The 230259-nt window shown below is 54.6% G+C and overlaps 66 protein-coding genes across 66 annotated transcripts; 30 read left to right on the top strand and 36 right to left on the bottom strand.

Moving 5' to 3' along the window:
• Positions 1–975: 975 nt before the first annotated feature.
• On the top strand, positions 976–4508 carry JN550_004197 (uncharacterized protein; the record flags this gene model as incomplete). Its single annotated transcript, XM_049315686.1, has 2 exons — positions 976–1062; positions 1161–4508. The coding sequence occupies 2 exons, from the start codon at positions 976–978 to the stop codon at positions 4506–4508; spliced, it is 3435 nt and encodes a 1144-aa protein (XP_049173735.1).
• A 1130-nt stretch (positions 4509–5638) lies between these two features.
• Positions 5639–6844, top strand: JN550_004196 (uncharacterized protein; the record flags this gene model as incomplete). Its single annotated transcript, XM_049315685.1, has 1 exon — positions 5639–6844. One exon carries the CDS (start codon positions 5639–5641, stop codon positions 6842–6844), a length of 1206 nt encoding a protein of 401 aa, XP_049173734.1.
• Positions 6845–7310: 466 nt separating this feature from the next.
• On the bottom strand, positions 7311–9491 carry JN550_004195 (uncharacterized protein; the record flags this gene model as incomplete). The annotated part of the gene is made up of 5 exons (XM_049315684.1): positions 7311–8192; positions 8261–8692; positions 8914–9203; positions 9264–9330; positions 9396–9491. The coding sequence occupies 5 exons, from the start codon at positions 9489–9491 to the stop codon at positions 7311–7313; spliced, it is 1767 nt and encodes a 588-aa protein (XP_049173733.1).
• A 2353-nt stretch (positions 9492–11844) lies between these two features.
• On the top strand, positions 11845–14325 carry JN550_004194 (uncharacterized protein; the record flags this gene model as incomplete). The annotated part of the gene is made up of 1 exon (XM_049315683.1): positions 11845–14325. The coding sequence occupies one exon, from the start codon at positions 11845–11847 to the stop codon at positions 14323–14325; it is 2481 nt and encodes an 826-aa protein (XP_049173732.1).
• A 699-nt stretch (positions 14326–15024) lies between these two features.
• JN550_004193 (uncharacterized protein) lies at positions 15025–15888 on the bottom strand (the record flags this gene model as incomplete). Its single annotated transcript, XM_049315682.1, has 1 exon — positions 15025–15888. One exon carries the CDS (start codon positions 15886–15888, stop codon positions 15025–15027), a length of 864 nt encoding a protein of 287 aa, XP_049173731.1.
• Positions 15889–16867: 979 nt separating this feature from the next.
• Positions 16868–20446, bottom strand: JN550_004192 (uncharacterized protein; the record flags this gene model as incomplete). The annotated part of the gene is made up of 2 exons (XM_049315681.1): positions 16868–20279; positions 20337–20446. The coding sequence occupies 2 exons, from the start codon at positions 20444–20446 to the stop codon at positions 16868–16870; spliced, it is 3522 nt and encodes a 1173-aa protein (XP_049173730.1).
• A 1282-nt stretch (positions 20447–21728) lies between these two features.
• On the top strand, positions 21729–23490 carry JN550_004191 (uncharacterized protein; the record flags this gene model as incomplete). Its single annotated transcript, XM_049315680.1, has 4 exons — positions 21729–22025; positions 22211–22465; positions 22515–22538; positions 22618–23490. The coding sequence occupies 4 exons, from the start codon at positions 21729–21731 to the stop codon at positions 23488–23490; spliced, it is 1449 nt and encodes a 482-aa protein (XP_049173729.1).
• A 972-nt stretch (positions 23491–24462) lies between these two features.
• On the bottom strand, positions 24463–25719 carry JN550_004190 (uncharacterized protein; the record flags this gene model as incomplete). The annotated part of the gene is made up of 3 exons (XM_049315679.1): positions 24463–24699; positions 24766–25468; positions 25529–25719. The coding sequence occupies 3 exons, from the start codon at positions 25717–25719 to the stop codon at positions 24463–24465; spliced, it is 1131 nt and encodes a 376-aa protein (XP_049173728.1).
• Positions 25720–27084: 1365 nt separating this feature from the next.
• On the top strand, positions 27085–27834 carry JN550_004189 (uncharacterized protein; the record flags this gene model as incomplete). The annotated part of the gene is made up of 3 exons (XM_049315677.1): positions 27085–27171; positions 27377–27451; positions 27631–27834. 3 exons carry the CDS (start codon positions 27085–27087, stop codon positions 27832–27834), a joined length of 366 nt encoding a protein of 121 aa, XP_049173727.1.
• Positions 27835–28768: 934 nt separating this feature from the next.
• On the bottom strand, positions 28769–29440 carry JN550_004188 (uncharacterized protein; the record flags this gene model as incomplete). Its single annotated transcript, XM_049315676.1, has 3 exons — positions 28769–28871; positions 28940–29272; positions 29334–29440. The coding sequence occupies 3 exons, from the start codon at positions 29438–29440 to the stop codon at positions 28769–28771; spliced, it is 543 nt and encodes a 180-aa protein (XP_049173726.1).
• A 1088-nt stretch (positions 29441–30528) lies between these two features.
• On the top strand, positions 30529–32226 carry JN550_004187 (uncharacterized protein; the record flags this gene model as incomplete). The annotated part of the gene is made up of 2 exons (XM_049315675.1): positions 30529–30614; positions 30672–32226. The coding sequence occupies 2 exons, from the start codon at positions 30529–30531 to the stop codon at positions 32224–32226; spliced, it is 1641 nt and encodes a 546-aa protein (XP_049173725.1).
• Positions 32227–34581: 2355 nt separating this feature from the next.
• Positions 34582–36329, top strand: JN550_004186 (uncharacterized protein; the record flags this gene model as incomplete). The annotated part of the gene is made up of 3 exons (XM_049315674.1): positions 34582–35188; positions 35239–36053; positions 36234–36329. The coding sequence occupies 3 exons, from the start codon at positions 34582–34584 to the stop codon at positions 36327–36329; spliced, it is 1518 nt and encodes a 505-aa protein (XP_049173724.1).
• A 492-nt stretch (positions 36330–36821) lies between these two features.
• On the bottom strand, positions 36822–38003 carry JN550_004185 (uncharacterized protein; the record flags this gene model as incomplete). The annotated part of the gene is made up of 1 exon (XM_049315673.1): positions 36822–38003. The coding sequence occupies one exon, from the start codon at positions 38001–38003 to the stop codon at positions 36822–36824; it is 1182 nt and encodes a 393-aa protein (XP_049173723.1).
• Positions 38004–39851: 1848 nt separating this feature from the next.
• Positions 39852–41855, bottom strand: JN550_004184 (uncharacterized protein; the record flags this gene model as incomplete). The annotated part of the gene is made up of 2 exons (XM_049315672.1): positions 39852–40990; positions 41072–41855. The coding sequence occupies 2 exons, from the start codon at positions 41853–41855 to the stop codon at positions 39852–39854; spliced, it is 1923 nt and encodes a 640-aa protein (XP_049173722.1).
• Positions 41856–44015: 2160 nt separating this feature from the next.
• Positions 44016–45374, top strand: JN550_004183 (uncharacterized protein; the record flags this gene model as incomplete). Its single annotated transcript, XM_049315671.1, has 1 exon — positions 44016–45374. One exon carries the CDS (start codon positions 44016–44018, stop codon positions 45372–45374), a length of 1359 nt encoding a protein of 452 aa, XP_049173721.1.
• A 546-nt stretch (positions 45375–45920) lies between these two features.
• Positions 45921–46371, bottom strand: JN550_004182 (uncharacterized protein; the record flags this gene model as incomplete). Its single annotated transcript, XM_049315670.1, has 2 exons — positions 45921–46145; positions 46228–46371. 2 exons carry the CDS (start codon positions 46369–46371, stop codon positions 45921–45923), a joined length of 369 nt encoding a protein of 122 aa, XP_049173720.1.
• Positions 46372–46971: 600 nt separating this feature from the next.
• JN550_004181 (uncharacterized protein) lies at positions 46972–47994 on the top strand (the record flags this gene model as incomplete). The annotated part of the gene is made up of 1 exon (XM_049315669.1): positions 46972–47994. One exon carries the CDS (start codon positions 46972–46974, stop codon positions 47992–47994), a length of 1023 nt encoding a protein of 340 aa, XP_049173719.1.
• Positions 47995–48487: 493 nt separating this feature from the next.
• JN550_004180 (uncharacterized protein) lies at positions 48488–49859 on the bottom strand (the record flags this gene model as incomplete). Its single annotated transcript, XM_049315668.1, has 4 exons — positions 48488–48942; positions 48995–49395; positions 49458–49738; positions 49800–49859. 4 exons carry the CDS (start codon positions 49857–49859, stop codon positions 48488–48490), a joined length of 1197 nt encoding a protein of 398 aa, XP_049173718.1.
• Positions 49860–52246: 2387 nt separating this feature from the next.
• JN550_004179 (uncharacterized protein) lies at positions 52247–53242 on the top strand (the record flags this gene model as incomplete). The annotated part of the gene is made up of 1 exon (XM_049315665.1): positions 52247–53242. The coding sequence occupies one exon, from the start codon at positions 52247–52249 to the stop codon at positions 53240–53242; it is 996 nt and encodes a 331-aa protein (XP_049173717.1).
• Positions 53243–54224: 982 nt separating this feature from the next.
• Positions 54225–57279, bottom strand: JN550_004178 (uncharacterized protein; the record flags this gene model as incomplete). Its single annotated transcript, XM_049315664.1, has 9 exons — positions 54225–54495; positions 54549–55009; positions 55062–55615; positions 55665–55946; positions 56007–56360; positions 56417–56952; positions 57006–57012; positions 57067–57111; positions 57174–57279. The coding sequence occupies 9 exons, from the start codon at positions 57277–57279 to the stop codon at positions 54225–54227; spliced, it is 2616 nt and encodes an 871-aa protein (XP_049173716.1).
• A 6139-nt stretch (positions 57280–63418) lies between these two features.
• Positions 63419–64370, top strand: JN550_004177 (uncharacterized protein; the record flags this gene model as incomplete). Its single annotated transcript, XM_049315663.1, has 2 exons — positions 63419–63647; positions 63994–64370. The coding sequence occupies 2 exons, from the start codon at positions 63419–63421 to the stop codon at positions 64368–64370; spliced, it is 606 nt and encodes a 201-aa protein (XP_049173715.1).
• Positions 64371–68311: 3941 nt separating this feature from the next.
• JN550_004176 (uncharacterized protein) lies at positions 68312–73483 on the bottom strand (the record flags this gene model as incomplete). The annotated part of the gene is made up of 6 exons (XM_049315662.1): positions 68312–68874; positions 69460–69675; positions 69985–70072; positions 70369–72661; positions 72761–72873; positions 73184–73483. The coding sequence occupies 6 exons, from the start codon at positions 73481–73483 to the stop codon at positions 68312–68314; spliced, it is 3573 nt and encodes a 1190-aa protein (XP_049173714.1).
• Positions 73484–73885: 402 nt separating this feature from the next.
• JN550_004175 (uncharacterized protein) lies at positions 73886–75333 on the top strand (the record flags this gene model as incomplete). The annotated part of the gene is made up of 4 exons (XM_049315661.1): positions 73886–73950; positions 74046–74095; positions 74172–74247; positions 74325–75333. 4 exons carry the CDS (start codon positions 73886–73888, stop codon positions 75331–75333), a joined length of 1200 nt encoding a protein of 399 aa, XP_049173713.1.
• A 1089-nt stretch (positions 75334–76422) lies between these two features.
• Positions 76423–81608, bottom strand: JN550_004174 (uncharacterized protein; the record flags this gene model as incomplete). The annotated part of the gene is made up of 6 exons (XM_049315660.1): positions 76423–76971; positions 77029–78729; positions 78786–79631; positions 79780–80368; positions 80429–80529; positions 81078–81608. The coding sequence occupies 6 exons, from the start codon at positions 81606–81608 to the stop codon at positions 76423–76425; spliced, it is 4317 nt and encodes a 1438-aa protein (XP_049173712.1).
• A 1349-nt stretch (positions 81609–82957) lies between these two features.
• On the bottom strand, positions 82958–83633 carry JN550_004173 (uncharacterized protein; the record flags this gene model as incomplete). Its single annotated transcript, XM_049315659.1, has 2 exons — positions 82958–83050; positions 83109–83633. 2 exons carry the CDS (start codon positions 83631–83633, stop codon positions 82958–82960), a joined length of 618 nt encoding a protein of 205 aa, XP_049173711.1.
• A 2402-nt stretch (positions 83634–86035) lies between these two features.
• Positions 86036–88138, top strand: JN550_004172 (uncharacterized protein; the record flags this gene model as incomplete). The annotated part of the gene is made up of 4 exons (XM_049315658.1): positions 86036–86069; positions 86156–86224; positions 86294–86531; positions 86596–88138. The coding sequence occupies 4 exons, from the start codon at positions 86036–86038 to the stop codon at positions 88136–88138; spliced, it is 1884 nt and encodes a 627-aa protein (XP_049173710.1).
• Positions 88139–92642: 4504 nt separating this feature from the next.
• Positions 92643–94588, top strand: JN550_004171 (uncharacterized protein; the record flags this gene model as incomplete). The annotated part of the gene is made up of 3 exons (XM_049315657.1): positions 92643–92758; positions 92939–93214; positions 93274–94588. The coding sequence occupies 3 exons, from the start codon at positions 92643–92645 to the stop codon at positions 94586–94588; spliced, it is 1707 nt and encodes a 568-aa protein (XP_049173709.1).
• Positions 94589–95883: 1295 nt separating this feature from the next.
• Positions 95884–98056, bottom strand: JN550_004170 (uncharacterized protein; the record flags this gene model as incomplete). Its single annotated transcript, XM_049315656.1, has 2 exons — positions 95884–97659; positions 97721–98056. 2 exons carry the CDS (start codon positions 98054–98056, stop codon positions 95884–95886), a joined length of 2112 nt encoding a protein of 703 aa, XP_049173708.1.
• A 1900-nt stretch (positions 98057–99956) lies between these two features.
• Positions 99957–102933, bottom strand: JN550_004169 (uncharacterized protein; the record flags this gene model as incomplete). Its single annotated transcript, XM_049315654.1, has 7 exons — positions 99957–100005; positions 100067–100557; positions 100605–101907; positions 101958–102177; positions 102232–102490; positions 102550–102675; positions 102739–102933. The coding sequence occupies 7 exons, from the start codon at positions 102931–102933 to the stop codon at positions 99957–99959; spliced, it is 2643 nt and encodes an 880-aa protein (XP_049173707.1).
• A 5325-nt stretch (positions 102934–108258) lies between these two features.
• JN550_004168 (uncharacterized protein) lies at positions 108259–109322 on the bottom strand (the record flags this gene model as incomplete). Its single annotated transcript, XM_049315653.1, has 3 exons — positions 108259–108600; positions 108708–109129; positions 109244–109322. 3 exons carry the CDS (start codon positions 109320–109322, stop codon positions 108259–108261), a joined length of 843 nt encoding a protein of 280 aa, XP_049173706.1.
• A 741-nt stretch (positions 109323–110063) lies between these two features.
• Positions 110064–111481, top strand: JN550_004167 (uncharacterized protein; the record flags this gene model as incomplete). Its single annotated transcript, XM_049315652.1, has 6 exons — positions 110064–110222; positions 110277–110313; positions 110364–110449; positions 110504–110886; positions 110944–111017; positions 111078–111481. The coding sequence occupies 6 exons, from the start codon at positions 110064–110066 to the stop codon at positions 111479–111481; spliced, it is 1143 nt and encodes a 380-aa protein (XP_049173705.1).
• A 591-nt stretch (positions 111482–112072) lies between these two features.
• On the bottom strand, positions 112073–113350 carry JN550_004166 (uncharacterized protein; the record flags this gene model as incomplete). Its single annotated transcript, XM_049315651.1, has 2 exons — positions 112073–112865; positions 112989–113350. The coding sequence occupies 2 exons, from the start codon at positions 113348–113350 to the stop codon at positions 112073–112075; spliced, it is 1155 nt and encodes a 384-aa protein (XP_049173704.1).
• Positions 113351–114333: 983 nt separating this feature from the next.
• JN550_004165 (uncharacterized protein) lies at positions 114334–115752 on the bottom strand (the record flags this gene model as incomplete). The annotated part of the gene is made up of 2 exons (XM_049315650.1): positions 114334–115499; positions 115569–115752. The coding sequence occupies 2 exons, from the start codon at positions 115750–115752 to the stop codon at positions 114334–114336; spliced, it is 1350 nt and encodes a 449-aa protein (XP_049173703.1).
• A 755-nt stretch (positions 115753–116507) lies between these two features.
• On the top strand, positions 116508–118088 carry JN550_004164 (uncharacterized protein; the record flags this gene model as incomplete). Its single annotated transcript, XM_049315649.1, has 1 exon — positions 116508–118088. One exon carries the CDS (start codon positions 116508–116510, stop codon positions 118086–118088), a length of 1581 nt encoding a protein of 526 aa, XP_049173702.1.
• A 1271-nt stretch (positions 118089–119359) lies between these two features.
• Positions 119360–120194, bottom strand: JN550_004163 (uncharacterized protein; the record flags this gene model as incomplete). The annotated part of the gene is made up of 2 exons (XM_049315648.1): positions 119360–119970; positions 120041–120194. The coding sequence occupies 2 exons, from the start codon at positions 120192–120194 to the stop codon at positions 119360–119362; spliced, it is 765 nt and encodes a 254-aa protein (XP_049173701.1).
• A 1431-nt stretch (positions 120195–121625) lies between these two features.
• Positions 121626–122451, top strand: JN550_004162 (uncharacterized protein; the record flags this gene model as incomplete). Its single annotated transcript, XM_049315647.1, has 4 exons — positions 121626–121646; positions 121709–121794; positions 121868–122020; positions 122076–122451. 4 exons carry the CDS (start codon positions 121626–121628, stop codon positions 122449–122451), a joined length of 636 nt encoding a protein of 211 aa, XP_049173700.1.
• A 1893-nt stretch (positions 122452–124344) lies between these two features.
• On the bottom strand, positions 124345–125542 carry JN550_004161 (uncharacterized protein; the record flags this gene model as incomplete). Its single annotated transcript, XM_049315646.1, has 4 exons — positions 124345–124493; positions 124563–125092; positions 125252–125370; positions 125489–125542. 4 exons carry the CDS (start codon positions 125540–125542, stop codon positions 124345–124347), a joined length of 852 nt encoding a protein of 283 aa, XP_049173699.1.
• A 485-nt stretch (positions 125543–126027) lies between these two features.
• On the top strand, positions 126028–126504 carry JN550_004160 (uncharacterized protein; the record flags this gene model as incomplete). The annotated part of the gene is made up of 4 exons (XM_049315645.1): positions 126028–126036; positions 126123–126194; positions 126302–126372; positions 126432–126504. 4 exons carry the CDS (start codon positions 126028–126030, stop codon positions 126502–126504), a joined length of 225 nt encoding a protein of 74 aa, XP_049173698.1.
• Positions 126505–126788: 284 nt separating this feature from the next.
• On the bottom strand, positions 126789–128196 carry JN550_004159 (uncharacterized protein; the record flags this gene model as incomplete). Its single annotated transcript, XM_049315643.1, has 2 exons — positions 126789–127797; positions 127997–128196. The coding sequence occupies 2 exons, from the start codon at positions 128194–128196 to the stop codon at positions 126789–126791; spliced, it is 1209 nt and encodes a 402-aa protein (XP_049173697.1).
• A 651-nt stretch (positions 128197–128847) lies between these two features.
• On the bottom strand, positions 128848–131861 carry JN550_004158 (uncharacterized protein; the record flags this gene model as incomplete). Its single annotated transcript, XM_049315642.1, has 3 exons — positions 128848–130619; positions 130667–131780; positions 131838–131861. The coding sequence occupies 3 exons, from the start codon at positions 131859–131861 to the stop codon at positions 128848–128850; spliced, it is 2910 nt and encodes a 969-aa protein (XP_049173696.1).
• A 604-nt stretch (positions 131862–132465) lies between these two features.
• JN550_004157 (uncharacterized protein) lies at positions 132466–132921 on the top strand (the record flags this gene model as incomplete). The annotated part of the gene is made up of 4 exons (XM_049315641.1): positions 132466–132501; positions 132577–132635; positions 132690–132776; positions 132870–132921. The coding sequence occupies 4 exons, from the start codon at positions 132466–132468 to the stop codon at positions 132919–132921; spliced, it is 234 nt and encodes a 77-aa protein (XP_049173695.1).
• Positions 132922–136957: 4036 nt separating this feature from the next.
• On the top strand, positions 136958–139440 carry JN550_004156 (uncharacterized protein; the record flags this gene model as incomplete). The annotated part of the gene is made up of 7 exons (XM_049315640.1): positions 136958–137079; positions 137140–137356; positions 137407–137505; positions 137558–137668; positions 137721–137886; positions 137946–138357; positions 138408–139440. The coding sequence occupies 7 exons, from the start codon at positions 136958–136960 to the stop codon at positions 139438–139440; spliced, it is 2160 nt and encodes a 719-aa protein (XP_049173694.1).
• Positions 139441–140757: 1317 nt separating this feature from the next.
• Positions 140758–142443, bottom strand: JN550_004155 (uncharacterized protein; the record flags this gene model as incomplete). The annotated part of the gene is made up of 5 exons (XM_049315639.1): positions 140758–141209; positions 141402–141780; positions 141833–141894; positions 141952–142208; positions 142265–142443. The coding sequence occupies 5 exons, from the start codon at positions 142441–142443 to the stop codon at positions 140758–140760; spliced, it is 1329 nt and encodes a 442-aa protein (XP_049173693.1).
• A 1989-nt stretch (positions 142444–144432) lies between these two features.
• Positions 144433–145200, top strand: JN550_004154 (uncharacterized protein; the record flags this gene model as incomplete). Its single annotated transcript, XM_049315638.1, has 1 exon — positions 144433–145200. One exon carries the CDS (start codon positions 144433–144435, stop codon positions 145198–145200), a length of 768 nt encoding a protein of 255 aa, XP_049173692.1.
• Positions 145201–145424: 224 nt separating this feature from the next.
• Positions 145425–147605, bottom strand: JN550_004153 (uncharacterized protein; the record flags this gene model as incomplete). Its single annotated transcript, XM_049315637.1, has 2 exons — positions 145425–147290; positions 147357–147605. The coding sequence occupies 2 exons, from the start codon at positions 147603–147605 to the stop codon at positions 145425–145427; spliced, it is 2115 nt and encodes a 704-aa protein (XP_049173691.1).
• Positions 147606–147984: 379 nt separating this feature from the next.
• On the bottom strand, positions 147985–150045 carry JN550_004152 (uncharacterized protein; the record flags this gene model as incomplete). The annotated part of the gene is made up of 1 exon (XM_049315636.1): positions 147985–150045. One exon carries the CDS (start codon positions 150043–150045, stop codon positions 147985–147987), a length of 2061 nt encoding a protein of 686 aa, XP_049173690.1.
• A 505-nt stretch (positions 150046–150550) lies between these two features.
• JN550_004151 (uncharacterized protein) lies at positions 150551–151931 on the top strand (the record flags this gene model as incomplete). The annotated part of the gene is made up of 2 exons (XM_049315635.1): positions 150551–150698; positions 150811–151931. 2 exons carry the CDS (start codon positions 150551–150553, stop codon positions 151929–151931), a joined length of 1269 nt encoding a protein of 422 aa, XP_049173689.1.
• Positions 151932–152691: 760 nt separating this feature from the next.
• Positions 152692–154673, bottom strand: JN550_004150 (uncharacterized protein; the record flags this gene model as incomplete). The annotated part of the gene is made up of 3 exons (XM_049315634.1): positions 152692–153920; positions 154039–154550; positions 154603–154673. 3 exons carry the CDS (start codon positions 154671–154673, stop codon positions 152692–152694), a joined length of 1812 nt encoding a protein of 603 aa, XP_049173688.1.
• A 10672-nt stretch (positions 154674–165345) lies between these two features.
• Positions 165346–166494, bottom strand: JN550_004149 (uncharacterized protein; the record flags this gene model as incomplete). The annotated part of the gene is made up of 2 exons (XM_049315632.1): positions 165346–166016; positions 166260–166494. 2 exons carry the CDS (start codon positions 166492–166494, stop codon positions 165346–165348), a joined length of 906 nt encoding a protein of 301 aa, XP_049173687.1.
• Positions 166495–166865: 371 nt separating this feature from the next.
• On the top strand, positions 166866–169834 carry JN550_004148 (uncharacterized protein; the record flags this gene model as incomplete). The annotated part of the gene is made up of 3 exons (XM_049315631.1): positions 166866–166915; positions 166979–169321; positions 169384–169834. 3 exons carry the CDS (start codon positions 166866–166868, stop codon positions 169832–169834), a joined length of 2844 nt encoding a protein of 947 aa, XP_049173686.1.
• A 375-nt stretch (positions 169835–170209) lies between these two features.
• On the bottom strand, positions 170210–170847 carry JN550_004147 (uncharacterized protein; the record flags this gene model as incomplete). The annotated part of the gene is made up of 2 exons (XM_049315630.1): positions 170210–170473; positions 170593–170847. 2 exons carry the CDS (start codon positions 170845–170847, stop codon positions 170210–170212), a joined length of 519 nt encoding a protein of 172 aa, XP_049173685.1.
• Positions 170848–171155: 308 nt separating this feature from the next.
• JN550_004146 (uncharacterized protein) lies at positions 171156–172139 on the bottom strand (the record flags this gene model as incomplete). Its single annotated transcript, XM_049315629.1, has 2 exons — positions 171156–171921; positions 171979–172139. The coding sequence occupies 2 exons, from the start codon at positions 172137–172139 to the stop codon at positions 171156–171158; spliced, it is 927 nt and encodes a 308-aa protein (XP_049173684.1).
• Positions 172140–172597: 458 nt separating this feature from the next.
• Positions 172598–174241, bottom strand: JN550_004145 (uncharacterized protein; the record flags this gene model as incomplete). The annotated part of the gene is made up of 2 exons (XM_049315628.1): positions 172598–174091; positions 174143–174241. The coding sequence occupies 2 exons, from the start codon at positions 174239–174241 to the stop codon at positions 172598–172600; spliced, it is 1593 nt and encodes a 530-aa protein (XP_049173683.1).
• Positions 174242–174844: 603 nt separating this feature from the next.
• JN550_004144 (uncharacterized protein) lies at positions 174845–175991 on the top strand (the record flags this gene model as incomplete). The annotated part of the gene is made up of 4 exons (XM_049315627.1): positions 174845–175172; positions 175221–175313; positions 175376–175872; positions 175944–175991. 4 exons carry the CDS (start codon positions 174845–174847, stop codon positions 175989–175991), a joined length of 966 nt encoding a protein of 321 aa, XP_049173682.1.
• A 289-nt stretch (positions 175992–176280) lies between these two features.
• JN550_004143 (uncharacterized protein) lies at positions 176281–178041 on the bottom strand (the record flags this gene model as incomplete). The annotated part of the gene is made up of 7 exons (XM_049315626.1): positions 176281–176519; positions 176580–176769; positions 176820–177421; positions 177469–177653; positions 177705–177766; positions 177822–177890; positions 177955–178041. 7 exons carry the CDS (start codon positions 178039–178041, stop codon positions 176281–176283), a joined length of 1434 nt encoding a protein of 477 aa, XP_049173681.1.
• A 640-nt stretch (positions 178042–178681) lies between these two features.
• Positions 178682–180915, bottom strand: JN550_004142 (uncharacterized protein; the record flags this gene model as incomplete). Its single annotated transcript, XM_049315625.1, has 2 exons — positions 178682–180722; positions 180776–180915. 2 exons carry the CDS (start codon positions 180913–180915, stop codon positions 178682–178684), a joined length of 2181 nt encoding a protein of 726 aa, XP_049173680.1.
• A 1606-nt stretch (positions 180916–182521) lies between these two features.
• Positions 182522–184036, top strand: JN550_004141 (uncharacterized protein; the record flags this gene model as incomplete). The annotated part of the gene is made up of 1 exon (XM_049315624.1): positions 182522–184036. The coding sequence occupies one exon, from the start codon at positions 182522–182524 to the stop codon at positions 184034–184036; it is 1515 nt and encodes a 504-aa protein (XP_049173679.1).
• A 668-nt stretch (positions 184037–184704) lies between these two features.
• JN550_004140 (uncharacterized protein) lies at positions 184705–185448 on the bottom strand (the record flags this gene model as incomplete). The annotated part of the gene is made up of 1 exon (XM_049315623.1): positions 184705–185448. The coding sequence occupies one exon, from the start codon at positions 185446–185448 to the stop codon at positions 184705–184707; it is 744 nt and encodes a 247-aa protein (XP_049173678.1).
• A 6663-nt stretch (positions 185449–192111) lies between these two features.
• On the top strand, positions 192112–194454 carry JN550_004139 (uncharacterized protein; the record flags this gene model as incomplete). Its single annotated transcript, XM_049315621.1, has 4 exons — positions 192112–192740; positions 192866–193918; positions 194025–194205; positions 194263–194454. 4 exons carry the CDS (start codon positions 192112–192114, stop codon positions 194452–194454), a joined length of 2055 nt encoding a protein of 684 aa, XP_049173677.1.
• A 3333-nt stretch (positions 194455–197787) lies between these two features.
• On the bottom strand, positions 197788–200131 carry JN550_004138 (uncharacterized protein; the record flags this gene model as incomplete). The annotated part of the gene is made up of 2 exons (XM_049315620.1): positions 197788–199622; positions 199693–200131. 2 exons carry the CDS (start codon positions 200129–200131, stop codon positions 197788–197790), a joined length of 2274 nt encoding a protein of 757 aa, XP_049173676.1.
• Positions 200132–201222: 1091 nt separating this feature from the next.
• Positions 201223–203072, top strand: JN550_004137 (uncharacterized protein; the record flags this gene model as incomplete). The annotated part of the gene is made up of 2 exons (XM_049315619.1): positions 201223–202885; positions 202951–203072. The coding sequence occupies 2 exons, from the start codon at positions 201223–201225 to the stop codon at positions 203070–203072; spliced, it is 1785 nt and encodes a 594-aa protein (XP_049173675.1).
• Positions 203073–204330: 1258 nt separating this feature from the next.
• Positions 204331–206181, top strand: JN550_004136 (uncharacterized protein; the record flags this gene model as incomplete). The annotated part of the gene is made up of 3 exons (XM_049315618.1): positions 204331–204450; positions 205026–206026; positions 206097–206181. The coding sequence occupies 3 exons, from the start codon at positions 204331–204333 to the stop codon at positions 206179–206181; spliced, it is 1206 nt and encodes a 401-aa protein (XP_049173674.1).
• Positions 206182–208094: 1913 nt separating this feature from the next.
• On the top strand, positions 208095–209295 carry JN550_004135 (uncharacterized protein; the record flags this gene model as incomplete). The annotated part of the gene is made up of 2 exons (XM_049315617.1): positions 208095–208291; positions 208365–209295. 2 exons carry the CDS (start codon positions 208095–208097, stop codon positions 209293–209295), a joined length of 1128 nt encoding a protein of 375 aa, XP_049173673.1.
• An 844-nt stretch (positions 209296–210139) lies between these two features.
• JN550_004134 (uncharacterized protein) lies at positions 210140–210950 on the top strand (the record flags this gene model as incomplete). Its single annotated transcript, XM_049315616.1, has 3 exons — positions 210140–210428; positions 210523–210607; positions 210680–210950. The coding sequence occupies 3 exons, from the start codon at positions 210140–210142 to the stop codon at positions 210948–210950; spliced, it is 645 nt and encodes a 214-aa protein (XP_049173672.1).
• Positions 210951–215445: 4495 nt separating this feature from the next.
• Positions 215446–216837, bottom strand: JN550_004133 (uncharacterized protein; the record flags this gene model as incomplete). The annotated part of the gene is made up of 7 exons (XM_049315615.1): positions 215446–215488; positions 215571–215996; positions 216058–216201; positions 216253–216309; positions 216360–216520; positions 216603–216708; positions 216809–216837. 7 exons carry the CDS (start codon positions 216835–216837, stop codon positions 215446–215448), a joined length of 966 nt encoding a protein of 321 aa, XP_049173671.1.
• Positions 216838–226061: 9224 nt separating this feature from the next.
• Positions 226062–229553, bottom strand: JN550_004132 (uncharacterized protein; the record flags this gene model as incomplete). Its single annotated transcript, XM_049315614.1, has 1 exon — positions 226062–229553. One exon carries the CDS (start codon positions 229551–229553, stop codon positions 226062–226064), a length of 3492 nt encoding a protein of 1163 aa, XP_049173670.1.
• Between the last annotated feature and the right edge of the window lie 706 nt (positions 229554–230259).

Genomic DNA, 230259 nt, shown 5'->3' with positions numbered 1-230259 from the left:
ATGTCCCAAGCGCAGCGGTAAGTCAAGGTGGTGCTGATGGCTTTGCCCAGCCCAAGGGCGGATACGCATCAAGCCCATGCACCACAGAATCAAGGCAGTGGTCGCTTTCCACTGGAAATTTGAGCGTCTCTCCATCTTCCGCCAGCCTTCTTTTGGGACCACATCGATCGGCTTGTGCAGGCGTATCCCCGGCTGGACCACGTTGATCGTCGTGGCCGCGGATGCTCCAAGCTCCTCTCCCTCCCCCCTTGCCTGCCAACCTGTGGTAAGATGGACGGCCGCGTTTCTGGCTTTTTTATTCATAGAAGAATGACAAACGCTTCTCCTGCCTCGCGTGTGTTCTTGTTTCCAGGTTTTCCCTTGACTCTCGGCCACCCAGTCCAGAGTTGTTGTCACCATCGTCATTATCTTCCAACCGCGCTGGTTGGTCACTGTCCGTGATTCTTCCTCACGCTTCATCGCCCATATGACCTACATCTAATCAGAGAATTTCCTGTTTCCCGCGTTCTCATCACCGGCACCGCAGCCAATCAACCTCGTCCAAGATACACCCCGCCAATATCTCTTGGGTATTCTCCGCGTCTCGTTGGATTTTGCGGGGGAGAAGCGAGATCTGTTGCCCTCCCAGTGAAGCTGGGTTGGACTTCCCGGCAGAAGCCAGACACACAAAAAGCATTCGGCTGTACGGACGCACACTTTGGACCAGGGCTGGACGATTTCCTACATTCACCCCTGTCCACCACCCACTTACGCTTTTGAGACGTACCGGGGGGTCATCACCCAATACCAGCGGGCGAAGCAGCATTCGCCATAGGCATAGCAACAGACGAGGTACTACCGCCTCTACGGGGGTCGCGGCCCTTGATTCCTCCGTCCTCAGATCACGCAAGTATCCCGCGATACTTGTTTCCACCACCCCCAGGCCGAGACATATTCCCGACTCACCTGGCTCTCAGTGGCCGCGTAATCGCCAATATGACGAAGGTGAGGAATGCAAGACCCGAAGTACGAACGAGAGCGGATAGCCTGTCTCGCATGCTGGAGCTGGAGAAGAAGCTCAAGGTATGTCACTCCCGGCTGCGACCCTGCCCACTCGCAAGCCCATTGGCTGGCAGCCCCATACTACCGACCACTAATAGCACCGGCTTTCACTCTTATAGATGCAGCGACTTCAAGACATTGGCTCAGCACCACCACTCACACCGCCAGGACTTTCCCATACAAGACCCCTTTCTTCCGCACAACCAAATCCGGCATTGAAAGCTCGGCGTGCCAGTGCTCATCCACCGCTCACCCACCAGAACCCGCACCAGATGATGAAAGCTGCGCGCAATAGCCTGGCTCTGCCCTCGCTTTCCATCTCTATCCCACCTTCTCCAACCACGGCCTTGGCTGTAAGAGCAGATGGCTTGGATGCCGAGCTTCGCCAACGCGCACAATCTGCAGAGCCTCCGAGGGAGCCTCGAGAGCGGACAAAAACGGTAACTTTCTCAGACCCTGAGGGCGACGACGCCGAGTTGTCAGACCAGTCGTCTATCTGCCAGTCGCCCACCTGGGAGTTCTACGGCCAGAACAAAAAGAAGACGAAGAAACGGGAGGCGGCACAGAAGAAAAAGGAGCAAGAGCGTCAAGAGAAAGACAACAAGGCTCCCAAGAAAAACAGGCTCAGCAAAGCAGCTCCGCCAAGCGCTGCCAGACCGAAGGCTCTGACTACTGCTGATCGGTCCTTATCAGCGCCTGAATTGGAGCAACGCCAAAAGCTATCAGAGAGGAACTTGAACCGCTCAACAAGTCACTATCCACCCGATGCCATGGCGCATCATCAGAATCTCCTGAAGCCAGTGGTACTGGACGAGAACACAAAGCCCAAGAGCAAAGGATTCTTGGCCGGGCTGCGGCTCCAACATGGAAACGTCTCTGCAGTTCAGAAAATGATAGCGAGTACGCGGTCTAGCATGGACGACAACGGCTCTATCAAGAGTGGCTCGTCATATCCAGTGCAAAATCTCGGGGTACGAGGCGAGTCGGATTTTCTGAATCCTCGTAAACCACCGTCAATCAAGTCTACTCAGTCGACATCCAGCAATTCCATGTCCTCTCAAGAACGACGGTCGGGATTGGGGCGCAAATCATCGAGCTCTGGACATGGGCGAAGCAATTCGCTTCTTTCGAGGCTCAAGGGACCATCGTATCTATACGCACAGCCCTCGGAAGAAGGTGATGACCTCGATCAACGTCCTGGAACCTCGGGGCAGCTTGATCTTATGGTGAATGGCACCGCGACGCCTAGTAATCAGGAGCAGCCGCAAACTGGCACCACTCTTACTCAACAGGTTCAAGAACCTGAGGTAGACGTTCTGCGAGGTAGGAAGCCGCAGGCACACGAACCTCAAATGAGAGACTCCAGTAGTGATTATGACGAGTCAGGCTATCGTCGAAGCCGTCCCCATAGGGCCAGAGAACAAAATTCTTACGTTCCTGTAGCTAATGAGGGCCGCCGTCGTCCGCCGAACTATGTCGAGCACTCCAGACACCAATTCCAAGAGGCATTCATGCCACAAGGCGCACGCCCGGGGAACGACCATTTCAGTAGGCCCGGTGATTATGGGCAAGAACCCCTACGGAGTTCCTCTCGACTGAATCGACAAAATAAGGATGTGCTGTTGCAGCCAGTGGCAGTAGCCGACAAACCTAGGCCGGTAGCGAGCCCCTCTAGTGACAAAGACTACGCTGCTCAGTATACAGAAGAGGTGGACAGACTCAGTGTTACATACTCGCCCCATGATGAAGATGACCAAGCTTCTATCGGGACCCATAGCTCGACCATTCGCCCAGTCTCAAGGGGACTTGAGCGCAGCCCAGTTGAGACAAGCAGGAACTTGACCAATTCAAGTCTATCTCCCAGGCCAAGCTTGATTGGCAGAGCTGTCACCCACGATGGGATCGAAGGGTTTTTGGGACTATCTCAGGACTCGGGCTCGGATTCGAGAACAACCAATAACGATGATCAGATTGTTGGCAGCAATGATCTGCAGCAACTTCAAGAAATAGCTGAGAAGCCCGCTGATTACTTCACATTCATCTCTGAATCGTATGCACCACCAACATTGGACCTGCGATCGCCTGCTGAAGGCAAGTTCCCAACCTCACCGAGGATAGATGAGGAACCGGAAGAAGATGAGGACGATGAGCCTGCTTGGACGATGCTGCCGATACAAAATACGAGCAGCTTGCCAGCAGGCATCCGTAATCCCTCGGCAGAGGTACCAACCAACCCCTCAGTCTCTACGGTCAGGGTAGAGCAGGTACAAGACTCTCCGGTCATGCCCGCGCAGGGGGTTGACAGCGATGTACCGGCCTTTGAGCGCCTGGGAGTACCATCCACAGCGGCCAAGATCTTGGCCAAGACATTTCCGCACAGCATACTCCAGGATGACCAACCTAGCCGAAGCACATCTGAAAGATCATCGTCGTCCACTTGTGATGACGTTCCTCCATCTCCCTCAACTGCAACGACTCCAGATATATCAAGACCGCAATCGCGACGGGGTGCCTCGGCGGATATCCCTAGATCTGTCCCATCTTCTTCGGTACTTGCTGGGGATGAGAGAGTCTCCAGGAGACTACACCGTACAAAATTCATGGAGTTGCCGGGACAGTCCAAGTCTCGATCAACAAGCAGAGATACGAAAATGCAGAATGATGCCTGGAGTCGGACGGCTCTTCCTATCGATTTGGATAGCCAGTCAATCATGACTGCAACTACCTCTCCCAAGCCAGAAGGACTTTCGACTCCATCTCTCGTCGCCACTCCGACATCCGCGACCTTTGGTGAAGTACTGAAGGAGGAGTTGGAAGATGAGGAAGAGTTGCCACCAATCCGACGGCAGACTCTCCCACCGAAGGCACACTCGGCGATTGATCTCACTGCCACAAGCTTCCTGCCGCCTTTGAAGCATCAGTCTCTTCACTCAAAGCCGAACAAAGCCGGAGCAACATCGTTCAGTCTGCCCAGCTCGCCACCCCCGGAGCTGGAAGTGGAGGTTGAAGCTCCCGCGCCTCGACGTTCCGCCCTCAAGGCGTCGCGGAATAATAGCTCGAGCAGCCAGGAATCCTCAATACTCTCACCTGGTGCCGCCTACCTGCAGGAGGCACGTAGAACGGCACCGATCCATCAGGCGTCCTCCTCGCGGGCCCTTCGCCCTATTTATTCACACAAAAACTCTCTGCCGCAGACTAAAAACGCCATGTCCCCTGAGCGCAAGGGAGAGCCCATTGCCAAGATGCTTGTCGAGTGTTGCAGTTGCAAATTCTTTCACGATATGCCTTCTAGGGTGTACGAATGCATGGCAAAGCCCGATTCGATTGTGGAGGACAAACTTCTTGGCGTATCAGCAGCAATCACCACCATGGTCAAGTGTCCGTGGTGCGCTCACGGCATGACGACGCAGTGCTGTTCCGGCTATGCTGCCGTTGTATATCTGAAGGAGAAACTACACGGGAAATAACGAGTTGATGACGAAGATCGCATTTTGAAGAGCTTGGGCTATGCACTCATGGTATGAGTGATGCGGATTGAGAATTGCCTGACCCACGTCATTCGCTGAGAATATTACCTTTCTAGTCTTTCCTTTGTTCAGACACTTACTTCACAGACTTGCATTTTCCCTTTGGCCTCAAAATTTGCTTATAGCACACTATCTTTGCATTCAGCAGCCAGCCTCAGCGAGGCTAGGTATTTGTTTTGTTGCGCGCATGTGGACAAGGTCCTGGAGTCAGATATCCGAGCCGATGCCGTTGCCAGCTTTTGGGAAGGAACATGGGTGCCATGCCACCATATTGACAGAAACTTATGTTTTCATGTACGATAGGAGCCGTGATGATGAAGGGTATGGTGGCCATTACAAACGACAATTGATGAAATGAGAATGCATTACTAGATTCTTGATGAATGGATCGCATGATGACCTTACGACGTTTCGTACTGCACAAGTTCAGTCAAGATACTTGTGTGATTATAACCGCGATGATTGGTGTGATTGGAGGATGGTTAGTTCGACTGACAAAATGGTTGATGAAACTATCTCTTCTCGTCTAAATGAGCGTGATTTGTATGCTATTTATCACTCATACCAGACATTCAACGGTGTAGAGGCCACACTTTGAGAAATCGAACAGCTGTAAGCTGCAGCGGAAAATGTGCTTATGTCAACTTATAGCGTAGCGGGACAGTGGCGACCAAGGGGTGCAGCATGAAGAAATAGCCGTCATCAAAGGTCAATTGTTTCTTACCTTGGACGATATATGAGATGCCTATGTCATCTGTGTCAGCTTCTAATAATAACAACCGCCGAGCTCTGAGAAGCGGTCAAGTCAAAAGGTCGAGTCAGGCCCACGTGGGACTGACTCGGCTCCTTCCGGATTCTGACGATAGCTTCGTTTTCCGGCCGGCCGAGACCGTCTTTAGGGGTCCCACTTTTTCTGGAGAGGGAAAAAAAAAAAAGAAAGCCGACCCCTTGAAATGCCGGAGGCAGACCTCGGCCGCCGGATCCTCGATTCCTCAAGCCATTCGCCCGTCCCGTTGCGCACACAGGCAGGCTCGGCGTGCTGCGTGCGTGCGCGCCCGGCACAATCCGCAATGAACTCCATCTGTGGTCGCCCGCAGGCCCCGACCGCCTTTTTACCGGCGCTGCGCTCCCTGGATGACCTGACAGAGGAGGTCGTCTCGTCGGCGCTCCGCAGCCTCTATGCGCTGTACTGCCCGCTTTCGTCGGCGCTGAGGTTTGGCGCGGTACACGAGAAGTCCAAGACTCCGCGCAGCGAGGCGCCTACGCCGCTGGTTGATTCTGGCTACGTGTCCGGCGATGAGGAGGACGAGGATGGGGAGGAGACGCTAGCCGCTCTGCGCGCAGACGCGTTCGAGCGCAGCCATGCCACGCGCTGGCTGACCGGCTTCATCGCGCGGGCCGAAGGGCTCGCGCTCTGGAGCTCCGAGGACGCCTGCGAAAGCGCCATCGAGCAGGCATCGTATGTGCTGGCCTCTTTTAGTACCGCCGTGGAAGAGGAACTGGACGAGGAGGACGCCGGCATTATTCGTCAGTTCTCGTTCAAGTTGGGCCCTCCATCTGGCGACGAACCGCCTGCCGTGGTCGAGGTGCACCTGCTGGACAAGCCCATTAGCACAGGCGCAGACCACACAGATGTCGGGTTGCAGAGCTGGGGTGCGTCGATCGTCTTCTCGGATCTCCTCTGCGGCTCGCCCGAGCGGTTCGGGCTGAGGTCCCTTGGCAGCGCGCCACATATCCTTGAGTTGGGCGCCGGGACGGGACTTGTCGGCCTGACACTCGCCAAATTACTTCCCAGCTTAGGCTTCCCGGGAGCCAGAGTCGTTGCCACCGACTACCATCCCGCCGTGCTCGACAATTTGCGCGGCAATATTGCATCCAACTTCGCAGCGGAGACTTCAACGCCGATGGAAGCCTGCCTATTGGACTGGTCCGCTCCCTCCTTCGAGGCACCACTGGACAAGAAGGCCGACCTGATCGTCGCCACAGATGTCATCTACGCCCCGGAGCACGCAACCTGGCTGCGCGACTGTGTAGCCAAGTATCTGGGCCCCAACGGTGTCTTCTGGCTGATGGCGACAGTCCGGCAGAACGGCAAGTTCGAAGGCATCAGCGATACTGTCGAAGCCGCCTTTGCCAACGTTGACGAACTGCCCCGGGACGACGGAGGGCGGGTGCTGAAGATCATCGGGAACGAGAGCCTGGAGAAACGACGCGGGATTGGACGAGGGGATGAGAGCGGGTATAGACTATTTAGAGTTGGCTGGGTCGCCTTATAGATTTGCCGCTATGCACACGCCGCATATAGACGCCGTCGGATAGAGTTGAGCGATCATTTAGAGGGGATACCCGATAGAGCATAGAACATGACATGAAGAATAAACAATAGAACTAAGCTCATGTACCACGCAGGGTATATAAGTCTTTACTATCATAAGTAATTATGCTTGGCCCTCGGACATTACGAGCTTTCTCCAAAAGGCCTCGGAAAGTATTTCTGTCGCGTAACGCACGAGTTATCAGGATGGTTACTTGTACCGTAAAGGAAGCAGTGGTCGAAAAGGCGTTAAATTTGTAATGTTTACTTTTGAGATTTATATTATTCTATGGGGCTTCATATGGTCAACATATGCCCAATTGCCCTGCTACCCTACTTTGCTTCTGTTTTCTCTGTCCAGAACGCCAAACAATGCAAATCGGCCCCTGCAGCGTTTGCCGTCAACATGCCAGGTGATGTGCTTGGTGTTAGGACATGTTCATGACAACTAACGGAATGCCACTGAGTCTACTGCTTGAGAAGTTGGAGCCTACAATGTAGTGTGCCTCATGAGACTCCATCATGTCCAGGAGCTCCTTGCCAAGCCTCCACCTGCCACTGAGGCGCACGAGACACTTCCGTGTCGTTTCCAGACTCGACTCGGCGATCGGATCACCCGTGTCTTTCCATGCGTTGTGGTGCACCATGGAGGCAAGGTAGAGGGTGTCCAACACCATTGGCGGCGTCTTCACCACATCCTCGTCCAAGGATATGAATGCGAAGAGGTCCGCGGCAAAGTCCCGCACGAATGCCGCCGTCTTCTTCGTTCCGTCTACGGCAGTCAACTGTAGCGTCATCTCCTCCTCGTTCCACTCGGAGCCCACGCCTCTGAGTGATTCGCCAGAGGCATACATCGCGAGGATCTTGAGCACGGCAGTAAAGTTCAGACACCTTGCGGCGATCAGACTGAAGTACGCCCCCGGGTTTGTCGTAAAGTCCGACTGCAGAGCTTTACACAAGATATGCGCGTTCTCCATCATGCCTGCCACTTCGGTGAAATCGTACCGTTCGCCGTTGATCTTTCGCCGTTCCAGTGCGGTATGGTGCCTCAGCGCTGTTGCAGCTTGGAGAGCGGACTGGCAAAGCCGACCAAATGTTGATTGGGGCTCGGAGAAGGGCGACGAAACTGGCCGTTGATATGCGCTTGTACTGTCACCCAGATCCCATGCCTTGTCGTTCGTGGGCAGGAGCTCGTCGGGGGAGGGTTCGGGGCACATCGGCCGCCTATATGCGCCGATCGATACCAACTTATCCATTATGTATACAGCCCACCAAACGCGGCGTCGCTCCTCGGCATCTGCCCATGTCATCTATAGCTTGGATTAGTACTTCGCCTCCGGCCCTATAAGCGGAATCATGGAAGGAAGCTCAGACGTACAGGGTGGCCAAGCATAGCGCTGCTATTCTTGTAAGAAGGCAATCCCAGGTATTCCGCATACCGAACAGCTTGTCCCACACTCATATAAGCGGCCGGGTAGACGCCTTGCCCATATTCATATAGTGCTATCAAGACAATGCCTTGTAAATATGCCAGTGACGTAGTGCCGACGCTCTCTAAAAATGCGACGAATTGTTTTGCGGCGGTGTACAGGTAGTTTTCGGACGCAGTGAAGCCTCTTTGAGGCTGCGATGTTATTAATTTCATGGCCAGGAGTAATAGCGCTATGTCGCCGCCGGTCTCTCCCCATATTTGGTAGCCTATAGCCATGCGTTTCCGCGAGACAATGGGGAACCATGGATGGATATCGTCAAAATAGTCGGATAAAGTTTGCTCCAGGTCTTCTGCGTTTCCAATACATTGTAATACATACTAGTAAGAGACATTTGTTAGCGAAACTGACGGCCATGAAGTAGCTCACGATATCAATAAAAATAAGGGTTTCATGTACTTGCTGCTCATGTTGTTGAATTTCAGAACATGAAAGGCAATTGAAAGAAGGAAGGAAGGTTGAAGCGTCTAGCCTGGAAGTGTTCATCGTTCTCTCATACTAGTAGTGGTAAAGACACAAACTAGGAAACGGGCCAACTTACAGGAGGAACCTCCATTGTGGGCTTAGGTAGCTGAAAGCCGCTCCATTGGAACATACGAGAGTCTAAGAATACAGCCGCGGGGAAATTGCTGCGGCCGCCTTGCCATAACGGCTCCTGATGAAGTAGCTGTGGTGTTGCCACGGAATGTGATGCAGACCGGCTAGGCGGGCTGAGGTGGCCGGAACTGACATCGGATCCGCCAGAATAGGTCAGCCGGCTTTCCAATTCCGCTAACTTCCCTTGAAGAACGGCAAAGTCTTCTGCAGTGGGTGCGGGCTGCACCTCGGAGTCTATAAATTCAGTAGTCAATAAGTTAAACCTCGTCAAGTTGTGTACTGCGTGTCACTCACAGTCACAGTGCCGCGCCATCCGTGTGCAGAGGGAGCAGGCAGGCAGGGCCTTGTCACATCTACGTTTCTATCCCACGTGGATTAGCTTGATGAACATATGTATGTGCCGTCTGTAGAATGGGGTCAACCAACCTGCTTACGGCAGGAGTAGCACGCCTGATTTGCCTTTGTCAGGTTTGCGGCCGCTGTGCCTCCGCCAGCGCCAGCATCGTGGGGAAACAAGGCCATTGCGATTGGCATGGCGGAGGATGCTGATTACTAATGTATAAAAATCCAAGAAACAATGGCAGAATATGATAGACAACTCCGATGCCCCTTGACGCCGAGGTGGCCCGCCTGCCCGGGCTGGGATTTTATTATATGTATGTGTTTGGCGTGCCTATCCTGAAGCATAGGCGCAGTTACTTCATGAGCACAACGGTGCACAGCCAGGCTCGGATACAAGAGTTCGATTGCCGATCAGGAGAATGCTGAGTCAAAGTGACAGGAAAACGCAGTGGACTTTCAACCCTTACGGCAGCCTCAGGGGTGGCGATAGAAATTTGATGAAGCCCGGTGTGCTGGTCACTCCGAACTTGGAGACAGGAGTGCAGAGTGTGTTTGGTCTGGGAGCGAACAAAGATGCTGAGATCGACGTGGAAACGTTACTCTAGTAGGTATACCGCATCGCTCTGCTATGGCTGCGACGATCACTGGGCTGAAAAATGGCGGTCTCGCCAGAGGGGAGGGAAAAAAACAATGCTCTGTTCTTGGGACCCTGACCACATTGTAAATACCCTACCTTAATGGATACGCAGGTAAGGAGCTGCTGTACTAGCCCGAAGTCCTCTGCATCCAACCCTAGCCACGTCTATACTTGACCCTGGAAAAGAGCCGTGGGCCATAAGGTTGGGTCCGTAGGGCAGAGATGAAGTCACAAGTACCGCGAAGTAATGCAATGGGCGACGAGGGTTCGAAAGGATCGTGCAGTGCAGTGAAAGATGGGGTGGGCAGTGGACCAGTACGGTACACCACTTAGAATCCTGGCTGCAAGATACTTTGGTCGCCAAGGCGGACTTTGCGGCCGCATTTTAGCTTCCGTCTCCACCAAGGGGTTCTCTGTCTTCCCTTGAGTTTCCGAGAAGAGCCAAATGCTGCGCTCTCTGTCTCATGGACCCTTGCAGGCTTAGAGGATTGGGTCGTTTTTGACAGAGGTGACCCGGATTATTAAAGAGATGTAATCTCTTCTTACCAGCTTAATGGTTTTGCTGCCTCGTGGGAGTTTGCCATGCTCAACTCAGTTCATATGTAGGGGATGCCAGGCTCGTGGTGATTACTACAACAAACTTACTGTGAAAGCAGTTTCGGCCTCTCGGCTGATACGACACAACCAGGACAGCGCCAGTTCATTCAGCGAATTGCGGAGTTGAAGAGGCACGTGGAGCTCGGATACAGCCACAAGCATGGCCACTGTTCAACGTAACTAATCCAGGTCCGCCGGGCAGATCGCCCATTCGCCAGCCCTGTAGCGGCCATTAAGAACAATAGCGCTATTGGGCAACGCGGCTGAGCCAGATACCAAGGTACACATTACTTCTACTTTGGGACCTGGGGCGAGCTTGGTCTCGGCATTCGCATATGTATTGGACGTCATCAGATGGCTACCCACACAGAACATAAGGCACTTGATTCAGCAACTACAATATCATTCGGCCATGACCGAGTCCAAGTGAACGGAAATCACTATACATCGAAGACTAGACTTTCGCAGTTCTCTAGTGCTTACCAGCATCGGTCGCCGCCCACCAAGTGTCAGCGCATACTTCCGGCGGCTCTGAATCACTTCTCGGTTCTCAAACCCGAACTCACTGCCGACACTATGGTATCTCTACGATCGAGGACGTGTATCGGGTGAGCACCTTCGACTGTAGTCCTGAAGGCTTCAAAGCCTCACGCACGAGCGGCACGCGTCCTTTGGACTGCAACGTGATGGGATGATTGTTCGACAAGTGGACCCAAGTGTGCTGGTGAAGGCCTTCTACTGGATTGGGGTAGTTGTGATCCCTGTCATTTAATATGAAACTGGCAGATGTGTTAATGCGACCGCGCTCAGTGAGGCGGCGCGATGAAGCGATCTGTTTATGAGGGGCAGATGGAAATTTCTCGGCGAAGAAAAACGAGTCAATTCAATCCAAAATTCATCGCGTCGACCATATTAAGAGTAGGAAGGTTGCCCGCAAGATTATCGCCCTGGCTGGCGCACAGCATTCAAGGCCACGCTCTCGACTATCCAACCGATAGGGTGTCAGAGACGGGGATATCACGGTCACCCAGCGCTATTAACGCACCCAGACAACAACGAGAGACCGGTGCAAACAACGTGACAACGTCGTGTCGGCTGCGTCGTATCATTGCTGCACGATTTTCTTGGGAATGAGCAGTTGCATGGACGAGGACAGGCGCACAATCCTAGTTGAATCTCTGACTGCTCTATCAAAGACCACAATTGATACCACCGATTACTGATCATATACCGCGGGACAACCATACCACACGACCTACTACAGCACAGCCAGCTCAACCAGCGACGAGATACGCAGAAATGGCAGACGCTGTGTCGGCTCGCACTCTGAACGGCGCTAGCAGCCGAGTCCGAAGAAACCAGAACCAGGGCCAGGGCCAGGGGCAGACGGGGGGTGTCTCACGTAATTCCTCCACCCGGTCATCTGCAGTCTACAACGACGACTATATGCAGCCGCAGGGTTATGGAAATCATGGGCTTCGTTCAACAGCCTCGCGCTTTTCTCTGAACGACCAATTTGCCGCTACCGCCAAGGAGTTCGAGTTCGGCTTTGATGATGGCGCATCCACCTTTGACCGGATGACCATTGCATCTGAAGCCGTTGGTGCATATGACGAAGCAAATGCTGCCGTAGCTGGTCCAATGATTGGCGGGTTGGACCCGTCAGCCCTACAGGGCCGAGGACGGGTCCATGACTACTACGATCTCCTAGTCTTGCCATTGGATGCTTCCGCTCAAGACATTCGGAAGGCATATTACCGACTGTTCGTCTTGTTGTACCCAGAAAGCCACCCGCCCAAGCTGCGCACTGCAGCCAGAGCCTACTTCACTCTGGTACAGACCGCCTTTGAGACACTTATCGATCCTGACCGCCGGCTTCTGCATGATCTATCTAATGGTCGGGATGTGGCTCTGGAGCGTTCGGCTCAATTGGATCCACTTTGTCTATGGCATGTCGAAGCTCTCAGGTACCTCATTGACGATTTGGTAGCCAATGAGAATGGCAGTCTTGAGCTCGGCATCAGGTTGGACGCCGTGAATACGAAACTGCCGACGAGACCAGGCCTGAAAGGGTCTATGCTTCAACCGCTTGACTTCGCCCTCACTCAGTCGATATCTACCTCGTTGCCTGGGTTGGGAAATTCCATCGATGCCATTGTAACCAAGACTGCAGGCTTATTTCGGCTTGGTTCACCTGGTTCTCATCTGACGCAACTTGAAATCGACGGAAAGCATCTGCAGTCACGCGTTCTGGCATCCCGCAGGACTCTGCTAACAGTACGAGGCTCCATAGCGGGATTCCTGCAAGATCTTGTATCGCTGCCAGAGTCTGTTGTAGCGGATCCCTACCGTCCAAACATACCTACCCACACCCCAAGGGAACGAGCTTTGCAGCTTCTCGACGGCAAATTACACCCTCTAGTGGCAGTGAAGCTGCAGCATCAGCTTCCGCCACGCCTGGTGTCTGGCAGCGATGGCTTCAAAAGGCCTAGAGATGGTTATGAGGCTGGCGCTCTCCTAGAACTCGAAGCCGGTATACTACCAAAGCCATCGATTTCCGTTGGCATAACGAAGCAGGTCAACCTGCCTAAAGACGATACAACAAGCGTATGCCAGCTCGCTACCAGCGTGAGTCCATGGCACCGCGGCATACCGACTGTCAGCGCTACTTTGCAGCGACCGCTATCCCAGGGATTCATTCAGTGCAAGATGGACAGTGGTGATTGGGTATTTGGCCCTGATGAGACGTGCCGTGCCTTCACTCGGTTTTCAAGGATGAGCAAACGACTTCTCAACCTCGACTTCCCCACCCGCATAGCCCCGAGAGTAGAGCTCGACTACACTTGCGGCTCCTCCAGATCGCTGGCTTCATGCATACCAGACCGATCCAGGGATCGTGGCCTTGTTAGCTTGGATCGTAGCATGGGACGAGACAGAATCCACAGTCTGGGGTCGTGGACAGTATCGACCGCCGCAGAACCACACTACCTGGGCGGCTCTTTGAGATACAGTGTTGATTCAAGTATTCTGTCAGTAGTCTCAAACGCAATCAGGAAGAATTCTTCCGTCAAGACTGCGCCAAAAGAGTCCCGTGGCGTACGCTTCGAGGCTGAGCTTTCGTCAAGCTCGATATGGGCTAGATTCATAGCCCTGAGGTGCTTGAAGCAGGTTGGGCAGTTCTCAAAGTTTGGGTTTGAAGTTGGATTCAGCACTTACAACTTGTATCTTTCCCTGTACTGGTCACGTCTTGGGCAGCGGATCCGCGTTCCGTTTTTGATTTCATCGGGCCCTTCGGTTAGCCCGCGCATTTTGTTCTGGACGACATTGGTACCGTTCGCTAGCTTCGCCGTGTGGGATTACATCGCACATCGCCGAAGACTAAATGCCATCGACCGCAAAGAGCGCGATCAACTCCACCTTCTGCAAGAGAAGCGCACGGAGGCCGACGATCTCACCATTCTTATGTCAGCTAATGTTGAGGGTAAGCAGGAGGTGGAGCGCGCCAATCGCGGCCTGGTTATCCTGAGCGCAAAGTATGGCATCAAGACAGGTGAATCCTGGGGTCTCGAGGAAGTGGCCGACGTTACAACGGCGGTGGGGGCTCTAGTTGACAACGGTCAACTTCATATTCCCAGCAATGTGAACAAAAGCAACATACTAGGCTTCTGGGATCCAGTGCCTGGATCTGCAAAGACACTCCACGTGCGATACCTGTATCAAGGAAAAGAATCTTCAGTAGAAGTGGTTGGGCAGCAGGCTCTGTCCTTGCCACCGATGTAGTGAGACGGTCCCCTCAAAAGTATATAATATTAATCACTCCCATCATTGAGCAATTTTATTCCCACAGCTAGGCACCACAGTGGTCTGTGACATACATCAGGCGGCTTATGGTTCGAAACGCAAGGATCACCAGCCCGCTACCACGTAAGAATTTGGGTTGCATGTGTTGAGAATGCGACCGTTCGTCTTGTTAGCAGTTAAAATCTTACAAGCATTATAAGAGTGGCAAAGGTACTAATTTTACTTACATTTCGCTGTGTTACTCCGGCTGCGCAAACGTTGCACTTGATCGTAGTGAAGCAAGAGAGAGGCTTGGAGCTGAAGCTATATTGAATCTACCTTGCCAACAACTAATTTAGAATGTACGACTCTCATAATTGAAAATTTATCGTCCATGGAAGACGACAATGCTATGATTACGCCCCTCCCCCCCTTTTCCAAACAGAGAGCTAGCTTCGATAGACTGCCTCTCTTGAAGCGCCTCGTCGGTTGCTCTTGTCGACACCTTGCATAGTATCAACTCAAAACAAGAAAAAGATAGATTTAGTATTTGATTAAAGTACAACCATGTTATATAGGGCGAATAGCCTGGGTTTGTCTGATATGGTTATGGTAAATGAAAGAGTAGAGTGGCGTCCTCAAATTGAGTCACACAAGATGGGAAGCTGTAACAAGAAAACGGGGAATATAAACACACAGTCAAGAAACCTTGCTCTTGACACCATTGCCGTTAGTCAACTCCTCGACCCCCTTTACAACCATCCACTGCACCATGAAGGCGTGTAGCCAGCGGCCCAGGGCGGCCTCGAGGAACACCGGCTTCTCCGACTTCCTCCTCCAGAGCACTGTCTCGTTCGTGATCCTGATACCATACCCTACCGCTTCCCGATCCTCTCGCTCGTATCCCACGACAAGATTCCCCTGCACAACGGGCCCAGTCCACCCCCCTGGGGGCGAGAGGCTCAGGATCACCGTCTCGCCGCCTGCATGGCGGGTCCGAGAGCTCACGACGTAGACACCACACACCCGGTCGCCGACTTCGAAACGGCATTGGTCCAGATACTCAGCGTCGAAGGTCTCTCGTGCCTCGTGATCCGTGATGGCACGCCGCATGAACCAAGCCTGCGGCGTGTGATTGAAGAGCCGCATGCTTCTGCTGATATACGCCTCCACCATGCCGTGAAACGCCTTGCCCCTCTCGCCGTCGCCGTCGCCGTTACCTTCCGGGCATAGGAACTGGGGATTCAAGTCTGTGGCTGGGACGTGGCGAGAGACCACGCTCTCGCGCGCCACGATCCAGTGCTGCGGTGCATCCCGTACCTCAGCCGGTAGGATCTCGCGGTCACGAGTCTCGGGGTCTCCCACGCCGCGGGCAACGTTCCGTCCGGCGCCGCCAGCGTTCGCCAACACCACGGTGTCTGGGGAGCCCACCACGGCACATGTCGTAGTAAGCAGGTTGAACCGCCGCTTGAGATGCAGCACGTAGATCAGCGGCACGGCGACAGCGGGCACTAGGGTGCCCAAGAACTTCAGATGGCTAGGAGAGATTGGCAGGGATGGCATAACTGTCGGCGAATCGCCACGTCCTTGACGTGGCTGTTATTGCTTCTTCCCTGTCGTTGAGGTTGCACGAGCGACAGGAAGGTCTCGGGGAATATAGGACCTCGGTCAAAACGCCACACTATTGGCCGGAGGTCGAAGCTGGGGGGCGGGGAGCGGATGTTGTGGTAGGATCAATAGGGAAGCGGGCAATCGACTGTGAGCGGGATCGCAATGCCTGCGCATCAGGTGCAGGGGATCTACAGAAGGATTCACGGAGTGACTTGGAGGTACATGGACGGTAAGATGGGGCGGTGTGCGCGTTCTCGCTCAGCTTCTAGAAGCTCATGATGTTGATCTCCCGTCCGTCAGCGCCTGAATTGTCGTCGAGATTCTCGTGTCGGTGGAGCATAGTGATTAACTGACCAAGGTGGCTGTCTTGGTTGTCCCACATTTAGCTTTCCATCCCTAGCTGTGAAAGTGAGGTCCAACTAAAGAGCTAGCCATGACTCGACCGACTTACATGCTTCAAGACTAATTTTGCGCTTTGAGTGACATGAAGAAGCCTACGTAGGAAGCATCGCATATAAGAGCAATCAGTGAAGATGCCGTATACATCCAATGAAGACTGATCAGCCGTGAATAATATGGCCAGTTGAAGCGTCCTATAAATTACTAAGTATTCGAACGGATATTTGCAGAACAGACAAACGCCAGAAAAACAGCGTCCATCATAGTAACTCATCTGAATACGTCATATCATTGATAAGTAGGTCCTGTTTGATTACACAAATGTAAGAAAGAGAATGTTCTTCGTAATGATTTATGTACGGCATATCTAAAAGGCCTTAGTAGGATATATCCAAGGAAAATGTGCGATCGCTAACGCAAGAAAACCCCCATATGTCCAAACAACGTATATACAACCTGTAACACAGGCAGCTCCATGTACACCGTTCTTTTCAACAACTCGCGCCGACTATATACAAGAGATTCGGCTATCCTAGGCGTCACCCCGCTCCAATGTGTCCAGAGGCACATATCCTTCGTCCTTGTTCGTCCGTTTGCCAACGAAATCTTGGATCTTGGTGAAGACACCGTCCAGGCCCCAGCCACGGCCGCGTCTCTTGATGCCACCTTTCTCAGAGAGAAGAGCATCATCCATCCATTGTGGCCGCTTCCAGAATTTCAACAAGAGCGAACTGACAACGACACTGACACTGCTGCAGGCCATGGCAGCACCGGCAGCCATGGGGTGAAGATGTAGCCCGAGCGGGAGGAAAATCCCCATGGCGAAGGGAAGACCCACAAGGTTGTAGGCGCATGCCCACCCGAGGTTGAACTTGATACGCCTGAAAATAGTGCGCGCCAGGTTCAATGCTGCGGGGATGTCCATTAGGTTGTTCGGGCGCATCAGCACAACATCTGCAGCTTCCATGGCAACATCAGTACCGCTGGCCATGGCGATACCGACGTCAGCGGTAGCAAGGGCAGGGGAATCATTGATTCCGTCGCCCACCATTGCAACACACTCGCCTTTTCCTTGCAGCCGACGGATAATGGCCTGCTTTTGATCGGGCGAGACACCAGCAAAGACGTCTTCCTCGGGAATGCCGACGATCGAAGCGACGGCCAGAGCCGTAGAACGTTGATCGCCTGTCACAATAGCAGTCTTGATGCCCATACGGTGTAGTACGCTGATCGCAGCGGTTGCGCCTTCCTTGACAGTATCGGAAAGGCATAGGTGGCCGGCGTATCTCCCATCGATGGCAATGAAGATATTTGTGGTACCGGCAGATGTGGACTTTGACTTGTTCGCTTTCGAGTTGATTTGCTCTGATGCCTCAATGTCGTCATCTGACACCTCAACACTGTTCTCGCGGAGGAATCGAACGTTGCCAACAAGGACGTTGTAGCGCGTACGGTCTGCGCTGGAAGCAGGCTGGACAGTGGCACTTATGCCTTGGCCAACAGCTGCAGCAAACTCGCCGATACTCCCATCGATGGCGCCTTCGGCATCGAGGCCTAGTTCCGCCCGCGCGGCTCCCAGGACAGCCTTACCTACAGGATGCTCGCTGCCCATCTCGGCGAGACCGACGATAGTCCACCAAAGGCGCCTACGCCACTCATTGTCCTGCCAAACCGAAGTGAGCTTGGCAGTCGCGACGCTCATCTTTCCGTAGGTGATTGTGCCTGTCTTGTCAAGGACAACTTGAGTGACCTTGGTAGTGGTCTCCAAGGCTGCGCCGCCCTTGACCAAGATGCCGTTCTCAGCACCCACGCCGGTGCCGACCATGACAGCGGTGGGGGTGGCCAAACCTAGTGCGCATGGACATGCGAAGACAATAACCGAGATGCATAGCTTGAAACATACGAAAAGTTTGCCGCCGCTCCCCTCGGTCGTGAAGATCTTGGGAGGATCCTTGAGGACGTGACTCAGAACCATCCAGACGATGAAGGTTAGGAATCCCAGCATGAGGATGATCGGAACGAAGTACCCTGCGATGGTGTCCGCTAGTCTCTGGATCGGGGCCCTAGTGGTTTGGGCATCCTGCACGAGCTTCACAATCTGGCTCAGTTGAGTATCGCGACCAGCCCGAGTCACGCGGAAGTCAACTCGACCATGACCGTTGACTGTGCCACCGATGACGTTGCTACCCTTTTTCTTTTGGACAGGAATAGCCTCTCCAGTGACCATACTTTCATCGACGTAAGTCTCGCCTCTGACGATGAGACCATCGGCAGGGATCTTGTCGCCAGGTCGGATAACAACAATATCACCGACCTGAATGAGCTCAGTGGGGATAACTTTTTCTTCGACGGCATTGCCGTCACGGACAGGTGTCTTGGGTTCGCCTGAGCCCCTGACTGAATCCCAGCCTTCGGCAACCTTCTCGGCCGCGATTGGGTCCGCGTAGATGGTAGCCATGGATGGTGCCAAGGACATGAGGCGGGAAAGTGCCTTTGAAGTTTGTCCCTTAGCGCGGTTCTCGAGGAAGCGCCCAAGGGTGATAAATGTGATCAACATGGTGCTTGTGTCGAATATAGTGCTGGGCCGAGAGTGCGGGGGGAACAGGAATGAGATGATCATGGCCGCGACGCTAAAGAAAAAGGCAGACGAGGTACCTAGAACGACCAAGACATCCATGGTAGGAGACCCGTGCTTCACGGACTTGTATGCAGAAGTATAGAACCGCTTGCCAATGCCAAACTGGATGGGTATCGTAAGACACAAACAGATGATGTCGCCCAGGAAGAGCCCTGGGAGGATCTGCAAGCCTCCGAAATCAAGAGCGGGTATGGCCATGGGGAAGATCATGCCAATGAACAAGACGGGGATCGCAAACGACAGGGAGACCTTGAAGGCTCTCCGCCATTCCTGAATCTCTCTCGTCTTGGCGAGGGATTCTATCTGGGCACTGTTGTCGTCGTTGTCGGCGACAAGCGCATTATAGCCAGCCGCCTCGATCGTGTCCACCACGACTCGGAGACCGGCAACCGCAGGTTGGTGGGATATAGTGAGCCGAGAACTGGCAAGACTCAGCTTCGCCGATTTGATGCCAGGAAGAGCCAACAGGGCTTTTTCGATGGCGTCAGCTGCCTCACGATCTGGGTTGCCGTAGATCTTGAAGTGGGCGGTGCTCGTGTTTGCGCCGCCGTCAGCGGACTCAAAGACGGTCGAAAGAATCTTGGCATCAAAGCCCCGGTCATCGATGATTTCGGAGATCTTCTCGGCTGGCAACTTCCTGGTGTCGTGGGTGATAACGGCTCTCTCAGCCAGCAAGCTGATGTTGAACCTCAACACCCCTTCCAGCCCGCTGAAACCACCCTCGACCGCGGATGTGCATGCGCCGCAGGTCATGCCCTCGATGGCGACAGTTGTAGTGGCAACAGAAGGCTGGCTTGTACTGCCTTCTGAAGGGATCCTCTTGACCGGCTCCTGTATTTCGCTGTCGACCAGTGTGGCACCAAATCCTCGATCTTCTATCGTTTCTAGAATCTTGTCTGTCGGTAGTAACGAGGCATCGTGCTCGACAACGGCCCTCTCCGAGAGAAGCGATATACTGAAGTGCTTGACGCCTGGAACATCGGCGAACCCCCCTTCTACCGCGGACGTACAAGCGCCACAGGTCATGCCTTCGATGGCAACGGTCGTCACCGTCGTCGGAGGCTCGGACTCTTCGTCGGCATCGAATAGGCTCTCCTTTGCGCGAACCACGGGGGACGGCAGGTCCGTGGCGAGAACGTCGGCCTCGAATCCTCTGTCCTCAACAATCTCTTGAATTTGCTCGGCCGATATCCTCTGCGGGTCGTGCATAATCACGGCCCGTTCCATGACCAGACTCACGGACACGCTACCGACGCCATCGACACCCTTGAAGCCCGCTTCAACGGCCGAGGTGCAAGCACCACATCTGAACGCCCGCTTGTTAGAAGAGTCAAACGTCCATTTTTCTCCATCAGCTACTCACGTCATGCCGCCGACTCTCAGAGTCGTCGTGGCCCACTGCGCAGTCCTTGGGGTCTGCAGTGACGCCTGTGTCGGACCCCTCGGGGGGACCTTGATATTTGCTGGCGCCATAGCTCGGCGTGAGAGGGAGTTCAGTTCGCTCGGAAAGGAGGGAGTAAGTTGGCGAAACGGAGGAGCAGGAGAGGATGACTATATCGAGAGCGAGTCTTCACACAAAGACATGCATGATAGATGGATAGTATTGTCGCCCACGCAGTCGCAGTTCAGACACCCGACAAAGAAAACGCTGAAGAAAGAGAGAGCTGCTGCCACAAAACCAGCTGCGGCACAGGCAAAGGGGGGGCGAAGGAGGCTGCTGACCAGCTTATGTATGTATGTAGTAGGGAGATTGGTAGGATATGGGATGCGGGCATTCACAGGTTCCAGGTTGACGCTGACAAAGGTCAAGCCGCAGAAGTAAGCTGCAGGCGTGTGGTTCGATGGCGACGAGCGACGGGCGACGCTCGCCAGAAAAGCGCTGATCACTCTGATCTTTGCAAGGTTTCGTCAGCGATGGGCCCGGGGGTTCCTGCTGCAGCTCTAGCGGACTGTGCGGCTATCACGGACCTGGACCAGCCCGGGGGTCTACCAGACGGCTAGGGGGTGCTCCAGGGACCTCAGTGTCCACTTTGGGGGGGATCGTTAGCGGCGGGCACCAAGGGAAGCTGAAGCTGGGCAAAGATCCCAGATCCCACGCTTCGTTACCTCGTAATGGCAAGGCCACGGTGGTCAAACTTGTCGACCAGGTGCGGTCAGGAACCAGCGAGGATGATTCTCCATCATCTCAACTTTTCAAAAGACTGCCCACCGTGCCAGGCCTGCAGAGCATCAGCCAAGTCACCGGGCCAAAGCACACATGGACAGTAAGTAGTACGTAGTCCGGGAAGACCACAGGCTTCAGAGCTGCCACTCACACTGGCGGAGGTACTGTAGACACTCGAATGGATAGGGTTGCCGGGGTCGTTTCGCGTCCAAGAATACCTCACACACGTATCTGCCGAGGACTAGCCACTGGATCTAGGTATCTCGTCCGACCTTTTGATAAACCTTAATGCACGCCATTTGGAAAAAACGGGATCAGTCGACAGCGGGCAACATTGCCAATAATTCGGGTGTTGTGCAAGGTGGGCGATGGGCCCCGGGACGATTCGCATCGCACCCTGCCTCTGAAGGCACTTTACCCATGATGTTTCGACGCACTTGAGTGGGCGAGTATCGTTTCGGGCTGGCAGGAGACCAATGTGACTGAATCCCATCCTTGGCATCGAAACAGTTCCTGCGCCAAATATTGGATATCTGCTGCAGCCTCTACATGGGTGGGGAGGTGGTCTGGGTCTGGATTCGCAATCCGACCATGCCCGCCAGGCTTCGTGGCCTTTTCGCTCTCATTGCCCAGGAAATAACGACGGCCGGTCATTCACCCTGCGCCGAGGACCAGACAATATTGCTGACCAAGGAGGGCCGCAAACCTGCTCAGTCGGTGCTGAGAACCTATCCGAGGCCCTGGCACCGCCGCGGCCGTTCAATAGTGCTAGTGCACCCCAGCTGGGGCGCCCGGGGCCTCTCGGGCCTGGATGGCATAGACGTGAATGCGCTCGAGATGGCTGCAGTCCCCTGGCGCCCAGTCTGGCGCATACTGTCCTGGGGCACTGTACGGAGTCGCCTCAGGCCAGTACATAGTACTATCAGGACTATGGCGCGGGCACCCCGCCAGCCCGCTAGCCATCCCGCCATCGCCCGTTGCGACTAGCGCCCCTCGCATCATCCTGGAGCTCAAACATTCATGATACAACATGTCACCTCAGAATACCCGAGATCAAACCAACAGCACAATAGCATATTCACCCCAAACCCCAGAGACAGCCCGCCGCACGCTACCGTCTCGCACCCTGTAGCTTTACCGCCGACACACCTCGGCTGCAATACCCTCCAGCATCTTGTCCCGCCCGACAAACAGGTCAGACCAGCCGGACAGCTGCGCCAAGGGCAGTCAGGGCTAGTCCGGGCTGGGACGAGGCTGTAGATCCCAAAGCTTGTGTGAGACCTCAAGGCTACCACCTCCGTCATCTCGAGCTTCAGCCTTGCCCCAAGGTGAGCCTCCTACAGACCACACGACGATACAGCATTCAAAATGGAGCAGGTCAAGGCCTTGAACGCACTAGAGGTACGTCGGAAGCGTCTCCCCCATCCTCCATGAGAGCGATGCCGTTCCCGCGCCGAGCTGATATGTGCTCTCTCCCTAGCCCTTCCTTGCGCTCACCAAGTCGGCGACCTCAACCCGCGCCGCAGCAGATCTGGTCACCAGGGCCACCTCGGCACAGGGCACCTATGTGTTTGCAGAGCTGCTTCAGGCGCCACAGATCCAGGCCCTTGCCCAGTCTCCAGAGCACGCCCCATACTTCACTCAGCTCGAGATATTCTCCTACGGCACGTACGCGGACTACACGGCAGCCACAAGCCTCCCCGCCCTCAACGAGCAGCAGACCCTCAAGCTGCGCCAGCTCTCCCTCTTGACCCTCGCCAAGGACCCCCACAATCTCAGCTACTCGTCCCTGCAGTCGGCGCTCGGCCTGTCGGACTCTCGGGCGGTGGAGGAGCTCGTCATCAGCGCCATCTACGCCGATCTGATCTCGGCCCAGCTAGATCCCCGCAACCAAGCCGTCCACGTATCCTCGGTCTCGCCCCTGCGCGATCTGGCGCCGGGCTCCATCCCGTCGGTCCTCGCCAGCCTCCAGGCCTGGTCGAGCCGATGTACCTCCACCCTCGCTGATCTCGAGAGCCAGATCGCCGCCATCAAGGCCGCCGCGGCGGCACGCCACAGCGAGAAGAATGCGTGGGCCGAGGTCACGGAAAAACTGGTGGCGGAGGAGATGAGCTCGGAGGGCAAGGGCAAGGAGGGTGCCCATAGCCGCAATCAGACCAACCTCATCAGCCGGGCCACGGCGGCCCTGAACCGTCAGCGCTACGGCAAGCGGGACAGGGGCGCCAGCAGCCAGGAGCACGACCCGGCGGACGAGGAGGTCATGGACGTCGATGACGAGGACGAGACCGAGGCAGCGGCCGACAGCAGCGGCGGTGTGGCCGGTAAGAAGCGGGCAAGCCGGCGGAAGCTGTAGCAACCAACTGCCTGAACGGCCCGAGTGTGAGGTGTGAGATATTGTACACGGGGGGCAACACACTCCCCGCCGCCACTGGCTGTCGGGCGCATTCGCCGTTTACTGATAGCTGAGAGGCCCTTTGACCTCCGGCCAGGCTGTTGGGAATAGAAAAACCGGCCTTATGAGTATGAGAGATGATAGACAAATAAAGAATGACCCGACCGTGTGTACGGTTGCATTATGCATTATCTACTGCAGTCGAAAGCTACCCTCCAATCATTTGGTCACAGATCCCGAGATGCTGAAATCAGCTACGACTTCAGAAAGGGCTGACTGACGAGACATGGTAAAACTTGTCAGGTCACTGTCAAGACCATTGGGTTCGCAAAACGCGGGAGACTAAACGAGCAAGGATCATAGAGAAATGTTTCTATTCTGCAATCCTAAGGGCTCATTGCAGCATCCATCACCAGGAGAGATGCATATGAAACCCCCCGTCGTGTTCGACGGCTACTTTCCACGGATATTAGGCCAAAGCTCTCTGTCTTCTCTCTTCTCACGTCCACCCCAGTCCATCGTTTCCACCACCGAACTTTTCTCAGTATCGAAAGGGATGCGATGCATGTAAATCAGAGTTCCACGGGGATATCAACGAAATGAAAACCTCAGAAAGTATGGAGGGGAGGAAAACGCCTTTGAACGCCCTGAAAATCTCGAAATTTCGAGGTAGACCATGCTAGCCCACTTGCTCAAAGGGAACAGGCACTCAAGACTCCTCATTTTTGTGTCCTCGACTAAAGCGCTGATGAATGAAGCAAATCGGGTTGGGACAAATGCAGGTTACGCAGAATACAGGCAGTGATAGTTGCGAAAAAATTTTGATCAACCAAGTGTCGTGACTTCGTAATAATGCTGTCCGCCAAGCTGGAGGGCATGTGTGGGCAGTTGAGCCCAGCGCGAAGAGGATCGCGATGCCGTCTCAAGGCGCGGCTACAGTCGTTTGCCTGGGACGAGGATGAACAGCACACACAAGGCAGCGTCGATGAGAACCGTCGCAGCGATGACCATGAAGGAGCGCTTGATAAGCAGCTTGCGGACATACGGTTCTCGGATACGTGAGAGGTGGAAAGTCGTGTACTCGGTATAGCCGAGGAGAGCCATAATCGGATCCAAGGAGTACTGGTAGGAGGCAAGCAGGTAAACGCCAATCGTGAAAGGCAATATCACCTATTAGGCTGTTAGCATGGATTTCATGGTGACAAACGATGGATTTTGGAACAGAAGCCAACGTACCCAGCACCGAGTGGTTCTTGATCGGTCTAGGAAGATGAGAATGAATGCCGTCCAGAAGCCTCCAAACATGGCAATCAGGCCGACAATCAGCCTAGCGACGATGGTGGGCGGGATCAAGTTACCCAGGGCGCGGGCCCGCAGGAAACCAGGGAAAGCATCACGCTCCATCGCCTGGAAGACATAGTCCTTAGCCACGTCAAACACCTCAGGGTCATCACGTCCATCCTGTTCAATGGCAATTGTGATGTCCTGGGTGATCGAGCCTGGCAGGGTGATCTCACGTTCAGCACCGGGCAGCAGGAAGGTGTACAGGATCTTCTCGGCGCTCGCCCGGATATCCTCTCTAGCAACAGCGTGGGCGGGTGAATTAGAGTCGGTGGTCATGTGGCGGGGGGTGCTGAGCTGGGTGCTGGCACGGGTTCGACGCTCCTGACTGCTAGCAGGGGAGTCGTGGTGCAGGCCAGGTGTCGCAGGCTGCTCGCGGAGGTAGGCCGACATCTGGGCGTTCTGGTCTCTCTCCTTCTCGGTTGCAAAGTGCGAGGGGCCGGCCGTGGAGCCGCCCAAGTCGCCCATGGCTTCCAGGGCCATGGAAGACCGCTTCGACTTGTCATCCTTCTCAAGGTCCGGCGTCCCAACCAATACAGATCTGCGGAGTTCTCGTACAAAATGGCGGCACAGCGACATGTGCTGGGCGACGTCGAGCCTGCGTCATGTCAGATCCACGGCGAGACTTATTGTAATAACCAAAATAAAGGAAACGTACCAGAAGTCCAGGTAGTCCACAGACCGCTGCTGGTCTCGCATGTAGATGTAGAAGGAGAACAAATCAACGGGAGGGTGAGTGCGGCGACTCAGGACCTCGAACAGCGTGGGCAGGCGGTTCCGATACATGTCTGGGACCGGGGTTGGACTGGGCGCCAACGGCTCAGGCGGATTGTGTCCTGAGAAGGCCATGGTGGGCTACAGGGTGGTTTTGTTCTCGTCGTCGGGCAGGGCGAATAAACTCGACTCGAGGGTCTGGGATGGGAGCTAGCTCTCCCCGTGCGGGAGGCTCGATCTCCAAACTTTGCGAAGGGCTTATCGCGTCAGGGCGCGAGGCGTCTGTTTATAGTTTACGGCTCGATAGGACGGATCCGGGAACGGGGGTCGACGATGGTTGAGTTGGGAGAAGGATTGCCTTGACAGCAGGATGGCGGAAGGAAAATGCTCTCGGTGTCGACGTCGTCTGTTGACGTCGGCGACGGTGGTGAATAGCGGCGGAGAAGGGGTGAGAGCGAGTGAATGATGCGCACGGCGCCGAAGTTGGAGTCGGACGACGGCAAACGAGCGGGATGGTTTGGCAAGCGACGTCGTCGATGGGGAACGGAGGACAGAGGCAGTCTCAGCCTGCCAGGCAAATGAACGGGTGCCGTGTTTGCTGGGCGTGCAGACGTGATGGGCACTTCCCGGTTGTTCCCCCTTGCAGGAGATTGATTGATTGCTGTGAGGCTGGGGCAACGCGCAAGACACAGGCAAGCCCCTGCAGATGGGGCGTTGTCACGGGCTCCCGGGGCTCCCAGCGCTGTTTTCGCAGGCACACAAGCCACACCAGCTCTAACTATGGCATGTCTACGCTTACCTAGGTACAAGTTGCTGTTCTGATCGGATGCTGTATCACGTGGAAATCTCGGAATACGTGATGCATGTACCAAGTATGCACAAGACGGATTGTTAGCCGCGCCGACAGCATATCATCAAGACATACCATCTCTCTCTCTCCCCCCGTGAATCGATACAATGTAATTGCGGCTGGCCAATAAGTGGGCTTGTCTCCAGTCGAGGTGTGGATTTCCAATGTTACTGCTGTGAGGCCGCTCGCAAGCCTCGGACCGACTCTCATCCATACTTGGAACTGCTACTGGTGGCAGGCTGCATCTGGCTGGACTCTGTGCCAGCTGGCAAGCTCAGTGCGCGGCAGAGGGCACCGGAGGAGGTGAGGGGCCGGGGTGCCTCCATCCCGAAGCACAGGCCCTCCCCCCTCCAGACTGGCCTGACTGGCTCTGGCTTGGCCAGCGTGACCAGCCAGCCAGGATCCAATCCCAAGCCTCAGGGCTCTATGGGGCAGCCACCCCACATGATTGGCTGCGTTGCCGAAAATTTCCCTCTGCCCTCTAGCTCCCACAGCCAATTCTTGAGATATTCCTCATTTTTGCTTGCTCACCACCCGACCCGGCGCATTTTTCGACAACTAACAGAACAGCCATCACCACACCTGCAGTAAGGCCTCGTCCGCCATTCCGCCCCTCTTGACACGCCCTGTTGACTTTTACGCTTCCAGAGATGTCTTCCAAGGGAAAGAAGCCTGCCGGCAAGTCGGCCATCGACCAGGTCGTCGCTCGCGAGTACACCATCCACATGCACAAGAGGGTATGTTCTTGATTCTGCCCACACCCACAACCACCAGCGCCACGACGAGCGGGACAGCACGACAGAGAGAGAGAGAGAGAGAGAGAGAGAAGGAAGGGGGAAAAAGAGGAGGGAGACGAGCCCAGGGCGGGCAGGAGATCGAAAATGCTGTCTGCGCACACTGGGACAGGACAACTTGCTGACATACATACCACTCTTTTTGCAGATGCACGGTGTCACCTTCAAGAAGCGAGCTCCCCGTGCCATCAAGGAGATCAAGGACTTTGCCCAGAAGGCCATGGTACGATTGCCCACCCAAATCCACATCCCGAGCCTCGACCCGGCATGATGGTTCCCGGTCTGCAGTCCGCAGTCTCGACTGTCTGGACTCGACCCCCTCTTAACCTGCCACACGCGCCCATCCACGAGCACATGAGCCGAAGCCGAGTCAACGCATGCTAACCATACCCCTCCTCACAGCAAACCTCTGATGTCCGCATCGACCCCCAGCTCAACAAGAAGGTGTGGGAGCAGGGTATCAAGGGTGTCCCCTACAGAATCCGCGTCCGCATCAGCCGCCGCAGAAACGACGAGGAGGATGCCAAGGAGAAGCTGTACAGCTACGTTCAGGCCGTCAACGTCAAGAACCCCAAGGGCCTGGTGACGGTGGTTGTCGAGGAGTAAATCGTGTTCCCGTACGACGAACACTTTTTCTCCGGGGCGAAGGGCGAGGCAAAAAATTTGGGTTTCTTCTCTCGACTTGAGCGTACGCTTCATGTGTGGTCGGATGGATTCCACGAAAGAGTCACTCAAGGAAGGGCATGGTTTCGGAGTTCCACCTGGCTTGATACATGACAAACGGATTTTTTAGCTTCACCTAGTCTGAAATGAATGAGACGCTGTGAACGCCATATAATACTGTGATAAGCCGGGCATCTCGGGGTTTCTCGTCTTGTGTGCCCTGTGACGCTTCATTGCAAAGCCCGGAACGAGAAGGAAATCCATCGCGGTGAAGACCAACCGACTCCCATGTCAGTTTCGGCATTGGCAGGGGTCCTGGATGTTCTCATGGACGAATGAACACAGCAACAGCAAATTGGCCTCTCAGCCGTTGGGTGTGGCCTTTTCTCGCATCAGGTGGCTGGTGGCCACTGTGTATTGTCGTGCGTAGGTCTGCGATTCTGCTTCGAGGCCCAGCTCTCACAGCCGTCAAGTTCTCATCTCTGGCGGACCATCAAAGTCATATTTCCTTGTCATGACAATCATCGATTTGATAGGCCAGCTGCCGGCTCCTATCTACCTCGGGAGGGTTATTTTATACCCAGAGTCCGAGAACCATACTAACCCCCAGCCCTAAGAGATAACCAATGGAACGGATGAATGCAAAATACCCCCTTAGCCAACGGGAGACCCTATACATGACGAGGCGTGATGGGAACTACCCAATTCACAACTGTCCACCGTCACTCCCCCCGTCTTGATGAAAGCACGGCTGACTCCGGTTCTCCGATGCTGGCTGCAACACCCGCTGCCGCCTAACCCTAGTAACATGCTACTCAGCCAAGTGGATCGAGCCGTTCGTTATACACACACAACTCCGAGAGAGAGAAGAGACACTTCAATCGTCATCCACGTCCCGGTGGCGGCCGAGGACCTTCCGCTTGAACTCCTCGGCGTCCTTGTCCCACAACTCGGCGGCCTCTCCGTTCAGTGGTGATGCGCTGGGGGGTGCGTGTTAGCTACATGTGCAAGGCATAAAAGTAGGCAGCGGGGGCTAAGGGGGGCTTACTTGTTCGGCTCTCCCAGCAGACTCTGCAGACTGAGGAGCACGGTCTGGATGTTGTAGGCCGCCGTCCACTTGTCCTTGAGGATGTCGAGGCAGATGCGGCCCGAGAAGTCGACGTTGGGGTGGTAGATGGGCGTCTTGAAGAGCACCGTGGGCGGCGCGTAGGGGTAGTTGTTGGGGAAGGCGAACGACAGCTTGAAGGTCAGGCCCGAGTACGGCGTGTCGTCGGGCCCCTCGATGGTGGCCGCCCATGTCATCAGGTTGCCGTCGGCACCGGGGAACGCTGACACGCCCGGGGCGGGCGAAGTCATGAGTTGCATAAGCTCTGGTTGCAACCTGGGGAGGTTTCCGTTAGCGAGAAGCCCTCGAGGGACCTGGACAAAGGTCGCCGACATACCGCTTCGTCACGCTCTGAGCATCAGGTCCTTTGCGCGAGCCGCCAAGCTTAGCGGCCTGGACGCTGCCAGGAGCCGAGTTCTGGCTGTTTTCCGTAGAGAAATCCATGTTGACAGTATGCCTCTCCACAACCGGGGGGGATGTGAGGACTATAGTGGCCTTGTGAACCTTGAATGGGGCTGGTCGCAAGAATCCAGACAAAGGTCTTGGATTCGGGTTGGTGGCTGGTTGGGACAAGGCGGGAAACGAATGAGAAAACTGGAACGGAAAGCCCTTCTGGAATGTCAATTGTGCGGTTAGCTTTGTGAAACTGAGATGGATCAATTGATGATACAGAGGAAACCATGAGACACTGCTGTGGTTGTAATCACAGTGGCTCTATCAGCGAAAGGCAGTGTCACAGCCTCCTCCTATTCGGAATATCATGCAGCCTGTCTTGGAGTAGTGTGGAACGTACGAACCTTGGGAAGCTGTGTTTCTTAGGGAATGTGAAGATGGAAAGTCAAAGGGTATCAACCGGAACGGGGTCCAGAAACTGCTCGTGGCTGTCAAACAGGAAGCTGCACCAACGTAAAGAAAAACGGCAGTGGAGGTTGGGTTGGAAAGCGACGAAGCCGCTTGGTCGTCGTCGGTCTCTCGGGTTGAAATCGCTTGTCAACAACGAGTGGCCTATGGCAACGGCGATAAGATGGTTGCGACCCTGTGGGCGGTGGCCCCCCCTACCTTTAGTTCCCTAACCCCCCGCTTGACAGGGACCCTGCCTCCAGCTCCAGGCGCTTCAGGCAGCTCTCCAGGCGAGGCCACCCCTGTACGGCACCCTTCCAGGCCCCCCGCTCAGCCAATCGTTTGGGACTGTTGCCGCACCTCTCCAAACAAAACACGAGTGCCGGCAGACTTTAATTGACCGTCGCGGCTCGACGCGTGCCATGAATCACCATGGTGAGTTTTCGCGTTTTTCTCCCCCAACTGAAAGCATAGCATCACCAACGGGAAGCGAGATGAGAGCTCGCCGACTACTGTCTGGTCCCTAGACTCAGCGCTCGGGCCTGCACTACCCTAGACTCAGTGATCCCGGATGTTCATGACCGGCACCTCTCTGACCACTGTGCGTGGACTTTGATGGAGTGTCGTGTACCGCACCTACTGATCTCGATATACACCAAAGTGGGAATACATGAGCACTCGGACTGACCACGATGCAACAGTCTCAGTTGGATCCTCTGCCGGATGACCTCCCCTTCCGCATAGTCTCCAAGACCATTGGAAGGGGAGCCTACGCATCGTAAGAAGATGGCCCCTCCGCCGCCTTAGTGGGGACTATTACTAACACGATCCCCAGAATAAAGAAGGCAATCCCTCTGGATTCGACTACACCCGTCTTTGCCGTCAAGCTCATTCACAAGGGCTACGCCGTCAAACATGGCCGCATCTCCGCCAAGCAGATCGCCATGGAGGTGTCGCTGCACTCGCACATCGGCCAGCACCCCAACGTGATCGAGTGGTTTGCCACGGGCGAGGACCAAGTCTGGCGCTGGATAGCCATGGAGTACGCCGAGGGCGGCGATCTCTTTGACAAGATCGAGGCCGATGTGGGCGTCACAGAGGATATTGCCCATCTGTACTTCCTGCAGCTGATCAGCGGTGTGAGCTTCATGCACAGCAAGGGGGTGGCACACCGCGATCTCAAGCCCGAGAACATCCTCATGTCCGACAGCGGCAACCTGAAGCTCGCAGACTTCGGCATGGCCACCATGTTCGAGTACAAGGGCCAACGGAAGCAGAGCTCCACTATGTGCGGCAGCCCCCCTTACATTGCCCCCGAGGTCTTGAAAGCAGGCCGGCCGGATAAGAAATCCGGTGAGGTGATCAAATACCTGCCGGACTCGGTTGACATGTGGTCTTGTGGCGTCATCCTGTTCGTGCTGCTGGTTGGCAACACACCGTGGGACGAACCAACCTCGTCAAGCTGGGAGTTTCAGGAGTACGTTCGAACCAATGGCCGAAGCTCCGACGGCCTATGGCAGAGGATACCAGCGGATGCCCTATCCTTGCTACGAGGCATGATGAACGTGGACGCATCCAAGCGGTTTTCATTTGCCCAGATCCGCCAGCATCCCTGGTTCACGCGGCACAACAAGCATCTGGCAGCAGACGGTCAAATCGCAGACCCCCTGAATCTGGCAACCCAGATGCTGGAGAACCTTCACATTGACTTTAATCAGAAGCCCTCATCATCTCAGCGGCAATCGCAACCTGAATCGATGGATGTAGATTCCGGCCCTGCAAGTGACTTCCAAATCTCGGCTACGCAGCCAGAGACACCCATCAACGATGCCATGTTCGACTGGGAGAGACCAACTCTACGGTCTATGGGTGTGTCTGCCATGTCGTCTACCCAGCCTGCTGCTCGCACAGATGCCGTCACCTATCCTCAGACGCAGGGCGGGGGCTTCTTTGAAGCTCTAGCCGACGAACCCTCCATGTCGCAATTCTCCCAGAATCCAGGTGTGCCTATGACGCTCACGCAGCGCGCCCAGCGGTTCCGCGACATTGTCCCGGCACACGCGTTCACGCGCTTCTTCTCGCATATGCCGCCCCAGCTTCTTGTACAGATGCTTAGTGGCGCTCTTCACAACCTAAACGTCCCTCTCGCGTCGGCGGCTCCATACATTGGGCAGGGTGACCACGTAACAACGTTGAAGGTCAAGACAGTGGACGGCCGACGACAGGGATTACACGGCGAGATTGTTGTAGACAAGTATCACCTGCCGGAGGCACAGGAGCTTTTGGAGGTGCGGTTCGTGAAGGTGAAGGGCGACCCTCTGGAATGGAGGCGGTTCTTCAAGAATGTAGTGTTGCTTTGCAAGGACGGCGTTTATAAACCCGGTTCTTAGAATTGCCCAGGAGCAATAGACGATGGAGGGGAAAGGGCCCAGGAAGCATATAGAGCTTGCATCACTTGGCATTATTTGCATATAATTGGCATGGCATACTCGTGGCTTGGGCACGAGGACGGGGATACCCTACATGGCAGCCCATACCCAGACATAACGTTTGTTTGTAATAATGAGAAATACTCAACCGATTGCTTTGCGCTAGATGGCCTATTGTCTATAAATGCCCCGCTGTTCTATCTAGGTAAGAAACCCTGCAGCGGTTCGAAGAAGCGGAACTCGCACTACCACCCTCATCCGGTCTCCATCGTCATTGATACAATCAAGCTCCGGAGCCACTTCCTTCTGACCAGACACGTCCTACGTGAGGTTGTTTTCCCAACTTCATCCTCATCGGCCAAAGTGACCGGATTCAGTTTGACGGTAGGGGATACATGCCAATGTCTGGTGGGAGGTTCCGCGACAATGCCTTCCAGAAAACAGCTTTACGCGCAGCGCCCTGCACTTTCCTGGCTTCATGGAAGGCTGAATCCCCTCGCCTGACTCTGAGAAGATACTGGAGGGGTGGTCTCCAAGTTCCATCGTCATCCCCAGCGCTCTTTAAGCTGGGGTGCCACTCCTTGATAGTCATGGCAGTGGCGCCAAACAGATCATGCCAATATTCCCCGTGCCCTTCAAGGTTTTCTTCCTCTACTAGGTGAATTCCATACCAACTGTGCACAAGCTCATGTACGAGGGTTTCAAATATGCCGAACAGTTCGCGCCGCACACCGTGGGATGAGCCCAAGATTCCAATATGGCTTTTCATCTCCTGGCTTGCGCCTGTGGTCCATTCCCGGCCCCATAACTTGGTCTAGTCCCCTGGAGAATCTGCATCGGCGGCTTGCTCATTTGCATAGAAGGTGAGGTCTTTTGAGGTAGCATTTTTCAGGCCTCATGAGGGAGCTACGAAAGAAAACTCGTCGACCAATTTTGCCAGCCTGCGGATCTCTGTGTTGACCTCCTTGAGCGTCAATGTCCTGAATCTGTACACCAACCCATTCTCACCGAACTCGGCGGCAAGAGCTCCTCTGGTGAGACCTTGTGTGGTGCTGAGTCGGCTGTCGTCTCATCGAAATATACTGATAGTTCCTATACAGAGGTCAGTCGCAGAATATGATACTGTTTCGAGATGGAGGCAAGTCGGTGTGTCTCTCTTGTGTTGAGGGAACCGCAGTACTTTCTTGTTGCCTTTTCTTGGTGCCATTTTCAGTTTTTGTTTGGTCAGCGAGATGTCTCTGATGGCTAGATCACTACACACTTCTGGGGGCTTTCACGGTCATCTTATAGGCACGGTGTCTCTCAACAATCTCAGGTGTTCGCAGGTCGAGAATATTCTTGAGGCATGTCTAACAAGACAGCTTGATGACTTTTTGTGAGACTGGCCATGTTTCTTATCAACTCAAACCACCAATTACGTCTAGAACGGTATAGATGTCGGAGTCTTTCATGATGCTCAGATACACCGCCAACATTTGCGTGATATGAACCAGAGCTGGCGATACGCGAGAAATATCCCTGACCTTACCAAACATTTGGTCATCAGTAATCTTCAGACAATACTTTATTTGCCTCAGCAGAAATCTTGTTCTTTATAGAACCAGACAGTCCAAAAGCCATGCAGTCAACATTGTGACGTCTGGCTGGCAATAACTAGAGAGGAATTTTCATCTCATGAAGCGATAGACATCCCTTCATACCAACCCTGCAACTCGAGACAAGCAACAATGCCATGAATCACCTATTACTCAAGTTCGCAATTGAGCTATCCGTATCGCCTTCTCAAAGACTAATGTATACTGCCGCTCACCCCCAGCACATTCAGCAGGCCCCCAAGCCTTCATGATTCCATAAGCCATGACACTACGTCGGCTCGCAAAATCTCGTTCGGCTCGGAGATCAGAACACTGTCAGCATTGCCAAACGAACGTCTATCAATGACTCATGGTGGATACTTGATCGCATGGATGAGCCTACAAAACCGGCCAGTAGTTAAGCTGCGAGGTATTTCTATCCGGCACGTTTCCCCGCTACCCTAGTATTGAGACCAGGCACACCCATCAACAAACCCGCTTAGCGCCAACGGCTGCCTGAACCTGGAGCCGAAGGATGGCTCTATTGGTGATATCCCCGGTTTCCGCAGGGGTTACTGATTATCTCAGGATCAGATAAGATTGCTTGGCATCCAAAGTATACAATCCATACATCAACCTCACCTATATAAAGCGCGGAAAAGACGGATGGTAATTACGTTCTGAACTTTTACTAAAACTCAGCCTTACCCTCAACTCAAAGTTTTCAGGCCCAAGAAGCACAATGATACCCAACAACCAGAAGAAGATGACAACCGATGATATAGTACCTCCTGGCGGCGCGGATGTCGAATTGGCGCCCGTCCCAGCACCAGCCGAGGCCAAGCGGGATGATGATCCATACCTCGTCGCATTTGACGAGCCCTTTGATGCCGACAATCCTAAGCACTGGCCGAAGGGTCGCAAATGGGCTGTGACCGACGTACTCTCCGCGACCGGATTCAACCGTATCATGGTTTCGACCATCATGGCGCCGGCCCTTCCGCTGATCGCGTCTGAGTTGAGCATGACCACAGTTGAGTCGGTTATGGCACTGTCCATCTACATCCTTGCGACTGCATTTGGCCCGCTGGTCATTGGGCCGTTGTCCGAGATCTACGGTAGGGAGAGGGTCCTGCATGCATCCAATATTTGGTTCCTGGTCTGGAACATTGCTTGTGGCTTCACGAATACTAAAGAGCTACTGATTGCCTCTCGTTTCTTGGCTGGCTTTGGCGCCAGCTCAATCTACGCCCTCGCAGGAGGCGTGCTTGGAGATGTATGGCGGCCTGAGGAGCGTGGCCGCTCACTGAGCATCTATCTTCTGATCCCGCTGCTGGGCGCTGCTGTTGGTAAGCTTCATCTTAGGAAAAAACTTGTTCTTGTGCTGAATTTATGCCAGGACCAATTATTGGAGGATTCATGGCGGCTCGCACGACCTGGCGGTGGATGTTCTGGTCTACGTCCATCTTTCAGGCGGTTATGATAGCCGTCTCTTTCACCACGTTTCGGGAAACTTTCGCTCCCCTTATCCTTAAGAGGAGAGCGCAGCGTCTGCGTCGGGAAACGGGAAACCAGCAATACCGCACGGTGTATGAGCGACTTGAAGAGGAGAAATCAGTTGTCTCCATCTTGGGGCGAGCTCTGACACGCCCCATTCGCCTTCTAGCGTTCAACCAAATAACGCAGCTGACTTCGGTGATATCGGGTTTCTACTATGGTATCCTCTACATCGTGCTGTCTAGCTTTTCGGCACTTTGGACCGACCAATACCACCAATCCGTCGAGATCAGCGGCCTGCATTATCTTGCGATTGCTCTTGGAGAAATCCTCGGATCACAACTCGGAGGCCCAGTAATGGACTGCCTCTTCAAGTATATGCTCAAACGCGCCGGCACTGATGAGCATATGCCCGAGTATCGTATCCCTCTCGTGTTCCCTGCCGTGTTGTTGGGCACGCTGGGGTTGTTCGTATACGGCTGGACGGCTCAGTACACTGTACACTGGATCGTCGTCGACATTGCCATTTTTGTCAGCACTTTTGGTTTCCAGATCAAAGGCATGCCTTTACAGGCCTATGTCATTGACTCGTTCCCGGAGCACACGAGCAGCGCCATGGCTGCAAATCAATTCTTGAGTAGCTTGACAGCTTTCCTGTTCCCTTTATTTGTCCCCAGCATGTATAGTGCTCTAGGGTATGGCTGGGGCAATAGCACTGTAAGTATGGAGTGTGGTCAACCCTTTTTTTTTTTCTTCTTCTTTGATTTGGTACAATGTTCATCAACGGCAACGCCGAATCCGCATCTTGGAGACAAATCCAAATACTTGACGGAAACTTGCCTTTCTTTCTATGAATGATAACGGACTGTGTTGCTGACTTCTTGTGCACCTCTTTAGTTGGCTTTTATGAGCCTCGTTATCGGGCTCCCGGCACCTCTGCTTATTTGGCTATATGGCGCCAGGTTGAGAGCCAAGATGATTTCAACCTACTAAGAGCCACAGAGACTGGTTCGCAGCACCCTATAACCCATTCAAGTACGAGGATGTGGCCTGACCTCTCAGCTATTATGCTGTGTGCTGAGTGTTTCGAGTGAAGGGTGTAGCGCATGGGGCTATACACTATGCGAAATCGATTGAAAGGCATACGTACTGAGATCTTTCTCTACTCTATGAGTTTCCATTTTATATCTATTCACACCAGACAGCCGCCGGCTATTCATAAGTAACTAGACTTTGTTCGCACAACCGTCTTGAGTCCTTACTACAATAAGATAGAAAGCAAGGCTACATGGTCATCATAAAGTCTATAGGCTAGAGAAACACATCCGCATGAGCCACCAAACCTATACTCCATACATATCCTAGGTCATGAATCGCAACAACCCCCTTTGATACCAGACGCCCTCGCCATGCTTGATAAAGGAGAGACCATGAAAGTTTGGCCAACTTTTGAACGTGATAAAATGCTTCTTATATCGAAGCGAACTATATCGGACCAGAAGTATTTCCGTAATATCTTTGGTCCGATGAACGTAGATCAGGCCATCGGATCGGCGCGCTGGCCGGCCGATGGCCGTTGACATCTTCCGAGCACTGCATGCCACAGTTCCTGGGGATGTCGTCGCAGGATAGATTCCCGCTCGCAAGCCGGAAGTCGTCGAGATCGGCTTCCATGTTGCTTAGGAAGAGAGTATCCGGACCGGCCCACTCGTCGATCAGCCTGGCAATCCGGTGGAAGCCGGAGGTGTGTCCCCCGAAGCGCTTCGCTTTGAAGCCACAGCGGATGAAGAGGTAGCTGTGAATCAATTCATGTAAAAACGTCGATATGAGCAGCCGCCGGTTATATCGTCTGTCCTTGAGATAGCGACTCGACAATACGATCAGTGTCTCGAATCCCCCATCTTGAGCCACTCGTAGGGCTGTTGTGCCGATGATCTGAGTGTGATAACTCATGTTGGAGCCATCGGACCAGTCCCATCTCACCCGATTCTTTAGGGATCCGTGGAAGAAAACCTCATTTGCAGCGCTGAAGATGCTTTGCAGGGCCGCGTTGTCGATCTCAAACTCGTCCCCGGGCGTTGACCTCGGGGAGATGAGGCTCTTCAGGATGCGTTCAGCTTTGGAGTCTCGGGCCCGCGAATGGTAATGGGCAAAGTGCCGTTCCACCCTGCTGGCAGCTTGCTCATCCTTCCGCATATCGGAGTAGTTGGAGCGGCTTTCGCGCTCCTTGCCGTCAGACGCAATCGATAAGCCTGACGAGGTCCTTTCCATGGAAGTCGGACGCAGGTCCGCGCGGAAATGGCGGTGTGCCTGTGCCTCATTGTCGGAAACCCTGGCGGACAGCGCAGGCGAGGGCGTCCTAGCAACTTGGTCTGCATCGTCAAAGGCAAACTCGGAAGACGAGCTTGACTGGCCTGCCTCTCTGAGGATGAAGAATGGCGGCTCACGGGCTCTTTCATGGGCAGCAGCGTTGATATATCGCGGGCGCTTTGGTTGAGGAAAGAAGCCGGTTTCGTCCGGCAGCTCCACGTATTCGAAGTTGACAAAAGGCCGCTTCCCCCGCTCAACGTAAATCTGATTGCCGTAATGATATCTTTCGTCGGGCACAGAAGAGGCGCTCGATGACCGAGACATTGGCGTGCCTGCGCCGTGCCACTCGCTGCACATGATTGGCTTCCAACCACCCCGAGTGCAGTGGTAATAAAACAATATAAAGGAATGTCACGATTGATTAAGTTCAGAATAGCCAAGAAGACTCTGTGGGCATGATCATGATGTAGGACGTTCGGCGATGAATGGGAGAAAGAAACAAATGCGGTCTGGTCAGTGACGCCGAGGGGGGCGACTGGAGATGAGGAAGCACGGGTTTCCTTGTATCGAAACGCTAATGAAGAGAGTTGTCCACCGTCCCGAAGGACAAATCGGACGCGGAAGCTAGCCTAGCCTCACTTGAAGAGTTGGCGCTATGCGGAAACCGATCCTTTATTAGAGGTGGGTGTCCTACTGTATGTAGGAGTCAAGCTGGAGGCGGGAGGAGAGAAAGTGGACGCCCACATGGTGATGCATGATCTTCAGAGCCGGCCAAGCTGGCGGCTTCGCGTCCCAGTGCGTGCGTCTCCTCCTCAGCTGCGGGTGCAATGTCTGCCGAGATCATGGTAGCGGATCAGTTTCCAGTGCATCCTGGATGTTCATTGGAGAGGAGCAAGTGGGGAATAGCAGGGCCACATATCCTAAGGACCTCTCTGACGGGACAATGGTCGATACGAATTGGTGAGGAGCGGTGAAAACTAGAGAAAATGCCATTCAAGGTTCTGGGCTGTTGGCGATCGGTGCAGCGATCCATTCCGATGCATGATGCAGCAGCTTGGTTGGCTATTTACAAACGTTGCATAGCAGGAGGTTGGACAACACATGAATGTCGCCGGCCTCCGAGATTATCGTGTGGTAAAGGACATACCCGTGATGCCTGTAGACTCAAAGAGAAAAAAAAAACCGGGCTCGACAGGCACCCGGAAACCACCAGATCTGGGACAGAAGAATAGAGTTACAGAAATGTCCTTTCGGAGGAGGCGAAAGACTGGGTCATCCATCTACTGGGACGTAGCCGTCGTGATCCCATAGGCTTGGGCCCCTCTATCCCGGCTCTGCCGCCGGCAGTGATTGGCCCCATCCGTGCTGGCTCAACATGGCTGTGTCTAATTGGCTGCCTCATCTTTTCTTTCCTTTTGGGTGGCACCAAACAATTTCTCGAGGCTGTCGGGATCCTTGATCTATTACTCTGATCTTATAAGTTGTACTATTTGAGATGATCTTGTCGCACACGACTTGGTCTTACTGAAGGGCTCTCAAGAGTAAGCAGCTGCGATTCCAAAGCCGCATCCACAGCTGATGCAATGACAAGGGAAAGGCACGTCTATATCTGCAACTAATACCTTTCTCCTCAGAAAGCGGATCGCGCTGAAATCTTGATGAGTCAACTGGCTATTGCCCTATTGGCTTGTTTGAGGGTTCTCCGGTTTGCGAAGGGCTGGGTGCATGATCTCGTGGGGCTCATACATCCAACATCTGGTCTGGCCTATCTGATCCCCTGGCATACATCCAGTGGCCTTTCAGGCATCCACATCCGCATGAAAGTCGCACACGCGTACACAAGCCTGAATCCACATCATGTCCAGTAATATCCCGAGATCAAGTGGAAGCGTCGATGTGAGTCAGGCTGAAAACTGCCATCGAAGGGGCTCAAGTGTAATCATTATCGCGTCCTTACTTAAATCCGTGGCTTGTTTGACCCATCTTTGTTTTGTGTTGAGATTGTGTAAAACTGCAGTATATGTAAACTGATATTACACTGGAAATATAACGACGAAGTGGGCTGTTCTATTGGCTTCAACATTGAAGAGTTTGGTATTCAAGATATAATGCAACGCTATGTGGTATCCGATTCTTCTTGGCTCCTGTACGGAGCTAACTGTCACTGCATATTTGGTGTGCACAATTTCCGCCAGCGCATTCGCTTTACATCCCGGGGCGAATACCAGCCCCAAGGTATCGAACGAACTTAACGTCGTTAGCCTGCCGCTCAAGAGCACGCCTCATCCTGTCGCTGAACAGCTGCTCCTCTTTTTCGGCAGCAATCTCTTCAGGCGTTCTGCTGTCATGTTCAAAGTCTTCTGCACTGAAACCAGGCTTCAGGGTGAAATTAACGAGGCCTAGTTTCTCGCCCGTCCAGAAAAGAATGTCATCGTTGTTGACGGTGTCACCCCCGCCGCTTCCGGCGGTCTGGGTCGATAGTATCTTCCGCGCAATCTCGTCAGACCCGGGCATGGAGGCGAAGAGAGACCGCTGGGCTACCTTCTCGCCATGTCCAATCTTATGACGGCGAACTTCAGTGAAACCATCCCTCTCAACCCACTTGAGGAAACCATCGCCATCCGAGAACACGATGCGTGTGCCGTGGTTGATCACAGACAAAAGCTTGGCCTTGGACGCCGTCTGACGATTTTTCATTGTTGAATTTTGGAACAGGGCGTGGCTCCCATCCGCTTGACTTGGTGACGGTGTTAACCCGTAGATTTCCAATGATCCTTTCGTGTTATACTCTCCAGCAGCAATCAGGGCCCGACCTCCAGGGACGCTCTTGGAGGACTCAAGTTGATCGATGGAGAGTTCTCCACGTCGACGAAGTTCACTGTCGACGCATGAAAAGGGGTAAGGCAATGATGCCAAGCTACATAATCTTGCCCCCGAATGGATTGACCCTTTGATGGTGGGAAACATTCGGCGGTCGTAGTGTAGTATACTTGAGAATCTGCCAGCCACGAAGATGTCATCGGATATGAGTCCTTTGCAGCCGGGACGCTCTAGATGAAGTATACTTTCGGGTCCGTTTTGCGCCAGTGGGGCGTACGGGGGAAGGGGACTCGGATCTAATGCCCTGGCAAGGTCCCGAAGTCCGAAGCGGTCGAACTCATCAATGCGCTCTTGACGATCTCGCTTGATCTCACGGCTGCTTCTCGAATCAAAGAGATGTATCCCATGAAATGTGCCGACTGTCAACGGCACGCCAGGTTGAACAGCAGATAGTGTAGTGATAGTCCACTCGTACGGCTGGTGGCTTACGATTTGCAACGTCTGTAAATCAACCTCCATAAGATCTGCAAGCACTCAGTTTACCATTCGGTACACAGTTGCGCAGTCGGCAGGGTGCAAAGGGGAGGGGGGGAGGAAATACTCACGACTTTGAACAGCAAAGAACGCCCTGTTTCGGCTGCTATCGACGCTGACACATTCTGTTACCCCGATGCTTGCCATTCTTGATCTAGAAGAAAGGATTGGGTTGTCAAGACGTAGCAGCCCTTCCTCGCTCTTCGAAACAAGGGATCCTTTGCTGGAGCGGGTGCCTTTGACATCCCACAAGCATACCGAACCGTCGTCCAAAGGAGCCACTGCGAAAAGCTCCTGTCCTCCTTGGCTTGGTTGATATAGAGCTGCACCCTTGACTTCAATGATGTCCCTCATATCTCCATCGCTGACCTGAGGCTGCTCTAACCAATTGACAGCAATGGGGCCGTTCCGATGTATGTACTCGTCGTACCAATTCACCTTCTCGCCCGGAAATGTAGGGTCCCAATTCGCCGCGATCCGAATGCGTTCCTGCTTGACAGTACTTGCTGAGCTCCATTGCGCAGTCCCCGGCTCGGGGCTCCGGATGCCTAACACGGTGTTGACGATGGGTTCATCCTCGTCCGAGAATCGGAGACCTCGCCGGAGGTTGACGCCTTCGAGGAAAGAAGACTCGAGGTGGCATCGCCCTCGCCAGAAGAGGTTATCACGGCATATGCGCAGCAGCCTCTTCGAGAGGAGCTGTAGCGTGGCGATGTGGCTCGGCTCGAGGTCTGCATTTGTGCCCCTGGTCAGTGTCTGCTGCATGCTGTACGGTAGGCGGTTGGGCGGCTCACAGGACAGGATCAATAAGATCAACTCATTGGGGAGAGACTCGAACGTCGACGAGTCGGCCATGGTCTCTCGAAGACCCTGCAACGAAGCAGGCCCACAGATGGAGAGACGGCTTGGGATTCCGCGGGTAGAATATGGCGAACAATCTTGCCGATGTAGGGAATCGAAGGCCTGGTAATCATGGCATGATCGGAATTCTCTCCGGCCGACTTATCACCTCCGGTAAGGGTTATCGATAGCAGATGGCTTCCAAAAAAGCGGCCATAAAGGTCACGACACGCAAACTGAATCCGTCTGCAGGGACTGAGAGGAGCATACTGATTTGCCGGGCCGGGGTTTGCAAGGCCAAGGCGAGGCTACACAAGGCGACTTCCCAACACCAGGCACCGAGTGATACAGCGACTTCCCCGCAGCGGACCTCAGCTCTATCGGAGATGTTTGCGCGCGCCACTACCGCCGCGGGGGTCAACTGCCACTTAGCGGGGTGCTCGTTAGTGTCTTTCGGTGCTTCCCAAGTGCCATCCGATACACTTGATAATGCTTCAGGGCACTTGGATAGCTGAACATTCAGGATCTCGCTGGCGGCTATGAGTCCCTTCGCACAAATTTGAGTCTAGCTCACAGTTTGAAATTATTGTTCAATTGGGCCTTAGGGATTGAAAGTGGGAAAGTGGCTACTTCCACAAAACCACGATAGTGAACGGAGCCGAGACAGCGAATACAGATATCACGGATACTACTTGGTTTCGTGGTGCTTAGACTTGTGACCAGCCACGGCAGGACACACGGGATCCGAAATTGTAACATTATTAGCGATGCTTTGTCACGTAAGCGGCAATTCCTTTCCTTCTTTAAACGGCCTGAAAACAGAAATTTTATAATCGACTAGGCATATATAAGGAGGCTGCTATGTTCACTTTTAGATACTGCAAAATCTGATTGATGTATACCGCCCGGCTTGGCTTGATGTTTACGCTTCTACATCGGTTTCATTTCGTAGTGGACATAAGTTTGGACGATTCAAATACATCTCCGTAAATAATCTACCAAATCAAGTTTAGTAGTTGCGTCTTGCTCAATAATAGTCAATTCCCTAGATAAGCGACCAACAACACAACCCCCAAATTGAGTTAAGGGTTTCGCTAGCAAAGCCCTACAAATGATCATAGTCTGTATTAAACCGCACTGTTTCCAACGCCAGCCCCTGGCGAAATGGCCTGGTGAGATGGCCGAGTGGCAAGTCCCCCACATTCAGATTCACCTGCTTGCACAGCAGACTAACACCAACAATAGGTTATGGCGCTGCGTTCAGGTTACCTGATCATAACTTCGCAGTGGAGCAATCCGCGTGGGTTCGAGTCCCACTCTCATCAACATCATCATTTTTGATGTTTTTATACCATATTTTTGGTCTAGACTAATGTGATCATTTTGCAGTGGGAACCTGGCACTGGAATAGCCTTCTGGGTCTTCATAAAAGATGTCGAAGGTCTTAGTTTAGAAACCGGTTGGCTTGATGTAAGGGTTCTTTAGAGATATATCGGCCGCAGCATCCTACAACTTAGGCACGGCTACGCAAACGTTCCGAGCGACGAACCCAACTGGTGCTCGTCTCCCATCTAGGCACGTTCTGAACAGTGAAGCCCCGTTGGTGTGAACCAGAAGGTAATTTGTTCGAGGTTTCGCATTGCGTGATTAGTGATAGGACTCTCTGACTCCTCTCTATATGTGAAGTTCAATTGATGGTGCAACAGAGGCGAGTGATTGCCTAGTATCTCAGGGACAGCTAAGGCGGTGCAGCAGTAATAACCAGCTGAATAGCAGCTTAACCACAAGGTTGCAGGGCAATGCTTTACTTCAGCCGTCAGCGGAAGATATAATACTCTCAATCACACTTCTCTATGTACACTTTGAGCAAGCGCAATTCTGAAAATGGCAGTGTGCGCTGCGATGGGAACAGCTTGTTGGATTTTTATGTTGAAGTACTCGAAAGTTTCCAGCTACCATCCCTCCCGTTAATGGGTGTCTCCCCCGATAAAGATCGGAGTATTCTATCAAGGACGCTCTTCACACCAGTACAATTGGTTTCCATTCCACATACTGACGCATTACCGCTCTCAGGTTTTAATCCAAGCAGTTCGGAAGGTCAACTGTTTAACGATTTTCATTCGTCGCTACTTGGGGGCTTAGGGCCACTTTGAATATTGACCTCCTGGAGACCTCATGGCTTCCAAGCGAGCGCATACCCCTGAACTCATTGCGAATCCGTTCATCAAGAAGCGCAACCTTGAATGGAGTCTCGAGCTCACTGGATCATCTCTGGACGCTGAGACGGATAGCAGCAACGCGGACGAGGATGCCCACGAACCTAAGCCTGATGCGCCAGGTGAGGACAAGCCACCACGGGCAGCAGCCATAGAAGCTGGTGAGGCACAGGTTGACGATCACCTGAAATATTTCAGCGATCTCCTATGCAAGGCAACACTATCGCCGTTTCCTGAGCATATGCCACATCTTTCCATCCCAGCCTACCGCCAGCTCTACGAGTCTAACTTCGGAGACCCTTGTGGCGCACACTTCATAGTGCATCAGCACGACCACCCGATCGCAGGGACGCACTATGACCTGCGGCTACAGATAAACCCTTCAAGCAGCGCATCGTGGGCCATCATGTACGGCCTGCCAGGTGACCCCAACAGCGTCCGGCTGAACCGGAACGCCACCGAGACGCGTGTGCACTGCCTCTGGAACCACCTGGTCGAAACGGCCTCGGGCTCGACAGGTTCGCTGCTCATCTGGGACACGGGAACATACGAAGTGCTGCCGCATGCCGCTGGCAGACGTAACCCAACTGAGGACCCAGACTCGCAGCCATTGTCGTCCCAGGAGTCAGCAGAACAGCCGACTCAACAGGAGAGACTGCATCGTGCTTTTCAGGCACGGAAGATCCGAATCAGGTTGAATGGGGCACGGCTTCCACGGGACTACGTGTTGAATCTACGGCTTACGAGGGACGAAGACATCGCGGGACGTGCTAAAAGCGGCAGAAAGCCGAAGACTCGGCGCAGACGGGGAGGGATGCGGACGAGAGCCCGGGCACCAGAGCCGATGACAAGTTCGGATTCGGATGTAGGATCAGATACGGGCACAGTGGGTGGCGTCGATGGCGATGATGAGACGGTCAACGCGCCGGTCGAGGCGGACCAGGAAGGCCTCTCGGCGATGGAGCGCGAGATCCGGGAGCTGGAGGACGCGGAGGTCCGCCGGACGAATGCGTACACGGGGGCGAGCAACACCATAGACAGCGTGCACCAGCGCAAATGGTTCCTATCTCTTGATCGTGAGGCATGTGGGTTCGTCAAGCGGAAGCAAGGGGGCAGGACCGTCTGGGAACGGGAGAAGGACGACCCGCCACCCGAGACCAATGACGGGGCTGACGAGAGGCTATCCTTCCCCTTCTACGTCCGAGGAGCTGAGGTTGAGCGGAGCGTTGTCACGGGTAGGCGAGGGGCTGATGTCCTCCGGGACGAGGGAGTAGTTGGCTTTGTGAAGCGGAAAGGCTGGCAAGCTGTGCTAAATTAAGCGAGGCTTGATACCCCTTTCCCAGCGACAACGAACTGACTATCGTTGCCCTTGCATACAATCCAGTGAACCGTGATACGTACTATGAGCAACCGGCGAAATACAGTGTCAATGGCAGTTCGGGGGGTTCCAGTCATTCTTGCCCATGCTACTTCCTATCACTGCGAAGCCAGTGTTGACGACGGCCTGTCTACCTCGACCAACCGATACAGCCCCGGTTCTCGTTATTACTGAAACTCATCAGTCGGATACCTGAAAAAGTGACTCTCCAACGATTGTCGAGCTTCAGCCTGCGGAATCGAAGAATGCTTGTGGTATCTCATTACTACTGGATTACTGTTCCAGCACAGAAGCTGTAGACAGGAGAAACTGGGAAAGAACGCCAACACCACCGACGATGAGACGAGTACCACACCAAGGTACACGTATCGCCCATCCAACCATCCACCGCCACCAAAGGTATCATTGTCCCGCACCAGCCTATACCGCCTCCTAAAGTGATCCGTTCGACGCAGAACGTATATGCCTCCTCCTCCCTCATTGACGTTATCCGTACCTCATGAGCTGCTGTCCTTGCGGCGGCCCGCCTGGTCCACCGCCTTGACCTTGTGGTCCCCAGCCTTGCTGCGGCCCTTGGTTATTCATAGGAATCCCCTGGCCCCCACCGCCCTTCATCTGCTGGACGTCGGGTCTGTTCTCGAGCGCCTGGGCGAAGTTGCAGATGTGGCAGGTAATCTCCTCGTAGCCGTGGAAGGACAGCGGCAGGACGGGCTACATTGACAGACAGGACAGTTAGTAAAAGTGGACTGTTGTCGGCGCAGACAAGCCGTAGTCAGGGGCGACAGATACATACCACGAAGCAGAATGTGAACCACGGATGCGACTTGATGACGCGCCCACTCCAATTGCCGCAGTTGTGACACTGGCAGAGCACGCCCTGGTATCCCTCGACCTCCTTGCGGAAGGTGTGCTCGCCGCACGTGAAGATGAGACACATGGCTGGCGGTTTCTTTGTGCTGGAACGTCTGGGTCGGGTCGCTCAGGGAGTTTGGTCTGGTGTAAGTGACGCGACAGGCCGTCGTTGATCGCTCGGGTTTCTAAAGGCGGCAATCGAAGAAGACCTGGGCTCGTGGAAAGAAGGTAGGTTGCGAGAGGGTTGATAGAGCCTCCGACCGCTACGAGAGGAGAAAATTGAGGGAATGCTGGAGAGTCGTCATGCGCCGTCCAGAGCCAAGATGGGTTTGCCTTCGTCGCTCGTCACCACGGTGGCTGTGTCTAACGGCCAAGAAGTCCGCAGGCAAAAAACGGGGGAGCTTCCACGCAGGCGGTCCCGGCACGTCTGGAAGCTACCCGAGCCAATTGGCGGCACTGGTCCACTGCAACTCAGCGGTGCCGACAGCCCAGCCAGGCCTAGCTGCTTCCGCTACAGGGGGGCTAGCTGCCCCGCGACGCTGTGACGTCCCACTGGGAGCCCGGGGAGCTGCTCTGGGCCAGAAAATTATTATTTCGCTACCACCAAAGATTCAAGTCACCGGTCGTCAGGGCTGCACACGACAACACTCCAAGTTCCGGGCACCACGGCCATGTCCTAGTCACGATGCTGTACGACCTCAACATCGCCTGGTCGCCCTCGACCAGCAGCGCCGAGCTCACACGCATCCTCAAGTTCAGCGCCAGCCTGGGCTACAACGTCGTGGCCCTCAACCACACCCTCACCGTGCCCATCTCCGGCACCCCGACGAATCCCCTGCCCAAGTTTCCTCCCGGCCCTTCCAGTGGCCCGTCGACCACCACATCCTCCTCCCGGCAGCATCAACAACAAGATGACGCCCCCTCGCTCCCCACGGTCCTCCGCCGCGCCACGGTGCCGCTGCACGACACCTCGGTCGGCCACCGGCTGCCGCAGATTGCGGCTCAGTACGACGTGGTCGCGGTGCGCCCGACCAACGAGAAGGCCTTCCAGGCGGCCTGCCTGAGCGTCGCCCTCGAGCACGCGTCGCTGATCTCGCTGGACCTGGCCCAGCAGCTCGACTTCCACTTCCGGCCCACGCAGTGCATGGCCGCCGTCAAGCGCGGCATGCGCTTCGAGGTCTGCTACGCCCAGGTGCTGGGCGCCGGTGGCGACGCCCGCGCCCGCGCCGCCTTCATCGGCAACCTCATGCAGCTCGTGCGCGCCACCCGCGGCCGCGGCATCGTCGTCAGCAGCGAGGCCCGCAGCGTCGTCGCGCTCCGCGGCCCCGCCGACGTCGTGAACCTGCTGGCCGTGTGGGGGCTGCCGGCCGAGAAGGGCAAGGAGGCGCTGGGCGTCAACCCCAGGGGCGTCGTGGTCAACGAGGGGATCAAGAGGAGCGCGTTCCGGGGCGTCGTGGACATCGTGCAGGTCGCGGGGCGGGAAGATCGAACAGGCGACAAGATGGAAGGCGTGGAGCAGCAAGCGGTCACTGCGCCCAAGGAGAAGAACCAGAAAAAGGGCGATGATGAGGGAGTTGGAAACAACGGACAGAAGCGCAAGGGGAACGAAGGAAGCGGTCAAGGCGACGCTCCCATCAGTAGACGGCAGGCTAAGAAGCTGAAGAAGCTTGCTGTGCTGGAAGGAAACCCGGCCGAGAGCAAGGCATGAGTTATCATTGGATAGACTGGGCTGCATAGGGTCTGGCGTTTTTTTATTTGGCAAGATACCCGGAATAGAATGATTTATCGTGACGATACTTTCGTAGGCATCAGACGAAGCGTGTCTTTGGATTATACATAGGCGTCCATGCTTCGTATAGTCATTTGAGAAGGAAAATAGGCAATCCCGCCAATCCGCTAATTACTTGACAGGTGCCGAGGCTAGCTCTAGATTGTCTTGTGACTGGTATTCTGTTTTAGAGAATTGAATGAATTATATACAATGTGCTCCCTCGCCCAACCCCCTAAACAGCTCAGCTGCGTGGAGCGGTAAGCTCGTCCGCACTGTTTCTGCTCCTCTATTCGCCTGATTTTGGTATAATCTCAGGCCTTAGTACAACCAGTATATAATGAAACAAGCAATTCAATTGCTGAAAACAGTGTACGCCAGTGGAAAAGGAAAAAAAAGGGGGGGTATTCGTGTCTAGATCAGTTGGCTTGACCTAAGCGGCCGTGGGCTGCTGAACGAGGGCGCCGAGGTTGACGACGCTGTTCAGCGAGACGCCACTCAGGTTGATCGTCGGCCCCTGGTTGACTCCCTGGATGTTGGCGGGATCCATGGTCGACGCCGTGACAATGGGTGCGGCAACCTGGGCCCCGGCGCCGACGGGGAGAGCGAGTGAGGACGCTGCGGCCGGCAGTGCGGTGGCTTGGGTTTTCGCCGGGGCCGCGGCTGCTGCGCTCGTTGCAGATGCCGTAGTTGCAACGGAAGCTATAGCTGAAGACGTTGAAGCAGGAAGTTGAGCGGCTGGAAGAGAAGCGAGGCCGGCTGGGATCATCCCGACGGCTTGGTCGAAGGACGGGTTCGTGCAGGTGACCTGGCAGATACATGCTCCGGCCTCATTCAGGAACCCGATACCTTTGACCATGCCGTCGGGTAGACCGACAGCCGCAAGACCTCGACAATTCGTTAGCCACTATCAAAGTAAAAAGGGCTCATGCTTTCTTACCTGCTGATGTCGTCGTCGCAACGGAGGCAGCCGGAGCCGCCCCCTGACCAGAGGCCGGTATTGCAGTCGATGCCAACTCAGCAGCCCCTGACGTGAAGACTGAGCCGACTTGGGCCGCAGATGAAGCGCTAGAGACAACGGCGCTCGCCGCCGGGGCTGAAGAGACGCCCGCAGCAGCCGTCGATGTTTTGGCATTCGACGATACGACGGCGGCGGCCGAGGAGGCAACAGCGGAAGCTTGCGAGGCTGGCACGGCCGACCCGAGAGTCGTTCCACAGGCGATCATCTGGACCATCGTCATGGTGACCTGCTGCGTTACAGTCGAAGCGAGAGCTGAGATCGTGACAGTCGGTGCTGCGCCGTTTCCGAAAACGGTAGTCGTCACGAACGAGAGTTGAGCCCTATTCGCCTCCGTCAATATACCATTATCGCAATGAACTCTGTCACATCCCGTCCAACTCACCCTGCCTCTTTTCCTCCCGCATTCCCGCCCTGGCGGGCAGTGCCGTTTCCTGATGCCGCAGACGCCGTGACGGTGACTGTTTCGGTCTTCACGCCAACATTGGTCTGGTTCAGCGCTCCCGCTGCCTGTGCTCCGACAGTGATCGTTTGTCGCACAGTCTCGGTGACGGTCTTCTGTCCATTCTGCTTTGCGTTTCCGTTGCCCTCACCGTTGAGCGCCCCTAGAATATCCCCCAAGATTCCTCGCTTGGCTGGCGCATCGTAGTAGTGGTAGGTATCCGCCTGTAAGCCCATCAGCTTCTGTGTTCCCAATGTCGCTGCTGCAAGCCAGTACAGCACCTACCTGAGCGAACGACAGGAGCCCCAGCACCGCAAACGACAGTATATCGAATCGCGCCCTCATCCTGAATCGGATTCTGGGCGACCGGTCCCGTCCAGCCGCGTATTATCGTAGTCCAACACGAAATCGAATTGCCTTGTCTCGAAAGGAGTGACGCAACAGACCAGCCGTTTCTTTGTGATTAAATGGGATCAACCCGTATAGAAGAATATAATGAGTGGCGGAAGGGTCCGAATCTTGACTCTTGTGTCCTGAGGATCACCAAAGGAGAGGACAAGCCAAGACGGAGACGAACATAGGACGGCCAAGCACACTCGGTATTATCGGAAAGAAAGGCAGGCACAAAGTCGAGGGATCCTCGTCTAGTCTTGCACGGGCATCACAGGGAAGAAGAGAAGCCGGTCATACTAACGAGGGGCTTTTGCGAAAGAAACACGTCCACCGCAAGGAATGGTCAAAGAATCGAAATGGGATGAAAAGTGGAAAGATACGGAGGAACGCAGCATCTCTTGCTAGAGGACGTGGGCCGACGAGTCTGGACGTCGTTTCGACCGGGGTCGTCCATCTCGAGGGCTGGAAACTCGCGGATTCTTTGATGCACCCTGATGCAAGTCAAGACTCATGACAGCCTACCTTAAACTGACCTGGCCAATGAGCCGGCCTTGAGCCTCAGGGGTACCAAGAAGCTTGTAGTGCAAGAGCCCATGCGGCTCTGACAGCTTTGCGACCAGACTCTGATAGAATCGCCTGAGCCGCCTCATGGGGGCAGGGGTCGGAGGTCGTGGTGGAGGGGGCTTGAGACGGGCCCCTGACGAGGGGTGTTTGAGGTCAGGGTCGAGACGAAACCTCATCACAGAACAGCTATCCAGCCCCAGTCATAAAAGTCCAATCGCAGTGCTTCTTGGGGTCGGCTAGGCTGCAAGCAACATTCTAAAAGAAGAAACATCGTATAATTAAGGGCGCTGAAGAAGATAAGACAACTGCATATAGCCATGCTCTACCTGCAGGAAGTTGATTCAGACGCGCTATGTAAAGGCGACGTACGTACGCTACACCAAGCTTTGGCTCCCCGAGAGACAGATCGCAACCAAGCAGCGGGAGCTTGTGAGCAGCTTAGATCAGGCACCTAGACCGCGAATGCGGGCTGAAGAAGGTCAAAGGCCGAAAGACCGATGATACTGATGAGGCTCTGCGATCCGTCGCGTTTAGGAATTCGTCGTTGACGACGAGGTGATTACGGCAGACTGTGTTTCAAAATGGTATCCGAGGATTTCTTGGCGTTGTGGATCGGATGAACAGATCGAACGACCACAGCTCGGCGTGGTCCAGCGCTGGGCGCTATTTCTCCCATAGATACAGTTGAGATCGATCTTGGCGGCGCGTAGTTTAAGCAGAACCAGAGTCAGATGAGCTCATGGGGACTATAACGTCCCGACATGTCAAGAGTCTCGGCGGCAATCCTTAAGATAAAAGGATCCCCATGGGAAGCGGCCAAGAGAGGGCAAGAACACCAGGGCAGCTTGGAGTTTCAGGGCATGAGCGGCATCGGCAAGTCGGCACTTAGCCTCAACTGGACTCAGCCGGGATCAATGGCACCGAAACCTACAGTACCAATTCGCCTATCCCAGGTTGCATGCAGAAAATACATCCAAAAAATGAATAAGAGACCGTTAGTTGGATGAGACAATGGGTCAAAAAAACAATATATGCTCTGACAGAGAGAAGTCAAAAAGCTCTCGATCGGGGAATTGAACCCCGGTCTCCAGCGACTTGAAATTGAGATTCAATGACAAGCTGGCATACTGACCACTATACTAATCGAGATCTTGTTGAGTGCTGCCCCGTTATGGATCCCTATGATAAAACAGTGCGACGGCGGTTTGGGGCCAAATGGTGGGGCCCGACAGCCCGACGGCGCCATTGCCCAGAGTGCAAGCTCACTCTCCATTTCTGAAGACTTGTCCTTCGACCGACAACATCAAGTCAATCCGAAGTAAGCACAACGTTTCCCTAGTACTTGACCTCTCTTTCGAGGAGTCGCGACGTATGGGTGACTGGCTGCATAGTTAAGATAGTTTAAGTGAAGTCTTTAAGTTCTTCGGTTCATCAACAGCAGAGCTGTTCTGCCTCAAGAAAATCGATTTGCTGAGTTTCCAATTTCTTCACCCAACGTTTGTGGCTCCCCTCCACTGGAATAAAATGTCGCCGGATGGTCCTTGGAATGCATCATCTATCTTAGGAGTTGAGGAAAGCCCGATGATCCGAAATCCGTAGCCCGAAGCATGGTTCATAGTGCGTATTCGTCTGTGTTGATGCCTAGTTAGCTGAATCCTGTCCAAGTCAGCTTGCTGATACAGTCGGTCTTCCTATATGTATCACTTCTTAGAATTGTTTTCAAGCCAGAGGTCGAAAAATAAGCAAGATCTGAAAATACCTCTTCTTCGTTACTAATGGTGTCTTATAAAGAAATTCAAGCATCTAATGCGCTCATTAATGATGCAACAGCCCCGCGCGTCGCAGTCTTTGCCGGCGGCACATCAGGCATCGGGAAGCTCACGATCAAGGCGCTTGTTGCTACGGGTACGAGCGTGAGAATCTACCTAGTCGGGCGCAAGAGTGCTGAGGAGCGCATGCGTATTTTCATCCAGGAGTTGCACTCCATCAACCCAAAGGCGGAAGTCGTCTGGACCGAAGGCGAGATTGCTCTCCTCCAAGAGACCAAGAGAGTATGCGATGTCATCAAGAGCAAGGAGTCACGCATCGACTTATTGTTCCTAACCGCGGGCTACGCCCCATTTGGCAGACGAGCGGAGACTGCCGAGGGCATAGAGGTCACTCAGAGCCTGGAATACTACTCGCGAATGTTATTCGTCCTACATCTTCTCCCACTCCTGCGTGAAGCGGAGGCACCCAGGGTCGTCAGTGTTCTGGGCGGCGGGCTGGAGTGGGCAAATGTCGACCTGGATGACATGGACCTGAAGAAGCCGGGAAATTTTGGCCCGATGAAGGCTCAGACGCAGTACGTGGCTATGAACTCGATGGCATTGGAGAAGCTGGCCAACGACAATCCCCAAGTGACTTTCGTCCACTCCTGGCCAGGGTGGGTCAACACAGGAAACGTAAGAAGGGGTTCAGAGCCGAACTCGGTTATGGCCTGGTTCGCCTGGCTTTTTCTTGAGCCACTTATCGCCCTATTTTCGTTCAACGACGAGGAGTCCGGACAGAGGCACTTGTTCCAAAGTACTAGCGCTGCTTTTGGCGGCCGTGGCGTACCATGGAAGGGCAAGCCAGGCATAAATTCGTTGCTGGAGCCGTTAAACGGGTTGTTTCTTGTCAACTATAAGTGCGACTGTACTCCGAATGCAAAGGCCATGCCCTTGCTTCGAAAGAATGCGCTGGGAAAGATCTGGGACCATACTCAAGAAATTCTTCAACCCTACTTGTAGGCTGTGTAGTTCATTAAAGCACCTTTTCTCCTCTCAAGGACTTGGTGAAATGGGCCTGAGTTCCAGAGCCTTATGCTATACTCACTATGATATGTTAAATTCATACGAATGCTCATTTAATCCTCTTCATTCAAGGAAGCTGTTGCGCTTTTCCGTACGTAGTATGATTTTGGACATTACCTTCTCCCGTGGCAATTATAAACTTCGGGTTTGCTTGCTTTCACTGTATTTCAAAGGGCAGCTGGCTATCGCCAAACCTTGAGATTTATGAATGTCACTTCAACTCAAACGTTGAAGAATCATGATGCAATGATCACGTGTGGTTAAAACAGGTTGAAGCCTAGAGTAGCCCCCAGGGCGTCTTTCATTTGCCTTATTGGAACCACTTCCACTCGTCAATATCGTAGTATTCGTCGAGACTCCACGATCTCACTCAGACTCAAGGAAACCCAGCCAAGTATAATTGTGTACTGTAGAAATACATTTCATGACAACTGTGCATGCCACACCCTTCATGCAAGTTTGCACCGCCCAAAGGCAGGCGTTGAACTTGAAACCTCTTTGCCTGTGATGCACATCCCCTAACGCCAGGCAGAAGCAAAGCATGAGACCAAAACATCCCCAACTAGTCACAATTTGGTCCTTTGGATATCTCGCGTGCTCTCTTCATTAACTCAATACAAATCGTGTCGATCGTAAATTCCAACCGGACCGCTTCCTTGTTTTGTCGCTCGGGCAATGCTTGTTGTACATGGGTAACGCAGTATATGTGAAAGAAGTCGAAACAAATAGCAGCAGTTTCCAATCGAAAAACACTGTTGGACCACGACCAAGCTAAACTTTGCAAAAGCAGAGTAACAGATTGGGAGAAACGAGGGTTTCGTGTGGCAGTCGTAGATCGGGTCATCGTTCATGTGGGTCGTCGTATCGGTCGCCATCAGAATCCTCCTTCGCAATCAATTGCTCCTGGCCGTTGTCGTAACTACCGAGAATCCCACTGCCTCTTCAAGCCGCCTTCGTAAACACTAGCCACAGATTCCTGCCACATTGCTGGCGTCACGAAGGTTTGAACCGGAGCAGCCGAGTACTGTTGGGGAGGCATGGCCTGACCGGACGGGAGCGGAGCGTTTGCACCATGCATGGCCTGGACGGACGGGACTTCCGGGGTACCTGAAGAGGGAGGAACACTTAGGGGACTGGACTGAGGGGGTACTGTGCTTGGCTGGGGCGTACCAAAAGTAGAATTCCACTGACTGCAGATTGATTAGCAAGAATGGACGGAGAAATTCATTAGGGCCAGGCATACTCAAAAATGCGCGATGGATTCCAGGACGGAGGGTCGGCCATCGATAGTCCATGCGCCATGGAGGGGGCCTGAGACTGGCCGGAAGCCATCATGACGAGCGACTGTATAGCAGGAGAGGAGTCACTTTTGTTGTCCACAGGACCCGCTGATATAGGCGGAGTGATGGGATGACTGGTATAACTGACTTGATCCATTGAGTTCGTCCGGAGCATGGGAGGCTTCAGACCGTTGCCCCTGGGCGGTGTCGAGTGGCCTTGGGCAGGGCTTCCATAAGGGAAACTCGGCTTCAGAGCAAACGGCTTCCTCAGGTCGGCAGAGAAGGCTTCGCGGACGGCGTCGATCTGTTTGACCATCTCCGGCATTGGCCAGGATCCCATAGTTTTCTCCAAAATGCGCATGTGGCGTGTAAAGTATTCCCGGGCGTCCGAGTTCAGGTCCGGATCTGGAGATGTCATGGCAACCTAATAGTCTGTCAGTAAAGAGCTAGCACAACGGAGAGACCAATAAACGCACAAGGTAGAGCGGGATGCAGGTGAGAATCGCGTAGATGGTGAAGCTGATACCCCTCTGCATACATTGCAGTCCGCTTAAACCAAATGACTGCAGCATCGCCTCTTCAAGCCTGCACAAGAGCTTTGCAGATGACAAGCATAGGATCATGTGCGATTTCCATTGCCCGTCTTGACTTGCAGGGTCCAGGAATGTGAGCTGAGGCCGGTGAAGCATTATTACGGCCAGGTAGTAGTATGAGTGTAGGTTTCCGATGAAGTGCGATGGAAGCCAGGGAGGCGAGCCGTCCGGAGGGAACGTAACGGAAAGATCAGCAGGTAGATCACTTAGCCAGGAATTCATCGAGGGGTTGAGTTGGACGAACTCCGGGTCGATGCCCCAGTCCTTTCTCCTCTTTATTCTCGCGTAAACGTTATTCATCCGTCTGACACTGCGGACGGACCGAGCAAAGTAGGTGAAGTTTCGAGTGACATGATACTCGGCATCATCACCGCCTGGCATCGGCCTTGGAACACTGAAGTCCAGGGACTCTAGGTCAACTTGAAGATCGTCACGGCCTAGAGACAATTAGCTAGTTGTCCACGGTTTTGCTAAAGACATGCTTACCTTGAGGGCTTCCGATCATCAGCTCGCAGATGAAGAGGGTTTGCCAGATACGGTTCTTGGTCAAACAGTCGACAGCACTAGATCCACATGGCTTTCCAGCTTTGTGGTCCTCGAAATGCTCATCAAGGCCAAGATCCTTGGCCATTGCTATGCAGTTGACGATTGACATCCATGAACGGTAGTAATAACCTTTCTTGGGCGATGCCTCGCGCGCTTTCAGGATGATCAACAGAGCTTGGAGTGTGCTGATCCTCGGCACATCCATGAAAGCATCCGCGTGCTCTGTTGTCTGTGAGTGATACGCTCAGGGGCAGTACAGGGTTGGATTTCATTTCAACTTACTCGACGCCATGGCAATCCACTGCTGTCCCAAAGCTGGCTCATCAGCTAAACGTCCAGCGACAGCAAATATTGCCTCCAATATCAGCGGAGAGATGGATTCCCTATTGGTATGCCATTGCTGATAGAACTGAGCCTTGTTGAGAACCGGAACGTAAGGGTGCACGTTTGCAAAGTACAAGTCGAAATAATGGAGTATAGTTTCCTCGTCGGGCATGAGTTCCGGAGGGATGCGAATCTTTGAACCAGGACCGGCAGTCATTGGGGGTAAAGAGACTCTGAAATCATCAGCGTCTTCAGTGACCGGATCCTCTTCCTCCACGTTCCTCAGGGCGGCCTTTTTGTCAAGATACGGCGCTTGGTATTGTCAGTGCCTGTTTGTCGGGTAGCTAGATCATATAATGGGAACTTACCAGTGCCCCTTGCATCCATTTTGAGGGTGCCAAGGAGGTCGGCCAGCTCACTGGTTGACGCAAAATGATCTTGTGTATAAGACTCAGGTGAAGATTCGGAGTGCGGTGCTTGTTGGTGATGCATTGGAGGCGTCGGAAAGACGTTGGCCGGTGCGTATGAATGATCGATAACTCCGACAGGTGGGATTGTCGTGTAATGCATATTGTGCTGGGCAGACTGCGGAGCTCCATAGTGGACGGTCTGGTATACGCCGTGACCGTCTGAGTATGGCCCTTGAGCCCCATAAAGACTACCCTTCGGTTGACCACCCATCATTGGCTGCGACGGCGAGGACATCTGCCTGAACTCATCCGGCATTGGGCCCGTCTCGTAATCGGATCGGGGTGTTTCGTAGGGTTGGGAATCGGCAGACCCGTCGTACTGTCCGTTTGGTCGTACGCAGTGCAGCTTCAGCCGGATGCATGCTGAGCAAGGCCATGTATTCGTCGTGGCAGCATCGCACTTAATCTTCCTCCTTCTGCATCCTTCACAAGCCCTGGACGCTGCATTAGTATCCCGGTGATTGGGTAGAGTCTTCTATTTGCGTACCTCATCACTACAAGAAAGATTAGCTGACAGTAAGCCTCGGGTTACAGATTGCCGCACTCACCTTTCAGCCGCTTATGCCGGTTGTGCTCATCTACAAACACATAGTCTACGTAGTCAGGTCAGAAAATTGGCCAAAGTCTCTAATTACTATTGGGCACTGGCACGCACTCTTCTGGGTTTCCCGAGGCTGTTGATATGCGGGCTGCGCATAGGAGAACTGCCCCAAGTGCGAGTTTTGAGGCAAGAGCCTCCGAACGGACGGATCGTTCGACATGATGCCGCGATTTCCTTACGAGACCAACCCTTCAATACGAGCAAATCCGGTGATCCCTCATGTGAGACTGGCGATAGTACCGTAGCCCTGATCGCGGCTGCTGGGTCCAATCTTGACTGGATTGAGATCCCTCTGCCGTGGTCCTGGGGGTGCAAGTAAGAGCTCGAACTGGGGAGCAAAAGCAAAGTAAGATCCGGGTTGCAGTGCTCGGCGCGGCGCACTAGACTTTGCAGAAGTTCGTAGCTCTGGAGGGGGAACCGGACGGACGTCAGACCAAATTGGCTGATCCTGGTGCCCTTTTTGGTCGAGAGGAGCCGATGTTTAGGTTGATTGAGGGGATAACGGTCCCTTATTATGAATGGACCAAGAAATGGGGAGTCGGGCTAGCTGACAAGGGGCTAATGTCAAGGATTGTCCTGGCTCAGAGGTCCCAATGTTAATCCCGAACTCATCAGCCAGGGAGTCAGGCGCGGTGGAGCAAGATTACTGCTAGGCTCTCTTCCCACACAGGTCTGAGGCTGGTACCAAGAATGCGCAGATGAGGTACCAATGGCTTGTGATGGCCTTTCGAGTCGCAGGTTGAGTTGTTTGGCTGCTGTTAGCTGCGATTGACGAGATCAGAAGGTCAAAGCCCGGCGGAACCCTTGTTTCTTGTCCCAATGCTCGCAGATAGCGTCGAGCAGTAGGATGCAGAGGAGGGCACAGTCGCGTGGGATCGTGTGTGGCCAAGGTTAAACCAGCTGTGCTGGTTGAGGAAGTCCAAGAAGAGATAAAGAGCGTTGGCAGAGAGCACTATCAGAAAAGAGTGTAGTACGCAGAGCGTTGTAAGAGCCCACCGACAATCCTTACAGATGTGGCAGCTGCTGGTCGACAACCTGGATTCCCTGGGACAAGAGAAGTTGTGCAACCAGGTGTTAAAGTGTGGTATTAAGGGCCGGTTACGTTCCTTTAATATCGAGCAGCTGTTATCATCTCTGGTCAGAACCCGTAATAAGACGCGCGCAGTCAGTCGTGCTTGGACTCTGGCAAGTTCAGGAGGAGGACATGAGCTTGTCGTCGACCCTTGTAGAACATGACACTGGCCAGCAGGCCAGCATAAAGATGCGTGGATCGTTAATACCTCTGTTATAGAGTGAAACAACCCATATGAAGATCAGGGTGCGCACTCAAAGAAAGCTACAATTCCACCCACGACAGATTGAGACTTTGGAAAAGACACTAGCTAGAAACTGCAGTTCTGCTGGCTTGGCTGGGAAACCTGGGAGACGGCGCCGCCAATACTTGGACAGCGGCAACGTATTGTGGGGTGTCTTGGTGTATGTATGCTGGGGCTCGCGCAGATGTACATGGCGGTACTTCCCTTCACCACCAGCGCCACAGACGAATCAAGCAAACCTGCGTGAGGGGAGAAGGGGCCCGGCCGAGGGGGTGTGGTTCGAACCGAGATGCAGCAGGGGGCCCGACAAGGAGAGCAGGAAGTGGGATGGGAGTGTGGAGGCAATCCTGACCACGCATCAGATTCGAGCGTGCTTGCGCCACATTCATGATTTGGGGAACTGCACGAGACTGGACAGGACCGTTATGATGGGAGTACTAGGTATGGTCGTATTACTACTATTACTCTGGCAAGTAGCCAGGCCCCGGGCGAGCCAGGCAGCCTGCGGCTTCTCGCACAAACCCCTGACTCTGGCGAAGTGTACTACGTCGCGAGCTCTGTCGAGGACCATGTCGCCATGCAAGCGCTGGCGCTCCAGGGGTCTTCGTCAAGCATGGAAGGCTTGCATCAGTAGGCTGCGTGGCTAACTCTCTAGGGCGCCGCATCCATGGTCGAGTTGGTCAAGGAAAATGGACGGGCAGCGGCTATTCTGACAAGCTCGGCCCCACGAACGTCGTGTCGTAATCGAAAGAATAGCAGCTAGAGGGATCAGCTGCACCCGCCTTGCCCGTCAAAGATGAGTCCAATTCCCCAATGTGCTGGCTAGTCGGCGGGCGAACCGTTCGATGGAAAGCTGGAACAGTAGAAGCCCGCTAGGCCTGTTCCATTTTATTTTTGGTGCCTCTTCAGGAGGTGGCCATCGGTTTTTAGTGCATTTTAAACTTTGGGATTAGCGTCTTGGTCGGGAGTTCAAACTATCCGCACTGCCAGCCGAGCAGACGCCCAGGCACCCAGGGCAGCTCTCTTGAGGTTGCAGCTGCTTTCTGGGCCGTCGCTTTGCTGAGGATTAGGTCTCGGGATTTCCCATCGCCCCAATACCTCACTCACACTACCTTGGGTAGGTAGGTATTATGATGACGAGCAGGCGATCGCAGACCGCCACCGGCAGACGAGTAGCCGCTTGCTAGTCAGTCGTCTAGCCGTTTCTCTACCAGGGACGATCCCTCCTTAGAGCGAACAAGCCCTCTCTTCTCTCCCTCCTTGGTATGTTTCTTCGCTTCCCGCATCGAAGGCCCGGGTCCTTGGGAGTCTAATCCACCAGAGATACCCAAATCTCATGCGCGATGCACGCTGAGGATACATACAAGCACACAGGTCCTCACAGCACTTGGCCTGCGACCCGCTGCTATATTGGTAATCTAGCCTGCGGTCGGTGGCGCCCGTTCGCCTCCCCTTCTCCTGAAAGCCAGATCAGGTGGGCACGCAGCGATCCACTTGTGAGGCCAGCCGTGGAGCTCTCAGCTACTCGTCTCATTAATTTCAGAACAACTAACTTAGTACGAATTGTCTTGACTTTATGGTTTCAACGGTGTACAGAGATAAGCTTGTTGCCATCATTTCTGACTAATGGTAGATGCAGCCTCGTGTTTCTCCAGTGGGCAGTGGCTTGACCATAATATTGGGGAAGGTCGAATTGTCTCCTTCCTGAATAGCTAGCGCCTCGCTGTACGTTTTTCCAGGTATTTAGCCTGGCGATCTCGAGTCGACATACCGAACCAACATCGTCGTCGTCCACCACCTTTTTCTGCTAGTTAGCCTAGGGTGTCAGGTTGTAAGGTTGTATTCGGCTCTGGTCAGGTACCGACCGGTTCTCAATCCTTGCGCATCGATGTGAACAGCTCAAGCGGCGGTCAGTGCGGTCCGATCCCAAGATGCGGAAAAGCCCTGCTGTCAGATGCAAGATGATTGCTAGGAAGAACATCAAGCGAGCTTGCCCTGATACACTCGTGGCCCGTGAGGCGGCTACTATGCGACTAGCCATGGTGACGGAACTTGCGTCAGCGCACTCAATAATCAATGATTAGTTAATAAATAAGGCATGGCGCAATGTGGAGGAGGGCAGTAGTGCACAATGTCCTGCCCTTGGAGCTGAGAAGCAGTTTTCCCACACTCTCCAATAAGAAGGGTACTGAACCGACCACAGACATCCGCGATCTCCGTCGGTTGACCCCTCTGCCCCTTGCAACTATGAATTATCACAATGATTATTACTTTGCAGATGATTTTGTCTCTCTTGAATCAAAGTATTGCACTTGGCATAGCGACGGACCCTGACTTCATATCCCGAAAGGACAAGAGGCGCAAAGCTCATTACGGCTGCCAATAACTCGTACACCTCGGGAACTGTACTACTACAAACCATCCTTCCGTCGCTAACAGAAAGGTTCGCTCCCTTCCATCAGGGTCAACAGTTAATTGGAAGGATCCCGGGTCATAAGATGAGGGTTGGCCAGGTATACATGGTCAAGGTAGGATTGACTGTATAGTGCTGACGCCCTAGGGCCACCCATACTGTAACCCCTTCTGTAAACGGCGGCAAGAAGCAGATGCAGGTACCCCGGCCTGTCCAAGGGACAAGGCACGTATGCATTCAACCAAAAGTACACGAAAGCCTACTGATGAAGATACCTCAAACCCAAGCATCTCTGATGAAAGTGATTCCGGCCGACGTTGCCGACGGCAGCAATACAGGTTGTATTTTGCGGGCCTTTGCAAGCACTAGGCAAATAAGGCGACGATCATGCACTTTTCCCTCGTAAATCGCACTTTAGCTACCCCTGAGGCGCCGTTCTGTTGGGAGGCAGATATTTTGTCCATTGCCACCTCACGGTGAAAGAGATGGATGTGAGGAACAAGCAGCATGACCTATGTCCACGGGTGGATGGTAGGTTCTTGAGCGCGCGTAGGCTGTGAGACGCGTTTTCGTTCATCTAATTCTGACAGTCACATGCAAATGCAAGAGGTCCCAACCCCACGGCTGGCATTCCTGCATGGCGTGGCGCCGCTCTGCAGGCTAACTTGTTTGTCACCCAGGCGCCTGGGTGAGTCTAGGCTATTCCCTACTGTGGTTGGCATCATTCGATGATGAGCTGCATTCCTTATTCAACCCAGCCTGCTTGACATCGAGCTGAAATGCTCTGGAACTCGGCCCCGAGCAGGAGTCAAGTTACCTTGGTTCACTGCCAGGGTGCAATCATCTTTCTCGGACGCAGTGTATTGCGGGTCTGAAATGGAAAGGAGCATTGACGCCGCAGTCACAGGCTGAGCCTTGGTCGAATTTAAGGTGTCGCGTGGTTATGAAAGACGCGTGCAGGGTCGAGGCCTCGTTTGCAGTGGTCACCGCTAATAGCGACTGTCACTCGCGCGGGGCCTTCGCTAGTAGGTACTGTACGGTAGTATATGCGAGGGCCGGCACCCGAAAGCGAAAGACATGGATCAAAGCCCTCTCGCTCTCTCACACTCTCTCTCTGTTGAGCCGCGACGGTAACTGGGCGACTAGGCGGACGACCGATGCACGTAATGGAGAAGCCGCACGATGGACCAGATACCAGATCCCTTTTGACCCCTTTCAGCAATTGTGCCCGGCGATGCGCGCAATCTGGGGTGGCGTGCCCGTGAGCCTGGCCTGGTGCCTGTCCATCACCGACCCTTTGGGCTGGAGCCGAGGGCGGGAGCGGAGAACCAAGGCTGATCCGTAACGGTGCATGCGTCGGCCAGCGGCTTCTTCAGCCCTTCCACCAGTCTTCCATGCAGGGATGGCAATTTCTCAGCACTTCATGCGCTCAATGCATTCAATCTAATCTGGCCAAGGTCACAGCCATCAAACGGACTTCAAACTTCAACATTAGGGGGGCCGGGCAGTGATTTACGCTTCGGTCGACAATCCGGAACGACTCCACCCGGGGTCTCGTCCCATTTCATTCACTCTTCTGGCAACGTCTGGTCAAAACGGGCAGTGCCAATGAGGAGAACCCCGGCCCAGCCGTCTTAATTGACCTAATTGATGCATGTCGTAGTCGCATGAATCGCCCAAATGACGCAGATGATCTACGAATCCCAGCTGAGAGTAACACGAGGACTCAGGCAGTCCGCAAGCCAGACCGGTTCGGGATTGTGTGGGTAATGTCAAAAGATGCTCGGATATGACACTAGGATCCTGTATCCAGCTCCTTGGGACCCTTAGGTGCTCGAAGACCTAACTCGGCACCGACTGACTGGGGATACGCGCATAACGGACGAAAGATCGCGCAACGTCAATCATCAACCTACAGTCTCCATAACTACCTCCTATGGTACTAATAATAGATCTATTCTTTCACGTTTTTCGTGACTCGAGAGTGGCGACAGGACCGAAATTGTCTCCTCGTGTCGTCCCGCACTTGGCTTGCATACATGGGACGACCGTTGAGACTTCGAAACACGTGACGGGTAGTTACACAAGAACGAAATACCAAGACTAATAAGCCATCAACGGATGCCGAAGATATCCCAAATTAGATCGCCACGAATTGTACCAACTGAAAATGTGTCTGTGTAGCAGAGCCTCAACAATAAGAACAAACTAACATCTGGTGGTTCATCAACTAACTAGTTAACGTCGGAAGTTGTGACCTGAAAACACCCAGAGCGGATAATCATCAGCCCGCCTACCCAAGATCTTCCTATCGATAAGCTCCGGTCGCCGGTGATGCCCCATTACTTGACTTCATGGCGCAGGCCGTGGCGAAAGACACTCTACTGCCAAACCACTCATGCGTCGTGACGAACTCTTCTCAGTCCTCGCTCCCCTTTCTGAGACAAAGGCACTCAGGTTCAGCTTAAGACATCCAGCCCACTCTGGGCTGCATCGCCAGTCCGCTATCCCGCATTTTGCCCAACGCAGACATTCGCACACCAACGCTCCTAGGAACAAACCCCCCCACCATGGATAAGGACAACGCAAACCCCACCATTCTGACTGCCTCGCAATTGCCTACTAGACAGCAGAAGAAAAGGAAGACATCATCCGACGGTCTCAAGGGTGGATTCCTAGCAAACATCTCGCCCAAAGTATCGTTCCTGTCAGGGCCGTTCTGCGACACACCCTGGTCGGATGATGCAGACAGTGACGATGACTTCACTGATGAGCCCATCGACGAGCAGGAGATTTACGGTGAGCTCATTTTCCCTTGTTTCTTTCATTTACTTTCTGCAGGTAGCCCCTCAAAGCTCGGACTGTTGTCTTGTCGTGATGGCCCCGGAAATGCCTAGCTGTCAGGCTGTCTTGTAGCAGCACGTTTCATGTTGTCCCCAGACGTGAGGGCTGCTGTGTGCAAATGTGCCGCCATAGGCCCCGGATCCAATGAATCGGCAAGGTATATGCCAGCGTACTATATGGAAACATGATCCGCGACTAGTTCGTCGTTCAGGTTACATCGCTATCCTTCTGTCGTGCAGAAATTCCCGACCCTTCTATTCTTATCTTGCCCAGCGCGCATCAGACAGCTGATGTTTGACAGATCTGATATCCAACATTTCCGACCCAGAACATCCCATTTCACTTGGCCAACTGGCCGTGGTCAATCTACCTGATATCCAGATTACCCCAACTCCTTCGGCCATGATGGAAGCAAATACCCTGACCAGGGTACTGGTCAAGATTACTCCCACAATTACCCATTGTTCTTTGGCGACTGTCATCGGGCTTGGAGTGAGAGTTCGCCTGGAACAGGCACTACCGCCCAATTATCGTGTGGACATCATGATAAAGGAAGGGACACACAGCCAAGACGACCAGGTCAACAAGCAACTGGCAGACAAGGAAAGAGTCGCTGCAGCCTTGGAGAACGATACGTTGAAGGGTGTGCTTGACAAAATGCTTGAGACCTGCCTTTGAAAAGAATACACCAGCATGCCACACATCAGGCCAGCACTTCGGATCGCTTCGGGAAAAGCTTCGTGATCTTAGGCAGAGACAACTTTCTCGATTGTAGTCACGATTTCTAAGGAACGTCGATTTTCCGAGTGTGCAATAGCATCTGTTGGGGTACCATGCATATGAACCAGGGGATACAGCACGTGTACGACCCTCACATGTGTTGACCCCCACATCAAGATGCAGCTTCCGCGAGATGTGGACTTCGGGTTGGTCCATAGGCGACAACATCCTTGATTTTCTTCACAATCAGAAGTGTTTGGAAACTCCGCCAGTATGGAAATGCACCCAACTAAGCCCTGAACTTGGTGCCTGTGCCAACCACTTCTCAACATTGTCAGCGAGCTATGTTCTGGCAAGGGTGCGCAATGGAGACAAATTTCAGCTTGCTTCGGTAATTTTGATATCGTTCTCATTACCTACGGCAACATACTATTACACTGATGACAAATCATCTAATCAATTTTGACTATCGATCTCAACCTTCCTTCTTCCAGGTGAGAACCCGACATATGCTTAACTCAGGCTTGCCTTTTCTTGTGTTTAGACCTAGTAATTGGCATATTCAACCTCAGCTTCAAAAAACCCATGCCCAATGGTCCTGACGTACACACTCCAACATATAATGGCAAGCCAGCTACAGTCACGCCGCCACAGCAACACCAAGCCAACCCTCCGGGTGATTCTAGCCCCTGATGCGTTTTATATATTGCCCCAACGCAGGTGCTGGTTTGAAGGCTTAAACGGCCAGTGAAATATTCTATCTTAATAATCCACGGCGATCAGCATTACTCTACGTCTAAGCGGGATACCCGTGTTAGCCGACCAGAAGCAGTAAGAAATGGACACGTCAATGGTCGTCCCAAGAAGTTCTACTTGAAACTTCAGGAAGTGTGGCATGACTTTGTGGTCCAAATCGGTTCAGCTAGTATTCCTCCCAAAGTCGCTGCAAGGAACCATCTGAAGCACCGTGCTCAACTAAGTTAGTAACCTCCACTGGCTTGGACCTTGCTCAGTCTATCTTGAATAAGCTTAGGTGAGGGCTTGATGATCATACCCCTGTTGGATCTTCTACTGCCCTTGCCTTGTTCAGAGTCCATCGTGGCGGTGAGGAGCCGTGTAATATGAGTGCTTTGAGGAGACCAAGGCACGTCGGGACTTGCTTTAACTATTGTTATGCTGGGGTTTGGGTTGAGAATAGCTCATTTACACACCAGCTCGAGCCTTCAAAAGGGCATGTCTCAAAGATAGGCACAGCGAGTTACGCCGACAAAGAGGATCCGTGCTTCACATGTTCCATCCAGTTGAAAATACTATATGTCACCCAATCAGAAGTTGACGATGCCCTGTATTCTTGAGCTTGCGTTATCACACAGCTCATCATTACCTCCACTTCTAGTGCTGGGTCATTGCTGCATTGCTATGGAAAGATCAAGGTACCAGCAATGTCTACTTCTCAACGTGGGGCGAACACGGCAATAGCCGCTGATTATGACAAGAGAATCCTGTCAGGTTGTCCTGGAGTCCACATCATGCTGGGGCCACTCACACTTTTGTCAACTTCGTATGCAATGCACGGCAACGGAAAAGCGCATGTACCAAACATGAGACGAAAAAGTGGCATAAGGTTCTTCTTTGCATTGCCTTCTCGGCCTTTTTCTCCCTTCATTCTTAGTCGCATACCTGTTTGCCCAGCCCAGCCGGATGCCCCCGGACGCACAAGAGAACAGGCAGTCCTTGAGACAGATGCACGCAAAATGCACAGAACCGTCATCAGACCACCGCCCTCCCCAGTTTCTAGACACTGCCCTGAAACGTATCCTGATCTGCAGTAAAAGCATATCGAGCTTCAGCAATGACCGACACGTCAAAGGATGGCCAGGGGGCGGTGCCATATGTGGTTTGCCCTTGGTGTATTACATTATCGCTAGGCGCGTTAAACCCGTAAAATATTCCGCCTGCCGCATGGAGAGTGTGGTTGACGGGTACGGTACTCGGATGTATACCTCTGGCACCCGATCCACCTGTCACGGTCGAAAAAATCGGAGCCTCGGAACTCGGGCCTTTAAACTCGCCTTGCCCAGGACTCTATCCCCGGACTGTTGTGTTTCCTTACACTCTGTATTTCTCTCTGCGGCCCTTGTGATATCTTCTGTGTACCCCATCGCAATCCGCACCGTCACACGACCGATTGCCCAGGCAAGTACCTGCACGACGAAGCGGAACCTGCCTCTGACTGCTGGGCACAACGTCCGAGCGTGCCCTTGCCTTGAAGCCAGGGCTGGCAAGGGGGGTTGGAGAGGGGTGAAAAGAAAAACCCCTGTCACAGATCTACGGCACTGGCCCTACCGCTTGCTATCACCCTGGGGGCGTGCCTAGGGTCCCGGAAAAAGAAAGAACAGCGAATTTATAAGGTACTGCGAAGTGACTGCCGTTGTTGGGCAAGGCTGACAAAGCTGACTGCTACCGGCGGTGCATAACCAGGCAAAATGCAGACCGTGCTGTATGTATAGCATGCAGATCGGCAGGGCATTGTCCCTCGTGGTGGAGTTTCGTCAAAGCATGATTATCCAAAAACCTTTATTGTGGCTGCGTACATGCGAGTACTTGGAAGTCTGACTCAGTGCACGTAGAGAGCATTGAAGCTCCCCCCCACCTCGTGGCCGGCATGTAGGTATAGCATTTATGAGGTGATGGGGAAAAGCAGGAGTGTGCCCAGAAGCTGGCCATGCAGGCGCAACGGCTCGCGGACTAGCGTATATTACCTGGCTGTTCCTCGCAGCTGACCCTCGTGGCATTGTACTTGGAACGCCGAGGGATTGGGGCGGAGGGCATACACTTTTTCACGATTTGTGAACAAGAAGGTTTTCGCCGTCGCCGATCGTCTTATTCTGGAAGACTGGCCCTGCGAGTGCGGAATGGAGCCGATGGTGAGATGCCAGAGTGCTGTTCAGGATCTATCCACCCGCTGAGACCAGGCCTGGCATGCCCGTCAACTCTATAGGGCGGGCGAGACGCGCCCAGCGTCCTTCGAAGGACGGGAAAGGCACCACTGCAGCGACTGTTCGAGCCCGCTGGTATCCCACATGGTAGAGAAAGCACAACATCACGTTCTAGAACCGGCCCGCCGCCGTACGCACGTAGAGGTCGTCAAGTCGTCAGCCACTTCCGCTCCCACATATCGTAAGTACCGTAAGGCCTGGGCGACCACCACTTTCCCTCTGCCGGCCGCCGTAACGCCGATGGCGTTCCCTAGGCCTTGACGATGCACCCCTGATAGTATGACCTTCAGTCTCCCCAGACCTTGTGGCTTACAGCTCGGTTATGGGTCACCGGTGACCGACGGAGACCGGGGCCGGTAGGGAGGTTGGGTTATAGACTTGCCACGATGCGTCCATGTATGTGGGCCATGCCAACAACATCCTCAGTCATATCATACTCGGCGCCATGTTGTAACTTAGAATGGCTCGGTGAGTGAATGCATGCAGTTCGTTGGTCGCTGGATACGATCTTCACATGACCTGGGCCTGGGGGCGCTCTCACCTCATATCCAAGTCTGTGAATCATAATGAGGATTTCCCCCTCACCACCATGTCAGATCACACTACTGTACATACATACATGACGCGAATGGCGGATGGGCTACCCGATTTCCCGCCTCGCGGGCCGATCGTTGGTGTGACCGCGAATCTATCTCGCATGCGGACAAATCAAGACAGGCGAGATGTAGAAATTATCGTTTCCCACACTTATAGCAGTGCACATATATGTGCTCGTTTGAACAGCCTTGTACGCCAGACAGTGCTCTCTAGAGCCCATTACGCCGGATGATTTTGTAGCAGGCCCCTCAGAACTCCTCGGACCCCTATGTCCACACAAGTAAACCCTAATTACATGCTGCACTACGTCTCCAGAGCACCGCTTTCGATCAGGCTCTGATAGAATTCGGGCTCCAGGAACTTTGCCACGCTTACATCCTCGCTCAGTCCTTTTCTCCGCCTGGTCTTGAGGACGAAGTCACGTGCCGTAGCTTGCGCGTCAGCAGCTTGGAGAGGCCGTAAGATCACGTCTTTGTCCAGTGGGTCGCCAGGGACCTTCTGCCACTTGTCGAAGACCAGACTTACACTTGCCTGCCCCTGGGTCTGTATCCGTACATCAGTCTCGAAGCCGAATGAGTCAATCACGGGTAGCAGGCCTTGTACGCGGTACAACGGCGTGCCAGCCACCGGGCCGTCGAGGAGCACGTGGCCACGGCGACGGGAGAGGACGTTGTACAGAACCGGAACCGCGTCCTGAGGTCCTGTCATGGAGCAAGAATAGAGGGGTTCCATGAGGCGAGGGGACGCCATCAGGAACGAGCTATAGCACGTGCGGCGGGCCGTGGGAATGATCTGCCCACCGCCACGGAAAATGGCCTCGTTGGCTAGACTGGCATCCATGATGCGGAACTTGGTATTGCGGATGGCTGTAGTAGGTACATGTCAGTACAATGCTTTTATCTCAGTGCATACAAGCTATACAGGCATGACGCAGTAGGTGTTCGTAGTATAATGCATGATGCGTGGCCCGTAGGCTCGTGTAGGCAGCAAGTGGAACGATGACGACGATTGCGATATGGGAAATGAAGCTACAAGCGACGTAGTCTCGCCATGACATCTGAAGCAACAGATCCGTATGACTGTGCTTGCTTCTGCTCATCGAAACTGGTGCGAGCTTGCTGATGCAGATGGTTCCCAAACAGGCAAACAGGTAAAGTTGACGTCGCGGTAGGGAAGCAGATGCCACAACGCCAAGACTGGGCCGGACGAACTCCTAGGCCCGCTTGCCGAACACTCAGCGGATTTTACTGTTGGGCGAGACTCAGGGTGTTCGATACCGTGAACTTCGGGACCAGGGTTACGTATCCAATGGCAGCAGGGGGATTCGGGAACGTGGAGCTTGGGGAGATTTACGCGCCAGCCTTGCCCCAGCATGTGCCGGTGGTCAAACCATGACACCATAGCCCGGTGATTGTAGTGAGAGCCGTACCGTTATTCCTCACGGTACTTACCGTGACGAGAGTACGTCCAGACCAGACAATGCAAAGATAGCCACATGGCAATGATATGCAGGAGTGAAGACTGTCGCGCGTGCCAGAGGGAGGGAGGGGCAGGTGGTCTCCACTGCACTGGGGCATGTGCTGGTGTTCGAGCATGGATTATAGCCTGGTCATGACTTGAGGGCATGGGTGTCGTGGTCTTGCCGAGGCCCCTGTCTCTCCTCCAGGCTGCCCTGTAAGAAGGCGATATCAAGACGCAATCTCGAGTTACATTGGCGCTTCTGGTGGGTTTGGGTGCCGGGGAAGGCTCACCCACAACCCTCTCGGCCGATTCTCTCAGATAGTCCAGATAACTCTCAAACGGGGCGACAGGCAACCTTGACTATCAAGGCACCACGGAAGTAGGAAGGGAATAAAGTGCTAGATGAGGGACATGACAAAGCAAAGTGACGTGCCGGGGGCCATGGCAAGGCAGGTGATGATGACGAACCCGAGAGAATTGTTGGGGAAAATAAAACAGGTAGAAAATGCACTTACGCTCTTCGCATAATGGGCCTTCGCGGGCTGCCCAGCTGAATCCTTGGCGTATAGTCTCTCGAACCGTCTTGAGAAGGCTCTTATCGACCTGCCAAACGCGTTAGGTCCCACCGCCTAGTATAGTACACCACCAAAATGAGTTGCGATGATAGCTTGTGAGGCTGAAAACAATACCGAGCCGGCAACGGAACAGTTGCCGCATCAGGTCACATGTTGCCACGCGCTCGGAGATCTTCACGCCGTCAAACAATGAGAGCTGCCACTCAGGTATATAGAAGTTCTTGAAACACGCAGCGGGAGGGAGGGGGGTAGGGAGGGAGCGGAGTTAGGTATGCTGGGATGATGATGATGAAAGTGAGAGATGTGCAGTGGTCTCAAACGTACCTCTGATGGAAGTGTGTCGTCCTGCAGTATGTTGGGGCCCATCTCATCTGGTCCGAACGCCCAGATGCTTCTTGCAGCGAGTAGATCCCATCCGTACTTGTCCTCAAAGAACTTGGCGACTTTTCGCGTGCCGTCTCGCATCTTGACTCGGCCGCTCTCGATATCCTCCGCAATGCCATCATCCAGTGGCTCAGCCACCATGGTGAGCTTGTTCTTCTTGTTGGGCGTGATGGCGTAGCACTTGGTAGCCGACACTTCGTCGACCGTCTCGCAAAACCGGGTAACGGGATCGGACACTTTGATCTCCATGTCTGCAAACACCCTCCGTAGGTCGTGTAGAACACAGTCCATGTAGAGCTCGCCCGTGCCCAACATGATGTGCTCGCCTGATTCTTCGACCTTTGTAGTGATTAAGGGGTAGCTCTTGTTGACCTTTCGTAAGCCATCGAGCATCTTGGGTAACTCGGACGGATTTATGGGCTCGACAGCCACTTTTAGAACCGACTCGGTGAAATGTGCTATTGGCTGGAAGATGTATGCATCCTCGTCGTCCTCGAGTTTAGGCGGCATAATGGTCGCAGTCTTGACTATTGAATTATCAATGCCGGCGAGGAGAGCCCAATTTCCAGCTGGTATACCATCTGTTGGTATGCTGTATCTCGTTTCCGCAACGCTGACTCCCGAGATGGTGGCCATGACCATGTCCTCTTCGTCGTCGATAGAATAACCCTCGCCAAGGACTCGAACTTGCATGCCTGGTCGCGCAATGCCACTCATGACCCTGCCGAACGAGGAGAAACTCTTGCCGTCCGCGGCGCTGAACAACTTGGTAACGTGAACGACCAGCGGTCCCTCTTGGTCGCAATTCTTCATGGCCTCTGCCACCTTTGTGTCGAGCGGGCCGGTATAGTAGTGCTCCAGCTTGTGCTGAGCGCCCTCGACTGGCGAGGGTATGTGCTGAATGATCATGTCTACGAAACCGGAAGAGGGACCAAAGAATTGTTCGCAGACCAGTTTCAATATTACCTTTGCGTCGGTCTTGTACTGAGACGGCTTGAGGGTGATGCCGAGAGTCGCCAACGTCTCCTTCAGGTCCTCGGGACTCTGGCTGATCGAGTGTGAGAAGACTTTGTAGATGGGCTCCATGATGAAGTTGACAAAAGATCGCTTCGCGCGGTCTTCGCCAGGCAGAGGCTTCCGGCTAAACGTTCGCTTTCCGGGGTTGAAATATACGTCACCCCATAGACGCTTGGCAAACTCATCCGTGTTCACGCCGGGGAAGCTGTCGGCGTACATCTTGGCAAAGGACTGAAGGGTGAAGCACCAGCCCATCTCGGTACACGCAAAGAGGACGTTGCCCTTTTCGGGGCTCAACCGCCTCTTCTCCCCGGAGCCTGGAACGGTGTTTTCGATGATGGTGTTTACCTCCTCAATGACGTGCTTGAGCTTGAAGTAGGCATCGTTGGGCGGCAGGCGCAGCTCCAGTATTAAGCGGTCCAGCTTGTTGACGATGAGGGTCAGGGGGATGTCCTCGAGTACGGCGTGCTTGATGATCTGCTCGGTGTTGACCTGCACACCCTCGACGACATCCACGACCAGCGCCACACCGTCGACCAGGCGCAAGGACGCGGCTACCTCGTCGACAAAGTTGACGTGGCCGGGAGTGTCGAGGATGTTGAACAAGTGCGACTTCCCCTTTGTGCTCTGCAGCACCAGGCTCATGGGGGCGGTCTTGACGGAGACGCCCCTCTCGCGCTCGAGGAAGGACACATCGGTGTAGCGCAACTGCTGGTCCCGCTTCTTTCCGGTGCGCTTCTCCAGCCTCTCTGCGATGTCGTGGGTCTCCATGACCAGCATGTCCATGAAGGAGGTCTTGCCGTGGTGCAGGTGGCCGGCGAAGGCGATGTTGCGAATCTGGTCGGGGTAGTTCATGAGGTCGGTCATGAAGCCGCGGTCGTAGAAGACGGGGGGCAGGTCGGCCTCCTGGATGGTGAACTTGCGCGTGTCGGGCGGGGCGATGATGGGCTGCGTGAGCGGCTGGGCATCCTCCTCCTGCACCATGGTCTCGACATCCTCGCCGTAGACCTGCTGGGCGGTCGGGTAGTACTGCTTGTCCTCGTGCAGGATGACGGCGTTGGAGGGCCCGTCCTCGTCGACCTCCATCAGCTCCTGGCCGGTGGCCTCGTGGGCCGCCTCGGACTGGTCGTCATCGTAGACGTAGGCGCCGGCGTCCAGGCCATGCTCGGACTCTTCCTCAGATGCGTCGGCCTCCTCGCCAATAAAATTGCCGAACCTGTTTGGAGGAAGAGTTGCGACGTCAGCCTACTTGTTCTTCGCCTTACCAATATCTGTTCCCCTCTGGTTTCTCATGACGGGACAGACTCCAACTTACTCATCATAGAGGTCATCCATGGCTGCTGGTGTCGAGGGTATCGCTGAGTCGGAGGTGGGTTTGAACTCGAGGCAGCAGATGCGCTGCTGCTTGTCGTACAGCGGGCGACGCGACTAGAGCGAAGCTCTCAAAAAAGTTGCCAAAGCTGCGACAAGGCTGCAGCTGGCTCGTGGCTGGAGGCTGTGGCGGTGGCCCGAATGGGGGCCGATAATTGGGCCCCTGGAAGCGAGGCTGGCGGTGCCTGGACACTGTCCGATCAACGGCTGCGGCGGTGCGATAAGCCCCACCATGCCCCGGTGGTACCTACTGTAGCCCGCCAGCGCGCCAGTCCCCCGCCCACCGCCATGGAAACCTCCCGGACCCCTACCTGGGTGCCAACCAACCTGCGTTTACACGCCTGTCAACCCTGTGCTACTGCGAGACCTCCATAAAATGCGCACCGCTAATGCAGGCATCCAGGTGGATAAAGTCGCCGACATGGATGGCCTGAGGGCTTCCACCCGCGGCACCGGGAGCGTCTCCCTCTGCAGCCTCTGCACACATGGAATGGGGCATCAAGAGATGAACGGGCATGCAGGCAGGGACTGAGAGCTGGGTCTCGGTTGCGGACACCCAATTGCGTGCCGCGATGGGAATACCGAGTCCCCGTCGGCCACTTCGTGTGTAGACGGGTTCGAGGATCAGACGGGCAATTACTTCAAAACTGACCGACTGGCCAGCCATATCGCCTGGAACCCCCCGTCAGCTTACGGGTACCTCGAAGTTTGCATGGTACGTTCAGTACGTTCGTTGGTACTGTACCTAGGGATGGTGGTGGATGGTAGCCCGAGGATGGATGGATGGATAAGCTAAGCTAGCTCTTCTGCTGCTTTGGTCCACGGGCGCCAGGGGGGGCGGTGAGGTGAGGGGCAGCCCGCAAAGCAGACGAGCCCAGATAGAGGGGCAGCCGATATTTTATTCTCATTACTACTAGTTGGTGAAATAGGGGATCCGACCTTGGAGCCCGACTCAACAATATCGAGCAAGTCATTTTTCCGACCGGCGACTGCCCTTCCCTTTACTTTCCACACCTGTATAGTGCGGTCTCCCACCTCCATCGAACCTGATCGCCTGTCTACCGCCAACATGTCTGGTCTTCCCCCCGTCTATATCGTCTCCGCTGCCCGGACGCCTGTCGGCTCCTTCCTGGGGTACGTTGCCTGCTCTCCCCCGGGACGAGGCTCCTCACCATGGACTTGAGGCCTCGCTGGTCGTGCCCGCCGCGTCGCTAACATATCTGCCCCAGTTCGCTCTCCAGCCTCAGCGCCATCCAGCTGGGTTCTACCGCCATCAAGGGTACGTGCATGTCATCAGCACCGGATTCGCGCCTGTGGAAACCGGACCAGCGACTGACATACAGCCCATCATGCAGCTGCCGTTGAGCGTGTGCCCGAGATCAAGCCCGAGGATGTCGAGGAGGTCTTCTACGGCAATGTCCTCTCCGCAAAGTAGGTGCCATCAACCACGGCCGTCGCATTAGTCTCCTTGCTCCAGCGACTGACTTATACCACCCCCCGGTCTCCAGCCTGGGTCAAGCCCCTGCCCGCCAGTGTGCCATCGGCGCCGGCCTCAAGGACACTGTCGTCTGCACCGGCGTCAACAAGGTCTGCGCCTCGGGCATGAAGGCCATCATCCTGGGCGCCCAGACCATCATCACCGGAAACGCCTCCATTGTCGTCGCCGGCGGCACCGAGTCCATGTCCAACGCCCCCCACTACCTGCCCACCATGCGGTCCGGCGCCAAGTTCGGCGACCAGACCATCGTCGACGGCATGCTGAAGGACGGCCTGACCGACGCCTACAAGAAGGAGCACATGGGCCTGGCCGCCGAGCTCTGCTCCGACGACCACGGCATCGACCGTGCCGCCCAGGACGCCTACGCCATCGAGACCTACACCCGCGCCCAGAAGGCCACCGAGGCCGGCATCTTCAACACCGAGATCGTCCCCGTCGAGGTCAGCGGCGGCCGCGGCAAGCCCGCCGTCAAGATCACCACCGACGAGGAGGCCAAGAACCTGAACGCGGAGAAGCTCAAGACGGTTCGCCCCGTCTTCAAGCCCCAGAACGGCACCGTCACCGCCGCCAACGCCGCGCCCCTGAACGACGGTGCCTCGGCCGTCGTGCTCATGTCCGAGGCCAAGGTCAAGGAGCTGGGCGTCAAGCCCATCGCCAAGATCCTGGGCTGGGGCGACGCCGCCCGCGAGCCCGAGCGCTTCACCACGGCGCCCGCCCTGGCCATCCCCAAGGCCATCAAGCACGCCGGCATCACTGAGAAGGACGTCGACTTCTACGAGATCAACGAGGCGTTCTCCGTCGTCGCCCTCGCCAACATGAAGCTGCTGAACCTGTCCTCGGACGTCGTCAACGTCTTTGGCGGCTCGGTCGCCATCGGCCACCCGCTCGGCTGCTCTGGCGCCCGTATCGTCACCACCCTGACGACGGTGCTGCGCGAGAAGAAGGCCAAGATCGGCGTCGCCGGTATCTGCAACGGCGGTGGCGGCGCCAGCGCCATCGTCATCGAGAGCCTGCAATAGCTCCATGGCGGCGGTGCAAGACTCTAGACGAAGCACGAGAACCGACAAGACGGGACGGGACGGGGCAGCACATGCCCGTAGAATCCGAGACCGCTAGACCACTTGGCTGGGGAATACAAAAAGAGTGACGGCGTTTGACATGATAAAGCGAGTTACGACTACACATGAACCACACAAACCAGGCTAGTTTTGCTCCAGATAAGAGCGTACCTAATAATTCGAAGACTATAAACTAACTACCTATTGGCTTCCCTTATTTCTTTAAAACTTTGTGAATATTGTCCCAGATGCGCCTGGCACTGGTCCCCTGCAGATTAATCCGATGGCACCAGCACCGTGCCGGCTTCTCAAAAACTAGTGTGACCAATATATAGTACGGCTAATGTTGCGAGAGTAGCTGTACATCATAGTAGGAATTGGCGGTGAGGTGGCTACTTCTGTTCCATTGACTTGGGAACTTCCATACCAAGGCTGTCTACACGGGACAAGTCAATACACTCGGTGTGCCGAAATTCTCAACTATTCCTAGGGGGTTACATTGATAAAGGAAAATCGTCACGACCTGGACATCAGCTGCCGAAGAAAAGCGTACACGACTGCGAAGAAAATGAGTCTGGAATCGTGTCTGATGTTTGCCTATCTGTACATGCAATAGTGAAATATCAAATAAAGCGCCCTGTTGCTGTGCTGCGCCTCCCCCTGCCATCATAGAAGCACGGTGATCCACAGAGTGCAACCGCGTGATTATGCCACCTCGTCCCGCTCGAGCAGTCGACAGCTAGAAACAAAAAGGAAAACATGATCAAATGGGAAAGAAATCCTCCCCTCCTTGAGAAGACATGGGCGTCTAAGCAACAGACATTCCATCGTGCCCCCGAGGACCGAAGAAACCCCCTCCTGCTCCTTGTACAATGACGTACAGGGACTTTTCCACCTTCATGTGACGCCACCAACTCCGTACGCAATGCCTTTCTACCAATTTCCCACATACAGGGCTACTGTTGTGGTACGCAACTGAAAGACGAGAAGAAATCAACTAAAGCCTATGCGGAACCAAAACAGCGAGAAGGAGTGAGACGCACTAGACATCTACTCGACATCCTCCATCTCGTCATCCCGGACGCTCGACGTCGGCGCCACTCCGTCCTTGAGCCAATTCTGGTATTTCTCATTGGCCTTCTGCACCTCGTCCTGGTTGACGTTGCGCATCCAAGGGCTGTTCATAACGAACTTCTCCTTGAATCGTTGGTCGCGGTGCTCATGGAGAGCGGACATGCGTTCGTCGGCAGCCGCCTTCTCCTCGGGGAGTTCAGGTACAGTGTTGTATATGAAATACTCTGAAGTGCCCTCCTCCCAGACGATCTTGTTCGAATTCAGGCATATCCTCAAGACCAGATTCTCCTCGAATTGCAGCGGTTTGGGAACATTGCCGTCGTCCGAATCAACGTCGCTGGATGGGAGATTGCGAGCCAGAACCGACTTCTGGAGGCGTGAACGGGGAACTCCTTCCGTAGGTTCCACGCGCATGAAGGAAGAGATGTAGTATTGCCATCGTTCACGGAGCTCCATCTCATCCATGTGGAAGGTAGTCTCATCACGTTGCAACCAGCGAACAGTTGCCTCGCTCTTGTTGGGGAACTGTGTAAAGTAAAGGTCAGCAAGATTTGCAATAAATTGAACCCGCGTGTCACTTACCCAGCAGATCAAGAACATGTCGCCATCTTTGACGCACTTCTGTGCAAAAGTGCGTGCACTAATCTCAGTCTGGTAGCTCGTCTCCTCTTGAGCCCGGCTGTTCAGGAATTGGCTGATCAAGTCTGGCGTCTTCTCCTTGGAGTCGGTACTCGTGCAGACAAGTGACAGCCGGCAGAGCGTCTTGAGGAGGTCCTGGACAGTGTATAGCGTCCATCCCTTCTTGAGGTAGTAGTGACGTAGGACTTCTTGGTAACGGTTGTCGTCGATCTCGCCCATGATATAGTCTTCGATGAGCTCAACTGTCTTGGGCCAGAACGAAGCGGTGTCGTTCTTATCGAAGTAGTTGATCTCGTTGATGGCAATGCCGAGTTGCTTGGCAGGCTTCTTGTTCTCAGACCGTATAATCTGTTCCAAAACACTGTCTTGGCTCTCTTTCGCTGCTTTGAGACGCTTGTAGAGGGTTGAGAAAATGGTGAAGAACACGTAAATGGTCTGGTTGCAGAAGAAGTGGTACCAAGGACGAGGGAAGAAGCCATCCGCCTTCAACTCGCCCTCAGAGTCCAGTAAGGGGTTAGCTCCCTTCACTACCGTCGCGCGAGGCACGATGGGAAGCCAACGTTCATTGGACGTCTCGGAGGCGACTGGCTCATCGGGAGCATCGGCCATCTCTTCCTCGTTGCCGGAACCGGTGTCAGGCGTGCTCTCCTTGCTACCAGAGGCAGTGCTGCCTTCCTTCTCCTTACGACTCTTGGTGCCATTGCGGCCAGGATCAAGAACGCCTCGCAGAAGGTCGGACTTCTTGCCATTGCGGCGAGAGCGGCCATTAGTCAACTCGGCCGGGAGCTGCTCCTCGACGTCCTCTTCCGCAGACTCTCTGTCAATGTCACGAAGGCGGTCTTGGACCTTGTCCTCAGGAAGCTCGAAGAACTGAGGAATGAAGGTTTCGAAGAAGTCGACAATCCTTTCCTTCTCAGATGTACTGTGATGGCCGTTGTTCATGCCATAGAGTACCATGAAGCGGAGTAGGTCCAGAATGACCTCTTGGTCACCGAGTTCATGCGAGAACTGGAAGCGGGGCACCTTGGCCTTGACGGAGCGCATACGTCGCTGCTCCTCGTGCTTGGTCTTGATAACATCGATCAAGTGCTTTGCCGAGAGGTTCCTCTTGTCGTTCTGCTTGACCTGGATGCCCATGTGATCCAGACTCTTCAGGTGCATGATTTCGGTCTGGGCTTGCCAGACCTTCTCCCACTCGCGTTGCGTAAATCGCCATTCCTCATCCTTCTGCTTCAGACGAGCAAGAACCACAGGCACAACAGCGAAGGGGTGCTCAAACATGTCGTTGACCACTTCAGCACCCTTCTCGATACCGTAAATCTTCTTCAGGACCCGTCTATAAATCGAGGTGCTCGGACCACCCAAACCCGGAGGCATCACAAAGGAATCACGCTCCTGAGCTGTCATATTGAGCATCTGCTGTGCGATGGGTTCCAGCAGCTGAATGCACTTAACATTGGCCTCGATATTAAAGTCGTAGTCATGGCGCTCTTCCTCGATTCGATGGAGACCTTCTTCGAAGGCGTTCTTGCGATGTGCTACAAAGCCCGAGTCTTCGGAAGCCCAGGTCGGATGCGAAGCCCATTCGTCGTTGAGCACAGCGTTGCACATCTCGTCGCGACCACTGCAAGGCTTCAACTTCTCCTGTTTCTGGATGTCAATTCTCGTCATTTGATATTCACCTTGGGATTATTACACACCTTTCTCGGCAGAAGACGGTAGCTAGGCCCAACACTGCGGCAATTGCTCAGCGATACCTTCTCGCTCGGAGGCCGGGGTCGGTTCTCAATGTTTTCGTCGTAGCCTTCGTAGCCCATGAACTCCTTGAACCATTTCAGTAGCTCAGGGTTACCACCAATGAACTGGCTTGCCTTGTGAACCACACTGTCCCTATCGATGAGGTTTTGCGAGTACATGTTGCAGAGCTTAAGGAACTCCACCATGGTTGCTCTGTTACCGATGTGCTTCTTGACCTTCTCGAAGAAGCCCAGCTCCTCGGAGGAGCACTGGTTATCTGGGGCCGGAGGAAGAGGTTCAGGCATCACTGGCGTCAAGGTTGGCTCAATTGATGGTACGTCTGCTGCCAACGGCTTATGCGCGAGCTTTGGTCTCTTGCTGGTACTGGAGACCCCAGGGATGGCGCGTTGTCCACCAGGTCCAAGGCTGTCTGCCATGATAGGTGCTGCTACCGGCGTAGCCTTCTCATTGCGAGGGCGCTTCTTGGTATCTTTGGTGGCACTGGGCGGAGCAAAGTTACCCACTGGAGGCATCTTCTGACCGTCCCTCACCGTGTGGCTAGGCTGCGGCGTGGACTGTACGAGACTATTCAAACCCACGGCGTCTTCAGGTCGCGGCGGCCCGCTCTTGTTATTTGATGCTGCCGATTCGGGGAGGAACTGCTTGAAGTCTTCGAGAAGGTCGGGAGCAGCGTTGAACAGGCTCGTAACCTGAGCATAGACGTCTTGGATGGGTTTCTGCTCTCGTTGGTATGTCTGCAGTATTTCTAAGAACTGTTTGTATATCTCGGGCTTGTCCTGGAATCGATTCTGCACCGTGTAGACGTTAGCGCGCTGCTCTTCCCAACAAGTTCCGGACCACAATCAAGCCAATGCGCCCCGGCTTCGACAGTCAATGGGAGCGGTAATGTGCCAAGTGCTGTTGAAGGGTTTGCACATTCTGCATGCGGGATCTCACCTTTATCTTGTTCACATAGCTAATAGCATGGTTGAACTCGACCGGGCCACGTTTCTCCATGCCGGCGTTCTGGACGTTGGCACCGTTCGCAGCACCCTGAGCGCCGGGCGTGGGGGTAAGGGCGTTGCGTGTACCTGCAGCGTTTGGCGTCGTCGAATTGGGAACCTGCGAAGTTCCCCGTTGTTGCTGAGCAGAACCAGGACCGTCAAACGGAGCGTTCTGGGCAGCACCTTGACCTTGGCTAAAGATGCCAGCACCACTTGTGGCAGGCGCACTGAACTGGGCCTCGGGGCTTTCGATGCTGGTCTGCGGCTGCGATTGCTGTTGTTGCCAGTTGCTGGTGCGGTTGTTGAAGAAGTTGGCTCCCGATGCCGGCTGGTTCTGACTCCCGTCGACGAAGTTGAACTTCCCTGCCGTGATTGGCTGTAGGGTGGTGCCCATCGGTGTAGTAACGCGAATGTGGCTGGGGTTGCCTTCACCACACTCAATCCTGTATCCGGGTGGCAGGAACGTGTTGAAACCTTGGATCAGGTTGGGATGGCCCGCGAAGAGCTCGGAGACACGCTTGATTACTCCTGGGGTGTCGATTCTACAGAAAGTGTCAGGACAATCTCAGACTGCTTGAACGACGCGTGTGGTGCGGACTTACGTCTGGCTCTTGAAATCTTTCATAATATCGAGGAACCTATTGTAGACATCTGGTTGATCTGCAAACTGGACCTTGACCTGATCGAGATAGCTGAGAGCATCCTGTAGAGAACAATCGGTCAGCGTTTTGAACAAACAATGAGCAAGAGCATCTGCAAAAAAAAAAAAAAATTACTTGGCGATTGTCATCTGGCCCAAACTTGAATATCAGGCTCTTCTCAAAATACGAGAGATTATAGGCAGGATGATCTGGCCTCCCAGTAAATCTGATGACGGCCATAGCAAAGAACAGAAGGGGAAGCAAGTGGAAGGAGAAGAGAGAATTGGCAATTGCAGCAGTGCAAGACTCGCTGTCAAGGTTCGTGTAGAGTTTTGTGAAGGTGTGAGGCAGAAGTGAAGGTGGAGCTCGTTAATCAAGAGCATTCACACTCGCAATGAGACAATCAAGTATTTGCCAGAAAGCAAGTGGCACTTCTCGCGTGAATTCAACGACGGGAAGTGAATTCGACCACGGTCACATTGACACAGGTTACCGCAAACACATGAGAGCATCGCGGGGATCCTGTGCAATGCAGAGATCGTTACGCGCCACTCCTTTCCGTAACGCAACAAGGCACAACAGATGAAGGCGATCTTGGACGCAGACTTACATTCAAAATAGGCTGTTGACCTTGTTGCAGTGCGCCACCACCGGGCGGCACAGGGGGACCTGCAGGACCGCCGGCGCTGCCACCACTAAATGGAATCGTCTGGGCGGCCGGAGGGCGAGCATCCTGTTGCAACGGAGGACCTAGAGCGAGCGCGGATCCGGCCGACGAAGTTGGCGGGCCTGCATTCGGACCAGGGCCGCTGATGGCCGTGAACATCTGGCTCGACGCATTCTGGGCGTTATGTTGGGGGGCTCGGTTCGACTCGGCTGGGCCGGGGCCGGGACCGCCAGGGAAGGATGCGCCTGGAGGTGCGCCGAGCGGAATCGGGGCAGAGCCGTGGCTCGCCAGGAGGCCGCCGGGGCTGTGGATGGCGCCCGGGAGCCTCGAGGCGACGGGCTGGTGGATGGGCAAAGAGGCAGCGTTGCTGTGGTGTGGTGTCCCCGTGGGCGCAGGGTACTGGCTGTCTCGGTGGTGTCGCTCGGCGGAGTCGCGATCTCGATGCGCCATGTCGTCTGATGGATGCGAATTCATGGCCTTCAAGTTGTGTGCACTGGCTACTGCACAGCGAGTTAGTGACGGCCATCGGCAGACGCGGGCGGGCTTGGGGACGTTGATGGCGGACGCAGGCCACCTGGATCAGGAGAAGTCCCTGGGCCAGGATGACGCTGCAACTCCGTCTCGTGTGCGGCAGCTCTTTTCAGGAGCTTCGCAGTGGGCAGAGGCCAGACGAGGGAGGAAAAGACTTGCGTTGTGGGTTGACTTGCCTTCTACATCACATCAGCTCTTCATTCTAGGAGCGCTGAAAGGGCAGACAACGAGTTGATGGGGGTGGGACGAGCTGGTCAATTGTAGGGGCACAAAGCTGTCGCAAGGTCTTGACGCGATCTCTATCGGCGGGCCAGGCACCATCCCAGCCGCGCGCGATAAGCCCGCATCATCTATCCTCCGGCTCCCTATCTTAGCGCACCTCCAGCCTTGCTGGCCAACCCCGTTTCGGGAGCGACCCCGCACTTGCTGGGGCTGGGAGCAAGAGGGTTCCAAGGTTCACTAACCGCTTACGGCCTGCAAGTTACGACGGAGCATGTAACACGTCTTTGTCTCTGCGCCCTCGTGAGCACCGCACTCCTTCGGCTATATCGTGGTTATCGCCAGTGTCAAGGCTGGATCCGCCCTTAGTCTTACTCAAGGACACTCCTGTGTGTTTGGTCAGACAGCTGGGGGACGTGACCACCGCTAAGATTAGAAATGACAACCTGTGCCTGCTGCTTTGTCTCTGCACAAACTTGTTGGCGAATTTCCAGCCTTGTTCTATATCATGCTTTATTATCTAGTCATCCCTGAGCAGCTAAATGAGAGCTGCCTAGATCTCGCATACGTGTTGAAGTCCACACGGCCATGTCACATCTTTGTCACACAGGACGTAAAGGCGGAAGAGTCGTAGATGGGAACTTGATAGTGTGAGATTGTCGCAGCAGGCCCATACATAATAGATACACTATAGGCCCATTGACAGTATGTTAAAGAATTGCCAAACATGAATCCTGAACTATTACACTCCTTTGCCATGATGAACCCGAGTTAGTCAGCACTGAAAGCCCGCTCGAGCCAGATTCGAGGTTCGCCGTCCAGTTAGTTATAAACTTCTAGTTGAATATACAGATAGCCGTGATGTTGAACATGTAATCGGCACTATGTCGGCAAACTTTGAAGCTTTGACAGCTCCACGAAATGTCAGGAAGTGCCGTGCTGAAAGGCAGTGCATGCGTAGGTGGAACGATCGGCGGCGTAGGTCAAGGATCGAGCTATACCCACAGAGCTGGCTTGTTTTGTTTGGAGGTGTATGAAGTATCGGACCATCAGTCTTAAGACTCTTGTGTTCCCTATGAGTAGTTTCGAACCCCACGAATGATCCAGACCTCGCCATTGCCAACTTGACTTGCAACGCTGTCGACCTCGATGTTATCCGGTTGTATCTGACAGACACTGTTAGCAGGAGGTACGGTCATACATCCATATGGAACTTGCACATACCAGCTTCTTCCCATCTTTACTCTCCCACCATACCTCCCTGTCGCCCAGCAACGTCTTGACCTTCTCCCTCTCCTGCCACGGGCTGCTCGGGACCACGTGCGCCTCGACAAACCTGCGGATGTTTCGCTGTGCCCTCTCTTGTCCATCTCCCCCTTCATAGGCATTGGTGCCTAGGGTTTCGTAGTCTCGGGCATCCTCCCACGGCTTGCGCGGCAGCTTCTCGATGGCTGAGTTCAGCGGGGCGAGAATGGTCGAGTTCTGGGACGAGTCGTCCAGACGATGCGATATCGACACGACATCGCGTGTGAAGCCCGCAAAAATGTTGACGCTCCGTTCCTTGCCCATGACATCGGACAGTATCACGCCTCCCTGCGCCGATGGCGCCGACGGGCCTCCTGGGCCTACTGGATCCATCTTGAGCGGTCGTTCGTCAGACGCGGGGTGGCGGCCGAAGGGCAGAACGAGGAGTTGTGACGAGACTGTCGCAGCTAGGGTAGAGAAGCAGGCAAAATAATTCAGTTTCATATTGCGATGTGAAATTATGCTCTTGGAACATTCATACTAAGGTTGGACTTATCGCTTGCAGAGTGGTTCGTACTGCATGATGGTTACTGGCGGATTTGACGTCATAAGTCTCACCAATCGGCGCGTTAGTCAGAGTACAATCACGGGAGCTACTGTTGTGTGCGCGCGCGCAACTGCCACCAGTAAATAATTGGAGATGTTCCGGTGCCTACATACCAGGCTATAAAGAACACTTCCGCTACAGAGTTGATACTTTTCGCTATACTATAGATGCCTTTAATTACCCTAGTAGAAACCGAATATGAGGTGCACCAGTGCGACTGCCACCCGTGAGTTAGTCGATACTTCTTGGCAAGATACTGATTTCTAAAATCTTGGAACGCCCACTGGTGAATGTAGACTGAGTTCAGCTGAATGAATGCTTCAATGGACTCCAAGTCCTTACCATAGATGTAGGTTACTTGCGTATCAATCACAGGCGTTATTTTACGATGAACACTGTATAGGTCCAAGTGGCAGATGTTTTCAGCTAGTCCTTCTATAAGTGTGATTCTAAAGCGCAACTATGGTGCACTTCCCATGAATTGATGTATATGTCCAGTACAGTCTTCCCAACCTTCATTGTAGGTTTGTTAGAGGTCAACTGGTGGTGTTCGCCGTGGTGTGTTCGATCGCGCCGCTGCACACATTGGTGTGATTTCGAGACAAACTCTGGTCGGTCTCGGCTTGAAGAGTTTATAGGTCGTCAATCTTTCGCTTTCTGCTTGTCAGTCTCGCTTTGGTTATAACTGGGAGCCTGCAGGTTGATCTCCAGTCTATGGAAGACTGAAACCTTAGATCAAGAGTCATGGTGCGTATAAGGGTAAATGGCAGTTTAAGAAGAGTTGCGTGGCGTTGTTTTCGATGCTATTCCTATCCCTATCCGACAGGAACGAAGTATGAAGTCATGACTAGTGCCCGATTCATTGCTCAAGTCGGACCCTGACTCTGTGGACTAGGAGGCAATGCTGGCAGCTTTCACATGCAAAACACAAAAAACTTTGAATCGAATGTGCACTCGCGGCCGGTCATCTGACACGCAGCGTTGTGGGGGACACCGCGAAACCAACCATATCCCCGCGTGACATTATTTGGGACGACTTAGATCTGGGGTTCGCCGTCTTTCACATGTCAGCGTAGGCTGGCAGCAAGGTCGATCACTCATTGGTGCAGATGAGACATCTGCGACAAACACGCTACAACAAGCGATCACGCGCTGGAAACAGAAGAATGAAGCGCGCTGTCACAGAGGGCAAGAAAAGAAAAAGTTGCTATTGCACCTGTTGGACCCCAGACGCATCCCCCAGATTCCTATCGACGCCATTGTTGGTTCTGTGGGGGAAGCGCCCTGCGGCGGCACTGGACACGACCAAAACCGGCGAAATTCGCCGCCTCCACATGACGGCCTGGGCGTGCGTGGGAGGTCTGCGTCTCGACACCAACGGTGCCAGGCCTCGGCATTGTAGCCGAACGTGTCCGAGAACTCGGCCTCGAAAGGGGCCCCCTGCGAACACCTTACCAGCAACGAACAACCCCAATCGGGAGGAGTAACACATGGAGATACGGACAGTTCATCAACAATGCGATGATTCCACGACACTGGTCTTCTCGCTGCGTTCGGGAATATGTCCTGAAGCGTGGCATACTGCCTTCCAGATGGCCCTGTGAGAGCCCCAGTATTTGAAGCATTGTCTAGTCTATTTAGGTTTAGGGGCAACTCATCCGCCCGCAGTCTAACCCCTAGAATCCCCAGCAGCAGTGTAGAGTAGTATGATCTCATGGCTGCTCGGTCCAAATGGGGGCGAGGTTTGGTCGCAATGTTGTCGCGAAAGTGAGCCACGAACAAAGACGGGCCACGCCACGCAGAGACGGGTTTCTGACCTATATCTCTACACTGTATCGTGGCCACAATTTCGACCCATCGTAGAGGCCCTGAGTTGGCCAGTTCTCGACATGCAAAGGGGGCGGCAGAACAATGCATTGTTCGACTCGACGGGTCGAGTAGGTTTGAAAGTCTGACGGTGGTGGGGACCGATGCGACGCCTCGGGCCAGGTTAGTGCTTGTGCCTCCTCTGAAAGCTGGAGCCCCCAGAGCTCGGATGGGCTGACGGGTCCCCTGCTAGGCGGCCCCAGTAGACCTCGGCTCACGAATCAGCGAGCCAGTAATTCAAAGAAGGTCGTCTTAGGTTCGGTCCATAGCAACGCCCGCGAATCCATTATCAAGTGCTCACATTCCTCCATCGCAGCCGTCTGCCGACATCCCCCTTCTCTCTTTCTTCATTCTCTCTCTTGCCATCAATAGACAGTCGCCAGACCCCGTCTCCTGTCTCTGTCGCATTTCTTGTCCTTTGCAGCCCTCCAAGATGGCACCACGTGTAATCGTCGTCGGTGGCGGATGTAAGCTTCCCTGCCGTCCCCGCGTGCCGAGTTCACGCCACCTGCGTTACGTCGTTGCCGTCACATGAAAGCTGACTTGCCCGCAGTGTCCGGTCTCAGTGCCGCACATACAGTCTACCTTGCCGGTGGAAATGTCGTCGTTCTCGATAAGCAGGGTATGTGGAGATCCAGCTCATCCTGTGAACCCTTTTCCACAGAGGATGCAACTGTACTGACCTGCCCAGGTTTCTTCGGAGGAAACTCCACAAAAGCAACCTCGGGTATCAACGGTGCCCTGACCCGGACGCAGGTCGACCACAAAATCGCAGACAGTGTAAAGCAGTTCTATGATGACACTTTGAAGTCTGCCCGTGACAAGGCGAGGCCCGATCTCATCAAAGTCCTGACCTACAAGTCCGCGGCTGCCGTTGAGTGGCTGCAGGATGTCTTCAACCTGGATCTCACATTGGTTTCTCGACTTGGGTAAGTAGCTCAGCGATCCCATTGCCCTTCTTAAAATCAGGTTAGACTCTAACAAGCTCGCTAGTGGTCACTCTCAGCCGAGAACGCACAGAGGTCACGACGCCAAGTTCCCTGGTATGGCCATCACATACGCCCTCATGCAACGCCTGGAAGACCTGGCCGAGAACGAGCCGGAGCGGGTTCAAATCATCAAGAAGGCCCGCGTTACCGGTCTGAACAAGGAGGGCAACAAGGTCACCGGTGTCACATACGAGTACAATGGCGAGAGCGCCTCTGTGGAGGGCCCAGTTATTCTAGCTACTGGTGGCTACGCCGCAGACTTTGGCGAGGGCTCTCTCCTGAAGCAACACAGACCTGATACATTCGGCCTTGCTACCACCAACGGCTCTCACGCCACTGGTGATGGTCAGAAGATGGTGATGGCCATTGGCGGAAACGGCATCGACATGGACAAGGTTCAGGTTCACCCTACAGGTCTCGTTGACCCCAAGGATCCTGGATCCAAGTGGAAGTTCCTGGCAGCCGAGGCTCTGCGTGGAGAGGGTGGTCTTCTTCTGAATGCAGATGGCGACCGATTCTGCGATGAGCTCGGCCACAGAGATTACGTCTCTGGCATGATGTGGAAGGAGAAGGAGAAGAACAAATTCCCCATCCGCCTCGTCTTGAACTCCAAGGCTTCCAACACCCTAGACTTCCACACCCGCCACTACTCGGGCCGTGGTCTGATGAAGAAGATGAGCGGCCAGGAGCTCGCCAAGGAGATCGGCTGCTCCCCTGACCACCTTCAAAAGACCTTCACCACCTACAACGCCATTGCCGAGGGCAAGCAAAAAGACCCCTGGGGCAAGAAGTTTTTCCACAACATGCCCCTCGACGTCAATGACACTTTCCACGTTGCAGTGATGGAGCCCGTCCTCCACTTCACCATGGGTGGTATTGAGATCAACGACAAGGCCCAGGTACTCAACAAGGAACAGAAGCCCTTCGACGGTCTGTTCGCCTGTGGTGAACTGGCTGGTGGTGTCCACGGTGCCAACCGACTGGGTGGTTCGTCTTTGCTTGGATGTGTTGTCTACGGCCGTGTTGCTGGTGACACAGCAAGCAACTACCTCTTCCAGCAGGCCCTATCTGGCACCGCTGCAGGTGCCGCCGCTCGCGTTGGCCAGATCTCTCTGCACATCGACCCTTCGCAGCCTGGCAAGGTGTCTGTTGAGTGGGGAAGCGATGGCTCTGGCTCGTCGGCATCTCTGGGTAACACCAGCGCTACCGGCCCTACCCCCAAGGCCGATGCCGGCAAGTCTTCCGAGAATGCTTCCAAACCTCAGAGCCCCAAGAAGTTTGAAATTCCCGAGAAGGAGTACACCTTGGAGGAGGTCGCCAAGCACAACAAGAAAGAGGACCTGTGGGTCGTTGTCAAGGGCGTTGTGATGGACCTGACCAACTGGCTGGAGGAGCACCCTGGTGGTCCTCAGGCCATCATGAACTTCATGGGCCGAGATGCCACCGAGGAGTTTGAGATGTTGCACGATGATGAGGTCATTCCCAAGTACGCACCCCAGCAGGTGATAGGACGCGTCAAGGGCCAAAAGGTCACTCTGGAGATCTAGGACTGAAAACATCGTTCATTGCTTGCGGCGTAAACGGTCAAAGTTTGGGAATCAGCGCAGCCCGAGGTCCGCCTTGTTTGTTGACAAGAGCCTGAAGGCTAGTTTGGGTCTTCGTTAAAAATACCTGGGCGTCAACTCGTTATTCTGTATTGATAGTATATTTTGTGGATGCAGTGATGATACAAATATTTGGATACTCTACCTCAACTTCTATATGCCCCGAGACTGTGTGATCGTGCCTGCGTGCGTGTTAATCCGTGCTGTATAGAATCTCTCGACTGATTCTACTGGCACGACACAACTCTCCAGTTACACGAATAGACTGCCCGCATCCAGGCCCTTCCCTTCCCTGAATGGCGACGTGGTCTCCCAGCTCGGCGAGAGGTAGCTGCTGCTTCCATAATACAGAAGCCCAAAGGCAAACAAAGAATTGCCGGTACGGTGAAGTCCTACATATATGCTGTCACACCTACTACATTGGGCCCCTGAGGCTGAGAAACTCTGTGGATGATGGTGGGGGGTCAAGATTCATGTCAGAGTTTGGGGCTGAAATGTCAGGTCTTCTCGACCTGCGATTCCGAGACCTAGTCAGGGGCGAACTGGGCACAATCGTTGGCATCCTGAATAGCCACGCACATGTTTCTATGAAACGGAGCGGCTCCAGACTTGGTAGGGTCCGGTTACTTGTATACGTGTCGACTCCCGCCAACTCGACGTCTTGGGTATCACACGAAACGCCGTCCTCACGACCGAGCAACGAGGGAGGAATCAGCACAGGCTTTTCCTTCACACGTTTGTCGTCTGACGGAAGCCAGGGCTTCTCCATGATCAAAGTTTCCCCAATGCAGGCAGTCAGGCCTTGCATGCATGCATGTATGTATGGATATACATGGAGAGGAATGTGTCATTATCGGAGTGAGCGACGGTGAAGGGAAAGGATCAGCCCGCATAATCACTGCATGGGCTGAAGGACACAGCGAGGATGCCCCCCGGGCGCCGCTCCTCCTCCAACACCACCGCCCTCACCCCTTGTATCACGGTCGTAAACGTACCCTGCAAGGGCATTTACATCTATCGTTGGGGGCTGAGCAGGCGACGAGGCTAGGATGGGTGGCGTGAGGATGCAGCTTTTTGGAGAAGGTCCCGTGTCGGTATTTCTTTGACATTGCTACTTTTGAAACCACGCTGTCGGTTCTCCTCGGGCAAGCTTACTCGAGACTGGATGGACGATGCACCGCTGCAAGGCAGGATAGGCGATGGGCAGACGTCGTCTCGGCAGACGTGCAGGCGACCGCGCATGGTGCCGTGGGAGGATGCAAGTGAGCGAGCTGCAAATCGTATTTGTCACATTAGAGTTCAGCCCCCTGGCCGAACAGAAGGCAGTACAATAGTAACGTTAGACGTTGAAGTACCTATTTCTGGGGTTTGTCCTGGGCCCTGCGTTTATTTCAGTGACAGGCGACGTCCAAGGTCTCCAAGTTAGGCGATTGGCATTGACCGGATTCCTCGTCGTCAAGCTCGCTGTCCCGAGAACTCGGGACAACGAAAGCTGGCAGAGAGGACAGTCCACCGATGCAGCGAGGTTGCCTACCAAGCAATTCATTCCTTTCCACGACGCTTCTATTAGCCGGAAGCGGAGGGTTTGGCATGCTGTAGCGCGGCCATCTTACGGAAGCATGCTTCATTAATAGTAAAGAGAAATTTGAGCATACAAGCATGCTAGCCAAAAAGCCATAGTTATATTGCGCCAATGCTTGGTTGGAATCGGCGGTGGCATAGGCCCAGCTTAGTACGTGAGCCCAATCTCCCGAGATATCCGGTTCCGAGCGCCTCACAACCACCAGCTATAACAGTTGGGATACCATGCTCATCAACGAAATCCGAATTAGGAGATTTCTATACTCATATCTATAGCCTAGAGCCCTGCCAAGGGCCGCATTTGACGAACCCAGGTGGAGAGACGGGAAGAAAGTCGCGTTGGATAGCCATGGTGTTGGACTGCCCGAGGGAAAACAAGCGATACATTTGAGGGACTGCGGCAACCGCGAACTAACGACTCTGCATGCCACTGAATGCCGAGAACGCCTGCTGACACCAGCCTTGCTTTTGCGTTTCTCTGTGCATGCTAGAGCGCCCAGGCTTGGGACAATGGCTTCTGGTACGGGGTTGGCAATAAGCGAGTCACGGCACTTGCACCGCTTCTCACCAAATCCATACAGTTTTGGGGCTAGCTGTATAGCATCGAACCCGGCCAGCACCTTGATGTTAGGTGCTCCGGCCGTCGATTTTGTGGTTTGGTTGAGCGAATTCAGCACGGCCTCTATGTCTTCAGCGCACCCAGAGGACTCGTAACGAGGCTGCTCAGAGTGAGTGTCATGAAACTCAACTCGTAGGGCCGATTGACCAAGTTCCCGGGGATATGGAATGCCTGCTCCCATCAGTGGAACTCGCAGGTGACAGAGACCCACCGTCCCGGGGTTCTAGGCGCCTTTTCCCCGCAAAACTTGGGAGGAAATCGAGGTTTTGGGCAACTCTAAAACTCCTTGATCTGGAGTCAAAGGCCCGACTCATCCGTATGGATACCGGTCTCTCGGCCTTTTCGAGCAGCTGGAACGGGGAGAGGTGGCTAGCGACCTGCGCTAGTCCCAAGGCTTGGGGGACGAGGAATTCGATATGTCCATGGCTTTTCAAGAGACCTCGTCGTCTCCTGGAACATCTCTTGGTCAAGCACTGTTTACTGCCTGCAAGTTGCGCAGGGAGGAGGAATGCAAGGACCCTTTTCCCTGCAAATTTTCTTTCGCGACATCCGCGGCCCATAGTTTCTCGCTCGAGACGACAGCCGTTTCTTGGCGTAGATGAGATGCGTGATACTCTAGGTAGAAACTCACCTCATCCTACTGTACGTAGACAGATGACTTGAGGTGTTACAGAGGTACAGTACGAGTCGATACCTTACCAACAACAACTACTCTGCTGCGCCGTGAAAGCACATATAGATATACCCAGTTGTTAGTTCAAGCAGGTGTCTCTGAGAGTACAGGCTCACTTTGGGGAAACGGGCGCATCCAGCAGCATCCATGTACCTACTCAGGCTTGCTAGGCTACCCAAGTGCTCTGGGTCGATGTGGAGTTGGTCTGCGCTGGTCAGCTGCTGGACAAGGTCGTCTTTGAATGGTCTCTTCGGTTCACTATGCCTGGTCCATAACGAGAATGCACTAAGTAGTATACAGATCTCCCAGACGGTAGCGGGAAACTTGTTGATCGATACCGATTTACGGCAGCACACATGAAGGATTCCTGCCGCCGTTGGAGATCATCCTTGCAGTGATATAACCATGATGGAGTGAAGTCTTGGAGGCTTGCCATCGGGATTGCTGCCACCCGCCAGGAAGCCCGAGAACCGGGGGAGAACCGGGGACGTATGGACGTCTGGCCAGGGCGGCATTGGAATGCTGATGCCACCGAAAAAAAGCCCCCCGAAAAAGAGCCACGGCCATTTCCACCACGCGGCGCCCAGAAGTAATATTGGGTTTGTGAATCAGCCCATCAGGCGTGACTCGCGAAGACTGTGGGCGGCGTTGGCTCTGGTTGGCAGCGTGGCGCCCCAGGTCTCGTGAGGGCTGCGAGCAGATGGCCCAGGCGGGCTGTGAGTGGACGGGCAGGATCGGTGGCAGCAGTGGAGGGCGTTCGCCAGCGCGCTTGTCTGCTTTCGTGTCTGGTCGCTGCAGGTCGCTTAGGGCGCACCCACCCCCAGGGCGCCAGGCCAATGAGGGCCGCCCGCCGACCTTGGCACTTAGCTGGACAGCAGGTAGGGCCTGCAAGCTCGGCCTGCAGGTGGTCAGTGGTCAGTGGTCACTGAGGTACCCAAGGGGCCAGGCAGGCCCAGGGTGCGCAAACCGTTCGCGCAGGCCACGAGTCCACGGCTGGAGCCAGCGGCCCTTGCAAGTTGAGTCCCTTGGGGTGCTCTTGGGGGTCTCGCTGGGTCCTCTGGGACTTCGCTGGCCCTCGTGCTTCCCGACAGCCCGTGAGACCCGCTCGCCCACCTGCACCCTCTCTGTCCCTCTCTCTCTCTCTCTCTCTCTTTTTACCTGCAGTACTTCGGGTGGTTAGGTACTATGGTATCTAACTTAGGTACCGCTATTGTCAGTCTGCCAGACCAGACCACCCTCCAAACCCAGCCAGCACCCAACCCGCGATTGGACCACCCACCCGCAGACAAGCCCTCGGCGGCCGGCGGCGCTGATCCTGCCCTTCTTCTTCTTCTCTCTCTCGCCCAGAGTCCAGAGTCCAGAGTCCAGAGTCCCGAGTCCTGTTCTCCCGCCTTTTCCCCCCCTTCGCCGACCCCCTTCTCCACTCTGGGAACTCTACTCACTCTATTATTACCCACTACCGTCTCTCCCGATGGGAACCCGCAAAATCGGACGTTGACGACCTCTTCCATCGCTCGACCACGATCCGTCCGACCGACCGCCAACGCTGGATTGACGAAGCAACCTCCTTCACCATGGCGATTGCCATGGGCTGGCACAAACCCGACAATGTCGCCGGTTCCTCCGCCCCGGCCATCATGGTCGGCCTGTTCGTCGCCACCGGTGGCCTTCTCTTTGGATATGACACGGGGTGAGCCAAACCCCCAGCATCAGCATCATCATCATCAGCACCCGTCGCTCATCTCCCTCGACCCGCCTCTCATCTCGATACGACACGATATGATGCGATGTGTCCATGACGAGGGTGACGATGGAGGCCGACTGCGAATGCAAACGTGTTTGATGTTGCTGCTAACCGACGGCAAAACAGGACCATCAACGGCATTCTCTCCATGCCTGCCTTTATAGACCAGTTCAACACCGGATACGTCGACACCACAAGCCAGACGCGCGCCATCGCCCCTTCACAGACTGCCATTATTGTCGCCATATTAAGTGCCGGAACCGCCGTTGGGGCTCTGCTCGGCGCCCCTGCCGCCGACACGCTCGGGCGTCGCATATCCCTCGTCATCGCAATCGGCGTCTTCTGCTTCGGCGTCATATTCCAGATCTGCGCCGATGCCATTCCCATGCTGCTCGTCGGCCGGTATGTTTTTGCGCGTCCAGTTTGCTCGCCTGAGGTTGTGTCATGCTAATCGGATCCAGCTTCTTTGCCGGAGTCGGCGTTGGTGCTGTTTCCCTTCTGGTACCTCTGTACCAGTCTGAAATGGCCCCGAAATGGATTCGAGGAACTCTTGTGTGCGCGTACCAGTTATCGATTACCATCGGCCTTCTTACGGCATCTGCTGTCAACATTGGCGTCAAGGATATTAGCAACGCCTCGGCTTATCGAATACCCATCGGCCTCCAGTTCAGCTGGGCCGTCGTTCTCGCCCTCGGCATTCTGGTCCTTCCCGAAACCCCACGATATCTTATCAAACGAGGACAGAATGATGCAGCTGCCTTGTCCTTGAGTCGCCTCAGGCGCTTGGATATCACGCACCCGGCACTCCTCGAGGAGCTAGCCGAGATACAGGCTAATCACGACTACGAGATGAGCCTTGGGCCCGAGTCATATCGCGACATCTTCCTCGGAGAACCACACCTCGGACGTCGAACACTGACCGGTTGCGGCCTGCAGATGCTCCAGCAACTGACCGGCATCAACTTCATCATGTACTACGGCACCACTTTTTTCCACGGCGCCAACGTTGACAGTCCTTTTCTTATATCGCTCATCACCAACATCATCAACGTCTTCTCCACAATCCCGGGACTGTTCGTTGTTGAAACATGGGGTCGACGGAACCTGTTGATGATCGGTGCCGCTGGCATGGCCATCTGCCAGCTGACCATTGCCATCTTCGCGAGTGTAGTCCGCAATAGCGAGGGAGAAATTGCGAGCAAGATACTAATCATCTTCCTCTCATTCTTCATCTTCTTCTATGCCGCCTCATGGGGTCCTGTCTGTTGGGTCGTCACCGCCGAGATATTTCCTCTGAAGGTCAGGGCCAAGGCCATGTCTGTCTCCACCGCATCCAACTGGCTCTTGAACTTTGGCATTGCGTACGGTACCCCATACATGGTGTCCCCCGGCGCAGGCTATGCCGATATGGGATCGAGAGTCTTTTACGTTTGGGGCGCTTTTTGCTTGCTAGCCGGCTTGTTCGTGTATTGCATGGTCTACGAGACGAGCAAGATCAGCCTGGAGCAGATTGATGAGATGTACGAGCGTGTCGACTACGCATGGAACAGTAAAAAATTCGAGCCCAGCTGGAGTTTCCAGCAGCTTCGCGACGAAGGATTCGCCGACAGTGGCATCCCACCGGCTGAACACGAGCTTCAACCCTCGGTCACCGGATCCAGCGCCACGGAGAGCATTCAGACGATTCACACTGACTCCGCCCACGGCGATAATAGATCCGAGGAAGATAAGATAATACAGCAGATGGGACTAGGCAACGTCGAGTTCAGTTACTGATGGCCTTGAGCCCATCGTCGGCCGGCGTTGTTTATACCCCTTTTTGATACGGCTGTTTTGTCATTGCCTTCTCTACGGCCTTCATTGTTCGCGATTGTTATTTTTAAAACCACATCGGATACCAGCGCCGGAGTTTGACGTATTGGAGTTCATCGGAAACGGGCCAAGGGACTGGTCATCAGTCACAACATTCTGGATCTTTGTTTTAGGGAATTGGGTCTTGGGTCAGGTGGGCGATCACAAATGGAATTTCAAAGTCAGGAATCAATTTGGGCGCTACAGGTGCAATTACCAACCCAGGGTACGACGTTTTTGATGGGTACCACCCCCCAGATTTGCGGAAAGGGAGCCGCCTTGAACATTTTCCTGCCAGACTCGCAATCATATGGGTTCGCAGTGCTCTTGACACTGCAGAGGATACCATTTCAAGGTATAAACCACCGCCACCACCATTCCTACAGCTCTCTCATGTATCTATGCAGTGGAGTCATTAGATGGTCTGGGAGCAGCGGTGTCCTATATAGCGAGTAGCAAATGCTCTCTAGCCATCATAAATATCAGTATGATATTGATGCTTTTTTAATAACGAGCTTCTCGCCCCTTCAACCGTGTCGGCCCTAGAAATGTGGTAGGCAACCACCAGCTTGTGATGACCTCGCCCTTAACCCCCGCCTATCCAACTGATATGTTGGTCGGACTGACGTAGTGGAACGTCATCTTGTGTCATCAAGGTCGTGATATGGTCGCTGGCTTGCGGCCGTTCCCTTCGATTGGGTTTTGAGTAATGTATATACAACTTCGATTTTCGCTTCTGGCACTATGGGCATTCAACGAAATCCGTCTTGGCAATACATACATTTGTAGAATTGGAATGGAGTGGGCATCTCCCCAAGGGGGCCATGCTGTTGGAGATCATGCCGCTCTATAGCATAGTCACGATATTCAAGGGGAGTAAAACGCTCCGTGGGTTGGACGACGAGTCTTGATCTACATACCAAAGGATATTTTACTATGAATAAAGCAAGTGCAGTCTTGGGATAGACAGACGGCCAGAGAAGTCTTTTGTTGCTATCAACACGGACATTTTCGATTTTTATGCCAAGTCCAGGCAGAGCTCGCCAATTACAAACATACAGCCCCCTTCTATCTGCAAATCCCCACAGCCTTGTATTCCAATGTGAAGGCCGCCAACACCAGCTAATAATTCATATCCTATAGTACAGCTGCATCGCTCTTGCGCGCTCTCCCTCCCCCGCTCCGTCTCTGTTTCTCTATCCGACTTACTCCCTCTAGTCCTAGCCCTTGTATGTGAGATAGGCGTAGAACCCGAGCGCCATCCAGGCGACCCTCCAGGTCGTGGTCCAGATCTCGCGGCCCACGAGCGCCGTCTGTGACTGCAGCGCCGACCGCCAGGTGGGACGCCGGGCGGCCTGCCACAGGGTGCCGTCTGACCGTCCGCCATCCCAGACGTCTCGCCTGATCTCGATCCGCGGGCCGCGGGTCTCGCCCCAGCCCCACTTGCCGCTCTTCGTGTTGGGCGAGTTGCCGCGCGCGGCGCCGTTGGTGATGGACGCGCCACGGCCGCGCGTGCGCGCCGAGAGGAACTTGGAGGTCGAGTGGCCCGAGGTCGGCAGGCCGTACCCTTCTTCCGGGTCGGCCTCGAACTTGGCCTTGACGTGCGTCGGCAGGACCGCGCCATTCGATAGGGGGAGGCCGTCCAGGGCAAATGGCTGCAGGTTCAGCACGGGTACCAAGAAGGCGCGAATGACAAGAATCACGACGGTGAGTATGCCGAGGACGGCATATGTCGCAAAAGTGGAGAGCTGCTGGGGAAGCAAGCAGAGATGTGTCTGCAAGGTGGGTTTTGTATCCCTCGATAGCGACTTCCCGTTCTCGTCGATGGGGTTATATAACGAGACCATTTGGAATCCCGGGGTCGGCACACCCATGGCCATGCTCAGACTCTTGACCGTGATCTCTCGAACGTTATCCTTCGAACTCGAGTGGACCACCTCGCAATAGTCGTGATCGTCCCCCGAAAAGGCGTGGACCACGTTTCCGATGCTCTTCACAAGTCTCACCGAGTCCTCTTCGGTGAGCGTGTTTTGGTACTGGTAGCCTGCTGATATGTGGAGGGCGTTGCGCATGTCGGGTTTGACAGGTGTTGTCTGGCCTTCCGGCGGTTTTGCGGGCGGCCAATGTTCCCTCAGCGGACCACACGGCGTCCCAGGTTCCCGGTATAGGGGCACGTGGGACAGGAGAATTGTCGGGAAGTCAGGCCCGTCCTCTCCTTGGTCCAACGATGGCAGGTTTTTGAAGGAAGCATCGCTGACGTCCTCGACTTTATGGTTGTAGCTTAGATCTTCACTCTCCCCACGCCAGAACCTCACCTCCTTGGCTGCCAACCTCCGTTTGGTCCCCTTGACCTCGTCGAGGAAGTCGTGTACGGGTTTGTAGATCTCGCTCAAGTCGGCCCGTTCCATCTTCTGGTGGGTGCCGGCGCTCAGTGACAGGGCATCAACAGACACGAAGGTATGGTTCCCAATGACGTCGACCCGATTCGTCTCTCCAAAATACGCGCTGAAACGTTTCCTCACCATGGGTTTTACCCCGGGCCCGAAACCGAGATCATGGTTCCCAGGCAAACTGGGGATGATCTTCTTGCCCCGCTGCCACCTTCCAGGGAACAGGCCGCCCAATCGCCAGTTGTCGTAGAACAGGCCGCCGAACCTGGCATACTCTTGCAGCCAGAAGTCTTCGCCGTATTTCTTACTCCACTGTTTTGCGTATTTCGCCTCGTCGGCAGGTCGCTCCCCCTTCATCCACTCGGGTTCTTCGAAGCCTCCATGTGCGGTTGACCACTCTCTCCCACCGTCGAACAGGTCTCCAAGAAACATGACTGTGTCTGGCTGTAGCTCCTTCTGAAGCGCCCTGTATGACCTTCGCATGTAGTTGTCTGTTATCGTATAGGTCAAGGGGTTCAAAGGCCACGGGCGGCCTGGGTATGAATGAGGGTCGATGAGCTGGGGGTCGGCAACAAAGATCAAGCGGTGCGGCGTCGCTCCTGCCGGCTGTACGCATGGGGTCAGCTTGCTGGGTGCGCTCGTGTGGTGTCGGAGAGTGTCTACTCACCCATTTCTCCCAGTGGTCCCAGTCGCAGCTCTGCACCTTGCTCATGAAGATCCACCGCTCCCCGTATAGCATGACCAGCATCCACAGGGCCACCAGCAGGTGCGGGAAGCTCAGGAGGCGACGAGACACCAGGTTCCTCGAGACGTGGTGAGCACCCTGCATGGCCAAGTTCCCAGCAACGATGCGGCCGCGTCCGTTCCAGTATCTCCGTCCCCGCCTCAGAAGGTTCTGCAGGGCTGACAGGAGGCTTTCGGCAAGGGATGTGCTCGCGGCGCGGTTGTTGTAGGAAGAGGTCGGCAGACCGTAGGCGTTGCCATTGGCATAGTTAGGCGCCATGGTGTGGTTGACGGGCAATGGGAGCCCTCGGCTTCGGGCGTCCGCTCATAGACCCATGGAAGAGGAAATCTGACCAGAGGACGCGTGTGCCGTTACCCGCGACCTTGGGGTTGGGCTTTGGTTCCGTACCTAGGTAGGGGGCGGGTTCAAGACGTGTGGTGTGGATCGGGGATAGAGACGGTCGCTGTTGTAACTCGGGTGAACTTTGAGCTCCAAGTGTACTTTACCTGTCGTCGGGGCTATGTATGCAGTTCGACCAGGGACCTAGGCTTTGCGCCGGCGGCGTCGTGGAACGGCAGGCAGCCCGCTGGCAGGGCGGCGGTGCGTTACAGGGGTAATCGGACGCTAAGGACAATCAAAGCTGCAGGTGGCCTGGCCCACCAGACACGTCTGTCGTAGCAAGCAAACATATCGACCTGGACAAGACGATGGCCCGCTTACTTGGCAAGTCGAAACCACCATGATCAGTTGAGACTCGCTCTAAAAGAGGTCGTATGTTCCAACAGCGAAGCCTATGGCAAACGCAAACTTGCGAGAGTGAGGCGTGATCCTCCGTCGTGGACGTCCTTCACAGCGTGTTCCTCGACGGGCGGCGATCCTTTGCGCGGCTAGATCGGACCACGGTTCATTCTGACAAGGCGACGGCCCAAGGCCCAAGCCAAAGGGGCCCGCCCCCCTGCAGATCCGCATGTAGATGGGGCCCGATGGGGTCCCCTGTGGAGGCACAGACGAACCCGCTAAGGACCCGACAGCAAATGGATGAGCATCCAATTCAACCTCCCGTCAACTTACTGTATATACAGGTACCAGCTAGATTAAGAGAACTCACTTACAGCCTTAACATAGCCACATGTAACGACCTTGTTGAAGTGCTGGAATATAAGAACACAACGAATTTCGGGGGTATGAGCATGCAGCCACTGAAGCAAACAGCTTGCTTGCAATACACGTTACGCCGAGGAAAATGGCCTTCCTATCCACCACTGGCAATGATGTTTGATGACTGTAGGTCGTGATTGTCGGCTCGAGCATATTGCGGCAAACTGAAAATTTCTCTCGCCATGCTCGTCTACATGCACTCGAAATCTCACACCTAGTCTTTCACAATAAGAACATGAAATCAGTCTCCGTAACAAACCAAATACCCCAGCACACATCGCACCGTTGCTCTGATGGCTTTTCGGATCACCTGACGGTCTGAAGCCTAACCCTTGTAGTCGGCTGCAGCACCGAATCTTAATATATATAGTCACGACAAGGCAACGTATTCCGAAGACACACCCTGTCTATGCCAAGGCGCTGCTTGTCCCTATAAATCCGATCCACGTTTCTAGACAGACGTGGGGGCCCTTGACTGCTGCCTCTAGCTGTCCGAAAGAGGTTCCACGGAACAGATACGGATAACAAGGTGACATCTCCACTCCTTGACTTGATTGCGGCGTGGTCGGCACGTGCTATATTTCCTAGGGTAATTGTAGTGCATCCCAAACGATGGGCTCGGGGCCTTGTTGGTAGAGCTATTATTATAGGCCACGCATATTGGAGTATGATAACGTGACAACGACCTTGGCCAGGCTCTCCGTGGCTCACATTACAAGAAAGTTGTACCGATGTTTCCATAGGCTCATTATTTATAGTGCAAGGAGCGTTATTAGTTTCGTCACGAACTCGTCAGAGGCTGGTATCGCGCCACCCGGACCATTCTTTTTCTCCCACGGAGTGACCTTCCGCACGTATAACTTGCCAATCAAGGTCCCCAAGGTACTTTGACAGTTCCCTTCCGTTTGCTGCAACCTCCTGTTGGTCAGGTGTCATAATGCATGCAAAGCACCGGTTCATCTATCTCCGTATATAGTAACCACCCTCGAAAGTAGGGTGAGACTGCGCGCAAGTGGCCTTCTTACTTGATCCACGTGAACGACTCCTCAACTACAAACGAAGCCGATTGCCTGTTATCGAAAATTAGTATTTGGAGTCAACGGATGGGGAACATTGTTGAACGCAACATACCTGATATCAGCCGCCGACGCTCCGACCAGAATCTTGAACGTGCCCTCCTCTGCAATCCAGGTCCTCAGGGAATCGTCGTAGTAGCCAACGGCATACTTGTCCAGGGGGATGGTGATGTGCTTCGTCTCATCGGGCTCCAGAGATACCTTTTCAAAAGCGACTAGCTCCTTCTCCGGCCTCGGGAGTTTGGATTTTTCGTCTCTCGCGTAGATCTGAATCGTCTCACTGCCAGCAACCGAACCCGTGTTGGTGACCGCCATGATCATGTGAATAGGGGCGTCCGCGCCGAGTGTCTTCTGGCTGACCGACACCCGGCCGTACTCAAACGTGGTGTATGATAGACCATGGCCAAAGGCAAACAATGGTGCGATTTGTGCACGATCATAGTGTCTGTAGCCAATATACAAACCCTCACCGTACAGTACACGAAGGTTCTCCCCAGGCCAGTTGTGGTAGGCTGGTGTATCCTCAATTCTTCTGGGGAAAGTGCACTGTGACCATCAGCATACAGCTCAAGTACAGACGGGGGAATACATACCGGTAATTTCCCACTCGGGTTCTTGAAGCCGAACAAAACGTCTGCCAGCGCATTGCCGGCTTCTTGGCCTTGGTACCAGGCTTGAAGTATTGTCGGAACTTTGTCGGCCCAGGGCATGGTGACTGGCGAGCCAGACTGATTCACTACCACGGTCCGAGGGTTAGCTTTGACGATGGCTTCGACCAACCGGTCCTGGCTGCCATCCGAAGGCAGATCCATCGTCTTGCGATCGTAGCCTTCTGACTCCCACTCGGCATCGAGACCGATAACAACAACAGCCACATCTGCTGCCTTTGCGGCATCAATGGCCTCCTGTAGGTAGTCGACGGCATCCTCCTGCTTGAAACCGATGCGGCAGCCACCGTACCTGTGCGTCATGTTGAACACCTTCTGCTTGGCAATGGGTCGAAGTTCGTTCGTCATCTCAACACGAAGTTCCACAGGCTTCCCGGCCTGCATGTCGACTTCCACCATGTAATCAATGGAACCATCGAACATGGCTTCTCCTTCCTCCGTCCAGTCCCAGAGGTCAAGTGCCAACTTTCCATCAACGAACAATCTTCCGGGGCCCACTGTCATGTAACTTATAGTGTGTTTTCCTGTCTGGGTTGGAGTCAGATACGTCGTTGCGACGGCCGACCATTGTGGGCCAAGCTCAGCGAGTGGTGCAGAGTCCCACAAGAAGAGGTCGGTGTTAGTGCGTCGCTGTTGAACGACGACGTCGCCTTGAAATTTGTCCCCGCTGAACCATTCGAGAGTGACACCGGGTTTCCCAGACTTGTCCGTGCAGTAACGTGAAGCGACTGGTAGCCATTTGTAGATGTGGCAGCCCTGCGCGTAGGTGACCTCATTCTGGGCGGCTGCTCGAATGCTGTCAAGGGGTAGAGTATTGTAGTATGGGTTTAGACTGGCACTGCCCCCGCCACCAGCGATGGCTCTGTTGGCATTTGGGCCAATGACAGCCACTCTTGCTGTCTTGGGGTTGATAGGCAGGATATTCCCTTCGTTCTTCAGAAGCGTGAGTCCCTCAGCGCCAGCTTGGCGAATCAGCAACCTCGTTTCTTCGCGGTTGTCCTCCCTCTCTGCCGCTTCTTCGGACATGTCATTTCCCTTTGTACGGTCCACCAAGGTGAGAACATTCTCAGCGGCCCGGTCGATATCTTCCTTTAGGAGTTTGCCGTCGTGAAGCGCTTGAAGGACCTTTTCGAACCTCCACTTGGTTGAAAAGGGAAATTCGATGTCACATCCTGCCTTCAAGGATTCTGCTGTAGAGTTGGTTCCACCCCAATCAGAAATGACAGCCCTATATATGATTAGCAATCGTGGATTATGTGATAAGAGGAAGTCACCAACCCATCATATCCCCACTCTCCCCTGAGAATGTCCTTTAACGTGTGAATATTCTCATCTGCGTGGACGCCATTGATCAAATTGTACGAAGACATTACAGCCCATGGGTTGGCCTCCCGAATTGCGATCTCGAAAGGTCGCAAGTAAAGTTCTCGGAGTGGCCGCTCCATCATGATCGAGTCTATGGTCATTCTGAATGTCTCCTGTTCGTTGGCGACGAAATCTGTTCCCGGGTCAGCTCATGTTGGCAGAAGCAGCTATAGTGAGGGCAACAAACGTTTGATAGCAGCACCGACGCCTTTCGACTGGAGGCCCTGAATGTATTGGGATGCAAGCTTTCCAGTGAGTAGAGGGTCCTCTGAGAAGGACTCGAAATTTCTGCCTCCTAGGGGATGTCTGTGCATGCAAACAGTCGGTGCCAGCAACAGGTTGGCCGACCTGGCCTTAGTCTCATCTGCTAGATGCTGACCAACTTTATACAGTAGACTTTTGTTCCATGTGGCAGCCAAGGAGATACCGCAAGGGAAAAGGGCAGCCTTCCAGTGCGTTAGCCCCTTCATTTGGATAGAGTGACCTGCACTTTACAGGTTCGTACCTTGGTTCCCCCCACGAAGATTCCACCTCGAGCGCCATTCGGTCCATCACTTGTCTTAATCGCAGGGATGCCTTTCTCCGGGATCGATTTTGTCCGCCAGAAGTCAGCTGCAGTGAGGAGGGAGACCTAAGGTCTGTTAGTCCAGTCTCAACAAAGCAAGTATTGATAACCGCAGGAATAAACGACAACCTTCTCTTCTAGGTCCAAGGCCGCTAATTTCTCGCGTGCTGTTTGCCGACTGTCCTTGGGGATGGCTTGCTTCTGGAATGGGCTCTCTGGCGGTGAAAACTCTGTGCCAGGTGTTGTGGCAGTATCAACGCTTTCTAAAGGCGATGCATTTGGGTCTATGCTGTCGGCCAAATGGCGCTCTAGTGTCGACTCCATTGTTGATCTCTTGGGCCCACTGGCAGTGTTCCCGGTTGGAATCGAGGACGCAGTCTTTAATTCGTGATCTTATAGGGCCCAACTTGAGTGATACGACGCTCGTGGGTCTTCGAATAAGTTGAAAGCCAGTAATAGCGATAGTGTAGAAGGGACAGAGCGATCGAGAGCTGACAACAAGACGAGTGGAAGTGGCAGAAGGTTGAATCGTCAGTTGTTCATCAGTCACGACATAAGTGACCAAGCCCTTATATAAGCATGGAAGATACGAAAGTTCAGCCAACAACGCGTGACCATGCGTGCCGATAGTGAACCGACTTTGGAAGAGCAACGGTAAGATATGAATATATATTGGAATAGAACGAAGGAAGGACCCACAGATGCGGCCAGGAAAAAAGGTACCTACCTAGCGGGGGTTCCAATAAGTCATCGTCTAACGCTTTCTTGGAAGTCAGGGTGAAATTGATTGATTGCCAAAAAGAAGATATACGTCTTCGTATGGGCTACTCGAATCAACTATTGGCTTTTACCGACGGTGAGGTACGGGCACCCCCCAAGGCTCGCGTGTTTGTTACCATCAGATGCCGCGATGCCGCCGAGGCCTGGGGACGCATGAAAGCGGCGCACTTTCAGGTCAGCGTCCGTCTGAGGTGTCACTGGACCTGGTCATTCATGGAACCCTTAAGATTCATCTCGACTCTGGGACGAGATGGCCACATCGGTAGGGACGGACCGCACGTGCGGTATTCACAGATACCAATCCGAGGAAACGAAAACGGATCGCTTGCTGATATTGCGTGAGGCGAATACTGATAGCCTGTAAGCTGCTGTACATGGTACTTGATAAGAGACTCAATGTGGGGTGTGTCGGCGGCAGCCACCTAATCCATGAAACCGATATAGTTAGCGATTGGGGATTCGGGGCGTTTTTACGGCGAACCGGCTTGATACACAGATCCCCGTCGTCCATGCGCTAAGCCATGTGGAGAACAATTCGAACGGTCATGTTTCCCTTGGTCCTACTACTCCGTTACACGGTACATGGGTGGTAAGTTCGCAGTCCGTTCATTCCTGGCCAGGAGCTCATGCAAGGGGTCTGGTGCTTGTGTTCGATTGTGGGTTGCAAGCTAGAAAACATGGAGCTTTTGAATGCCCATGTCTAAGTGTATCGACATGTGGGTTGTCGCCCCACGCTGGGTATAGTCGATAGTCGCCGTTACAGAGCAACGCCATGGCCGAAAACCACCTGCCACCTGGGTGGTTGCCGGTTGGGCTCAGCGTGCGATCGCGAAGACTAGCATGCCAGACAAGTTTCGCGGAGCCGGATCACCTGAGCAACATAAATTGACGGGTGAGAAACGGGAGTTGAACAATGCGGTACATGGGCAACGTCGAAAACGCGGTCGTCTAGCGTAGGTGTCGAAAAAGCCGGTGGGTCCTCAAGGAACAAGCGGCTATGCGGGCCGACAATATCAGCAAAATTGGAGAACAGCTTGTGTATTGGACAGCAACAATCTCGCATACGGTGCACCCGTGAAGCAGCGTTACGAGCAAGATTGATCTCTGGTTGTCTCTCGCCCCGACAAACTTTGGCACTATACGTCGTGCCCTGCATGTGACCTCTACGCAATATACGCCTCGCTCTTGCGCCATGAATCCTCCGTCATGGACAATTGACGGCCCAATGTATTTTCGCTGGCTCTCTTCAACCACCAGCAACGGTGTTCATCCGTACACCGCCCGACTTACATAATCAGATGCCGTCTTCTGGAAGACGATCTTCATTCCAGACCGTTGACATCATGCAGCTGTGCTACTTGCCCAATCTACATGAGATAGCGGGTAGCATTAGCTCTCTTCCGTACGGCATTTTGCTTTCCGTGAACCAGAACCCTTGTATTGGGACTTGGGACTCAGCCTTGAAAGGTCCCACATGCATGCCCCTCGGCTTTGGTTGATGAAACATCAACCTCGGAGCGTGGCACGCCTGTCCGCTTCTGGAATGCCCAACAACTTGGGGCTAGGATCATGACCAACAGAAGCTGGTTAAGTCGCCATGTTCACTCCACCTCGCTACCCAGCCCTGGATAACCCAGGCATGGGCTAACCCTAGCAAACGCGGCCGAACCTGCTTGTCGGATCAAGCCTCCAGCATAGCTGCAGCGCAGCCTACCTTTCTTCAAGATGCAAAGGAACCTATTGCACCAGGAAATCCAGTGACGGGCATTAGCTCGAGGGAAAGTCCACGACTCGGTTTCCTGGCCCATCTGCATTTGTAAATGTCATGCATATGTTACCGCAACTTGGCGTTGCATCGACGCAAACCTAAATCGAACATTGCAGAACGTTATTATCAACCTCCACCGACTTCTGAGTACCTCGGATCGCTTCCGACGATTGAGCATAAGTTGATGGACAACAGAGATGTTTTATCCCTGTCAAGCCTAATGCATTCCAATGTGGTACTTTCATCTCTCCTCAATACTTCCTTCCTTTCTTCTAAGCTGCACCGCTGTAATGATCCATGAGATTTCTAGTGAAGAACTACGAAGAGCACATATACCCGTCGACCAGAGTTGCAATCTCGGGCTCATGCGCCTTTCCTGTATGTGCTCGAAAGCGGCCACTCCACATTCACAGTTGCACACTGTTTTGTTTGTTTATGCCGGACCCAGAGTAGCACTACCTATAACGAACGGATCCTGTGAAGTACACTTATGAATCAGGCATGTTTTGCAATGACATTGCTCTTCACATAGGCGGCATGCGGCGGTTATTTTCTTCGCGAATGACTTTCTTCTCTTTCTCTTACCGTCGATTTTTGCCTTGCCGTGCTGGTATAGTGATCGATTTTATATCTGGCAGGTGCCTCTTGTATCAAGGTCTTATAGCAAGCTGGGTGCTAATGCTATGCAAATCTATTCTGAAATGGTTGCAGCTTTTGCCTCGTCTTAGCCATACCCAAGCAGGGGTCAATGCGCTGTAGCATTGTACTGCAAGAGCCTCATATGCTACTCTATGCAGTCGGAAGATTTCCCAGCCCGGCATTGAGACGACGCACCTTGTCAAGCAGCGCCGTCGATCCGTCGTCTCGGCCGCACCCCTGTCATCATCACTTTCTCGTTCAAATGCCCCGATGCAGATCCATCCTTGTGTTTCCGCGAATGTCATATACCTTGATCCTACTCTGAATTCGTCGTCACAGCTTTTTCGGGTCTATTCACGATGTACGCTGGATCGAGATCATCTCAATGAATATCAGGCTGGTTCAAGATAAGCAGCTCGGGTGCTCGAAATGATTGGCCCGGGAAGTTCTGCCGTATAGTATCTACCCATCAATATCCCCCTGTTTCTATAGATTAAGCCCACAGATCTCGCATCAGGTGGCAACTGTGATGGGACTCTACCCTAGCAGTCTATATTACCTACAATTTCTCCGATGTCCAGGCTCTTACATCTGAAGAGTGGCAACGTAGAAGGGGGTCATATTTTAAGCATGAGAAATTCGCACCGGAAGTTCCGGCTTCGAAGCATGTTTCTGGATGGACGCTAAGCTCGGGGCTCGATCTACAACCCATTTTGACTATCCAATGGCAGGCGTTTGTGTGTCATTCCCTACGAGAAGAATGTGCCTCGGGTCAAACTCGCGATTAGCGGAGCTCTTGAGTTGACAACTGTCAACCGCTGTGTGCATATATGGACAAACAGCAGTTGTTCTACTGTGCTGACTATGCTGTAGTATGATTGAGCCCATCTTGATAAACAGGCATCATTTCACCATTAGTAACGTCTTCGTTTGGAACAAACACACCTAGCACAAACTGATAAGGACTAGGCAATCACACACAACAGAAAGAATTGGACTTGCATTCGGAAAGGAGCTTTGAGGTTTTTCATTGCGGCTCGACATGATTGTGAAGAGCGAGACCTTTCGATCTGAGATCAGGCTCAGTAGATCGGCATCCATCAAGCTCTTCTGGGACACTTCAATCTTGAGATGGTCTCTTTGAGACATGATCAAATCCATGGGGTCATTAAAGCGCCACATGCAAGATAGTTCGTGTTGGAAGGATACACAGCGCAGTTTCACACGTATCTGCATAACTGCACGTTGGAAGCACCCAGAGAAATGATTTGCAGCTCGCAAACGTCTTTTCCACAACCATGCATGTACATCTTTCGTGCCGTGCCGCGTCTCCATGGGTTATATGGCAGATCCGGCCGCCGGGATACTTCCAAACAAAAACATGCGCAACGGGCGGCTTGCAAGTGTGCATAGGCGAACCGGGATACGAAGGATGTTCTACTATAACCGTGTTCTGCCCCGTCCCTTGGGATGTCGGTGTGTGTCACACTAATATGGAACGCCTAATGGCAAATAGACAGGGTCTTATTCGCCTATCAAAGTCCACCAATCCATATGGATCTTCTCGCCTGCCTCGTTGAGGCTGGGCTACACTGTCCGCCCTTCTCCTTCTACGCATCATGCGGAGTCACATTTGCGGCTCCTGTCGAGAGATGGCGGACATTGTAGAATGACTTCCGGCTTCTCGCTGAGCCGCTCGGTGACTTACAGCAATATAGTTCTCTACGTCGAAGTAAATGTTTCCTTACCAATCTTCTTCCGCGAATTCCCTTGGAACGTACCAGATTCCGCAGCTGTGGGAGGGGGCTGATATTTCACTGCCTGAGTAGAGTCATCTGGTATGTAACACAAGCACACTCTATCGACGCTCGTTGTGTCCCAAAGGCAATAGTCACTGCTGCCGAAAGCTGCCTTCGACTACATCGCGTGATCGTCATCGCAGTTGAACCCAAGCAGGAGGGACCCTCGCCACGAGACCCTTTCTCAGGCATCGGAGCCTCCACCGTCCCTGTGACTTGTCCATCTATATATACATACAACTCTGGACGTGTCAGCTCCGCCCGAGACGACGCCTTCGGCAAACTCGATCCGACGGCCGTCCGGCGCGGTGGGGCAGCAGGGCCGGAAAGCCCGGTTCGGAGACGCGTCCCATCATTCCTTGGGCCGAACCGCCGATACACTTCCGTAGTCACTCCAGAAAACAAAGTCCCATTGCTTTTTTATACTACTTTTTAGTTTACTAGATTGACTGACACAAAAACATATCTTTCTTATTCGCCTCTTTCCAACGAAGAATTGGCCTGAATAATTGAATCATGTAGACTTGTTATGACTATGATGTTATAGCTACGATGTGTGTTTGCCGTTTGCATACAGCACCAAGCCAGAACGACCACATATATCTCTACCGATTCCCGTCTCTACCATGGGTCTTTGTGTCATGACGCTGAGCAGCAACAGAGTCAAATATCACCGCGGACACACTCATCAATCTGCTTCACAAAACCCTTGGGATTTTTGAACATGGGACAGTGGCCCGTGGCGCACGTAAGCTTCCGCATCCCACGGACCCTGCCGCCGTCGCATATGGAATGCTGCAGCCACGGCGGAACGGTATTGTCCTCTTCACAGACCATATAGAATGCGGGGATCTGCAGATTCTCCCCGGCATATGTTTGGATCGAAGTCAATGACGCCACCGAGTGCGGCAGAAGGCCACCCGCAAGCCTCGATGCCACCACATCGTCTAGGTCGTTGTACAATGCCTCCTTGGCTAGATCAATCTTCGGGTGTAGCAGCCCGTCCTGAATTCAACGAAGATTAGGTCAACGGAACATCCTATCGATTGTGGACATGGAATGGGGAATTGGGTAAAAACACAAGACCGTGAGTTGGTCAACAGTTATCATACCTTTCCGTCATTTTCAAAGGGAAGCCATGGCGGATACACACCGCCGAATGCATCAAGGGCGGTCTGACCCCTATCAAGGACTAGAGCCGACCCGACAAAGATTACGGCGCGGATACCGCCTCTTTTGCCGGCAGCCTGTCTCTCTGCTATGCTCCTGTCCTCACAGACTCCCACAGCCGGCATACCCCCGTATGAATGCCCAATGACCACAAATTCTGTGCCATGATCCATGTGGGGCTCGATCATCTCAATCACCGCGTCTCGGTCATCGGCCCAGGAAGCGCCTGCTTGACCAATGCTAGGAAGAGTGCGGATGAATACTTCGTAAGAGAGTGCCTCGAATCTTGCTTTCACGTCATCGAAGTATGATGCCGGGTGGCAGACGCCAGGTGGCAGACGCCAGGTATCAGGACAATGGTAGGCTTAGAAGCAGCCATGATGAGGATTTCGACAGAACAGGTAAGCCCGTGTAGCCTGTGCTCTAGAAGTTCAGGCGTTGGACAAAGTGCGGGCCGGAAGTCAAGACACGTTCGGACCTAGGGACTTTAGTATTCCCCCCGGGGCCGACTCGCCGCAGCTTTTCTGTGCATCTGGTCGGATCCAGACAAACAGCATGGCTAACATGGGGTGAGTATATGCAAGTTGCCAGGATACTGCATTTGCCCCTCGATGCACGTCAAATTTCCAAAGCAATCATCCACCTGGTCGGCCATGCACAGCTGATCTACAACTTCCTTGTCCTGAAAAACAAGAGCAGATAAAGTACGCCGGTGTTTCTGGCAAACGCACAGTTCATGACAGGATACGTGACTCGGTAACAATTTTGAAGTATAATTTGATATGTTTGCTACACAAACCACAACATCACCGCGCTGCCCCCTTACCATTGAAGCGAGGGAATAGGAGACAAGGTACGCATCCAGTTTCAGGCGATTGTATTACGGTCCGGTGGTACGGCATGATTTGTCATTGGTTGGTTCCGATTATCCTTGCATCCCTTAGACATTGCAGTTTGAATAGAGACAAACTGCAGAAGATCCAAATTGCTGGCCCCTGTTGTAATGTCTTCCAGTGGATCTCAGACCGGCTACATCGAACGGTTGTTGATACAATAAAATTTCTCCGGAATATGTTATGGGATCATCGAGCCTGTGTGAAGAGGTGACGTCGGTCAAACTATTCGGGAAAGCTCGAAGCAAACATTTGGCTCATAGTCATGTCATATACTGGCAGGATTCATATGTCTCCTTGCATAAACTTGACCAGTTTTGTGGCCGCAATTCTCCAGAATCAATACACTTCTCTTACAGATTATTGTGTGGATACGACTATTACAGTGAAACGTCCTCCATCGCCATGGCATCAGAAGGCCATGTAGATGTCAGAGTCGCTGTGGCTGTTCCTATTGTTACGTTCACATTCGTAGCCACAGGCGCGGTCGCAATGCGTATCTGGTGTAGACGATACAGCCGTATCGCCTTATGGGCCGATGACTGGTTGGCGGTTGCGTCACTGGTAACAAAATCTCTGTACCAAACGACGGGCTCTCCCAAACTGACCATTTGTTAGGTCCTCCAACTGGCACTGGTAACAGAGACACTCTTTGGTGGGAACTTTACGCTTGGAAAAGTATATGGTTGCTGACTAGACACCAAGCAATTGTTCACGGCGGTCTGGGCCGGGATCGAACGACCGTACTGTCTGAGCAAGGTGACAGAGGATTTTTTTTGGTCATCATGGAGGTTAGGTATCTGTCGTTGACTTGAAAATAACATGGCCCTCTGACGAAGCATCAGTGCATCTTCGCGATATGTATCACATACGGCCTCGCTTCGCCTGCGGTGAAACTCACTGTTCTCGCGCTGCTGTGGCGGATCTTCCCAACCCGGTTCATACGGACAGGAATATATGTTATCGGGGGCATGTGCGTCGCCTGGTTCGTTGCTGTTGAATTGGTCACCATATTCCAATGCAGCCCCATACCGGCAGCCTGGGACAAAACCCTTGATCCGACAGGGGAGCGATGCATCAATAGCTTGCACTTCTACACTGGCAACTCGGCAGCGAACTTTGTGCTTGATCTAGCGATATTGATCTTGCCCGTACCCGAGATTTTACACCTTAACATGTCAAGGACCCGCAAATGGGCGGTAGTAGGTGTCTTTGCACTCGGCACAGCGTAAGTTGCTTTCTCCCAAGAGGATCAGAAGGGGCTGACGTTAGTGAAATCTTACAGTGTCGTAGTGGCAAGCGGTGTCCGCTTAGTTTCAACAGCAGCTCTGACTCGGAGAGGAGTCTCGGACTTGTCTCGTATGTCAAGACACGGGCCGTGGCAAGAAGAGAGATCTCTATTCTAACGACGTGTGATAGTTCAGTTTGGGACTCCGATCGTCGCAACCCTGATCGAGGTCTGCGTAGCGATCATTGTAGCATGCCTACCTACATGTGCCCCGGCCTACCGCGCACTCTGCCGACGAGGCACGAATGTCAAATATCAGCACCGAGCCGAGTGGGAACCGACACATGGTAGCTATAGTCTGGTTACCATTGGCAAACTGTCGAACAGAAACAAGAACTTCACAAAGGTCGAGGATGCAGTCGACGAAGAATCTAGGATGAATCTCAACTTGACGCCGCGAAACTACAGTGATAGACAGAGAACGACCATCGACGCTGGCGGTCACCCACATGGCATGAGCAACGATGGGGTGCCCCTGAATCAAATCACGCTCAAACAGCATTATACTTGGTCGGAGATGACCAGTCAGCACTGAGGAACCTCGCTCCCTCGGCCAAAACATAGATTTATCACAGTTCTTCGTTATTGGCTTACCCTGTTGCATCCCGGTAACCCGAGTTTATCGCATCTGCACCTACAGACAGACAGTCAATCAAGTATACAACACTGCGTTTTTAAATATTCTACTAACCCTTTTTTTTTTTTTTTCGTAGACAAGTCAACTACTGTTTCAATAAGGGATCATGTATGAAATGAAAACGCGATTGGCCAAAGCTCTAAACCTTCGACATGCAGCCCGAGCGAGCATGATACTAAGAAGCGTAGCCAATACCCGAGGGCAGAAAAGGCGATCACTGTCTGATCACCCATATGTCTCTGTGATAATTGTGAAGATACAAGGCGAGAGTGCATTCTCTCGCAACAAAGCACACCTGACATTGCCACGAATAACTATCTATGCTATACAGCAACAAGATTATGGAGGGAAGCCGAGTACGCCGCTCTCCTTTATACAAACGCCAATTGCCCTCCTGAACTGCAGCCAACATGGCTCCCTTTGCGTAAAACTCACATTTCCGTGACGATCCTATACACTCCAAGCTGTGCGTGAGCCAGAGAAGGCCCATCACTTCTCCTCGCCATCTACGACCGCCGTGGCCGCCTCACCCTTGTTCTCTAGCACCTTACTCTTCTCCTGCACGCCCTCGCCGTTCTGCTCTTCGACCTCACCCACGACCACAACGGGCGGCGGGGGCATCTTGTCCTCGGCCGCCTCCTTCTCGTCGTCCTTCTTATCGCTCACGCCGTTCTGCTTCTTGCCCTCGCCTACGGCCTCGGCCGCCTGCCCCGCGGGCTTGTGGTCCTTCTCCTTGGGGATGAGGTCCCAGTCGACCTCGCTGCCGTCGCCGTAGCGGGTGACGAGCCAGTCGTTGGCCTTGCGGAAGTGGCCGCAGTCGAAGAAGCCGCGGTGGGCGCTCAGGGGGCTGGGGTGGACGGCGTTGAGGACGAGGTGGCGCTTCTTGTCGACCTTGACGACGCGCTTGCCGGCCGGGGTGCCCCAGGCCATGAAGACGACGCCGCGGGTGCGCTTCTGGGCGACCAGGTCGATGACGCGCTGCGTGAACTTCTCCCAGCCGCGGTTGGCGTGCGAGTTGGCCTCGTGCGCCCGCACCGTCAGGCACGTGTTGAGCAGCAGCACGCCGCGGTCCGCCCACGGCGTCAGCAGCCCGCCATTCTTGGGCGGCGGGATGAACGACGGGTAGTCCTTCTTCAGCGCTATGTACATGTTGCGGAGCGAGGGCGGTGCAGGCGTCGGCGGCCGGACCGAGAAGGCCAGCCCGTGGGCCTGGTTCACGTTGTGGTAGGGGTCCTGGCCGAGGATGACGACCTTGACGGTGTGGAAGGGAGTGTGACGGGACCTGAAGAGCATGATCCGTCAGCAGAGTGTCGAATAATAATGGCAACCACGGACGAGACCACAGTTTTCCACCACCACCACCACCACCAGGAGTAGGGAAACGAGGCCAATGGTCTAGACGTACCAAGAGTAGATATCCTGCGGCGGCGGGAACACCTTTGTCGGGCCGGCCATCTCTCTACCCACGAAGCGCTTGAGCTCCAGGAACTCCTTGCTCGTGACCTCGTCCTTCAGATGAGCCAGCCAGCTGTCGTCCAGGGTGTTGATCTCGAGCTGCAGGAGCTTCCTCTGCTCGTCGGTCAAGCCGGCGACCCATTTCTGCTTGTCGAACTTGGGGGCGGGCGCCTCGGGGACGGGCGAGGAGCCGTGGGTGGACGAGCTGACGACCTTGGGGGCGCCGAAGAAGGATGTGATGCTCGCGTTGGTCTTGGGCTTTTTGCTGGCGTCGGCCGAGGCCTGCGCCTTGCGTTTGAGGTTGGACGACATGGTGGAGTGCAGTCGGGATGTGTATAATACAGCAGATGCAGCCGAGGGGATTGTGGACGTCGTGTGGAACCGAACGACGGCAGATAACGTACAACAGCAACGCACGGGAGGCCAAGGTCGCTGGAAGGCTCGTGAGGACGCAATCTCGAAAAACAAACTATTGCCGACGATGGAATTAGGCCGTGGAATCTTGGCTGCAATGGCAATTGGCGAGGGAACACAATAAACAAACGCCGCTGTTCACGATTTCTCGAAAGGCTGGGAGGGTTTGTCGTCCAACTCGTGCCTCTTTTATTAGTCTGGTCACAGCCTTGAGTCCATGCCTGGCAACTGGGGGCTAGTTAACAGGCGGTAGGCTGGTACGAGTAGTTAGGGTAGTAGGGTAGTAGGGTAGTAGAAAAGCAGGGATGGTTGACCTCAGATGGGCTAAGACATGCAAGTTCAACTCCCGCGACCGCGTCGCTGTGACGCGACACGAGCTAACCTCTTTACGCGAAATAGGCACGCATGCTTTTTTTCTTTGGAGAACGGTGGGAGTCATGAGGCGGTGGCTTGCATTGGACTGGACGCTCAGCTCATTGGAACACCACTGCGAATTACACGCCTAGGTCGCGACTTTATTGAACCAGGGAACGATACATGGCTTCATTAATAGAATTTTCTTCTTTTTCTTTCTTTCTTGCAATTACTATGTGGGAGAAGGTTCTGCAACCCATATCACCTTTTCACGTCTCTCTAGTATAGCAATAATTATGACAATACAGTAATAGTACAGGGCCTGAGCTTGTTGAGATGCGCCACCCGCCTGTCTATCGTGATGTCCACGTCCATGTCCCCATGATGCCCACTTGCCATCTATTGCACGCTGAAACTGAACTTTTCCGGCCGCATGCCTTTGCCGAAAGGAGGTATCATATACAAGCAACAACGCCCGCCAATGCTTAAAAAAAGACAATCAAAGAGTGGAGAAATATGCCAACCCGTCATGGCTCGCCTGCGTCGGTATCCTGCTTCTTCAAAGCCGCTCGCTCATTCACACCCCTGAATGCTCGCTTGCCGACCTCGTAGCTGCTGATCATGATGGCACAGCTGGGCGCAACCTTCAGGGTTCTGGGGATCCAACCTCTCCACAGACCCGATACGCCTTCCGTGGTGAACACATGCCAGAGGAGCCGGATCATGGACTGTTCCTCCGGGGCCACGGCTGCCTTCTCGACGCTGTTTGCAGCCTTCTTCCCAGTTTCCCGGAAGACCTGGGTCCTCGTCTTGCCCACATCAAATGGTGTCGTCACAAGCGACGCAAAAGACCCGGACAGGGCACCTGCAGCGAAGCTGTCGACGAACGTCGAAGTGTGGTTCTCTCTGCTCTGCGAGCGGGTTCGCGCCCGCCTGCGGGAGCCACTCTCCTGTGATAGAGACCTACCCCGGCGCTCCTCTCGTAGATCCGTGAGTTTACCACGGATGGTCTCGTATCCCCACCAGTACATGCCTGAAAAGGGCACGTCGCGCCAGAGAGTCAGGGTCAAGCCACGCCACAGTGACCGATACCCACTTTCCGCCACCATCTCCTTCATGCTGTTGAACGTGTTGGCTAGGTGGCCCGTGGTGGTGGTCCCTCTCGTAGCTTGTAGGCGGGTCCTGAAGAGCTCGATGGGGCCGATAGCAGTGGCGGCCAGAATCCGTGCAAGAGCACCGCCGACCAGCGGGATATAGACATCCGACTTCAACCTAGCGATCGGACTCGCCTCGTTGTATCTTAGCCACTCGTAGCCCGTGAAGTAGATGATGTTGGCAGGGACAGCCATGACGAGCGTGGGCGACAGGCCGCGCCACAGGGTTGTGATGCCCTCGTTGCGGGCAATCTTCCGTATGCCATCGAACGTCGAGTTGAAGGCCCTCTTTTGCGTCTGCTCCACTGCACAGTCGCCGGCCGCGGTCGACCCTCCCAGCGCCTCGATCCTCGGGCCGGCAACGCACAGCTCGGCATTGTTGTTCATGAAGAAGACCTCGCGACAGCATGCTGTGACCCCCAGGTTGGACGGGCGAAAGGCGTTTGGCGAGGAAATGGCCAGCTTCTGGAGATCGGCTGTGTGGGCTTGCGGAGGGGTTTGCGATTGCAACCTGACGCGAACGACGTCAAGAGGCGTGACTGTTGAGGGGAAACACGATTAGCGCAAGCTTCTCTCTCTGGGCTGGGGACGGGGCCGAGGCGACTCACCAAGCACCGATGTCAATAGGCTGCCAGAGATGGCCGACAGCATCTTCTGGCCGGCGGTAATGTCCATGATGCCGTCGCCGCCGTCGTCTTTCGACGAGAGCATGGTCATGTTGGCAAAGGCATCCTCGGTGGCGGCCAGTCTGTCGTGGTCCTGACCACTGTAGCCCCCGGTGGTGGCGTTCATTGTCTGGGCGATCCCCGGGTATCCGGGAAGGCCCGTTGCGCAGTCGCAGGTCAGTCGGTGATGGGAGAAACAGTGACGACTTCAACAGTGGGAGGGCACGCAGGTAGATGGTGGATGGATTACGATTCTTGGGGAATCGGCTCAGGTGTGTCTGTGTCTGGTTGACGTCTCTGTCACGGTGCTACCAGGGGGGCGAACGCTCATGGCGAACTGGGACTAATTTTTGCTGCGATCGCGGACGGGCGGGCTCTGGATCATTCTGCGCGTCATTCACATAATCGGAGCTGGCTGGAGCTCCATAGTATTTTTGGCCCGGACTTAGCCGGCCACACCCCGAGCCGGCCTGGCACCCCTGGCACCCTGGGCACCCTGGGAGCTGCTGAACAACACCGCCATTGGTCGCACACCAACTCGCTCTGCTCGCTCTGCTCGCTTTCTCTGGCGATGATGCCCTCCAGCCAATCGGAGCCTCTTCCCTTGCAGTGGGCTCTTTGATAACTAAACCGTCTCCCCCAGTCAACTATTGTACTTACCTAGCTAGCTGCCAGAAACCTACTAAGTCAAGTTGGGGTGCTCTTGACGTGCGACCTGCATCAAGCCAAAGTCAGCACCCGTGATATCGTCCGAACTACCTTATCTGTAAACTGTCTCCCATCCAGACCCCAAATACATGTATGTAGACTTTAATATCAGACTGACATCATTGCACAGCGGCCTGCAGACTCTTTTCAGAGTCCCCATTCAAGCTCAAGGCCATGGAGCAACCGCCAGAGCAGATACAGTCGGAGCTGGAGAAATTCAGGGAGCGATGGCGTGCTGAGGTCTCGGCACGAACCAGAAACACAGCCGGAGGTTCGCAGCGTCAGGGCCAGACAGCGCCGTCGGGCTCTGCGGCGCCATCCTCATCCAGGGGCCCTCCAAGAAAACTAGAAGCTTCCCACAGGAGAAATCCGTCCCGGACAGTTCAACACATCGACGATGAGGAAGAGTATGTCCGTACTCAGAATTTCGACGATGAACCTGGCAAGGCCAAGACCGTCAGCTCCCATGCGCCAGCGGAGACTGAGGACAAGGAGCCGGAAACGGCTTTGGAATACTACGAGAAGGCGGTCGACAAAGAGACCGACGGCAAGCTCGGAGATAGTCTCCATCTCTACCGAAAGGCCTACCGGTTAGATAATCGAGTCGATCGGGCGTACAGGGAAAAGCACTACCCTGGCATCTGGAAGAAGAAGCCTGCCGGGACTCAAGCAGCGGCAGCCCAGCCGACCCTCTCGCACCCCGCCGCGACGGCTCCGGGTGCGGCCCACCCCTCATCCGAAGGCCCCGCACCGTTGTCTCTCCCGGACCTCATCGCCAGTTTCGCCGGCCTTAGCGTCCAGGGGGCTCCGCCGCCCGTGGAGGGCATGCCGGCGCCCCCGTGTCCCATCGCGGGCCTGCCCGATGAGATCCTGCTGCACATCCTCGGAGATGTTGCCGTCCTGGACGTCGGGGACTTTGTGCGGCTCTCCCAGGTTTGCAAGCGGTTCGCCTACCTGGCGGCAACGGACGACCGCATCTGGCGACGGGTGTGCCTCGGACCCGAGTTTGGCTTCGCCGGCATGGTCTACCACTGGCAGCGCGGCATCTCGTGGGAGGAGCTGAACCCGGAGCACGAGCTGGACGAGGAAACGTTCACCATGGAGGAGCTGCAGCAGCGGCGCGCCGATGAGAGTGAGGCCACGACGCACGCCTTGGCCGCCACCGTGTACCCGTCTTGGCAGCGCATGTTCCGCCAACGGCCGAGGCTGCGGTTCAACGGCTGCTACATCAGCACTGTGAACTATATCCGCACCGGCCACGCGTCGGGCAATCACATCACCTGGAACTCGCCGGTGCACATAGTCACGTACTATCGGTACCTCCGCTTCTTCCGCGACGGAACCGCCATCAGCCTCCTCACCACCAACGAGCCCGCAGACGTGGTGCACCACATGACCAAGGCCCTGCTGCGGCAGCACGAGAAGGGCGTTGCTTCGCACCTGCCCACCGCGGTCATGTCGCAGGCTGTCAAGGGCCGTTGGCGGCTGTCCTCCTCCATCGATAACCCGGACGCCAGCCTGGCCGATGCCGAAGGCGATCTCTTCGTGGAGACCGAAGGCGTGAGCGCCAAGTATTCTACCCGTATGGAGTTATCGATGAAGAGTGCTGGCACCAAGGCCCGGAACAACAAGTTGAGTTGGAAGGGATACTGGTGCTATAACAAGCTGACGGACGACTGGGGCGAGTTTGGCCTGAAGAATGATAAGGCATACTACTTCAGTCGGGTCAAGAGCTATGGCTTCACTGGGGAATAGAAGGGTTCAACGGTTCTGGGCAGATCATTGAGGTTTCGGACCTTTCATTGCTCTTTCGTGAATCTATCTACCTAGGGCAGGCCAGTTCATTATTGCAAGGGCCTCATAGGCCATAGCAACTGACAGTAGAATTCGATCGCCATTTCGTGAGCTCAGAAAGAGGCGGCCCGTCCAAATCAGTCTTTCCAACAACCTGAATGGCCGTGATTCTAGGTAGCTAGGAATGAAACCAGGAGATAGAGAAGAATTTCACTCAACAAAGAGAAACAAAGTCTAATAAGCAGTTGGTTCCACGGACACCCGTCTAAAAAGACTCATCACTAGGCATTGGAAAGCTTCACCAAGCCCCAGTGTAGTGCATAGGCTGCTAGGCATCCAACCGCAAAAGCAGCGGTGCACACAATACACTGCAAGGCCTCGTTGCTGTTACGCTGAGGTGGGTCACCGAAGTAATTGCGTTTATGATGAGCCACATACTGCACATCCTGCAAGAAAAGCCTGCACCTCTTGAAATCCCTGCATTGCTCGCTCCCTGTGTCTTCTTCAAGAGGATTGCAACATTTTGTAGAGTCGGTGGAGACCCCTGATGGTGGAGCCATTGCTCTCTTTAATGCTGGATATAGTGGTGGAAGGTTGTACGAGTTTCCAACTAGAACTGCTTTCAAGGGACACGCCTGGCCGCTTGAGTTGCCATCTCTTCTCAGTCTTCTGACTGGTGTTTTATAGGGACTGGCCCCGTGCTATGGCAAAGGGTGTGTTTGTGCGTATCAGGCAGCGACGCAAAAATTGACTAGAACACCATGGTGAAGACAAAGACCTGTGGCATGTAGAACAGCCCCATTGTAATACGTATCAAATCTATAAGGCTAACCAAGCCATGCTCTTGACTAGGGTATGAACAAGGGAGATGCGAGACGTGGTGTGGATTTTCAAGCTCCACTCAAATGTTGGTTCTAAGCTGTAAGGAAGACACAAATCCTGTCGAATTGCAACTGCTGCTTGAGTATATTGCGAAGGTCTCTGGAAGTGGATGGAATTACATGGACATGTCCGATGGAAAAGAAAATGTCTGCTAACACATGATGACTCGCAATATCAGCAAGGAGGAAATGAAAAAAGGCAGCATGACATGGCTTTCTAGTAGTAAGTCGCATATCATGTGTCCGGTTTCCTACCGTATACAACTCTGAGAGGATAACTGCCACCTCTCATTCTTAACTCGGCCTCCCATCGTACGAGCCACGTTTCAAAGTCCGCTAGCGATATGCACCTCAAACCTCCTGGTGTCCCTGGGTTGAGATGCTGTTAGCAGCATTTCTTTGAGGGTAGGAAGCAGGCGTCTTACGCTTTCCTGTCGCAATGACATTCTTCCCCGATATCACGGCTGACTGGATGCTGGCTTCCCGCATTCCCGAGTCAGGTAGTTTGGGACCGGTGCCACCGGGTAGCACTACGGTTTTGACGTCCAAGAAACCGGCATCTAGGAGGTATCCCTCGAGGTCCTTCGAAAATCCCTTCGGTGCCCCGAGCCAGACCCCGATCTCGTTCATCATGGCGACGAATTGCTGGTGAGCGGGCCCGTCGTCGTCACCAGCTTCCCCATCCGGCTCCATGAGCTCGACCCAGCCGCCAGGCTTCACCAGTTCAAGCACGGCATTGACCGCCTCGCGCTGCCGTGGGCCGGCGACAGTGAGCACCAGGGTCTGGTGAACAAGGTCAAAGCTGGATTTCCAAGACTCAGGCCAGGGCTGTAAAATGTCTTGTATTTGAAAGCTGATTCCGGGAGGAAGTGCCCTCAAGTGACGGTCCTGGATGTCAGTCCCGATGAGGGTACATGATCCGGGATCTTTGAGGTTGGCTTGAAGTTGAGAAAGCCAATAACCTATCTCGGTATCAACCAACGTAAGACGCCCGATAGAACACGGCAGCGGTGACGGAAGCAGACGACTTACCGTCGCTTGAGGCGCTGTCGAGAATTCGGAGGTTGCTACGGGACAAGTCGAAAGGGCACAGCAACAGCTTGCCGTCTTGGTAGAACCGGATGATCTTGGATTGTTGCTCAAGCCGCCAGTTTTCCTCTTCCGTGGTCACGAATGAATCAGACATGGCGGACGCCAGGTGTACGGTCAGTCGAAGAAGAAATGCCAGATTTGGCACTGATTGAACCGACGCTGCAGGAATTCTGGGTTCAGATAAGTATCTTAACGCTGGTGCTCAATCCAGGCCTACCCCTGTCAATTGCTTATACATGCAAAAGCTCCGGACCTTAGCAATTGTTGCATTTGCGAGAGAACTTGGTGATCACAACGCACACCTGGGGGTGGATACAGATTCTACGCATGGATGCAGTACTATGCAGTCTACTGAGGTACATGGTTGCAGTGCAAAGGTCAATTGTCTGATATTGTGCACTTCATATCAGAGCACCAGAGCTGCATAGTTGTTGAAGGACGAATGAAGTCTTCCTTGGAGTCCGGGGGACGAGATCGGCTCAAGTTTACAAGGAGAAATCTGGTCAAACAGGTGCACATCTAGGTATGTAATTAAGTCAAGCAACGGGAAGTAGGAGTACATGGTTTGACTATGCCCATAGCTATCTGTATCATTAGAGGCTGACAATCAAAGGTGATCGACAGAGCACCAAGCTTGGCTCTCAGGTACACTCCCTAATAAACTGGGTAAACTCCTTAACACGGAAGTTGGCGGGACGGAACAATGGAGGGTAGGGCCCGAAGCCTGGCCTAGGATGTGGAGCAGTAGGACATTGGGCAAGACATTGCCAGGGATTGCAGACTTCGGCTTTTTGGGGTGTCTCTCAATGGCATCAGACAGCAGACATACAAAAAACCATGCATGCAGGCAGGCTCCGTCATCGTGGAGGAATGCGCGGAGTCAGCTAGAGCTCCGAATAGCCTTAGTTTCACTGACCGGTGGGGCGCAGGCATTGGATGCACCACGTACCATTCACCCCGGCAAGACGGCATGGGCGCGACAATAATTCGAGCATTGGCCGCCCATCGTCAGGGGAATCTGGTAGATATGATGCAGACAGGGATAAAGGGCACCATGGGACAAATTTTCGTTCTACATACTGTCCAGGTGTAGCATGTGAGCCACGGATGGACCTTGGAGACTGGTTGACTGGAACCTGGCTGGGGGGAAGCTGAAGGCCGCCCGACACCCGCGGAACCAAGCGCCACAACTGGACGCATTTGGTGCTAAGCTGGAAGTGTGGGACGACAGCTCCAGCCACGTATGACGTTGTCGACTTCCCAGCTCCGGGTTCACAGGTCCAGCCCACTTCGCGACGACGTTACGTAGCCTGTTGTCACCTCTTCCCGACCCTACCCTAGGCAGCTCTGCAACTGGACACCTTTGGCCCTTTTCCTCTTCTCTCATAAAAAGGCCCTCGGCACCCGAAACCCCAGCTTCTTTGTCTCGCACGCGACATCTTGCATCACAATACACGTCTTTCAGGACAGCATCCGAAACAGCACAAGCTAACCCCCCCAGCTCATCAATTGCACCGTCGCCAAGATGACGCTCTACTACTCCCTCGTGAGCCCACCTTGTCCCACTGATCACGCACGACGATGGACTTGCTGATCGTCTTCAACCAGGTCTTCCTCCTGCTTGTGGCGGAGATGGCGCTCTTTATGCTGCTCGTCATCCCCATGCCCTTTGGGCTCCGCCGAAGGATCTTCACGTACGTCCGCTGCTTCCGGCTGGCAAACCCCCTCCGTCAGAGCCCGAAATGGCAGCTAACCCGGCGTGTCTAGCTTCATCTCCGAGAATCCCATCATAGCGAAGCTACAGTATGGCTTGAAGATCACCTTCATCTTCATTCTCATCCTCTTCATCGACAGCGTTAACCGCGTCTACCGGGTGCAAGTGGAGTTGGCAAATGCCACTGATGGTTCCAAGGGCAGCGCGTAAGTGGCAAGGCTCGTCCTCAACAAGCCGGAATCGCAGCTAACAGACCCGCAGCGCAATCATGGGCCACGAACGCCTCGAGGTCCAGGCACGCAAGTTCTACTCCCAGCGAAACATGTACCTCTGCGGTTTCACCCTGTTCCTCTCCCTGATTCTGAACCGCACCTACATCATGATCCTCGAAGTCCTCCGCCTCGAGGAGAAGCTCAAGCAGTACGAGGGCACGGACAAGAACACCAAGCAGAGCGAGAAGCTGGCTGTTGCCGGCGAGCCCGGCGAGATTGCCCGCTTGAAGAAGGAGCTCAAGAAGAAGGACACCGACATTGAGACACTCAAGAAGCAGTCCGAGGGCCTGCAGAGGGAGTATCACGATCTTACGGAGAAGTATGGTGCCACCCAGACCCCGGCTGGCAGCCGCAAGGAGAAATAGACGTCTCGAGATCCTTGAAACTGCCGGGTTCAGAACCCTACCGCGACTGCACTGCGGAACAATTTCCAGGGTTTTGCTTCCGGGCTGGGTATCAAGAAAGACAGCACAGACCAAGGGCAGGCAATAGACGTATTGCAGGAAATCAGCGAACTTCGATAAAGCGGTGTTCTGAGTTTACGAACGAAAAGTGATGGTTTATTACATCGACAGGCGTACTCGGTTGTGTTTTCGATTTGGGGCATGGGGCCTTGTCAGCTCCAAGCTCGGTTGTAATATATAAAGCAGGCCTGGCCATACTTCGTTTTACAATACCAGAGACTCATCTGCCCAATTCTGTTCAATGTTCATCGACAGGTGTAATTATCCAATAGCTTTCTGCAAATCAAGGTCGCCCCTAGTACCGGACAGAGTTCCATGCCGGGGTCGTAACAACCCCGGTACACGACCGAGTGACTCATTCAACGTTTTCCCCTTTTTCATTCATATAGTTCTCTGGTTTAGATGGTGCTCGATCACGGGCCTGGGGGTTTTAGGAGAGATCATCAAATACATATACCGGAGAATCAGAAGGCAGTTCTTGAAAATGCATGCCCTGTGGAGTATGTACCTCGGGTAGGCAGCCTTGCTTCATAATGTCACAGTAGCAGAGCCAGAAAGGCGGTAGACCTACTATTTGACCGGAAGTTGCTTGAAGTATGTTGCACTGCTGCCAAACACTCATTTGATGGTCTCTGCCCTTCACCAGATTTCCGGCAGTCTTGTCTCCTATTCGGGGCGACACCATCTTATTACACCAACTTTGGTATTCTTCCCACGTTCGTGCCTTTCCCCAAACATTCATGACTTCCCACGGCGGTTGAGGGTCGATCACGCTACTCAGGGGTTATAGGCTCAAGCTCCACGGCGACCACTGTATAGTCAGAGCCTATGGATGTGCGATACTACTGAACTTATCCTCTCATCTGAAGTAGTCTGCTATGTCTATGTAGCTGGATGGTCAACCTTATGCTCATAGAATTTAAGCATACCAGCAGTATTTTTATTACCTAATCTATGTAGGTATGTTGACAAGGCAATGCTGGAAACCTAAGGTATATCTCGAAACTCAGCCATCATGTATACGGCCTTCTGCGAGGAAGTACATAGTAGAGCACAAGGTTCAGGCAGAGAAACCGCCTTAGGTTGCCACCCCTCGCGTTCATCTCTATAAGAACAGAAATAGGAGCCATTACATCTCTTCTCGCAATACCACCAAGCTACCCATACTCAGCATCAGCCCTCTGGCTATGCCCACCATGTTCCCTCTCTTCGTTGGCCTCCCTATGGAACTGCAGCTGCTCATCTGGGATGCGGCTCTCGATCTTGAGCATGGGCAGCGAAAAATTGAGTACTGCACGAGGAGTCTACGCGTGGTGCTAAGAAAGGCACGGGTCTCACCACTGCTCCGGGTGAACCGGCAAAGTCGGTATAGGGCATTAGGACAACACCGCTTCACACTTCAGATTTTCCGCTTTCGTCATTCAACGATGGGGACTATGGTGCGTCACGGATTACTGGAGCAGGCAGAGCGGGTCCCCTCCGGGTGCTTACACATCAATCTACAACGCGCTGATCTTCAACCATCTACAAATAAATTCTGCTTCCGACTAGGCCAAGAACCGCACCCCAACAGCGACTGGTACAGAGCATGTAGGCAGCCACCGTCACGTGAACGAAGATACATAACCGCAAGCGTCGACCCCCAGCTCTTCGGCCGTAGCCCCAGCTATAGCTACTGCCGGTGCACCGTCGAAATTTTGCCCATGTTCCCACGCCAACGGTTAGATCAGATGATGATAGATGCATCCAATAACAGGCGTCGCCGACTGGCGCGTAAGCTCCAGGCACAACCTCCTACTCGGGACGGCAGAATGTGACGGGATCCGGATACTGGGCCTCCATCTGGCACTTTGAGTTGTTGACGACAGCCTTACACCAAACGCTGTTGTTCATCTTCCAAACACTGGCTCCTCGTCGGTTGACAGTAGAGTATAGGCCAACGTCTGGGCCAGACTCTTGTGTGGATGCTTTGGATGAATTCTATTAAGAAATGGGTCGTCAGGCTTTATTACGTTTTGATCGTCTCAGAGATGAGTCTGAGGTGTCTTGTCTTTCCGGCTTCTCTTTCCTCTTGGATGGTTTTCCCAACCTTGAGGCTTCAGTCGGCTGCACATCTGTGGGCAAATCCTTCTCTCGTTTGGAGGATAGAGAATGACCATCGCCTTGCTTCATCATCACATAAGCCACCTTTTCGACATCGGTTGCGCTGACACCCAGACGCTTGACTACGGCTTGGGCAACTTTGTTCAGCTCTTGGTACTCCTTGGCATTGTACTTGATGGGAGATTTCTGGCCCTTGCAGCAGAGCCAGTAGAATGCCTCATCAGAGAAGAAAATTACCCTCTCAGGATCGTGTACCGAGAGAAGCAAAGATGCTGTTGCAGGACCAACGCCCTTGAGCTTACAGATGCCATCCAGAGCTTTGGAGGGGTTTGGGTCTGCCCAGTATGATTTGATGGCGCCACTGACGGTTTCCTGTACCGAGTCGGCATCGTTTGACGAAACTAGTTTCATGAGCGTTGGGCGAAACTTTCCATGACGGCTGCGATGAGTTAGAGAGATATGACAATTGTAGCTCACTGTCTGAGACAGGAAGGGATAACAGGATCGATCTACACCTGGCAAGGTGATCATGAGGACTTATGACCGCGTATCGGTTGCGCATGGGACAATATAAGAGAAATAGTTTACAGAAACGTACAGTTTCCAATCAACCAAGGTTTTGACATCCTCGTGGTTCATGGTCCGTTTCGGTTTCTGAGAGCTGAACGAGCCAACAGCCTCGCCATATCGGAACTCGTCTAGTTCTGCGAGAGTTTTCTGGCCGGGCTTAGCTGTAATAAATGGTCAATAATGAGGTGCTTCACCGGGCGAGTGGTAACCTGCAGTTCTTGCTGCTTGAGATGTCATCGATCAAGGACGGATATTGCTTCAGCACCTCGTTAAACTCATCGAGAGTGATGCTCTCGGGTAGCAGAGCTTGTGGTGCCATTGTTTATGGCTCGAACATGCACTAGGACGATGATGGACAGCAGGCTATATCGACCAGAGCGCGGAGGAAAATAACCCTCCGGCTTGCACCACGATACTGCTGAGAGAGTACTTAGGTACTGGTGCGTGGGTAGAAATGGACATGAACCGGATGCCAGCTTTCGCTCCCGGGTGCGCACCCGATCCCATTAGTATAGTGCCCCCCAGGCCGGCGACTTTTGCCGCCTGGTGATCCGTGCCCAGGCCTCCCTTCCAGTGCACCCCCACCTGTTCCAGACTCTCAGTGTCTCCATAATTCCGGTCAAGGCCGGCGGGGCGAACGAATTTAAGGGACTTCTTCCTCTTCCCATGCGCTGATCCCGAGAAAAAAATACGACGTCCCCTTTTCCCGCGCCGGCAACCTCACCATCTCTCCGAACCCTTTGAAACACCTTGCGACAAGTGATTTCGATCCCCTGCGATCCAGCGACTATTTCAACCGTCAAAATGGGTAACGTAAGTCTGCCTCCCGCTATCCGGCGCAAATACGATGCCCAAAGTTTCAAAATAGTACCGCCTCAGCTGACATTCTTCATCCACAGGGAGCCAAGGCACAGCAGAAGCGCGAGCGCAACGCAAAGGACGGCAAGGTCGCCAAGTCACAGCTGAAGAGCGTATGTGCATCCGATTCCTGCCAAGATCCTACCAGGCAAAGAACTATCTTATCGCCTGTGCAAAGCGGTTCCCCAGAAGAGCACCCAGCTAACGAATCCGCTCGCAGAACGTCCAGGCTATGGACATCCAGTGCAACATCTGCAAGTCGACCTTCTTGAAGACGACCCGTGCTCCTCAGTACGTGCAATTACGAGACCGGAATGAGGGAACCTGGCCGTGACTAACAAGAATCAAAGGCTCACCGAGCACGCTGTCAACAAGCACAGCAAGACTCTCCCCGAGTGCTTCCCTACCTACGAGGTCAAATAGAGCCCTGCCATGCCATCACCCGCGGCCTCGGGCCAGGGATGTTGGATTCCCGGTTCGCAATCCGGTTCGCAATCCGGTCCGGACGGGTGGACAGAGAGCCGATAGTAAAGGGGGCCACTGGACATAGCGAAGGCGTACACTGGAAGCAAGACGGGAAGACGTGTCTTACGAGTCTTACGAGTAAATGATATTCATGCTTTGGGATATACTAAGTAAAAAAAAAACAAAGACCACACAACCGCTCTCATTGATGCTGCTGCTGCTGCCTGTGTCATGCAATCCCCTTAATGTGCTTCCACAGCCGCCGGTTGCGTACCATTGGTGCCGCCGGCGCTGCCACTGTCACCAGCCTTGCTCATCCTCTCCTTCTCCCTTGCCTCCCGCGCCTGCTGCTCCCTGATGTCCCTCAGGATGTCCGGGTACCAGCGCTCGCCCACGTCCGGGTGGCTCTTGACACGGTTCCGCAGGGTCGCCTCGCCCAGCGTCTTGGCCACGCCGCCCTTGCGGAAGGTGAACTCGACGTCGTCCAGGCGGCCGCCGTTGCGCTCCAGCACGGCAGCCCGCTGCGCCCGGACCGCGGCCGGCACCTCGCCCACGCCGACCGTCTCGAGGTCCTCGAAGGTCGCGTCCCCGCGCACCCCCTGGAAGAAGGGGATGCTGAAGCGCGCGCCCTCGCCCGCCGCCGGGCTCAGCACCCGGTGCGTCGTGCTGCAGCAGACGCCCTGCGTCAGCGCCTCGAGCCCCTGCCCGATGGCGACCACCAGCGTGCCGGCGACGGGCGGGCAGTCGATCCACTCGCCGCGCATGTTCTGCACCTGCAGCCCGCGGTGCGCGCTCGCCTGCAGCAGGTACGACGTCAGCATGCTGTCCTTGTGCGGGCCGACGCCCTGGCCGTGGCCCGCGGCGGCCGCTCCGAGGCCCAGCTCCGCCACGTCCGGGTACTTGACGACCTTGAGCTTGTGCTGCTGGCGGGGGCCCTCGTCAAAGTACTTGTCGAAGGCCGAGGGCGGCAGGCCGACGGCCTCGGCGATCAGCGACGTGAAGCGGATCGAGACGGCGCCCATGCGGCGCATGTACTCGGTAAACACGGGCCGGAACCGCGGCAGCACGTCGCCCGACGGCCACTGGTTCGGCGCCAGCAGGTTGTGGTGCGCCGGGGCCCCGGGCCCCGGCACCGGGTGCTCCGTCGATAGGTCGATCTGCTCGCGGTGGTCGACGGCGCCGGCCGTGATCTCGGCCGACAGCTGCGAGTAGCCCAGGAAGGAGGGCGCGTTCTTCATTTCGATTTTGAGTCTGTTCGACTCACCCTCTTGTGTGTTAGTGGTAGGAATTTGGAACCCAAGCACGAGGAGTAAAGGGGAAGACAAAAGGAGAAAGTAGTTCTTCTGATGCAAAGTCATCTGGACAAGGTTCTAAAGGATCTGGGGCCGTATAGGAATGAAACTGGGCGTAGAAAGAGAGAGAAGACGGGGATAAGGGTGTCAACACTGACTTCTCTTCTAGTGGGATATCGAAGAACGCCTTGCCTTCTCTGATGACATCCGCGAAGAGCTCATCTGGGATGCCCACGTTCTTGAGATAGAGGAACCCGACTTCCATCAGGGCATGCCGTAAGTCCGCGAGGAAGGCTGGCTTCGTAGCTGGATCACTGGCCAAGGCTAGGTCTAGAATCGGGACTTCGCTGAAAGCCATTGCAAAGACGATAAGATGGGACGATGACTGATCTCAGTCAAGCTTCTGGCCACAGGGTTAGTCGACCGATACGATAAGTTCAATAAGTTGGTAAATACTTATTCAGTGTAGTATCACGGGCTACCTCAAGATGGTGGTGATGAAGATTATCTTCTTGATTGTTGTGTCAGATTTTATGACTTCTATTAGGTATCAAGTCAAAGGCTGCAATGGATGTTCTACTCTACTCTCCGTCGAACCTCAGTACCGATGGCGTAATTCCTAGATCGGCCGGCCTATGCATCCGCTACCCCACAACACGCTTCATGGAAATGTGGACCGTCCTTCAAAGGGCCGAAACACTGCCATTGAATCTTGAGATGACCTGGACTGCTTTTTACCCCCTTAACCTCGGGTGCACCGTTGAACGCCTGAAAAGATCCTGCCGCGAGACTCTCGTTCTGGAAGAGCGGCGCGGACTGCCGACTATCGCGAGCCAAGAGCACTGAAAGATGCGCATGTTTATGCCTAGGTCGCGCGTGCATGCATCATCGGCTCAAGCAGGATCCAGAGATTAACTTATCGAGGCTGCTATAGGTTAACCCGGATTCATCATTCACACTCCGTGCATGCGCTCTTGACCCCTGATTAAGGATATAGACGACACTAGACTCACGCCGCCTCAGCCGGGCTGGACTTTGAGGTGAAGAGCTTGGTGACTTGGTAGAACATGTCTTCGATGGGTGGCATGGCGAATGGCGGTGCCGAGTCGAATAGTTCTGCGAGCTTTTGAGGGGGAACCACGACAGGGTATTCTTCACCCTCCATTGCTACATCTTCTGGAGCATCCACCTCCATCTCATCATCGCTGGCAACCTCGTCTGTCTCGTTGACGAAGGCGAGAACACCATTTTCAATGGCATTCGCGGGCTCTTTGTCAAGGTTGATATCAGCCAAAGGTTGAGCTACGGCCACAGAGTTTGTATCTGCGCTCTGGCTGAGGGACCAGACCTGGGCCGAGGAATCCAGGACAAGATATCCGCTGGAACCAGGGGAAGTAATCAATGATACCACGGGGTGTGAGAATTGATGAACAAATTCCGGCTCACAACCGTCGAAGTTGAATACGGCCACCTCGGACTTGACCACCTCATGCCTGTTGGCGCGCGAAACAGTGATCGCAAAGCTACGCGATGGGTAGTCCACCTCAAGCTGCGACAGAGATTGAATCGCTGCCGCCGCACCATCCGGACTCAGGTTGATACCGTACGTCAACTCGTCTTGAACAATGTTGTATACAACGAGCACCTGAGACAAGACGATGACTTGCGTCGACAGTACCCGAAGACTCTGGACTGATCCGCTGATAAGACCATCGAGCGAATCCACAACGCTACCAGACTCAACATCGACAAGGTAGGTCGCAGACTCGGGGCCGTTCTGGAAAGCGCAGGCTAGCATAGAGCCGTCTTCGGAAAACGACAATGCACCACTCCGCTGGGGTGAAGATCTGCCCAATACGACTTGCGAGTCCGCGAGGGCTTTGTTCTCCTGAAGATGGATCGCAGAAACACAGGCCCAGCTCTCCATTGCCTTGCCCGTTCTGCTCTTGACAACGATGCCATCACGCTGCCTGATGGCGGGTTTCCATAATCTCACCACACCATCCTCGCCGATGGTGGCAAAGGTATGAGACGTTGGATCGGCGGCCAGATCAAGGACACGTTCATCCCGACCGGTGTAGTGGGGGGCGTTGACGCGGGACACGAGCTCCAACGTCTGGCCTTCGCTTGGGGTGGTCCAGAATTTTAGGTATACCTCGCGCCTATCCGCGGATGAGTCCAAGACCTCAGTGTCCCGCGCAGGAGGCTGCCACTCGTCCACAGTAGCAAACCACTTCGCATCATGTGAATATGCCATGTGGGTCACCCTGGGCTCTGTGATTGGGTAGCCCTTTGATGTTGCGTTGACGTCGGTGGGATGCGTTCGAGTCATCGCCTGTTTCGCAATACCTTGAACGGTGCTGAGATCTAGAGTCTGCAGCAGTGGTGTAGATGCTGCATCTCCAGAATGGCTAGTCTGCTGTCCATTGCCGACGCATACCTGTAAGCGCGTAGCATTCTTTGGGTCGATAGCTGCAGGAATCTTTGAGAGTATGGTTCGGTCTTGGACTTGACCGATTCTTTTGACAAAATTGTCCTTCGATGGCGGCGGCGGGGCAACAAGTGACTGGATGCCAGAGACATAAGTGGTAGGCTTCATCTCCGCTGTAGACATAATCATGGTCGAATTATCGTCCAGATGAATGACATAATTAGAACCGCGGCTAGAGATGACAATGTTCTCAATAGTGGCGGTCAAATGAGGAAGCACGTCGATCTTCCCTGTATCCAATTGCCACGAAACCAAAACCGATTCGGAGCCACCGGAGATGATGTAGTTACCTAGAAAGTCAGCACGTCGTTCCTCAAGAGTTCACAGTGAGGCTCACCATCTTGCGACCACTTGACGGCGTGCACAGCCTTGCGGTGCCAGTGGTATTTCCTAGGCTGTAAGGTGTAGTTCTTGCCACCAGCCTTCTGCAGATATTGCAACTGAGGCAAAAGGTCATTGTAGAAGTAGATTGCTCCGCGTGCGCATCCGACCACGAGATCGAGTACAGCCTCATCACCAGCGCGAAGTTGTGACTTGCGGTTCAGGTGGACACGCTCAGCGCCGCGTAGGTCGAGGGAGGTTATTTCGTCGGCGCAATCGAGTATGAAGAACTCGTAAGCAAGGTCCTTGATGGAGCCACAGAAGGTCGTCTGAAGCGAGCCGAGAATGATGTCTCTCCTCGAAGAAGCGGCGAGAGCTCGGCCGTTGTCGATGGAGCGCAGGTTTTCAATAACGTCCTCGCGAGAGAGCAGCGGTCTCTGCTTCTTCAGCTCCTTGTCCTGAACATGGCAAGCCCAGATATGCCAGGTGTCGTTCGCGAGGCCGGAGACGAAAGGCACATCCGTAGGTCGCTTGTTGATCACCACGGACTGCACAGTAAAATCCTTGAGCATTGAGCAGTCGAGCTGAACAGGTGCGTCAAAGCCCTGGCCGGTGGTCCAGTTGCCCTGCCACAGTCGGCCAGTGGATGAGGCGATCCAGAGGAGATCTGGCGAGGTCGGGGACAGAGAGAAACCGACGATGTTCTCGGTGTTCTTGGCGACTAGCGGCAGTGGTATCTTGCGGATAAGAAGAGAGTCGGCAGCAGAGTATACTTGGACAGAGGTGGTGTATGCGAGAATCAGATACTTGTCGTTGCTGGTAAGGATGGGGTCAATATCCAGCATTCTTCCTCCCATGGGTTGGGACAGCGTCCACGGGGAGGCATCTTGGCTCTTGGTCTGCTTCTTTGCCTTCTTCCGCTGCTCTGACTTGACTTCGAGGATCCGGGTTTCGACTAGAGGGGTCCCTGGAGCGGCTTCCTGGTAGTCCAGGGGCTCAGGCTGGGGAGAGCTCTCGCGGTGTGAGCCAGTCGACTCCCTGTTCTTCAACTTCTGCTTGTCTCGCTTCGCTCGTTTACTCCTGCCGAGTTCTTCGGCGTCCCGCTTGCGCTTGCTCGCAGCCTTGGCCTCCTGCGAGAAGGTCAGTTACCGGGAGGGTGCCCTGATTTTGGGACTGGCTGCACCTACATCGATCGTCGTGCTGGGCGCCATGATGGGCTGTTGGCTGTCAAGAAGGATGCTGTGACGGCGGGTTGTCGTGTCACGTTCACGGTCAAAAACTTTGGACCCGGCCTTTGCTCGACCTGAAGCTGCAGACAGGCGGCGGATTGGATTTCAGAAAAAAAGTTCCAGGAACTAGCACGATAAGCCCCACACTCGAACCGCGATAAGGCCGCCCCGGGTGGTACATCCATTCTACAAGCCTCGGAGCACAAGTCCAACGAGAACAGCCGCTGACCAGATCGTCTTTGGGAATGACAAAGTAGTCGTGTCAAGAGACATGACGAATTCTACGGGTGAAGCAGCTTTTGCCAAGCTCTGAGCTTTCTAGAAGCGTACTCGAGTCCACTGTCTAAGATCAACGGTACCAGCTGGCAAATCCCCGGCAAAGTTGTTCTGGACGCGATCGGGCGCTGATTGGCTTGTGCCGACGCCCCAACTTTAGTGAGCCGGAAGGCTGCAGCGAGTCTCAAATTTTGTAGAGCCTCATTCCAATCCAGCAGCGCCCGTCTTTGTCGCAACCCGCTCCCGTACCAAGCGCTTCCTCCACGCCTGCACGCAACCCCGTCAGACACCACCTCCGATCAAAGTCAAGATGATTATCCCCATTCGCTGCTTCTCTTGTGGCAAGGTACGCACGCTCCGGGCCTCCGCGCCGCCTTGCCTGCCAACCACCCGCGGCCTGGAATGCTAACGCAACAAACAGGTCACTGGAGATCTCTGGGAGCGCTACCTCAAGCTTGTTGACGATGGTGCTACCGATGGGTCAGTAACCGTCCCTCCAAATCTACCGTTACCTCTGCTAACGCCTACCGACAGTGAGGCCATGGACCAGCTCGGTCTCAAGCGCTACTGCTGCCGCCGTATGATCATGACACACGTCGACCTTATCGAGAAGCTGCTCAAGTATGTCATATTGCCCCTCAACCGCCACCCCAGAAGGAGGAAGTTTGGTTTCCATCGGTTGATCCGGACGTGGAGGCTAATCACAGGTTTAAGGTACACTCCCGATGGTCGCCACGAGAAGAAGGTCACTCTGCACCGAGGCTAGAGCGCAACGCGGTACTCGACTGTGTTAGGCGATCGGTAGGATTCTTTGAATCCGCAAAACTGCATTCTACGGCGTTGGGGAAAAGCGATTCTGCACTTGATTTGGGATATTAGGAACACCTAGAGGGAGAGAACACAAGCTCGCAGAGCACTCAAGTCATGGCCATTGGTGACGGTATCCCCGAACGCGTCAAAAATCTGCCTTGAGCTCTTGGTCTTTTTGGAGGCGTAGTGCCACCTGCATTGGATATGGGGCAGTCCCGTTCCTCTTTCCTCGACCAGGTCGTGGCCGTGGCCGCAGCAAAGGCTGTGCGAGGCGAGATCCTCAGACGGATACTAGCTGGGGCGTCTATTGCCATTGTTTGTTGGATCTCAATCGCGCTTACCGAGCAATATAGCCGCCCTTGCTGCGAGCGTACAGGGGTCGACGGCAGCATCCAAGACAGTGGCCAACAATGACCGCTTAGCATAAATAGCGAATCATGTGATCAAGAGGATTCGGGAAATGTGACAACCAGGATTGCCAATATCGATTGCATCACAAGCCATGGCCATGACCCGTGAGCTGTAGAGAGATTTGATTCTCCAGGTGCGAAGAACACTCCTGGACAAGCACACTCCTGGACCTTGTGTGAATTACGCCTAGTCCAATTATGGAGGGCGTTTAAGGGATGCGTTGTCAATGCATCAGGGCAGTTCCAAGATGTCCGCTCGACGAACCACACCAGGATTCGCCATGTGGGCAATGTGAGGTTGCCCAACCGGCCAACTGGGTCCCACAGAGTTGCATGGCGTCGGAGGATTTCTGATCGTCGGCATTGCGGCTCTGATTTATCACATTGAACATTGCTCACGAGAGATGGCCTCGCCGCAACCGTGCACATCACGTCCGCGAGGTGGTGTGATTTTGGCAGGGGACAATCCGCTTGTGCTTGTCAAATAACGTTACCACTTTAGGTGAAAGGTGCCTACACATTCAAGCAGCACTCAGCGAAGGGGCTTCCAACATCTCTCCCCCCGGCGTGCCAGCCCAGGGATGTTGCCAAAGTATACAAATTCCCCACCATCGCGTCTGTGCCGTTCTCTCGCGGCCAACCGTTTTTATTAGCGACCTGGCGAGCTTAGCTTAGCTTGGGCAGTATGGCGCCTATGCAGCTACCGGCTTGCTATTCCTTTTTGTATGCAATCCTACGTTCTATCGGAATCGAGACTGAAATGATCCATCTTGTGGTCGGACATTGTCTCGAGATCACCACGAGGAATTTGACCCCTCGCATGACCCCCATAAGGCGGGGACTGCATCCCCTTCGAATTGTAGGACCGCTACTGATGACCTGTGCTATAATGCCCCACTCGTTGCTCTCTGCAATTATTGGCTGACACTCAGTGCCTGCGTTGGTGTCTAGTGTACACCGACAGTGAGGAAAGCCAGGAAGTCCCGGCTTGAGACCAACCAGTCAGACGTGAGAAGCTGTCCAAGCTTTTCCGGCCGCTGTCTGTAAGGCTAGCGTTCAGCACGGCAATTGACTTGCGAAAGCCAACCAGATGACGAGGCAGTCGCCGAAGAATGGCTGCAGAATTTGCGAAGACGGACGTCAGCCGAGTCAGCAGAGGCTCGTAGAGTCGGGGGACCAGAAGGAACAAATCTGTCTCAATGTCTGTCAGAGTTGCAAGCGTCGGACGGTGATATCCGACGGGGCAACATGACAAGCCCTAGGCTGGATGCAAGCACCCATGAACAGTTCGCAGGGCCGGAGACAGCCAGCCCAGATGCGATTGGGGGCAGTTTTCCAGAAGCTGGCAGGTGCAGTGATAGACAGGGAATTGCCAGCCTTCGCTCTCGACGGCGCCGTAGGATGGAGGCACAAATACACCCGGCACGCCACAATTTGTAACAAAGTACCATTCGGCAATAGCTGGGCTCTCGGCGAGGCCTACAAAGCTCAAAACTGCTTCTGACAAGGACTTGAAGGTGATACGACAAAAGTACGAGCTCAAGGGAAGCACAACCCGAGGCCCGAAGCAATCATGGACTTGCATGTGTGCATCTTCGTCTCCTGCAAAACTCGGCCCCCACCTCCAGTCTCGTAGACCTCTCCCACTGGTTCTTTCTGCGCACGTCCGTGATGAAAAGCAAGCATTGGCTCCTGTCTCCTATCACTGTTGTCTTCATGCCCAATGTTGTGCAGACACATCACAGCTGTTGCGAAACATCACAGTGTTTTCTGGCTGCATGATGCTAAGAGTGCTGATCTCTAGGTCTAGGTTAGCACATCACTTTGTTCCCCTCCAGGGCCTAGGCGACCCTGTACTATGTACGGGAGGCACCTCACTAGTGCGTATTCTATTAAAAGGCGAACCAGATCGTCGGAAACAGGAAAGCGGGCAAAAACGCCATTTAACTTCGGGGATCAGCGAGTGCGACAAAGTTCCCTTGCATAGCACTTACTGCATGGTGCCGGGTTGTTATCTCGACTTTTGCGTCCATTTCAGGCAAGCTAGTGGGCACCTTTTGCTGGCCACGCTGGCTAGTATACTACCAGACAGACAAGTCTTTGGTCGTGTCAACTTCAAAACAGTTTGCCATCTCTTCTCGCCGTATTCATGGGCGTGGAGAAAGAGCACAAAACGTTCTCCCAAGGTGCTTGGTACCGTGTATGTCCCAACAGCCGGCAAAAGAGTTCAAGCGGGCATATCCGCTCACATCCGGCTGTTTCACCGCTTCATAGGCGGTAGATATTGATACCCATCTTCATATGCTTTCTTTCCAGCAGGGGATCTTGGACTCCCCGCCATCTAAGTGCCCATGGACCACGATCTCGTCGCCCCGCCATGGTGGTTGACTGGGTTAATTCCTAGAACCAGCGGCCGCCCCCTGGTTCGCGACTGGGGTTGGTCTCGACATAGGTTCCTGTGACTCGTCGGTTGAAGCGAGCCACCGCTATTAAGCGCCGAGACCCCTGTCTGCTTCATGCAAGCCCACCCTTCAGAGGAGATGCCCCATCCTCCGAACCATCACTTCGGCGGCATCTGACTGGTCAAGATCCTCACGACTGGTCAAGACGCGCATTCGCGGGCTAGATTGGTACGGTGCAGCGCGAGATACCTGCATTGCATCTTGCTGCTGAACACCAGGAGGCGCAAAGTAAGCCAACAAGGCCACCGGCCAAGTGTCATTGCTGTCTCTGCGTGGGAAACCCACCTGGTCCCTACAGATTACCCGAGCTCCAGAAAGATCAGTCCCGGGCAGATAGAGGACTGGGCTGTATACGGGGGTTGCTGGTTCTGCTGTCTCTGTACGCCTGTTCTTGTCTTCCTCCCACTACGGACCCGACCCCCCAATCACCCAACGACCGGGGGTTACTCTCTACATGCGCACCACGGTCCTTACACGCAGCCTACAGACCTGCCGAAGCACTTCCATCCACTTGAGGCTTAGTGGAGCTTCTTGGATAGAGCTGGTGTCAACCTGGCAGTGGATCAACCAACCCCTCCTCGCCCGGCGATGAATCGAACAACTGGTCACAGTCCTAACGCGCTTCTTCTATCTCTCCTTAGCGGATGAGTACAGCTTCGACCAATTGCGTCTCATCGAGCCTGTCTACTGACCAGTTCCACCAACGTTCCCATATACCATCAGTCTTCGGCCCGGAGCCGCGGCCCCTTCACTGCGGCACAGCCTGGTCGACTATTGCCTTGGGCCCGGTACCCTTGGACCTGGGTCGCTTTTAACGCGGGCAGTTCCCACCCAAGTCTCGTTGCGCCTCTGAGCTGGGCTTTTTTCCTTGAAGCTGGACTTCGCTGGCCCTCCTTCGTACGGCCACCTCGAGGCGTATTCTCTACCGCGCCGTGACGACCTGCGTCAGGGTCCTGTCTGTTGCCATAACGCGACTCACTTATAAGCGCGCTGTGTGGGGTTGCCGACGCTGTGTCTGGCTCCAAGCAACGCGACCTGTCAATCACCCGGTGGCTTCAGACTTCGACTTGCAACAAAGCCGGCCTCGCCATCGCCCGCGAAACCCCCCCTGTGTGCAACCATGGCACTCGAAGCTCCGTTGAGGTCGTCCACCGGCAGTGCTATATCTACCTTCTCGCCCCATACAGATATGGCTGTCTCCTCGCCGGAGTCGCCAGCGCCTCATGCGCACTTCCGCCCAAAGTTCGTACTCGACAACGTTTATGCCCATTGATGTTCGCCTGCTTACTAGAACCTTTTCAGGTCCTCTGCTGGCTCCGTGGAGTCGAGCTCCCTTCGTCCTTCATCCGCCGCTGCTGCTCGATCGTCGTCGATGAACAACTACCTGATGAGTCCCAGTGATATTGTCGGCCCGTCGCCGGTGACTTCGGTAGGGACGGAGGTCACAGAGATCGAGGACGAGGCTTCGGATGATGCCAGGCTGCTGTCTCCCAGCTCAGAATCCTCTTCGCAACCGCAGGTAGGTAGTTGCACAGCCGCCTGGCCGACAGAGAGCTAATGTGGCACTAGCTCCTGATGCTTAGAACAAACTTACCAGACCAAGTGCGCCAGTCAACTAGTGACGAGGCTGTTTCGGTCATCCATGCTCCTGAAAGTTTCCAAAGCTGGGTAAGTTGGAGTTGGAGTCAAGCTGGTGATTTGTTCTGACCATAGTCCATAGACTTCTTCGGACTCCACTGTTGAACCTGCTTCGGAAGAGTCGGCCAAGAAATCATCGCCAAAGACATCCCCAAAACCTAATGAAATCAGAGTACCGGGTCATGCTTCAAAGGTACCTCTCTTGATGGGTTCTGGAACTGAATGTTATACTGACGAAGGAGCAGGCTCGTTCTCCGGGATTGCCCACACCTCCACCCATATCTACAGACGTTAAGCCGATTCGGTTCAGCCTCGACAGTGCTACACCGCGTGCGCAGAATCTACAAGAAGTGCAAGGTCTTTTGAGTGAATCGGCAAGGATACGGTCTAGTAGTGCAAGCAGTCTTGAATGTATGGTAGTCGCCAAGCTCCGTTTTTGTCTTTTGTCGACATACTGATCTCTTACTTAGTAATCCCTGAATCGAGGGAGCCTGAGACTGATGCTGAGCCTGATCCGGAAGCTGACGACGAAGAGGAATTTGTTACGCCTTCCGGTGGAGAGGACATGGAGATCAGATCTCTGAAGACAGCACTTGGGGAGTGCTGGACCTTGTGCAATACCTTGGCTACTCTCAGCACCCACCACCGCGAAAGGGTTTTCAACACATCTGGAACTCCCGATGCGCATGAAAAGGCTTGGAAGGCGTGCTGGAAGTTGTGCCAGCGCCTGTATGATAACCGCGACGAGGACGACCAGTACTTCAACGTTAAAATGAATCTGGACCTTTGTCGGGATTTCTGTCAGTCTTTGTTTGATGTCAGAACGAAGAAGGACGAGATAGCAGACTCGGTCCTACGCGTCAGCTTTGAACTGAACAACCAGTAAGTCAATGCGAGTCGCCTCTGCAACGCCTGCTAACTAGCTTTTCCAGTTTATACAGCGCTCAAGACAACAGAAACTTGCCAGAAGCGTTCCGGGAGCGCACTCTGGATTTTTATATCACGTTATGCCATCGGCTCATGAAGCAACGCAACGAGCTCGCTGAGGAGACTGACTCTCTCCTCCGGGCCTGCTGGTCGCTAGCGGAAATGTTATTCAGTCTCAGGCAGAACAAAAGAGAGGGCAAGGGCCCAGACGAAGAACTCCTTGGATCCGCCGTTCAGGCTTGTTGGGAACTATGCGACATCTTCAGGGAAGGATGGACTCAGATAAGACCGGACAGAGGCACTCCAAGGCCGAGCCAAACCAACTTTTTCACCTATCAACGGGATCAAGTAGATCAGGATGGTCGTGCCAGCCGCGCATCGAACAGGTCCAAGCGCGAGAGTCTGAAGAATATGTCACAAGAGAAAACAAAGAAGCCGCCGCCAGTCCCAGAGACACCGGTGACGGAGTTTGAGGACACGCCTGTCTCTCCAGAAAGCCACTCGCCTCAAGCGCCTAACATTATGGTGTTTGGCACAGAAAGCAACAAAGGAGGACGATGGTCCAGCAGTGCGTCGAATTTGTCGGGTTACTCACAAAGCAGCCAGAGAACCTCGAGCACGGCTACTACAGCTACCTCGGCCGAGGACATCAATATCACCCGCATCAAGACACTAATTCTGAAGGCCGCCATGAATGTGGGCTTCTCGCGGGACGATGTTTCTAGTGGTCACGGGGGCACGGCCTCACTGCAATCGTTCGTCAAGTCCTTGCCAACAGGCTCCTTCGGTTCGCTCCCAACACATGCTACGCTCCTTCAAAGCTATAAGAACTTGATCGTCGCGGACTCGTCGTTCCGACATTCGTCTTCGCTTCCAAGCCGGGGCAAACGCGTACTAGCTACCGACATGGCCAAGAGTGTGACATGGATGACACATCGATCAAGCCAGTACGGCTTCTTGAGAGAGCTATTCAAGCTCGTGTTCGGGTTCCAGATGGAAGAGGCCGACACGCGAAAGAATATTAGCATTGTTGTTTGAGCAAGTAGGGCAGACGGCAAGCACTTCCGTCCACGCTCTGCTGCTTTGTGGGAGGTACAGCGATCCATTTAGTTCTCTTTGTTCATTTCTGCCCCTGCTCGAGATACCCTTTCTGGATGGCGCACTTGGTAAAATCGGGTTCGGTACTTTGCATAGCCTATATCTATCTACATCCCCACGACTTTCAACATGTACTGCACCGGTCGTGTTGCGACTATCACCACAATAGACTTATTAAACTACATCTTCGTTGTCGATTAGTATGCTTTACAAGACGCTCGACTATCTTGCCGCGACAGACAGCCGTATCAATAAGCCCGACGTTACTTGTCTCGAGACTACAGATCTTATTTTGAAATGTGATAATCAGGCTGAGAACGCCTCAGAGGATGCTGATCATCGTACCGTTGACTAAAGGCATCCTGAAACTCCCGGTAAGCTGACGGAAAGTAATGCCAGGTCTTGCCTACCAGGTCTTCGTTACAACACGGCGAGTGCACACCACTTGGTGCTAGCCAGTGTGTGGCATCGCGTTGAAGTAGCTGCAGAAAAATGAGGCTGTCAATGCTGTCCAGGCTCCTCGGTAATCGCACTCATTCCAGGCTATTCTCGGAAATGAAATCCGCATTCCAGGGGCCCGGCTCTCTAAACGACGATTCTGCCGCCCGCACTCCTAAGCTATCATCCGCAACATCATCTGCATACTCTTACAAGTCAAAAAGCTCAGAGGTGGAGTTCGTCGGGGCCGTCGCTGTGCGACGACGAGACCTTCGACTATCAAACTAACAACCTCGCCGACGACCGAATCTCTCCGCGAGGAAATGGTCAGGTTCCTCGATAAATTTTCCGAGTTCCCCGTCGTGCAGCGCGAGGAAGCCGGAAACCGTGAAACGACAGTGACAAGACAGATTCATTACTAAATTACTTAAATACTCCCTTTACCAAAATGCTCACTTATTTTTAAGCCGTTTCGCATTAAAACTCAAAATGAAATATACGTTAAATCTTAAGTTATAATATTTAAAGTGTTTTAAATATTAAAATTAAAGTGAAAAAAATGATTATTAAAATAATATTATAATAACCGTACTTTATTTTAATAAAAATAACGTATATTTAATTTAAAATTAAAAATCGAAATTATTTAAGCTATCTTCGGACTTGTGTTACACATGTAATATTAAAAAAAAAACCAGTAAAGAAGAATAACTGATTCTTGTTTTGGGTGCCGTAATCCACCCATTACGATGTTCTCCCGCCGTTTCTTTACCAGTCACATTGCCGAACTTTTAGTTTGGCGTCGCAATGGAATGATGCTTAAGGGTCGGTCTTCATCTCCGTATCAGTACTGGCACCGTCGCCGACGTGAGGAGAGGAAGCGACAATGCTTGCACAGTCCGTACTTGGTTGTGAGACTGCTTCCAACGGCCGACCTGTTAACATGCATGCCACGTCGTAGACCGAGTCGAACTGGACCTGGCCTCCTTGCGTATGTCGGTGAATGATGGGAATCGGGCACCTATCGTGCTGCCCGGCGTAGTACCAACCCACCATGTCCCATCCGGTGCGCGCCTCCGGCATGCAGCCCTCTGGCCGTGGTGGCAGAGTGCCTTCTTGGTTAAACGCGTATGCGTGGGTCGACGGTGGGAACATCTCTGGTGCCAGAACGGTGTGTGGTGTTGGTGTAGGAACCGCGTTTCTACCCGGTCTTACGATTGGCACCGGAGCCGGACCCGGACCCGGAGAGACTCCCGCAGGCAGACTCGATACTGTCGGCGAAAGCATTGTTGTATTGGGAGTCATCATCGCAGCCGGGGCCGTACCGAAGACCGGACTCGTCGTCGTAGTCCTTGCCGTAGTCGTAGCCGGAATCGTCGTCGTAGCCGGAGTCGTGGTCGTAGTCGAAAACCATGCCAAAGCAGGATCCACAACCGTAGCAGCATCCGGAATCGTATTCGTACTAAGATCCGTGGTAATATTCGGAAACCATCTAGTGTCTGACGCCGCCGAGGTCGTCGGAGCTGCGCCCGTAGCTGCAGTCGTGCTGGCAGCTATATTCGATCTCGTGTCGAAAACTGGCTCGTAAACTTGCCCGCTCCCAGGACGTATGCCAAAGTCTCTGTCGCCGGTAAAGGTGCCATCGAAAAACCCAAAGTTGCTGCCGGTATCTTCTAGTGAACCCACGTCGCCGAACAGCTGACCGGCCGGGTTTTGACTGTTAAAAGCCGGACCTTGGCTTTGGTGGTGAACTGCTCCGAAATCCAAGTCGTTCTCTCGGCTGAAAGTCGACAAGTCATAGCCGTGGGTGGCGTCGTAAGGGAGGCCATTGATCATAACCGTCTATTGATGAAGTTAGTGTATATGTTCGTTTATAAATATGTGCATAATTCACATTGTAGTTGTACGGTGGTTGTGTCACTGCTGCTGCTGGCACTGCGCTTGTGACGTAGTCACCTGGTGCCTTCTGTTCACGTTGCTGAGCCTGAGAGTCTCCCTGTCCATTCTAGGGACTGGGGTAGAGACTCTCTGGCTGCCCATGAGGAAGATGGTCGCCAAAGGTCGAACCGCCATTCAAAGCTGGGAATGGCACCTGCTGTGATAACGGGTGGTCTGGAGAAAGGTGACCTTCTCCAGAGTCTGCATGCGCAAGGGCATCCTGCGCACTCTGGGCGGGTGAGCTCGCAGAAGTAGACTTCGATTTCGTTCTACGATTCGAAGTCCTTGCCAAGGTCGCCGATGTGATGACGCCCCTGTTGACCAGGGGCAGTCTGAGGAATGTTAGTCTCCAATGTGTCTCGGGGGGACAGGCAAGGTGAGGACTCACCCAAACTCCGGGTCAGCGCCGTACATGCCCTTCAAGTACTTGTACTGCGCCTTTCCAAACGTAGGACAGTCCCACTTCTCGCGAAAAGCGGCGATGATTTGATCTTGGGGCTCTCCCTTGGCGATCTTGCCAAGAAGCCACTCGATTTGCTTATTAGCGTATTTGCGACCGCCGACCATCTCATATTTTGTCAGTAGATGCCTCGTTTTGACTCAGTGATAGATGTTATGGCAGTACCATGAAAGAAAGATGGATGGTTCTTTGGATGCTTGTGTGGGGGTAGTAAGGCAGGAACGCGGTGCGCCGATGTGCTTGGTGATAGTTGATGTCTGTCGATGGGTTACTCACGAAGTCAGGTCCTTGATGCCTAGTGAGTTCAAGAGCGATCCTTGGTGATAGAAGGGAATATGTTACACTTGGCGTGTGGTCGTGGCGGTGGTGATAGTGATGAAGGGACGTTGGTGGCTAAGTTGGAGCAGAACCACGAGGGCATTTGTAATTTTTAAAGAGCCCCTCATTGGTGAATCGAGGCTCAACTAAGTGAATCTTAGCAATTGACCTTTCAGGAAACATAGCATCGTGAATACTTACCGGTCAGACGAATTACTTGTGTTGTGACAGCTCTATTTCATGTGAGTAGATGTCTTTTAGTTGGTCTCTGAGGCTTTTAGGTTGAAAACGAGCTCGACTGGCTCCAATTCCTGGCCATCGTCAACTCGAGACCTGAAGGTCATTCTGCCATTAAGCTCGCGGGGAAATGTCAGGCGATCAAAGTTCGGATGGTCATATGGCGAAAAATTGTACGGGTAGGTCGAGAACTCTCGTACGCAAAGTTGAGGCGAATGGGGTCGCTGGGCGAGATTGGAGGCAGTACTGCCGATTAATACACCATCAGAGAATAGTTGAAGCCATGGCAAGATGATCTTAAGTGATGACAGTAGATAAGTCCCAAGTCCTCAAGCATTGCACGGAAGAAGTAATCGACAACCCAGTTTTTTAAACACCTTGAATGACTCACAATCGATATCAAATAACAGTGAGCATGGGAGTATAAAATTCAATTGTATGAGTATTACTTAGTGCATGCACAACTCTGTGGGTACTGCAAGTTGTCCGTCGTATGTCAAGAGTTGTGATGGGTCACCTACCATTGTCTGCACCCCATATATGAAATGACTACCTTCCCGTATGAGATTCTCTCACCTGGGTTGCCCTAGGTGAATCCCCTTTCTTCACCCATGCTGTATTCCGACAGGAAATTCATGATCGAGGAAGTGAATGCCGAATATGCCTATGCCATCTATCCTGCATGCGTGAATTCCAACGAGAAAATGAGTAGGTGCACATTCACTATACATGCACCGTGAAGTGACTTGAACTGTCTTTGGTTGTTCTCTCAGTTGGCTACATTCACAAGTGCAATGCACAATCGATAACATGGGATCGCCTTATGGTGTATCCATTGATCTGCACTGTGGCGCACTGAGTGGCAGAGGCATGTTGACAGGCTGTGTGCCTCCAGCTTTAAGGCAGTTGCAATAGGCCAACTTGGGGCAGGCACACTTGTCTATTTCATTTCTAACCCCGAGGAATCTAACGGTTGGTCTACACTCATGCAGTACCTACTCAGAACTGAGCGTTGATCTTCGTAGAAGCTTTCAAGATGACACAAGCTCATTGATAAGTACGTATATGGCTCTACTGAAGCAGTATAGGAGCATTTGTTGTTGCGTGCGAGTTGCTCACTCATTCTCTAAACAGCAGAAACCTTTGACAGTAACCATAGTGATGAATCCAAATTTGTGCAATCCTATTATGGGACATCCCTATCTGTCGCGTTTCTATCACGTTTAGTGACCCCCAGGCTATGGTCGTGTTGCTATAGAGTTTAGTGAGGACAGTCGCAGTTTAGGAATGAGGGGTTGTGATGTCAGAACGTTGCTCCAACCTGCAAGTCGCATAAAGGGCGTGTAAGCCGATCCCGTGACGTAGGTTGCATATTCCTCTCTCTGGATCTGTAAAAGAAGTTGTAGATGAACGAACGACTCATTAGTTGCAGGTGAACCTCCGACGCAGGACCAAATCTCATCTTGATACAGCATATTCGCCCGGGTATCGCTCCTACCACAAGCGCTTATATACGTCTACAGTCAGAGAACAGCACCGGCATGGCCGAATCCAAACATCCAGATCTCACTTCCTTCAAGGCCCTGAGCTTCGACGTATACGGCACACTGATAGACCAGAACGCGGGGCTTCTCAAATCGCTGAGCGCCATCACCTCGCAGCTGCCGGCGGACCACGCGCTGAACGAGGAGCCGCCGGTCCAGGCGCTGGCGCGGTTCCGGGAGCAGGTGCTGGCGCTGGAGGCGCGCGAGCCGACGCTGCTGTTCAACGAGAACCAGGCCATGAGCGCGGTGGCGCTGGCGCACGAGCTGGGCGTGAGCCTGTCCGACAGCGTCGCGGAGCCGTTCGGCAACGCCCCCGGCACCTGGGCGCCGTTCCCGGACACGGTGGACGCGCTGCGGCGGCTGGGCGCCCGCTTCCGCCTCGCCGTGCTGAGCAACGTCGACAACGCCAACTGGCGCAGCACCCAGGAGCGCCAGCTCGCCGGCGTGCGCTTTGACGCCGTCTGCACGGCGCAGGACATCGGGTCGTACAAGCCCGACCGCAAGAACTTTGAGTACCTCTTCGGCCACTGCCGCAAGGAGCTGGGCGTGGACCCGGACAAGGGAGAGCTGCTCCATGTGGCGAAGAGCTTAGAGTTGGACCACGTGCCCGCGAAGGAGCTGGGGCTGAGGAGCGTGTGGATCAGTAGGGGCGGCGACCAGGAGCTTGAGAAATTCCAAGGGCGTGTTGCGTACGAGTGGAAGTTTGCTACGCTTGGAGAGTTTGCCGACGAGGTTGACAGACAGTTCAAGGCAAAGGGCCAGTGAAACCTGAGAGAGTCCCTGCCGTGGCGTGTTCAGGTCCATGGCGGGAGGTTCTGGACCCAAATGCATATCATTGACAGTCTGTACGACTGTGAGCTTGCTAGGACGCAAAAAAACAAGAAGCTGTTGCCGATTTTGACAATATGTATATCTCATCTGGATGGCTCGGGCCTAATAGCATAGCAAGGCGTGCAGCCCAATAGAGCGTGAACTCGTGTAGAAATGCGTTAGTCGTCCGCCATCACAACATCACTACCCCCACCATCACCAGCATCCACTGCGCTACCAGATCGGGCCCTTCTGTGACGTGCTGTAGGTCGTCTCTTAGACGAACTATCGGCACGAACTTCATCAGCACCCCTCCAGCCTCTCCTGATCTTGATCGGCTTCAAGAACCCATCGACATGTACGGCGCCGTGCATTTCGTCTTCACTGTCGACATCGGTAGCGATATCCTGATCTTCCATGTTGTGCACGAGCTTCATGTGCCTGAGAAGGTTGGACTTTCGTGAGAAGCCGTCCGCCTCCCGTGAACAACCCCTGACGCGGCAGAAGTGCGAGCAAGCCACCGAGGCGGAGCGAGACCTTGTCCGGCCTCTCGATTGGGACCGGCTCCTCGACCGGCCGCGCGAATCCTCAGGCGCAACACTCGAAGACCGAATATGACGCTGGGTTTGCGAGCGTTTCTCGTCGCTACTATCATCCTCTCCCTCCGAATCAGGCGTTATATCCGGTATCATCCCCGGATGGTACTGCACAATCCTGTCGTGCCCTGCATGTGCGACGGGCCCCTCCATCATTGTACGCATCTCCATGCTCTGTCCAAAAAGGTCTGCGCACCTCCGCGCCGCCCTGTCCACAGCCGCCTGCGGAAAGCCAGCTAACGCAGCGGCACCCAGGATATCCTTCCAGTCACGAAGACCGAGGCGCCATGCATTGCTCCTTCTCCCGGCCTGTCTCTCCTCCGAGTCACCAGGGGATGCTTCGCGAGATTTTCCGGTCCTGCGCTTCGTTCTATGTCCTGTCGTTGTTGCTTGGGCTTCTGAGTTACTGCTCTTGGGGCCATCCGAGTCCAAGTCGTCCTTGAAGAACGGAGTGCGTTCTTTGCGTAGTTTTGCCACTCTGATATGCCATTCCTGGTCAGTTTCACCCTCAAGGCGAGGATACACTTTCCGTGGCCGGCCTCTTTTCTTCTTCTCCGTGGTTTCCTGGACGGTGGAGGCTGTCTCCGAGTTACCTGGCGGGCCAGATTCTTGACGTGAAGCACCCGTGGAAACATTGTCTCTCGCAGGAGGGGGCGGGGTCCGCAGTCTGACTGCCAAATTCGCTTTTGGGGGCCTCCCTCTCCTTTTCTTTACGGGAGGTGCTGATTCCTTGCTTCGAGACCGCCCTGGGGTTTCTACTGTCTCGGATGCGTCTGAATCGTCCGTAGAGTCGGAAAGATAGCCCACTGCTGCGTCTCGAGAGTTATGTAGCACCATCAGTGTGGCATCCAACTTTTCGAGGATGCTTCTGACAGCAGGTCGCATAAGATGGTAGGACAGCTGATCATCAGTGGCCACGACGGGCACAATATCTCCTGGTTTACCGTGGGACGTGCGGCTTTGAACATCAACCTCAGGCCCGTCGCTGTCGGTGTCCATGGGTATGTCTGCATTCCCCAGGCTTCGGTTCTCATCCTTGGGCTTGATTGACCTTTTGCGTGACCGTGATTTTGACCTAGACCTAGATCTTGACGTTTCTGAAACCGCTCCATCTATGCTCGGCGGCGACGGCGGGTCACTGAAGTCGACGTCTTCTTCGTCCAGGTCATACTCCAGCTCATCCAAGATGTCCGCATCCTCTGGCAACCGGGCTTCGAACCTCTCCTTTGCGAAGCGAAGGACCGCAGCACCTACAGCGTCCTCTAGCGCTGCGCTAGTCGCAAGTCTGATTGGTTTCTCGATGTTGAATCTCTCGTCCTCGTCATTCTCTACGCGGCGCATGAACTCATCTGGCGGCACCCTCTCCCGGCACATTGGCCACGCCGTCCATGAGCGTTGCGGGAGCCAGTCATCTGACTGCACCTTCTGGCCCGTGGTAGCATTGATATCCTATAGGGAGTGTCAATCCTACCGTAGTTCGTCTTTGAAGTTCCAACACAGAGACAGAGCTCATACCTGGTCTGGTAACGGCCCCCTATCCGGACCTGGTACTCGGTGGCGTTGTTTCAGTGCAAATGCATTATACAGGTGAACCGCAAGATCGCGATTTCTGATTTCGTTCAGTGCCGTCAGCGTGTTGATTTCCTCGCGGTTCAAATCCTGCCATGTCGACGATGGACCTTCCCAGCGGTTGGGCCGCTCCGTATCTGAGCCTGAGAAGCTCGAAGAGGTCTCGAAATCGTCATCTGATTCTGCAGCAGCCATAGTGCCGGTCAGCACTCACATTATGATGAGTTGAGTCGTCGCTGTAAGTGTCACTTTTGAGTGGTGAGTTTACAAGGTAGAACGACTCAGTAATCGAGTTAGCCGCTTGAAAATGCTATTAGTGGGGCGGGCTCCTTCGTAAACTAGCCACCGCATATTTGCATATCGTCCCCCGATGATGTTCAGAACACAACAGTACTGCAGGGACTCGAACTGCTGTAACTTTCAAATATCGAATTACGGCGAATATCAAGGTTTGAATCACAGCTCAGGCAGGTCGTACAAAATTGCACCATAAGATACAGTGCTCGCTGATAGTCAACCATGTGAACTCCTCTTGGTATTATGAAGCAAGATATCCGTCTCTATATGATCATGTCTACGCCGGCGGCTTCCTTGCCTTTTGCTTTTCCAGCTTTCTCCTCTTCTCTCTTAGCTTCTGGTCCTCGGCGCTCTTCTTGTTATTGGTGTACATCATCTGATCATGCAACTTGCGCTTCTTCTTGCTAAGCATGCCACGGGCACGCTCCAAATCCTCGGCCTCTTCCTTGGCTTGAGCCGCTAGCTTCTTCCTTGCATCAGCCTTGGCCTTGGCTCGCGGGTTCTGAGCGGCCTTCTGTGGAACTGGCTGCCCAGTCATCTCCGCGATCAGCTCGCGCTGGCGTTGTAACTCGGCGTCCTCCTCATTGTCCTCTTCTTCCTCGGCATCGTCCTCTTCGGCTTCGTCGGCATCTTCCGCCTCTGAGAAGCCACCAAAAGAAGCTGCCTCGTTCTCGTCTTCATCATCAGACTTGGCAATGTCCATTCCATCAGCAGCTGGCTCGGGGGCCTTGACAGCAAGGTCATCTGCATCCTCCTCATCCTCCTCTTCATCCTCCTCTTCCTCTTCGTCGCTGTCCGCCAACGCTTCCTCCTCGGGTTGTTGGTCTTCAAGGGGAATAGTCGGGTCATAGCCACCGTGAGTACTCTGAACAAAGGGACTCAAATGCGGCGGTAATTGGGCACCAGGGGCATAGAGGTCAGGCCGCTTTAGCTCTTCGTCGTTGACACTATCCCACACCCACTGTGGCTGGACATAGACTCGGCCGGGCATTCTCTGGTTCGGCTCAAGCTTCTGAGAAGTCTGGTTGTCTTCGCCATTGCCTTCCTCTGCGACAGCCTGGACCACAGGACGGTCCACGATCTGATGGGTAATGGAGGGGTCGCGCTCGTTTGTGGTGTACGCACCCTCGCCTAGGACAGCGTCCCAGCCAACACGCTTGCACCCGAAAGCCTTGAGGATGAATTCCAACGGTTGCCTCGGGGTCTCACGCGATAGGTAGAATGTGCAGTTGGCGAACAGAGAGGAAGGGTCGCTTCCGGAGTGTGTGGGTTGCGGGAGTACGTCACCGCCAGGTGCGGCAGGCTCAAACTTGTCAATGCTGTTGGTAGCCTCGTCCTCCTTCTCGGCGGAGGCCGCGTCCGCCTCGGTGGACTTGGCCTCGACCTCTGTGTCCTTCATCTGCTTGATGAGCTTGTTGACGGCTGCCTGTGTGGCGGGGTCTGTGGCCTTCTCCGTCTCGCCACCGGTCGCTGGCGCGTGGGCTGGGGCCTCTTGGATAGCGGTAGCGTGGTTGCCCTCGATGGTGAAGGCGCCGAGCTCTGCAGCGGAGTCGTCCTTCTTCTGGTCAAACTTGGGCGGGTAGACCAGGCCGATGGAGCTGTAGAGCCTGAAGTTGACGAACTTGAGCAGGGTCATGTAGAACTGCACGAAAGTGCCCATGATGCGGAAATCGATGTCGCCCACGACGCGCTGGTTGAACTTGTAGGGGACGAGCCACAGGATGTCCTCGCCCTGGATGGTGGCCTGGTAGTAGATGCCCTTGATGGACAGGAAGGACTTGCGCAAGCTCTGCGAGACGATCATGTAGTGCTGGAACTCGAGGCACAGGCGCTCGCAGCGGGCAATCATCTTGGCGGGCACGCTGGAGGTGGAGGGGAGGTTGGCAAAGAGGAAGAGCATGGAGAGGGCGTCGTCCAAGTCCCTCAGGGCATCGACAAAGGTCGGGTAGCGCTCGCGGATGAGGTGGTCGAGGGTGTAGGCGGGCTTGCCGGTCTTCTCGGGCCGCGAGGCATTGCGCTCGAGCCTGGCGGCATCGCTGACGTCGCCGCGGCCGAGGGCCTTGGAGATCTTCTTCTCGAGGACCTTCTGGTCGCGGAACTTCTGCAGCAGGGGCTCGTGCAGCAGGTACTGGATGTCCTTGGCGTAGTAGAAGGTGGTGGAGGCGGTGGCGCTCTTGCTGGCCTTGCGGCGGTTGTTGGGCTCACGGGGGAAGATGCCCTTCCAGATGCACAGCTTGCGGAAGTCCGGGAGGCTGATCTGGAGCTTCTTGACGGCCTGGGTGCGGGTGATGTAGTTCTTGGCCGCACCGGACTCGCCCTTCTTCTTGATCCGACCCATGGTTGACGGTGTGCGAGATCTGGTCTCGGTGGTGGTTGGTGGTGGTGGTTGAGCGGTTGTGCCGTCGACGGGTTTTTTTTCTTCGACCAGGCCCCGCCAAATCTATCTGCACTGGCAGCCAGGAACTTTTTTTTTTTTTCCTTCTCCCTCCGTCGCTGCAGCTCGAATCTTTTTCTGCCGTTATCGATTGTGCTGACCGCCCGAGCCGCCCCGTTCTGGGGTAGACTCCAAGCGGCTTAGCGGGCTTGGCTAGCTCCAGGGCGGCCAGTGGGCGGCCAGTGGGTGGCCCAGCGCAAACACGGCGCCGAGCCGACTCGACAGGGGTCCCGGGGGCCTGTCGAGGGCCCTGGGGCGCCTGGAGTTGACACCTCTCGCAAGCCCAAGTCCAACCTCCATGCCCGCACCGAGAGGCCGGACGAACCCCCAAGCCCACGACACGACCTGAACACCCCCCCCGAGGCACGCCGCGGCACGACGATGGACCTGCGATATGGGCCAAGATAAGATGACCACCCCGGCGCTGAACCGCACAGCCGGTCTCTATCTCGCCGCCGCCGCCCTGCGCCTGCTGCTGTTCGCCGGCTTCCCTGGCCTGCCCGACCTGCTGACCGGCCGTGTCGAGCTGTCCACCCCCGTCGACAGCTTCAAGAGACGTACGCCCTTGCCTTTCCCTTTCCGTTTGCTTGCTGTCTGCCTCGACTTCGGCTGAAGTTGGCCTTGAACTTGAAATGGAACTGTAGACTGACAAGTGGATGTTCGTTGTAGTGCAGGAGGGCCTCTTTCTGTACAACCACAACGTTTCCCCTTACGATGGCGGCGTCTACCACCAGGCGCCTTTGCTGCTGCCTCTGTTCTCGCTGCTCCCCGACCCCGCGGCGTATCCCATCTTTACGTATGTCCTCTACATAGCGGTCGACCTGCTCAGCGCCCACGCCCTGTACCAGATCGCCGAGTCCGGAGAGGCGGGCGCCTCGAGGCTGTTCAAGTCCCCGCGTCGCGACAAGAAATGGAGTGGCTATGCCGTCGCCGCCTTGTTCCTCCTCAACCCCTTTACCATAGCGACATGCCTGGCCCGCCCGACCACCGTCTTTACCAACTGCGCCATACTGCACGCCGTCGCCAAGGCCATCGCGGGCAGCACCTTCACCGCCGTCCTGTCGTTGTCTATGGCGGCCTATCTGTCCATGTACCCGCTGCTGTTGTTTCCGCCCCTGATCCTATTGGCATATGACCGAACACATGGCGCCAAGAGTCAATCGCTCCTCCTGTTTGCCGGGAAGAGCACCGCTGCCGCCGTCGTGGCAATGCTATTATTCGGCTTGTCGTCTTACGCCCTCACTGGGTCCTGGGAGTTCCTCGACTCGACGTACGGCATTCAGCTCACTCTCACGGACCTAACTCCGAATGTTGGTCTCTGGTGGTACTTCTTCGTTGAGATGTTTGACAGCTTCCGCTCCTTCTTTCTCGGCGTCTTCTGGCTGCATCTCTCGTCCTATGCGCCCGCCTTGTGTATCAGGATACGGCACCAGCCGCTCATGGTTGTGACACTTCTTCTTGGCGTCTTCGCCATCTTCAAGCCGTACCCCAGCGTCGCCGACACCTCCCTCTTCTTGGCCCTGGTCCCCTGCTTCCGATACATCTTCCCGCTCCTGCGGTACAGCTTCCTGAGCGCTTCCGTCGTTCTCTATGCCACCTTCCTCGGCCCCGCCTTCTACCACCTGTGGATCTATGCCGGCAGTGGAAACGCCAACTTCTTCTACGCCATCACCTTGGTTTGGAGTCTCGGCCAGAGCCTTCTCGTGAGCGATCTGGCGTTTGCCGCCCTCCGAGACGAGTGGGAGGTTGAACGGCCCGAGATGAAGGGCAAGCAGATCAGGCAGATCTAGGAGCCTGTCACGAGGCGCAAGACTAGCAAGTTGGAGACTCGCTTCATGGTGGCCAGCCTTGCTGCCTCGTTCATCGCGGGTAGCACTATTGCTAATCTCTTTGCTATGATGTATATCTCCTGCTTGGTACTATAGACGACTGCACCGGGGGCTTATGGCACATGGTTCTCGATGGAATGAAGATTCGATACCCCTAATGCCCATCGCCTAGGCACGTTGGGTCAATTTAGTCCGGTGACATCGGTCAGAGTGCTGGAGAATGAATGAGACCAAGCTCCTTGGGGTTGCTATGAAGTCCACAAGAAGACTCGAGGGAAGACCTGACGTCCTTCTCATGAGAAGCCAAATTTGGAGACGCGTAATGGTAAACCAACCGCAGCAGAACGTACTAAGCAAGACAAACCAGCACAAATGAGAAACATCATGTAGGGATAGGAGAAGAATCCATAGCAAGTTGTCCCTACTCAAGTGCACAGGCACTCATTCTAATGGTCACACAGCCTCAGACAATGCAATAAATTCCCAATAAAAAGATCATTACCATATCCAGCTCATGCCGTGCAATGCGATTGCCAGCATTGCCTGAATATAGACATATGCTATGAATGAAAGTCATTCGAGAGTGGTATCATTTCGCACGCCATACACCACAATTTTATCCATACAGTATTTTACAAGTGCGGCCTCTCCAAGGCAAGGCCTTCGTTGCGGCCATTTAGTCTGGATGGCGCACAGCTGCACAGCGGAGGAGGCCCTGAAATCACACCCGCCCTGACTTATCGCCTGCCTGCATGCCAACACCAACCTCGGCAATGTTCCCGTCGTGAGGCGGCTCGATGCCAGAGCCCTCAGGCTCGACGTCGACCGCTACTTCTACGTGATCGCCCTGGTACACTGTATCCCTCTGGCCATGGGATGGGCGCGGGGTGGCGTCAAAGCCAGGAAGGTCATCAAACATGGCCCCGATGGCGCCGAACTGATGCAGGCCGGTCTTTCGACGCGGTGCTTCAAAGTACTGTGTAGTCGCACCAAACGGTGGGAGGGAGCGGAAGACCAAGGCGCCTCCAACGGCGACGAGGGCTACTACCGCCCCGCCCACCGCAATGGCAACCTGCATTGGGTCGCGTCCCTGGTCCTCACTCTTGACGCCCTCGCCACACCACGTCTTCCAGGTGTCGCCCACGCCCGGAGTATTCTCCAGGACGTCATTCGTAAATTGTCCCAGCGTACCAACCACGCCCCGGGGAGCTGGCTCTGCCCATGGCAAGGTCTCAGCGAGGTTCTCTTCCTGCCACCGAATTACCTGAGTATTGTGCATCAGGTCCAGGAACTGCAGCAGACGTTGTCCTGCTTGGCTTCTCTTCATGCACTTCTCCATGAAAGGATGAGGGGTGCGGACACGTAATAACCGTAGATAACCGTAGGCTAGGAAGTCAAGGGCTGACGGCTTGTCTCCAAAGAAATAGTGGCGCGAGCCACGCAACTCGTCAAGGACCGAGAGGAAATCCTCAGTCAGGCTCTGGAGTCGTATAGCGGCGACCTGCTCCGGCTGCATTGTGCTACTTACTGTGGGCCTGAGCGGCAGCCGGAGGAACCCCGTAGCAGTGACCGGAGCCGTCGTCTTGGACTCCGAGGACCCATCCTCGGGGTCGACATCGGCAGCCAGGTGGTCAAGGCCCAGATGCTCCGTCTTGGCGATGGCGGATGCGCGGATCTTGAGCGGTACCGTCCACGTCAGTGGGAATGGAAGGATAGACGAGTATGCAGGCCGGGTCAAGTCCGCCCAAGCGCTCGGTGAAACATAAAGCGAGAATGCGACGAGTGCTGCCCCTCGCGAGGATAGGTAAGAGGCGTAGGCTAGTGTATCAGCCTGCTGGGTCGAAGAGACATTCTCGCCGATCGAAATCCCATGATGCTGAGCGAGATATGATACTATGTTCAGGTACCCCGAAGTCCAAGTACCATTGTGATGAAGTGCAGGAAGGATGTCTACATCCAGGTCAGCCCGTTGATCAGCGGTGTGAAGATTTGATTGATGCCTTGGAAAAGCTGGGGATCGCGGGCTGGGTGGGCCGGATCTAGATAAGAAAGAGGCAGATGAACCTACGATCAGGGGTGACGGAGACGTCATTGCTGGCGATCAGGGTCCAATCACCACGGGGGACGGCAAAGCCGAGATACGAGAGGGCTGCGAGGCATTCGGGTTCGATGGAGGGCAACCCGAAGGCCTGTCCCCAGACGTGAAGTTCGAACACCATGGCCGACGATGGGGTAGCAGACTCGTAGGGGATGGGAAGGCTGCTATTCCGCCGGGGATAAGAGGCACGTGGAATGGCGGGAACGCTGCGAGGGCGGAATCGTGATGGCGGGCAGGACGTTTCCGAGCCGTTAAACTTTTGACGAAAACGGTTATCCGAAGCAGGCAAGGCTCCCAACGGCGCGGCAGGTGAAGGAGGGCCCAAGAAGGAGTCAGAAGCCAGGTAGGGAATATAGTTGTCGGCCTGGCTGGCAGGCAGGCTGGTTGGTTTGGTTGGCTTCACGCTTGTCACGAGATCCGTAACCGAGATGCGTGGCCGTGTTTCGACAAGGAACTCGCGATGACTCTTGCCCGGTTGGGCGCTTCGGGTTCCCACAAATGTCGAGTCGAAGGACGATCCTCCGACTGGGTCACGTTCGGATGAAGAGAAGAGCCTGTTTCCGCGCCGCTGGAAAGCCGCCGCCGTGAGGATCACTACCGGACATCGTTATCGCGCCGTCGCGACCCCGGCTCGCAGAAAAAAAATATGCATGCTGTTTCGGGGCTACTTATCGGCACGTGGCCGCAGCAGCACGTCGACGTCACATCGAAGGGCCGGTGCGTTTCAAGGTTTCCCAGCCCGCCATTCACAGTGAACCAGTATACCAGACGACAAACATTGCCAAGTACCTATTTGCCACCAGGTGGTCGCAACTGTTCCTGAAGATCAGGGGGTGGCGATCCGGCAGATTACCTCAGTGTGCAAGTAGTGGTTAAGTAAGTTGCTCGTAGCGCAACGCCAGCGTTTGCAAGGCTGCGCCAATGAGGTTCGGTTAGACGCTGAAGATCATGGCCCTACCATAGTACACCGTTCAGCTACGTTGGTGTGTGGTAGTTTCACATGGCCAGAACTCTAAAACAATGATATGGGCTCTATTAGCCGAGCTGGAATTCGTTCCGCATGCAAACGTGCGTGCCGTAGTGTTGGACGATCGCCCGCCGTGCTCACGATGACGCTACATCAGGTCGGTTGCTTGCCTACCACAGTCGATATAGGTTGTGTCCATGTGGGAAGCACTCGTAAGCACATCCGGACAGCTACCTAGAGACAGGCTTCTCGGTGTGGAGACTTGAGCGACGACGACCGGCTACTAGCAAGAAGAAAGAGTCCTCCGTCAGAGACAGACCGAGGGATTGAGACAAGAGCAATTCTTGACTCTCTGATAATGTAGATAGTTGGCAGGCGCGCAAGTGTCAAATAGATTTTGACTCCATCCGTGAGTTTGTTGACTTTCAACCGTGCTCGCTCTATTCGCCAAGCCAGCAAACAAACTCGCATGAAGTGCAAGCCAGCGGCACACAAAACGCACGTTGTGGCCCGCGAGCGCGGAGAATATTGCCCCCTCCCTCGGCCTGATGTGCCGGATCCTATCACACCTCCCACCTCCAGGCAAGTCCAAGCTCAAGCTCAAGAGTCAGATGCAGGCACAAGAGTCCGACCAAGTTCCAAGAATAGAGACATAGTCGAGCGACGGGCTGAAGCGGACAATTAGTCCTGGAGAGAGACTAGCTACGGGCCTAAAGTGCCTCGGTGGCTACACCTTTCAGACGCAACACGAGTCGCGAGTCCGCCTCAGAAGATGCGATTTGTGCTCGGTTCGGCGATCGGGCTGACCAGATCGTGCCAGAAAGCCGTACGAGACCATGGGGGGCCGCATACATAGTCTCGCATCTCTTGGCCGAAGCGACAACGTTGGGCAGACTGGGCAGGTTGGCAGGAACTCTAGGGAGGTATAGTTTCATGCAGGTATGGCAGGTCATCAGACATCGTGCAGGTCATGCGGGCGGATCTGTCTAGCTCGCCCGCATTTCGAAACCACAAAAGAAGATGCAGGGCTCATTGGGCTCCATTCGACTTCCAAGGTTATACCGCCCTTTTTTCCCTGTGTGTAGGCAGGTAGATTTGCATGTTCCCGGGCCTGGAAAACCTGGTACATATCTGTCGGCCGTGTACCTCCGTATCCTGCATGGGGTTGAAAGACAGGTCCGCTAAATTAGGTGCGTCGTGTCAGAGTCGATATGATGTAAATTGAAAGTAACGACTCGCCGCAAGCCTCCACTCTTCTCTCAAACGGGCGCCCTAGGTGGAGACCCAGGACCGTCGCCATTTCCGATGAAGCGGTTAGCGATGCTGGGGGGCCCGCTCCCCTTAATGGGTCTGAAGACTCAAGAGGACAGAGAGTGCGGAACACCGTCGCATACGCCTCGAATAGGGCATTTCGCTTAATGATTCCATCCCAAAACCCACAGCTTTCTACTTCATGCAAGTGGTAACGACATTTCCCCACCAAAGTAAGGGGAGACGGTATGTGAGGGGTTGAACGGGTTTGAAGTCGAATGCGCTTCATCTGCGGCAGGGGGACCAGCATCTGTTGCTGCGTTGGCAGCGGGGCATCTTTTTGCCTAGACGTGACCAGTCGATATCGTCGATGCCTACTGCTGCTGCTGCTGCTGCATGCATCTGCACATGCCAAGTATATGCGCACGAGGATGTTGGCACGTAATCCGGGACAGCGGCTATAGGCGTACCTGTTTGGATAGCATGTGCATAAGTCACTCCTTCCAATTCAGCGAGGGGGACAGTTGTATGTAAGTGGTTTAAAGCCATTTCAATTCTCTGAGGTTGGTCGGCTACACGGAGAGTGAGTCGCCATGCAAGTATTCCGCACTATGCCCTGTGTTCCTCTGTAACATTCCTGTAATCATGATTCTTCTCTTCCATCGGGGGTATCCGGCGCACGCGTGCCACTTCTTCGCAGAAAGACGCCCTGGCAATGCTTCTATAGGTACATGTGTCGATGAAGATTCCCAAAAACACCTTTCGTTGCAAATGAAAAAGCCAAGCTGGCACCAAATCATAACGTGTATATCCCAAAAGCACCTGTCCCATGCAAGGGTGTAGATGCCACAACCCAATATTAAAATTCCCATATTCGTGTAATAGTACAGCTGATCGAGAGCTGGGGCCCTGAATCATGAAGTAGAGATCGATTTCCACTGAGCGCAGCTCTCGGAATGTCGCTGAGAACCAGCTGTGTTGAGAGCCAGTGATTGTTGCGATGTCGTTGCTGCAACTGGCCGTTGAGGTCATGTTGCTTGTTGATAGTTGGAGGTTCGCGTAACCGTCCGCCAATCCGCGCGTGCGGCGTTTAGAATGGTGGTGTTACTCGATATGCATGCGCAAGCAAGTCATGCATGTTCAGGTGCGCCTCGGCAGTAAGGTGCTGGGAGGGAGGCAGAGTCATTACACACGGCTCTGGCACTGCGCTCGGATGATGGTGGCGCGATCATCGTTCGCATTCCAGTTGCCGTGCTGTCCATTTCGCATATCCGGTTGGTCGTCGCCATGTTTCGAGCTTGTCAGACAAGAGGTTGATCTGAGTGGGGGGTTGTTGTTGTTGTTGTTGTACCCCCAAACATGGTGATGGCTTAACCTCTCTTGGGCAGAGGAGGCAGTGGTCGACTCGGTGGCGGGCCCGGGCAAGGGGGCAGTTGCGATGGTCTTTGAGAAGGCATGGTGAATTCTGAAGAAGCGTGGGAAGCCAGTTTGACGGTTGTGTGGCTATAAGCCGTTGTTACGAGTTGTTGGTATAGGAGTGGGTTAGACTCGGCAGCAAGCTTGTAAGGCGTAGAGTTGCAAGAAGACACGAGGTCTTGTTAGTTGTAGTTGATAGTAGTTGTTGTAAGTAGGAGGAGTATAGACAGGTCTTGCGTCTTGCTCGTGGTCTGGTGATTGATAGTCTGATGAACTAGAGCGAGCAAAGACCCTTGGTGAAGGGAGGAGGGAGCCTTATGTAGGAGGCCAGCAGTGATAGACATCCCGTTTGTCCACATTTGATGAAAATGGGATGAGCGAGATACTTCCCTGGTTGTACACAGCTAGCCTGGCTCTAGGTAGGTCATGGCACAGGGTGCGTCAGTACGTACACCGCCAAACCTGAAGCTGATGAGAGGTACATGCCCACGCTAGCGCCCATAATATTAAATACGGGCGTTGAGTGAGCAGCACCCATGTAGCGCCAGCTCGGTGCCGTACAAAAATAAGTACCCCCCGTCCGAGGCCAGAGTGACGCAGCCAAGTCAGAGCAGGGAAAGTCGGGTGTGCCACATCTAGTCGAGGAAAAAATGAAACGAGCAGAGACCCCTGTATCCCTGTCTGTCCGTCGTCTGCAACCCCTGTCAGACGGCCGAAGTACAGCGACTTTGCTGGCCACTACAGCGCAAAGCTGAAATCTGAAAAGATGCGACCCCAAAATAGCGGTCGCAGAACCAGGCACCGCCCACTCAGTGATGAGCAGCCCGGGGCGCAAGGCCAGGATGCCACTGGGAGCATTGGAATGAGATACTCCACTACTTCGTGGAAGACTCATAGAACAATTAGGTATCCACCATAACCCCAGACAGCTCGACCAAGCACTAGAAAAATTTTGTGCAGAACGGGACATTGGGCATTTCCAATCAAGCCAGCATGGCTCCATCAAAGGAGAAAGTGGGCCGGTGCTCATTTTCACGAGACAGTTCCTTGCGTTGACGATGATGCATTGTCGTGCACTTGGGTGCGGGAGACGGTTCGCCTAATGCCTCGGCTGCCTCATCAGAGATTGCACCATGTGGGCAGGAAGAAAAAAAAAAAAAGTTTGATGAAGGCCGTACACTGTCTCCGAGCCTCGTCCCTGCTGCGTTACCCGACTATTCTAAGAATGTAATACTTGTGCCGCCAGGACATAATTATTGACAATCCTCGGTGCCCGCACATGTGGTTGTCCCGAACAATGTGCAGAGATGAACCTCATCAAAATTACAGGGAAGTGGAGAGTGGTCAGCTGGACTTTCCAGCCAGGTCTGTGGAAGTCCGGATTGACATTGACATTGGCTCTGACCCCCTGTAGCAGCTTGAGGTCTGCTTTTTTACAGCGTGGCTTATTAAACTTGCCGGTCTCCCATGCTTCCGGCCACGCTACGTCAATTGGGGAGATGCCGTAGAATTGGCATCGCCATCATGGACCTGCACAATATAGGCAGCCAGGTCGCCGTGGTCGCATATGCAAAGTATTCTCGCAACCATCAGTAGTCAGGTATCGTGGCAGTGAAAAAGAAACGTTATTTCGGTAGTGGGAATGTCAGCCGCCGGCATCCGCTTTTTCTTCTTTGGCTCAAAGTTGCTAGTTAGCCACTGAATTGTGAATAGAGTTTGTGTACCTGGTCCTTTGTGAAAGCGCCTCACCTAATAAATCGGCGCCCTGGCACGCGAACAGCCGAAAGCCCCCGGGATGACCGGACGCAAGGGCTCTAAAGCCCCCGTGCGGAAACCCTGTGGCTTGTCAGGAGAGCTGAGAGACGGGATCTAAGTAAGCCGTGACATGTATTTCGCTGCAATTTCAGCTCGACAGCTCTAGAACTCTTCAACAAGCAACTGGTCGCGTTAGAACGTTCCGGCCACTACCACTGCGCGCTACAGACATCAGATCTGGCAAGCTGTGAAAGAAGACAGTATTGTAGAATGCCGGCGGGAAGTGACTTACCAGTTCAGGCAGTATACTCAGCGGCCGATGAAGAACCACTTTTAGCCATTGTGAGGAGGGGCGGAACTGCAGCTACTTGGTCAGGCCTGATAACCATCTAGTTCTCGGTGGATGGGTCCCGCAGGCTGCCACGCGAGACCTGCCATGCTTTACGTGTCGCGTTTACTGGTTCTTGGGTACGAGCTGCCAAGTTCTGACCGCACTTCAACGCTATCTCACCGCAAGCCCGCCCACACCTTGTGCATAACGCCTGCCGTGACAATGGGAGCCCAACGGCCTGTGATAATGACTCACGATGCGCTGGCCAACAGGATCGGTTTGCCATTCCCCAGGCACACACCTTGTAACTATTTGGGCTTTGGAATCCTCATGACGTTAAGGCAGAGCGGAGCCCCGCGGCCCACGGCGCAAAGTCGCAAGTACCTGATTCTGTAACGTTCATGGAAGACGGTTAGGCATGCTGTTGCATTGCTAAGCGCGCTGGTTGTTGTAGATCTTCAAGTGCGACGCTGCAATCCTTCTCTGGCATGGTGCTCAGTGCTCCTAGCCGATGCCGTGTGTCCGATGTAAGCCGGGTTCGGCATCGACCTGCATTAGGGGAGTTGTCGGCGTCTATTGGTCTTACTATTTTATTTGAGGCTTGCCATAATTAGACTTGCCTTGATGGTAGCGGCATCGACTCTCCGAGCGAGGCGGTGCATGATTATAGCTCACGGTATATGCCCTGCGATGTCTCCAAATAGATTGAGGAAGCGCCTATTCGGCCGCATTGCATTCAAGTCTCGAATGCCGTGTGGAATTATCACGGTAGTATATGCATACTCGTGGTGCATGTAGAACACATGTCGGCTGGGATATAAAGATGGAAACAAGGCTGTGTCGCTAGAAATAACGTGCATATGTAGTGCGCTGGTGTGTTTCGGGTAACAGCAGGCTGAGCCTGCAGGACATGCACTGCAGTACCTATCAAACAGAGCGCGCATACTGCCCTATTGCCTGCTCATCATGGAGTCCACCAATCGCATTGACAGAATTGGGCGCATACTGCTGCAACTGCACGAGTTGTCCAATCCAATACAAGGCAAACCTGAGCATGTATCGTAAAATAGACTGCAAACATCATACGTAGCCTTGTCTATCAGGAGTTATTCAAATGCACGCACTGTTGCACAAGATGAAGCGGTCAGCTACTTATCTATTCAGGACAAGGATATAGGATATGATTAATGATTACTATCTGTCGGAGGGTCGGCTGCTGAAGTGGAAACGCGAGAAGAGCCATGATCAGCGCAAATAATGATGGTTGCGCCCAGTGCGCTTTGGGGAATAGATAGACCTGGACCCTGAATCCGGGAGAAAGGTTCTGGCAGATTTCCGAGTGGGACAGCCAATCAACTACTTCCTTCGCCAACGACGGTGGAAAATTTCTACAGAATGGACAAAAAAACGTTGATGGATTTGCAAGCCAATCCTTGATAGTGACGAAATTTGTCATGTCTGCCCTCTCATGTGCCGACGCGACCGAGTCTGGTACCAGGGTCGGATGGGCTCCAGCCAGGGGCGAGGCGGTGGTGCACGTACCGATTCGGAAATTTGATTTTCTTCTAGAAGTTTTCTACCGTGTGGAGCTCTGGGGACGAAACATGGACGATTGTTTGGCGGTGGCCAGGGGCACGCCTGTTCGGAAGAGGCGATGTGTACCAATCTGCACGTCCCCCCAGAGACTCCTGCTCCCCCTGTTTCATTTGACCGTGCTGCTGGGGAACCGATGCCATCATCGTCATGTCAGTGCTTCTCAGATCCGCAACGTCGCTTGAGCAGCGCCAACTGTTGAATCGGCGCACGGGGTCTGTGGCAGACCGTGACATCGTGTCAGATATACGGGGTTATCAGATATACGAGCCGATCAAGGCATCGCGCAAAACAGTGTCTCCCGAAACAGGTAATGAGGACAAGAGTCAAAGCGGAGCCCGTGTTAGTTCCAAGCTTTGGGATTGGCATCTGATCTAGGACAAGTACTTCGTACATACGTGCGAACGCGTGCTTAGGGCTGCGCCGGGCATTTGCAGCTAACTCTTGACCGCTGCGCTGGGTCAAGCTGCGCTAAACCCCGTACCTGGAATTGCCGTTTGCGAAAAGTCCGCCCAAAACATGGGTGAATTCGGGCAATGGCTCCCTGCAGGGTCTCATCTCATCTCAACACTCAATATCAACACTAGCCCCGTTCAAGTGTTTGCCGACTTGTCACGAGGTCGCCTGGGAGTCGTACCCAGGCAGCCAGCCAAGGGCTCGCAATAGTCTTTTTTCCACGGCTATCAAACGACAGCTACAGAAGGCACCAATCATGAGCCGCCTGTATGAGCATCGGTCGCGCGACGTGGGCAGTAGTCTCCGAGCCTGCTCATCTCGTGATGTCTGACAGGTGGTATAGAGCTTGCCCACCATGTCAATAGCAAATCACTGCAAACTACTATGTACGGTACCATGGTTCGCCAGCCTCCTCAACACCCTGCCTATCTATGCGTTGTTGGTCTTGGAAATGATGCCTCGCATTTGGCGCAATACTTTGGCGACTCAGATTTAAGTGCTTACCTTCATCCTGGAGAGCAAGACTTCTCGTCTCTAGCATTACACAATAGACTCATCAGGCCGGCCCAACAGGAAATACGGGGTGAACAGAGCCCCTGCTTCGGGACTCTGGGAGACAGGCAGCATGAATGCAGCCTTGTGGCCCTATCGCGAGGATTCCCATCCATGTAGCTGACTGCATGATTAGTGAAGTACTGATAAGACACGCGTCTGCAGCCTCGGAGGCAGTGTCCAAACTACTGGAATTCTGATAACCACGATGCAACCTTGGCAAATGCCGGTTGCTGTCTTGCCTCATCGCCCGGTTATAGCCCGACTGCTCAAAGGCCGACGGCCACTATGTCCGTGGGACGATGGATCAGGCTGTGGCGATGTGCTGCCTCGAACTTGACGCCAGCAGTGATCAACTGCCGAGCATCCAGACCATCCGCAACGGACTGGACCGGATTCAGCTCCCTTCGTTTTAAACCTTTCTAATCTAAAGAAAAGCTTGCTATCCAGCTGAGGTCTCCGGGCATAGCCAGCCCCAAACGGCGACGAATACCTCGGAGGCTTCGGTTCCAGACGGTCTGAAAGAGGGTGTGCTCATTAGCTGAACAGGCCAGACCGTACCTCGCCAACTGACCAATGAAAGGGGGCAGCGCTGACTCTGGGTGTGGTAAGCCAGTCTGTAGTGGGTGCGCCATGCCGAGAACGGATCACCAAGCTATCACTACTCGGTCATTTCCACGTGGGAAACCAGGGGCAGCGCCATACCCCTGATTCGTCGTCTTTGTCGTCAGTCCCGAGTTTACTACAATATCACTTCGAATAGCGAGTGCTCGGCTGCGTTAACTGGATTGACACGCGGCCGCAGCCCGATCATGACTTGTCCAGCTGGGCGGGATGGCACTTTCAACATCGAGATCAGGCTAAGAGCCGGAAGCATCAGGCCCCCGCTATACCGCACTTTGTGAGGCAGCCTGTGGGGGATCTACGAGTTGCATCAACCAGATTCCACGGGCGTATCGCTCAAATGTATACAGGCCCATTCCAACACCAACTCAGTGACTAACTACCATGTTTGCTTCTCGGCCGACTTTTAGCGGATCATGGATCAACATACGGCATTGTCGCAAGGAGTCCGCAATGCCCTACTATGTAGTGCATTCTGTTGACTCAATACTGCAGGTGTCAGATCGCAGATGAAATACTGCCATGTGTGAGTGCTCAGCCAATCAACCAATCATCCCTCACACCATCACGTATTGTCCACATGGCGATTTCGGTGGCCGAGCTGGAGTCTCGCACCTATATCTGCCTCCAGTATTTACTCGCTTGTGCAGCCAGTTTCACAAACAGGCACAAGCGATCCCTAGATTCCACAGGAAAATGGTATGCTGCGTGTCTGCATTGCATGTCAAAGTGAGACATTATCAACCAAGTATATACACAGTAAGTAGTGTAGGTAAGGTAGGGCGTCGAATCCTGCAGGCGTCCTGGTGTCGTCAAGACCATATGCACCTCCTCAAGGCTGTCAAGCCCGCTAGTAAACACCACGTTTTGGGAGTCAAGTGCAAGGTATTTTGTCCCACCTCTTGGCATTGATTACGCATCACCAACAAGCCAGGCGGAGCAAGTGCAGTACTATGCAAAGCCATTACGCCAGTAGATCATGATCGTGCGCTGGCGCTCTGTCGAAGGAGGCCACCCGAGTTTCTGGGTTCGCCAAGCCTTGCCGGAGCTGGCGGTGACGAGCAGTGCGCATGGACTCCCGAGCAAGCGTTGAAACGCACGACCACTCACAACACCATCAGCTGTTGCTAGGGGGGCTAGCCAATCTGCGGCCACACACCGTCCAGAAGAAGCACTTCAAGCAGGCTGCAGTGGATGGGCTTTGTACCTGTACCCCGCCATGGATGGGTAGCATGGGCTTGTCGACAAGACATCGCATTCCCCATGCTTGCCATGCAAAGTCGATAGTGCTGGCGTGATCCTGTCCCCTGGTCAGTTGCTCAGCTGACCATCATCAACACACCAACACATTACCAGGTTCCTGGCGTACCTGGCCACGCGTGCTGACAAGGCCTTGCGTTACCTTCGGCTCAGCGCGGAGGACCGCGGTGGTTCATCCATGGCTGGCCGCAATATCATCGGGCTGAGCAGTGAGTGGACGTGTTTCACTTGACGCTGCAGAGCACCCCCCCAAGGTCCAATCAATCGTACGACGTGTCCAACCTGGCCTACAGCAGGACAGAACCCTGGCTACGATCCCTCTGATCGCTGGGCCCAAAGGGCCAAACATCACTTATGCAACCCTATACTTCGGTCCGCTCGGACACTAACCAAGACATTCGAGATAAGGGAGAAGTCATACCATACCACCTGTTCAAGGTCAAGCAATAGGCGAGACTAGCTAAGGAATCGCATCCGTACTCAGTAATGCCGACTTACCCGTCGGTTCCTGACATCATCGACTTGTAAGTTCGCACGCGAAGGACCAACTATTGTGCGGTAGCGCGGCCAATTAGCCCCTGATTTCCCCCTGGATTAGTATGCATCGCGATTTGTTATCACCTCGACGACGAACTTGATCGTACAGTAATAGTACAGTATATCCCAATTTGGGCTCAAGATGGGCAAGAATGCGATTCGAAGCCTACAGCTGTGTCGGTCCCGGGGACCCTCCCCTGCTCTGAAACCAGATCGACGGCCATCTGCAAGCCCTCAGGGCTAAACCTGCGCCGCAGCCGTAATCCTATGCCCAAGGTGTGACACGATGGTCAGCATGTTAACCATCCTCTCCCCACACTTCCAAGGTTTGGGAGCATCTTGGCAACTCTGACACTATCAGACATAGTATACCCCACAGCGCCACAGCAGGCGATCCTCATTGATTGATCTTAGGGGAGACAGCGTCAAGCCGCTGCCGCAAGCCACGGATTGATAGCTAGCCAATAATTACAAGGGTGGTCCTTCAGCTCATGCTGCAGCTTTATTGTCGTCGTATCACCGTAACAGCCAGCCGTCAAGGACCTTCCTCTCCTGCCGGAACTTGAGTCGAGATGATAAAGTTCTCCATCATTGCCTGGCCGCCTCCCGGTGGCCCGCTCTCTTTAGCCTTGCTGTTCCCGCCGGCGGCCCCCAATGCAACCCTGCCGCTGCCCGCGGCATTGGGGCCCTGTCGGCGCTTAACGACCAAACATAGCACGCGCCCGTAGATAGAGAAACCCTCGTATGAGATGTCCATGGCAAGCTTCTTCTTGTCGTCGCCGCCCCCATCGTCTGCAGCTTCCTTGCGGCGCTTATGCGGGGGCTGGTCCGGTGTGTCTGGCGGCACAAACAAGGTGTCATCTGCATCGTCCTCAGACGAGATCACTTCATGGTCGTCTTCGGCCCCCTCATCCGTCTGCCCGGTGTTCCTCCTGGGTCGCTTGGGCCGGCTGTTTGGCGCCGGGGCCGCGGGTATTGCAGCCAGAGCGGCCCCCACGTCCTCGTCACTGTCCTCGTCGCGCAGCGTGATGGGGGCTGTAGCCGCGTCGAGGTCAAGGTCGATAGGCGCTTCGTTCGAAGCGCCGACCAGGCGACCCGAATTAGATGTTAGTTTGGTCTGTGTCGTATCGTGAAAATTCTTGTGTTTCGTTAGGAGCGAGTGGCGCGTGCTGGTTTCGGTGAGGAATATGGATACTTCGAAGTCATCTGTAAATGCACACTATCAATGCCTGCTGCATATGCTTTGAGAACGGTAAGCCTCGGCGGATCGCCACAGGTAGGAAACATTAGCAGGCTCTGCCACTACGCTCGCATGCGTGCGACCCCAGGTTGCATCCAATAAGTTACACCGAACCTCCAAATATGAGATGGGAAATACATTGAGTGAGAGCATGGAAGTTGCTGGGTACAAAGCATGCAAGTTGGTACATGGAGCTTCCGAGTTCATACCTTCGACCACGACATCCTTGATGCCTTTCTTCTTAGTGCTCCGCTTCCGGGCTCGCTCTCTCTCCTCGCGCAGCTTGGGAAGCACCAGTGGCCGGACTGCTTCTATGACCCTGGAGAGCGTGTTGTGCCGCGGATTGAGCAGCCAGCTCTGTGCCAGCGCCGGGTTATCCAGATAGATACGACATTCAAGAACCGAGTACTTGGTTATGCGGAGATAACGCCGGATCGGCGCCATAGAGCAAGGCTTGTCAAGATTCTGACTATCCTCTTCGGTCGAATGTTCGCGGTAGTAAGTACGGCCTCAGGATAGCGAGACGTGCACTGGCAGCACATGTGTTTGGTTGTTTTTTTCGTGAAGTGCGCTGGTTGCCTTGAGCTCTTCCGCTGAGGGCGTGATGACGATAGGAACGGGCGGGATTGTCAGCCTTGCATTAGTGGCGTGTAGCCCTGGAGACCACTAAGCATTAGCGCAGATCCGAACAGCCTCGCGCCCCATGCCGTACCAAAAACTCGGGAGCTGGTCGCGAAATCGCAGAGCTGTGCCAACGCGTAGCACGGCTCGATATAAAAGAACGACACACATCCCGCCATGGTCCGGCAGCTACCATGTCAAAATCCTGGACGGCAACCTTGAGGCTACCCAAGTCCACATTCCCGTACGATTGCCTTGAAACCCCCAGACTCGCGCTGCAGGAATCATGCTGAACTATAGCCCCTAGGCCGAGACCGCTACCCCAGCTTCGGGACCAGTACATAAAACGATCCGCCGACGAGTTATACGAATGGCAGAAAGCCAACAGGCCATCCGATGACACTTTCGTGCTGCATGATGGCCCGCCATACGCCAATGGCAGCCTGCACGTTGGCCATGCCTTGAACAAGGTCCTCAAGGACATGATCCTGCGCGTCAAAGTCCAGCAGGGCCGCCGCGTCGATTACGTGCCGGGATGGGACTGCCACGGCCTGCCCATCGAGCTCAAAGCCCTGGAGAGCAGCTCCGCAGATTATAAGAGGCTTACGCCCATCGAGATCCGCAAGTCGGCCCGCAATCTAGCTTCGAACACGGTGCTCAAGCAGATGAAGAGCTTCAGGTCCTACGGCGTCATGGGCGATTGGGAACGGAGGTGGACGACTATGGACGCTGCTTTTGAGCTGAGACAGCTGCGTCTTTTCCAAAAGATGGCGAAGAAGGGTTTGATCTACCGGAGATATAAACCCGTGTACTGGTCTCCATCGTCGAAAACGGCCTTGGCTGAGGCCGAACTGGAATACAAGGATGACCATATCTCTAAAGCAGCCTGGGTCAGGTTTCCCATTAACGAGACATGGCAGGGTGTTGAGGGGCTTCGAGAGGCAAAGGAGCACCTCTCTGGCAAGCTTTACGCCCTTATTTGGACAACCACACCCTGGACCCTGCCAGCAAACCAGGCCATTGCAGTGCACGACGATATGACATACTCTATTCTTACAAACGGCTCTGATGGTTACATTGTTGCAGATAGTCGCGTCGAGATGGTTCAGGGTCTATTGTCGGATCGCAAACTTTCAGTAGCATGTAGTGGCATTTCTGGCAGCACCATAGAGGGCCTCGAGTACCGCCACGTTTTGAAGGGCGACGTAGCGCCGCTGCAGCCTATCATTCATGCGGACTTTGTCTCTGCGGACTCGGGTTCCGGTATGGTACATCTAGCACCGGGACACGGCTTCGACGATTACGAAGTGTGTCGGTTATTGGAACTGCCTGTTACCGCACCTATCGACGATGAAGGCAAATTTACTGCGGAAGCACTTCCTGGTAGCTCAGTTCTCATGTCAGCGCCATCCATCATTGAAGGTGGTGGTCAATCTATCGTCGACCTGCTTGGCGAGGATATACTGCATGTTGAGGAGTACAAACACAAATATCCCTATGATTGGCGGACCAAAAAACCCGTCGTCATCAGGGCGACCGAGCAGTGGTTCGCAGATGTATCCCATATAAGAGATGATGCTCTCACGGCTCTGGAAGCAGTGCGCTTCACTCCAGAATCAGGCAAGAAGCGCCTGGAAAGCTTCGTCAAAGGGAGAAGTGAATGGTGCATCTCGAGGCAACGTGCTTGGGGCGTTCCTATCCCTGCCTTGTACGATAAGAATGGTGCCGCGATTGTCACGGAAGAGACAGTCGAGCATATACTTTCCGTCATGCGGGAGAGAGGCACCAGTGCGTGGTGGTCAGATGCTCCGGACGATGCCGCCTGGATTCCTGCTGGACTTGAGGGCGAATACCGTCGTGGCACCGATACTATGGATGTCTGGTTTGACAGTGGCAGCAGCTGGAGCATGATGTCTGGCCAAGCAGACGTCTACCTCGAGGGCTCTGACCAACACAGAGGCTGGTTTCAATCTAGCTTGTTGACTCGGATCGCGGCTGGAGTCGAAGACTGCATGAAGGGAGCTCCGTTCAAACAACTGATTACACATGGTTTCACTCTGGACCAGGAGGGCAAGAAGATGTCAAAATCACTGGGCAACATCATGGAGCCACATCAAGTCATGGATGGGTCTTTGTTACCTCCCATGAAGCGCAAGGGCAAAGCCGCCAAGGGACCACCATCTTTCGATGCTTTAGGTCCGGACGCTCTGCGGCTGTGGGTTGCTAGTAGCGATTATACGAGGGATGTTGCCATCGGTGTCACGGTTCTGCAAGCCATCCACACGGCATTGATCAAATATCGTACCATTGCGAAGATGTTACTGGGTTCCATGCACCAATCAGCTCGTACGGCTCCCTTGACTACCACTGATCACATTGCTCTTATTCAACTGCAAAACACTATGGAGGAAGTTGGGAAAGCATTCGACAATCACGAGTTCTACAAGGGCTTCAATGCCTTGAACCGGTGGATTACAAACGACCTTTCAGCTTTCTATGTGGAGGCTTCCAAGGATCGGCTGTACTGTGGTGATGGTGGCGGCGTCTTGGAACCTATCTTTGATGGGTTCATGAGAATGCTTGCGCCAATGACTCCATCGCTCGTAGAGGAAGCTTGGGATCATCGGCCCGAGTGGATGAAAGAGGATGCGTAAGTTACCCACTACCATGATCTTACCGTGTCTCCCTTGAAAGCTAATTGTCGTAATATAGCTCCATCATCCATCCACTTCGTCAACTATACAGCGATCCCACCATCGATCCTAGCCGTATTACCATGGACCTTGACGTCCTTCGCCGTGATATTCCATGGCTGATGGATGTTCATGGCGCCATCAAGTCGGGCTTAGAAAAGGCACGAAACGACAAGGCGCTTGGATCTTCGCTGCAGAGCTCCGTGATTGTGACGACCTCCCACACCGCTCTTACCGAGGTCCTTACGAGGCATGCTCATGAACTAGACGCTATGTTTGTCGTCTCATCCATAGAGCTCAATGCGCCGTTGCCCACGTCTCCCGAGTGGTCGTACACTCTGGACTTCGAGCTCGGCACTATTACGATCCTACCGCCGAAGGAAGCCAAGTGTCCTCGCTGCTGGCGCTACGTCGCACCTGCTGAAGACGTGCTGTGCGGGCGCTGCGAGGATGCCGTCGATGATTTGTAAGACGTGTGGATAGATCGTGTACAAATATGTAGCGTGGGTGTAGACTAGAAAGGAAGACTAGAATGTACATTACACGATACCCAAGATAGTATGTGCGACATCACATCTCAGACATTCAAAAACTTATTTCATCTTGCAAGGGACGTCACAAGTTGGGAGCCCTTGACATAAAGTGAACGATCGGTCACTCTTGACAAATGCCATTGAAGCTAGTGCCAGTGATCACCGGATCCTTCTTCCAACACGCTGGCGCCCTGTGGGCAGAGTTGAGTTTTTACGTCTCCTAGAGACTTAAAATACAATACACATACACCGGCATCAGGAGCACTTAAAGCCATTTCAATACCGGCAATTCGCGCCTCTTCGTTGGCCGACTTAACGACCACTCAGCGTGCCCAGTCCCACCCGGCCTCTGCTGCCGATAGCCAGCGCCGTCCAGCCGGCAATGAAGCACAGTCCACCAAGGGGCGTCACAGGGCCCATGGCCTTGAATCTCTGGGGGTCAATGGTCAGGAGGTAGATGCTCCCGCTGAACATGGTCATGCCCGCGATGAACAGTCCGCCCGCCCATTTGTGAGCCCGCGCCTGAGGTGCCAGCGACGCAACGACTAGCGTGGCGACGGAGTGGACGAGTTGGTACTAGAATGCCGCCAGTCAGCGACATGTTCCTCGTGCAAGGAGAGGCGGACAATGGGTAGCGGGCCTGGGGGCGGCTGCCACGAATAGGAGATGACGGAGTCAATGAGCAGCTTGCATACCTGAGCGGCAGTGCCCCAGTTTTGGATGCGCTGGGGGTCTGCGATGCGCTTCTTGAGTCCGTGGGCGCCGAAAGCACCAAGTGCCACGGCGGTGCCGCCGTAGATGGCGGCAAGGGTCGAGAGGATGGCCATGGTCCTGAGTTGTGACGGAGTTGGTGAGGAGTCGGCGGGCGCTGGCTTGGGTGACGGGCCAGCGGCGGATGGGAGAAGGGGGGATTGCTCGTCGTGAGACCTTTCTGTCTCCTCCGGGCTCATTTGTTTGATCTGTTGTGCAACTCGGGCTAGAGGCGTGACAGAGAGACCGGGTGAGGTTGACCAGCGCCGGTCGTTCCGTTAGTATGCCCAGGGGGCGGATCCGACCTACCCCACTAACATTTGAACCTTCCGAGGATTGGGTTGGCCCTCAGACAGTTGACTTACGGTATAAGTCCCAACCACGGTTGTCAACTTCCCACTTCTATAAGTTCACGGAGTCATATATATCTTGTTGGTGAACAATCATCTTTTCATCATCTATAGAGGCGTAGGGCATGAGGTTCACCACACAACTCGCACCGACCTCATCAGACAATGGCATAGGCTGCGGCATAGCTCACACTTGAGCCACCCATATCTTGAACCAGATCGCTGCGTTGGTACTGCACAAACTTGAAGCGGTTCTTCGCTTCCTCTGAGTTATCCTTCGCTAGGACCTCCAGTGCAGCCATGGTGACACCTATGGGGTGGCGTCCGCACACAGTGTTCTTTGTGCGGGCTAGATTTGCAACAAAGTCGTCGTGCTTGCCTCCCTCGATCGCATCCATGGCTTGGTGATCAATGTCCTTGATGTGCTCATGGATAGGTGATCCCTTGGTGAATGGTCTATAGTCGAAGCGATATCCCCAGTGGCAGAAGTCCGAGCTCACCACAAAGGCGGTCTCGGGGTCAGCCAGGTAAGGCGCCAAGAGCTTGCCGAACTCCTTCTCTTGAGGGCCATTATTGTCTCCAATCAGGATGGGTACAATAGTGGGAAAGTCGGCCATGGAGGTGAACGTCTGTTCCAGGCGTTTGTAGACATAGGGTAGATGCATCTCCAACGAGTGTTCCCGTACATCCTTATCGGAGGGAATGTCTGCGAACTTGCCGCTATCCCGCAGCTCCTGGATCACCGCACTGTCGACTGTGAGGTCGCCAAATGGTGTTTCGTACTTTGCAAATTTGGTGAGAGCGCAGCCACGGAGATAATAGGTGTGCGAGGGGCCGAGGACGAAGACGCGCTTCGCCTTGCGCAAATCGAGGCACTTGTACGCCCAAGCGGCACACTCACCAGAGTAGGAATACCCTGCATGCCTTTGAGGACATCAGTTGGGAACAGGCACATCCAGACATGGGGAGGGCAATGCTTACGGCGCGATGACGACCTTTGCGCCCGGGATGGGAAGGCTGCTCTCGTTGATCGAGCTGGGAACGGTGGCCAGATAACCATCGAGCTCCTTGTTCAGCTGGCCCGGGTCACCCACGTACCAGCTATCGGCATGGCTGGCCTCCCGGGTCCCTTTCAAGGCCATCTTTCAGCTCTGTGTGTGGGTGTAAAAGTATTCCTGCGGTTTCTGTGTTTTTGTGTTGAACGCCCGAGAACAAACCAAGCTGAAGACGGCTCGTATGATGTGGACGTTCGGCTGGGTATCATAAACGGCCGAGTCGGGCTGCCCCTCATGAGTTGCTCCCCGAGTCTGAGTGAGCTACAGTAAGGAGCTACAGGTACGGCGGTCCCAGCAGTTGGCGGGGTATGCGACAGCGTGGGTCGCGCTAATGCGAGTCTCAAATAACACTTCCAGGTTGCTTGCATCATGATGGCAAGCACACAGGCGTCTCATGGAGCGAAATACAGGCCGGCTTCGTGTTATATGCCACGAGACGAGAAGTCATCGATCAGTGGTAATGTAATTGCTTGATTACACGGTATGTTATTTTCCCAGGGATGGTTTATAGTACGCCCTCCACCTTGAACCATCTTGAATTCGACTTACACTGTCTCATGATGATCCACGTCTTGTTTCTCGCCCAGTACACTTGCTCTTGCACGAACAGTCTTTTCGTAACTCTCCCTGGCTTCCCAGGCGAGGATCGAGACGTCTGGGCCAAACAGAAGGTCCATTGCTTCTAGCTCAACCGCCTTTGTTTCGGGGACGAACAACCACGCAAACAACACAGCCAGAACCGTACAGCATCCAAAGAAGAGGAACGTACCATATGTCATGCCGATGACCATGTGGGGAAGAGAATATACGACGATGAACTGAGTAAGCCACTGGATACAAATGCAGAACGTCATGCCAAGGGTCCGCACTCGTGTAGGAAGAACCTCCGAGGTGAACAGCCACGGTATGCCATTCCAAGAGAACCCGTAGAAGAAGGCGTAAAGGTATACCATGGCGATGGCACACCTAGCCCCGGCATCCTGCGGAGGAGTGGCCACAAACGAACCGCTGACCTTGGAGTAGACCGCGAGGTAGAACATTGCAAATCCGGCAAATGCACCTCCGACAAGCAACAGTGGTCGTCGGCCGCACTTGTCCACGAGGAAGCCTGCGTACAAGACGGTAGCCACCATTTTCACTATGCCGAAGACGCCTGTGCCTAGAAGCCCGGCTGATGTCCCTGTGACACCGATAGACTTGAATATCGTGGGCGAGTAGTAGTTGACTGCGTTAATTCCAGTAAAATTCTGAAAAACGACTAGGCCGCAGGCGATCACGATGCGGTTCCGAATCCCCTTTTGTAGCATTTCTCTATATATCTGCGCCCAGCTGCGACTCCCGCCCGTGGAACCCAGCTCATGGTCCACAGCGTTCTCTATCTGCGCCAGCTCTTGCAACAGGTACGGGTGGTCCTCGGGCAGATTGCGGACCCACGAGAGAGCATTGGCAGCTTGCTGCATCTTGCCCTTGGAAGCTAGCCAGCGGGGGCTTTCGATCATAGGTAGGAGAGACATAATGAGGGCTCCAGCGGGAACGAACTGTATCGCGACTGGGATATGCCATTGCTTCGGGTCCGAACCTGGGACGTTCTGGTTCACGCCGTAATTAACCCAAAAGCCAAAGACCAGGGCGACCTGGAGCATGATCTCGAACACGCCCACAAGCCGTCCGCGAATGAGTGCTGGCGAGCATTCTGAGACGTAGATGGGGAGGACCATGGCTGAGGCACCAACTCCCCAGCCTGTGAAAACACGGCCTGCGTACAATAGATCCAGGCGGCCAACCATTTGCAAGATTGCACCTAGTATAAATATAAAGGCGGATGCGATCATGGACTTCTTCCGCCCGAACTTTTCGGCGAGGAAGAAACCCAAGGCGCAACCGAAGAATGCCCCTGCTTGGAAGGTCGAGACGATATTTGAAGATAGGTCGGCCTTCTGCTTGTTGGTTGCTTCGGCAAGCCCGAAGGTGGCTTGGAATGATGGTAGGCTCAAAGTGCCACCGATGAATGCGGAGTCATATCCATACATTGCAGAGGCCTTGTAAAAGTCAGTAAACACAGCTCGTGTTTATTAGGCAAGAGAGCGTACCCAAGACGCCGAGAAAGCGAGAAGATACGGCCGGTAGCCGTAAATCTCCTGAGGGGCTTCCTGGCCAGGGTGTTCCTTTAGTTTGAAGATGCTATGCATGATAATTTCAAGACGTTTGAACATATCATGACCTCAGGAGGGTAATAGGGACGAAAGATCGGACTCTATGTATGCTCCAGTGCTAAGTATACTAACGGGAATGAGATGCCGTTGCGATCGGCCCTCGTTCCGACAGTCAAGCGCTTGGATCACAAGGAAAACGATGATCCCCAGAATCCCTACTTCAACACATGGCTGTACAAGCCTATGCTTGTCACTTTGGGGTCCCCGGATGGGGAGGGCCCTAATCTGCGGGGAGCTATAGCAGTATTGGGTGTAGTTTTCTCCACCTTCCCCATGGTCCGGCTAAGTGATTATCCTCGCTTGATCACCTTTTAACCGTTGTCATCAATCACGAGAGCACATTTCCTGGGATGCCCGTTTATAACTTACGCCAATAGGGTTACATACACTGCCTAACTAGAGACAGACATTCCAGACCTAGGGTATTCGGCTACTGCATCCGACGGGTCTACTGTTCCCTTCACAAGATTTGAATGGAGGCTCGTGTCTCATATACTCAAAACTGGTCAACAAAGAGGGTGTCATATTACAACAACAGGACGGCAAACCAGGCCATTTAAATATTTTGGGACTGTTGAAATGGCGTTGAAGAGGTTACCGCCCTTCGAAGAGCTGCCCCTCGATAAGCAAGGCCCTCCCGGGAACGCCTGGGGTTTATGGGGCCCCGATGACGAGCTGGGTATGCTTAACCTACTCACACCAGAGACGACCGCGGCCGCTGCCCAAGAAATCAAAGAAGGCCTGAGAATTCGTCTGGACTGGCCTTTGGACAAGCCTGCATTTCCCACGTTTCAGCGTCAGAGATTCGAGCACAAGGTATTGAATAAGGCCCCGATGGCTATGAATGATGACGCTATCAACATAAATACCCAGAGCAGCACCCAGTGGGACGGGTTTCGGCATTATGGTGGGTTGATGCTGCTGTTTCTTGAGGCTTGATACATCGCTTACACAGTGAGGATGCCAGGTTATCAGAGTACGAAACAGTTCTTCATGGGCCACAAACAAGAGGACTTTAAAGCAGGATCCACCAGGCTTGGCATCGACGGTGAGCACCGTCTTCTCTAAAACGGCCAGGTATCCTCCTCACTGACAACACTACACTTGTAGCTTGGGCACAGAAAAAGGCGGGAATCATAGGGCGTGGCGTGCTCCTTGACTGGTACTCGTGGGCGCAGAAGAACGACATCAACCGATCGCCTTTTACAACAGGCGCCGTTGAAGTCGATCACTTGAAGTCGGTGGCTGAGGAAAACGGTGTTTCATTCAAGTCTGGGGACATATTGTTCATCCGCGTCGGCTTCACTGCGCGCTATAACGAGCTGTCGGCAGCTGAGCAGGCCGCCTTTCCCAACAGACAGCCCGGCGGCTTGCTCGGGCTTGAGGCAACGCGGGACTCGCTCCGGTGGCTGTGGGAGAACGAATTCGCGGCCATCGCGTCGGACTCGCCCAGCTTCGAGAGGGGCCCGGCAACGGGGCCGTATAATGACCCTGACGTGAGCATCCACCAGTGGTGTCTCGCGGGCTGGGGCTTACCCCTTGGAGAGATGTTCGACCTAGAAGCCCTAGCGGAGGCATGCCGGCAGAGGGGCAGATGGACGTTTTTCGTATGTTCGTTGCCGTTGAGGGTCTGTTTATACCTTTTGTTCCAATCTGCTTGAATACTGACCATGCATAGATACCAGAAGGAGTGGCATCGCCTGGGAACGCGGTCGCTATCTTGTAAATTCGGTGATCAGTAATCCATTATGGTGCATAGAAGCGAATGCATAGGCCCTCAAATATAGAAGACAGATAGAAATTTTTGATCTTGTAAACTGAATTTCTCACTTCACTAAGGATTATTGTTGGAGTAAGGCAAGACAAGAACCTTTCAGTATCACGCTATTTAAATTCAAGGCGCCGGCTTGAACAATAAGCAGTAGCCTCCAGATCCCCAAATAGTATCTGCACATATCGCGATTGCATACACTAAACAGCATCTGGGAACCAAGGACCCTGGAGCTGCCAAAATGCTAAGTAGCCCTATGACCAGTTAAGCCTGTGCCAACTCTGGTATTGGTAGTTCTCCTCAGCCTGTCAATTACACGAGCCTCGATGTCGTCCAATCGTTGCTCTTCTGCATCACGGTCCTCCTTGATCTCAGGCTGGGTACGTCTGTCCTTGATCCACCAAAGTCCGACAATAATGAAGGTCAGCGGGACTGCAACGACGAAATAAATCCACAAACTCCGGGACACCGAGCCACTCATATCTGGACCTGAGTTAGACCTTTGCTCGATGGAGGGCCAGAGGAGCACACAGCATCACCTACCATCATCGAATTTGAAGAACGGCATGCTAAACATGGACGACAGGAATGTGGGAGGCAAGAAAACAGATCCTAGTATGGCTAGCGTCTTCATGGATGTGCTCTCGCGCTTACTAGCATTGGCCAACAAGTGAGACTGTCGAGCAATGTCGGCGTTGATGCGCGACTCAACTTGAGCGATGATGTTGTGCATCTGATCTGGCATTAACGTACGAACTATCCAATATCAGGAGATAAGCATACCTCGCCACGCTGTATCTCAAGCCGCGCCCATGACACATGAGCGTAGTGCTCGAGGCCCTCTAGCTTGGCCTCGAGGAAGTCGAATCGACTCCGAACCATTCGCTGGAGCTTCTTCATCTCGGCAGGCTCAGCAGCATCGGGAAGATTGTCCCAAAAGCACTCACTAGCCTTCCGCATCCTCTGAACGACGTTCTGCCATGCTTGTGGCCGCTTCCACAGGACTTCGCCCAGACACTTGAACAACGTCTTCTTGATATGGGCCATCGTTATATAATCGGGAATCTCATGCCCCTGGGCTGGATTCATCTTGTAACGGCCGACCAGGACATTTTCGAGCCTACGAAGCTGCTCCCGGGCTGTCCTTTGTGTCATGTCGTTTTTGGATGCCAGCTCGCGGCTGATGAACATAAGAGGCAGTAGGAGTGGATGCGATATCTGTGCTCTGGAAGCCCATAACTGGTTAATGATATCCTCAATCTCAGCATTTTCAGCCCCCTTGACGTATCCCGAGGTGATTTTGGAACGGAAGGAGTAGGAGAGCACCATCTCCCACCCCCTCGTATTGCCATTTTGTGACACATCGGACTTTCGAAAAACAATTTCTGTGGCGTCAGTTCGATATAAATGCAATTGACTAGAGTGCACCTACGGAGAACTGTATCATCCACATCGTCGTCATCGTAGGTCCACCAGAAGAACGGACCAACGACTGTAGATGTTTCGATATATCGAAGTGGCAACCTCAGCTTTCGGACCATCTTCTCAAAGTCCTCCCGAGAGAGCGATATTGCATTCGGTGCAAGGGTATTCGAGTCTGTTGCTAGCTTATGCAGTCTGATTGGGGTGGTTAGAGCCGGGCGGGCATCAGGCCTGGGTTGACATTACACCAAACGGAGACCACTTGTAAGCAATACGCCCTCAGGCAGTTCTGGCGGTCTGAAAACTCCCTATTTCCAGGTTCTCAGACTGCGCTCTAGGGATGATAAGGCTCTCTTGGCTTACTCTTCTATCAAGGTACTGATCGAAGTCGTTGGAGGCGTCGGGGGCCTTGTACGTGTTCTGCTCTACGTCCTGGAAGTGATGGATATCTATGTAAGTGACCAGCGAGTGTACTACATAAAACGTACAAACCTACAGAGTAGTTTAAAATTTCTAGGTAACTGGTAGCCTCGGGTATATAGCGAAGGTAATTCAACTGCTGCGCAAACAAACACTCGTCCATGTTGGCACTGCCGTTGTGCGTGCTTGCCGCCTTCTAAGAATAATGACAATTACTGCTTATTGAGGATGAGCATTGAACTTTTGGCGGTCAGCATTACCCAACACAAACCGCTGAATATATGAGGGCGCAACGGAGGATTTTCTCCTCATTTGCACCGATGCGGCTCTTATCTCGTAAGGTATGGTGAATCCGAACTTGCATACAAACCTGTGAAGCTCATTGGACCTCACTCATGTTCAGGCCTGGGTAATGGTCAGCACGGCCCGCAAGCGGTATAGTGCCCACACCTGCATACTGTTGCGGTGACGATTGCCAATCAGAAAGTACGGCTTGCAAGCACGAACTGCTGGCAAGCTCAGTGGCTTCGAAAAGCACATTCGCTTAGCTCCTTGTCACTCCAGGGTTGCGAGACTGAGACATGCTCATTTATATTTGGATATCTCTTGTATATTTTACTCAAGATCCCTACTTCGGTTCAGATAGGGTATAGTTCCTTTAGTATAAATGGAATGAATGTAGCTGTCTCACTGATTGACCAGGTTGCGTATAACACATGCCTATTGGTTTCAATGAAAACAAACCTGGTGCCCGAGCCCTAGCGGCCTAGGGGGGAATACACTTCTCATTGCCATTAACCACTCTATCCCTCTGCCTCTATTTCGTAGCTGTTTGACTTGTGCTTTGGCTGAAACTTGAAGCCAGGGTGCGCGGGACCCAGGAACATTTCGCTGATCTTGATCCAGTCCATGTAGTTATCGCTTGCCAGAAGCGTCTCCAGGTCGTTGCGCCCACGATAGGCGGGCGGGCGATCTTGAAGACTTGGTGGTAGGTGTTCCAAGATACCAATGGGGACGTATCGGTGGGTGAAGCTGAGCCACTCGAGCAGGAACCTCCTTGTGAAGCCAATTCCTAGCTCGTCTGATCCCCAGTTTTCCAGACCATAGCGGCAGAACTTCTCGACATATCCAAGTCGTTCGCTGGCTGACTTGTCGAGGTATTGTCCCTTCTCAATCTCCTCGAAGATCCACGGCTTGATCATGGCTCCCCGTGCTATCATGACCGAATCGACCTTGGCGTTGTCGACATGGTCAAAGTAGTCTACATGTGAGTAGCAGTCACCGTTACCGATGAAGTACATGTTTCCGCCGTTCGCCTGAGTATTGGCATCCGGCTCCTTGGCCGTGTCGGTGATGTCATCCTTCTTCTGGTTGTATGACTGAATCAGGGTGGCACATTCGGCGATGTACGACCAGTTGGCGCTTCTTGTGTAGCGCTGCTGCCGGCTTCGTCCGTGCAGAGTGACAGCGGCACACCCTGGCGCACCGAGCCTATCCCGTTGATCTTCGTCGCCCAGAGCAAGCCTTTCAACCAACTTGAGAGCATTGGGTTTGTTGTCCCTCACTCCCATCCGAATCTTCGCGGTGATGGGCACCTCGCCAGATACGACGTTCATGCCTCTGATCATGCGCTCCATCTTACTATGCGCGTCCAACAGAGCGCTTCCGGCGCCTGAGTTGAAGACCATATCAATGGGGCAGCCACAGTTAAGATCCACCACACGTAGGTGCGGAAGAAAGCGAGTCAGGGCCTCGGTAGCCTTGATGGCAACCCATGGCTGGTTGCCAGCGATTTGGGCACCAAACTTCAGGTCCTTGGCGTTGTCATAAACCTTCACCACGCTGTCGGGGTTGGACGGTGCGAATCGAGGCGGCGTGATCTCAGTCTCGTGTGCCTTCATCAAAGCCCAATCACTCTTGTTTCCCTGGACCATGGGCATAGCAAGAGCCATCTCACTGTACGTAACCTGGGCGCCAAGCTCGACACACAACCTGCGGAACGGTAGGTTGCCCTGTGTGGTGAGGGGGGCCAGAACAGGCGTCTCTCGTCCAAAGTAGATTTTGCGCTTCTCAGACGGCTGGAACGGCGGATCGACAAATTGTGCTCGCAGCTCCTCACGTGCAGCCTGGCCGGCCTCTGGATCGGCCGCATAGCTTGATTTCTTGTTGGAAAAAGCCCGCGAGAGGTCTGTCTCCCTGTTGAGCCATCCGATATACTTTTCAGACATCTCCAACGGAACCTTCTTCTTTGCCAGCCCCCATTTCTGGTCGTTATTGGCTACGTTGACAATGCCAGGCCGCTGGTCATCATCCTCGCCCATGCTGGTCGCAGGGTCCGAAGCGCCCTCCAAAACGAGTTCCTTACGACCATCCTCATGCTCGATCTCCTTGGAATGGCTCTTGACAAAACGGCATTTCCAGCCTGCAGGGCATTTTGCGTGGGCCTCGAAGACTGGGCACCGGCCAGCAAAGGTTTCGCAGTCCTCTCGCCGACCTTCGGCGAGGTACTTGCGTAAATCGTGCGACAAGTTGCATCTGTCTCCGTATCTGCATTCCCTGGGGGAAAATTCGTTGGTGAAGGCGCGGCTGTTGCAGAGCTTGATAGAATCCGAGAAGTAACCGTACTCTCGGGCCTTGTTCTGGCCACTCTGCTTTTGGCGACCCTTTCCCTTTCGATCCCTCCCACGATCACCTCGCGCATCCCGCGCATCCCGCGCATCTCGAGCATCACCCCGAGAATCTGACCTGCCATTGACGGGGTTGTCTGTGGCAATGGACGCCTCAGCCGCGTCATCGTCAACGGCTGCCTTCTCTGCTTTCATACCAGAGACGGTGATGCGATATCTATTTCAAAATCAGTGGAACAGTCAGACCCGAAAGCAGGCATTCGGCCTTACTCGGGCTTGATGGAGGCCATGCCGCGCACACGTTCGGCGGCTGCAGGGGGGGCGTTGCCCTCTGCCTGGCCGTTCGGTACGTCGTCAGACACCTTCACCCGCTTGGCAGCCGGCTCGCCGAGACCGTCGTTTCCAGCCATGATTTGCTCGTGTGGTGATGTGCTGAAGTAGTTGCACAGTCAGCGGAGGGCGGAATTGGGCAGGCGACCCAGTTGATGGGAGTTGAATAAATTTTTGGCACCAAGAAAAAAGGTGGTGGGGCAAGTTTAGTAGCTGCTAACTCATCGCCCCGACCCGAATAGTCGTGCATGGGTTTAGTACATACAAGTAGCACGGATGCACACCTCTCTTGTGACTTTCCAAACTGCGGTTTCGACAGAGTATACTGCAGAGACCTAATAGTACGTTGATGGAACGAGCAAACGTATAGACCTATGATCGTTACATGCTTACTAGCAAGCAACTGCAGGTACCCAGGTACTTGACCGCCTAGTTAGGCAGCTTATGCAGGAATGTATGCACATGCCTGTACAGTCTCAAACTGATCCCGCCGACTGGGGGTTGGAACGACCGGGGGTCTGGCAGTAGATGTTGTATAGAAAGGCCGAGAGTATAGACGAGGTAGGTCATGTCAATGTAATGCCCCTGCGCACATTTACCTGCTCCATCACGACATAGGAAACTTCATAGATACAGGCGCGCACAGCGCATAGCGCAAGCACAAATCATGTTTTGCGGCTCGGTCTATACCTGAGCTATGCAAATGCAGCAGCTGGCTGGCGTACCTAGTGTAGGCACAAAGTGAATCCAAATCGACTCCACAGAACGGGTGACCCGTTTGAAATACAGCCCTACCAGCAGAGGACCGCGGGACGAGGGTGGTTGGTAAGATACAGCGCAGCCAAAGGCTGTGGGTAAAGTCCATTCTTCCCCTCCGGACACGCCGACCGAATAGAGGCCCTATACTGGTGCCGATGGCCAAGTAGCTCAGGTAGTTACTCAAGCTGGACAATGCCACGCTGCAATACAACCCGGCAGCCCGGGGCTGCGACGGGAGTTCAGCCAGCCCCAGCGTCCAGTTCCAGCGTGCGCCCAGGTCCTAATGCAGGGGTTCCGGCTCTACAGTCAGGGCAATGCACCCGAAGGCTGACGCCAGCTAAGGGGCCCGCTAGGACGGCTTTAGAGGGGGGTCGACGGTCTGGACGGCCGTTGATTCGCTTCCCGTGGACACTTGTTGTGTGTTGGTCTATCCGCATCCCTCCCTCCCATCCCGCACCAGTCCAGAAGCACGCGGGCAGGAAACGGAATCCGTCAGGCCATCCGTTGCCCTTTCAATGCTGCTGCGCCCTTGCAATCCCGACTCGCTGGTCGTTGGGAACGCGCGCTGAGTGCTCTGCTGCATCTGCTCTGCTCCCCTGCAGGCTCACGGAGCGTCGTTCCACCCGTACCTGGGCGCCGTACTCAGCGGCGTGGCAAAGCACACCCGCAGTCTGCAAGAAGCACGCCCCGTCTCTCTACGTCAACCGCACTGCGTCAACAGAACGGCTGACCTGGCCCGAGAGATACATTCGCGCCTTTCCCCCACTTAGATCTGATCTGATCTGATCTCGAGCAGCGGACTGCATACAGGTCCCCAGGGCGACACCGGATCTAACACGAGGGGGGCGCACGTCCTACCTAGAATGAAATCACTGCCCCTCACGCGATTCGACAACCACGACGACGACGACGACGACGACGACAGCCATGGCTGATAACTCCCGTTCATCCTCGTCCTCCAAGACCAAGACGGTGCGGTCCCAGAAGATCCAATTGCCCTCGCCAACCGACGAGCGCATGCACGACGAGTCTCTCGACCGCGCCCTCCCCATACGCAGCCATACACCGGGCCACCTCTCGTCCAAGAGCCAGAGCCACAGCAGGCGGAAAGCCTCCGAGTCCTCGATACGACAGCGCTCGCAGTCCGTGGCAACTAAGAGCGCATACACCACCCATCCGCCCTCGCAGCCGCCACCCTCGGTCAAGCCGATATCCAACGGCGATGGCGACGGGTCACGGAACACGGTCGGCCAGAGCTCCTCCACAGACGGCGCCGAAGGGAAGCGGCCACCCCCGATGCGTTCGACCTCCGCGATAGCCGGGAAGCCATCCTCCACATCCATCTCGTCGTCACCAACCGCCGCCCGCAAGACCAGCGCCGCGCCAAAGCCGCGCGGAGCTTTCGTACCCTTCCCCCCGCTCCAGGATCCCAAGACGGCCCCGGACGTGCCGGCGGCGCCCTCCTCCGGCATGTACTGGTCGCTGGCGCCAGTGTCGGGCGCCTCACACACGCCGCTGCGCGCGCACACCATGACGCTGGTGGGGAGCAACGTCTTCGTCTTCGGGGGCTGCGACTCGCGCGCCTGCTTCAACGAGCTGTACGTCCTCGACGCCGACTCGTTCCACTGGAGCAGTCCGCAGGTCGTCGGCGACATCCCGGTGCCCCTGCGCGCCATGACGTGCACCGCCGTCGGCAAGAAGCTGGTGGTCTTTGGCGGCGGCGACGGCCCCGCCTACTACAACGACATCTATGTCCTCGACACGGTCAACTTCCGGTGGCACCGGCCCCGGGTCGTGGGCGACAAGATCCCGAGCGCCCGCAGGGCGCACACGGCGTGCCTATACAAGAACGGGATCTACGTGTTTGGCGGCGGGGATGGCGTCCGGGCGTTGAATGATGTGTGGAGGCTCGATGTCGCGGACACGAATAAGATGAGCTGGAAGCTGGTTTCGGGCCCTTCGTCGGGCAGCCCCGGTCGGGACAACAAGCCCAAGGCGAGGGGTTATCACACGGCGAACATGGTGGGCAGCAAGCTGATCATCTACGGCGGCTCGGACGGCGGCGAGTGCTTCAACGACGTCTGGGTGTACGACGTGGATACGCAGGTGTGGAAGGCGGTCACGATACCGATCACGTTCCGGCGGCTGTCGCACACGTCGACCATCGTGGGCTCGTACCTCTTCGTCGTCGGCGGCCATGACGGCAACGACTACTCCAACGACGTGCTGCTGCTCAACCTGGTCACCATGACCTGGGACAAGCGCAAGGTCTACGGGCTCCCGCCCAGCGGTCGCGGCTACCACGGCACGGTGCTGTACGATAGCCGGCTGATCATGATAGGCGGGTTCGACGGCGGCGAGGTCTTCAGCGATGTCTGGCTGCTGGAGCTAGCCGTCCATTCGTATTACTCGCAGATCAGCCACTTTACGATCGAGGTTTGAGTTCACTTTGTTGCTGCTCTTCAGAAAAGCGAGCGAGCGAGCGAGATATAGAAGAAGTAGGCCGAGCCTTGGCAAAATGTACGGCTTTTTTGTATGGATCTGCCACGATATACCAACATACCAGACAGAGTGAGAGAGAGACAGCGAGGGACACTAGAGAAAGGTTATGAGGCCTGATTTGGTCCCACATCGCAGGGCGACGGAGAGCAACGCGTGGTCAGTTTGGATGGGCATCTGGAAAAGAGATTAGGTGTTAACTTGCTTTTGAATGGTTATCATGGGGGACAGCGGAGATCAGCCGGAATGATGTATGACATTTGCGGAATCCCCTTTCTAGAAGGTATCGTACATAGCGATGTGTGTATATGATGATTTTTTTTGTACTTTGTCTCTATTGCTATTACAACCACACCGGTTTTGCGAGTGCTGTTTGCCCTTCTCTATGTCCAACCCTTGTGTTATGTAGAAGCACACACTCTCTTCTTAAGAGCAGACGCCAAAGATGTGTTGGTACAATAGTCTTCCAAGCGCGAAATTCAGAATGCTGACCCAATGCCCCCCCCCCCCAACTCCGGACGCAAACCATGGGATGCAATTCAGTACCGGACCTAAGCTCCGAACTTTTCTACAACCAAAAAAACGCCCGCTGTTCTCGTTTCCTCCCTCGTTTACTGCGCCTGCTTCTCCTCCGGCTTCTCGCTCTTCTTTCCGCCGTTGCCGTTCTGCTTGGCGGCATCTCGCTCCTTCATCCGGCGCTCCTCGGCGGCGACCATGTCCTTCCACAGGTCCTGGCCCTCGTACTCCTCCTTGTGGATGCGCTTCTCGATCAGCTGCTTGTGCTCGGGGTCGTTGGGGTCGATGACCTTGACGGTCTCCCAGCGGCCCTCGCCCTTGCGCGCGTCGGCCGTCTCGAAGGCGGCCGTGGCCACCAGCACGGCCAGGGTCAGGCCCTGGGCGTAGACACGGGCCTGGACGATCTTCTGCGACGTCGACAGGTACTTGTTGCGGCCGACAATGGCGGCGGCGACGCCCATGGCGGCGACCCAGGAGCCGAAGACGATGGAGTAGCGGTTGTTCTTGCCCCACTGCTGGAAGCGCTGCATGGGGGTCTCCTGCTCGCGGGCCAGCTCCATGGCGCGCGTCGCCTCGTCCTTGTAGAAGTTCATAGGGTTGTTGTGCTTGTGGAAGTCATTGCTCCAGGCCTCGGCGTTGACGATGGCGCCGAACGTGGCCGACGACGATACCAGGAAGGACCGGAACGGCAGCGTCAGCCCCCGGAACGCCGGGTACCGCCTCGACGCGCCGAGCACGCCGATGAGGCCGAGACCGAATCCTAGCGAGCCGCCGATGAAGCCGCCCTTGAGGACGGCGCTGTAGTGCGCCTGCTCTTCTTCCTTGGAGACGACCTTCATGTTGGCGGTGGGCGATGTGCGGGTCCCCGAGCTGATGGCAAGTTCTGGTTGCTGCCGATTTGGTCAGGCGATGCGAAATCCGAGGTGAGTTGTTGCAGATGAGATGTTGTCGCAATTGTATCGCTGATATCCTAGGATACTGGTGGGTTGGCGTATGATATGATGGGGAATGAAATATCTCGCAAATGCCAGACGGACGGTAGCCTTATCGTCGCGTTTAGTGGTTGTTGGGCACTGGTAGGCTACTTGAATTTTATGATGCTGCAAGGGAACAAGCAAGAGCGTTTCGTTGCGCGCACCCGCCAGATTGCTGCTTTATAACAGAAATGCCTCGCAAAGGTCGGTGTCGCTTACGCTGAGTGAGTTTATTTTTTTATTTTTTACAAATAGCCACGATATTTTCTAGGAGCTACGCAATGTAGACGTCGGGGGTTCGTTGACATCATCGCCCGACAGTGGGCTGATAATGCCGTCGCGTGTTGGTGCTGTTCAAATCCCGATGTGCCCGAATTATTCCCGCCCCGCGCTCGAGGCTGCGCTGCGACGGTGGCAGCTGCAGGAACGAGAGCCTCCAGCTGCCGGCCGCTTTCAGGGTCCTGTCCCGCCTCAGCTCGCCGTTTGGTCGTTGTTTTGTCGGCCGTCCAGGGCGTCTTCGGCATTTGCTCGAGTTCCACCGCCGGCGTTGGCGCACTTCAGGGCTGACCATGCCTTTTAAGCTTTCCATCAGACGTGTGCATGTTCGCCGCATTCCGGGACGCCTCGACTCCCGAGCAAATGTAAGGTTCTGCCACATGCGAGATGCCGTGCAGATATGGTACTGCAGCAGACGCCATCCAGTCAGACGGTCTGACTTTGACTCAAGTCGCAGCGAGAAGGAAGTCTCATCCGAAGCACCCACCGGGGTGTAGACCCGTTCTCGCTCATGGGCGCAAGAATCGTTACACGCCAGCCTTGGATGCGTGAAGCATCTTGCGATGGTGCATTAGTCATGTCATCAGTCACAGTACATCCAAGTTTTTTGTAGAAAATGGTGGACCAACGCCGTGAGTGAGAGAGGCCAAGGAACAAAGTACTCATGCGCCCTCACGGGCCTCCCCCTTGATGTCCATGTTATTCACATGAGAGAAAATACAGAAAATGGACTTGTTCATCCCGATGCTGTAAGGTCTTTTTGTGGGCAAGCATTGCAGCCTGTCGATAAAATTATTCGACGTCGTCCTAGCATCGTGAAGCAAAGCCGCGGTATTGCGAGGCAAGCAAAACGTCGGGCTTCGGGATCCGACGCCTGGCCACCAGGACTCCAACCAGGATTCAAGGATGGAGACCTCGCGCTTGATGGATTTGTGCCCCCCGGATATCGCAATATCTCTATCTACACAGGCCAGATCCAACATGTGGTCCCAGTCGGGATGTACCCCGATCTCTGTTCAGATCCCTCAGGCTTGTGGGCTCGCTGCTGGCTGCTGGGTCGCAGAGGACCCTGACAATCTGACTGCCTGATGCGGGATTGTCCCCCTTCTAGAAGCCTTCTAGGACGGACCGTACCCTTGTCGCTTAGCTTGGCGCCTCGCTGCTTCGGCGCAAGGGGCGAGGCTGCATGGAATGGGTTCCGTCTGCACATTCTTTCTGCCAAAATTATCCTCGCTTTCTCGGAGTTCTCGTCCGGGCTGACGACGGGCGCTATTTTGGCCTTTGCCGTCGTCGGAAGAGACCGTCGGGCTTGGCAGGAGTCGTCACGCGCTAGCTGTACCGGCAGGAGGGCTTGAGAAAAAAAAATTTGGCCCGACTTTACTAATACTCGAATTAACACCACTATTCGCTACCAGCTGGAGTCATCTAAACCAAGTCCAATAGCTTGAGTGCCTATCGTGAAGATCGCCATTCCATGTCGCCGCATGAGGATTATTATTCATCCCCCTGGTGGATTAATGCTATACAAGCTTGCATGAGCATATAGTAGAGAGGAGGAGCTTGTTTACGGATGGCGGCTGCTCCGACACAGTGAAGATCTGGACCCATCAACAGGACCATCAGCTAATGTGCTCATTACATGTGTTCTCAGCGCCGACTGGGAGTAATTGCGTTAGTGCTATTGTACAGCATATTACCGGTGCAATTCAATGTAATGACAAGGACATCGTGGCATATGCCATAGACGTACCGCGGCTCGGAGATGAGCTTAGCTGAGCATAGAAACAGGCCACTCCTGGAAGCCGAGTCCATTTCCACCACCCTCGGTAAAGGCCCTCATTCCTCCACTGGAAGAGGAGACCCAGGAAGGCCTCCATAACTTGGGCACACGTCCTCCGCGGGGGAGGGGTTAAAGGTGGGCACTTGGTGTTTTGGCAATGTCAACTTATACTTACCTTCCTAGGTAGGCACATTAGACTAGAACGTGACTGGCAAAGGGGCAGTAGTTTGATTGGCGACTGAATTGTACAGATCTGAGCGTGGTGTTGGTGTGGTCCAAGAGGACACACGATGCCCAAAGCTTTGGTATCGGTGATAGGTGTTGCGCGACGATCAGGACCCTGAATTTTGAAAGTCACGATACCCGCTGGGAAACCCCTGTGTTTCTTGGTGGCCCAAGGCGAGCACCAGGGCGGTTGGTCGCATGGTCACCATCCATGGATGGATCCTTGGGGGCCCACAGCCACTAGGCGGGTTGGCTGGGGGCTTAGGGGGATTTCCCCTCCCCAAACGGTGTTTTCAGGGTCCCCCTACAGCACTGCTGCAGAAGCTTCCAAAGCTTCCAGGCCAGGACCAGGAGTCTGGGACAGCCTGAAGCGACCCGCACCAAGCGACCCATCCTCCTGTTGCCCGCCAGCCGCGGCTCCCAAGGCGGTCAGGGCGGTGTGCAATATCCGTAAAACAGCTCGTACCGCATCCGGCAGGGAGCTGCAGCACCAACGGGAAATTGCGAGCCCCGGGTTGTGCTTGCGAGCACGAGGCATGATGTCAATTCATCGGTCAATCTGAACGGAGGTCTGCGGAGCGATGTTACGCGCAGTGTTCCAGATATCAACGACCGTCCTGATGGACTGGAGGCGACACGGCCGAGTCGATACTGTGGGTATTATAGGGCGACAGCAGTCTCGAGACGAGGGATCTAGAGTCTAGAACGACTTGTTGATCTCGTCAGGAACAGCCCAACAGAGATGCCGCTCAGCCGGGTAGGGCTCACACTTACACACGCCTTAGTGCCCGTAGACTCGAGCGGAGGCGAAACGATGGTGATGGTTAAGAAGCTCCAGTCGGACTTCAGTCGGACCAGTCAGCTTAGATCGCTTTTGACACACACCTGCCGAGAGCTAATAGTGAGCGGATGGACACGCTACCGGCTTTAACAGTCCAGTATAGAGCGACCCATTGACCGCATGGAAGCCACGATGATACCTAGCTTCCAAGCTGGTTGGAGGCAGCATGGCGCCTTGGTGCTGTTGGCTTTTGCGCGGCTGGAGGCATTCGCAGAATCATAGTCAAACAAGCATAGAGATATAACAGCCTGAGCGTCACTCTGAAAACCAAGTTAATTTCTCTGTGCGAAGAGTCAACCCACAGTGTATACTACGTAGAAAGCAATCTTGCCGAGTCTCCAAGATGGAAGCGGGACCTCTCCACCCAAGCTTGCTATGCGATGCCCGATTCTTTGCAGGAGATCTACACTTAGCTATGTCATGCATCTTGGTTACGTGACGAGTCGAGACTGGACATGCAGGCCGGGCTTGGGTAGCAAGGTATCGATCGCATAGGCAGCGCCCTAGACCACAGACCTAACACAGCTCCCATCTTGCTAAGTTAGTAGAGATCGATGGGCCTTCGAAGGAATCGGGACTAGCATGATTGGTGGTATACTCGGTGCTTAGCCCGCACAAGTGAGGCTTCGAGGCCTCAGCTCTCGAGTAAGTCTGTTCAGCTCAACCCCAAACTCTGCAAGGGCCATCGTCGCCTCCCCAGGCTATCAAGGCTATGTTAGTTGGTAGAGGCAATGGTGCGCATCTCGCCTTGTCAGCTGCATGCCAGGGTTGCCTGATCCGGTAACCCAATGTCAACAGTCCGTGAGACACGGACGCCCCCTTGCTCCCAGCCCTCTCAGAGGCCAGCTTCATCTAGGAGACCCAGAACCCCACCAATAGGATGTTACAGCCATGTCCCCAAGGGACTTTGGAGTGGCTATCCTTAGGCTAGCTAGCATGCTGCCGCCCAATGGCGTTTCCCGGACCACTATTGGCCATTAAACAATCCCAGCACTCGACGGTATGAGTCAAGCAACTCCTACGAACGGGCTGGTGAACCACGGACAGTCTGTTCCTGTGGCCGCTTGGGGTCCCGATCGCGATAACTAGCCCTGGGGTACAGGCCGGTCCCGTCAGCTCGAATTGCAGGAGTCAGCAACGTTGAGAGGGAGTGTAAGCAATCAATACCAGTAGCACGAAACCAATCATGGCGGGATTGAAGGTAGCGTGCTGCATTGCAGATGTTGCAGTAAGAATTGCGATATTGCGAGTCATTGATATAACGTCTCCGGCACCATTCCGCCTTTTGCCTTACGCCCCCAACTGCTTAGCCGGAGTTACTTCCTCCCTCATATTCCGGACGGGACTCGTCCGACTGGTGCGCAGGATCGAAGCCAACTCGTGTTGCACCATTGAGGCCTGTAGACTCGACACCAGGCCGACTTAATGCGTATCGGTAGTGTGTTGCCATGATAGAGCGCTTGTATGCACTTGACTTCCGATAGCTACTACCATGGCATCAAACTATCGTTGCCGTCTCCATCTGAACGGAGGAGACTAGCGCTCGTGGCCTCCAGGGACCGCAGGCCGTCGACGTCAGTTGATCATCGTGCGCGACATCATCGTGGAGAAGCGCTGAGGCCGGGGGTCACGGCGAGGTCAAGGGCAGGCAAGTCCGATTACTTGCTCCATGAGGGATCAGGACCGCCAAGATCAACGCAAGAGATTATCCCGTCGCAGCGGGACCCATTGGTAGCGAATCCCACAGCGTCGGCTTTCCTCAATCGGTGTGAATCGAATTGATTGCAGGTCCCCAACCGTGTGTGCTTCACACCATCTTTCCAACCTTGTGCGTCTTCACCGCACCGACTGCATGTAAGTGATAAGCAGGTTGACTCGAGTATGCCCACCCCAGACTACATCGCATACCAACAATTGCAAATACAAAACACACCACAGGAGCAGACCAACCTCATGGGCCCTTCGCTGGTCTGGGCTGCACTACTATTGATCGACGACATCTGGCTCGGTATGGCTAGCAAGGGGTTGAGCTCGAGTCGCTCGGGGAATGCGTGCATCCACGATCAAGACTTAACTCTATCTGGCGCTCATATTCGAGCACCCCTAGCTCTCCTGGTATCGACCTAGTAACTAGAAAAACCAGCAACAGACCAGCAGGAGGTCCAATGCTATCCATAGATGCATAATACAAAATCATTATTCCTTCCGTCCGTACGGATCGCACAGACACTTTGACAGCTCATCATTCTGCTTCTCTGACACCCATCAATTCGAACTGTGTTGTGTGCAACGCGTGGCGGTTCTCCACACAAGGTTACCAGTCTCACGATATCCAAGTTACTGTGTACGTCGAACGACACCCTACAGCAGGGTAACGCAGCTCTCTCCAACAGCGACATCCGGGCATCACCCACGATCTGCCCAACACTCAACTCCTGTGTATCGTCTCCCCCCCGCCCCCCCTGGGCGTCAAGGCCACGGCAGGCAAGCATTACGTCTTTCGCTCTCATAGCCTCTCCAACTCGCTCCCGGATCGGGGATCATCAATCAATCAATCAACAGGCTATCTACCCCAAATCCAACTTTGGAGGGAATACACTTTCCTGAGTCATTGACCCGACCCCGTTTAAGGTTTGTTCGCATGTGGCATCTGCAGCCACCACCAGGACGCTCCACAAACGCCAGGCCAGAGTGTCTCTCGGAGAGGCAATTTGCCTTCGATATCCCAGAACCCACGAGGCGGCGCTAAAGGGCGATCTGAAGTCATCCGTCGCATCGCCGCAAGAGAGTCGCACGCCGACGCAACGCAGCTGCTGCACCCAAGCACCAAGCTGGCCCTGCCTGGTTTTCTCTCTCCAAGCGAAAGCACATGAACAAAAGCGGCTCTTTGGCAGCTCCCCTGTACCCTGAGCTGGTTGCGTTATTACATACATAACCACATAGAAGCGCCAGGCCCGTCACTGCTGCCCCTAGTCTTCTATTACGTCCCAAGTCCCGGCCACTTGTTAAGGCTTCCCTGTCCTCGACATCTGCTCGAGAGAAAGCGCCAACCCAGCCCAACCCAGACGCACACCATCCCTACACCAACGCATCACCAGCGCCCCATTTCCGCCGTTCTTGTTATTACTTACCGCCCGTGTTTCCCTTCCGTCCCCGAGGCACTGGGTGGGAATCCTAGAAGCAAAGCAGAGCAGAGCAAGACGTTACCGCATCTGCTGTACATAGACCGCAGTTCCCGCTACGTACTCGGTTTACTTGTTCGTACTACAAACAGTTTTTTTATTTTTTTACCTTTGGGGACTGTCCCGCGCAGCGCTCCCGCAGAATCTACCGGCCCTCCAGTACTTGTTCTTTTTGGGCCCATTCTTCCGCCGCTATTCCGCCCAATCCCCACAGGCCTACTGCCATGAAGGGCATAAGTTCTTGGTTAACGGGCATGACGGGGTCTCCAACGACTAATAGTACCGAGCACCCGTCAGCCAGCCGCACAAGCCCCGACGCATTCACTGGCGGTTCCGCTGTCGCTCCTACACCTTCTTCCTCACACTCCGTCGATTCGCCTTCGCCCTCACCACAGCCCGCCACTCCCGACGACTCGACACCAGTCTTTGCCGCCCGTCGCAACGTATTTGGCGACTGCGCTCCCGCTCCTCTCAAGACTGACGGCATCGCCACGCCCAACATCCGCGGCTCGGCCAGTGCATCGCCAGTTGATCGCTACCTTACGCCCGACGGCAGACTGAAGGAGGTCGAGGCCCCTCCTCCCACCATCACCACCACCGCCGCCGCTGCCGACACCTTGACCAACTACCAACTGCACGACCAGGACTTCGACATGACGACCGGACCAAACCTCGAGCCGGCCTTTGGCCGCTCCCGCCAGGACTCCTTCGTGAGCACGGGGCCCAAGCCCATCTCCATGAATGCCAACAACATTCGTGACCAAGGCCGCGGCCGCCGCGAGTCGCTCGCCGGCAGTCTCATGAACGGCATGAGCTGGGGAGGCATCTCCGTCGGTAGTTATATTAGAGATGAGTAAGTTGTCTCTCGCCTAACCTGTCGCTTGACGCCGTGCTGCCCACTATGGGACGTTGTTTGAGACACGCCCGGCGCACGCATCCATCTCGACCTCGGGCACCTGCTGATTATACTCGCGATAGTTTGGCCATGGCTGGCACGTCGCCCTTCCTGGGCGCCCAGTCGCCGCACTCGAACTCGTATGTCCCCAAGATGGAGGCCGAGTTCCTGCGCAACTTCATATGTTGCGACCAGCAACTAGACACCATGCACGACCTTTTGCGCCATTATGAGACAGTTCACACGAATTCGAACTCTCAGGTGAGACCAAACGTTATGGGGCACCGCCTCTCCATTAGCAGGCCATCCATCTCGAATGGATCGGCTAGTGGCAGACGGGACTCGCAGGGCTTCCCGCCTCAGGGCCAGTTCGGCCTTGGGCAGCAGAACAGGTCCGCGCTCGGCAACGGTAATGCCGGCTTCGGCTTTGGGGGCATGCAGATGGGCAGACAACAGTCCGGCATGCAGAAGTCCTCTGGTCTGATGGACATGACTACCAATGATGAGTTGGAAACCATAGGCGACATGGAGATGGACGATGCTGTCGGCCCAATGGAACTTGACGACAGCAATCAACGGGCTATCCAGCAGACTCGCCAGATGTTTGGTCAACAGCAGCGCCCTCAGCTGTCTCTCAACCTGAATGGCACGGGCATGTCGCAACAAGCCCTGCGGACCTCGCAGCCCTCGACGCCCGGTGCTTCAGGCTTTGGCTTCCAGAACAATCCGACTGTCTCTTCCGTTAACACACCAACCCTGGCGACGACGCAAACGCAGAACAACCCGCTGGCCGCAAATAACGACGATCCAATGTCGGCTGTTGCCAATATGAACCTGGGCGACTTCTCTGCATTTGGTAGCGATCTCTCCAGCTTCATTGACGATCCGGCGAAGCGGTTGTACAGCCCCAATAACAACAGCGCCTTGGCTCAGCAGCGCCTGCAGCAGCAGATGGCCCAGTTCGGGCTGGACCAGTCGCAGTTTGCGGATATTACCGACCCGCAGCAGATGGCAATAATCCAGCGCGCCATCGGCACAACCAACGGAACTATAGTCATGCCCCCCGAAGAGGACAAGCCTTTCAAGTGTCCTGTCATCGGGTGTGAGAAGGCATACAAGAATCAAAACGGGTTGAAGTGAGTTTCATCTTTTCTCTCGTCGTGTCCCTTTTCCCTCGTCCCCCCTCTGGTTCTTTGTTCCCGCCCGCAATAATTTATTTCTTATCGCTAATCGATAATGCAGATACCACAAGCAACACGGCCACCAAACCCAGCAGCTGCATGAAAACGGAGACGGTACGTTTTCCATCGTCAACCCGGAGACGTCGGCACCGTATCCTGGCGAAATGGGTATGGAGAAAGAAAAGCCCCACAAGTGCGAGTACTGCAATAAACGGTATAAGAACCTTAACGGTCTCAAATACGTGAGTTCTCCCCCGCAGTAAACGGCGTCCGCTTCCTTACTGATTGATGTCTTGAAGCACAAACAACACTCGCCTGCCTGTGAGGCTGCCGCCCAGGTTGCCGGTCTCAAGGCGGCTTGGGCTGCCAATGCCAGCAACCAGATGAATCTCAATATGTCCAACATGTCGACCCCCACCATGTCTGGTCTTTCCATGGGCGCGCTGAACATGTCGGGGCTCCCCGGGATCGGCGAGGACATGCAGATGTGATTCACCCCAGTTGCTGCATTAGCTACCACGATTGGATACTCGGGTGTTGCACACTCGGCTCGTGGTCTTGGTCCGCCAACTCAACTCAATATTGTCGCCACCTCCCCCGACCTCCTCTCTATATGAAAACACCGCATAGACAGATGCAACACTGCACATAGACTGGATGTTTCGGCTGCTGCTACATTCGCACTGCGGCCTCACTTCTCTCATTCGGCTCGGAAAAGTTGTCAATTTTCTGCATTGGCCGGCGTTACTGCGTTGTTGTTTTTTCCCTTCGGGAGACTCTCGCCCCATATACCCCCGATAGACTTTACGTGGAATTCTACTGCTTGCATCCGTATCTCGCCTGTGCATCTTGCACAGGGCAGCGTACTTTATCCGCCGAGCAATCTGGAATGGCTCGGCGTCGAGCCTCCTCGGTGCTTACTGTGTTCCTATACTGTCAACATCTCAGTCAGGATACATACGTGGGTGAGGAGAGCGAGCGTTTTATTTCGAGGAGTGCGAGGAGCAGGGACTTCCAAGCATGCAAGATGGCATCCGCTTAATGAACCTTTGATGACCTGTCGGGGCAATGACTCTTGTACATTTAGTATTACCCGACGCTCATACAGCATCGGCAGAAGCCATCTCCGGCTGCTTATAGACACGATATGTTACGTCTCCTATTCTTTAGTGCTACATGTCTGGGACCCTAGCCTGGTGCTGCTTGCTCTGGTTGGAGGAAGTCTTCCATACGCAGCCCCTTTCCATTGTGGCAGACTTGGTGTTGGCAAGATTACAGTGAACAACAGTAAGGTACGAGTCACGGTCACCAGGACACCTTGTATACATGATCATTTGCAGGAGAGTTTAAATGCTTATCTAGGTGTGAAGTCTTCACGGCGTACAAAGGAACCTACATAAGATAATCATTTCATTACTATAGAGCTGATATACTCATGCCGTGGGATGGGATACACCGCAGCAGGTAGTTACCGCCACAAACCCTTTCATAGCTCACTTCTTACTTACAACATGCTACGGCGCCTCGCCATCTGCCTCGTCTCCGCTCCGAATTGCCCGTCCCATCGTTCTAGTATCGCGATCCTCGATTAGATACTGACGTAATCTCGAGCGGTTTCCGAGCGGCCTTCATGTTTTATCAATGATAATCTTGACTGGTTCCATTCACGAGATCTTGATCAGAAGCTACCTATGCCCGGTTTCTGGCCGGGCAGTTATAGAGCGACTTCCGCGATCAAGCCAGCGACACCCGCAATAATACTCTGACTATGGGGTTTCCAGCTCGTTATGGACTTAATCGCCGGGCTGGTGTGTTATCAGCCTTGAACGTTGTTGGAGGCTGATGATAGTTCCGAGCTACAGCCAGGGCCCCACGGCGTTGCGAGACTGACGACATCGCCCGATCCACTACCCGAAACCAACGCAAGACATCATGGCGGGATGAGGTCCATCACGTATGTGGGCAGGAGTATTCCGCAAGCCCCTCGGATGCCAGAACCTTGGCAAGCTTTCTCCCCCGGGGCCCGACTCCCCGCGATCCCTGCGCAGGGCCGAACATGGCCGGGACAAGACTCATGCAGCCCAGACGCACCATTGAACCTTTTCCCCAGGCTTTCTGTTTCCCACAGCACCTCCGTCTTGCATGTGTCGTCCGATCCTTGACCCGCAACGCTGTTCCAAGGTTGCATGTCTGACTTCATCCTACATACATGGCAGCTCCGCGTCTGGGACACATTTGGCATGGCAGACAAGAGACAGGGCCCTGAGCCGCCTTATCCTAGCGTAAACCTTAGATAACGAGGCGCCCCCAATGCGCGCAATCGAGAGTTTCCATAGGGCTTTCCGAGCAAAACCACCAACGCCCCAGGCTTCAACTCAATTCACCACCACCCCGGCAACTTCCCTTACCTCATCCGCTCCCCCGTTATCCTTTGGCTTCTCTTCCACCCCGATCACAAGCCAAAGCCCAAGGTATCACTCTCTAGGGATATACTCTAGTCCCAACGCAGAAAATGCAGATCAATCTAGAGTTTCCCGCTACGGGCTTACCGCATCGAGCGGGCATGCCTTCTGGGCTCCCGTCCAAGCTGTCCTCTACAGACTATAATACCTATCGGCAGGAACCTGGTCCGCCTCCGCCGGCCGAGTGGCCGCCTCCCCACCGCCCTCTTCCCAAGGCGAGGAACGTCTTCCGCCCGCGTTGTGCCCCCTTCCGGACGATCGAGTCCTGTTCGGCCTAGCGCACGCCCGTCTTGTCTTCCTGGCTTGGTACTGTACGAGTTACTGTAACTGACTTACAGGTTTCCGCCCCCATGGCAATTGCCTACTGTGTAAGCCGACCCGCCGCGCGGGCGCTCAGAACTGCCCTATTGCGGGTGCAAGTCGCCAGGGGCCATTGCATGGGAACCTGCCCCCCTGGTCACTACGTAATGATCCCCGACGAGACACCCGTCCGTATCTCGGCCGGTACTCGGCTGACACATAAAACACCATGGCTGGCAAGCTGGGGGCTCTTCAGCTGATTGACGATACCCGGCTGGGCCCCGACCGGGGACCGTGAGTTCTGATTTATACCTGCGATCCCGATCTCTGGACAACAGCCCCCCCTTGCGATGGAGCCGCAAACACGACCAGGTTGCCGGGGGGTTACGGGGTCACCACCACCTGGGAAATGCATTGTCGCAAGCGTGGCTCGGGGCGGGATCTGTCATATCCAATGAACATCTCTACGTTGCCCAGTCGCTCGGTATGTTAAAAGTGGTGAAGCAGTTCAGTGGTGTAATAGTATTAAACTAGTGCCCGTCATTCCAGGCTTGTCAGGGAGCAGGCCCGCTGTGAGCACCCACATCTCGACTCCGTTCTCTCTAGAGTAGCGCGGCAGCGTGGGCAGCGCACATGGCGGACATGGGTTAATGGGCAACGGCCGTTTAGGTGGGACCTTGGGTCTTCGGGAAATCGTACTCCAGTCAGGCTCCACAGGCTACGCGTTCTTGGCAGATACTGTTGCTACTCGGTGATGACAATACGTCATTGTAAGCAACTGCATAGATTGAGGTATTCCTAGCGTACGCGCTGATGCTCCCCGTGCATGCATGTCAAGTCCATTGTATGCCAAATCCGATAACTCCCCGCAGAAAAGACTTCTCCAAGCAAAGTACAATGATGGCCGTCCCAATTCTAGCCTAGCCCTATGCAGATGGTGATGATGTTGTCGTCGTTACTCGTATACGTCGTGTAGCTTGAGGGTCGACCAGCGGAAGCACGTCTCCCAGATGATAAGAGGCTATCATGGCGGATACCTGGGCTCCGCAGCCAGGCAGAGGCTCACGCTAAATCCATACCCTCCGAATCATCGATATCGGAGGGCAAGGCTTGGGTTCGATCACTGCTGACACTGTCTTTCCGGGACATGCCATCGTACGGTCCGCTGTGCACCCCGTCGACGTATTCAAGCTCGTCGCCTCCAATAACGCGCCCCTCCGTGTCGATCTCCTGAGAGAGCTCGACGAGGGCGTTGCGCGGTAACTTCAGGAAGCCCGGCGTTCGCACGATGCGGCCCCAGTTCATCAGGCAGTAGGTCGCCGCACGTTTCCTCAGCCATTCTTCGTTTGCGAGCCCAGCGCAATACCAGATGATACAGGCGTGGACCACGTCGAGCTCCTTGGAGAGCCTGTTGACGCAGAGTAGACGTAGATGAGGAATGTTGTAAATGTTGGACATGACCAAGAGCCCTGCCACATCAGCCAGGTCTGTCACCCCGTCATCCGCATGTATACTATCGGTATACAAGTAGTAGAGAAAGGCTTTCACCACACTGTATGGTTCTGGGATATGCATCTTCTTGGTGTGGAACTCAGCCATCTGAGCATTGTAGAGCCTGGCGAAGTGTGGCCAGCGTGCCTGTAGGATGAGTTTGTGTACATGGATCGGGGGCGAAGTAGGGGCGTCGGGAGCAAGCCAATTCTGGTTGTCGGCTTCGCCTGCCCGGACGTGGCTGGAGCTCATCATGTCGTCTTCTTCATAGTCGCCAGCCAGGGCCGTGATGACAAAGTCGGTTCCGCTCCCAGATTCCGGGGGTTGGTTGAACAGTTTAGCAAGGTCAAGACCCAGGCCTTTCGAGGGCTGCTCCGAGACTCTGTGAGCCGAGGGGCGAGATAGCTCTGCCCGAGTTTCCGGAACATTGTTCCCAAGGAACCCGTAACGTCGGAGGTCGATTTCCATTATTTCACTCAAGTATTCCTCGAACCCGGTAGGACCGAGATCACCTCCTATATTGTCTTGAGGGCAGCCCAGCAGCCAGGCTTTCGTGCCATCCTCGTTCATAGTACAGTAATGCCATCGGTAGCCAGTCTTGAAGATTTCACGACCTTCAGCTAGCTTCTGCCAACGCAGACTGCCGAGATCGAGTGCAGACAGGGAACACTCTTTCGAGGTAATTGTCCCACCTGGCGTTACAAAATCCAGTAGAGTCCCGGACGAGTATAGGTGATAGTGCGCTCCAGAGCCTTGGGATGGAACATTGAGCCCAGACATAAATTTCAAAGAGGATATGGCGCCAGGAGCCATGGGCGCATATGTTTTCAGTTGGAACGATGGCGTGTTGACCTGAGCTGTCCGTGAATTGGCTGCGTAACCTGAAGCCCCGATTACTCCGTTTCCGGTGATCGAGTATGGCTGACGGGGAGAATCTGCGACCCGGTTCAAGGGAGTGTGTCGATCTACAGTGCCAAACTGGGGAGACGAGTCGAAGGCCGGGCTGCCCTTCAGGTCGAGCCACCATAAATCCCCGATCTTGTCCATGTCCTCGCTGAGACCGCCGAAAACCCATACCCTGTCGTTCCAGATGTGGGCAGAATGATCAAACCTCCCAACGAAGCGCCATGACTTGGACCATGTGAAGGTCTTGAGGTCCAGGTAACAGATGTCATCCAAGACGTAATTGTCATGCCCCGTGATACCACCAACAATGAACAACTTGTCCTCGTGCAGCACGGCGGCGTGCCGGGCACGGCCCTTGGGAACGGGGCCGGTAACTTGAGGTTGGGTCCAGTGTGCCGTTCTCAGATCGAAGATGATGAGATCGGATAGATAGGTACGATGCTCGTTCTCACCGCCGAACACTAACAGCTTGTCGCCTTGATATAGAGTAGCGGTATGGCCTAGAGGGTCTCATCAGCGATGCTGGCCGCCAGCCTACGGGGTATACATGCCATAATACGCCAGACTTACCCATTCGGACACCAGGAATGTCCCCATAATTGTCCACGAGGCTCCATTGGTGGCTTGCAAGGTCCAGCTTCAGCACATGGTTGTACACTTCGTCGGTGTACTGGTCGAAACCACCAAAGGCAACGATCTGGTTGTTTCCACAGTAGGTGACAGAGGCATTGACCAAGCAGGCAGGGCGCTGACCGAGGGTCCTGGTGACTTTGGGACGGTAATTCCCGTCGACCATGGTCCTTCCCTTGACGGGCGAGTTGGGCATGACGAAGGTGTTATTCGAAGAGGCGACGGACACGGGCGTCGGGGCGTTGGAGCCCATGGGCGTGAAGGACACGGCGGGCGGTGGCGCTGGGGCATGCGGGAGCAAGGTCATGGAAGAGGAGGCCGAGGGGCCACCGAAGATGGACGATTGGGCGCCCGAGGCCGGCGTCGAGGGTTGGGCCATGGTGAAGCTGAGGCGGGCAGACAGCGGGCAGAAGACGGGCGGTTTGCTTTGCTCTCGTTGGTAGTTGGAACGGGAAGGTGCCGCTAAGTGGGCATCTCGGGACCCAATGCGCTGGCGGAGGACGGCGAGTGCTCGGCGCACGAAACACAAAGACTCGACGGAGACAATGGACGGGCGCGACACGCGGGACCAGCAGGACTAGCGGGACGGGCGCTGGCTGGAGCAGTCGCGATACACGACGTATGCTGTACCGCGGAGGAGCAGAAGCTGTTGCGATCCGACGGGTGACACGGCGGATGCGCCTGACGGGATACGGTGTCGTGGGCGTGGACGTGGACGTGGATGTGGGGTTGGACTTGGACTGGCAGTGACTGAGTGATGAGACGGAATCCACAATCGGGCGTTGCGGTCGGTGGTCTTTGGTCGCTTCCGGGATGCGGGATGCGGGATGCGGGCAAGGACAAGGAAAGAGAAAGGCCGCCGCTGCCGACGCCGCAGCCCGCCGGCCAGCCAACGCGGCGCCACCGCACGGACCTGCCGGCGAGCACAGCTCAGCCACCCAGCCCCGTCAGTTCCCCCCTTTCGACTCGTGCGGCGGTTGCCCTGTGAGACGCTTTTCCCTGCGGCCCCACACTAAGTCAACATAAAGATCCCGAGTGAAGGCGTGCAATTCAACGTCTCTCTTCCTCCTCTCTCTCCCATAAACCAAACCACCTCTACAGTCCGTACCACCCTCTCCCTCCTCTCGAGGCCTCGTCCCGAGCTCCTCGCTCCTCGCTCCCACATCTACGCCTCGCGCAAGCAATCTGCAACCACAGTCCACTAGATCTCATCGCTGCCCGCAGCCATTTGATCGCCCCGCCGACTTACAGCCGTTCTTCGTGAAGGCCACCTTCGATTAATCGAGCACAACGACAGAGAATACTAACCAGATACAACACTTTCCAGGAACCATTAACTTGAGTCTCTTGGAGCTCGTTCGATTTATTTCGGAGCTTCCAACACCTCCTTCGTAGCAGTTTCATGTGCATATCGTCGGAGTAAACTCACCCCCCACCCACCCCCACCAGATACCCGTCATCTCAGACATCATGGCCTCAGTTGCAGTATCTACCCCTCTCAAGTCCCACGCCGGACTCTTCTCCTCCCGCACCGCTGGCGGTCGCATGCCCCTGACTCCTTCTCCTCGCCAACGCCAAGCCACCGCCCCCGTCGCCGTGAACTTGGACTCGTCCCCCTTCACCCCCGAGAGAAAGTCGAATGCGGCCGGCAAGTCGGTCTACGGAGGAAACCTGTCTTCACACTTTGCCAAGGCCTCGTCGAGGTCCCACCGCGACTCGCCCAAGTCCAACATCGCCCGTGGTGTCTCCACTCCCCGCAAGGCTCTCGAGCTTGGCGTGTCAGACTTCACCCTCGTCGGTACGGGCAATACCAAGACCCCCGCCAGCTCCAAGAAGGCGCCCTTGAGGTCAAAGTCGAACAAGACCACCATCTCCTACGCTGCCGACCGCTTCATTCCCAACCGCAGCAACAGCTCGGCCATTGCCAACAAGGGCTCTGGCAAGCTCGACGTCCAGGACAAGCAGAGACCCAAGACCAGCAACGGCGAGAGCTCCACGGTCCTGTCCTCGGCGGCCGATGATGCCATTGCCGCGCTCGAGGGCCTCAACATCAATGACGATGACGCCGCCACGTACTCTCGGCCCTCGCCCAACAGCGTTGCCTACCAAGACTCGCTGGCCAGCGCCTGCGGGGTCAGCCTCAACACGCGTATCCTGCAGTTCAAGCCCGCACCCCCCGAGTCGTCCAAGCCCATCGACCTCAGACAGCAGTACAACCGCCCCCTGAAGTCGGCCACCAACTCGGCCCAGTTCCGCCGCCGTGTGGCCACTGCCCCTGAGCGAGTCCTGGACGCCCCTGGTCTCATTGATGACTACTACTTGAACCTGCTCGACTGGAGCTCCGGCAACCAGGTCGCCATCGGCCTGGAGCGCAATGTCTACGTCTGGTCTGCCGATGAGGGCAGCGTCAGCTGTCTTCTGGAGACCAGCCCCGACACGTACGTCAGCAGTGTCAAGTGGTCTGGCGATGGTGCCTACGTCAGCGTCGGCCTCGGCACTGGCGAGGTGCAGATCTGGGATGTCGCTGAAGGTCAGAAGATCCGCAGCATGTTCGGCCACGATACCCGTGTCGGCGTCATGGGCTGGAACAAGCACCTTCTCTCCACCGGCGCCCGCAGCGGCCTCGTGTTCAACCACGATGTCCGCATCGCCGAGCACAAGATTGCCGAGCTCGTTTCCCACACCTCGGAGGTCTGCGGCCTTGAGTGGCGCGGCGATGGTGCTCAGCTCGCTACTGGCGGCAACGACAACCTGGTGTCGATCTGGGATGCCCGTTCCCTGGCCGTCCCCAAGTTCACCAAGACCAACCACAAGGCGGCCGTCAAGGCTCTTGCCTGGTGCCCGTGGAACGCCAACCTTCTTGCCACCGGCGGAGGTTCGTACGACCGCCACATCCACTTCTGGAACACCACCTCGGGTGCCCGCGTCAACAGCATCGACACCGGATCTCAGGTCACCAGCTTGCGCTGGAGCACGACCTACAAGGAGATCGTCAGCTCGAGCGGTTTCCCGGACAACTCTCTCAGCATCTGGAGCTATCCCACCATGGTCCGCAACGTTGAGATCCCGGCCCACGAGAGCCGTGTTCTCCACAGCTGCCTGAGCCCGGACGGCCAGATGCTTGCGACTGCCGGTAAGTGACCTTTGCGCCCGAACACGACCTGATCGAGAGAGTCCTGACTAACACGCGCTGCCTAGCTGCCGACGAGAGCTTGAAGTTCTGGAAGGTGTTTGAGAAGAAGGCGGGCGCTTCGGCCGGTGTTGGTGCAAGTGGCTCCTCCAGCAAGGCCCAGATGACCAAGCAGATGACCATCCGATAACTGCAGAACTGCCAGTATATGTCAGCATCATCGTCAACAGTAGGTAAACACAATTCCTTTCTGGCATGATTGGGTACTGCGGTTTCAAGTCTTTCAGCGCGGAGTTCAGTGTTCGTTTGATACCCGCTCGCTTGCAGAGACTCGGCTGGATTTTTGCCTTGGTCATGAGATACGAATTGTGCAAGCATGCACGCACGCCTTGGGGGATAGCACTTTGCATCCGGAGTTTTTGGGAGTTTGCCATTGTACATTAAGTTGCAGAGAAGAACATGATTTGCGCAAGAGGCTAGATGCCTTTGCAGGAGTAATAAAAGAAAAAAAAGGGCCGCTTTTTAGATACTCAAGACAACATTGGTATCTGGCGGGCCGACCTTTTCTAACAAAAAGCACTGCTCGTCTTTGCATTGCCCCTGATCCATCACACGCTAGTTAGACCTGCGCACTGGGACGTCTGTGGCAGCGACATTGTGACAAACAAATCTGAATCCATCGGGCCAACGTAAGAGATGACCTGAATTGGTACCAAATCCACCTCACCACCAGCTGGCAATCCCCGTTCCAACTTCAACTTTCACGGCGACCCATGGTGGGTTTGGCGGCGGCTGCAGCAGTATCTTTTTGTCTATCCCAGTCCAAAAGCCACAGTGCGAGTGGGAGTGTCTTGGTTGAGGCTCACTTAGACTTGGGTTGACTCGAAAATCACGTGACGGAGAGGCCCGCTCCGATTTGGGTCTACATCAGTACTAGGATGACCAAGCGAACTTAGCAATCTACAACACCCGCATACAGACATTACGAATTCCACGCAGAGATCACTCTGCACGCCAGCACCCGGGGGATCACAGAGCAGAGAACGTGAGGCACGCAAGGGACAATAGTCGCAAGGGATTGCCCAGGGTAGCAGGTGCGCGCGGGGTTCTGGTGGTGGACAGCCGGCAAGAGCAATTTGGTTTGGTTTGGTTTGGTTTGGTTTGGTTCAGCAACCCACACCCACTCACTCAACCTCACCCACCCGCAAACCGGGCCCCATTGAATATCGTCATCACCAACAAGAACAGGCCACTGCCATCGCAGCAGCGCCGCCCGCATTCGACGGTTTTCACATTGCACGGCTCGATCAAAGGCCCGCCCACGCCCTCGACGATCCGCGGGGCACGTCTGCACCACGCCTTTTCGGTGCCTTCCCTGTCGGCGACCATCACACAACCGAGGAACACCGCACCTCACAATCAACCACATTCTCGCGACGCTCGCCACCATGTCGAACACTCAGGTCGGCCAGGTCTACCAACAGATCATTCTGGACGTCCTCGAGGCATCGCGCGTTGATCTCGAGGAGAACGGCGTCGATGAGAGCATCTTGGAGGAGCTGAAGCAGGTAAGCAGGCGCTCTTTCTCACTCGACTTCGCTGTCCCCGCCACCGTCGCAAGCCGTCTCTTGTCGTCGCCCATGTAAGGCTGCCATCGCCATCTGCCTCTCTTTCCCGTGCGACCGGGGAAAGTCTGGCGACGATGCATCGAGCTCAATCCTGGCGCGCGATTGCTTGCTCTGTCTGGGGCGGGCCCTCTGTCCAGCTGCCGCGCCGCCCTTCTGGGCCGCGGGAGGGTTTGGAGAGGCCCAGGTGGGCGAGAGGGGCGGCCCAGCGCTATTTGGCTTTTTATGCCTCCTTGCCTCCCCGCTAAAACGAAATTGTCCCTTCGCTTGAGTCACACCAGCTCTGATTGGCTCTTCTGCCAACGGGTATCACATGGCTCCCGCCTCCAACAGTCACACCCCCCTGGAAGCCACTGTTTCGTGGTGTCTGCCTGCTCGTACTACACTATAATCGGGGCCTACTTCTTCTCGTCGTATACTCTATACCTCACCCGACCCACTAGCACCCGACATCCCTGTTTTCCCTCAGCCTATCGTTCACTTGACGCCTACTCGGATCACTAACATGTTCTGCGTAGGGATGGCAGAAGAAGCTTTCGGCTCAGAACCTGGCCTCATTCCCCTGGGATCCCAAGCCTGATCCTCCCGCCCCGGTCTCCGCCCCGGCGGCGCCCGTGCAACAGCAACAGCAACAGCAGCCGCAGCCGCAGCCGCAGCAGCAGCAACAGTCAATCCCGGCACCTGCTTCTCATGAGATCCCCGTCCCCAATGGATCCGGAATGCCCCCCCAGCGGGTAGCGCCCCCTGGCGTTCAGTCGTATGCTGTACCTCCCAACCAAGCTCCCGTCAAACCGGAACCGGGCGTCAAGGTCGAGCCCGGCCTGGAGGCCACGCCCAACAGTTTTTCCAACCCTGCTATTAACGCGCGTGTGATAGCCAATCTGCAAAGCCAGTACGGCTCGCGTGCAGATGCTACAATCAACAAGCTGCAGGAGACGATGGGACCCGCTCCCAACGGCGCCCAGTACGCTCCACAATCTCATCCCACCGGCCAGCCTCACCCTCAGTATCAGAACGCCCAGGCCCAGCAGCAGTATCGCCAGCAACAGCAGCAGCAGCAACAGCAGACCGGCGGTGGAATGCAACAGCGTGTGCCCCAGCCCCCGCAGCATATTCAGAAGCCGGCTGCGTCTCAATTCGACGGCGCTGCTGAGGAAGGTATTCTCGTCCGCCAAGAATCCAACGGCCAGACCACTGAGCTAGGTCGCGTCGAGATTGATCGCATGCTTCACGCCCAGCTGGAGGCCAGGGCCAAGGCTATGGAGGGCGGCGGCCTGATGGTTCCTCTGCAACGTGCAAAGAAGGCCAATCCTGTCTCGTATCACCGAACTGAAGATGCCTCTGGTTCCGGCCGCTTCGATGGACCCGATGACGATGTCAAGTCTGAGGTAGACGAGGACGCAATCAACTCGGACCTGGATGATTCTGACGATAATGTCGACGATGATGATGAGGACGATGACGGCGGACAAATCATGCTTTGCATGTATGATAAGGTTCAGAGGGTCAAGAACAAGTGGTATGTCCCCTCCGTGGCAAACCTCGAGCCTTGGTCGTCTCTCTCTGACGTGTGCTGACTTGATCTATAGGAAGTGTGTCCTCAAGGATGGCGTGCTTAGCGTCAACGGTAGAGACTACGTCTTCCACAAGGCTTCCGGCGAGTATGAGTGGTAGACGTGGTCGCCTTGGAGACTATCCGATATTTTGTTAGGCGCACGGCGTACTGGCACGGTTGCGCTTGACTTTGCGTAGGCATCGCGAACAAGCACATTGCTGCGGAATCACTCCCGGCGTGAATCTGGCATACGAGGGTGCCCAATCTACCTGCGAATGTGGCAGCACCAGGTAAGGTGTGCAGAGGACAGTATTGGTTTCGTTACACATCGATGATGGCACACCATGGCAATTCTATGGATGGGTGTCTCACATGAATAGTCCACTGCATCTCAGCTTCCCGCCATGGCGTTCTGGCACACATACAATAGGCTGAGGATCATCATTATATGGCGGTGATGTGACGACCACTCATGAGATTCCGGGAGTCTCGTGTGGTCAGGCAGCGCAGCACTCGTGGATATTATGGGCCAGTTTGTAGGATTAGACTGAAATGGAGACAATTTTCGCGAGACCTCTGTGTATCGTTCAAGTACTTTTGTTATATGCGTGATCCTAAGTAGGTGCAGTATAATACAAGCGCTGGTCTCGCCAGTTGTCTCGCCTTGTCCTTTAGATACGTAAGGCTGCTTCCCAGCTCGTCAACAACAACGGGGGGAATAGTTGCAAGAATTGTAAATGGCCAGCTGTCACTTTTCGAACCTCAAAGAAGGCCTAAGGGATTCATGTCCATAGTAGGCACTGCTGGACGAATTCTCGACTGTTCTGCACGCCCCAAAGTCAGACCCGTGCCTCAGAGGTTCCTAGGGCCGCGATATCGGTGGGATCTATTATAGCTCCCGTGGAGAGCCCACTTGTGGTGTGGAGCGGCGTCTCTAACCCTCTTCTTTGGCGCGCCTATGAGCAGCCAGCCGCCAGAAAGTCCCTTTGGAACGCAGGCCCATCGGGGCCCGTGGGGAGCTTTCAATTATTGAAACGTTCGTTCGTTCTTGGACAACGAAGACAACGGTCAACACGTTGGATGGGCCACCGAAAGACTGCCCATTTTAAGCACATGCGGCCAGGGGAGAGGCATGATCTACCGACACTAAAGCAAGTGGGATCTGGCCTGCTGGAGATCTTTCGGAGATAGGACGGCCGCACCTCCCTCGCTATTCGTGGGATGGCTCCAGATTGAAGATTTTCCTGCCAGTCAGGGCCCCCGGGGCGCACAAACGCTACGGGTAACTTCACTAATATAGATTGTGCAGGGAGGACCCCGAATTTTCAGTCAGCACGGTACAGCAGCAGGAGGCTGCGTTTGGAGAATAGCATGGCTCTGGATGGGCCATGGGGATGCGACCCGAGGTGCGAGGACGACGGCTGATACCCACCGGCGGATTTCGCGGGGAATAGACGCGTGCGCTGGAGAAAGGGGCGCGTGTGATTGGTGCGCAAAGTCGTGGCACCAGTCGGGGTTAGAGCTCCCGAACGTCATGGCCCCAAATTTCCCTGGAGCCCGTTACCACTGGCAGAGCTGCCCCTCATGACGCCCGCCCGCTGGACGGGCGACACGAGTTGAATGCGCGGGCGTCACGGGCCAATGACACTCCTACACGAGCGGGTGATTCGCGGGTTTCTCTGGGAGGGGAGGGATGGGTAGTATGGAAAACTGGCCCTTGGCAAGATACCCCGAGATCGTGAGAAATAAAAAGAGACCAGGTGGGATTCCTGGGCCACTTTGGCGAGCTAGCTCAAGGTAGCAAGGTAGCAAGCAACCAAGCGACCAAGCGACCAGCCATAGCAGCCCTCGAGATATAACAAGCGAAGGAGCCGCCCCTCACTTGAGCTGCGCTTTCTTCTCGGAGGAGGGAACCCGACAGGACTTTCTCTCTCTTTCCTCCGCATCCTTTTCCTCAGTACTCTTCCTCTCTCTCTCCCTCCTGACCTTGTGATCGCCCTGTCCTGTCTACACTGGAAGTGAGACCGTCACCATGAGCCCGTCCGCGATCGACCCGTCGCCCGTCGACATTGACGTCAAGCCGTCCAAGGCCAACATCGGCGTCTTCACCAACCCGGCCCACGATCTCTGGATCACCGAGACTGAGCCCAAGCTCGAGGATGTGCAGAACGGGGAGACGCTGAACCATGGCGAGGTCACCATAGCCGTCAAGAGCACCGGCATTTGCGGGTGAGTATCACTGCCAGAAGGACCCAATGGACACCGCTCCGGAGCCCACCGCCTGACAAATGACAACCTACAGCTCCGATGTCCACTTCTGGCACGCGGGCTGCATCGGCCCCATGATTGTCGAGGGCGACCACATCCTGGGGCACGAATCCGCGGGGCAGGTCATCGCGGTGCACCCGTCGGTCACCCACCTGAAAGTGGGAGACCGTGTGGCCATCGAGCCGAACATCATCTGCAACGCATGCGAGCCGTGTCTGACTGGCCGATACAACGGCTGCGAGAAGGTCCAGTTCCTGTCGACGCCGCCGGTGCCGGGCCTGCTGAGGAGGTACGTGAACCACCCGGCCATCTGGTGTCACAAGATCGGAAACATGTCATACGAGAACGGCTCGCTCCTCGAGCCGCTCAGCGTCGCCCTGGCGGGCATGCAGCGCGCCAAGGTCGAGCTGGGCGACCCGGTCCTGGTGTGCGGCGCCGGCCCCATCGGCCTGATCACGCTGCTCTGCTGCAAGGCGGCGGGCGCCTGCCCGCTGGTCATCACCGACATCGACGAGGGACGGCTCAAGTTTGCCAAGGAGATCTGCCCGTCGGTCATCACGCACAAGGTGGAGCGGGCGAGCGCCGAGGACGCGGCCAAGGCCATCGTCAAGACGTTTGGCGGCATCGAGCCGAGCGTGGCCCTGGAGTGCACGGGGGTGGAGAGCAGTCTCGCCTCGGCCATCTGGGCGGTCAAGTTCGGCGGCAAGGTGTTCGTGATCGGCGTGGGCCGCAACGAGGTCAACTTCCCCTTCATGCGCTGCAGCACGCGCGAGGTCGACCTGCAGTTCCAGTACCGGTACTGCAACACGTGGCCGCGGGCCATCCGCCTGATCGAGAACGGGGTGATCGACCTGGAGCGGCTCGTGACGCACCGATACAAGCTCGAGGACGCGCTGGAGGCGTTCAAGACGGCGGCGGACCCCAAGACGGGCGCGATCAAGGTCCAGATCCAGAGTTTCGATTAGGAGAAACCCCCTGGAGGATGCTACCGGGACTGGTGGTCAATATCACATGTCTAGGTGTATGTTTTATATGTCCGTGTGGACTCAACTCGGCCTGTAGACCGCTTGAAGAACTGTTACATAGTCCGGGGCTGGGATGACCTAGTTAACAAGGCACTTACTTGCCATACCACGCGAATTGAGGAAGCGGAGCGAGCCGGAGTGGGCGAGCGAGTGAGTAAGTAAGTGAGCGGGCGAAGGAATCCAGTGTACAAACTTGCGATTGGGAACGAGAGCGCATATAGAGGCCGAAATGTGAAGAAGTGTTATTTTTAACCTTGATGGTCGCTCAACTCTGGCCATCCATCGCCCGTCCGATGTTGGACAATTAAGCACCCAGGTAGTCGAGTCGAGCCACCACAACCCCTGCCGACTAACAGAGTTGACGACGACCTAAGAAGCTATATAGTGTAGTTACTAGTTTAGTCAACTAGAAGAGTGCCCTGGGGCAGTTTGGCTGGTTTGTGCTGGCTGGTGCTGGCTGGTGCTGGCTGGGTGGTCCGAGATGGGAGCAGACAGGCCAGCAGACAGGCCTGCTCCCGGCCGGGCCCGCGCCGCTGATTGGCCAATGGTGGCCAGAGTGGGCCCGCCTCCAAAAAGTTGCGTGAAATTCCGGAAGCTGTCAACTTTTTCCCGCGAGCTCACGTTCCCGTCGTCGTGAGAAGATCGAATCCCAAATCCCAAAGTCCAGCCCACCCCCCCGAAGCCACTCTTTCCCTCCCGCCCTCGCCCCGACAGCGTCGACTCCCATCCTCTCAGACATCGCCAACCCCCCCGCCCCGTCTGTGAGCCCCCGCCCGCCGTCACCATGTCGTCGCCCATGGCCCTCTCGCGCCCGGTCCTCCGCCAGTCCGGTGCCCTCCGCATGGCTGCCCGCCGCTTCGAGTCGACCACCACGGCCAAGGCCACCGAGGGCGCCAAGGACGCTGCCTCCAAGGCCTCGTCCACCGCCTCCCAGTACGCCTCCAAGGCCCAGGAGGGCCTGTCCAAGGTCACCTCGTCCGCCGGTCCCGCCATCTCGGGCGCCGCCAAGGGCCTCGCGACCTCGCTGAGCAAGGTCGGCGGCCGGACGGGAAGGCTGGTCGCCTTTGTCGAGAGTACGTGAAAGATAGCAGTCTCAGGCTCAGCCGCAGCCGCGGCCACAGCATCCGCCCGCTCCGGACCAGAAGACAAGCTGACAGCCACCAACAGAGCAAGTCCCCCACGTCGTCTACTACTCCAAGGTCGGCGCCGAGGTCGCCAAGATCGTCTTCCGTGGCCAGAAGATGTCTCCCCCGTGAGTATAGTCCCACCTGCCCACCAAGCTCGCGGCGGTGACTCTGCAGCCCCGACTAACCTTTGCCGGCAGATCCCTCCAGACCTTCCAGAGCTACTGGCAGAACGCATGGAAGCAGGTCCGGAACCCCAGCGCGCTCCTCCAGACTGCATCTCAGACCGCATCCAAAGCTACCCAGCAGCCCGCCTCCATCATCGAAAAGGCCCGGAATGTCAGCCGTGCTCAGCTCGTCGCCGGCGGCGTCGTCGCTGCCGAGTGCCTGGGTTTCTTCACCATCGGTGAGATGATCGGACGTTTCAAGGTTATCGGCTACCACGGCGAGAACGCTGCCGCTCACCACTAAGCGCGCCATGCGCGGCCGTGAGGAGCGCAGTGGGAGTGGTGACTTTTCTGAGCTTTCGTATCGCATTATAGGCCATGGAATCGGAATAGACGAAGCGGGAGAAACCGCCTTAGGTGGCGGGCGTACTGAAACAATGGAAGGGAACCAGCGATGGTGGTTTCCGGTGAAACATTTAGACCAGCAACGAGAGTGGCCAGAATAATCCTGGTCGGGTCTCTGCCGATAAGGGGGCTATATGAGAGGCGTAAGGGCAAAGTCAGAAACGGTACAACCCTATTCTGCCTTGTATAGTCGCCTGCCCTCATCAAAACCCCAAAACTTTTTTTTTCCTTTGTCATACCTGTACAATACCTGAAGAGTATGAGATGGTGGTCTAGGGAAGAATCGACTAATGGACGCGAACTCCATTGCGCTCGTTCAATTGTGTGCACAAATATGTCCATGCTCCCCTCCCCATTCGATGTCCCGACCCCCTGAGCATATAGCGGCCGCTACTCTCTACACTGGCTCATCAGCATGGTGATAGACAACCGCAGCCCGGAAGACCCAGGAGCCTAGGGATGCGTTTTTGTGACTACAATACATCGAAGCAATGATACAGTCCCGTCAGCCGGCCATTAGCAGGGGACGCCAGGCACAACCCCATTGAAAGGAGGCCAAACCCGGCAGCTTAATAATCCTTCGCCTCCAGGCACGAAGGAAAATGAGCCTCATCCACTTACAGAGCTCTAATTCCGGAGCCGTGGCAACGCGGAGGCCCCGAGATCCCTAGCACCCCCAAGGTTAAGATCTCCAGCATTGATGGCATGCGGATATCAGTCCACCCGGATATGTCCACCCACTCTCCCCACCTCGGAGACGCGCGGCTATCAACTTACATGCCTGCCTGCCTGTCTGCCTGCCAGTAAGCACGATGACACGGCGTACAGAAGGAAGGGGAGGGGGCAGGAAGGCGCAGGGCGTTCTGCAGCACAGTGTGCACGACGCCGTATGATATATGCCCGCCGGTCGGTGCTTCTACACACGCCCCCATACACCGGTCTTCTTCCTCTAAGCCATGCTACCGGGGGATCACTATATTGATCCCAATGGAGACAACGAGAGGCGTGTGGAGGCGACCGGGCCTCCGCTGGCCCTCATGGTCATGGCCACGACGCAGGCCAGCATACTGTACGTGCTGGCATTGTCGTCTTGCCAGGTTCTTTGTAACTATCTGCTGGCTACATCACATGCGCTTTGGCGTCGAAGGAGACGGTGGGGAACAATGGAGTTGAGCAGGCAACAAGAAAGTGCTACCATAAACGGTCTTCGACAGGGGTCGTCTGCTGACTATATGCTGCCGAATAGGGAAGGGGAGAGAGCCAAAAGAAAAAAAAAATTGTTTATGAAAAAAGGAGGTCTGCCGGCCGGCCTCCCGACCTCTAGACCCGACCGTCTACCAGGCCCAAAACAGACGGGCAGACAGACAAGGCAGAGACGCCGCGGCTCGCAACCACGGCTGCCGCGCTCCTCCTTCTGCTGCTGCTCCTCCTCCTTGTCTGTTCCCTGGGCCCGCCCACACCACACCCGCGGCCCGGCCTCTGGGGTCATCATGCAAGGCCAGCGCATCCTGACTCGCCCGTCTTCCTTCTGGGTTCGGCTCGCCGTCCTCCCGCACGCACGCCATGCGGCGCGCGCGTGTGTAAAAGGGTCGTTGCAACAACAGGCGGTGTAAAATATTGTTTCCCAGCCTCACACCCCACCCCCTTCTTGCTCTCTCCCCCCGTTCTTGTAGGCATTCCCGCGGCCCGGGGAGTGGTAGGTCGGGCGTGAGGGAAGGGCACGTGTACAGGCGGATGGAACCTTGCCCTCGCCTTCTGCGTGCGTGTGGTTTCACAAAGCATGTCTCGCTCGTTTTCTGTGGCCACATCCCCCCCGGCTTTTGGCCCTCTTTTCTCTCCTACGCGCTGCAGGATGACTCGGTACGCTGAGATTACCAAAGCAAGGTGTGCAGGAGATATGGCTGTGTCCGGTTTAGCTACGCACTCCTCGGGAGCCAAGGAGGAAGGAAAGGCCGAGCGACGAGCCTCGCCTTGGTTGGTGGCGGCGGCGGCGCTGGTGGTCTGAAGTCAGATATAGAGGTGAGTCTGACGGCATACGGCCAAGATTCTTGGTAGGGGAACGTGTTGTTGCTGTTGCTTCGAGAGGGCAACATCGTGCCCCATCACGGGATCTTCGACCGGGGACATCCACGATTGGGGGGGAGACATGCTCCTCTGGGCGTGGGCCAACCGCGGCTGGCGGAGATGGAGGGGCCAATTAATAGACCACCATCAAGGACGTGATGGCCTGCCAGTTGTCCTTGCAGCTCGCCATCGAGGGGGCCCACGGACCTATAGCCGTTGTCTGCAACGGCCCATCACAGGGAGGAAGGAGGAGGTGCCGTACCCGAGGATGTGGAATGGGGTGGGTGGAGAAGGGCAAAGGCCATCTCATACGTTGTATTGAAGGGGCGAGAGAGAGCGCGCGCGCGCGCGCGGGCTTGGGTTTGAATGCATCGACGAGCCCATAGACATGGTGCTGCGATGTGACGTGGAGATGGGGGAAGTACTGGATACACACTATGTATGCTGAGCTCGGGTAATGACTTGCATGAGGCCGCTCGACGGCCATGATATGATCTCAAAGTTCGTGTCCTGTCCCTATTTGTATATACTACACAAGGGTGGTAGGGCGTGAGGAGGCAATTGACAGGTCTTCTGGGGCTGGTCGATTCGGTCAGAGCCATGCTGCTCATTTGCTTCGCAGCGTGCAGGCTGATTTATGGGTCTGACTGGGACACCAAAGCCATTGGTGGACTTGGGGATCTCCAGAATTTTTTTTAAGAGAAATGAGACAGACATTATAACCGGAGATCAGGAGCCCCTAATGCACGAAGTGCCTTTTCCTGCAGTCGGACGCATGCAGCATGCATACCCCATCCACGAGCAACGGCGAGGACTGTATCTGGTGTGAACATTAGGTCCTATAGCGGTTGGCCATCATATGATGAAAGAGGAAATTCGAAATGAACTCCAGCCTCACGCGTTAGATATGCAGGCCTCGCCCAGCATTATAATATCGACAGTCGTGACGTAGGTAATACATGTTGACATGATATAAAGCTGCAATGGTAAACAAAACAATGGCCGCGACAAGCGGCCTGAAGGGCCAATGTTTCTGGCCGTCACCTCGGCCCGACCCAAGCAAGTGCATGTAACCCACATGCGGCAGATTCACTTGAGCACAGCGAGGCTATGCAGTAGATTAAGACCAAGAGCCAACAAAGAATGATTTCGTTGCATGTCTAAAAGCGCTACAAGGAGAAAGTCGTTACACATCCCATCTATAGCCAGATTTTGTGCCCACATTGTCTCCGAAGGCGGATCACCTGAAGACAGCCTCGACTGGACGCCAAACGCCGCAAGCCCAATTGACCACTCAAGACACCAAGACTCCAAAACTCCTAGGGCCTCAGGGCCAGTCCTTCCCTCATGATTAGACTGTCCTGCCTAGAATAACTCTCAAATTAGAGTAGTTGAGGACCCATCAAGGCGGGCCATGGCGGCTGTTGACGACGATGAAACGGGTAAGAGATCTTCGCATGAAAGGCAAGATCAAACTAGAACCGGTCGCGGTGTAGTCGGGCCTCCCATCTGGTCGAGAAGTAGACCATCCAAGACGTTTTACCTTGGATGAAGTTGTCCAGCCCCCAAAAACCAAGACACGACGACCACGATGCATTCTAATATTCTGAATTGCATAGCTGGGCACTAGTAGTCTTGGAAGCAATGTGGACAGGTCATAAAGACCAGGGCTCCCGTAGTGTTGTCGGATCGAGGAAGGTAGAGGCTGATCCTCCTACAGACCCTGGCCATGTGGTAACAGCATGATATCAGATCATGGCAGGTCTGCCTCCTGCACACTGTCGTCAAATAGGATGACGGGCTGTGCCACATAAATCAGAATCCGTTTCTGCTGACGACTGGGCAGGATAAATCGGCCTTCCCGCGAACTGTTGCATCCGAAGAAGCTGGCGGGTAATTTTGCCGCCCAGGGACGGAGTCGGCCCCCAAAACCGAGCAAAGCGCCGCGACAACCCTTAGAAGGCCATGCGTAACCGCCCGACGCTCCAGAAGGGTAATGGGACCGAGATGGGCAGTTAGCAAGCTAGGCTCGCCTTTCATTCTCAATCTCCCGCAGCATGCCCCCTTGATTCTGGTTGGTACCTCCTTATACGGCTTTATGGCGGTCCAGAAATGCTTGGAGAACATTCGGCGACTGGTTCCCATCAGCTGCCTTAAGATGGAGCAGGGAAATCGGAAATCGCCCGGCGTTCTTGAACGGCAAGGAGTCCAAATTGGTGAGTTCCATCTCGACAAGTGCCGGTGGCTGCAAAGGAATAGGGAATGAGGCGTTTGACAAGCTGGCTCGTCCAACACCCCCAACCTCTCAAAGCATGTTCTTTGACTTCCGACTAGTACCTCTTATTGAAGGGCCTCTTGGCGGTCCAGATATGCCTGGGAGGTAGGTTAGCTACCAGTTTCTATTTGCCGTCTGTCTAGGCGGAGCAGGACGCCGCCCGCTCCTTCGAGTACTCACATTTTACAGTATGACCGGCGGGATCTGGTCAAAATGTCTTTCTTCGCCTCGCCAACAAGTTTGTCGACCTGGGTCTTGTCGTATCCAGCATGTCGTGTCAAAGGCGCTAACGTCATAGCCTGGAGCCCTTGCACCATGGCGAGATTGAACCATCGACCAATCTCCTTCTCCTTCTCGCCTGCAGGCCAAGGGTGATATGGGATGTCCCTCGTGAAGCATTGGATGTCATCGAACCCGGCCTGTCTGAGGAGCACGTCGACGTCATTCTGGCGGTTCAAAGCCAGAGGTTTTCCAGCTCGGGCGTAAGCTGAACTGAGCTCGCTGTACCAATGCAGGAGTCTAGCGTCCGCTGGGAGACTCCCATCGCTCAGAGGCTGGAAATCGATTTCAATATGCTCGATCATCCCTGTTCCGGGCTTCAAATGTCTGGCCGCAAGTATCAGCTCCGTTGATGCAATTGCGTGCGTTCACTGAACCTTGCTCTTACCGGAAAGCATTGTGGTACAGAGCTGCCCAGTCCCTAATACTCCCAGCCATCATCTGCAGATGGACCAGGTCAAACGAATCTAGCTCCAGGCCCCAATTCGGTTCCTCAACATCCTGGCGGCGGAACTCAATCGTGTTGGGGATACTTTACGGTATTAGCTAGGACTTCTCTCATGCCGAGACTACTGAGACTCACCGCTCCGGCTGAGTATAGTTCAGATCTAGTCCCACAATCCTGGCATAGTGGAATCGGCTGCGTAAATTGTCAGTGCCCGGTATCATGCTATGTGGTGGTGCACATACTCAGCCATGTCAATGGCCCAGATGCCCGTGCCGCAGCCCAAGTCCAGGATTCGAGGGCTTGCCTCGGTGATCTGGTGTTGGTGCAGGCCAGGTCCGTACGAGTCCTTGTCTCGCGTCACCAAGAAAAACTTGTGAAAGATGTCTAGTTTGTCCAGCTCGTCCTAAATCATGGTTAATCATGTCCAAGCCCTATGTACAGAGTGACAGGGGATGGAACAGCTTGCAGTCCCGGGGAAATCATACCTCATCCACAGGCAGCATGTACTGGCCCTGGTGGTATGTGCCATAGAAGCGGCCGTTCTCCTGGTAGTAAGGCGAGGGCGGTTGCTGTGCAGGAGGCGGAGGAGCACTTTTGCAGCGAGGAATGCGTGTTAGCAGCAATTCGACATGCAGTGGCGGCTAAGATCACAACGAGGGCGATCGAGCACGCCAATAATGGTCAAGCTCACCTTGGGTAGTTGTAGCCATTGTACGCCATGATTGGGCGTGGGGAAGAGTTTGGGGATCCAGGCTACGTGCTGGTTGTACAGGACGGATCTGATTCTGAGGGGCAGCTTTGAGGTATGTTGAGGTCAAGAAGCAAGCCGCAGATTGACCAAGCAGTCGGCGTTGTGGAGAAGAAATCAAACCGAGCTCACGGGGGGGAAGATGTCGTGGTTTAGTCAGTGGCCGTCCAGGAGCTGCCAGAGAGAAATTGGGTGTTGAGAAAAATATGCTGCAACGAGTGAGAGAGTGGCGCGACCCCAAGGTAGGTCAGTCAGTTGTGAGCGGCTCTGGCGTAAGTGTGTGTGCGCGTGTGCGTGTGTGTAGTAATAAGGGTGCAGAGCGAGTTGTCAAACGTAGGGGGTGGGTAAGTCTATGGTCCGGGGGCAGATCAATGTGCCACCCAGCAGGCGCGCTGCAGCAAGACGCGGAGGAGCAGAATAGAGGGTGTGTGGTTGTCTCTCCTATGCGGTAGGATGATGTGCAAGTAATAAAGTGGGTTTATCAAGGTAGGTAGATGGACGCGGTGCACGACTTCAGAGTGTGCAAAGTCCAGGTCGCAGACTGCCAGCATGAGCTCTTGAAGAGCAGGGAGCAAGGAGCAAGGAGCAAGGAGCAAGGAGCAAGGAGAGCAAGGATGGCGGGGGGGTGGGATTTGCGCCGGGCTTCAACCTTGAAGAGACAAGACGGAACTCTACTGCTGCTGCTGCTCGGCAGTCAGACACTTAAGTAGTGCTCCAGAGCATTGGGTTGGGCCTCTTCGAGATCAACAACCACGGACGTCCCAGGATAACCTACTCAGTGGACCTCGGCGTCTAAATTATCATGTTGCTGCGCAAGCGTGGTGGGATGGGGGATGGGATCAATTGGGATGGCATGGGATGGCATGGGATAGGGATGGGGATGGGGATGGGGGATTTTGGGAATGTGTGATGGGCTCCCTTTAGTTAGGATATGTAGAGGTAGAGGTAGAGGTATCCAATGTATGGATGTACGTATGTACTCTAGTTGCCAGGTAGTTGGGTGCGGAACGGTACTTGTTGCATCGCATTTATTTCCAACTACCACAGTACCTAGGTGGACTTTGACAGGCACGCCGCCACCCTCATACAGGACCCGGCCCTTTTTTTTTTCTTTGGACTGGCACTGGCACTGGCGCTGGTGCTGGTGCTGGTGCTGGTGCTGGCGCTGGCTGTCCCCAGAACGACGGCCTGAAATCGATCCCTGTGCTGGCCTGCGGACCAGGGCCCGGCAAGGTACTCCGTACTTCCAAAGTCCCAAGCCTGCCCCTAACATTACCGTGGTAATCCTTACGCTGTGCTCATGTATACGTACCCAGCGTATAAGTGTACCCTGCTATTACTCTGTATTAATGGCCGTCTCCCATCTGCCCTGCGCGCTGCGGCAAGGCCAAAAAGCCCACTGCGCGCCCGTTTCGCAGTCCTCGTTCAGTTCGTTGAACAAGGGTTCGCTATCTCATCCCTGGAAAACCGACGAAGTCGTGTCAGGCTCGGATGTAACCAAGCAATGCGCCGTTGGCCGACTTGTGCTGTCTGGCTTCAGTCTGGTCTGGTGGGATGCGCTTCGTTGGCAAGAAAGACACCAGATCAATTCCCAATGCATCCGCCCGCCACCAGATCAGACCGGATGGATTCGGTCTCTCTAGGTAAAACATTCGAACACAGTCGCTGTAGGCCCGCCCTAAAACGCGACCGGACGGCCATTTTGTTAGCCTTTGTTTTTGCTTTGAGCAGATTTGTTGGAACTTTGCTAGACTTCGTCAACACACGTCCACATGGGGGCCGAGGCGCTCCCTCGTCGGAGACAGGGCAACAACACGTTTGCCCATCCATCAGGCCTGCCGGCCAGACCAACTGCAGTTCCAATACTGTGGTCCGGCGGCCTGTCCCGCTAGGCTCAATCCCGTCTGCTTTTTCTTCTTGTTTCGGCGGACAGTGCGACGCTCAAGCGACCGACCGCCAGAAAAGCCGCGCTTGGTTCTTGGGGCCAAAGGAAAGGAAGGGTGTGTGGTTCCGAAAGGTACTGGCCGATTGCTCGAGCAGCACTCGCCGCCCCACAGTGTACCTCGCAATCAATCCCAAAGGGCTGGCTGGCCACTTCATTGGTGCTATGCTGCCTGCCCGCGGGTGACACGTAGGCGATGGAGTGAAGCTTGCGAGGCCCATAGGTATGGTGCACCAAGGGCGACTAGTGAGGGCCGCTCACCTCGGGGCGGGCGTCGATGCGGTCTCACGCGCGCGTCTGCTGGCCCTGTCGAGCCTCAGAGCGATCTGCAGCTCTGCCCAGAGGCCTGACCATCATGCCGCCGGCCTAGCCTGGCCAGCCTTATGATTGACAGGTCCGACCCGGACTGGCAGATATGGTGTCATGCTTTGAGCCGCGGGCTAACCCAGGCCATCCGCTGGTAGCGAGCGTACAGTCGATTGCCAGCGACAGATGACGGTAATTCTCTTTCTCTATTTTCGCCGCAGAATCATCAAAAGAAACATGAAAGTGGCTCAGAACGCTGCAGCCAGCCTAAGTCGGCAGATTACCGTCGTCTCGAGTAATCGCGTCGCTTCCCTGGATTCGTGACACAGCTACAGCCCTGCCAACAGATACATGAAGTCTGACAAGAACACGATTTGCCGAACCAGATGTGATTTTGTCAAGTCTACCGCTCATAGCACTACATGTCATCACCAACATCAGGCATTCAGCACAGTCGGTCTGTGTTCCTTGCGAAATGGCGCAGCAGGGTACAACGTGATCGTTCTCAGCAAACCACCCACAGCCGCTGCCAAGACACAGGGCCGGCAACAACAACGGGGCAGATTGTATCAGCGAGGTCCCATGACAAACAAGGTAATCCGTAACTACCTGGCTTATGTTGTTGCAGGAAGCATTTGCCTGCCGGGCATGAAACGTCGCTCAGGTTAACTATGGGGTAAGGTACGTCAGGGCTGGGGCCATTTTTAGCGGCCTGTGCGAACTAAGACTATAAACATGGCCGGGGTTTCTTGGGTGAGGTTAAGGTTGAGTTATTAGTAGAACAGGGGCCGGTGTGATTCTCCTGCGAGGAGCTGCAAGGACTGACAGGGGCAATCTTGGATCAGTTAGTTAGATCTGGCATTTTGGGGGAATCTCGCGTGCGGCCTTCCGATGTCCGATGAAATGTGCGCGCAAAGTTCAATCTTAGCTGGAGTATCCTCTTGATACGCCGAGCAGCAAGGCTCCCCTGGCACAAAGGTACATCGACCATGTAACGTGCTGGGGTCTACTGGACTCCCACATGTCGGACTTCTCCCGCATTTCTACGTGTAATGGGGACCAACTGATGGGTTGGCAAAGCAAGCACTCTACCTGGGACGTCATGGGCCCTTCTCTAGGATTGTAATGCTTCCCAGTGGTTCCTGCATGACGAGCCGCTGGAGAACATGCACCTTTGCTGTGTGCACGGTGCAATGCATCAGCCGCGGCTGCTACTCAGGAGATGAGATCTCCAGCTTCTAGAAGAGAAGGCTGCGGCCAAACTCCGCCGCGGCTCAATCAGTACCTTGCAGCCGAAGCCTGTCGCCAGCAATGGTATGAGAAGGGCGGCGGCTGTGGAGTCTTCCGCAAAACACCTGACCAGCGCTTTGCTCTCTCTACACAGTACTCCGGCCAAGGCGCTAGCGCGAGTATAACGGCGTGCTGAACTTCTGCTAGGTTCTACTACCCGCCAACTTGCCGGAGAGATTGGGATCATCGAGGTTGCATGTGCTTCTCGAATGTCGGCCTTGCAATTAGCGCGCGAAGCGCAGCATGCCCGGATCGGCCGTTGACGCCTTGTTCGACGAACCTTGCGCCAGCATATTGTGACAAGAACCGGCTACCACTTCACGATGCAACCTGCGGGCGCAATGGTGAACGGCGAAGGAGCGCCATCTTACGCTGAGGCGATGCCATCCATCCGGGCGGCGATCCACATCCATCTTCTTCAGTCGAACAGATGCACCCCTCGACCTACACCCTCTTCTCCATCCTCGTCTCAGCTCATGCACGAAAGGGGCACAGAAACGAACCCCTCCATGTAATGCAGCACCCTCTGGGACTAGCGCGGACCCGACAGTCTGGTTGGGATGTGGGGCAGCTGTCGGCACAAGCTGATTGGCCCTAAATCCCGGACAAAAAACGCAGAAAGCGCCATCTACTGTCGCGCGGCACTGTGACTGGTGGCAGGCAGGCAGGCAGGCAGTGGTTTTGCCGTCACGGCTGCATGGGTGGCCAGCGAGGGCACAATGAGAGACACTCAAAAGCAAAGAAGGCAATCCAATGGTTATTCTGTCCAGTTGCTGGGCGTGGTGCGCATGATCAAATTGGGTTATCGCTGTGGTTGATTTCTCTATTCTTTCTTTTTTTCTCTGGCCAGAGATCAATGTCTAATTGCCATAGGCGTGTTTGCTTGCTGCAGTCCGCTTTTCGCGCAAAGCACATTTGGGCATGGGTGACCCAGATTTGCGGGCCACATAGCCACAACGACGGATCAAGATTTCTGCATCATAGCCGAAAACAGCCTTCTCCAGCACACCACCTCCCATTGGGCCATGTTCCACCGACGACTCAGACGCACGGCAGATTGTCGCCAATAGCCGTTGAAGAAAGCGTTGACTGCCTGCGTGTCTCGTTCTCCGCTGTCTTGGATCTCGTGAAACCCCAACTTCCATGGGGCCCCGATGAGCCCGTGTGTCGGACAACTTGCTATGTCTCGGCCGTGGGATTATAGAAACGCTAGTAGGGGAAAGCAACCTCAACCCCCTTCCTCGGCACCCAGTCATAGGGCTTACTGGGCTGACCGCTCTTTGACATGTTTCCAAGCGAGCTGAGCTGTGCCTCACAGTTAGATCACAGCATATGAAGGCGAGGTTTGCACAGATTGGATGCCGAGATGGACATCGGCGACTTGTGAGCCGATGCATCACACCATGTCATCTACGGCACACTGCAGAATCTACAGGAATTCCACCGACTCCGGGGGGTTGGTCCTAGGACATTATGTCTCGAGTTGATGTGGTACCTGCATGCGGCACCTCGCAGTATTGTGTTCAACGAATTTCCATTCGAGGCCCCAGGGAACCATGAATGGCCGCCAGAGCTCAGGTGCACGATCTTTACAGGGGGTCAACAGAAATATGGCGACCCCCTTCCCTACCTGCCCCATCATAAAACTACTATTTTCGAGAAGTTAGAGCAAAGGTGCGCTAACGGTTTTTGTCTCGACGTAATATTTGGTACCATCCATTGGCGAACCGCCCCAAAGCATGCTCTAGCTATGGCCAAGTAATTCGCGAGAAGGCGTCGAATGTACTGGTTCGCCAAGCGTTGTACCAAGACCAGCATCCATGGAAATCCTCGACGCTATCATACCCTAGCAACAGTTCGTTTTGATTGACTTTATCTCTCTGCTCCTGGACATTTGTGGCCTGATCGTACTCTTCCAAACAGGGGGAATGATCTGCGGCCGACCCTGTAGATTATGTACAGTAACTTAATGTGACCAGTCGGATTCGGGCGATGTGTTGGCTAAGCATACTGTTCTATCGTTCCGGAGGGGTCAGAATCTCTTTGATAACGCTGCCCCGATCACACCACGCCGTCACCAACATTGTGATCAACTGCACCACTTCCATGCGCTTCATACAATGCCAGAAAACAGTTCTATCACTCCACCCCGCGCCCGCCCGTTGCAACGACTGGAAACGACATGTTCAAATGCAAGAGAAGGGGGGTCACCCCCCGTGTGCATGACATTCGCCAATCCACGTAGCACACAGTACGTATACCCAATGCCGACGTGCGCTCGATTTCCGTTTGAGGGAGTTGGCCCGAAAACACTCCGAAATTGACAACCGGTTCGTCGGGTCACCGTGGCGAACGTGATTGGGCCAGCCCAGCCAGGGTTGCACGCACATTGTCTCATCAACCCTTCTTTCCACCTGTTGGAGGCGAAAAGCCTCCACAAAGTGCCGCTGAGCCTGGGGTCATCACGGCAAACCACCTGGTGAGTCTTCGGAGGGGTTTCCGACACTGGGGCTTTCTTGTGTACGATCATGTCATCACGAAACCTTGACCGCCCTTGACTGACACAACGGGTCTAGCAGAAGATGATTTCATAGAGTTTCTCCATGCAACCCAGTCAAAGGTTGGTGCTGAGTAGAGGGGGTCAAAGCGGAAAAGCATTGCGATAACTCGATCAGTTCAAATCAGATCCGATATGCCAGCGTGGACAACCTTTGTCGGGTCGGACTGCCCGCCCATTGCGGGTCTTTCTTTTGGCTCTTCTACTTCGTGAATGCCTTGTTAGCTCCCAGGGGACGTACACCTATCTCAAAAATCTACCGGGCAAGAAGGCCTTGAGGCACACTTCGTGTCTTGCGGAAGCCACGTACTGTATTGCAGCCTGCAAGTGATAATCCACGGGTGCCAATTTGCGTGTAATTGCTTTTTTCAACGTCGCCTAGTGAGCGTGGACTATAAGCGGGCTCGTATAGGTCTGTCTAGCCTGTCCAATGCGAGTCGTTAACGAAGCCACCCGCTTCCCTCCACATGCCGGCATCGTGATGAAATGAGCAACATCATATCCTGCAATGTAAGCAACATCATGGCCTGCATACTAAGCACCGAGCCATCTTGTGTGAGGAGCTCATTGGCAATTCTCTATGATGACCGTGCATAAGTGTCATCGTGGTCCTTATAGTCAGCCTTGGCAGAGCAGGGGCTAGCTCTGCTTACTGCTGGGTTGTGGAGGCTATAGCATTGTGATGGTATGTGGTCCAGCCGACAGATCACATGACAAAGCGGTTCCAAAGTGTCGGGACACACCCAGGCAACGGCATTCAAGATCCCTCCCTTGTCTTGGGTATCGGGATCCTCTCTTCCTATTCGCGGGTACGGGCACGATAGAGCAGTTGAGAACCTATCAGGGGGAGACACGAACCGACACTTTGGACCGTAGAACCGCTTTTTATCTGATTGCTCATCCTTCGTTTATGCGTGGTCCTTTCCATGACTGATTCCGCCTCCGGTCTTGGAGGTATAGCCGTTCGCCCAACTATACGGAACGCCTCCCGATCATATGACCTTATGACATGGCAGGTCCCCTCCCTGCTTCACACGTTCTGACCCTCCGGGTGATCCCTATCCCTGGCTTCTTTGGAACAAGACCTGTATTGAAACAAGCTAAATATCCGTGAGCTAAACCCCCCTCCCCCTCTCCATGTGTCTGGTAATCGACTGGCTGGGCAAGGGGTTTGGATAATCCGTGAGCTGGGCCCTTGTACTCTATACTTGCATGCCTTTGTTCCATCTTGTTCCAAGGAACCCTGTTCTCGTTCCCCTCCACAATCAACACCCTGTGCCATGTGCCATGAGCCATGTGCCAATCCGGATACGAAGGGAGGGGTTCTAAATTCCCAGCTCCTCGGGCCCTAGGGACGCTAGCGGCCAATTTTCCGAGAAAGAGGGCCAGCCCGTCGGCTCGGGCTAGAGTAGAGCCCTGGTTGGTTTCCGAAAGTACCTTCAGCTATCAATGATGTGATCCAATCGCATCATGACAAGGACCAGGCTTCTTCCGAAGTGCCAAAGTGCCAAACCGCATCGCACCAAGCTACTGGGTTTGCCAAGTATCGGCAAATCAGTAAGTTACAACGGGCATGGAATAAAATTGCTGCACAGACATAGTTGTATCCCCTATTGAGGAAAGGAAGTTTGGTAGAGATGGTTTTGTCCATTGAATTTCCATGTGGGCCTTAGAGCTTTACTGATACAGGCGAATCTCGCCGTGGCAGACCTCAAGCTCTAGGACCCGAAAATGAAGGCTCTCATTGCAAGCACAAGCCCGACCGATGTGACCAGCATTGTTTGTGGTGCCACTCTCTAAGCTTTCCTCGAGATGTTTGTTGAACACTTGAAGGTACAGAGAATACATGACATCTAGGCCAAAGCTCAATGAAATACTTTAGAACAAGCACAAGACTACTCTGATGACACAGCTAGCCAACTCTCCACAGAAAAACTATGACAGGTGATGTTTCCTGCTTGATTTGCCTTTCTGGGTAAAAGAAATGTATTCACCAGGTCTCACTACCATTAAGGGCAAATAGCCTAGCAGCCCTTACCATCTGAAGGCCATTAAACGATGACCAATTGCTTCAGAATACACTATCAGTCGGTATTAGCTTCTTCAGGTCCGCAAGCCTCGACACCCTAGGGAGCTCAATACCAACTGCTAGATTTGCACGTGACAGCGGCCATCACCAACAAAAGCAGCCAACCCCATGCTACGAGGCACCCGGTCTTCCTAATTCTCACGGTACTGCCAACACGGGACATCCGGCGCCGCACAAAGAGAGGGGGGTGGGGACGAAAGGACCTCACGGGTCGGGCTGGTGAATCGCCAGAAACGGGAATCCCTTCCGGGGCCCCGAAGTAGGGCTGATGGACCCGATCCCTTGCGTCTGCGTTCGCACAGCAGAGGGAGCGGGCGCTTCTGATTGGGTTCCGTGCCTGTGGCCATCATGACCTGTCGAACCCAGGCTGGCTGACATGCAGGCAAATCGATCCAGACTCCCGGGAAACCCCAAGGGGGACCGCAGCTCGCAAAAGTCACATCACTTGTATTGGTGTGTGTACACTGAGTCATGAAGCCGGTCGAGTCTCTGCCGCCCACTGCGCCAGGGGAAGGCATGGCCGCGGCAGCGGTCTACAACCCCGTGCGCACTCTGGACGTTTGCGTCAAAGTAGGGAGGACGGCGATGGAGCCCGGCAAGCCGAGGTCACCACTTCACTTGCCCCTACTGAGGTAAGCTGGCGTCTGGCTGATCATATCCTCCCCTCTGGGAATAGTATCCGCCGCTATGGTTGGTGGCGGCACTTAATACCTAACGCTCGAGATGTTCTACTTTCCCCGTCTAGGAGTGGGAGGGCCAGAAACATGATAGATCGAAGGTCAATACGCCTACAGAGTCCAAAGGGCACCAGAGACGTTGAATAGTTCGTATGATGGATGCAGGTATATTATATAATCATATTTGGTATCTGCCTGATGGCGTGAAATCGCTTAAGACCAACCAACGTACGGTAGAAAGCCGTTGCGCCTGCAGTGCTCGCTTTCATTGTGATCGTGCACACACTATCGATACAAATTTCCTCCAAGCAGCTTTGAATAGCCCCTGTACCTGACTAATTGGCCGAAGCCCCAACGCCAGGAAGTGAGCCAAATCCTCCAAGGTCGGCCGCGTTCTCTGTAGAGATTGTGCCGTTTAGAAGGGGACATTTGGCCTTGTTGGTCTTGATGTGACCGACTTGTCCGCAGTTTGCACATTTCCGAGTTGTACCACCTGCACCCGGACCTGATGGGTCGGGAGAGCCTGCATCGGCTTGTACCTCCTTCTTCTTGCCTCTTCCCTGCTTCTCCCGCACTTGGCGTCGATCAGCGTTCTTCTGAAGGCGGAGGAGCTCCTGCTCAATGAGCCTCGCTTGCTCACGATCTGCATCGGCATCGCCTGTGGGCTTCATGTTGTAGATATCTCTGGCTGCAAGATCAAGCTCTCTCCTCTGTTTGAGATAGCTCCGGATGACCTGAGGGTCCTCGACAATCTCGTGCTCGGTTGTTATGCTGCCATCCTCCGCCCGCTTCCTGCGCGAGATCCTGATCTTGCGCCGTCCATATCCACTATTCTGACTGAAATGGCTCAGCTGACTTCGTCCATCATCCATCGGAGCAGCTGGAGTGTGTTCAGATGCTTTGTGCGTGTTGAATCTGTCATCCTCATTGGTGCCGTCCAAGACTTCATCGTCGTTGTGGGTTGTAGGATCTGACAGGGTGGTCTTCTGTCTCTCCCAGATATCCTTAATACCAGCCATGTACATCTCGTGCTGTTTTTTGACATTGTATGAGTGGCCCCCATTGGCTTTCCTCTCTCTCTCGATTGCGTCGGCACTGGTGGCAAGTGGGCCTTGAACAGCATTGATATAGCCACCCTTCATGGACGTCTTGATGAAACTGAAACCCAGCCCATGGCCAGTCGGGTCTCCCTCTCCGTGCAAGGCTACCATGGCCTTTCCTTGGCAGGCATCAATGAAGTTCTTGGTGATCTGCCATGGTGCCAACTTGGCAACCAGAGGTATGTCCGCCCCCAGCTCATCGTCATCTTCAGTGAAACTTGGTGCCTTTGGGTCATAACCTGCACTCTGTAGCATTGAGGCACCGACTTGCGTGGCCTCAATGAGAACAACATCCTCTGGCTTGAGCTGTTGCCGGATGAAGCTCTCATCCCAGGGAGCATCACCCTCCTTGTAACCCCAAGTTTTGGTTTCTTTATTGTAGACATAGAATTCTTTCATCTTCTGTCTGTCATTGGGGTCAATACGGTTTTCCTTCTTGCTGGAAGGGCCGCCATCGCTGGAGCCATACCTGTTCTGCGGGTCCTGCCTTTGAAACACATGAGGAGTGACTTCTCGAATGTCAATGTCGCGAGTTGGTCGCTGTTTTGCCATTCTGTCACAGACTGCCCTCATGCGCGTCTTGTTGGCACTAGTGATCTTTCTAGCGTGCAAGCCAGGGACCTCTTGGTAGTAGTTCTGCTGGCCAACAACTTGAAGACCATGGGCCTTTTTCAGGTAGTAGAATGGGGCATCCGATCCAGTGAGGTTGTAACCGAGGATGAAATCGGTGTCCCTTGGCTCATGCTTGAAGACAGGCGCCCGGAACAAGGCGTTGTGGAGGGTAGGCACAACCTCACCAATGTCCACCGTGCCGAATATGGAGAAAGGTGATCTGTCTTGTGGGAGCAGAACGTGGCTTTCGCCGAGTTCGGCCTTTGCAGGCTTGTACTCCTCGTCACCCTCTTTTCGGCGCGTGTAGTTGGTTATGCGGCTGCCCATTCCGAATTTGTTCAGCAGGATAGGGTTTTGCTCGCAGTACTCAAAAAGGATAACCGTAGAGTTATCGTTGAGAGAGAGGTCCTTGCTGCTCTGGAAGATCTCCTTGACGCTTTTCCCCTTCATCTCCTTGCGCTTGACCTTGGCCTGCCGCCTGAAGCGCACCTGGTGCTTGAACAGCTTGGCAAAGTCAAACTTGGGACGGTGATGCTCCCAGAACTCGCCTTGCAGTTTGGTGCGGTAGTAAGGGAAGGCCAGCCTCTGAGCAGGCATACTGTGCTCGACTGTGGTATTGGAAAGCAAGGCCCTGACTTTGGTTTTGTGGTTGGCTGTCAAAGCCTCGTATTCCGCGTCGTTGGAGTAGTTGAATCGATGCCTGACATCTCTGCCGAGTTGGCCGTTGGCCATGCGCTTCATCTTTTCTTCCACGCGGGGTTTCTTTGCAGGCCGCTCGACTTGCATGTCTTCGAGCAGTAGGTAGGGATCACTCTGATCGAGCTGGATGCACCGACCCTGCCGTTTCGTAGCCTCGAAGAAGTTGGTTATGCTAGAGGTGGAATACTCGGTGATGTTAGGCAACCCGGGCTCGTACTTTCGCTTTTTCACGACCTGCGTCGATTTGTCTGGCAGAAACTGCTTTTCCCAGTCATCCATCTCCTCGTCCTCCTCGGCAGGGGGGGTGAGTTGACCAGTCTGCCGGTATAGTGGCCCAGGGTCCCCTATGTTATCCCAATCATCGCACACGGTCGCGAATTCCTTCAAGGTGAGACCACCGACAAGCTCTGCCTCGTCGTTCAGGTCCGAGTCCGGGAACATGTCGTCCAGGTCCATTAACATGGGCGGTTCGGCCCAATCCTGTTGTTCCCCATGCTGGCCTTGAGATCGCTTAGAGTTCGCGGCAAGGGTGGCATCGGGGATGCGGAACAGCTTGGCGGTGTCGACGTCAATCTCCAGCTCGAGCTTATTCGGCACCACTGGAGGCAGCGACTTGGGCGGCTCCTTGTAGTTGTAGTGGGCTGGCCATTCTTTGAACAGCTCTCTGAAGTTGAGCACCTTGTACTTCTCAAAGCTGGGGAACTTCTGCTTGACGAGTTCCTCGACGTTCTGAGGCGGTATCGGGACGGAAGGGTCCTGATGCTGTGTCTGATCGGCGACCCAAGCGCTGACACTGTTGGGCTCCTCCTGAGGGAAGTTGAGGCGGACTTTCTCCTCCCAGGACATGTGGGCCCACTCATCGTCGGTGACATTGGCAGCCGTCACGGGCTCCTTCTCGGCCTGAGAAGGGACTTCATCCTCGGCAGGCTGGGGCACTGCTGGGGGTTGGGTGTCGGGAGGGGGTGATGATGCGGGGAGGACGACATCGCCATCATCAGCACCGCCGAAGAGGTCATCCAGATCGCCGTCCACATCGGCGTAGGGGTCGCCTTCCAGGACAACATCAGGGTCTAGGCTCGCGGGCGGTTCGGTGAGGGCCGTGCCTTGGGTGGCGGGGGCGTTGTCGGAGACCAGATTATCGTCGTCAGAAGCGAGATCGTCGTCGCTCAAGTCCTCAAAATCGATGGCATCGTCTGCCTTGCCAGTCTGGTCCAGCTCTTTGTCATCGAAGCCGGCGAGCATCTTCATCTCGCCATCGTTGCCAAAGCCACCGAGTGCCTTCATGATGTTCTCGTCATCTTCCTTGGCGATGGCGTCCCAGTCGCTGCTGGGGCCGCCGTCGGGGCCATGACCGTTGGCGAGGCGAGCGTCGCCGTTCACGCGCGGAACGTCGGCGCGATCGGGGGAGGCAGCCATGGTATGTGTGTGTGTGTGTGTGTGTATGTGCGTTAGGTCGTTGATCGTGGTGATCGTGGAGGCGCGAGCTGTGCGCGTGGGCGATGGGGAGAGTGAGGGCGAGGCGAGGTGAAGATCACCAAGAGCGGGCGCACGCCTCGAGGCTACCACGACCCATGAGTGCTTCTGTACCTCTGTAGGCAGGCAGGCACTCGAGGATGAAGCTGATGAAGAATATGGTGATGATGATGATGAAGAAGAAATGGGCGCACTCGAAACAACAGAGTTCGGTTGATGGTGAGAAATCGGAGGCGGCGTAGATCGGGTGGGGTGCAATGGTGCTCGCAGGCAGTCGCTTGCGTCCAAGTTGTGTCGAAGGAGGCCAAAAGTCGCCAAAGCTGGGGAGGTCAAACGTCGCGATGGATGACTAGGCACGATGATATGATGATGGATGGCGACGCCTAATTAGCCCACTGCGCGCTTGGCCTGTCGCCGGATCACTTTTGGTCGTCGCGCTCTTCCGGACAAATCCCAGCCTCGAAGAAGCTCAGACCCCCAAAGTCGCAAGGCTGTTTTGAAATGTGGGGGAGGAGCCAGGCGGGTGCCAAGGCCAGTCCTAAGACTGCCTACCTAAATGACAGAAAGAGGCCTAAGGCAAACTAATAAGTTGCAGTACCTCCCCAGCTCCCCGCCGTCAGTCACGTCCACGGGTCCTTATTGATTGGAG

This window comes from Neoarthrinium moseri, assembly GCF_022829205.1.
Source record: "Neoarthrinium moseri strain CBS 164.80 chromosome Unknown scaffold11_Wmoseri_CBS_16480, whole genome shotgun sequence".
Lineage (NCBI taxonomy): Eukaryota > Fungi > Ascomycota > Sordariomycetes > Amphisphaeriales > Apiosporaceae > Neoarthrinium > Neoarthrinium moseri.
This window is presented reverse-complemented; position numbering and strand designations above follow the sequence as displayed.